Source organism: Sphaerodactylus townsendi, linkage group LG03 (assembly GCF_021028975.2).
Source record: "Sphaerodactylus townsendi isolate TG3544 linkage group LG03, MPM_Stown_v2.3, whole genome shotgun sequence".
NCBI classification, from domain to species: Eukaryota; Metazoa; Chordata; class Lepidosauria; order Squamata; family Sphaerodactylidae; genus Sphaerodactylus; species Sphaerodactylus townsendi.
In genome coordinates this window covers 151,695,907-151,977,684 of record NC_059427.1, presented here as the reverse complement: position 1 = coordinate 151,977,684, position 281,778 = coordinate 151,695,907, and the positions used below count along the sequence as shown (strand labels likewise).

Below are 281,778 nucleotides of genomic sequence, written 5' to 3'. Positions count from 1 at the left end.
CCAATCTGTTGAGTTCACAGTAGTCCGCAAAGCGCTTCATTAAGCATCTAAGGTCAACTCTAGAACAGGAAAATAGCACAGCATTGTCTGTGTATAGCAGAAGTGAAACATGGGATGGACTTAACTTCGGGGCATGACTGTTAACCTCAGAAAGAGCAGAGGGAAGATCACTTAAAAAGAGGTTAAGAAGGGTATGGTTAAGACACACCCTTGCTTGACCCCTTTAAAAATGGGGTACTATCATACAAAAGGTCCTATTGGGAACAATTAATCCAGCAGCGGATGTTAGTATGTAGTTGCCTTATTAGGAAAAGAAGTCTGGAATCAATTTTTGCCCAGAGCAATGCTCTCGGCACAGAATCAAAGGCTGACTTCAAATCAATGAAGGTGGCGTAAAGTTTGTTTGATCGAATATTTACTGGCTAAATGTAATAGCACCAGGGTATGGTCTAAGGGTGATTTCCCTTTGCAGAAGCCTATTTGTTCAGCCCCCTGAAGTCGTGCCCGCAGGGTCGCAAGGAAGAGGCGAGACGCGGTGATATCATCCGGTGGAGAGAGCCAGCAGCAGGAAGCGCGGGATCCGTGGATCTGGCAACTCTGCTGTGTGCTAGTCCCTGGCACCTTTTATTAGGGTTTCTCTGGGGGCGTGTAAAGGGGTCGGATAGCGGGAGAGCGGGAGATCATCATGTGATGCATGATCTCATCGGGCTGCTACGTGCAGGAGGAAGTGTCCGTGTCTGGGTCTAATCCATACCTGGGGGCAAGAGCCCTTTTGTCCCTTTGTCTGGGACACCTGGTGACCGTGAGTCAGGTAGTTCATGACCTGTGACTCACGGGGGGGTGGGGGAGCGTGTGCGCCCAGAAGGCCGCAGCTGGCACCGGCATTCCAGGCGCGCTATCTACGGTTCTGCTGGGTTCGCGGGCTCACCCCTACATCTCCCCGTTTCTAACGTTTTAGAAAAGGGGGGACCGAATTTGGCTGGGACAATTTAGAGGGACGCTCGCCTCCCCAGGAACTTGCTCAAGCTGGCTGAGCTGTTTGTGCAACGTGAGAACCTGGTTTCGACGTAGGGGAAGGTCAAAGGGTTTCTTACAAACGTTACAGGCAAAAGCAGATATACATTGAACAAGGCAGGACCCAACAACAAGGGATACAATCAAACCAATGAAGAATTATACAATAGAACTTAACCATCCTCCTGGCAGCCAGCTCCAAAGGGCTGACCACCAATGAGGCAACACATCGTATTTCAGATTAGATACAACATCTTGCCATTCACGCACTTTCATATGAATCAAATGGGAATTATCAGAGAGATTAAAACAACACATATTATTTACATTCTCACAGCCTTGGTGATGCAATAACAACAAGTAATCTATAGCGGCACGATTATCTAAAGTCGCTTGACGAAGTTCCTGCTGCACGGAGGCCAGAGCATCCAGAGCAACTGAGGTGGAATTAATGGATTTCGCAAGGGCGCAGACCAGACGGCCAATAGTCTTGGCATTGTAGGAAGCAAGTCCGGGGACTCCCACAAGGGAGGTCGCGAGGGAGACGTATTCTGCTTCGGAGAAGGCAACCGCGTCGCTCCGGCAGCCCGGATCGAGAGGGAGGGTGGAGCGACGGCGGCGCTTGGGCTCCCGGGGCGGAGCCTGTGGCAGAACGATGGTGAGGCGGCTAAGACAGCAAAGAGTCCCGGCAGACAGACGAGCGGGGATGTAGTTGAAGGTTCTCTCCCCGCAAGTCCAGAACCAACCTTTAGGGAGCAGGATGTTCCCATACACGGGGGGAATGTCCTCCATATGTGTGCAGTTCCAACTGGCCGAGCCGGTGAAGGGGCTCGGACTGGCTTGTGCTCCTGCCACATCGATGATGCGGGCACAAGTATTGGACTCGTGGTTGGCGACAGTTTTGGTGATGAGGGAGAGAGCCCCAGCGGGGAGGGTTTGGACAACGGGTCCCCAGTCGGCGCTCATAGAGTACCTGATAGACGAGGCATTCATGAAGGGGCTCAGGCCAGACTCCTCTAGGAAGTCTCCAGGGGCTTTGCAGACGGGAAGCAGGCAGGAGCTCAGCAAACTCCCCACCCCCAGATACTGGCCCAAGCAGAAGGACGAGACGTTGGCAGCGGCAGCGAACCGCTCCCAGATGTTGGCTTGGTCAAGATCCAAAAGGGGGTGACCAATTGTCACCGGCAGGAGGCAGCAGAGCAAGCAGATGATTGTGACTGCAGAATTTGCAGTAATAACCGCAAAGATGGCAGCGCACAGATCCTTGGGTGTCTCGGGGCAGCCACACTGTTGCAGCAACTCCCGAGCCTGGCTGGTCGTCGCCTTGACGTCCCCCCAGGTCATCCGGGTCGTCGGACCGTTCCGGCGCTGGCGGCGGCTCCGTCGAGGCAGCAGGGCAGGGTCCTCCAGGGAGATTCGCTCCATTTCTGGGATGGGGTTGGTTTCCTTCTGGTGCCACTCCATGGGCTGGCCGGGCATGGCAAGCTGTTATCCACAGGGGACCTGTAGGGAGAAGGACTGAAGCATACCCCCTTCCCCAGGTTATGAGAGGGGCCGGGCCCCGCCAAGCTTGGTCTGGGAGCTGGCGGTAGTAGACCTGGGCGTGGGGGAGAGGCTCTGACTGCCTGAAGTGCCTCTCCACGGGGGTGAACTGTTGCCCCGAGGGTAGGGCGAGCAAGTTCAAATGATTGATGGTGAATAAGACTTTTGATACGGTCTGCTGGATGAAACCTAGATTGGGGGGGCCACCTACTCCCCTTTCTTTAGTTTGTTTGGCTAGAATTTTCTTGAAGGTGTGGTTGGCCCGTTCGACGATCGCCTGGCGATTTTGAATGTCTGGGGCGCGGGGCTTGTGACAGGAAGGGCGAAGGGCAAGCCGTTCCTATGGATCGTTGGCGTCAGGAACGTCATAAGGATGCGACGAGGTGAAGGTCCGAGCCTCCCGGGAGGGCAGGCAGACCCTGAGGGTATTGTGGGTATGCATACATAATTTCTGTAGAAAAATGAACTTCGAAGGAGTCTGCATAGGAAGGAACGCATTTGTAAGAGAAGCAAATGCAAGGGGGGATCAATTCTGAAGATGAAGCGCAAGAAGCGGCCTCAAAGCGAGGTCCAGAGAATATTCGCCGTGACCGCAGAGATCAATCAGGAGAGGGTGCTCAGATGTTGACATAGGGTCTGAGCATCTAGGCTTGGCGCCAGCCAGAGACCGCTCCTTAAGGGGCGGCCTCGGCCAGAGGCGCCGGAATAGCCTAGGGTCCTTAATAGATTTAGAAGTGATTATAGTGCTTAAACTATAATCAACCGAACTGTCACCACTCAATTTAGAAGTGATGACATAGTTAACCTGGGGCCTGTCCTGGCAGTGCTGCGGTACCAGGACTGGCCCAGATTTTAATCCAGGGAGGGCCAGTCAGCCAATTGGCCCTCCCGCCTTTGCTGGTTGAAAGAATAGAAGAAGAGAGAAAAGGAAGGAGCTCCAGAACAGAAGCTCTGGGGTGAAGAGAGGGAACACAATCAGGGTTGGGAGGTGGAGATCTCAAGGTGGCCGGCTGCTAGTTGTATTATTTCTGGGCAGAGGCCATTGTTCCACCCAAACGGGGGTCTCGGTGATCCATGTGAGAGGGAGAGCGGTGGGAGTAGACTTATCCATCCCAGACTAAGGTAGTTTTGACCTGGTTCATCAAATCCCTTCCCCACAAGTTAACGTGGATGTCCAAGACAATGGGGGGGACTGTGAGCTGGCGCTCAAGTCCCGGGCTGCAGACCGTGAGTGGGCGGATGCTTCGTCTCGCGGTCTGCTTTCCCCCCACCCCCCAGATGCGCGGGCAAGCCTCTGTTGGCCACTGATCAGGCCACTCGGCTGCTCTGATGACGGTTACGTCGGCGCCGGTGTCCACAAGCCCCTTGAACGGACACCCTTCTATGGTGAGCTCCAGGTACAGACGGGAACTACCGATGGGCGTTTCCACCGCCGCTATGGTGGTGCCGGCTGTGCCTCGAAGGTGACCTGGACTCGTGGCCTTTATTGAACCGGCGGCAGGCAGCGCGTGGGGCAAGAGGATCAGCTGTGCGCAGCTGACCCCGCTGGGCAGTTCCTGAGGGATGTTTGTCCACACCTGGACGTGAATGGCTCCCTGGTGTGTGGAGTCAATGACCCCTGGAACAATAAACAACCCCTGCTCAGTGGCGGAGGCCTTGGGCAAGATTAACCCAACGGCTTCTGAGGGAATGGGATCGCTATACTGAGTCGGAGCAACGAGGATCTCATGGGGGAATTTGAGGGAGAGAGATTGAGTGCAGGTGAGAGAGATGCCGTTGGAAGGGGGTGGTTCGGGCGCGGGCCTCGGTTCCTGGGATGTTTTCAGTACTCTCCTCCTTGGTCCTGGGCTGGGGAGAGGCCCGGTTGCGAGTTTCCCGACTGGCACTCGCTTCTCCAGTGGAAGCCTTTCTGGCACCGGGGACATTTGGTCTTGGGCCTTCCCGGGGGTCCCTGCCTCCCAGGAGTGGGCCCCCCTCCGTCAGGGTTGTAAGCCCCCCCGCCGGGCGACCTACAATCCCTCCGGAAGTGTCCCGGCCTGCCGCAGTTGAAGCACCCGCCTTGGGGCTGTCCCCTGGTGGTGGAGAGCGCTGCGGCTAAGAGGCTGGCCTGATGGGCAGAAGAGCCGATATCCTGGCAAGCTCTGAGCATGTCGGCCAGTTCGGGGTTCTTCCCTAAGCCCGTGATCGCTCTGCGGCACTCGGCAGAGGCGTTCTCCTTGGCAAGCCGCATGAGGAGCTCGTTCTGGGCTACCTCATTGTCGACCTGTCTCTTCAGAGCTTCCTGGAGCCTGTTCAGGAATTCTGCATAAGGCTCCTGAGGCTTTTGTCGAACATTGGAGAAGCTTTGAGCTGGCTGTCCGGTATTAGGTACCTTCAGAAACGCTCTGTAAGCGCAATCAGAGGCGACCGCGAGGGTGGCCTCCGGCAGCCTCCGCAGCCATAGAGCTGCTCGGCAGTATAGGCACCGCCAGAGGCTGCTCCTCTGCTTAGGCATTGCTGGCGGAATTCGCTTTCCCAGACTACGTACTGCGCAGGGTTCAAGAGCATATGGAAGGTTGTTTTCCAGTCTTCCGGTACCATTAGGTGGTTCCGCATGACCGCTTCCAACATGCCTCTCACGTAGGGGCTTGTGATCCCCACGTCCTGTATTGCTTTATGGAGTTCGGTGAGGACGTTATAGCCTATGGGGCGATACTCGACGACTCGCTGGATGTTGCCATCGTCCCCAACGTGGTCAGTGAAGTGGACGGGGCACAAAGAGCGGAGGGCAGTATCGTCTTCCGTCAGGGTCTCTTTCCTCAGCAGGTCGTGGTTAATGCGCTCTGCTAGAGTTTTGAAACTCGCGCCATTACGTGGCATTGACGGAGGTGCGGTGGCTTCAGAAATGGAAGGAGGAATCGGAGCGGAAGGCGGAGCGAGTGGAGGAGGAGGTCGAGCCGCGACAGTGCGAGCGGGAGAGTTTGAATGAGGCAAGGAAGCAAGTGGGACAGGAGGAGGACAGGCGTCCGATTTAGTGGATAGAGAATATTCCGGGGGTGAAATTGTAGGTGAAGGATCGAAAGGAGGGACATCTATGGCAGAGAGGCCACAGACCTGCAGACTGATGGCGACATAACATTGCCTCCACGTCAGTAGCAGTGACATCGGCGCGCGAGGCTCTCTGTGCAGAGTGCGCCCGATGTTTTCCCAGTCCTTAAGATTCAATGTCCCCCTCTCAGGGTACCATGGACATTGCCTATCAATCTCCCCAACCAATTTGCGCAGATCCCTTCTCTTTACTGGGACTCTGCCGCTTTTCGTCAGTGCTTTCAGTTCGCTAACGTGCTTGTCATAAGCCGTGCTTTGGCAAGCTCCCATACTTACCGGTGGTTCGTCAGACGAGAGAGTGTCCTAGAACGCGGGTCCGTGGACGATGATCCAGCGGACGATCGGTGCAGGTCCAGTGGACGATCAGTGCACCGAGGGGGCCTATCCCAGGTGACGGTAAGCGGGCGGAGGTTGGAGATTCCCGAGTTTCGGCACCAGCATGAAGTCGTGCCCGCAGGGTCTCAAGGAAGAGGCGAGACGCGGAGATATCATCCGGTGGAGAGAGCCAGCAGCAGGAAGCGCGGGATCCGTGGATCTGGCAACTCTGCCGTGTGCTAGTCCCTGGCACCTTTTATTAGGGTTTCTCTGGGGGCGTGTAAAGGGGTCGGATAGGCGGGAGAGCGGGAGATCATCATGTGATGCATGATCTCATCGGGCTGCTACGTGCAGGAGGAAGCGTCCGTGTCTGGGTCTAATCCATACCTGGGGGCAAGAGCCCTTTTGTCCCTTTGTCTGGGACACCTGGTGACCGTGAGTCAGGTAGTTCATGACCTGTGACTCACGGGGGAACGGGGGGCGGGGGAGCGTGTGCGCCCAGAAGGCCGCAGCTGGCACCGGCATTCCAGGCGCGCTATCTACGGTTCTGCTGGGTTCGCGGGCTCACCCCTACATCCCCACTATCAGTGGCGTATGGACCGAAAATGGCTCCTGGGGCAAGACATCCCACCCTCGTGCTGCCACTCCCCTTGCCCGGCCTCACTTATAGCCTTCCAACCTGTGGGGACCATCCTTCCATGGGCAGGCGGGGTGGTGGCTGGGCCCTGCTGTGCCTGCAGGCTTTGATTCCCCGCTCTGCTGCCTGAGCTGTGGAGGCTTATCTGGGGAATTCAGATTAGCCTGTGCACTCCCACACACGCCAGCTGGGTGACCTTGGGCTAGTCACAGCTTCTCGGAGCTCTCTCAGCCCCACCTACCTCACAGGGTGTTTGTTGTGAGGGGGGAAGGGCAAGGAGATTGTCAGCCCCTTTGAGTCTCCTGCAGGAGAGAAAGGGGGGATATAAATCCAAACTCTTCTTCTTCTTCTTCTTGTTCGGGGGCCCTCCCTCCAGGCACTACAGAGGGGGGGCAGTGGTGGCCGGGAAGGGCAGGAGGCCTGCGGCCACAGCAGATGCCCCCCCCCCCGGGATTATATGTCAAGGCCAAGGGCTTTCAGGTCATCTAGTAACTCAGTCACTTCTTGTATTGAGCTAGGGGGCAAATTTGGTAGACTTGGACCTGTGGTCAGTGGAGGCCAATTTCTTATTGTGTCTTCTTTAAAAAGATTGCAAAAATAGTCATGCCAAATGTCAGGGGAAATACAAGTAGGAGTAGGTAGATTCCCTTGGTCAACATTGTTAATCATAGCCCACAATTGCTTAGAGTTGTTAGTAACCCCTGCTAGGTGAAGACATTCCCATTGAGTGTTGACATGTTTGTTTCTTTTTGATTAACAAGCAGAGGTTATTCCTACATTGAATTAATTGATTGAGAAGGTCAGGAGCTCTAGATCCCCTGTAGCTCTGATAGAGGGAGCGAATATGGCTATTATACTCCAAGCACTCCCTATCGAACCAAGATGTTCCCTTACTACTGTTCCTCAGTACTTCAACACAGGACTTCAAAAGGGTGTCCACAACTTGCTCAAGGGGGGATTCAAACCTAGAGATTGTCCCACATGGGGAATCTGCAGTGAGAACAGAGGATTTAAGGCTAGTAGCTCTGGGAGATCTAAGTAAGTTTTCAGTAGTTTCAGGAGTCCTTCCTTTGGGTCTCTGCCTGCTTTTACGTGGCCCCAGTTCTAGCATAGTCGCCATAGCCTGTGGGTGTCCTTTGGATTAAGAATACCTTTCTGTCTTCTCCTTCCTCCAGTGGTTTCTTGCAGCGTGAAGTCGGTGCACAGCCCCAGCTGATTGCCTTCCATCCTTGCTTTAAGAAAGGAGCCGTTCTGACAGTGGTGAGTGTTTTTGAAGAGGTTGTAGGAATGCCAGCAGAAGTTGTCTTCTATCCTCAATAGGTACAACAGCAGCACCTGCTAGCTAATCTAACAGCAGCTGGACAGAATTCACAGGGCATGGGCCTAATAGAGGTGGATCAGTGAAGAGGGTTAACTGCAGTCAATCATTCAAAAGATGTGTCCTGCTTTTAGGGGGTGAAGTGGCGGGAGACTTCAGAAGGCCCACGATGTCAGCATTGACTGTGCTGCAAACATAGTTCCCTGTTGTTAGTTCCCGGTGACCATGGGTGGAAATAGGTGGAAGATGAGTTTTGCACACAGCCGGGATCTCACTGGTCACCATATCTGGGGGGAAAATTCTCTGGTCAAATTTGTCAGTAGCTCAGGGTGGATTTCCTTCTAGTCATGTCTGTAATCCAGTTTTTGGTTTGTTCTGTAAATCTGCTCTGAATTGATCCAGCCACCTGGGAATCTCCAATTTTTATCTTTCTTTTTTTTTAATCAGCTTTTCTCCTGAAGCATTCTCTCAAACCTCTGGTAGATGAGCCATGTTTTTAAAAAATGTGAATTAGTCTGAAGCTGCCCTGCATTCTTTGCTGCTAGAAAGTTTGCATTTAGAGGATTGCTCACCCTTTGAGGAGCCTGAGCCCTATATTTCTGCAGGCTAATAATCTGAGGTTAACTTCCTGTCCTCACAAAATGGTGACCCATACATAGATGCACATGCCAATTTCCTGAGGTAATTCTACCATATGCATTTAATTGGGTGCGATTGATTCATTCAGTCACTCTGAATGCAAAATATAGCAGAATTTGCCTCCCTCAGAGAGAATTGGAGAGAAGCTGGTAGTCCCAGAACAGTAATTTGTGCAGGGACAAGTTCCTCTGCCATGGTTTTGGGATTCTTTAACATGTTCAGTGGGTTGGTTTATTTTTTTATGGTGCTCGCTTTCTTCTGGCTCATGGGGAGCTATTGCCTTGAGGTTCCAAAGATAAGTTCAGTAGAGTCATGGCCGCTCAAACTCTAGAAGCCAGGTCAGACAGATAGGGCTCATAGAAGTGAACCAGCCAGTGCAGGTGTGGGGAGCAAGCTGTTTAGCCCTTGGGTCATGCTTAACTTCATTCTCTACCTCCCTCCTATCTCTTTCTTTTAGTGCTGGTCAACCGGAAAGGTCAGCCATATCCCCTTTTTCTTCGGCAGCAGTCCATTTCCCTCTTTCAGTTCTCTGCAAAGTCCCCTCGTGCCTTTGGGCAGTCGAAGCAGCACCCGGGAGCAGCCATTGTTTTCGGAACTCTGACCTCCGGCAAACCGGCCTAGTGCTTTTCACCATTCAAGCCTCTCTCTCTCTCTCTCTCTCTAAGAAGGTCTGTGTGGCAGGATGGTTTTTCATCAGAAACCTGACTTACTCTCAGTCTGACTTTGGGAGCGCATATTCCTTCCTTCCACTTGCCTTAGATGGTTTGGCATGTAGCACAACCAGGATATCAAAAGTTTCCGTCACTTGAATGACAACTGCCCATTTGGGATGAAAAATTTTGTAACTGACCCTGAGACAGGAACTAAAAGTTTTAAAAGGAGGACTGTTGTCCGTCTGCTTGTAAAAATCCTGGTTCTTAGCAAATGCAGAGGCAGTTCAGCACTTCCAACTCAAACCTGTTCAGGACTTTGATAATCAGGATTCGTAAGTTATCATTCTGGAGGAAAAAATAAACGGGAGTCTTGTGGCACCTCAGAAGTCTCACGAGTTTTTTTTTCCTAGTGTAAGCATGTCTTAAACCACATTTCATCAGATTTGGGGAGGTTTATTCTGAGTGCATGGCCTCTGTCTGTCTGCACAAGCACAAATTCCAAGGTACTTTAGAGCATAGGTGTCAAACTCGTGCCCCTCCAGATGTTGTGGACTACAGTTCCCATCATCCCTTGATGCTGGCAGGGGATGATGGGAACTGCAGTCCATAACATCTGGAGGGCCTTGAGTTTGACACCTATGCTTTAGAGACTTCTGCTCATCTTTCAGAAATCAGTTTGTGAGTCTTATTCTTCCCATATAATAAATAGCCTTGCAGCCATTGCTGCCATCTTGATTTATTCTGGAGTGTGAGGGGTGAATTAAGAAATGTTAACTTCTCTAATGAGTATGTGAACTGCTTAGATGGTGAAGTTGTAGGTTGATGCCCCAGAGAATTAAAGAGTGCTATAGGCTGGGACAGCCTAGGAGGAGAGAAAGTTGTTTTGGCTGCTTCCCTCTTTATGTTTAGGCTGAGGGAAAAGAAGAGAGCATCCCAAGGGAAGGTGGGGGATATCCTAGTGATATACTTGACTAGGTTCAGCATCTGAGTCTCTTCTGTCTCCCTTCAGCATCCTGAGATCCTTAACTTGTATGGAGCAAACCTCTAGAATCTAGAAGAAGAAGAGCTGGTTTTTATATTCTGCTTTTCTCTCTTGTAAAGTCTCAGAGTGGCTTACTAACTCCTTCCCTTCCCCTCCTCACAACAAGCATGAAGAATGATATAAGACAATTTAGGTCCCCTTTGGGAAAAGAGGCAGGGCATGCATTAATGAATTAAACTTGAAAGCCAGTAAACGGTGCCTGGTGATAGACTGAACTATATAAGAGTGAATCGTTATTCACTTAAAAAAAAAATTAAGTAATAGGAGGGTGAATGAAGATTCCAGGTTCTTTGTCATTCTTGAACACTTTGAGGAGCAAAAAGGTATAATGAAGTTAGATTCTCCTTTCACGGAAATGGTTCCAGAGGGGACTGTTATGTTGATACGTCCCACTGTGTAAAGTGTAGGCCTGGAGTTCAGTATTGTATGTACTCGCCTACTCCATGTAGGTTATGAGCCAGGCACATGTCAGATACTACATAGCAGTGGTGAAGAACTGAGGGAATAGCACTCCTCCCACTCCTCTCAAATGACTGTTAGAGGAGAAGCTTTCCCTCCCTCAGCTGTGGGGAAGCATAGTCCCAATGTGCACCTGAACAAAGCCCACTCAGTGAACTATAGTTATAGGTAAGTACAACAGTGTATAACAGGAGTCTCCAACTAATGTGCCTCCAGGTGTTCATGGATCACAATTCCCATCAGCTCTGCCAATTGGCTATGCTGGCAGGGGCTGGTGAGAATTGTAGGCCATAGGCTGGAGGTCCCTGCTATATATCTTGCTGTTGCTTGGCCCATTTTCTTCAGTTCTTCTACCTTGGAAAAAAAAGATGGAAAGAAAGCAGGTGGGATTTCAATTACCTCTCAGTACATATACTATTCTGTGGGGAGGAGACAGCATCTGCTTTGCATGCAGAAATTCTCCAGTTCACCTGTGGCATCTCCAGCTAAAAGGGTTAATGGGTGATGCGAGAGAATGGCTACCAGTCACAGTAGACTGTAATGACCTTGTTAGCTTTATGGGTATGAGGGATTTTCATGTGTATTTCTGTTCTGGATACTGCTGAGCATGTAACCCAAAAACTGGGACATTTGCACATGTGTGCATACTGAAACTCAATGCACCCACGTGTGTTGGATAATCCTCCATGCATGAAAATAGCTGAAGCATGTAGAAGCTGTTTAGTTTTGAGGCAAATACGACAGAAGCTGATAGACGGGAACTGGGGAGAGAGAAACTGTACTGTCCCTTTTACCAGAAAACCTAGTTTGAAATTTCCACAATCAAATTCTGGGTGATTTGATTCTGTGGCACCAGTTTCAAGATTGGCACAAAGTCCTGCCAGTTTATAACTCTTTATATCTTCCTGAGGCTGGCAGAAGCAGAACCATTCAGTATGAATTTAGGCGAATGAATGTAATTCAGGCGAATGAATGCAAACGCTAGGCCTAAAACTGTACTCATTTAGGTAATTATACTCATTTAGAGCAGCAGTGGCGTAGTGGTTAAGAGCAGTACTCTAATCTGGAGGAAGCAGGTTTGATTTCCTTCTCTGCTGCTTGAGCTGTGGAGGCTTGTCTGGGGAATTCAGATTAGTCTGTGCACTCCAACACACGCCAACTGGGTGACCTTGGGCTAGTCACAGCTCTTCTGAGCTCTCAGCCCCACCTACCTCACAGGATGTTGGGGGTGGGGGAGGAGATTGTAAGCCTGAGTCTCCTACAGGAGAGAAAGGGGGAATATAAATCCAACTCTTCTTCAACTGATTGTAATTTCAGGCCTAGTGTTTGCCAAGGAAGGAAATTGTGTGTGGAATCTATTATTTCATATTGTACAGAATGCTGAACCATACAAGGAAAAGTAAATTTTCTGCACATAGACAACTAGCTCACCAGTGAAAAGGATAGATCAGAACTGTTCTTTACACACACAACCAAACCAGGGGAGATGCAGGGAGATCTGTGACTGGGTTTCCAGTCTGCTTTCCTTCATAAATAGCCGCTATGAAAGGCTGCAGTTTGAATCTGGACCTTTCCTGTTTTCCTGATCTCAATCAACCAAGCAGAGCGGATATTTTCCACTTAGGGAAAATATACAAACAATCTATACGCTTTTTCCTAATAAGGCAAATAACTGGGGGGGGGGGGGGGGGAGCTTGGGAACAGTTAGTCACAGTTCCAGTCTGAACTGGGATGTCCTGCAACTGTTCTTTATGAGGGAAACGTGCATTGGGTCTCCAATCATCTATATGCTTTTTCCTAATAAGGCAAATCACTTGGGGAGGGAGGGTTGAGCTTGTGAACAGTTAGTCACAGTTCCAGTCTGAACTGGGATGTCCTGCAACTGTTCTTTATGAGGGAAACGTGCATTGGGTCTCCAATCATGAACCTTCAAGTGTTTTGTTTGGTTCTAACTTTCTGTGTGGGGGTTTGTTTATTATTTTTTCCTGGCATGTTAGTCAAATGAGAACTAAGCTCTGTGGAGGATGGTTTTCCTGATACGGAATTTATTATTTTAGGGTGCAGTACTGAATCTAAGAACTGGTGCAGGAGAGAGATTTTCAGCAGGGCACCTACACTAGAATAAAGTGAATCTTGTTGCTGGCCTTTCTTTCTGTCTGTCCCACACTGAATCCCAACCATAGTCTCCACTCCAGTCCCACATGATGGAGTGTGCTGGAGTCTTGGAGTATCTCGGAGTGTGGTGGAGTCTCCTTCTTTGGAGGTTTTTAAAGAGAGGCTGGATGACCATCTTGTCAGGAGTGCTTTGATTGTGTGTTCCTGCATTACAGGGGGTTGATGGCCCTTGGGGTCTCTTTCAACGCTATGATTCTGTGGTGTAACACTAATTTAAAGCTGTTTTTTTGTCAAGCAAGACTGGCAAACCGAGGGGAGCAGTTTAAGATAATTCACACAGCGGGCAATCTTTGCCTTGCAGCAGAGGGGAACACAGGCCTTGAGCTTTTACTTTTACAATAGAACTGGTGGAATGACTTGAAAGGCTAGGTCAGCTATTAAAATAATTTGGACTTGAAACAGCTGGAAATAGCCAGAACTGATGAAATCTGAGGACCCAAATTGAACTCAGCCTTTTTTTAAAGGAGTATTAAGAAAACTGTCTGGAAGATGGGCTGTTTGCGTGGTGATTGAGTTTCATACATCTGCTTAATTTTAGACTGCTTCACTCTCCAAAGACTTGTGAAGGGCAAGTTACATTTGAGAATCTACTTTTTCACAAATAAAGCACTTAATAGTTCACCAGTTGTTTAAAAACAAAACTGGAAGCGATGCATTGTTCACCACTCTTCCATTTTTTCCTCGCAGCCACCCCCCTGTGAGGTAGCGTAGACTGAGAAAGCTGGAAGTTCTGTTTATGGTGTTCAATCTGCGATAGCTGTGGTGTAGTGGCTAAGAGTGTCAGACCAGGATCTGGGAGACCTGGGTGTGAATCCATGCTCTGCCATGGACCCTTGCTGAGTGAGACTTTGGTCCCGTCACACACTCTCAGCATAACCTACCTGACGGGGTTGTCGCAAGATAAAATGGAGGATAATGATATCAGTCTTGTTGTGTCCATTGGGAAGAAAGGCAGAGTAAAAATTAAGTAAGTAAATAAATCACAGAATGTTGTCATGAGGCAATGAACACAAGATTTGGAAAAGTGGATGACTCTGAACCAATGATCCCTGTTAGTTGTATGGCTGCGCAGACACCATATTGGTGTCACACAGATTGGGCGGCCGCTTGTGAGCGGAGCTTTGCCGCTCAGTGGTAGGGAGTTTCCACGCAGTTCCCTACCACAGTTGCAGGGATCATTGCTCTGAACTGTAAGAGTTTTCTGCAAATTGCAGAGAAGTATCCAGTGATGTATTGTGCGTGGTCCTGTAGGTCTCTTTTTCAGAGACACTGTACAATTGTAGCCTCTTGGGGCAACTCAGACCTGGAGAATGTGTCTGTATTTCAGTATCCCCTCCATGCTGTGTCCTCTCCTACCCTTCCCCTCATATAGCATCCAGACAGCAAGTGGCTGTAGCTAAGCAGATGGAGAAGCCCCTCCCCATACAAAAGAAAAAGGATTAAGGAATGGGGATTTATCGGTGTTTTCACTGCTTATCCTGCAGCATCAAACTATAATATCTCTGGCTAAATCCCTGGCAAAATGAGAAGCTAGAGATGGCTCTTCAAGGAGAAATCTGGTTTGACCAAGATTATGCATTTTATAACTGGGAAAATATATGCATCTGTAAAAAAAACTGGGATTAATTTTTAATCTGAGTTGCTTGATCTAGCTGCATGCCATGGCATATGGGCTAGATCCCCTTTTCTAATTGCTAGTAAGTCACACTGGAAGCTGGAAAGGAATTAGAGTAGGAAAGGAATTTTTAGGGAGAGTCAGCATTTTCTTCAAAATAATATGTTTGTCCAGCTCTTACCTAGTGACTCAAGGTCTAACTACAGTGTTGCCAACAAACGGCTGTTCAGCATCAATCAATAATTTATTATGATCATGGATCCGCAAAATAAAATATATATTATCAGAGTTGTTATAAGAACACACACACACAATCTTCCATTAAAATATGTCTTAAAAAGCAAATACATGTCACTGAATCATCACTGTCCCTCTGTAGACTTTGGTAGCTCCACAGAATCTAACAATTCTGCCCGAGGTTTCAGCTATAAACCCTGAAGGAGGTCTTCTCAGAACTTTTTGGAGGGTGGGTATAAGAAATATATTATTGGAAGTTCAGAATGGTAACTGTTAAAATAATAGTACTGTCTGCTCTCAGCCCTTCAAGAGTAGATCTTGTATACCAAACAGTGAGGCCCCTTCAGCACATGCAGAATAATGCACTTTCAATCCACTTTCAATCCACTTTGCAGCTGTGTGGAATAGCCAAATCCATTTGCAAACAATTGTGAAAGTGGATTGTAAGTGCATTATTCTGCATGTGCGGAAGAGGCTAGAGAATCAAACAAAGCAAGAACGGCAAAGGAAAGCATTCATGATTAAGGGACAGTCTGAATTGGAGGGAGGGTTGAGACAATTTATGAGAAGAGATTTGATCTGCAATGAAAAAAGGCTACATTTTACAATCCTATGTCTCTCAGAACATCAAGTTGTAGGCTGCTACTAGTATTATAGAGACTGAGAAAATGACAGAATTACCTGATTCAGGCACAACAGAACACCATGGCTATTTTAAATAATGGTGATTTTGTGAAACTAGAAATAAGGTTTTAGTTGATCTCTCAAATTTTGGTTTTTTCTTAATCATTGCTGGTTTCAGTGCTTATGCTTTGGGGGGAAAAATCTCTGTAGCTAAGGATTACATGAGGACACCAAGCCATCATTGAGATGGTTTTCCTGCATTTGTATATCTTGTGAAACCGTAGTTAACATGAACTGTGATTAATAGACCAACTTCAGACCATGGTCTCAGATCCCACTTTGATAGAACCTAACTCATTATTCCAAACAGAAGGGCCATTCAAGCTATCCCACTAGTTGTAGTTTAATCAGATTAAATCAGGGTTTAATTTTGTTTGAATTGAGCCTTACAATTGTAAATTCAAACACACCTGGTCATAGAGGCCCGCATGTTGCTAAATTTGGGAACAGAAGCAAGTCTCAGTCCCAGGATTGCCCATGTGGAAATATTAAGAATACATTGCAAGGTGGCAAAGCTAGGAATAACATCTGGACTGGTAGAACCTGTGAATATTTGTGAGGAGACAACCACGAAGCCTGATAGAGCAGGGGAAAATGACACAAGATGTACACTTGGCTCAAAGTAGCTGACCCACAAAAAACTGATCCTAAACCCAAAGCAAGAATACCAAGTGGACATTTGACTGGAAAGCTGAACTCTGCTTGGGCATTTGGAACAGAAGTGGGAGGTGGAGTACTATGGCAGTAACTGGGAGATTGCGTACATTGCTGTAGCATAACTACATGAAATCAGGGTGATACTGCCACAGGAACACTTTAGCCATGATAGGTCAGGGCTAATCCTGTGCTGGGATGGCTTCCTCGCAAAGAATGCTGGGAACAGCAGTTTTGTGCAAATAGATGCTGTTATACAACTAACTTAAAGATTTCTCTAAAGCAAGAAGCTATAACAGTTTTTTAAAAAGATTTTAAAATTGGTTTCAAAGCAGTTTAAACTGGTAATGTAACCCCATCTCAAAATGGCTGTCCAGGCATCTCTCAGAGGAAATCTATCACAACATGGCCGCCAAGTAACTGTGCAAGTCAGCCCTCAGAGTATGGTGCTGAGTGTGTCTGTTTCTATCTCCTCCTCAGGGCTAGACTGTTTGCGGGGCAAGGGCAGGGATTTGAGATATTCTAGGTGGCGTTTGGATTCAGCCTGGTGGGGGGTGGGGGGGGGGGGGAGATGGGGGGAGGGGGGGGTGGGGGGAGGGGGGTGTGGGGGGGGGGGGGGGTGGGGGGGGGGGGGGGTGGGGGGGGGGGGGGGTGGGGGGGGGGGGGTGGTGGGGGGGGAGGGGTGGGGGGGGTGGTGGGGTGGGGGGGGGGGGGGGGGGGGGGGGGGGGGGGGGGGGGGGGGGGGCGGGGGTGGGGGGGGGGGGGGGTGGGGGGGGGGGGGGGGTTGGGGGGGGGGGGAGGTGGGGGGGGGGGGGGGTTGGGTGGGGCGGGGTTGGCGGGGCGGGGGGGGTGGTGGGGGGGGGGATTGGGGGGGGAGGGGGGTGGGGGGGGGGGGGGGTGGGGGGGGGGGGGGGTGGGGGGGGGGGGGGGTGGGGGGGGGGGGGGGTGGGGGGGGGGGGGGGTGGGGGGGGGGGGGGGTGGGGGGGGGGGGGGGTGGGGGGGGGGGGGGGTGGGGGGGGGGGGGGGTGGGGGGGGGGGGGGGTGGGGGGGGGGGGGGGTGGGGGGGGGGGGGGGTGGGGGGGGGGGGGGGTGGGGGGGGGGGGGGGTGGGGGGGGGGGGGGGTGGGGGGGGGGGGGGGTGGGGGGGGGGGGGGGTGGGGGGGGGGGGGGGTGGGGGGGGGGGGGGGTGGGGGGGGGGGGGGGTGGGGGGGGGGGGGGGTGGGGGGGGGGGGGGGTGGGGGGGGGGGGGGGTGGGGGGGGGGGGGGGTGGGGGGGGGGGGGGGTGGGGGGGGGGGGGGGTGGGGGGGGGGGGGGGTGGGGGGGGGGGGGGGTGGGGGGGGGGGGGGGTGGGGGGGGGGGGGGGTGGGGGGGGGGGGGGGTGGGGGGGGGGGGGGGTGGGGGGGGGGGGGGGTGGGGGGGGGGGGGGGTGGGGGGGGGGGGGGGTGGGGGGGGGGGGGGGTGGGGGGGGGGGGGGGTGGGGGGGGGGGGGGGTGGGGGGGGGGGGGGGTGGGGGGGGGGGGGGGTGGGGGGGGGGGGGGGTGGGGGGGGGGGGGGGTGGGGGGGGGGGGGGGTGGGGGGGGGGGGGGGTGGGGGGGGGGGGGGGTGGGGGGGGGGGGGGGTGGGGGGGGGGGGGGGTGGGGGGGGGGGGGGGTGGGGGGGGGGGGGGGTGGGGGGGGGGGGGGGTGGGGGGGGGGGGGGGTGGGGGGGGGGGGGGGTGGGGGGGGGGGGGGGTGGGGGGGGGGGGGGGTGGGGGGGGGGGGGGGTGGGGGGGGGGGGGGGTGGGGGGGGGGGGGGGTGGGGGGGGGGGGGGGTGGGGGGGGGGGGGGGTGGGGGGGGGGGGGGGTGGGGGGGGGGGGGGGTGGGGGGGGGGGGGGGTGGGGGGGGGGGGGGGTGGGGGGGGGGGGGGGTGGGGGGGGGGGGGGGTGGGGGGGGGGGGGGGTGGGGGGGGGGGGGGGTGGGGGGGGGGGGGGGTGGGGGGGGGGGGGGGTGGGGGGGGGGGGGGGTGGGGGGGGGGGGGGGTGGGGGGGGGGGGGGGTGGGGGGGGGGGGGGGTGGGGGGGGGGGGGGGTGGGGGGGGGGGGGGGTGGGGGGGGGGGGGGGTGGGGGGGGGGGGGGGTGGGGGGGGGGGGGGGTGGGGGGGGGGGGGGGTGGGGGGGGGGGGGGGTGGGGGGGGGGGGGGGTGGGGGGGGGGGGGGGTGGGGGGGGGGGGGGGTGGGGGGGGGGGGGGGTGGGGGGGGGGGGGGGTGGGGGGGGGGGGGGGTGGGGGGGGGGGGGGGTGGGGGGGGGGGGGGGTGGGGGGGGGGGGGGGTGGGGGGGGGGGGGGGTGGGGGGGGGGGGGGGTGGGGGGGGGGGGGGGTGGGGGGGGGGGGGGGTGGGGGGGGGGGGGGGTGGGGGGGGGGGGGGGTGGGGGGGGGGGGGGGTGGGGGGGGGGGGGGGTGGGGGGGGGGGGGGGTGGGGGGGGGGGGGGGTGGGGGGGGGGGGGGGTGGGGGGGGGGGGGGGTGGGGGGGGGGGGGGGTGGGGGGGGGGGGGGGTGGGGGGGGGGGGGGGTGGGGGGGGGGGGGGGTGGGGGGGGGGGGGGGTGGGGGGGGGGGGGGGTGGGGGGGGGGGGGGGTGGGGGGGGGGGGGGGTGGGGGGGGGGGGGGGTGGGGGGGGGGGGGGGTGGGGGGGGGGGGGGGTGGGGGGGGGGGGGGGTGGGGGGGGGGGGGGGTGGGGGGGGGGGGGGGTGGGGGGGGGGGGGGGTGGGGGGGGGGGGGGGTGGGGGGGGGGGGGGGTGGGGGGGGGGGGGGGTGGGGGGGGGGGGGGGTGGGGGGGGGGGGGGGTGGGGGGGGGGGGGGGTGGGGGGGGGGGGGGGTGGGGGGGGGGGGGGGTGGGGGGGGGGGGGGGTGGGGGGGGGGGGGGGTGGGGGGGGGGGGGGGTGGGGGGGGGGGGGGGTGGGGGGGGGGGGGGGTGGGGGGGGGGGGGGGTGGGGGGGGGGGGGGGTGGGGGGGGGGGGGGGTGGGGGGGGGGGGGGGTGGGGGGGGGGGGGGGTGGGGGGGGGGGGGGGTGGGGGGGGGGGGGGGTGGGGGGGGGGGGGGGTGGGGGGGGGGGGGGGTGGGGGGGGGGGGGGGTGGGGGGGGGGGGGGGTGGGGGGGGGGGGGGGTGGGGGGGGGGGGGGGTGGGGGGGGGGGGGGGTGGGGGGGGGGGGGGGTGGGGGGGGGGGGGGGTGGGGGGGGGGGGGGGTGGGGGGGGGGGGGGGTGGGGGGGGGGGGGGGTGGGGGGGGGGGGGGGTGGGGGGGGGGGGGGGTGGGGGGGGGGGGGGGTGGGGGGGGGGGGGGGTGGGGGGGGGGGGGGGTGGGGGGGGGGGGGGGTGGGGGGGGGGGGGGGTGGGGGGGGGGGGGGGTGGGGGGGGGGGGGGGTGGGGGGGGGGGGGGGTGGGGGGGGGGGGGGGTGGGGGGGGGGGGGGGTGGGGGGGGGGGGGGGTGGGGGGGGGGGGGGGTGGGGGGGGGGGGGGGTGGGGGGGGGGGGGGGTGGGGGGGGGGGGGGGTGGGGGGGGGGGGGGGTGGGGGGGGGGGGGGGTGGGGGGGGGGGGGGGTGGGGGGGGGGGGGGGTGGGGGGGGGGGGGGGTGGGGGGGGGGGGGGGTGGGGGGGGGGGGGGGTGGGGGGGGGGGGGGGTGGGGGGGGGGGGGGGTGGGGGGGGGGGGGGGTGGGGGGGGGGGGGGGTGGGGGGGGGGGGGGGTGGGGGGGGGGGGGGGTGGGGGGGGGGGGGGGTGGGGGGGGGGGGGGGTGGGGGGGGGGGGGGGTGGGGGGGGGGGGGGGTGGGGGGGGGGGGGGGTGGGGGGGGGGGGGGGTGGGGGGGGGGGGGGGTGGGGGGGGGGGGGGGTGGGGGGGGGGGGGGGTGGGGGGGGGGGGGGGTGGGGGGGGGGGGGGGTGGGGGGGGGGGGGGGTGGGGGGGGGGGGGGGTGGGGGGGGGGGGGGGTGGGGGGGGGGGGGGGTGGGGGGGGGGGGGGGTGGGGGGGGGGGGGGGTGGGGGGGGGGGGGGGTGGGGGGGGGGGGGGGTGGGGGGGGGGGGGGGTGGGGGGGGGGGGGGGTGGGGGGGGGGGGGGGTGGGGGGGGGGGGGGGTGGGGGGGGGGGGGGGTGGGGGGGGGGGGGGGTGGGGGGGGGGGGGGGTGGGGGGGGGGGGGGGTGGGGGGGGGGGGGGGTGGGGGGGGGGGGGGGTGGGGGGGGGGGGGGGTGGGGGGGGGGGGGGGTGGGGGGGGGGGGGGGTGGGGGGGGGGGGGGGTGGGGGGGGGGGGGGGTGGGGGGGGGGGGGGGTGGGGGGGGGGGGGGGTGGGGGGGGGGGGGGGTGGGGGGGGGGGGGGGTGGGGGGGGGGGGGGGTGGGGGGGGGGGGGGGTGGGGGGGGGGGGGGGTGGGGGGGGGGGGGGGTGGGGGGGGGGGGGGGTGGGGGGGGGGGGGGGTGGGGGGGGGGGGGGGTGGGGGGGGGGGGGGGTGGGGGGGGGGGGGGGTGGGGGGGGGGGGGGGTGGGGGGGGGGGGGGGTGGGGGGGGGGGGGGGTGGGGGGGGGGGGGGGTGGGGGGGGGGGGGGGTGGGGGGGGGGGGGGGTGGGGGGGGGGGGGGGTGGGGGGGGGGGGGGGTGGGGGGGGGGGGGGGTGGGGGGGGGGGGGGGTGGGGGGGGGGGGGGGTGGGGGGGGGGGGGGGTGGGGGGGGGGGGGGGTGGGGGGGGGGGGGGGTGGGGGGGGGGGGGGGTGGGGGGGGGGGGGGGTGGGGGGGGGGGGGGGTGGGGGGGGGGGGGGGTGGGGGGGGGGGGGGGTGGGGGGGGGGGGGGGTGGGGGGGGGGGGGGGTGGGGGGGGGGGGGGGTGGGGGGGGGGGGGGGTGGGGGGGGGGGGGGGTGGGGGGGGGGGGGGGTGGGGGGGGGGGGGGGTGGGGGGGGGGGGGGGTGGGGGGGGGGGGGGGTGGGGGGGGGGGGGGGTGGGGGGGGGGGGGGGTGGGGGGGGGGGGGGGTGGGGGGGGGGGGGGGTGGGGGGGGGGGGGGGTGGGGGGGGGGGGGGGTGGGGGGGGGGGGGGGTGGGGGGGGGGGGGGGTGGGGGGGGGGGGGGGTGGGGGGGGGGGGGGGTGGGGGGGGGGGGGGGTGGGGGGGGGGGGGGGTGGGGGGGGGGGGGGGTGGGGGGGGGGGGGGGTGGGGGGGGGGGGGGGTGGGGGGGGGGGGGGGTGGGGGGGGGGGGGGGTGGGGGGGGGGGGGGGTGGGGGGGGGGGGGGGTGGGGGGGGGGGGGGGTGGGGGGGGGGGGGGGTGGGGGGGGGGGGGGGTGGGGGGGGGGGGGGGTGGGGGGGGGGGGGGGTGGGGGGGGGGGGGGGTGGGGGGGGGGGGGGGTGGGGGGGGGGGGGGGTGGGGGGGGGGGGGGGTGGGGGGGGGGGGGGGTGGGGGGGGGGGGGGGTGGGGGGGGGGGGGGGTGGGGGGGGGGGGGGGTGGGGGGGGGGGGGGGTGGGGGGGGGGGGGGGTGGGGGGGGGGGGGGGTGGGGGGGGGGGGGGGTGGGGGGGGGGGGGGGTGGGGGGGGGGGGGGGTGGGGGGGGGGGGGGGTGGGGGGGGGGGGGGGTGGGGGGGGGGGGGGGTGGGGGGGGGGGGGGGTGGGGGGGGGGGGGGGTGGGGGGGGGGGGGGGTGGGGGGGGGGGGGGGTGGGGGGGGGGGGGGGTGGGGGGGGGGGGGGGTGGGGGGGGGGGGGGGTGGGGGGGGGGGGGGGTGGGGGGGGGGGGGGGTGGGGGGGGGGGGGGGTGGGGGGGGGGGGGGGTGGGGGGGGGGGGGGGTGGGGGGGGGGGGGGGTGGGGGGGGGGGGGGGTGGGGGGGGGGGGGGGTGGGGGGGGGGGGGGGTGGGGGGGGGGGGGGGTGGGGGGGGGGGGGGGTGGGGGGGGGGGGGGGTGGGGGGGGGGGGGGGTGGGGGGGGGGGGGGGTGGGGGGGGGGGGGGGTGGGGGGGGGGGGGGGTGGGGGGGGGGGGGGGTGGGGGGGGGGGGGGGTGGGGGGGGGGGGGGGTGGGGGGGGGGGGGGGTGGGGGGGGGGGGGGGTGGGGGGGGGGGGGGGTGGGGGGGGGGGGGGGTGGGGGGGGGGGGGGGTGGGGGGGGGGGGGGGTGGGGGGGGGGGGGGGTGGGGGGGGGGGGGGGTGGGGGGGGGGGGGGGTGGGGGGGGGGGGGGGTGGGGGGGGGGGGGGGTGGGGGGGGGGGGGGGTGGGGGGGGGGGGGGGTGGGGGGGGGGGGGGGTGGGGGGGGGGGGGGGTGGGGGGGGGGGGGGGTGGGGGGGGGGGGGGGTGGGGGGGGGGGGGGGTGGGGGGGGGGGGGGGTGGGGGGGGGGGGGGGTGGGGGGGGGGGGGGGTGGGGGGGGGGGGGGGTGGGGGGGGGGGGGGGTGGGGGGGGGGGGGGGTGGGGGGGGGGGGGGGTGGGGGGGGGGGGGGGTGGGGGGGGGGGGGGGTGGGGGGGGGGGGGGGTGGGGGGGGGGGGGGGTGGGGGGGGGGGGGGGTGGGGGGGGGGGGGGGTGGGGGGGGGGGGGGGTGGGGGGGGGGGGGGGTGGGGGGGGGGGGGGGTGGGGGGGGGGGGGGGTGGGGGGGGGGGGGGGTGGGGGGGGGGGGGGGTGGGGGGGGGGGGGGGTGGGGGGGGGGGGGGGTGGGGGGGGGGGGGGGTGGGGGGGGGGGGGGGTGGGGGGGGGGGGGGGTGGGGGGGGGGGGGGGTGGGGGGGGGGGGGGGTGGGGGGGGGGGGGGGTGGGGGGGGGGGGGGGTGGGGGGGGGGGGGGGTGGGGGGGGGGGGGGGTGGGGGGGGGGGGGGGTGGGGGGGGGGGGGGGTGGGGGGGGGGGGGGGTGGGGGGGGGGGGGGGTGGGGGGGGGGGGGGGTGGGGGGGGGGGGGGGTGGGGGGGGGGGGGGGTGGGGGGGGGGGGGGGTGGGGGGGGGGGGGGGTGGGGGGGGGGGGGGGTGGGGGGGGGGGGGGGTGGGGGGGGGGGGGGGTGGGGGGGGGGGGGGGTGGGGGGGGGGGGGGGTGGGGGGGGGGGGGGGTGGGGGGGGGGGGGGGTGGGGGGGGGGGGGGGTGGGGGGGGGGGGGGGTGGGGGGGGGGGGGGGTGGGGGGGGGGGGGGGTGGGGGGGGGGGGGGGTGGGGGGGGGGGGGGGTGGGGGGGGGGGGGGGTGGGGGGGGGGGGGGGTGGGGGGGGGGGGGGGTGGGGGGGGGGGGGGGTGGGGGGGGGGGGGGGTGGGGGGGGGGGGGGGTGGGGGGGGGGGGGGGTGGGGGGGGGGGGGGGTGGGGGGGGGGGGGGGTGGGGGGGGGGGGGGGTGGGGGGGGGGGGGGGTGGGGGGGGGGGGGGGTGGGGGGGGGGGGGGGTGGGGGGGGGGGGGGGTGGGGGGGGGGGGGGGTGGGGGGGGGGGGGGGTGGGGGGGGGGGGGGGTGGGGGGGGGGGGGGGTGGGGGGGGGGGGGGGTGGGGGGGGGGGGGGGTGGGGGGGGGGGGGGGTGGGGGGGGGGGGGGGTGGGGGGGGGGGGGGGTGGGGGGGGGGGGGGGTGGGGGGGGGGGGGGGTGGGGGGGGGGGGGGGTGGGGGGGGGGGGGGGTGGGGGGGGGGGGGGGTGGGGGGGGGGGGGGGTGGGGGGGGGGGGGGGTGGGGGGGGGGGGGGGTGGGGGGGGGGGGGGGTGGGGGGGGGGGGGGGTGGGGGGGGGGGGGGGTGGGGGGGGGGGGGGGTGGGGGGGGGGGGGGGTGGGGGGGGGGGGGGGTGGGGGGGGGGGGGGGTGGGGGGGGGGGGGGGTGGGGGGGGGGGGGGGTGGGGGGGGGGGGGGGTGGGGGGGGGGGGGGGTGGGGGGGGGGGGGGGTGGGGGGGGGGGGGGGTGGGGGGGGGGGGGGGTGGGGGGGGGGGGGGGTGGGGGGGGGGGGGGGTGGGGGGGGGGGGGGGTGGGGGGGGGGGGGGGTGGGGGGGGGGGGGGGTGGGGGGGGGGGGGGGTGGGGGGGGGGGGGGGTGGGGGGGGGGGGGGGTGGGGGGGGGGGGGGGTGGGGGGGGGGGGGGGTGGGGGGGGGGGGGGGTGGGGGGGGGGGGGGGTGGGGGGGGGGGGGGGTGGGGGGGGGGGGGGGTGGGGGGGGGGGGGGGTGGGGGGGGGGGGGGGTGGGGGGGGGGGGGGGTGGGGGGGGGGGGGGGTGGGGGGGGGGGGGGGTGGGGGGGGGGGGGGGTGGGGGGGGGGGGGGGTGGGGGGGGGGGGGGGTGGGGGGGGGGGGGGGTGGGGGGGGGGGGGGGTGGGGGGGGGGGGGGGTGGGGGGGGGGGGGGGTGGGGGGGGGGGGGGGTGGGGGGGGGGGGGGGTGGGGGGGGGGGGGGGTGGGGGGGGGGGGGGGTGGGGGGGGGGGGGGGTGGGGGGGGGGGGGGGTGGGGGGGGGGGGGGGTGGGGGGGGGGGGGGGTGGGGGGGGGGGGGGGTGGGGGGGGGGGGGGGTGGGGGGGGGGGGGGGTGGGGGGGGGGGGGGGTGGGGGGGGGGGGGGGTGGGGGGGGGGGGGGGTGGGGGGGGGGGGGGGTGGGGGGGGGGGGGGGTGGGGGGGGGGGGGGGTGGGGGGGGGGGGGGGTGGGGGGGGGGGGGGGTGGGGGGGGGGGGGGGTGGGGGGGGGGGGGGGTGGGGGGGGGGGGGGGTGGGGGGGGGGGGGGGTGGGGGGGGGGGGGGGTGGGGGGGGGGGGGGGTGGGGGGGGGGGGGGGTGGGGGGGGGGGGGGGTGGGGGGGGGGGGGGGTGGGGGGGGGGGGGGGTGGGGGGGGGGGGGGGTGGGGGGGGGGGGGGGTGGGGGGGGGGGGGGGTGGGGGGGGGGGGGGGTGGGGGGGGGGGGGGGTGGGGGGGGGGGGGGGTGGGGGGGGGGGGGGGTGGGGGGGGGGGGGGGTGGGGGGGGGGGGGGGTGGGGGGGGGGGGGGGTGGGGGGGGGGGGGGGTGGGGGGGGGGGGGGGTGGGGGGGGGGGGGGGTGGGGGGGGGGGGGGGTGGGGGGGGGGGGGGGTGGGGGGGGGGGGGGGTGGGGGGGGGGGGGGGTGGGGGGGGGGGGGGGTGGGGGGGGGGGGGGGTGGGGGGGGGGGGGGGTGGGGGGGGGGGGGGGTGGGGGGGGGGGGGGGTGGGGGGGGGGGGGGGTGGGGGGGGGGGGGGGTGGGGGGGGGGGGGGGTGGGGGGGGGGGGGGGTGGGGGGGGGGGGGGGTGGGGGGGGGGGGGGGTGGGGGGGGGGGGGGGTGGGGGGGGGGGGGGGTGGGGGGGGGGGGGGGTGGGGGGGGGGGGGGGTGGGGGGGGGGGGGGGTGGGGGGGGGGGGGGGTGGGGGGGGGGGGGGGTGGGGGGGGGGGGGGGTGGGGGGGGGGGGGGGTGGGGGGGGGGGGGGGTGGGGGGGGGGGGGGGTGGGGGGGGGGGGGGGTGGGGGGGGGGGGGGGTGGGGGGGGGGGGGGGTGGGGGGGGGGGGGGGTGGGGGGGGGGGGGGGTGGGGGGGGGGGGGGGTGGGGGGGGGGGGGGGTGGGGGGGGGGGGGGGTGGGGGGGGGGGGGGGTGGGGGGGGGGGGGGGTGGGGGGGGGGGGGGGTGGGGGGGGGGGGGGGTGGGGGGGGGGGGGGGTGGGGGGGGGGGGGGGTGGGGGGGGGGGGGGGTGGGGGGGGGGGGGGGTGGGGGGGGGGGGGGGTGGGGGGGGGGGGGGGTGGGGGGGGGGGGGGGTGGGGGGGGGGGGGGGTGGGGGGGGGGGGGGGTGGGGGGGGGGGGGGGTGGGGGGGGGGGGGGGTGGGGGGGGGGGGGGGTGGGGGGGGGGGGGGGTGGGGGGGGGGGGGGGTGGGGGGGGGGGGGGGTGGGGGGGGGGGGGGGTGGGGGGGGGGGGGGGTGGGGGGGGGGGGGGGTGGGGGGGGGGGGGGGTGGGGGGGGGGGGGGGTGGGGGGGGGGGGGGGTGGGGGGGGGGGGGGGTGGGGGGGGGGGGGGGTGGGGGGGGGGGGGGGTGGGGGGGGGGGGGGGTGGGGGGGGGGGGGGGTGGGGGGGGGGGGGGGTGGGGGGGGGGGGGGGTGGGGGGGGGGGGGGGTGGGGGGGGGGGGGGGTGGGGGGGGGGGGGGGTGGGGGGGGGGGGGGGTGGGGGGGGGGGGGGGTGGGGGGGGGGGGGGGTGGGGGGGGGGGGGGGTGGGGGGGGGGGGGGGTGGGGGGGGGGGGGGGTGGGGGGGGGGGGGGGTGGGGGGGGGGGGGGGTGGGGGGGGGGGGGGGTGGGGGGGGGGGGGGGTGGGGGGGGGGGGGGGTGGGGGGGGGGGGGGGTGGGGGGGGGGGGGGGTGGGGGGGGGGGGGGGTGGGGGGGGGGGGGGGTGGGGGGGGGGGGGGGTGGGGGGGGGGGGGGGTGGGGGGGGGGGGGGGTGGGGGGGGGGGGGGGTGGGGGGGGGGGGGGGTGGGGGGGGGGGGGGGTGGGGGGGGGGGGGGGTGGGGGGGGGGGGGGGTGGGGGGGGGGGGGGGTGGGGGGGGGGGGGGGTGGGGGGGGGGGGGGGTGGGGGGGGGGGGGGGTGGGGGGGGGGGGGGGTGGGGGGGGGGGGGGGTGGGGGGGGGGGGGGGTGGGGGGGGGGGGGGGTGGGGGGGGGGGGGGGTGGGGGGGGGGGGGGGTGGGGGGGGGGGGGGGTGGGGGGGGGGGGGGGTGGGGGGGGGGGGGGGTGGGGGGGGGGGGGGGTGGGGGGGGGGGGGGGTGGGGGGGGGGGGGGGTGGGGGGGGGGGGGGGTGGGGGGGGGGGGGGGTGGGGGGGGGGGGGGGTGGGGGGGGGGGGGGGTGGGGGGGGGGGGGGGTGGGGGGGGGGGGGGGTGGGGGGGGGGGGGGGTGGGGGGGGGGGGGGGTGGGGGGGGGGGGGGGTGGGGGGGGGGGGGGGTGGGGGGGGGGGGGGGTGGGGGGGGGGGGGGGTGGGGGGGGGGGGGGGTGGGGGGGGGGGGGGGTGGGGGGGGGGGGGGGTGGGGGGGGGGGGGGGTGGGGGGGGGGGGGGGTGGGGGGGGGGGGGGGTGGGGGGGGGGGGGGGTGGGGGGGGGGGGGGGTGGGGGGGGGGGGGGGTGGGGGGGGGGGGGGGTGGGGGGGGGGGGGGGTGGGGGGGGGGGGGGGTGGGGGGGGGGGGGGGTGGGGGGGGGGGGGGGTGGGGGGGGGGGGGGGTGGGGGGGGGGGGGGGTGGGGGGGGGGGGGGGTGGGGGGGGGGGGGGGTGGGGGGGGGGGGGGGTGGGGGGGGGGGGGGGTGGGGGGGGGGGGGGGTGGGGGGGGGGGGGGGTGGGGGGGGGGGGGGGTGGGGGGGGGGGGGGGTGGGGGGGGGGGGGGGTGGGGGGGGGGGGGGGTGGGGGGGGGGGGGGGTGGGGGGGGGGGGGGGTGGGGGGGGGGGGGGGTGGGGGGGGGGGGGGGTGGGGGGGGGGGGGGGTGGGGGGGGGGGGGGGTGGGGGGGGGGGGGGGTGGGGGGGGGGGGGGGTGGGGGGGGGGGGGGGTGGGGGGGGGGGGGGGTGGGGGGGGGGGGGGGTGGGGGGGGGGGGGGGTGGGGGGGGGGGGGGGTGGGGGGGGGGGGGGGTGGGGGGGGGGGGGGGTGGGGGGGGGGGGGGGTGGGGGGGGGGGGGGGTGGGGGGGGGGGGGGGTGGGGGGGGGGGGGGGTGGGGGGGGGGGGGGGTGGGGGGGGGGGGGGGTGGGGGGGGGGGGGGGTGGGGGGGGGGGGGGGTGGGGGGGGGGGGGGGTGGGGGGGGGGGGGGGTGGGGGGGGGGGGGGGTGGGGGGGGGGGGGGGTGGGGGGGGGGGGGGGTGGGGGGGGGGGGGGGTGGGGGGGGGGGGGGGTGGGGGGGGGGGGGGGTGGGGGGGGGGGGGGGTGGGGGGGGGGGGGGGTGGGGGGGGGGGGGGGTGGGGGGGGGGGGGGGTGGGGGGGGGGGGGGGTGGGGGGGGGGGGGGGTGGGGGGGGGGGGGGGTGGGGGGGGGGGGGGGTGGGGGGGGGGGGGGGTGGGGGGGGGGGGGGGTGGGGGGGGGGGGGGGTGGGGGGGGGGGGGGGTGGGGGGGGGGGGGGGTGGGGGGGGGGGGGGGTGGGGGGGGGGGGGGGTGGGGGGGGGGGGGGGTGGGGGGGGGGGGGGGTGGGGGGGGGGGGGGGTGGGGGGGGGGGGGGGTGGGGGGGGGGGGGGGTGGGGGGGGGGGGGGGTGGGGGGGGGGGGGGGTGGGGGGGGGGGGGGGTGGGGGGGGGGGGGGGTGGGGGGGGGGGGGGGTGGGGGGGGGGGGGGGTGGGGGGGGGGGGGGGTGGGGGGGGGGGGGGGTGGGGGGGGGGGGGGGTGGGGGGGGGGGGGGGTGGGGGGGGGGGGGGGTGGGGGGGGGGGGGGGTGGGGGGGGGGGGGGGTGGGGGGGGGGGGGGGTGGGGGGGGGGGGGGGTGGGGGGGGGGGGGGGTGGGGGGGGGGGGGGGTGGGGGGGGGGGGGGGTGGGGGGGGGGGGGGGTGGGGGGGGGGGGGGGTGGGGGGGGGGGGGGGTGGGGGGGGGGGGGGGTGGGGGGGGGGGGGGGTGGGGGGGGGGGGGGGTGGGGGGGGGGGGGGGTGGGGGGGGGGGGGGGTGGGGGGGGGGGGGGGTGGGGGGGGGGGGGGGTGGGGGGGGGGGGGGGTGGGGGGGGGGGGGGGTGGGGGGGGGGGGGGGTGGGGGGGGGGGGGGGTGGGGGGGGGGGGGGGTGGGGGGGGGGGGGGGTGGGGGGGGGGGGGGGTGGGGGGGGGGGGGGGTGGGGGGGGGGGGGGGTGGGGGGGGGGGGGGGTGGGGGGGGGGGGGGGTGGGGGGGGGGGGGGGTGGGGGGGGGGGGGGGTGGGGGGGGGGGGGGGTGGGGGGGGGGGGGGGTGGGGGGGGGGGGGGGTGGGGGGGGGGGGGGGTGGGGGGGGGGGGGGGTGGGGGGGGGGGGGGGTGGGGGGGGGGGGGGGTGGGGGGGGGGGGGGGTGGGGGGGGGGGGGGGTGGGGGGGGGGGGGGGTGGGGGGGGGGGGGGGTGGGGGGGGGGGGGGGTGGGGGGGGGGGGGGGTGGGGGGGGGGGGGGGTGGGGGGGGGGGGGGGTGGGGGGGGGGGGGGGTGGGGGGGGGGGGGGGTGGGGGGGGGGGGGGGTGGGGGGGGGGGGGGGTGGGGGGGGGGGGGGGTGGGGGGGGGGGGGGGTGGGGGGGGGGGGGGGTGGGGGGGGGGGGGGGTGGGGGGGGGGGGGGGTGGGGGGGGGGGGGGGTGGGGGGGGGGGGGGGTGGGGGGGGGGGGGGGTGGGGGGGGGGGGGGGTGGGGGGGGGGGGGGGTGGGGGGGGGGGGGGGTGGGGGGGGGGGGGGGTGGGGGGGGGGGGGGGTGGGGGGGGGGGGGGGTGGGGGGGGGGGGGGGTGGGGGGGGGGGGGGGTGGGGGGGGGGGGGGGTGGGGGGGGGGGGGGGTGGGGGGGGGGGGGGGTGGGGGGGGGGGGGGGTGGGGGGGGGGGGGGGTGGGGGGGGGGGGGGGTGGGGGGGGGGGGGGGTGGGGGGGGGGGGGGGTGGGGGGGGGGGGGGGTGGGGGGGGGGGGGGGTGGGGGGGGGGGGGGGTGGGGGGGGGGGGGGGTGGGGGGGGGGGGGGGTGGGGGGGGGGGGGGGTGGGGGGGGGGGGGGGTGGGGGGGGGGGGGGGTGGGGGGGGGGGGGGGTGGGGGGGGGGGGGGGTGGGGGGGGGGGGGGGTGGGGGGGGGGGGGGGTGGGGGGGGGGGGGGGTGGGGGGGGGGGGGGGTGGGGGGGGGGGGGGGTGGGGGGGGGGGGGGGTGGGGGGGGGGGGGGGTGGGGGGGGGGGGGGGTGGGGGGGGGGGGGGGTGGGGGGGGGGGGGGGTGGGGGGGGGGGGGGGTGGGGGGGGGGGGGGGTGGGGGGGGGGGGGGGTGGGGGGGGGGGGGGGTGGGGGGGGGGGGGGGTGGGGGGGGGGGGGGGTGGGGGGGGGGGGGGGTGGGGGGGGGGGGGGGTGGGGGGGGGGGGGGGTGGGGGGGGGGGGGGGTGGGGGGGGGGGGGGGTGGGGGGGGGGGGGGGTGGGGGGGGGGGGGGGTGGGGGGGGGGGGGGGTGGGGGGGGGGGGGGGTGGGGGGGGGGGGGGGTGGGGGGGGGGGGGGGTGGGGGGGGGGGGGGGTGGGGGGGGGGGGGGGTGGGGGGGGGGGGGGGTGGGGGGGGGGGGGGGTGGGGGGGGGGGGGGGTGGGGGGGGGGGGGGGTGGGGGGGGGGGGGGGTGGGGGGGGGGGGGGGTGGGGGGGGGGGGGGGTGGGGGGGGGGGGGGGTGGGGGGGGGGGGGGGTGGGGGGGGGGGGGGGTGGGGGGGGGGGGGGGTGGGGGGGGGGGGGGGTGGGGGGGGGGGGGGGTGGGGGGGGGGGGGGGTGGGGGGGGGGGGGGGTGGGGGGGGGGGGGGGTGGGGGGGGGGGGGGGTGGGGGGGGGGGGGGGTGGGGGGGGGGGGGGGTGGGGGGGGGGGGGGGTGGGGGGGGGGGGGGGTGGGGGGGGGGGGGGGTGGGGGGGGGGGGGGGTGGGGGGGGGGGGGGGTGGGGGGGGGGGGGGGTGGGGGGGGGGGGGGGTGGGGGGGGGGGGGGGTGGGGGGGGGGGGGGGTGGGGGGGGGGGGGGGTGGGGGGGGGGGGGGGTGGGGGGGGGGGGGGGTGGGGGGGGGGGGGGGTGGGGGGGGGGGGGGGTGGGGGGGGGGGGGGGTGGGGGGGGGGGGGGGTGGGGGGGGGGGGGGGTGGGGGGGGGGGGGGGTGGGGGGGGGGGGGGGTGGGGGGGGGGGGGGGTGGGGGGGGGGGGGGGTGGGGGGGGGGGGGGGTGGGGGGGGGGGGGGGTGGGGGGGGGGGGGGGTGGGGGGGGGGGGGGGTGGGGGGGGGGGGGGGTGGGGGGGGGGGGGGGTGGGGGGGGGGGGGGGTGGGGGGGGGGGGGGGTGGGGGGGGGGGGGGGTGGGGGGGGGGGGGGGTGGGGGGGGGGGGGGGTGGGGGGGGGGGGGGGTGGGGGGGGGGGGGGGTGGGGGGGGGGGGGGGTGGGGGGGGGGGGGGGTGGGGGGGGGGGGGGGTGGGGGGGGGGGGGGGTGGGGGGGGGGGGGGGTGGGGGGGGGGGGGGGTGGGGGGGGGGGGGGGTGGGGGGGGGGGGGGGTGGGGGGGGGGGGGGGTGGGGGGGGGGGGGGGTGGGGGGGGGGGGGGGTGGGGGGGGGGGGGGGTGGGGGGGGGGGGGGGTGGGGGGGGGGGGGGGTGGGGGGGGGGGGGGGTGGGGGGGGGGGGGGGTGGGGGGGGGGGGGGGTGGGGGGGGGGGGGGGTGGGGGGGGGGGGGGGTGGGGGGGGGGGGGGGTGGGGGGGGGGGGGGGTGGGGGGGGGGGGGGGTGGGGGGGGGGGGGGGTGGGGGGGGGGGGGGGTGGGGGGGGGGGGGGGTGGGGGGGGGGGGGGGTGGGGGGGGGGGGGGGTGGGGGGGGGGGGGGGTGGGGGGGGGGGGGGGTGGGGGGGGGGGGGGGTGGGGGGGGGGGGGGGTGGGGGGGGGGGGGGGTGGGGGGGGGGGGGGGTGGGGGGGGGGGGGGGTGGGGGGGGGGGGGGGTGGGGGGGGGGGGGGGTGGGGGGGGGGGGGGGTGGGGGGGGGGGGGGGTGGGGGGGGGGGGGGGTGGGGGGGGGGGGGGGTGGGGGGGGGGGGGGGTGGGGGGGGGGGGGGGTGGGGGGGGGGGGGGGTGGGGGGGGGGGGGGGTGGGGGGGGGGGGGGGTGGGGGGGGGGGGGGGTGGGGGGGGGGGGGGGTGGGGGGGGGGGGGGGTGGGGGGGGGGGGGGGTGGGGGGGGGGGGGGGTGGGGGGGGGGGGGGGTGGGGGGGGGGGGGGGTGGGGGGGGGGGGGGGTGGGGGGGGGGGGGGGTGGGGGGGGGGGGGGGTGGGGGGGGGGGGGGGTGGGGGGGGGGGGGGGTGGGGGGGGGGGGGGGTGGGGGGGGGGGGGGGTGGGGGGGGGGGGGGGTGGGGGGGGGGGGGGGTGGGGGGGGGGGGGGGTGGGGGGGGGGGGGGGTGGGGGGGGGGGGGGGTGGGGGGGGGGGGGGGTGGGGGGGGGGGGGGGTGGGGGGGGGGGGGGGTGGGGGGGGGGGGGGGTGGGGGGGGGGGGGGGTGGGGGGGGGGGGGGGTGGGGGGGGGGGGGGGTGGGGGGGGGGGGGGGTGGGGGGGGGGGGGGGTGGGGGGGGGGGGGGGTGGGGGGGGGGGGGGGTGGGGGGGGGGGGGGGTGGGGGGGGGGGGGGGTGGGGGGGGGGGGGGGTGGGGGGGGGGGGGGGTGGGGGGGGGGGGGGGTGGGGGGGGGGGGGGGTGGGGGGGGGGGGGGGTGGGGGGGGGGGGGGGTGGGGGGGGGGGGGGGTGGGGGGGGGGGGGGGTGGGGGGGGGGGGGGGTGGGGGGGGGGGGGGGTGGGGGGGGGGGGGGGTGGGGGGGGGGGGGGGTGGGGGGGGGGGGGGGTGGGGGGGGGGGGGGGTGGGGGGGGGGGGGGGTGGGGGGGGGGGGGGGTGGGGGGGGGGGGGGGTGGGGGGGGGGGGGGGTGGGGGGGGGGGGGGGTGGGGGGGGGGGGGGGTGGGGGGGGGGGGGGGTGGGGGGGGGGGGGGGTGGGGGGGGGGGGGGGTGGGGGGGGGGGGGGGTGGGGGGGGGGGGGGGTGGGGGGGGGGGGGGGTGGGGGGGGGGGGGGGTGGGGGGGGGGGGGGGTGGGGGGGGGGGGGGGTGGGGGGGGGGGGGGGTGGGGGGGGGGGGGGGTGGGGGGGGGGGGGGGTGGGGGGGGGGGGGGGTGGGGGGGGGGGGGGGTGGGGGGGGGGGGGGGTGGGGGGGGGGGGGGGTGGGGGGGGGGGGGGGTGGGGGGGGGGGGGGGTGGGGGGGGGGGGGGGTGGGGGGGGGGGGGGGTGGGGGGGGGGGGGGGTGGGGGGGGGGGGGGGTGGGGGGGGGGGGGGGTGGGGGGGGGGGGGGGTGGGGGGGGGGGGGGGTGGGGGGGGGGGGGGGTGGGGGGGGGGGGGGGTGGGGGGGGGGGGGGGTGGGGGGGGGGGGGGGTGGGGGGGGGGGGGGGTGGGGGGGGGGGGGGGTGGGGGGGGGGGGGGGTGGGGGGGGGGGGGGGTGGGGGGGGGGGGGGGTGGGGGGGGGGGGGGGTGGGGGGGGGGGGGGGTGGGGGGGGGGGGGGGTGGGGGGGGGGGGGGGTGGGGGGGGGGGGGGGTGGGGGGGGGGGGGGGTGGGGGGGGGGGGGGGTGGGGGGGGGGGGGGGTGGGGGGGGGGGGGGGTGGGGGGGGGGGGGGGTGGGGGGGGGGGGGGGTGGGGGGGGGGGGGGGTGGGGGGGGGGGGGGGTGGGGGGGGGGGGGGGTGGGGGGGGGGGGGGGTGGGGGGGGGGGGGGGTGGGGGGGGGGGGGGGTGGGGGGGGGGGGGGGTGGGGGGGGGGGGGGGTGGGGGGGGGGGGGGGTGGGGGGGGGGGGGGGTGGGGGGGGGGGGGGGTGGGGGGGGGGGGGGGTGGGGGGGGGGGGGGGTGGGGGGGGGGGGGGGTGGGGGGGGGGGGGGGTGGGGGGGGGGGGGGGTGGGGGGGGGGGGGGGTGGGGGGGGGGGGGGGTGGGGGGGGGGGGGGGTGGGGGGGGGGGGGGGTGGGGGGGGGGGGGGGTGGGGGGGGGGGGGGGTGGGGGGGGGGGGGGGTGGGGGGGGGGGGGGGTGGGGGGGGGGGGGGGTGGGGGGGGGGGGGGGTGGGGGGGGGGGGGGGTGGGGGGGGGGGGGGGTGGGGGGGGGGGGGGGTGGGGGGGGGGGGGGGTGGGGGGGGGGGGGGGTGGGGGGGGGGGGGGGTGGGGGGGGGGGGGGGTGGGGGGGGGGGGGGGTGGGGGGGGGGGGGGGTGGGGGGGGGGGGGGGTGGGGGGGGGGGGGGGTGGGGGGGGGGGGGGGTGGGGGGGGGGGGGGGTGGGGGGGGGGGGGGGTGGGGGGGGGGGGGGGTGGGGGGGGGGGGGGGTGGGGGGGGGGGGGGGTGGGGGGGGGGGGGGGTGGGGGGGGGGGGGGGTGGGGGGGGGGGGGGGTGGGGGGGGGGGGGGGTGGGGGGGGGGGGGGGTGGGGGGGGGGGGGGGTGGGGGGGGGGGGGGGTGGGGGGGGGGGGGGGTGGGGGGGGGGGGGGGTGGGGGGGGGGGGGGGTGGGGGGGGGGGGGGGTGGGGGGGGGGGGGGGTGGGGGGGGGGGGGGGTGGGGGGGGGGGGGGGTGGGGGGGGGGGGGGGTGGGGGGGGGGGGGGGTGGGGGGGGGGGGGGGTGGGGGGGGGGGGGGGTGGGGGGGGGGGGGGGTGGGGGGGGGGGGGGGTGGGGGGGGGGGGGGGTGGGGGGGGGGGGGGGTGGGGGGGGGGGGGGGTGGGGGGGGGGGGGGGTGGGGGGGGGGGGGGGTGGGGGGGGGGGGGGGTGGGGGGGGGGGGGGGTGGGGGGGGGGGGGGGTGGGGGGGGGGGGGGGTGGGGGGGGGGGGGGGTGGGGGGGGGGGGGGGTGGGGGGGGGGGGGGGTGGGGGGGGGGGGGGGTGGGGGGGGGGGGGGGTGGGGGGGGGGGGGGGTGGGGGGGGGGGGGGGTGGGGGGGGGGGGGGGTGGGGGGGGGGGGGGGTGGGGGGGGGGGGGGGTGGGGGGGGGGGGGGGTGGGGGGGGGGGGGGGTGGGGGGGGGGGGGGGTGGGGGGGGGGGGGGGTGGGGGGGGGGGGGGGTGGGGGGGGGGGGGGGTGGGGGGGGGGGGGGGTGGGGGGGGGGGGGGGTGGGGGGGGGGGGGGGTGGGGGGGGGGGGGGGTGGGGGGGGGGGGGGGTGGGGGGGGGGGGGGGTGGGGGGGGGGGGGGGTGGGGGGGGGGGGGGGTGGGGGGGGGGGGGGGTGGGGGGGGGGGGGGGTGGGGGGGGGGGGGGGTGGGGGGGGGGGGGGGTGGGGGGGGGGGGGGGTGGGGGGGGGGGGGGGTGGGGGGGGGGGGGGGTGGGGGGGGGGGGGGGTGGGGGGGGGGGGGGGTGGGGGGGGGGGGGGGTGGGGGGGGGGGGGGGTGGGGGGGGGGGGGGGTGGGGGGGGGGGGGGGTGGGGGGGGGGGGGGGTGGGGGGGGGGGGGGGTGGGGGGGGGGGGGGGTGGGGGGGGGGGGGGGTGGGGGGGGGGGGGGGTGGGGGGGGGGGGGGGTGGGGGGGGGGGGGGGTGGGGGGGGGGGGGGGTGGGGGGGGGGGGGGGTGGGGGGGGGGGGGGGTGGGGGGGGGGGGGGGTGGGGGGGGGGGGGGGTGGGGGGGGGGGGGGGTGGGGGGGGGGGGGGGTGGGGGGGGGGGGGGGTGGGGGGGGGGGGGGGTGGGGGGGGGGGGGGGTGGGGGGGGGGGGGGGTGGGGGGGGGGGGGGGTGGGGGGGGGGGGGGGTGGGGGGGGGGGGGGGTGGGGGGGGGGGGGGGTGGGGGGGGGGGGGGGTGGGGGGGGGGGGGGGTGGGGGGGGGGGGGGGTGGGGGGGGGGGGGGGTGGGGGGGGGGGGGGGTGGGGGGGGGGGGGGGTGGGGGGGGGGGGGGGTGGGGGGGGGGGGGGGTGGGGGGGGGGGGGGGTGGGGGGGGGGGGGGGTGGGGGGGGGGGGGGGTGGGGGGGGGGGGGGGTGGGGGGGGGGGGGGGTGGGGGGGGGGGGGGGTGGGGGGGGGGGGGGGTGGGGGGGGGGGGGGGTGGGGGGGGGGGGGGGTGGGGGGGGGGGGGGGTGGGGGGGGGGGGGGGTGGGGGGGGGGGGGGGTGGGGGGGGGGGGGGGTGGGGGGGGGGGGGGGTGGGGGGGGGGGGGGGTGGGGGGGGGGGGGGGTGGGGGGGGGGGGGGGTGGGGGGGGGGGGGGGTGGGGGGGGGGGGGGGTGGGGGGGGGGGGGGGTGGGGGGGGGGGGGGGTGGGGGGGGGGGGGGGTGGGGGGGGGGGGGGGTGGGGGGGGGGGGGGGTGGGGGGGGGGGGGGGTGGGGGGGGGGGGGGGTGGGGGGGGGGGGGGGTGGGGGGGGGGGGGGGTGGGGGGGGGGGGGGGTGGGGGGGGGGGGGGGTGGGGGGGGGGGGGGGTGGGGGGGGGGGGGGGTGGGGGGGGGGGGGGGTGGGGGGGGGGGGGGGTGGGGGGGGGGGGGGGTGGGGGGGGGGGGGGGTGGGGGGGGGGGGGGGTGGGGGGGGGGGGGGGTGGGGGGGGGGGGGGGTGGGGGGGGGGGGGGGTGGGGGGGGGGGGGGGTGGGGGGGGGGGGGGGTGGGGGGGGGGGGGGGTGGGGGGGGGGGGGGGTGGGGGGGGGGGGGGGTGGGGGGGGGGGGGGGTGGGGGGGGGGGGGGGTGGGGGGGGGGGGGGGTGGGGGGGGGGGGGGGTGGGGGGGGGGGGGGGTGGGGGGGGGGGGGGGTGGGGGGGGGGGGGGGTGGGGGGGGGGGGGGGTGGGGGGGGGGGGGGGTGGGGGGGGGGGGGGGTGGGGGGGGGGGGGGGTGGGGGGGGGGGGGGGTGGGGGGGGGGGGGGGTGGGGGGGGGGGGGGGTGGGGGGGGGGGGGGGTGGGGGGGGGGGGGGGTGGGGGGGGGGGGGGGTGGGGGGGGGGGGGGGTGGGGGGGGGGGGGGGTGGGGGGGGGGGGGGGTGGGGGGGGGGGGGGGTGGGGGGGGGGGGGGGTGGGGGGGGGGGGGGGTGGGGGGGGGGGGGGGTGGGGGGGGGGGGGGGTGGGGGGGGGGGGGGGTGGGGGGGGGGGGGGGTGGGGGGGGGGGGGGGTGGGGGGGGGGGGGGGTGGGGGGGGGGGGGGGTGGGGGGGGGGGGGGGTGGGGGGGGGGGGGGGTGGGGGGGGGGGGGGGTGGGGGGGGGGGGGGGTGGGGGGGGGGGGGGGTGGGGGGGGGGGGGGGTGGGGGGGGGGGGGGGTGGGGGGGGGGGGGGGTGGGGGGGGGGGGGGGTGGGGGGGGGGGGGGGTGGGGGGGGGGGGGGGTGGGGGGGGGGGGGGGTGGGGGGGGGGGGGGGTGGGGGGGGGGGGGGGTGGGGGGGGGGGGGGGTGGGGGGGGGGGGGGGTGGGGGGGGGGGGGGGTGGGGGGGGGGGGGGGTGGGGGGGGGGGGGGGTGGGGGGGGGGGGGGGTGGGGGGGGGGGGGGGTGGGGGGGGGGGGGGGTGGGGGGGGGGGGGGGTGGGGGGGGGGGGGGGTGGGGGGGGGGGGGGGTGGGGGGGGGGGGGGGTGGGGGGGGGGGGGGGTGGGGGGGGGGGGGGGTGGGGGGGGGGGGGGGTGGGGGGGGGGGGGGGTGGGGGGGGGGGGGGGTGGGGGGGGGGGGGGGTGGGGGGGGGGGGGGGTGGGGGGGGGGGGGGGTGGGGGGGGGGGGGGGTGGGGGGGGGGGGGGGTGGGGGGGGGGGGGGGTGGGGGGGGGGGGGGGTGGGGGGGGGGGGGGGTGGGGGGGGGGGGGGGTGGGGGGGGGGGGGGGTGGGGGGGGGGGGGGGTGGGGGGGGGGGGGGGTGGGGGGGGGGGGGGGTGGGGGGGGGGGGGGGTGGGGGGGGGGGGGGGTGGGGGGGGGGGGGGGTGGGGGGGGGGGGGGGTGGGGGGGGGGGGGGGTGGGGGGGGGGGGGGGTGGGGGGGGGGGGGGGTGGGGGGGGGGGGGGGTGGGGGGGGGGGGGGGTGGGGGGGGGGGGGGGTGGGGGGGGGGGGGGGTGGGGGGGGGGGGGGGTGGGGGGGGGGGGGGGTGGGGGGGGGGGGGGGTGGGGGGGGGGGGGGGTGGGGGGGGGGGGGGGTGGGGGGGGGGGGGGGTGGGGGGGGGGGGGGGTGGGGGGGGGGGGGGGTGGGGGGGGGGGGGGGTGGGGGGGGGGGGGGGTGGGGGGGGGGGGGGGTGGGGGGGGGGGGGGGTGGGGGGGGGGGGGGGTGGGGGGGGGGGGGGGTGGGGGGGGGGGGGGGTGGGGGGGGGGGGGGGTGGGGGGGGGGGGGGGTGGGGGGGGGGGGGGGTGGGGGGGGGGGGGGGTGGGGGGGGGGGGGGGTGGGGGGGGGGGGGGGTGGGGGGGGGGGGGGGTGGGGGGGGGGGGGGGTGGGGGGGGGGGGGGGTGGGGGGGGGGGGGGGTGGGGGGGGGGGGGGGTGGGGGGGGGGGGGGGTGGGGGGGGGGGGGGGTGGGGGGGGGGGGGGGTGGGGGGGGGGGGGGGTGGGGGGGGGGGGGGGTGGGGGGGGGGGGGGGTGGGGGGGGGGGGGGGTGGGGGGGGGGGGGGGTGGGGGGGGGGGGGGGTGGGGGGGGGGGGGGGTGGGGGGGGGGGGGGGTGGGGGGGGGGGGGGGTGGGGGGGGGGGGGGGTGGGGGGGGGGGGGGGTGGGGGGGGGGGGGGGTGGGGGGGGGGGGGGGTGGGGGGGGGGGGGGGTGGGGGGGGGGGGGGGTGGGGGGGGGGGGGGGTGGGGGGGGGGGGGGGTGGGGGGGGGGGGGGGTGGGGGGGGGGGGGGGTGGGGGGGGGGGGGGGTGGGGGGGGGGGGGGGTGGGGGGGGGGGGGGGTGGGGGGGGGGGGGGGTGGGGGGGGGGGGGGGTGGGGGGGGGGGGGGGTGGGGGGGGGGGGGGGTGGGGGGGGGGGGGGGTGGGGGGGGGGGGGGGTGGGGGGGGGGGGGGGTGGGGGGGGGGGGGGGTGGGGGGGGGGGGGGGTGGGGGGGGGGGGGGGTGGGGGGGGGGGGGGGTGGGGGGGGGGGGGGGTGGGGGGGGGGGGGGGTGGGGGGGGGGGGGGGTGGGGGGGGGGGGGGGTGGGGGGGGGGGGGGGTGGGGGGGGGGGGGGGTGGGGGGGGGGGGGGGTGGGGGGGGGGGGGGGTGGGGGGGGGGGGGGGTGGGGGGGGGGGGGGGTGGGGGGGGGGGGGGGTGGGGGGGGGGGGGGGTGGGGGGGGGGGGGGGTGGGGGGGGGGGGGGGTGGGGGGGGGGGGGGGTGGGGGGGGGGGGGGGTGGGGGGGGGGGGGGGTGGGGGGGGGGGGGGGTGGGGGGGGGGGGGGGTGGGGGGGGGGGGGGGTGGGGGGGGGGGGGGGTGGGGGGGGGGGGGGGTGGGGGGGGGGGGGGGTGGGGGGGGGGGGGGGTGGGGGGGGGGGGGGGTGGGGGGGGGGGGGGGTGGGGGGGGGGGGGGGTGGGGGGGGGGGGGGGTGGGGGGGGGGGGGGGTGGGGGGGGGGGGGGGTGGGGGGGGGGGGGGGTGGGGGGGGGGGGGGGTGGGGGGGGGGGGGGGTGGGGGGGGGGGGGGGTGGGGGGGGGGGGGGGTGGGGGGGGGGGGGGGTGGGGGGGGGGGGGGGTGGGGGGGGGGGGGGGTGGGGGGGGGGGGGGGTGGGGGGGGGGGGGGGTGGGGGGGGGGGGGGGTGGGGGGGGGGGGGGGTGGGGGGGGGGGGGGGTGGGGGGGGGGGGGGGTGGGGGGGGGGGGGGGTGGGGGGGGGGGGGGGTGGGGGGGGGGGGGGGTGGGGGGGGGGGGGGGTGGGGGGGGGGGGGGGTGGGGGGGGGGGGGGGTGGGGGGGGGGGGGGGTGGGGGGGGGGGGGGGTGGGGGGGGGGGGGGGTGGGGGGGGGGGGGGGTGGGGGGGGGGGGGGGTGGGGGGGGGGGGGGGTGGGGGGGGGGGGGGGTGGGGGGGGGGGGGGGTGGGGGGGGGGGGGGGTGGGGGGGGGGGGGGGTGGGGGGGGGGGGGGGTGGGGGGGGGGGGGGGTGGGGGGGGGGGGGGGTGGGGGGGGGGGGGGGTGGGGGGGGGGGGGGGTGGGGGGGGGGGGGGGTGGGGGGGGGGGGGGGTGGGGGGGGGGGGGGGTGGGGGGGGGGGGGGGTGGGGGGGGGGGGGGGTGGGGGGGGGGGGGGGTGGGGGGGGGGGGGGGTGGGGGGGGGGGGGGGTGGGGGGGGGGGGGGGTGGGGGGGGGGGGGGGTGGGGGGGGGGGGGGGTGGGGGGGGGGGGGGGTGGGGGGGGGGGGGGGTGGGGGGGGGGGGGGGTGGGGGGGGGGGGGGGTGGGGGGGGGGGGGGGTGGGGGGGGGGGGGGGTGGGGGGGGGGGGGGGTGGGGGGGGGGGGGGGTGGGGGGGGGGGGGGGTGGGGGGGGGGGGGGGTGGGGGGGGGGGGGGGTGGGGGGGGGGGGGGGTGGGGGGGGGGGGGGGTGGGGGGGGGGGGGGGTGGGGGGGGGGGGGGGTGGGGGGGGGGGGGGGTGGGGGGGGGGGGGGGTGGGGGGGGGGGGGGGTGGGGGGGGGGGGGGGTGGGGGGGGGGGGGGGTGGGGGGGGGGGGGGGTGGGGGGGGGGGGGGGTGGGGGGGGGGGGGGGTGGGGGGGGGGGGGGGTGGGGGGGGGGGGGGGTGGGGGGGGGGGGGGGTGGGGGGGGGGGGGGGTGGGGGGGGGGGGGGGTGGGGGGGGGGGGGGGTGGGGGGGGGGGGGGGTGGGGGGGGGGGGGGGTGGGGGGGGGGGGGGGTGGGGGGGGGGGGGGGTGGGGGGGGGGGGGGGTGGGGGGGGGGGGGGGTGGGGGGGGGGGGGGGTGGGGGGGGGGGGGGGTGGGGGGGGGGGGGGGTGGGGGGGGGGGGGGGTGGGGGGGGGGGGGGGTGGGGGGGGGGGGGGGTGGGGGGGGGGGGGGGTGGGGGGGGGGGGGGGTGGGGGGGGGGGGGGGTGGGGGGGGGGGGGGGTGGGGGGGGGGGGGGGTGGGGGGGGGGGGGGGTGGGGGGGGGGGGGGGTGGGGGGGGGGGGGGGTGGGGGGGGGGGGGGGTGGGGGGGGGGGGGGGTGGGGGGGGGGGGGGGTGGGGGGGGGGGGGGGTGGGGGGGGGGGGGGGTGGGGGGGGGGGGGGGTGGGGGGGGGGGGGGGTGGGGGGGGGGGGGGGTGGGGGGGGGGGGGGGTGGGGGGGGGGGGGGGTGGGGGGGGGGGGGGGTGGGGGGGGGGGGGGGTGGGGGGGGGGGGGGGTGGGGGGGGGGGGGGGTGGGGGGGGGGGGGGGTGGGGGGGGGGGGGGGTGGGGGGGGGGGGGGGTGGGGGGGGGGGGGGGTGGGGGGGGGGGGGGGTGGGGGGGGGGGGGGGTGGGGGGGGGGGGGGGTGGGGGGGGGGGGGGGTGGGGGGGGGGGGGGGTGGGGGGGGGGGGGGGTGGGGGGGGGGGGGGGTGGGGGGGGGGGGGGGTGGGGGGGGGGGGGGGTGGGGGGGGGGGGGGGTGGGGGGGGGGGGGGGTGGGGGGGGGGGGGGGTGGGGGGGGGGGGGGGTGGGGGGGGGGGGGGGTGGGGGGGGGGGGGGGTGGGGGGGGGGGGGGGTGGGGGGGGGGGGGGGTGGGGGGGGGGGGGGGTGGGGGGGGGGGGGGGTGGGGGGGGGGGGGGGTGGGGGGGGGGGGGGGTGGGGGGGGGGGGGGGTGGGGGGGGGGGGGGGTGGGGGGGGGGGGGGGTGGGGGGGGGGGGGGGTGGGGGGGGGGGGGGGTGGGGGGGGGGGGGGGTGGGGGGGGGGGGGGGTGGGGGGGGGGGGGGGTGGGGGGGGGGGGGGGTGGGGGGGGGGGGGGGTGGGGGGGGGGGGGGGTGGGGGGGGGGGGGGGTGGGGGGGGGGGGGGGTGGGGGGGGGGGGGGGTGGGGGGGGGGGGGGGTGGGGGGGGGGGGGGGTGGGGGGGGGGGGGGGTGGGGGGGGGGGGGGGTGGGGGGGGGGGGGGGTGGGGGGGGGGGGGGGTGGGGGGGGGGGGGGGTGGGGGGGGGGGGGGGTGGGGGGGGGGGGGGGTGGGGGGGGGGGGGGGGGGGGGGGGGGGGGGGGGGGGGGGGGGGGGGGTGGGGGGGGGGGGGGGTGGGGGGGGGGGGGGGTGGGGGGGGGGGGGGGTGTATAATCAAAAAGCCTTTTTATTTCTGCTCTTTGGAATTCCTTACAGTAAGGCCAATGCAGCACAGTGCTGAGTGAAATTTAAAGAGACAGGATGTAATTTGAAAGGGAATATTTCACAAATAACATCTCAAATCTAAATTTTGATTCAAGCCCCAATCGGTATGAAAAGTTTGGCGTCTGAATATCCATTTAGCTTCTTGTCTAAGGAGGATCTGTTGTACATTTGTAAAAGCCCAAGGTCACCCAGCTGGCATGTGTGGGAGTGCACAGGCTAATCTAGTTCCCCAATAAGCCTCCACAGCTCAAGTGGCAGAGTGGGGAATCAAACCCAGTTGTCCAGATTAGAGTGCACACCATTGTTGCGCCAATTTTTTTAAGGAAAAAAATTGTCTTAATACAGGACACAGGCAAGAACCAAGTTCTTCAAAGCAGGCAATATCAATGGCTAATATTCAGATCAAAATACACTTGCATGCTCACAACAGTCATAAAGGATAGCCACGGTAAGGAAGAGCAATAAACCAGACAAGCTTATAAAGACTTCTGTAGGCTATGAAGGCAAACACAGACACTGTATAAGAAACCTATTTTTCCAATTCATGGTCCAAAAGGCAAATGTTATCTGCCCATTCGGAACCTGGAATCACGCAGGGCCTCGACTCACGTAGTCTGTCTCCACCTTGGCTGATGTCTTAGCTACCCATCTATTTGGAGCATACCAGGCAACAGCAGTGACGGCTCCTGACCTTTCTCTGCACTGCTCAAGATAAGCAAATAGCTTTTTATCTTGTGTCCACTCTGCTGTGTATCAGCCGGGACTCATTCTAGATAGGTGGGAGAGACATGTACCAAGCTGCTTCCTAGCCAATAACTCGTATGAAAAACAGACACTAGTGTGTGGATGTCAGGAGCAGTCTGGACTTCTAGAAAATATTCATTCATTCATTCATTCATTCATTCATTCATTCATTCATTCATTCATTCATTCATTTATTCCTTCGACTTTTATACTGTCCACCCCTGGAGGGCTCTGGGCGGTGTACAACAACTAATATAATCTAAAATAACAAGAAGAGCACATTCAATAAGTACATATGTTAGCGCAGAAGGAAAGGAGTAAAAGTAAGAAGGAAATGGCAAGTGATAGAAAGTGGTAGAAAGAGAGAGAAAGAGAAAAAGGAAAGGGTTTTAGATTTACCAGAAGGTTATTTCTTCCTTCTCCCCATTATTTAGGAAAATAATGGAGAGAAAAAGATTCTGGCAGAAATACAGCTTAAAGTCATTTCACAGAATCATGAAAAAGTGTCTTTGTTAAGAAAAAGCATTCAATGTTCCTACATTCCAGAAAAAGATACATCTTATGCTTGTGTGAAAAGACAAAGCTCATGAAAATAATGTCTTCAACTAAAACATATCTAAAGCACAGACCCAGAAAATAGAAAATAGAAATAAAGCATTTAAATGATTATTTCAACTGAAGTATACTTATATGTAACTTAAGCAAGTTTTCTTGAAGACATTTTAGTATTAAGAATTATTGCTCAGAAATAGCAAAAGACACTTTGCTTTCCAAAACAGCCCTTATTGTCTCTTCCCACATTACAAAGAAAAGATACTTTTACTTAGCAATGAGCTGAGAAAGTGTGTGTGTAGAGGAAAATAACTGACCAAGCAGAATTAAAGCAAAGAAAGAGAGTCAAGCCATGTGAGAAACTATATTCTTAAGAATGCTATTTAACAATGTATCGCCATGATTAACAATGATGGGAATATTGAAACGTCATGAATTGACAGGGTTTGGCTTTGCAACATTTATGATGCATCAGCTGTCTTTATCCTATAAGAACTGTGACTTTTATATACTCAGGGCGACTCCTCTGATTCTAAAACAGACCCTCTGAGGGTTTGGAATAAAAAATATTTATTTAATTAGCCCCTGTTGGCTCAAGCTTATGAGCTAACTATTATTAAACACGTTACCCTGTGGTAACACATACAATATAATAAAATTAGGGCTCTAAATCTCACATTAAAACCGTTTAAAACAGCGCATAAAACATCGCGTCCAGCAATCTAAAGGACCCTCTGGGAATGTAACAATCAGAGTCCGTACAAAAGTGTCTTCATGAAAGCAGAAAGATCTTTATTATATGTCTTGATGAAACATGGTTCTTGAGAGAACTGAACAACAAAGGAACAATGAGACCTAAAGAAAACTTTTGCCCGCCTTTTCAGATACTGATAAACACTTTCACACACTCAAGGCTAGGCAAGTCTGGGAATAGCGCCAAGCAAGAGAAAGCACAACTGCAATAGTAAAAACAGGTGTCAGAAATCAAACCGTCAAATTCCATTCTCCTCTTTACAGGGAAATAGTTACAGATCTGCTTCATGCCAAGAGGTTTTTATAGATTTTCATCATAGCTTATACCGTATGATTGCCTATCTGCCTCTCTCCCACATCAGAGGCTACGTCAGCCAAAATTTCTTCTACAGCCTAACTATGAACATCATAAGGTCAAGCATAATATCTGAACAATATTGTAGAAGGACGTGTGGGTTTTTCCCAATATTACTTAAAAGTGATAGTGGAAAAGTGATAGTGATCTTGAAAATCCACTGAGAACCAAAACACATTTGGCCAGATCAGGTAGATACATAGACTTAGGCACTACTGCTTTAGGGTTGTCACCCAAACACTACCTTTTTAGTTTTAATTCCAGAAAAAAAATCCTACTATTACAAAGATCTCATTTTTCAAATGGAAGCTGTATGTCACAAATGTTTAAAAATTGTTCCCCAAAATTTTAATTAGGTCAGGAAAATAATTGCTGTATGTAGAGGGGTGATATACCCACAGGTCCAAGCCTGGTAAACGTACGTGAAATTGGAAATAATCCTCAGAGCATCACAGGTGCCATCTATTCAGTGCTAAGAAACTCTTTTCATTTGCAGATACACTACTTTTGTTTATTGCTGCTATTTACATCTACAGGGAGTTACCCCTGACATTGGAATTGTATGGTTGCCATATCGGAGTTGGAAAATTCCTGGAGAATTAGGAATGAGGCTTGTGAAGGTGTGGTTTAGGGTGTGGTTTGACCTCAGTGGGGTATAATACCATATAACCCACCTCCAAAGCAGCTGGTTGATAATCCTAGAATTAAACCAGATGGTGTGGTGCCCAATATTTCTTTGTCAAATATCCAGCCAACAGAAGAGAGTCTTAAGTAGCTTTATTTGCAAAGAAAGGGGAGCTGTCCCCACATGAGCAGACTCCCCCGAAGCGGTATACATACAGCATGTTTATTCCCTTCTCCTGAATTCTCCACACCCTCTCTGTTCCCTCATTGGCTAAGGGTACTTAGAGTCACAACTTTCCGGTCTGACTATTTACATGTTCCTCCATCATCATCATCCATCATCATCAATTGGATTTATAGGCCACCTCACCCCTGAAGGGCTCGAGACGGCTCATAGTACAACTGTTCTCAATAACAGCACATAAAATACATAAATAAAGCTTAACCCCATTAAAACAAATTTTCAACAACAGCAGTTACTTGAAATTTAAATAAACAAAGCTAAGAGCAACCAAATTTAAGGACAGGCACCTGATCGAAAGGCCGGAAGGGGAGAGGCAGGGCCCAAGATGGAATCAAGGCCCTGCCAAGATGGAAAGCTGGCAACCTCAGTGGGGGGCGGTAGATCCACAGCCAGCCCCTCCAAAGGCCCGGTGGAAAAGCTCCGTCTTACAGGCCCTGCGGAACTCACCAAGGTCCCACAGGGCCCGGACAGCTGGAGAGAGAGAGTTCCACCAGGCAGGGGCCAGAGCCGTAAAGGCTCTGGCCAGGGTCGAGGCCAGCCGCATCGTCGCAGGGCCAGAGGTTTCCAGCAGTTCCGCCGCTGCCGAACGCAGCGGTCTATGCGGGACATAAGGGGTGATGCGGTCCCGCAGGTATGAGGGCCCCATGCTGCGTGAGGCCTTAAAGGTCAGTACCAGCACCTTGAAAACGATATGGAACTCCACTGGAAGGCAGTGCAGGCGGCACAGCATGGGGGTGATATGATCTAAAGGTCCCTCTGAGGAGGGAACGGAAAGCCCCGAGATGTAAAAGGCCGCAGATGATAAAAAGGGAAGGAGGGGGCGCCATCAGTGGCCGGCTTCCCCAAAGGCCCGGTGGAACAGCTCGGTCTTACAGGCCCCGCGGAACTCTCCAAGGTCCCACAGGGCCCGGACAGTTGGAGGAAGAGCTTTCCACCAGGCAGGGGCCAGGGCTGTAAAGGCCCTGGCCCTAGTGGAGGCCAGCCGCATCATTGAAGGGCCAAGGGCCACCAGAAGATTGGCCTCCACTGAATGCAGAGGCCGAACTGGGACATGCGGGGTCAGACAGTCCTGAAGGTACGAGTGTCCCAGGCCACGTAAGGCCTTAAAGGTTAGCACCAACATCTTGAAGACGATTCGGAACTCAACTGGGAGCCAATCGATTAGCATGTCAAGCTGCTGTGCCAGGTCCTTAAACTCAGTGGCACCCAAGCTGATGCCAAGTCTGGGTCATGACTGAATGCAAGATGTCCCTGGGGGAAAGTCAGGAACCAAAGCCTAGGAACAGAAAATGAGCCCACTATTTGCTACTTTTTGGGCCCTTCTGCACATGTAGAATAATGCTCTTTCAATCCACTTTGCAGCTGGATTTTACTGTGTGGAATAGTAAAATCCACTTGCAAACAATTGTGAAAGTGGATTGAAAGTGCATTATTCTGCATGTGCAGAAGGGGCTAGTCACTTGCATTTACAATTGCTTAATGAAGAAAAGAGGGTCCACTGTGGATATCCTTCCCTGGAGAGCCGAGAAGCAGGTAAACAACCTGCAGCCCATCAGGTGGGCATGTCACCTTCTCATAGTGATGGCACACAACAAACTCAGAATAGCTCCTCATTTAGTAAAGTTTGTTAATGCAATGGGCCAGTTTCTCCAATGTCCAGGACTACGTTCAGACAGGGTGGATTTGGTTTAAATCAGGTTGATTTAAATTATGATTTAAAACACGATTTAAATTGCTAGTCAATGAGACTAGATTTAAATTATGGTTTTCTATAGAAAGGCTCATTCTTGTTGGTATAATCGTAACGTTTGCAACCAGCTGAAGTATTCCTTTTTAGAATAATAACTTTTCAGATTAGCTTTAGAGTTATATAAAATTACTGATTTGGCTATACAATTAGAAATACATTGAGGGATAATTATGAACTTATCTATCTATCTGAACTATCTTTAGTTTCATTCGGACCACCAGGCCTTGCATTTCTTTGTTGCAGTGTTTCTATTGTCCATGCATGTCTGCCTTACCCATGGGCAGGGGAAATAACTCTTTTCACACATTCTTTGGGGAAACAGGAAGGGGGACTCTCTGTGGTTAAAAGGGCTAGCAACAGCCAGGTCTGGCAGAACTGAGTTTCTCAAGCTGGGTACTTTGTTGCCTTCAATAAACGCTACTGAACAAGAATCCAGAGTCAGCTTATTTGCTAAAGGTCCGAGATGTAACACACATAGATCCCAACACTTGTGGAGTATTCTGCTCAAAAGGTGTCTCATGCTACATAATTAAAAACTAATCCTTATTTCATGATGAATAACCTTTGGTTTATAATGTATTTTAATGTGTTTTAAATCTTTAGAAAGTTTTTTTCCCTCAAAAAGCATCTAATTTACAAAAAAATACAATTTAAATCAAAGAATCTGATTTAAATTAAAAATTTGATTTTTAACTTTTAAAAAACTTGATTTTTATCCACCCTGCTTTCAGACTATTTCCTGATTGCTTACCTAGGCCTCAGAAAAATTACAAAAATCACAAAAGGCATGGTAAAAAGAATAGTCTGACAGGATTGTGGAGTGAAAGTTAAGGCAAAAAGTCTCTAGGCAGCTATGTCTAGAGGTCAGTTGATTCAGAATCGCTCTAGAAAAAAAATTATTCAGATGACTTGGCTGCTCATTCCAAAATAGCTGGGGGAAATACACATGCAACCCCCAATCCTTACCTCGACACACACTTTCCCCTTCTTACCTCAGTATCTTGGTCTTTGTCATTCCAGCTTTGTCATTCCTGGCGCTCACATTGGTGGTCATGGCATAGCGAGGCTCCCCATCCCACTGAGAGATGCCGTTGTCGATAGCATCAATCTCCTCCACAAAATTTTCATACAACTGGGTGGAAGAAGACCAAGAATCAGAAACGGTCTGTTCAGACTGAGGCCCCTGAGAATTAGCTTAAAGGGCAGAGACACAGCCAATTTAGTGTTCCTTATAAGCTTAACACTGTTGCTTGCCGCAATTAGGGAGACAAAGCACGGGCCGACGTCACATATATGTTGATCAGTGTGGGATGAGCTTCCCCTTTGTACCAGTTGGGCGCTAAGACTCCACAGGACTAGTATTCACATGGGATGAAACTACAGCAAGGCCAGGATTGTGTTACTTGCAGGTATGTGTGAATGGGAAAATAAATCAGACTGTTAATGAAACCCACTTGGAGTCTTTGACAGTTCCCATATGAGAGCCACGTGGAATAATGGTTAAGAATGTTGGGTTAGTAGTGGGTTCAAATTCCCCACTAATACCATGGAAACTCACTGGCTGCCTCTGGGCCAGCCTAATCTTTCTCACGGTGTTGTGAGGTTAAAATGGAGGACATGAGAACAATGTAAGCTGCTTTGTGTACCTTTGGGGACAAAGGCGGAATACAAATGGAATAAATAATATGTGCGTGTGAAGCTGTCTTATAGTGAACCAGACTGTTAATTCATCAAGGTCAGTATTGTTTACTCTGATTGGCTGCGGCTCTCCCGGGTTTCAGCCTCAGATCTTTCCCATATCCTGATCCTTAACTAGACTTATGGTTGAGGCAGCTACGGTTAACATTCTAGGCCTCCCTCCCTCATTCATTCATTCATTCATTCATTCATTCATTCATTCATTCATTCATTCAGTCAGTCAGTCAGTCAGTCAGTCAGTCAGTCAGTCATTCATTCAGTCATTCATTCATTCAGTCATTCATTCATTCAGTCATACATACATACATACATTTGTTTAATCATTCATCCCCAGTAATTTTTATTAACATTAAGACCCCCTCGATATGGTAGGTAAAAACCAAAAAACAAATACCATCTTAAAAATTGGTATTTTTAAATTATTATACCCATATATACTCGAGTATAAGTCAACCCGAATATGAGGCACCTAATTTTACCACAAAAAAATGGGAAACGTATTGACTCAAGTATAAGTCTAGGGTGGGAAACGCAGCAGCTACTGCAGTCTTCAAATGCTACAAGTGCAATGGAATCTCTCTCCAAGAGGATGCCATGCCTGTCAGAACACAAATTTCAAGGGCACAGAGTAATACTTAACACAGCATTCAGAGCCAATGGAGAAACTCAAGAAAACGCAAAGAAACTCAAGAAAACGCAAAGACTGTGGCTTTATCAAAGCTGGAGGATTTACAAGTCTAGCTTTACATAAAAACACAAAAGGGAATGGTGAATTTAATACTGAAAGTTGGATGCAGGCAAAATGCTTCTGCCACAGCTGGTGTTATCTCCTTTCTCGGTGTGCCACAGCTCGGGCGGCCATCTTGGAATTACCGTATATATTCGAGTATAAGCCGAAGGCGGGGGGCTTTTTCAGCATTAAAAATGTGTGATAAGTCGACTTATACTCGAGTATATATGGTGGATGTTTTATTATTTTTGTATATTTGTATGTATATGAATGTAGCACACCACCTGGAGCCCACAAGGGGAGGCCGGCATAGCAAATCTAATTAAATTAAATTTAAAAAAACTAGAGATGCCAGGGATTGAACTGAGAACCTTCCACTTATCAAACAGATGCTCTGCCACTGAGTCACAGCCTTTTTCCTTCCTCTCCCCACCACAAACACCTTGTGAGGTAGGTGGGGCTGAGAGAGTTCCAAAGAACTGTGACTAGCCCAAGGTCACCCAGCAGGAATGTAGGAGTGCAGAAACACATCTGGTTCACCAGATAACCCTCTGCCACCCAGGTGGAGGAGTGGGGAATCAAACCCGGTTCTCTGGATTAGAATCCACCCACTCTTAACCACTACACCACACTTAGCCCTCAATCAAAAAGCTTCAAAAAGGGAAAAGAAAGCCAGGAACAATCCATAACATCCCTCAAGTTTCTGAGCCTCCAATTCCATTACCGAGACAGAGCTTGGACACTGGCAATCATTCCATTAGTTAATACAAGTGCTTGTGAATAAACATTCTGAAAAACGCTTTCATATTCTGAAGAGCTCGACCATATTTTTGTATATTTTATTTTATATATTGTATATATATGTTGTATATATATTGTATATATATGTATATTTTATTTTATTTTATATATTCTGAAGAGTTCGACCATATTTTTTCTTTCATTATTATGGATACTTTTGAGGTTAGGAGGAGTATAAACCACTACTTTCCCTTCCCAGCAGGTACCTTGTCATGGAGGACACGTACGATAGGATCTTCTTCCTTCAGGCCCAATCGATTAGCCAGAATCTGGGAGCCAAAATGGAAATACACTAGCCCTGCACTGCTCAGCTTGGTCTGCCAAGGTTTATCCACGTTCAGGCTGTGCATCGACTCTCCAAACGACCTAAAGCAAATAAGGTGGGGATCAGGGAGAGTAGTTCCTATTTAACCTAAAGTTTTTATATACTGCTTCTGACAAAGCCATGCCCAAAGCAGTTTCCAAATCAGCATACTCAATATAACAAAATCAACCTGAAACAATAAAGCAGCATAAGAGAGAGTAAAACTGCACAAAAGCAATGCAAGTTAAAAACAAAAACCAAGAATTCCAACAAAATGACAACTCTCCCTATCACTCAAATAAAAAACCTGGCAGCTAGGAAGAGATTCATCCAGACTCAAACTGAACAGAATGAACTCTGATAAAGGAAGACATTTTATTCTGGCACCAAAATGTTAGTTTGGAACTAGAAGAAGAAGAGTTTATATCCACCCTTTCTCTCCTGTTGGAGACTCAAAGGGGCTTACAAACTCCTTTCCCTTCCCCACTCACAACAAACACCCTGTGAGGTAGGTGGGCTGTGACTAGCCCAAGGTCACCCAGCTGGTGTGTGTTGGAGTGTACAGGCTAATCTGAATTCCCCAGATAAGCCTCCACAGCTCAGGCGGCAGAGCGAGGAATCAAACCCGGTTCCTCCAGATAAGAGTACACCTGCTCTTAACTACTACGCCACTGCTGCTCCTACTAAATAGAGTGCCGGGGGGGCACCCAATTCCTCACCACAGAAGAAGTCCTGTCCCTCCGTGACCACCCACCTCACTTCAATGGGTGGTGTGTGAAGAGCAGGGCCTTAGAAGAAGGTCTCAAAAACTGAACAGGCTCACTGAGAACAGGCAATCTTGGCTGGGACCCTGGACCAGCCCATAGAGGGAGGGGAAGCCCAATTTTTTTTGGGGAGGGGGGCAGTAAGTGGCAGCTGGGTTCAGCACTGCTGCACAGCCTCCAAAGAGGTACTCTGTGCCACAGACGCCAAGGGAGAAGAAGAAAACCTTTACTCCTCGGGAAAGCCCATTGCATAGAGCAACTTTTAATGGCTTGTTTGTGCTCCCCAGTCCTGTTATCAGAAATCCTCTCTCACCTAGTCCTGAACAGCATGAGAGGAAGACAACAAGACCCATGGGATGGGGAGCCGGAACTACCTTTCCTGTTGCTGCATTGAGAGATCCAATGGTATACACACAAGATCTCAGCAGTACCTCTGGTGATGATCATAACGGTGTTTCTGTGGGTCATATTCACCCCCAACGTCCACCACCACATCACACTCCAACAGCAGCTGGGAATCCCGTGTCCGGACAATCTCTGCATCCTGCCGGGCACACAAGGGGACACGAAACAAGTGTTAAAGAAGTGAAACAAGTATGTGTTAGCACCACCCTGGACCTTTGGCTATTTTTCACACTTGCTTCCCTGCCCTTTTGGAGACTGGTGTTGACTTTGCCACAGCCACGGAAAAAGAGACACAGAGATTATCCCTATTTCTACATAAGCTCACAGAATGGATAAAGCAGCACATCTGTTGCATTCTTGTATGTGAGATTTTGAATCAAAAATCCACACTCCAACATCCATGCTGGTCTGCAGAGAAGAAGGGATACGGGTCACATTAAGATCTACATCCTGGGTGAACCAGCACCTCTGAAACTATCTGTACAGTACTTGCAATTCATACAGGAACAAATCCTTATGGACAAATCTGGATGAAATGTAGGATATTATGCATAAATCTGTATTAGATACAAGATCTAGTACTTCAAATTCCCTCTGCCATGGAAGATTGCTGGGTGACTTGGGCACACCCATTCACTCTCAACATGATTTACCGCACAGGGTGGCTGTGGTAAGGATAAAATGGAGAACATATTGAGCCACTTCAGGTCCCAACTGAAGAGTAAACTGGGGTATAAACTTCCAAATAAGCAATCAGCACTTGTAAGAAAGTTGGCTTCTTCTCTGATCTTTGCAACTCAAACAAGCTTTCGCATCTTGAGCCTGGTTAGGAACTTTCTACAGTTCTATCTCACTAGATCATAACTATGTGCAGAATCCTGGTTTTTAGATGCAAAGCATAACCATCCTGCTTAACAGGAAAGCAGGAAGCAAATCATCCTGCCAGCTGGGGATGCGTGCCTGTCGCGTTTACTATGGGCAGAGACTGAAGCAGCATACTACCATGCAACCATGGCTGGCTTTGCACAGATAGGGCTTTTTCGCACACACGGTTTGTTCTGGAATAAATATATGTGGTTGTCACGGATTGTGCTATTTGTTCGCACACACTTGAGCCGCAATGTGCTTTGACCCCTAATCTGTCACCCATTTGAGCCTTTACCTCAGATTTTTCCTGTCGCTCGATGCTTGTGCAACTTTCTGGGATAAAACGAATTCCCTCCTCATTCCAGTGCCTATGTGCAAAACGCAATGTGAATGAACAACTTTTAAGAATCACGGCCCCGCGGTGATGCAATTTCTCCCAGCCAATTGGAAGGTGCCAGGCAATTGCTGATGCGCATGCAGATTTTTAAGTTTTGTTTCCGTCTCACTTGAGCTCAATAACTCAGCCACACTTTGGGGAAAGTTGGGGGGGATTTACTCTTCTGTCTTTTCAGCATCAGCGGTCAGCCACACTTTGGGGCTAGTGGGGCGAGAAGTGGAATCAAAACAAGTGAGACACACCTTTCCTTCCCTGGGCTGGCGCTCTTTCCTGTGGCCTGGCGGCGGTGGGGTGCATGCGGCTGGGCTGGAGGGGGAGAGGCAGAGCCCAGATTGCTCACTGCTCCGCCGCCGCCTAACAATGGGGCTGCACTAAGCCGCCATGGTGCTGGTGGGAGCAGCAGCAGGGAAAGTAGCAACAGCCGCCACCAACTTCCTGCTGAGACCTGCTCTTCCTCCTCCTCCCTTGGCAATGCCGAACCAGAAGAACAACAAGGGCAAGAAGAACAAGTGCGCCAACAGCAGCGGGGACGAGCAAGAAAATGGAGCCCTGGCAGCAACGGCGGCGGCGGCAGCTGCTGGGGTAGCAGCGGGCACCATGGGAGCCCTGGCGCGCGGTGGCCGCTGCAGGAGGGAGTGGGCCCATGGCAGCCACAGGAGGCGATGGAAGTGCGGGCAGAGCGGCGGCTGCAATGGGTTCAGCTTCGGCTGACACCAGGAACGTTAAGGCGAAGGGGAGGGGAGGGCCTGGCCGAGTAGGACAGGGTAGTCAATAGGACAGTGATGGTGAACCTATGGCATGGGTGTCAGAGGTGGCACTCGGAGCCCTCTCTGTGGGCACATGCACACAGAGCTCGTCATGTGGGCGGTGGAAAATCACTCCCCCCACACACACATATCTAGGCTGGCCTGGGCCTCTGTGCACACACCATGGTGAGCAGGGAGGACTCGGCTGGCAGGCCTAGTGCCTGTGGTCTGGGTGGCTGCTGCCTAAGGGGGGGACAGCACAGAGGATGCAGAGATGCTAAAGAGGCACAGAGCAGTGCACGCGGGACTGGCTGGAGGCTACAGCAGGCTGGCCCCTGCTCAAGCAGGTGGGGTGGAGGAAGAGGGAGCCAACCGTTTTTTCCTAAACAAAAACCTCAGCATTCAGGTTAAATTGCCGTGTTGGCACTTTGCAATAAATAAGTGGGGTTTGGGTTGCAATTTGGGCACTTGGTCTCGAAAAGGTTCACCATCACTGCAATAGGAAGAGTGGAGTGTCGTCATCTCATTGCCACATCACAGCGTGAGCACAAGATGACGGGGCCAAGTGTCACAAACAACACGCCCAGGAAAGGCACAGCAGCAAGTCAGGACTTCCATTTGTTTTGCATTCCGCAGCAATGCAAACCACAGAGCGTTCTGGAGCAAGAAGAAGGTCCATATCAACCGAGTGATGTGTGAATGATATCCAGCGACAAAACTGAAACAAAAAGGTCAGGATGTCGTTGCGGATTGCATTAATTCCAAGCAAACCTTGTGTGCGAAAAAGCCCATAAAGTAACTGTGTGTGTGTGTGTCGTGTGTGTGAAACCAGAATCTAATAGTAGTAACAGTAATAACAAAACTTGTGCAATTTGGAGCGCATGCAGCATGTATTCAAATGGATTGCAATAATGTACTTTACAATCTTTTGAGTCCTGTCTGATACGGATCACGTACCTGGTAAGCAGGAAGCAGGCGCAAGAGGAAGCAAGCGAGCGCCTCGTCGCAGTGGAAGGTGCCCCTGTGGGTGCCAATGCGGGTCGGGCGCGGGCGCTTTGGGCCAGGCATGATGCCCCGCGCCAGGCGTGGAAGCAGCGCCGAGATTCGGAGCATGCGCACGACGAGATCGGCCTAAAGTCCCCAGCCAGAGAGAATTGAGTGCGTGCGCGTCTATACCGTATTCTTGGCAGTGCAAACGCATACCGTATATACCGGATTCTATACCGGATTCTTGCGAGTGCAAACGCAGTAACAACTGCCCCATGGCAGTGTAGATTTTCTTGAAGCAAAACATTTCTCCGGCACATGAATAAGAACTTCCTTTTCTGGAACAAAGTCGCTTGTGGTATGTGTGTTTTAATTCATCCAAAATTATGTGAAAGTTATCAGAAGATAGTTTTTTTAATATAGTTGAAAAAACGCTAAAACACAGCAACCTCCTGCGAATAAGGTAGGTTTTCTTGAAGCAAACATTTTCTTTGGCACATGAATAAGAACTTCCTTTTCTGGAACAACACCATGTGTCGATTCGTATATGTGTGTTTTTAATTCATCCAAAATTATGTGAAAGTTATCAGAAGATAGTTTTTTATATAGTTATCCCCCACAAGGACACACCAACCTCCCTTCGAATAGGCCTGATTGAAATAAACAGGACTGCATTGAAACGAGAAGTATAATGAAGTGTAACATACAATAAAGTCAAAGGAAACCCAAATCACTATTCAGTGGTTACAAAGGGGGGCATTGTGAATATGATCATTTCTATAAATAAACTGAGAAGCAAGGTGGGTTTGCTGGCCCATGCAATTATAATGTTATAGTTAGTCCGTGAGTTACTGCATTACAAATAAATGCCTGAGTGTTTTGCCTTTGACGTATGCCTTTATTTATTACGTTAAAAGGGCCCTCAAGTCACAACCCATAGTGTTTTCAAGACAAGAGGTGATCAGAAGTGGTTTGTGTTGCCTGCCTTTACGGAAAGACCCTGGACTTAATTGGTGGTCTATCATCCAAATACTAACCTGGGCCCACCCAGCTTGGCATCTGAGATCTGACAGGATCGGGCAGGGCAGAGGCGAATAGATGTGGGTTGTCATTGGCTGCCTCTGCGTAGCAACCCTGGACTTCCTAGACCTAGATAGTCTCCCACCCAAACATCAACCCTGTTTAGCTTCTGAGATCTGACAGAACCGGGCTAGCCTGGCCTAGTCAGGTCAGGGCAGAGAGGCCAAGAGGTGGTTTGCTATTGCTCTGTATAGCAACCTTGGACTTCCTACGTGGTCTCCCACTTAAGCAGGGTTAGGGTTAAGGTTATGGTTTAGCTTCTGAGATCTGACAGGATCGGGCTATCTTGGTTGGTTGACTTTTATAGGAGCACCCAAAATGAGAAGCAGATATTGTATCTCGTGCAAAACAAGCATCAATGTATGAGAACATCACCCTAGCCTTAAAAAAAACCCACCCTTTTGAAAGTGACTTAATTATATTTTTGAAATCTGTTCTGATGAGACAGCAGGGCAAAACACTGCTCTATTTTTAGAGGGTGAGGGGATATTTGTAATCTTGTAATTTGTAACCTGTGTGCAGCTTTACAGAGTTTCTTCTGCACTGGATTCAGTGGTGGGAATGGGATTCAGCAGGTTCGCACCACTTCAGCAGATCCGGTTGTTAAAATGGTGCTTGTTAAATTATTTGTTAAATTATTTGAATGAATCCCACCAGTTGTTAAATTATTTGAAATTCACCACTGACTGGGTTCAAATAGCCTGGCCTTAGGCTTCGAGCTGGTAGGACAGACGGAGGGAAGGGGCAGTGAGAGTAATCCCACAAGACTGTCACCTTGTTAAAAACCACGTCCAAACTTGATTGCAGAAAAGAAAGGCATTGGAGCTAGTGGGCCCTTGAAAGTAATTTTTATTTATGTACTTTATATACCCACAGCGGCTTACATCCTAGAGTGGGGTGCTTCAAATGTTCATGAACTACAATTCTATGGTGCTCCAAATGTTCATGGACTACAATTCCCATCAGCCCCTGCCAGCATGCCCAATTGGCCATGCTTGCAGGGGCTGATGGGAATTGTAGTCCATGAACATCTGGAGCACCATAGGTTGGCCACCCCTGTCCTAGAGTCATAGAATCATTCCTGTCTCCTCCTTTTTAAATGCACAGCAGCCCTGTGTGATTGGTCCAAGATCACCCAATGAGATTCCATGGCATGAGTGGGGATTCGAACTTGGGCTTCCCAGACCCTAGTCCAGCAGTTTAACCGCTACATCACACTGGCTTTCATGCTGGCTGAAACTCCTTGGTTCGAACTATTTAGAGAGCCAGGGAGGAGGGAAATGTTTTCTGTGCTCACTCAGAGATGCTTTTGACATGTTTTACAACTGAGCTTAGTCCAAACCAGATCTTGATTTTGGCACAGGGAGTGTTCGTTGTTGTGGTGTGTCCACTTTTACTTTAGCTGGTCTTTATTAATCGGCACCCACTTTTGTAGTTAGTTGAATCCAGAAGTCTCCTGAATGGCCAATGCTGCAATCAGTTGAGCCCCATTTATTTATTTATTTATTTATTTATTTATTTATTTATTTATTTATTTATTTATTTATTTATTTATTTATTAGTAAATTAAAATATAATACAATAATAGATATCTTGCATTATACATAAAAAAGGACTTACTATATATAAAGTTGCAAATACTTCCTCGTTACAATCTAACGGCATATTTCTTAAATTTTCTTATTTAAATTCTCCCACAATGGGGAGAATGTTCGCCGAATAGTTGAGTAAGGCTTCTCTTCCTTATTAACAAATTCACCTACTATCAAAATACGGAAAGTATAACTATTAGAGCTTCACTTATATAGACTTTACACTAATAATTTTGAAAACATTAAGCGTTGAATTTAACTAATTCAATTCTGTCTTTTTTTGTAAAAAGGAGGTTTTCAGGGGTGTCCATATATTTTCTTTTCTTTGTATCTTCTTCCTGTAAAGATGATGCAATGCAATCCATATCCATAAGCATGTAAATTTTATCCAACCATTCATCTAAAGATGGAACCTTCTTTACTTTCCAGTTGGCTGCAATTAGTAACCTTGCTGCCGCCGTAAGGTAAGTTATAAGCTTAGAATGCGGTTGGAGTTCTTTTATATTGTATAGCCCTAACAAATAAAACCCTGGTTCCCTCTTATATTGTAAATTAAGAATTTTTTGCATTTGAGTATGTATTTTACACCAGAATCTCTTTACCTTTTTGCAGTGCCACCAGGAATGAATGAAGGTACCTACATCTCTCTCGCATTTCCAACAACATATTGGGTAAGTATTGTTCATTTTCGCTATGGCTACTGGGGTTAAATATCACCTATGTATCATCTTGTATGCATTTTCTTTTATATCCATACTTAGAATGGATGTGTTTGCTCTCTTCCAGACTGTTTCCCATTCATTTAAATCAATGTTTCTTCCTAGGTCTTTGGCCCATTGTAACATAGTGGTTTTCACTAGTTCGTCTTCTGTTTCTAGGTCTATTAGATACATATAGATCCTGCTTTTTTATTTTTTATTGCCTTTAGATAGAATCTCATCGAATTTAGTGGGTTTATGGTGGAAACCAGTATGTTTTTGATCTTTTTTGAAACAGTCGGTGAGCTGCAGGTAGGTATACCAATTGCATTCTTTCCCTTCTATTTGGATGTCGGTTCTTTCTTTTAATTTGAGTTTTCCTCCATCAAATTCTAGTGTTTCTTTATATGTTGGCCATAGGGTGTTTCTCAGCCAGCCTTTCATATTTATTGCTTCTAAACTTGATAGCCATAGGCGGGTAGTTCTATATAGCAATAATCTATATCTATCCCAAACTTTGATTAATGCTTTCCTTACGTAGTGTTGATTAAACGATCTATATTTTTTGTTCTCATCTGTTAGCCAGAGTCTTTCATGCCAGCCATAATTTAAGTCATAGTTTTCCAAATTTAGGATGTTTATATTAGACAACTCAATCCAGTCCTTTATCCAAATTAATGCATTCACCACATAGTATAGATGTATGTCTGGCAAAGACATACCTCCCCTTTCCTTCCTGGAAATCATTATTTTGTATTTAACTCGGGGTTTTCTCCCACCCCATATAAATTTGTTAATATCTCTTTTCCATTCTTTGAAGGGTTTTAAATTATCTATAAATGGAATAGATTGTAATAGGTACATCAGTTTGGGTAATATTGCCATTTTGACCAATGCAACTTTCCCTAAAATGGACAAGTTGATATTCATCCATTTGTTTAGATCTTGTTTAAGTTTTTTCCATAGTCGTACATAATTGTTCTTGTAAATGTCCTGGTTGTTTTTTAATGAGTTGATTCCTAGATATTTAACTTCCTGGACTATTTTACAGCCTGACATCTCTGCCAATTGAGTTTATTCTTTTTTATTCAAATTAAATGCTAGAATCTTTGTTTTTGCTTGGTTAATTATGAACCCTGCCAGGTTGCCAAATTCTTCTATTGTTGCCAGAGATGTTTAATTTTGTTTATTGGATCGTCTAAGATGATCAACATGTGTAACGGAAGAGCTTGCTTCCGACCACTCCTTCATAAGAAACGTGGATTAGGATTTTGTTATTAAGCATGCAAAAAATCACTGCAAACAAAACGGTTCTTAGAAAAATATATTTTGATGTTTATTGAGTTCTGCACCTGCTCAATAAACTGGGAATGCAAAAGTAAAAGTTAAAACAATAACTTAAAATTTCTGGTAGCGTAGCTTTGTTACACCAAATGCAAGCAGAGACTAAACACTTAACTATAACAGAAATTATTTACTGGCAGAGATTAACGGACTAAAACATATATAGATAACAGGCAGAGTTTACAAACAGAGCAACAGCAAGCATAAAGAGAGATAGAAAGAACATAAACTAATGAAATGCTGAAAGGCAAATTATACAGAAATTGTCTGTCAGCTGATGTAAACTGACCAATCATTCTTTCTTGATAATTAGCTGAGTCAGCTTGGCAAAAATCAAAAGTTGCTAACAGGTGTTAATCATTTGAGTCCTAACTAAAAGGAACATGCTCTACAGCTGGGGCTCTACACTTAGCCAAACAAGCTACTAAAATAGAGAAATTTTAAATGGTAGACTCAATTTCTGTACAACGTGTCATCTGCAAACGCCTGTATTTTATTGTTTAATCCTCCAATTTTTAATCCTTCTAATTTTTTGTCTTGTCTGATGTTTTGTAGTAACAGTTCTAAAACCCATATGAATAGTTGAGGGGAAAGTGGACATCCCTGTCTCGTGCCTCTATATATATTAAATTCATCTTGAGCTTCGCCATTTATTTTTAAAGTGGCCTTCTGGACTCTATATATTAATTTAATTATATCCAAAAAGTTCCCTTTTAATCCTATTTTTTCAAATAATTTTAACATAAATAGCCAATTAATTTTATCAAAGGCCTTTTCGGCATCTAGGAAAATAAGGGCAAGTTTTTTGTTTCTATGCCCCCACCAGTTCTTCAATTGTTCTGCTTTGATTTGTTTGTTTGTTTGCTGATCGAAAACATTTGTTAGCTGCCTTTTTCCCTTGCAAAACTCAGGAAAGTTTACAATATAAAGACAACATGATCACGAACACAATGAAAACAAAAATGATCAAACCCATAAAAGTCACAGATTTAAAAATCCACTTAGAACTGCCTATAATAAAAGCTAAACCAATCAAAATGCGTCCCTAAATAAAATTGCCACCAACCAATCAAAATGTGTCCCTAAATAAAACTGCCACCAATGCGTCTCTAAAAAAAACTGCCACCAACTGCCACCTAAAGATCAAAAGTGAGGCGGTTGGCTGGCTCATCTCCCTGGGGAGGGTGCACCATAATTGTGGGGCTGCCACTGAAAAGACCCTGTCTCATGTACCCACCAAATGAGCTTCTTAAATTAATAGGACAGTCAGGAGGACACCTTCCCACAATCTCAATGCCCAGGGAGGACTACATGTAAGATGGTCCAGGTACCCTGGTCCAAAGCCATGTAGGGTTTTTCCATCTATGTTTCACATGCAGTCTCTTCCAGAGTCCTAGTGAATGCCAAAGGATGAGCCCCCACAACTTGCTGCCTCTCTTTTTGCTCGCCCTTCTTTGGGTGACTGGAGCCCCATTCCGGATCTGTGCCTTCAACACTCAGCATTTTGCCCAAGGAAAGGCAGACAAAGCCGACGTCATGGACATTTTTGTCAAGGTGAGGGCTCCTTGAGAATCTCAGGGAAATACCCAGATGTTTATTTCTTTTTCTTAGATTTAATATGCGGGGCTTCCATGGCACAATTAGGGATTCAAACTTGGGCTTCCCAGATCCTAGTCCAGTGATGGCGAACCTTTTTGAGACTGAGTGCCCAAACTGCATCCCAAAACCCACTTATTTATCACAAAGTGCCAACACGGTAATTTAACCTGAATACTGAGATTTTAGTTTAGAAAAAACGGTTGGCTCTGAGGCGTGCGTTACTCGGGAGTAAGCTTGGTGGTAGTTGTTGTTTTTGCTTTGAAGCAACCGTGCTACTCTTCCAGCGGGTGAATCACGACCCTAGGAGGGTTTACTCAGAAGCAAGCCCCATTGCCAGCAATTGAGCTTACTCCCAGGTAAAGGATCGTGCTTTAGTTCTTTGCATGAAAATCAGTGGGGTTTAACAACGCTTAACAGAGTTACCTATACTGCTTCCCTAAAACTAGGTCTTAAGTTTAATGCTAATAATCAAGCCCAGCGGCCCAGGCCAGCCTAGATGTGGGGGGGGGGATTCCCCCCCACATGATGAACTCTGTGCGTGCCCACAGAGAGGGCTCTGAGTGCCACCTCTGGCACCCGTGCCATAGGTTCGCCATCACTGTCCTAGTCCAACACTTTAACCGCTGTACCACAATGGCTCTCATGCTTGCTGAAACTGTGTGATTACAACCGTGCAGCGAACCAGGGATGCCATATTGCATTGTTCATCTTGTCTGTAGTTGTTTTTCCAATATGGGTTTTGGGCATATGTGGCTTCTACTACTTGCATTTATGTAAAAAAGGCTTTATTATCTCAAGTTAATTATTTGTCTTGTATAAATGAGCCACCAAACACAAGACGAGGCTGCTGTGAGTTTTCTGGGCTGTGTGGCCACGGTCTGGTAGTTTTAGCTCCTAAAATTTCTACCACGTCTGTGGCTAGCCTCTGACAAAACATTTGGAGCTAAAACTACCAGACCAGAGTCACACAGCCCAGAAACCCACATCCACCAGTTGATTACAGCCATGAAAGCCTTCAACAATATATTAAACCCAGGAGGCTTCAGGAAGATCTATATGTATAGATCATCATTTGGTTCTAAGTTTCTAATCCTTCAGCTGCAAAGGTAGGATTGATAACATATGGACAGTGATATGGAGGAATCTCTGGAACGCTGTGTTGCCTGCCCCTTGATGAAGTCGTGCCCGCAGGGTCGCAAGGAAGAGGCGAGACGCGGAGATATCATCCGGTGGAGAGAGCCAGCAGCAGGAAGAGCGGGATCCTTGGATCTGGCAACTCTGCCGTGCGCTAGTCCCTGGCACCTTTTATTAGGGTTTCTCTGGGGGCGTGTAAAGGGGTCGGATAGGCGGGAGAGCGGGAGATCGGAAGAGTGGGAGATCATCATGTGATGCATGATCTCATCGGGCTGCTGGGCCGCATTTTTTTGGGAGGAAGTGTCCGTGTCACAGGTCTAATCCATGCCTGGGGGCAAGAGCCCTTTTGTCCCGTTGTCTGGGACATTGAGCCTGGTGACCCGTGGGAAGGTCAGGTAGTTCATGACCTGTGACTCACGGGGGAACGGGGGTGGGGGAGCGTGCAGGCGCCCAGAAGGCTCGAAGCTGGCACCGGCATTCCAAGCTTCTTTCTATCGGTTCTGCTGGAGTTCGCGGGCTCACTGCTACCTCTCCGCGTTTCTAACGTTTTAGACCGGGAGCCGAATTAGCTCGGGCAATTTAGGGGAACAGCTTTGCCTCCCCAGGAACTTCGCTCAAGCTGGTTGAGCTGTTTGTGCAACATGAGAACCTGGTTACGACGTAGGGGAAGGTCAAGGGGTTTCTTGCACACATTACAGGCAAAGGTAGAGATACATTGAACAAGACAGGATCCAACAACAAGGCATACAATCAAACCAATGAAGAGTTGTACAATAGCACTTAACCATCCCCCTGGCAGCCAGCTCCAAAGGGCTGACCACCAATGGGGCAACACGTCATACTTCAGATTAGATACAATATCTTGCAAGCTCATGCACTTTCTCATTATGAATCAAAATGAGAGTTATCAGAGAGATTAAAAAACAACACATATTATGTACATTTTCACAACCTTGGTGATGCAGCAACAGCAAGTAATCAATAGCCCGGCGCGATTATCTAAGAGTAAACGTGAAGTTCTTGTTGCTTGGAGGCCAGAGCATCCAGAGCAATGGAGGTGGAATTGATGGACTTCGCAAGGGCACAGGCCAGCCGGCCAATAGTCTTGGCGTTGTAGGTAGCGAGTCCTGGGACCCCCACCAGGGAGGTTGTGAGGGAAACGTATTCTGCCTTGGAGAGAGCAACCGCGTCGCTCCGACAGGAAGGGTCGAGGGGAAGGGCGGAGCGGCGACAGCGCTTGGGCTCCCGGGGTGGAGCCTGAGGCAGGACGATGGTGAGACGGCTAAGACAGCAAAGAGTTCTGGCGGAGAGGCGAGCGGGGATGTAGTTGAAAGTTCTCTCCCCGCAAGTCCAGAACCAACCTTTAGGAAGGAGGATGTTCCCATATACAGGGGGAATGTCCTCCATGTGTATGCAGTTCCAATTGGCCGAGCCGGTGACGGGGCTCGGGCCGGCTTCTATTGTCCCGGCCACTGCGTCGGCAATGCGGCACAAAGTGTTGGACCTGCGTGGTTGTGACTATAGTCTTGGTGATGAGGAGAGAGCAGCCAGCGGGGAGGGTCTCTGAAGCTTGGCGGGTCTCCCAGTCGGCGCTCATAGGGAGATACCCACGATAGAGCAGGAAGGGCATTCATGAAGGGGCTCAGGCCAGACTCCTCTAGGAAGATCCCCAGGGGCTTTGCAGGCCGAGGAAGCAGGCAGTGGAGCTCAGCAAAACTTCCCTTACCCCCCAGATATTGGCCCAAGCAGAAGGACGAGAGGCGGTTGGCAGCGGCAGCTGAACCGCTCCCAGATGTTGGCTTGATTAAGATCCAGGGAGGGGATCCAGGAGGGGGGTGACCGAAAGTGTCACCACGGCAGGAGGCAGTGCAAAAGCAAGCAGATGATTGTGAGCATGCGGAATTTGCAGTAATAACCACAAAGATGGCGCAACGCCCAGAGATCCTCCTCGGGTGTGTCCGAGGCGTGACCCACGTTGTTGCAGCAACGCTCCCCGAGAGCCTGGCTGGAATGCGTTGCCTTGATGTCCCCCCCCAGGTCATCCGGGTCCTCGAGGGAGCCATTCTGACGCTGGCAGCGGCTCCGTCGAGGCAGCGGGGCAGGGTCCTCCAGGGAGATCCGCTCCATCTCCGGGATGGGGTTGGTTTCCTTCTGGTGCCACTCCATGGGCTGGTCGGACATGGCGAGCTGGAATCCACAGGGGACCTGTAGGGAGAAGGACTGAAGCATACCCCCTTCCCCAGGTTATGAGGGGGGCCGGGCCTCGGTTCTTGGGATCGCTTCAGTACTCTCCTCCTTGGTCCTGGGCTGGGGAGAGGCCCGGGTGTGAGTTTCCCGACTGGCACTCGCTTCTCCAGTGGAAGCCTTTCTGGCACTGGGGGCACTTGGTCTTGGGCCTTCCTGGGGGTCCTTGCCTCCTGGGGGCGGACCCTCCTCCGTCAGGGTTGTAAGCCCCCCCCGCCGGGCAACCTACAATCCTTCCGGAAGTGTCGACTTGCACGCGAGGATTGGGAAGCACCATGCCTTTGGGGCTGTCCCCTGGTGGTGGAGAAGTGCAACGCCAAGGACTAAGGCAGGCTATTGGCCTGATGGGCCGGTAAAGATCGATATCCTGGCAAGCCCTGAGCATATCGGCCAGTTTGGGGTTCTTCCCTAAGCCCGTGATCGCTCTGCGGCACTCGGCGGAGGCGTTCTCCTTGGCGAGGCGCATGAGGAGCTCATTCTGGGCCACTTCGTTGTCAACCTGTCTCTTTAGGGCTTCCTGGAGCCTGTTCAGGAATTCAGCATAAGGCTCCTGAGGCTTCTGCCGGACATTGGAGAAGCTTTGAGCTGGTTGCCCGGTATTAGGTACCTTCAGAAATGCCTTGTAGGCGCAATCAGAGGCGACCGTAAGGGTGGCCTCCGGCAGGACGATCTGCGCATTGGGAGTGGTGAAGTTTCCGCAGCCTCAGGCAAAGAGGTTTTTCATATCATCTACCACCTGGTCCTATTTTTAAACTGGAGATGTCGCAGATTCAAACTAGAATTATCCACACACCATGCTGAGGCTTTGCAACTGAGCTAAAGCCCTTCCTGTAGGACAAGGGCCTGAGGTAATTTCAAAGAGAAATATGCCCAGGCAACCACAGGCTAATGTGTCCTCTCTGTCCTGTTCCTTCTGGCACCCCACAGATTCTGTCTCGTTGTGATATCTCCGTCCTACAAGAGGTGATGGATGCAAAAGGGAAGGCTGTTCCCGCCTTGTTGGCAGTGCTGAATAGGTGCGTCTGAAGAAATATGAGGGAAATGATATTGGGATGAGAGATGGTAAGGTTTGCCATTTGACCTCCACTTGCCTGACCAAGTTTTCCTCCCGGCCAGCAGGCGGATGAGGTTGATTTTCTGTTCCTTGTTGATTTTGTATTGTTTCCCTCATGATCAGAACAACTTGGATTCTGCCATTGCACGCTTCTTTTATGGAAAGGGCCACTCCCTTGTCCCAGCAGCATTAAAAATCTTTAACTCTAAGATAGAAGCGCAGTTACTTTATGGAGTACCTATCTGGCTCCAAGCAGTTGACGACTCCTTGAATACTGTCCAATCCAAATTTTTCCGTAAAATTATGGGCCTGCCAAATTGTGTACCGTATGCGGCCCTCTGTTTAGAACTGGGCCAAAATTCATTAGTTTATAGGGCTTGGTTGAGAGCTTTTAAATTTTGGCTTCGCCTGCATTTCTCGCAATGATGAGCACTTCGCTGATTCTACCTACTTTTGTCTGATACTCAAAAGGCCTGAAATCCATGGTTCTCTCTGATCGAAAGAAAGATTGAAAGATCACTTGGTATATCTCTTTCGACTTCGGCTTTTCCCGCTATCTAGTTCAGAATCCTACAACTTTGTTAAAACAAAATTGTTGGAAAGCGAATGGATTAATTTATTTAGGGCTGCTATGAAAACTTGTTCACCCTTACATCTTTCAATACCCCTATATCAAAAACAGGATGGCTCCCTATTTGTATTTTTTGACTAATCCAATGCAGAGAAGAGCCCTCACGGAACTTGCTTTCGCTTCAATGTTTTCCCCTCCACGCTTTATTAAGTGGTAAGATTTAACAACTTGGAAATGAGCCGAAAGGGGTATGCTTCTTGTGAAGTCGAACAACAAATTGAAACTATTGGCACATCAACTGCTTTGCTGCTCCCTAAATCTGCTAATATCAGATCAAAATATTCCAACATTCTCTTTCTAGGATACCTAGTGAAATGGAAGAATCAAGTAGACTTCCTTTTCTTCTGGACAATTCTGACAATGAAACTTGTGAATTGGTTGCACAATTTTTACTGGAGGTGATGCACAATCAATAATTTATATTTTATCTTAAACCTTTGTATTTGTATACCTTTTATCTTAAACCTTTGTATTTGTATACCTTTTATCTCAGGTTTTTTATTGTGTTATGATTATTGTTATGCCAAATAAAGGCTTATTATTTAGAACAACTTGGGTGACTTTGGGTGAGATTCAGAGATGCTCCAGTTTCACTCAAAAGACATCCAAGTCAGTCCTGTCCAGAGGTAAACAAGCAGAGGCGGCTAGCAGGATTTCAAATGCCTTTGGCTCAGCCCTCAGCTCAGTTATAGTAATCCAAGCAGAGAGCGTGTGCAAGTGGCCTTTTATAACTTTTGACCCTGTTAAGCCTTTCCTGGTTCTCCCTTTTCTCTTTGCTTTACCAGAAGAACATGTGGATAGGTTGCAGAGGCGTAGCTAGGAAAAATGGAGCCCGGTGCAAAATCTGAGTTTTGCTCCCCACCCATCTCCTATTAGCTCCCATTGGAAACAGTGTAGCCCCCATCTCCTATTAGCTCCCATTGGAAACAATGGGGGATGGGGGAACCCCCTTTGGGAGTCCATAACTTTGGAACCCCTGAATCAAACCTCACCTAACTTTTGGTGCTGCTAGCCTAAAACCACACCCCCTGCAAGCCAAAAACTGAAAAACACTAAAAAATACAAAAAACAAACCTGAAATTTTTGCTGCCCCCCCAGGTGCGAGCCCAGTGCAACACGCACCCCCCAGCCCCCTTGTAGCTCCACCTGCGATAGGCTGCCTTGCCCCTTGGTTGTTAGCAACTTTAGGGATAGCTGGAAACTTGAAAGGAATATGCACTGAGAGGGAGAAATGACTGTGCGAACAGTTGGATTGTTTGCTTTAGGAGAGGAGAATTGGTCCAAGATGGTTGCCCCTTCCCTCTTGTTACTGGTCCCACCCCTTGACTTTCCACCTGCCCTCTGGTGAAGGGGTGGGGGTGTCTATAATATTCATATATATATACACACACACACACACACACACTTTGTTTTTCAACTGAAGTGGAATGGGATGGAAGTGACTTGTCCTTTCTCCTACCAGCTTTGATAGTTCTGGACATTATAAGTACCTCGCCAGTCCTCTACTGGGGCGGAGCAATTACCAAGAACGCTACGTGTTCATATACAGGTGAGTACCTTTCCCTTTCTTCATATGTTTTGTTGTTAGTTTCAGAGAGTTAGACTGGAGTCTAGTAAGAATCTTAGAGGCCAACGAGAGTTTCAAGGCCATAAGCTTTCAAGAGCTAAAGTTCCCTTTATCAGACATGAATAGCGATGGAGTCCTTTCATCTCAAGCTAGAATGTGAGAGGAGTAAGGTACCTTTGCACCCTTTACAAGCATTCTTTACACCCACCCCTTGAGCCCCACCCCCTGACCTGCATGGAGGTCCGGGTGTGACCCCGCCCCCAGGCTCCACCCCTCTCCATGCAGGCTCAAAAGCCAGCTTTGAAAGCCAGCTCTTAAAAGCAGGGAGGGGGGCAGGGCCACACCGCTGAGTGCAGGCCAGGGGGCTAGGCTCAGGGGACTGGGGGGGGCGCCCGGAGAAGGAGTTGTCTCTGGGCGCCATTTCCTCCCATATGCCTCTGGCAGGGGCTGATGGGAATTGTAGTCTATGAACATCTGGGGCACCAGAGTTGGACACCCCTGATTTGTACCCTGCCTTTTCCCTCAATGGAGACCCAAAGCAGCTGACACCATATTCTCCCCTCCTTCATTTTATCCTCACAACAACCCTGGAAGTAAGTGAGGCTGAGATAATGTCTGACTGGTTCAGGGATCCGCAGTGAGCATTCCTGACAGAAGTGGAAATTCGAACCTGGGTCTCCCAAATATTAGTCCAACACACTTAACAACTACACCTCACTGGCTCTCATGTATGTTAGTTACCCTTCAATCCTGCACCCTAAAATGATGCTCATGATGCAGACGGACACTTCTGAGATGATGCTGCAGCATATTTTGTTTCATTTGTGCCTCAATATAATAAAATTTGACCAATTGTACAGAATTAAAGAACCATGTCTTAAAACCGAACTATGGCTTCTGCTTCTGTTTATTTACTTGGCTCAGATCCTCTGCTATATCTCTTTGTCTTTCCCTCTCGTAGATCTCTCAGGACTCAGTTGCTAGATTCCTACACATACGAGGACAATCACCCAGACCGACCCGACATCTTCACAAGGGAGCCGTTTGTTGCCCGCTTTACAGTGCCAAGTAAAGGTCAGAGCCTGGCAGGAAACACAAGTTCTGTTCCTAGCTATGACATAGCATGTCCTGAGGAGAGCACATTTGTAATTTTCTGGACACTATTATCAAAATTCAGTGGCAAATCCCATGTTTACTAGAAAACAGTCATGCCACCTTCTCAAACAGGTTCTGTGCCTTTCTGTTTTCTAGGGTTGCCTGGCCACCTGCGGGGGATGGCAAGGTAAGGTTGCCAGATCCAGGTTGAGAAATTCCTGGAGATTTAAGGACGAGTGAATCCCATGCATAAGTTCATCTCTGGTGTCCGAGACTACTCTTACCTGTCTGAGCCATATAAAATACAGTCCCACTCAGGGCTAGATTATGCTAGTGTGGGACCTGTAACATATGTTATAAAGGGGACCTAATTTTAAAAAGGCACATAAATAATAGAACACAAATTATTTACTTGCACAGTGAAGTAATTCAATTTTTTTCATTTGCTATACAGCTAAATAATATGGCGCATGTCTTTCAGTAATGCTATTACTTGCATGTAGGTATCAATTTCAAATGTCAAAAATAAGAACACTACAATCCAAGCGTTACATTTTCTAGATTTAGCCTGAGCAAATTTGCTGATGATAGTGAAATGTCTATTTTATGTTAGAACATGTACCATGCAGCTCCCCCAGTCAGTGAGAATACAGTGAGATCCCAATTCCACCAGACAGCTTCCAAACATTTTGTACAGGGACTGTAGCATATACTTTTGCTGCTTGGTGAATACGACACTGGTTCCAACTCCATCAATTACCTTTTAATGGCTCTGAACTTCCATGACAAATAGATGCTCTGGTCCAAACTGGATTGTTCTTTGTTCAAAGTCTACCAGGATTGTCCAATTATAATGGGAGTGAATGGCTCATGTAATGGAATCTCCAGGGACCCTGGGTTGCACTCCTACTACACCTTAGTAAGTTTTAGGATTTCTGTCACAGGGCTGATAAGGAAACAGCAGTAGATAAAAGAGAAGAGTGGCTATTTCAAAACAGTGGACTGGGCTGCCATTGATACGCCTCAGAAATGCTTGATAGGAACATGTTGCGGAAACTGATTTGTGCAACATTTATAGCTGAAAGTGTACAGGGCCTCTGTCTGCAAGCATTTTATAAGAGCTACTGCTGAGCCTGCGTGGTAGGAACACTGTAATCCGTAATAATTATTTCACACAAGAATTAGATAGCTCAGAAGTAGACAAGACTGATCTTGATAGAACAAGGGTGTGTCAGCTTTGGATGACTTGGCTGCCTTTGCCTGAAATGCCCGACACAGTCATAAGAACATAAGAAAGAGCCTTGCTGGATCAGACCAGAGTCCATCTAGTCCAGCACTCTGCTACTCGCAGTGGCCCACAGGCAGGATGTGAAAGCAATGGCCTTCTGCTGCTGCTGCTGCTGCTCCTGAGCCCCTGGTCTGCTAAGGCATTTGCAAACTCAGATCAAGGAGGGTCAAGATTGGTAGCCATACATCGACTTCTCTTCCCTAAATCTGTCCAAGCCCCTTTTAAAGCTATCCAGGTTCGTGGCCATCACCACTGTCTGTGGTAGTCCTTGGCAGGAGGAATGCAAACTGATTTTTGCTATAGAGAACAAATTTCACAGCAGAGTTCTGCATCCTTCAAACAGTGGTGGGATTCAGCCAGTTCGCACCACTTCGGCAGAACCAGTTATTAAAATGGTGCTCGTAAACAACCAGTTGGTAAATTATTTGAATCCCACCACTACCTTCAATCCCTCGGGCTCTTCACTTTGGCAAAAAAACACAGCATATACTTAGGCTGGGTTCTCACTGACCTCATTGATTACAGATGGGGCTCCAAGGGACTCTGGGCACACACTGGGAGCGGAAGCATATTGGGGCAAGATTTCTTGTCCTGACCTGCTTCCTCCCTGCCGCATGTTGAGAGAGGAAGTCTTGTCCCGATGTATCTTCCTCTTGCCCCACTGGTGCTTCTGGCTTTTCCCGCGGAAAGCGAGAGCACTTCTAACGTGCCTTCTTGCACTAGAGTGGGGCAAGAGCTGCCTGTGGGTAATCAACCACTGGGTTCTTTTTCCCAACTAGTTTCATTCTCCATTTCCCTTCACTTTAGTACTCTCAGATGTGGTGCTGATCCCTCAACATACGATGCCCTCCAAGGCAGAAACTGAAATCGATGCTCTCTATGATGTTTTCCTGAATGTGCGGGATCGCTGGAACACAGAGGTATGGAGGGGGAAGGAGAGGAGCAGGAGGGAGTGATGGTTCGGGAATAGAATCCTGTGACCTCCACGTAGGCAAGTTATTGCTGCTCCACTGCTGGAGCTGTTGCTTGTAATACCTGAATTGCTGACATAGCTGGCCTGGAGTAGCCCAACCTCAACAGACCTCAGAAGCTAAGTAGGGTCCGCCCTGGTTAGTACTTGGATGGGAGACCACAAAGGAAGGCCAGGGTTGCTATGCAGAGCCAGGCAATGGCAAATAACCTCTGTTTATCCCCCTGCCTTGAAAACCCTACAGCAGGAGTCCCCAACAGGGTGCCCATGAGTACTGTAGCCAGTGGTGGGAGTCAAATAATTTAACAACTGGTTCTGGTGGTGGGTTTTAATTAATTTAACAAGCAGTTGTTTACAAGAGGCATTTTAACAACTGGTTCTGCTGAAGTGGTGCAAACCTGCTGAATCCCACCACTGACTGTAGCCCCTGCCAAGTATTTTTAGAAAGTGGGGCAGGCAGGGTCAGCTCCAGCATTTGCCCAGCCAGGCATCGGATGAGCCATTGCAGATGTGATTGGCTGGGCAGATTTTTTTATATGTTGCTCTGGCAGCAGCTGTCATCACAGTACAAGGATCTTCATTGTGTGACTGAAGATAAACTATAGCAACCATTTTGTAGCGGGCTCAGCCTCCTGTGGGAGCCATTTTGTGACAGCCATGTTGTGGCTGCATCCAACTCTGAATTCTGAAGGGGGTGTGCAGGCTTAAAAGGTTTGAGAATCCCTACTCTACACAATCACTGTGGTCCTTTCTGCACAACACAAATAAAACATCATGTGGAAGGTAAATTAAACATTTGCATCAGGCAGGGGTTCCGCAGTTTTCTCCCTCAAAAGTCCTGACAACTGTTTATTTCCTCCTTAAGCCATTGTGCTTGGATCCTGTAAACCAGTTTTATGTTTTCTACCTGATTTAGAAGCTCTGACTTTTGTTTCCTCCTGCTGCCCACCACACAGATGGGATCCTCTGTCCTTTCCTTGGCCCATTCCTACACAGAGCAGAGCTGTCAATCCTATGAACACTGTCACAAGAAACACAGCGAACCCCAGTGTGAAAGGCAGTGCCTGCCTGCCGTAGGCAGAGCGAGAAGCCTGGGGAAACAGGGCAGTGGGTTATAACAGCAAACACGCCCCAAACAAAAACCGAAAGTTGAATGGTTGCAGTAAGCTCCCTGTGCATACTGGGCCTGTGACTGGCCCAAGGTCACCCAGCAGGCTTCACGTGGAGGAGTGGGAAAGTGAACTCCAGATTAGAGCCCACTCCTCTTAGCCACTACACCACGCTGGCTCCCTATCTATCTCCAAGCTAACTTTCTACTGCCCTCCCTTGTAGCTCCAAAGCTTGTGCTAATGTAACCCCTATGTTCAGAATGGGTTGACCCAGAAAGGGGTGGAGACTCAAAGCAGCAGGAGGCTGCAAAAATGCAGCCTTGCTTCCTCCAACTTCATGAGTTTTTGCAGTCTCCTGCTGCTTTGAGTCTCCACCCCTTTCTGGGTAGGAATGCAACTCAACAGGACTGTGAAGTGTTAATGTTAAATGTTAATGTTTAATAAGCATTATTTGTTAAGAAAAGTAAACCATTTTGTTTTAAATTTAGTTGTTGCAACTCCTTCCAAGTTCTGCCCCACAGAACCCACAAGTAGAGGTTACACTAGCATTAAGCAACACTACACAGCCCATTCCTTCCAACAGCCCTGGCAATCCTGACTATTCCACCCACCCTACCCCCGCTATGTTGTAACCCCCTCATTTTTTTCTTTCACCCTCCCCTCCACTATACAGGATATGATTTTCCTGGGCGATTTCAATGCGGACTGTGGCTTTGTGGCCAAGAAACGCTGGGGGCAAATCCGGCTGCGACAACAACCTGACTTCCATTGGCTTATTGGGGACAAAGCTGATTCTACGGTTCGGGAAAACACCCGCTGTGCCTATGACAGGTGGGATCTTGGGATCCAGACTTGGGTCAGGGGCAGGACCGCAGGACCCTTCCTGTTTCAACTGAGGTCTCCTCTCCCTCACTCCTAAACAGGATTGTGGTGCATGGAGATCGTTGCCTGGGTGTGGTCATCCCTGGATCAGCTCGGCCATTTGACTTCCCCAAGGAATATGGACTCTCTGAGGCAGAGGTACCAGAGAATGTCTGTGGAGATGGGAGGGAAGGGTGGAACTTCCTGCGGCCAGAAGCAATAGCTGCTAATTATTATGAAAGCTAATAAAAAGTCTAGGCAAATTAATGGAGGCTAACAGCGAAATCTTAAACAGTGTGACTTAAAAGGGAGTACCTCTCTACACTGTATATTTACCAATGGCTATTAGGTCATAAGATGTTATTTTGCCTCAAAATATCACATGCTGATTGGACAGCTGGAAGGTTGATGGCATTTTGCAGCTGGCTGTTGTGAGTTTTCTGGGCTGCGTGTCTGTGGTCTGGTAGTTTTTGCTCCTAATGTTTCACCTGCATCTATGGCTGGAATGTCATGGTAAGATGTGTTTCTCTCTGAGGCACAGTGTGGAGTTGCCTATATGCTGTTATCAGATGCTTCGGAGCCTCTGTCTGTGCCCTGGGCTATTTGGGTCTTCGTTGTGGGTGTTTTGGTGTAATAGTTTCAAAGGGTAGAAGTGTTGGTCTACAGTAGAACAGATTTGAGTCCAGATGAACAAGATTTTCAGGGAATGAGCTGTTGAGAGTCAAAACTCTCTTTCAGACACCTGATGAAGGGAGCAAAAACCCCTACCCAAAAATCCTGTTTGCCTCTAAGGTGCTACTGGACTCAAATCTAGCTGTCACTATACTGGGCGTGCAGGCTGGATGACCCACAAACTGGTAGCCTGCATTTAATGTGTCGCGTCACAAACGGGGCAGAGTATATCTGCATGAGGATGAAGCATATTTTGTGTCAGATCACCTCTTGCACTAAAGCTCCAGCAACTATGAGGAAGCATCAGAGGCGTAGCTCCAAGGGGGCGGGGGAACGAGCCCCTGTGGGGGTGTGGTGGGGGAGTTCCGGGACGGGGGCAGAGGACACACCAGTACACCAGGTGCTTTCCCCCTTGCGACGCCTCTGGGAAGCATCACTTTTCATATTAAGGGATAGAATTCAGAGAGTCTGAGAGTCCGATTTCCAGCCCTTCATTCTCTCTTTCTTTCTCCATGTTTCCAGGCACTGAAGGTCAGTGACCACTATCCTGTTGAAGTGGAGCTGAACACAGCCTGTCATAGATTCCAGCCTGCTGGGGTCATTCTGCTGGCGTTAGCCATGTTGTCTGGCTCGGGATATGGCATCTGAAGTTCTGATCCTAGAGACACACACACTGGCAGTTTTATTGGTTGCTCAGTGAGAAGGATTTGTGAAAAAACATCTTTTTCTGAGCCAACATGTGGTTTACAAGAAGAAGAAGAATTTGGATTTATACCCCACCTTTCTCTCCTGTAAGGAGACTCAAGGTGGCTTAAAAGCTCCTTTCCTTTCCTCTCCCCACAACAGGCACCTTGTGAGGTAAGTGGGGCTGAGAGAGTCCTGAGAGAACTGTGACTAGCCCAAGGTCACCCAGCAGGAATGTAGGAATGCGGAAACAGATCTGGTTCACCAGATAAAGCCTCTTCCACTCAGGTGGAGGAGTGGGGAATCAAACCCAGTTCTCCAGAGGTTGCATGAGTTTCCAGATGACACTGAGCACTGCCATAGGCAAAATTCATGTCCTTAGCACAAAAAGAAGGGACAGATTTTGGTGTGCCATTAAAAAACAACAACGAACTGATAAGAATTTTAATACATTTGGTCCAAAGAAGCCGTGTTCAATTGGTTGTATAAGTTAACTGATTGAGTTCCTGGTAGGCTGCCTTTCTGCCAGGGCTACTGGTAGCTGGGATCACGGCCATACAACCCAAAAACCCCGCAACACCCTAGTGATTCCAGTTGCGAAAGCCTTCGACAATATTATGTACTACCTTTGAAGACCAGCCAAAATGACACAACAGTGTTCAAGTTCTTTGGGATCATCTGGATTTTTCACCAGCAAAACATTTTCAATCTTTCCCATTAAATCTTTCCCCTCATCCCCTCAAAACACTTCCTGTCATTTTATGATTCTCCTGTTTGATTTTTTTCTCTTCTGTGGATTTGTAACTCCGATGTTTTAAAGCCTCATGCTGCGATTGCCATATGTCAAGTCTTTGTGGCTTCAATGACATTACCCCCCAAAATAAAATAAAAGTGACGAAATAGGGGAGATGATGGAATGAGCTCAGAAAATGGCACTGAAGAGAATGTCTGGGGACAGCGAGGGACTTGTAAAACATTTTCAAGAGCTCCACTCAGCCAGTGAAAACATTTTAAAAATGTTTTCACAAAAAGAACTGCTAAAATCCATGATGTGCATAAAATGTTTTGAGGTTGGAAATAAAACGTTTAGGGCTAAAAACCATGCAGGGCTCCTCAGAGGAAACATTTTATTTCCTGCCTCACAAGGTTTAAATTTGGTTGTGCAGAAAGGGCCCATGGCTTGCCTCAGGGCTGAGGGTGAGCATTAAACCAGGGACTTCGCAACTCATGCATTTCACCACAACCGTTGCATCCCCAGACTCAGGTCAGGAATTTGAGACACTACATATGTTTTGTGTTTGGAGTGCTCTCTACAGTTAGAGGTGAACCTGGGATTTTCACTGTCACAGCGTGTGAATTCCCATTTGTGCCTGTATATTGCTCCAAAGAAGCTCTTGAAACCGGTTCTGAAGCTCCTACTTCTGGCTTTCAGAAAATTTGCCAACAAAAACCAGCCGGATGCTGGGTAAAATTGGAGGCTCTTCATAGTCAAAGAATCTTTGGTGGGGGATTTTAATGCTAGAATGTGTGCAAAAACTGCTTCCACAAACAGTCAAAATTGTTTTCGGGCAAATTAGACAGTAGAATTCTTCTCTGGGTTCAAAATATACATGAAGGCTCACAAAACTGAATGATCTTACCTGGAATGTTAAAATCCTCTCTGCCTGTTAAATTCTAACAAGATGGCAGCCGTGGTCTTCCTCCTGATGTTCTAATGTCCTTGGTGGATAGGAAAAGAGAGTTTGACATTATCTGTATATCCTAGAATGTTTCCTTGTTTCAGCAAATGTACTCAAAGATCAAGTCATATAATATTCATATTTGGGGAGGAAAAGAATATAAATTATGTATTCTCCCTGAAGAGCAGAGGAGTTTAGGTATCATAAATAACGGCACAGAACATACAACAGGAACTATATTCTGGGAACAGGGTGTAGTGCTCAGACAGTTTCATTTTCTCAACTCAGGGAAATTCCAATGTGGCGGAATTGTTGTGTTTGTGTGTGTGTTAGAGAGAGATTTTAATCCCGTCCACTTCCACTGAATTAGTGTGAACACATTTTGTCTGGTGTCAGTGGGTGGATGATAACAGGCAGCGTCAAAGAATTAAGAAAAAGCTTTGAAACTGTCAGATTTATATATGCAATTTAATAAGCCATCTGTCTGCTAAATTGCCTTTCCTCTTAGAAAGAAAGAATTAATTATATATGTGTTAGGCATGAATACCTATAATGTTTTATCTGTAAACTATGCTCGGTGATTAATGTGAAGTCAAAACTTTTCCAGAACTCTGTCATATTTTTTCCTGGTGCTCCAGACTTCCCTGTGCCTCCCCGTTTCCATTGTTGCCAATAAAATCCTAGGAGACAATTCAGTCAATGTTTTAAGGAGCATTGACTTCATTCATTGGGAAAGACGAAATAGTTCTAGTTCAGTCAGAGATGAGGTTTTTGGTATCTATAAAAAGCTCAGCAGGACCTGCAAGACAATCGGCTTTCTGCTCTTTCCAATTTATGACTGAGCCTTGGACGTATGGTTGCTAATGCCATAGGTCCTCTTTTTATTAACCAATTGTGTTTCCCTTGTTGTCTGACATGGATGGCCCAGGTTGGCCTGATCTCATCCTCTCGTGAAAGCTACGCGGGGTTTGCTGTGGTCAGCCCTTGGATGGGAAACCACCAAGGAAGTCCAGGGTTGCTACACACAGGCAGGCTCATCTCTTGTCTTGACCTGGTTGGCCCAGGCTGACCTGATCTCATCAGGTTTCAGAAACAAAGCAGGGTCTGCCCTGGTTAGCCCTTGGATGGGAGACCACCAAGGAAGACCAGGGTTGCTACAAAGACAGGCAATGGCAAACCATTTCTATTCTTCCTGCCTTTAAAACCCCATGATGATCGCCATGAGTGGGTTCCTTTTAGAGGCCATTTTCTACAACCTCTTTCCTTTGAAGTCAAATTCTCCTTGAAACCTTGATAAGATTGATCAGTAAAGGCATTCTCTTTGGGGATTGTTTTAAATCTGGGGGTTTCTCCCTCTGTATTTTACCTGTATTATCTTATATGCCAATAAAGGCTTGGTGCTATGCTATGCATCAAACACATCCCAGACGGTGTAATAAATGTTTTAAAAGAATACAATCAGTAACAGCTCTAAGGGACCTCTCCCTCATATTGGCAGAGAAGTCTGAAAGAGTCAATAAAAGAATGAAGGCTTAAAAGAGAATTGGCTGATGTGCTTTTATTCAACTTGCAGACAAAGCTTGTCCAAACAACCCAGGCAGAAAAGACCTGAGGCTGCATTTACAGAAAATGAGCCCACCCTGAAGGGTAGTTTATAGCCAGTTGTAGAAAAACAGCAACATCAAATGGAGAATGGAGAGGAGCCGGGGTGGATCTGGCTGCCACAGGTCTGTTTCCTCTGTGATGGTGGCCAGTCCATTCTAACCTAGCACTTTCTCTGCTAGCTTGTCAAACGGAGTGTCCAGCACAAAAGCCCGTACCCTCCCATGCCTGGCTGCTGACTCTGCAGAAAAGCCTTTTAACTGGCATTCTCTGCCTGACTCAGGACACATCAGGTGTGCCGGGGCTATGGCACAAACCTTTGCCTTTCTGCTGATCCTGCTGGGAGCACAGTTCATGGCCTCCTCCTTCAAAATCTGTGCTTTCAACATCCGCAACTTCGGCAAGGCCAAAGCTGCAAACCGGAAGGTTATGGGAGCCCTGGTCCAGGTGAGTCCATTGCTGATTCACAGGGAAGGCAGATGTGTCAACCCCAAGTTTGGGAATACCAGGAGGTTTGAGGGTGGAGTCTGGGAGACTGGGATTTAAGAAGGGATATAATACCATGCAGCCCACCTTCCAAAGCAACTGTTTTCTCCAGGAAAAGCAAAATCAATGTTTTAAACAAACAAACCAAGTATCTTGTATAGTTTGGAGATCAGCTGGAATTCTGGGAAACATCTAGCCGCCGCCACCCCCCACCTCGAGTTTGGCAGCCCTAATAAACAAGATACCACGATACAAATCCCAGCTGTTATATACCACAGTTAAAAGTACTTAACTATTAACTTCATGGATTAACATGTAAAGTTTTCACACAATTGAGTCTTGCATTACACCTTTCAACCAATGCTATTTCAAGAAATAGTAGAAGACAACGGATTAGTATGTTTTCTTGAAATAGTATTCTTTGAAAGGTATAATGTAAAACTCACTGGTATGAAGACTTTACATGTTAGTCCATGAAGATAATAGTTAAGTATTTTTATTTGTGGCATAAAAACAGCTTGGATTTGTATAGTGGTATCTTGTTTGTTACTTTTATAGACTTTGGTACCACTCCCCCCTCTATTATTTTCGTTATATTATTTTTAGCCTGCCCCTTCCCCTGGGGGGGTCAGCAGTTAAGAACATAAGAATAAGCCTGCTGGATCAGACCAGAGTCCATCTAGTCCAGCACTCTGCTACTCGCAGTGGCCCACCAGGTGCCTTTGGGAGCTCACAGGCAGCAGGTGAAAGCATTGGCCTTCTGCTGCTGCTCCTGTGCACCTGGTCTGCTAAGGCATTTGCAATCTCAGATCAAGGAGGGTCAAGATTGGTAGCTATAGATCGACTTCTCCATAAATCTGTCCAAGTCCTTTTAAAAGCTATCCAGGTTAGTGGCCATCACCACCTCCTGTGGCACCATATTCCAAACACCAATCACATGTTGTGTGAAAAAATGTTTCCTTTTATTAGTCCTTATTCTTCCCCCCAGCATTTTCAATGTATGCCCCCTGGTTCTAGTATTGTGAGAAAGATAGAAAATTTTCTCTCTGTCAACATTTTCTACCCCATGCATAATTTTATAGACTTCAATCATATCCCCCCTCAGAGTCTCCTCTCCAAACTAAAGAGTCCCAAACGCTGCAGCCTCTCCTCATAGGGAAGGTGCTCCAATCTCTCAATCATCCTCGTTGTCCTTCTCTGCACTTTTTCTATCTCTTCAATATCCTTTTTGAGATGTGGCCACCCACAGTTACATTCCCAGACAACACAAATCAGCTCCCCCAGACATGGCAGCCTTGGAAGATGGAGCTTATGGCTTCATAGCCCTTTGGCATCCCGCCCGTTCCCAAACCCACCCTCCTCATGCACTGCCCCAAAATCTGAGGCAGCAATATATACCGGTAGCTTTCCCTTTAAATGTCTTTTTCGATGAGTGGTCTTCAAAGCTATGCAGATATGATTCCAGAATCACAGCAGATTTTCATATCATGCCTACATGTCTTTAAAGACCACTCATCAACATTTTTTTAAAAGGGAAAACTGGGTATTGTCGAATCGGCAGGACAAGCTGAGCCCAGCCATGTACTTTTCGGGCTGAAAATGTGCCCAGTCTGTAGAGAAAACATCCCAGGAAAACCTTAAGCAAGAAGTTGGTGGCACGGAGAATCCCTGCAGCACCACGAAATGTCGGGACAACATTCTGTCGAAACAAAAAAATGAGGAGGAGGTTTATTTGTGCGATAGCAAATGGATCTTAGTTTAACCCAGTTCCCCACTTCCACCCCCTCTGGATCCCATCCGATATTGCAGAGAGTGCTTGGATGAAAGTTCCAAATCATAAGCACTTGCTATGTTTGCTCTGACCTGACTGTCCCTAATTAACTCAACCTCATCAGATCTTGGGAGTTCGGCAGGTTCAGCCCTTTTTAGTACTTGGATGAGAGACAGCAAGGAAGTCCAGGGTTGCTTCACAGAGGCAGGCCATGGCAAACCACCCCTGTTGGTCTCTTGCCCTGACCTATATGGCCTAGCCTTGCCTGATCTGATCAGATCTTGGAAGCTGAGCAGGTCAGCCCTGGTTAGTTCTTGGATGGAAGACCATCTAGGTAGTCCAGGGTTGCTGCGCAGAGGCAGGCAATGGGAAACCATCTCTGCTTGCCTCTGACCTAGGCCCATCTGATCCTGGAAACTCAGCATGGCAGTTTTGGTTAGTTCTTGGATGGGAGACCCCTGAAGAAGGCTATGGTTGCTATGAAGAAGCTGGTGATGGCAAACCACTTCTGAATATCTCTTGCCTTGAAAATCCATCCCAAAACTGGTTGGGATTTGATGGTACTTTCCACCATCTACACCGCCATGCTTTCCCAGGGGAGGAGAGTTACCCAGAACATTCCAACAGCGGGGAAATGCAGCACCAAACTCCCCCGTGGTGGCTGCAGGCTTTGACCGTCTACTGCTCTCCCACTGCCAGATTCTCTCTCGCTGTGATATATCCGCTGTGCAGGAGGTCCGTGACTTCAAAGGCTCAGCGATCCGGGTGCTGCTCCGGCAGCTGAACAGGTAACAGTTGGTACATCTAGGCCTGTTCTGGGTCTGCAACAGCAGCAGAATGAAGATGTTGAACCAACAGTAACCTTCAACTTGCTGGTGGGAAGTGTCACATATAGGACACTCCTCCAGCAAGCAGAAAACAAGCATGCCAAGGAGTGGGCTGATCTTTTTTGTTGTTGTTGTGATAATTTTTATTTATTTTACACAACTAAATAGCTGACAGAGGTGTCCAACTCTGGTGCTTCAGATGGTCATGGGCTACAATTCCCATCAGCCCCTGCTGCATTTGGTCCATGAACATCTGAAGCACCAGAGTTGGACACCCCTGAAATAGCACATACATAGAAAGATACAGAAAACATCCCGATCTAGTCCCCACTCCCACTATAATAATGACACTAAGTCAGTGAAAAGAAAAGAAAAAAACACCTGCACAAACACCTACACATATATATGGTGACTTCCAGTTACCTCAATGAGGATCCAAGCATAAATCTAACTCTGTGGTTATAATTAACTAGCGGGGCCTGGCCACACGTTGCTGTGGCAATTGTCCCTCTCATCACAGTCCGCAACCCACAAAGATGTCCATGCAGGTCCAATGATCCCCAGCATAGCCTTTTGGGAGCAGCAGTGGCGTAATGGCTAAAAGCAGGTGCACTCTGATCTGGAGGAACTGGGTTTGATTCCCAGCTCTGAGCTTGAGTTGTGGAGGCTTATCTGGGGAACTCAGATTAGCCTGTGCATTCGCACACACACCAGCTGTGTGACCTTGGGCTAGTCACAGCTTTTTGGAGCTCTCTCAGCCCCACCCACTTCACAGGGTGTTTGTTGTGAGAGGTGAAGGGCAAGGAGGTTGTAAACCCCTTTGAGTCTCCTACAGGAGAGAAAGGGGGGATATAAATCCAAACTACTACTACTACCACCCTGTTTCCCCGAATATAAGACATCCCCGGAAAATAAGACGTAGTAGAGGTTTTGCTGAAGTGCGAAATATAAGGCATCCCCCAAAAGTAAGATGTAGCAAAGTTTTTGTTTGAAAGCATGTCTGATGAACAGAACACAGAAATATAAGACATCCCCTGAAAATAAGACATAGCGCATCACTGGCGTAATGCCCATTGGGCAAGGTGGGCAGCTGCCCAGGGCATCACCTTGTGGGGGGCATCAAAATGCTGGGTTTGTTTTTGGGTATTTTTAGTGGTTTTCCAGTTTTGGCCTGCCAGGGGGCAGTTTTTAGGCTAGCGGCACCAAAATTTCAGCGTATCATCAGGAGACTGTCCTTATGCTACACCCCAAGTTTGGTGAGGTTTGGTTCAGGGAGTCCAAAGTTATGGACTCCCAAAAGGGGTGCCCCTATCCCCCATTGTTTCCAATGGGAGCTAATAGGAGATGGGGGCTACAGTTTTGAGGGTCCATAACTTTGGCCCCCTTGAACCAAACTGCACCAGACTTGGGGGGAATCATTAGGGCAGTCTCCTGATAAGACCCTGAAAGCTTTGAAACTGTGCCTTCAGAAATGTCCCCCCCCCCCCCACCAGCCTGCAACCCCCATTGAAAGCAATGCAGAAAATGCAGAACAAAGATTCTTGGGCAAATTTCGGGATGTTCTTGCAAGGAGGGCATTCTTGGATGTATCAGCACCAGAATTTCAGGGTATCATCTGGAGACTGTCATGATGGCACCCCAAAGGTTTGGTGCAGTTTGGTTCAGGGGGTCCAAAGTTATGGACCCTCAAAAGGGTAGCTCCCATCTCCTTAGCAAAGAATGTTGGATGGGGTACCCCTTTAAGGGTCCATAACTTTGGACCCCCCTAAACCAAACTGCACCGAACTTTGTGGGTACCATAAGGACAGTTTCTCTCTGTCAACATTTTCTACCCCATGCATAATTTTATAGACTTCAATCATATCCCCCCTCAGAGTCTCCTCTCCAGACTAAAGAGTCCCAAACGCTGCAGCCTCTCCTCATGAGGAAGGTGCTCCAATCCCTCAATCATCCTCGTTGCCCTTCTCTGCACTTTTTCTGTCTCTTCGATATCCTTTTTGAGATGTGGCGACCCACAGTTACGGGAACATTAAGGGAACAAAAATGAGATGCTAAATTAACTTTTTACAATGTTTACATTCCTTTAACAGAACAGTTAGAGTTACAAGGAAACAGTTTACAAAAGTGTAGAAAGTACAACCCTCTTTACACCCCGCAGATTTTCTTAGAAGAAAAACTCCAGCTTGCTTGTAGTAAAAGAGAGCTGTGGGGATTATGGGTGAGGAAGTGGGTAAGTGGTGGTTGGATGTGAGGGAGGGCAGAGTGAGGTATGTGAGGATGAAGTGGATGTGTATGAGAGTATGTTTGTCGTGTGGTAGTAGTGGGTGAGGCACAGAGAGTGAAAGTTACCTGCATGTGTGTGGGGGGGAACCCCACCTGACGTCTCACACAGCAAAGTGTGTATGTGTTTCACTTCCACTCGTATTACCTAACAGTATTACCTATTTACTGTTTTCACTGCTCATCTCTGGCCATCTATGCAAACATTCTAAGGGCATCCCAAGCCCTCAGGCCACAGACAGGCTGCACGAACATTCCAAGGGAGACAGTTAAATAGAGCCAGCTTCATGGCCTGGTGCACCAGGAAAAAGACATTTTACCTGGCTCAGGTATGCACTTTTGGCAATTTGAAGGTCCGATTATCTACCCGCAACAGGGAAGGACGTCATGTGAAAATGTGGGGGCGATCCGTCCAGATGTTTAGGCGTTAGGCAAGACCAACAAACGAATGGTTAGCTTTTTATATATATATGGATATCTACATTTTTCACTTTTAGTCTTTCTTATAAAGTTGTCTTAATCCAATATATTGTTTTTCATTTAAGTCTGGAATCCTGCCATTGTTTCTCTGTTGTTTGTATATGTTCTTAATAAGTAGTCCGCAAAGGATTTCCAGTATTTCAGAAAATTGTCCATATTCTTCTGGTTCTGGTGGGTGTTCTGGGCTGTGTGGCCATGGTCTGGTGGATCTTGTTCCTGATGTTTCACCTGCATCTGTGGCTGGCATTTTCAGAGGTGTATCACAGAGGGAAGTCTGTTACACATTGTGTCCAGTTACATACTGTTACACACTGGACCAGGGGCGAATCTAGGCAAACTAGAGCCCGGGGACAAAATCTGAGTTTGGTGCCCCCCCCACCCCCACCCCAGGTATGGACGACCACCCTCCCCCACAATGACCAAACAATGATTTTTTGCACAGGCTCACAAAACACCTCCCACCACCAGCAAAACATACATGGCTTTCTCCCCACCAACTCTTTCCTAATTGTGTCCTCACACCAACCCTATGAGGTAGGTTGTTAGCCTGAGAAACAGCTCCAAGCCAGTGCAAGTGGGAATTAACTTTAAGCATGTAAATCTCTCACAAGTCACCCCCCATCTGAAGGTTTACCAAGAAAATATCAGCATCATCTCTCACAAATCACCTCCTACCCCCAGCAAAACAGGCATGGCTCTTTCCCCACCACTTTCCTAATTGTGTCCTCACACCAACCCTGTGAGATAGGCTGCTAGCCTGAGAAACAGCTCCAAGCCAGTGCATGGGGAATTAACGTTTAAGATGTAAATCTCTCACAAGTCACCCCCCCATCTGAAGGTTTACCAAGAAAATATCAGCATCATCTGTAGTCGTACCCACGAGGTCCCAGGGAAGAGACAACACGCGGAGATTTCATCTGGTGGAGAGAGCCAGCAAGCAGGAAGCGTGGGATCCCGTGATCCTGGCAACTCTGCCGTGCGCTCGCCCCTCACACCTTTTATTAGGGTTTCAATGGGGGCGTGTAAAAGGGGTCGGGCAGGCGGGAGAACGGGAGGTCGGGAGATCGGGAGATCATCAAGTGATGCATGATCTCATCGGGCTGCTACGTGCGGGAGGAAGCATCCATGTCTGGGCCTAATCTTCCCCTGAGGGCAGGAGCCTTTGTGTCCCTTTGTGTGGGACACCTGGTGACACCATGAAGTCAGAGCAGTTCCATGACCCGTGACTCATGGGGGAGGCGGGGGGGTTGGCGTGTGCGCCCGGAAGGTCGTAGCCGGCACCGGCATGCCAGGCGCTCCTTCTACGGTTCTGCTGGGTTCGCGGGCTCACCCCTACATCTCCCCGTTTCTTATATTTTAGGAAGGAAGCCGAATTAGTTGGGGCAATTTAGGGGGATGCTTGCCTCCCCAGGGACTTGCTCAAGCTGGCTGAGTTGTTTGTGCAGCATGAGGACCTGGTTGCGGCGTAGGGGAAAGCAGGGGCGTAACGAGGCAAACTGTAGCCCTGGGCAAAACCTGAGTTGTATCCCCCACCCCCGGCGGCCACCCCACCACGACCAAAAAAAATTTTTTTTGCACCAGGTCATTTCTAAATCATCACATTATAGAATATGCCCCAACTCACAAATCTGAGCACAGCAATGGGCCATGTCAAACAGCAGAAATAAAAAATTTAGACAACATTCTCAAAATGCTTTAAAAAATTTTTTTACTGTGAAACGTGCTTTAGAAAATAACTTTAGAAAATACAACAACAATAACTTAGTCTTTGGAAATAAGTTCTGTGAGACAGAGGGTGCCAGTCTGAGGTGGTGGAAGATGCTCCCTTAGATGGGACCCCTTCCTTAACTGGTGGTCAGATATCCTCTCACACTGAGGATACCCTTCGGGGAGGTGGGGGGCTCCTTGTAGTGGGTGATTCGATCATTAGGAATATAGAGAGTTGGGTTTGTGAGAGGCGTGATGACCGCATGGTGACTTGCCTGCCTGGTGCGAAGGTTGTGGATGTCAGCTTCGTCTAGAAATAGAGCTGTTAGACAGTGCTGGGGTGGAGTCAGCAGTTGTGGTCCCACATTGCCAGCACCAATGACATTGGGAAATGCAGCGGAAGGGAGGTTCCTGGAAGCTAAATTTAGGCTGCTAGGAAACAGGTTAAAATCCAGGACCCCAAGATGGCATTCTCCGAGAAATGCTACCCGTTCCACGCAGCGCGGGAGGCGAGCTAGCCGACAAAGCGGAGAGATACAGGAGTCTCAATCGCGTGGATGAGAGGCAGTGGTGTAAGGCAGAGAGGTTTCCAGATTTGTCCAGGAACTGGGGATATACACTTTGGGATAAAGGCAGGCCTGTACAAAGGGGCGAGACTTCATCTTAACCAAAGAGGAACCAGGCTGCTGGCTCAACGATTAAAAAGGTGGCAGAACAGCTTTTAAACTGATCCCCTGGGGAGACCAACAGGAGCTGAGGTGACTTCGGTTCGAGGAATACAGTATCTATGGGGATGCAGACAGAGAGGTTTTTCCTAAACCAACCACATACAAGCAAGGAGCATAGCAATGTGATAAGTGATAGTGTCTACAAAAGGCTAGAGGGGCAAAACACATAAATCCCAAGGTTAGGGACAGAGAGACAGAATATACAAGTGTCTCTATGCTGCTAATAGTAGAAGCCTTCGACCCTAAAATGGGGGGAGCTGGAATTACCAGAGTTTTGAAGGAGGACATTATTGATATAGTGGGCATCCACAGAGACATGAAGATTGGAATAGGGAAAGGGAGAACCAGTGGGATGCTGTTATCCCAGGTTACAGAGCTCTACAGGAAGGATAGGACAGGGCGTATTGGGGATGGGATTTGGCCCTCTACATCAAAGGAAGCATGAGTGTCACATAAAATAGACAATGCAGGGGGGAGCTGATTCCTCTACAAGAAGCACTGTGGATATCAATATCAGGGGGGGGGGTGAAGCATGGTTTAACATTACGAATATATTATCGTCCCCTGACCAAAGTGCACAAGAGGATTCACAGAGATGGAAAAAAAGAAATTAGAGAGGCCAATAAAAGCAAAAATGTCGTGGTAATGGGAAACGATTTTAACTATCCCCATATAAACGGGAGGAAAGAAATGCATCCTCAGGTCATAATAAGGAGAGAACATTCCTGGATATGCTAAATGACTGTGGCTTAGGAAAGCAGATGGTTGTGGAACCAGCTAACCAGGGAGAGGTGATCCTAGATCTAATCTCTATGTGGTACCCAGGACCTGAGATGCTTGGGAAGTCAGTGTTGTTGAGCTGATAGGGAGACAGCGACCACAATGCTGTCCAGATTCAGATATCTCTATGCATGTGAACAAGTGACAACTACTAATGTAGTTGTTTGCACTTCAGAAAGGGAAATTTCTCAAAAGATGAGGGGATAGTGTTGGGAAGCTGAAAGGGAAAATCAAGAGGAAAGTCCAAAACTGTCCAAGATGCTTGGAGGTTATTTAAAAACACAGTCTTCAAAAGCTCAGCTGGAATGTGTTCCACCAGGTTAGGAAAGAGCAGCACCCAGTCCAAAAGAAAGCCACCATGGTTAACAAAGGGGAGGTTGAGAAATTATTAGGAAAAAAAGACTGTCTTTTAGAAAATGGAAGTCTAGCAACTGATGAGAGAATACCAGAGAACACAAATGGCATTGGCAAAAGAGAAGCAAGTTAGCTGTAAGGGAGACAAAAAAGAATTATGAGGAGCATGGCTGCAAACATCAAGACCAGTAACAAACAGTTCTTCAAGTTTACATCAAAAGCAGGAAGCCAGCTAGGAAGCGGTAGGCCCATTAGATGACAAAAAAGGAACAAAAGGTGTGCTAAAAGATGACAGGGAGATTGCAGAGCTGAACAAAATTCTTTTTTGCATCTGCTCTTCACTTAAAGAGGAGGTGAGGAAAATTCCTGCACCCACGAACCCAAGCTTCTTAGGAGGTGAGATCCGAGGAACTAGCCGAAGATAGTATGGTAGACAAGGAAGAAGTTCTGGCAGCCATTGATAAACTAAATGCTACACCAAATTCCCTGGCCCAGATTGCATTCATCCAAAGAGTTCTTAAAGAGCTCAAGCATGAAATTGCTGATCTTCTCACTTTTAATATGCCCAACTTATCCTGAAATCAGCCTCCATCCCTAGAGAGACTGGAGACAGATGGCCAATGTCACACCAATCTTTAAAAGAAAGGGTCTAGGGAGGGACCCGAGGAAATTACAAGGCCAGTCAGTTTGACATCTGTTCCTGGTAAATTAGCAGAATCTATCATTAAAAGATAAAAGAATTATTAAACATGTGTCTTAAGAAAAGCAAGACCTGCTTTGAGGAAGGAGTCACCATGGCTTTTGCAGAGGCAAGTCCTGTCTTACAAACTTACTAGAGTTCTTTGAGGGTGTAAACAGGCATGTGGATAAGGGGGAACCAGTGGACATTGTCTACTTGGATTTCAGCTTTTGACAAGTTCCTCACTCACAGAGACTATTGAGAAAACTCAGCAATGAAGGAATAAGAGGGGGGAAGTCCTCCTATGGATTAAAAACTGGTTCAGGAACAGGAAACAAAGGGTGGGTATAAATGGGAAGTTCTCACAATGGAGAGATATAGGGAGTGGGTGTCCCCCAAGGATCCCGTTTAGGACCAGTGCTCTTTAACCTATTCATGTAAATGACCTGGAAGTAGGGGTGGGTAGTGTGGTGGCCAAGTTTGCAGATGATACCAAATTATGCAGGGTGGTGAGAACAGCAAAGGATTAGAAGAGCTCCAAAGCGGGACCTTCATAAGTGGAGTGAGTGGGCTAAGAAATGGCAAATGCAGTTCAATGTAGCAAAATGCAAAGTGATGCACATAGGAACTAAAAAATCCAAACTTCACATACTGCGCTACAGGGGTCCAGTGCTATCAGTCACTGAACCAGAGGAAGGGATTTGGAGTCTTAGTTGATAGTTCCATGAGAATGTCAACTCAATGCATAGCAACTATAGAAAAAGGCAAACTCTATCGCGAGGGGGATAATTAGGAAAGGAGTTGATAATAAAACTGCAAGGATTGTCATGCCCTTATATAAAATTAAATTGTGACCCTTGCCGGAAGTATTGTGTTCAGTTCTGGTCACCCACATCTCAAAAAAGGATATCGAGATAGAAAAAGTGCAGAGAAGAACGAGGATGATTGAAGGATTGGAGCACCTTCCTTATGAGGAGAGGCTGCAGCGTTTGGGACTCTTTAGTTTGGAGAGGAGGCGATCTGAGGGGTATGATTGAAGTCTATAAAATTATGCATGGGGTAGAAAATGTTGATGAGAAATTTTTCTCTCTTTCTCACAATACTAGAACCAGGGGGCATTAGTTGAAAATGCTGGAAAGAAGTGGGACTAATAAAAGGAAACACTTCTTCATGCAACGTGTGATTGGTGTTTGGAATATGCTGCCACAGGAGGTGGTGATGGCCACTCACCTGGATAGCTTTAAAAAGGGCTTGGACAGATTTATGGAGGAGAAGTCGATCTATGGCTACCAATCTTGATCCTCCTTGATCTCAGATTGCAAATGCCTTAACAGACCAGGTGCTCAGGAGCAGCAGCCACAGAAGGCCATTGCCACATCCTGCATGTGAGCTCCCAAAGGCACCTGGTGGGCCACTGCGAGTAGCAGAGTGCACTGGAGTAGATGGACACTGGTCTGATCCAGCAGGCTAGTTCTTATATGTTCTTAAGTAAGGAGAGAAACCAAAAGCTGTTTTACAATTGTTCAATAATACCAACAAACAATGGTGAAATGCGACGTGAAGCAGTGACAAACAGGAGCACGCACACACACACAGGCTCAGGCTGAGATGCATCAAAAGGACAGCCAAAGTCATTAGGCTCATTCACTATAAATTATAGGCTCATTCATTCGATCTACCAGACCATTACACAGCCCAGGAAAACTTACCACAACATCAGTGATACACCTCTGAAGATGCCAGGCACAGATGCAGGTGGAAACAGTAGGAACAAGATCCTACCAGACCAAGGCCACACAGCCCGAGGAAAACCCACAACAACCAGTTTCTTTGGGATACACACCTCTGAGAGATACCAGCCACAGATGCTGGTGAAGCGTTAGGAACAAGATCTACCAGACAAAGGAATACCTGATCTGGAAAACCTACAAGCAGAAGTAGGGGGAATGTTTGGGGTAGAATACATCACCTTGTGAATACCCACTGCAAAGGACAACAATTAAAGAGTGAATGACCCATTACATTAGCAGAAATCCAGGTACAAAAGTCCCCCAAATGAACTGTTATTTTCCTCACCAGCAGGAAACCACTTTGAAAAAGGCTCTAAGTCTCGGGAAGCAGGAGAAATCCTTCAGCCCCCCTCCCCCCATCCTCCAGACTCCCCCAAAAACCATCCAGTCGAAAGATGCTGAGGACTCCAGCCACCACTTGGAACTCGCCTTACAGCTCTGAACCCACCCTAGGGCTGGGGCTCTGAACAAAAGCAAAGCTGCCAGCATCCCCCACCCACCCCTAAGCCATTGCTTAAAGGCTCTGGCAGCAGAGTCCCCACCCAATCAGAGGCGTAGGCCTCTCCTACTATAACGAGACCAATGGAAAATGAATAGCAACATAAGAGTTTTTAGAATGTCAAAGGGAAGCTCTTTATTAATTTTACTTGTATTTATTTTAAATGTTTCTTAACCTTCTTTCCATTTTACCCAGAACTCAAAGGGGTCTTACAGTGTAAATAAGCGGATATTTTAAAAAGAATTTTGTTTGAGTACAAAGTAAGCAATTCAATGATTGTGTACCAGGGTTGTAGAGCCAGTGGGGTAGAATGGAACCCAGAATCCCAAGGATGATGGATCATAAAATCCCAGAGGGTTGATATCATTAATCCTTCCTGACTCATAAAACAAGAGTCCTATCAGATAAACAAAGCAGGAAGGGGAGGATCTTTTCCAAAGAGGGTTAATGCTGCAATTTTCAGGGTAACTTGCAGGAGGTGGTAATACCCCGGGTCACTGGGAGGAATGCACCTGCCCCTGTGTTTGCCAACCACTGAGTTTCAGACCTGCTGCTCCTCCCTTTTAGATCCCCATAGCAAATGCAAAGCCCGTTTTGCAGACAGAAGAGAGGGAAAGAGAAAAGAGTTTGCTTTGCATCCCAGAGGAAGAGGAGCAAACTTTGGCTGTGAAAGGTTCAGCACCTCTAACCCACTGAGTCTTGAAGCTAGTTACCTTGTCTCTTCCTTTTTTTTTAATCGCTTCTCTCAAGACTCTCTCCTCTGCTGCGTTCTTTTGCTCCCTTATTTACCCACGTGTTGCATGCAGCTTTCATACAAGCCTCCTGGCTCCAGAGAGTCTATTATTATGTGTGAAAGGGAGGCGTCGGGAAGGAGAATGCTGCTAAAGTTGACTGCTGAGACTACCTTCAACTTCCTTCACAGCCTGAACTCTGAAGGTGCTGCTGGCTGCAAGTCTGTTTGCCTGGCAGAGCAGGGATGCTGATGCCCGAGTGACGACGGGTGAAGGGGGAGGGGCCAGAGCTAGCCCATAGCAACCCCTTCTCGGCCGCTAAAAAAATTGGTAACCTCTCGAGAGCCGGCTGCATCCCACCTCTGCACGTGACTACATCCCTCACATGCCCCCCATGTGGCATTCATGACCTCATGCCCTGGGCAGCATACCATCCTGCCCAATGGAGGTTGCAGCTGGTAGAGGAGAGTCAAGGGGGTTTCTTACAAAATGTGGTATTTTAGGCAAAGGCAGATTACACACTGAACGAGGCAAGATCCAACAACAAGGCATACAATCAAACCAATGAAGAATTGTACAGCCAGCACTTAACCATCCCCGACGTAGCCAGCTCCAAAGGGGCGGCTGACCACCAGTGGCAGGCAACACATGCATTATTTCCAGATTAGATACAACATCTTGTAACTCCGCGAACTTTCCTTATGAATCAAATGGGAATTATCAAGAGAGATTAAAACAACACATATTATGTACATTCTCACAACCTTGGTGATGCAGTAATAACAAATAATCAATAAGCGTACGATTATCTAAAATTAAGCAGACGAAGCTCTTGTTGCTCGGAGGCCAGGGCATCCAACAGAGTGGTGGAGAGTGGAGATTAATGGACTTCCCATGAGGCACAGGCCAGCCGACCAATAGTCTCTTAGCGTTATAGGGTAGCCCTGACAGGGGACTCCCACCAGGAAGGTCGTGAGGGAAATATACTCGACTTTGGAAAGGCTGACCATGCAGCTCCGGCAGAGGAAAATTCGAGGGAAAGAAGCGGAGCGGCAGCGGCGTTTGGGCTCCCGGGGTGGAGCCTGAGGGCAGAACTGATGGTAAGATAAGCTAGAGCAACAAAAAGTTCCGACAGAGAAAGGCGAGCCCAGGGGATATGGATTGAAGGTTCTCTCCCATAAGTCCAGAACCAGCCTTTAGGGAGGAGGATGTTCCCATATATGGAAGTGTCCTCAATATGTTATTCACAAAGATTCCAGTTGGCCGGGCAATTTGACTGGAGCTCAGGCTGATTCCACCACCCCATCAGCCAATGCACGAGCAAGTGTTGGACTACGTGGTTGTGACGGTTTGGAGTGATGAGGGAAAGCCAGCGAGGAGGGTTTAGTTTCATAGATTTAATCGGCGCTCATGGAGTACCGGATGGGCGAGGCGTTCATGAAAGAGCTCAGGCCCGACTCTTCCAGAAAATCTCCAGGGGCCTTACACAGACAGGGAGTAGGCAGGAGGCTTAGCAAGCTTCCCACTCCGAGATACTGGCCCAGAGCAGAAGGATGAGAGCGTTGGCAGCGGCAGCGGAGCAGCTCCCAGATGTTGACTTGGTTGATCTCCAAAAGGGGGTGACTGAGCGTCACCGGCAAGAGGCAACAGAGCAGGCAGATGATGGTGACTGCAGAGTTTGCAGTGATGATAGCAAAGATGGCATGAGACCCTCCAGTCTCGGGGGCAGCTACTTGCTGTTACAGTAGCTCTCGAGCTTCGGCCGGTCATTATGGCGATCTCCCCAAGGGTCATCCCTGGGTCCCTCAAGCCGTTCTGGCACTGGCGGCAGTTCTGTCGAGGCAGTGGGGCCGGATCTTTGGGGAGATCCAGCTCAATGTCTCAGGATCAGGTTGGTTTCCTTCTGGTGCCATTCCATGGGTTAGCTGGACATGGCGAAGCTGGAATCCACTGGAGACCACCAGCAGGAGAAGGAGATTGAAGCATACCCCTTTCCCCAGGTTATGAGGAGGCCGGGCCCCGTAAAGCAGTCTTAGCTCCGGTGGGAAGTGGTCCTGCGAGCAAGGTTCGATTTGTTCGATTTCAATTCTGCAGGGGGGGCAGGCCATGGAGGCCCCACCTACCACTCCCCTTTCTTTGGTTTGTTTGGACATGGGACAGGGGAGTGCGAAGGGCAGACAACTCCCTATGGGGAGTTGGCTTCCAGGGCGTGACCTGGGATGCGTCAGAGCGCCCGGTCCGAGCTAAAGATGGGAAGCCCGAGTGGACCGTCAAGGGATTGTGGGTATGCATATCTAATTTGTAGGACAAAGGAACTTTGGGGGTGCGTCCAGAGAAGAGGATGCGTCAGAAGAGCAAGACAACCACACATTTGGGAGTTGGTTTTCGGGACAAAGGACTGGGGGAGGTTCCCCCCTGGGGCAGATATACTTACCGTGATCGCAGAGGTTGAGGCAGGCATGGCGTTCAGAATTTGGGGTCGAATTTGAGTATCTTGGGGAAATGCCGCCCGTCGAAACCACTCCTTAAGGGGCGGTTTCGGCTAAGGTGCCGAATTAAGTCAGAAAACCGGAAAACAATATGGGTATTTAGAAGTGATGATGGTGCTTAAACCATGGTCACTCGAGGTGCCCAAACCGGTTTATGTGTGAATTTGGTGCGGCAGCCCCTTTTTAACCTGGGGCCTGTCCTGGCAGTGCTGCGGTACCAGGATGGGCCCCAGATTGCACTAATCCAGGGAGGGCCAGTCAGCCAGTGGCCCCTCCCATGCCTACTTGTTTGGAAAAAATAGAGCAAGTGAGGGAAAGAAAGAGGGTGTCCCAGAGCGAGGGCTCTGGGGTGGAGGTAGGAAATACAATCAAAGCTGGGGGGCAGGGATCTCAGCGTGGCCCGCTGCTATCTGTTCTTCTTCTGGGTAGCGGCCAAGGCGGGAGTGGATTTATCCATCCCAAACTAGAGTCGTCCTTACCTGACTCATGAGATCCCTTCCCCACAAGTTAACATGAATGTCCAAAACGATGGGGCGGACTGTGAGCTGCCGCTCAAGCCCTGGACTGCCGACCGGGAGCTGGTGGGTGCTTCGTCTCGCGGTCTGTTTCCCCCCCACCCCCAAATGCGCGGGCAAGCCTCGATTAGTCACTGAGCCCTTTCGGCTGCTCCTGAAGTAAGCCCGATTCCACACAGTGTGCGCCAGTGTCCTAGAAGTCCCTTGAATGGGCACCCCTTCTATAGTGAGCTCCAGGTGCAGGCCCGGGGAGCTACCGATGGGCAGCACCTCTACACGCCCGCTACAGTGGTGCCGGCTGTGCCCCGATGGCCCGATCTGGGCTGCGTGTGCTATTGAATGTCGGCTGACGGAGCAGCATGTGGGGCAGGAGGGATCAGCTGTGCGCAGCTGGTTCCACTAGGCAGCACCTGCGGGATGTTTGTCCCACACCCTGAATGTGAGCAGCTCCTTGATGTGTAGAGTCCAATGACTCCCGGAATGACAAACAGTCCCTGCTCAGCTGAGGAGAGCTTTGGAGCAAGACCTTGGCCGGCCTCTGGGGGAATGGGATAGCTGTACTGGAGTCCGGAACAGCGAGGGATCTTGTTGGGAAACTTGAGAGGTAAAGAGGCTGGGTGCAGGAGAGGAAAATACCGCTGGGAGGTGGCTTGGAGTTCGGGCCTCGGCTCACCGAGGGCTGATCTAGTATTCTCCTCTTTTGGTCCCTGGGCTGGGAGGCCCGGGTAGAAGTTTCCCGATGGGCACTTGCTTCTCCAATGGAAGCCCTCTTGGCATCGGGGGCATTTAGTTCCAGAGGCTTTTGGGAGGCCTTCATCTCCCAGGGGGGAGCCCTCCTCCGTCTGGGTTGTAAGCCCCGCAGGCGACCTACAGTCCCCTCCCGAGGAAGTGTCCCTTGCCGCCCAGTTGAAGCACTTGGTCTTACTTGGGGCTGTCCCCGGGTGGTGGAGAGTGCTGCGACTGGGGGAAACTGGCTTGATAGGCGAGGAAGATCCGATATCCTGGCAAACCTTAAGCATATTAGAGGCCAGCTTCGGGGGTTCTTCCCTAAACCTGTGATCGCCCTGCGGCACTCAGCGGAGGCATTCTCTTTGGCGGCGCGCCCAGGAGGAGCTTCGTGTTGGGCTCTGCGTCGTTGTCAACTTTCTTCTGCAGGGCCTCCTGGAGCCTGTTCAGGAATTCAGCTGTAAGGCTCCTGGGAAAACTTCTGCAGAAACGTTGGAAAAGCTCTGGGTCGGCTGTCCATGCAGCGGAGCACTCTTACCTAGCGCCTTGTAGGCGCAGTCAGAAGAGCAACCTTAAGAGTTGGCCTCCGGCAGGAGCGATCTATAGCGCAGCGGGAAGGGCGAAGTAGCCAGCCATAGAGCTTCTTGTGGCGGTTTAAGAAGCCGCCAGAGGCTGCTCCTCTGCTTATGCATTGTTGGCGGTATTCGCTTTCCCAAACAACATATTGTGCAGGGTTCAAGAGCATGTGAAAAGTGGTTTTCCAGTCCTCCAGAACCATTATGTGATTCCGCATGATGGCTTCCAACATGCCTCTCACATAGGGGCTGGTGATCCCCACGTCCCGTATTGCCTTGTGGAGCTCAGTGAGGATGTTATAGCCTATGGGGCGATACTCAACGACCCGTTGGACGGCGCCGTCCTCCCCCACGTGGTCAGTGTAGTGGGCTGGGCAGACGGCGAGGAGGTCGGCATAGTCTTCCGTCAGGGTTTCACTTCCTCTGCAGATTGTGGGTAATCTGATTTGCTAGAGTTTTGAAACTTCAGCGCCATTACGTGGCATTAGCCCGGAGGAGTCACGGTGGCTTCAGAAACGGGAGGGGGAAGCAGAGCAGAAGGTGGAGCAAGAGAGCTGGCCTGGCGGCGAGACCTGGCCGGGAGAGGTTGAGTGAGAGGAGGAAGCAAGTGAAAGCGAGAGTGGGACAGGCGTCCTGTTTAGTGGATAGAGAAAATTCCAGGCTTGAAATTGAAGGTGAAGAAGATCAAAGGGAGGGATATCCATGGCAAAGACACCATGGACTTACGGGCTGATGGCGACGTAACACTGTCTCCGCGATCGAGTAGCAGTGACATCGGCGAGGCTCTCTGTGCAGAATTAAGCCCAATGTTTTCCCAGTCCTTAAAGATTGAATGTCCCCCTTTCTGGGTACCATGGACGTACCTATCAATCTCCTCAACCAATTCGCGCAACTCCCCTCTCTTCACGGAGACCCTGCAGCGCGTTTACGCTGGCGCTTTCAGTTAAGCTAGCACGTGCTTGTCCAAAGCCGTTAACTCTTACTGGCGCCCATGCTTACCGGTTGGACCGATCAGGCGAGGAAAGTGTCCGAGAACCCAGCTCCCTGGATGCGCCCGATCCAGCGGATGGTCGATACCGGTGGAGTCCCTGAATGCGTAATCCAGCGGACAATCGGTGCGAAGCCCTTTCCCAGGCGATGGTAAAGTCGCGGCGGAGGTTCGAGGATTCCCGGGTTCCAGCACCAGCTTGTAGTGGTACCCACGAGGGTCCCAGGAAGGAAGCGACATGCAGAGATTTCATCTGGTGGAGAGAGCCAGCAAGCAGGAAGCGCGGGATCCCGTGATCCTGGCAACTCTGGCCGTGCGCTTCGCCCCTCACACCTTTTATTAGGGTTTCAATGGGGGCATGTAAAAGGGGTCGGGCAGGCGGGAGAAGCGGGAGAATTGAGGAGGTTGGGAGAGCCCGGGGAGATCATCATGTGATGCATGATCTCAGCCGAGACACTACGTCGCGAGAGGAAGCATCCATGTCTGGGCCTAATCTTCCCCTGAGGGCAGAAGCCTTTGTGTCCCTTTGTGAGAGTCTGTTACACCTGGTGACCCGCTGAGTTACAGGCAGTTACATGACCCGTGACTCATGGGGGGAGGCGGGGTTGAAGGGGCGTGTAAGCCCGGAGGAGCCCGTAGCTGGCACTACAGCGTACCTAAGCGCTCCTTCTACGGTTCACGGGTTCGTGAGCTCACCCCTACAATCATCTCTCACCGTCACCTCTCCACCCCAGCAAAACAGGCATGGCTCTCTCCCCACCACTTTCCTAATTGTGTCCTCACACCAGCCCTGTGAGGTGAGCTGCTAGCCTGAGAAACAGCCCCAAGCCAGTGCAGGTGGGAATTAACTTTTAGGCATGTAGATCTCTCACAAGTCACCCCCCATCTGAAGGGTTTACCAAACAAACATCAGCATCATCTCTCACCGTCACCTCCCTACCCCAACCAAAACAGGCATGACTCTCTCCCACCCACTTTCCCTGGTGTGTCCTCACACCAACCCTGTAGCGAGGGTGGGCTGCCGATATGAGAAACAGCTCCAAGCCAGTGCATGGGGAATTAACTAGCGAATGTAAATCTCTCTGGTCACCCCCCATCTGAAGGTTTACTAAGCAAACATCAGCATCATCTCCTCACAAATCACCTCCTACCCCCAGCAAAACAGGCATGGCTCTCTCCCCACCACTTTCCTAATTGTGTCCTCACACCAACCCTGTGAGGTAGGCTGCTAGCCTGAGAAACAGCTCCAAGCCAGTGCATGGGGAAATAACTTTTAAGCATGTAAATCTCTCACAAGTCACCCCCCCATCTGAAGGTTTACCAAGCAAATGTCAGCATTATCATCTGTTCTGCTGCTGCTTCTGGGCTCCCTGCTTGCCTTTTCCTGTGCCTGCCGGTGCCCGGCTGCCGGGGAGAAGGCTTCTGAGAAATGCCACACTTAATTTAAGGCGAATAAGGCATGCTGGGTTAGAGGGAGGGGAGGCGGAGCTCCCCAGTCCTGTTCCTGGGAGCCCAGTGGGACTTCTCCCCCGCCCCCTGGACACTCCAGGCCACCATACAGAGCGGGCAGGGCTACGACAGGCATTGGGAGCAGTCGCCTGCTTTCTAGGGCTTGCTCAATCCCTCGCTCTGTAGAAGGATGTTTTGGCGCCCCCCACATGACCTCAATCGATGCGCCCAGGGACAAGGGGTACCCCATGTCCCTAGGCAGGAACGCCAGTGCACTGGACACTGTGTATAACAGACTTTCCTCTGTGATACCCCTTTGAAGATGCCAGCCACAGATGCAAGCGAAACGTTAGGAACAAGATCCACCAGACCATACAGCCCGGAACACCCACCAGAACCAGTTGAATCCATCCGTGAAAGCCTTCGACAATACATTGTCCATATTCTTGTCTCTCACAGCCACCGTCTAGACATCATCTTATAATAATTTTATTTCAAGTTATAACAAGCTGTAAATTTCAAATCTTTCAAATCTTTTTTCCACAATCTTTCCCATTGTTCCATTTGTATGTTTCTCCCCACATTTTATCCCATTTTACCATCACTGATTTTACTCCCCTTTCCTCAGTATCCCACTTTAATAACATCTTGTACATTTTAGTATTCAATTTATCATCATTTATACATAGTTACTTTTAAACTTTGACATCTGTGTGGCAAAACCTGTATTTTTGTTGTCTGCTTTGAATGTTTCTAGTAATTGATAATAATGAAATCAATTTTCAACTGTATCTTTAATTCATCTAGTGGTTTAAGCTCCCATTTCTCATTCTGGTACAACAATTCTCTGTAAGGAAGCCATTTCTTCTGCATATTCACTTCAGGAGTGGGCTGATCTTGAACCCTTTGCCCATTATGTTTTTCTCCTAACAAAGTTTTAAATAGCAGATCAGTCCAATAATGTGTCTGTGTGTGACATTCTTTACTTGCATTTTGAAGTGATATAATTCATTCTACCACCTCCTTCTGCTTCATGGGTAGCTGCAGATCTGGGGTCCCCATTGTTGTGCCACTGGGCACTATGGCACCTGCCAAAACCTTTCCCAGCAGCAACCACGAAGTGTTCTAAGAAAGGAGGCAGGGCCAGGTGGGGCTTTCAGTCCAGCAAGGCTCCTCATTGGCCATGGAAATTTGATTGACTGTGCAGATATAATAGGTGACTTAAGAGCTGAGAAATAAATATAACATTGTCCGTTAAAACTTTAAAGCCAATTTGGGTAAAACCAACAACTATTCTCAAACACTAATAACATTTAGTAGTAAAATACATGATTAAAATAGTTATGAAATCAAACACTTTTATACTGATATAACACAATCAGTTTAAATAAAACTATCTCAGATCCTAATCAATAACATTACATTTCTCTATCAATTTGGTTAAAACAGTATTAGGTCCACTTTAATGGCAACATAATGGCAACAACTATCAGTTGTTCCTTATGTTCCTGCTTTTGAATGCAATCCAAGCAAATTTAGCTACTTCAACCATGATTTCAAAATTTTCACTAGAAAGCCCAATCGCTGTTAGTTTTCCTGTCCCTGAGAAAGTGGCATTATATAACCTGATGTCATCAGATCTCAGAAGATAAGCAGCCTCAGTACTCAGATGGGAGACTACCAAGGAGGGCTATGCAGAGGAAGGCAACAGCAAACTTCCTCTGCTTCTCAATTACCTCAGTCACCTGCTGGAATCAACATAAGACAACACATACACAATTGTTTGAGTTACATTTTTCCTGCCACTGGTAGCAATGTGCCATCTCTGGGGCCTCTTTGGTAACTTTGAGGTCATAGGTTGTAGTAACCTTGGATTCTCTTCCCACTTCTAGGAGAGGTCGGGGTAGGCGAAGGGGCATCATGGGCTTTCTCTTCCGGCCAGCAGGTATGATCACTCCCATCGCTACAGCTACCTGGAAAGCAAGAGACTGGGGCATGGAAGCTATAAGGAACAAAACGTCTTTGTCTATCGGAAATGTCCAGGAAAGCTGGGAACCCCAGAACGGCAGGGTCTCTCTGCCAAATGCAATTTCAATTTGATTGAAAAGCCTGGAAGGGAATGCAAACGCCAATCAGCTACACAGCCTGTTTGTTCTTGTTTGTCAGTAAACGAGGGGAGGCTGCTTTTTGTAGGTCCCCCATTCCCAATGTGGGCCCTGCCGCAGTGTCCCGGGGTTCCTCTGGCTCACACAAGCACAACTTTGAAGGGCAAGAAAGGCCGAGGATGGGCGGTTACCATTACTCCGCTCGTGCTGTTTAGGATTCAACCTTCGAAATTTTAGGTGGGTCACCCTCAACAGTAGAAGAGTGAGCTTCAAGTTCAGTAATGCTGTGAAGACTGGCAAGATTTCCTGGGTACGAGCTTTCCAGAGTCAAAGCTCTCCCTTGTATGTGACAAAGGTTCCTTTGACTCTTGAAAGCTTATATACATTGGAAATTTTGTTCCTCTTCAAGGGGCTGCGGGTCTGGAATCCAGGCCTTTGAAATTAATTCTGTGACCCCTTGGGAGGAACCAGAGTCTTCCAGTGGTCTGTGATTGTTGCTCGTTCTAAGTCTTTATTGCCAGGCTTCACAAGAACATGGTTCTCATGATGGAAAGCTGAATGCAAGTCCCACATGGTCCCAGGCTGGCAGGTCCCAGCTGACCGCCATGTGCAATGGGCCAAGGCAAACAGTGCTCAGAAAGCAGAAGGCCATTAACACTTGGTGCTGTGAGATTCCTTGGAGCGTGCCTTCCTCAGAATCGACAGCTCTGGGTTGGGAAATCCCTGGAGACTTGGGGGGTGGAATCTGGGTGAGGTTTGGGGAGGGAAGAGGCCTTCCTAGGCTAGAGTCCACCCTCCAAAGCAATCACTTTCTACAGGGGAACTGACTCCTGTTGTCTGAAGATCAGTGGAAATCCCAAGAAATCTCCAGCCAACACTTGGAAGCTGGAAACCCTGGGAGCAGCAGTGGCGTAGTGGTTAAGAGTAGGTGTACTCTAATCTAGAGGAATCGGGTTTGATTCCCTGCTCTGCCACCTGAGCTGTGGAGGCTTATCTGGGGAATTCAGATTAGCCTGTGCACTCCCACACATGCCAGCTGGGTGACCTTGGGCTAGTCACAGCTTTTCGGAGTTCTCTCAGCCCCACCCACCTCACAGGGTGTTTGTTGTGGTGGGGGAGAGGGAAAGGAGTTTGTTAGCCCCTTTGACCCTCCCTACAGGAGAGAAAGGGGGGGATATAAATCCAACTCTTCTTCTTTCTCCTTGACAGGATGGATCTGGTCACCGTTACTGACTGGTGCCAGTTTGGAGAAGAGGATTCCAGCCCTTTCAAGGCTTTTGTGAGGAGTCCCTTTGCTGCCCGTTTTCATTCTCCAGTCACAGGTGCTTCCCAATTTCCCACCACATGAGGGGTCTGAGGAATTGCCCTCCCCAGAGCCTCATGTCTAGGTCTTACTAGGAGACACACAAGAAAGGCAAATGAGGCTGAGATGTGGTTGTGTCTCATTTTCTCTTTGTTTCTACCCCTACCGTCTGGCCACAGCTACTGAATTTATTTTTTTAATGCATAATAAATATTTGAATGTATTTCTTCCTTCAGCCTTAAGGCTTGGGATTCTGTCTTTCTCTTCCATCGGGGTGTAGTGGTTAAAAGCAGATGAACTATTATCTGGAGAACTGGGTTTGATCCCCCACACCTCCACCTGAGCAGCAGATTCTTATCTGGTGAACTGGACTTGTTTCCCTGCTCCTATTCATGAAGCCTGCTGAGTGACCTTGGACCAGTCACAGTTCTCTCAGAATTCTCTCAGCCCCACTTGCTTCATAAGATGTCTCTTATGGGGAGAGGAAGGGGAAAGGAGTTTGTAATCCTCTTTAAGTCTCCTTACAGGATAGAAAAGTGGGATATGAATCCAAACTCTTTCCTCTTCTTCTTCCATTTATACAACACCATTTTCCATGGTGAAATGCACTCCTTTGCTAGGCACAGAACCCCGCGTGCTAGTGGCAGACACACCACAGTGAATCTTACTTCCACAACAGAAGATCATGTTGCACAAAAATTAAAATCAGGCTCAGCCTCCAAGCCTAATTATGGAATTTCACACAATTTTTATTATTTTATTTATTTAGGACATTTTTATGCCATTTCCCCACCCAACCAGGGTCCCCAAACTGGTGACCATAAAAACATTTGAACAATTTAAAAAATCTAAGATGATAGAACCATTCAATCAGAACACAGTACCAGAATCAAAGAGGAGGATCAATAACCATTATTGACAAGATGGGGCTAGCCTATCTAGGCCATCAAGGCCAGCACAATCAATAACCATTATTGATCAAATAAGAATTTGAAGAAGAGAAGTTTGGATTTATATGTTGCCTTTCTGTCCTACAAGGATTCTCAGAGGGCTTGCAAACTCCTTTCCCTTCCTCTCCCCACAACACTGTGAGGTAGGTGAGGCTAAGAGAGCTTGGAGAGAACTGTGACTGGCCCAAGGTCACCCAGCAGGAATGTAGGGGTGGGGAAACAAATCTGACTTACCAGATAAAAATCCACCATTTGGGTGGAGGAGTGGGGAATCAAACCTGAACCTCCAGATTGGAGTCCAATTGCTCTCAACCACTACACACCTACACCTGCTGGCATAAGACACTTATAGAAAGAGGAATACGAATGTCTCTGGGGAGAGAGTTCCAAAGTTTTGATGTCACAACCCTTCTTGGGTAGGGCTGCCTGCTCTAGTATGGGAAACACCTGGAGATTTTGGAGGTGGAGTCTAGGGGTGGTGGGGTGTGGAAGGTGCAGGACATGCACAGGTGTCATGCCATACAGTCCACCCTCCAGGACAGCCATTTTCTCCAGGGAAACTGATTTTTGTTGCCTGGAGATCAGTTGTTAACAGCAGGTGTTCTCCAGATGTTACCTAGAAGTTGACAACCTTATTTTAGGGTCGCCACCCTTTGAGGCCCAGATAATGATGGCAACTGAAGTATGCTCTCCCAAGACGAGCAGAGTAAATGGGTACATTTATATTGGAGAATGCAATCTATGTTGGTCCCAATACATACTGGATTCAATACCAGCACCTTGGACAGAGCCCAAAACCTTGAGTCTGAGGAGCCCATTTCTGCACCTGGTAGCACATTACCTGGGCTTCCTAAGTTCATGTAGTTCATACACAGTGAATTCAGTGGTACTCAGAGGTGGTGGGGAGGAAACTGCAGAGGAGAGAGAAAGAAGGTGTAGGAGGAAGCCCAAGTGAAGGAAAGGGGTAAGTATGCGAAGAAGCATCTCAGAGGAAAGCTATTCAGAGTTTGTGGAAGCCTGCCATAGTTGGGTCAGGCATCCTGGGGAAATAACTGGAGATTCCTGGATTGTGTGAGGCTTTGGAAGCAGAGGGACCCAAGTCAGATATAATGCCATAGATTCCACCCTCCAAAGCAGCCACTGTCTCCAGGTGAATAGATCTATGTTGTTTGAAGATCAATTGTATTTCCTGGGTATCTCCAGGCCATACTTGGGAGGTTGGCAACCCTACCCACTGCCACCTCTCCCATTGCCCGAGCCAACAGTTCTGCCTTTTCTCCATCCCCAGCCATCTCAGATTTTGTGCTGCTCCTGCACCATGCCAGTCCTCGGGAAACTGCCCATGAACTTGACCTTCTCTTTGGAGTGTGCATGGAATTGGTGCAACGCTGGAAGACGCAGGTCTTTGGCGGGGGCCAGGGAGGGAGGGGGGCAGAGACGGTGAAGACTCACAGCCTCCTGTTCCGCAGAATCTGATGGTGCTGGGAGACCTGAATGCCTCTGGGGCTTACATCCCTGCCAGTGCCTGGGCAGGGATCCGCCTACGTGTTCACCTGGATTTCCATTGGCTCATCGGGGATAAGGAGGACACCACTGTCAGCCACTGGACTTGCTGTGCCTACGACAGGTTGGCAACCCTACCCCCATTCAATGTGCAGTGCGGTATCTGGCTTCCCCAAAAGTCAGCATTCCCTTCACAAAAACAGCTTTCGGAGGACAGTTACCTTCATCCACTGGACTAGCTAGATCTGGTTTTCTCTGGCTGACAGCAGTTCACAGGTGGAGATATATTCACAGGTACATTTACCTCACAGGACAGAACGCTGCAAGCCCCTTTGGGCCCCCATTAGGGAGAAATAGGGGTATAAATGGAGTTAACAACACAGAGGAGCAAGGAAGCCAGCGGATGGGCATGCAGCCACAGCACACCTCAGTGACCCAACTGTGGCTGCCATTTGAAGTAAGCATGTTCTTCAATGGGTTGCCAGCTCCAGGTTGAAAAATTTGTGGAGATTTTGGGGGGTGGAGCCTGAGGATGGAGGGGTTCGGAGAGGACTTCTGTGAGGTAAAAATGCCATAGAGTCTACCTTTCAATTCGGACATTTTCTCCAGATGAACTGATCTCTGTCACCTGGAGAGAGGAATGCCAAATCTGGGTTGGGAGGTTTTTGGGTGGTGCCTCAGGAGGCAGGGTTTGGGGAAGGACTTCAATGGGATATAATGCTATAAATCCCTCTTTTCAAAAGGGCCATTTTCTTCAGTTGAACTGATCCCTGTCACCTGGAAATCAATTGTAATCCCAGGAGATCTCCAACCACTCCGTGGTGACACTAATGCTCTAGCAGTGCCCACAGTCTGGCTGCCAGAGAAATGAGCTCATCCTGAGCCTCGTTACTGAGAAAAGAAATGGACGTTCTTTAGTGGAACAGAACTCCACAGGAGCGGACAGTGCTGTTAAGTCAGATGACGTATGGTGACCCTTGAAGGTTTTCAAGGCAAGGGACTTTGGAGGCAGTTGGCCATTGCCTGTCTCCACATGGGCTGAGAGAGATCTAAGAGAACTGTGACTGGCCCAAGGTCACCCAGCAGGCTTTACATGGAGTGGGGAATGCAACCCTGTTCTCCAGATTAGAATCACTACACCACAGGTAGAAAAGGCAGACTCAGAGCTTCTGACTAGCTATTTAAGCTGGGATGGATAACTGTACAAAGCGTGTCCAGCCTTCATGGTGGACAGAGGATGAGAGAGCGTGGAAGTCGCCAGTAGGAATCTCTAGGAACCAAGGGACAGTTGCAGAAGTGGATGAAGGTCAGGAAGCACTCTGTACTGACCAGCTACTGTTAAGGGCTTGCACTGCCACTCACATGGTCAGCAGTTCAAGCCCCCTGGGGGTCAGATATCCTGGCAGCTGGCTCATGGTCAACTCAGCCATCCATCCTTTCCTTGGTTGGTAAATGAGTACCTAGCACATAACTAGAGGGTATAGAATAGCCAGGGAAAGCAATGGCAAATTACCCCACAAAAGAGACTTGCCTATGAAATCACTGCTTGCAGTGGTACCCCACGGTCGGACATGACTGAAGGGGGAACTTTACCTTTACTGCCTTCTCCTGAGATTCTGAGGTCAGCGCTAGCACCGAGACTGTAGTGACCACTCTTTCTAACATTTCTGCCTGTGACGTAGGGTTAGCAGCTTCCGGGAGGTGGCTGGAGAAATCTGGAATTACAATTGGCCTCCAAGCAACACAGATCCGTTCCTGTGGAGGAAATCACAGCTTTGACGAGCGGAGTCTGTGAAATCATACCCCACTTGAGCTTCACTCCCTTCCCGAATTCTGTCTTCCTCAGGCCCCATCCCCAAATCTGCAGGGATTCCCCAAAACAGAGTTGGCAAGCCAATAGGTGGAGCTACAGGGAAAGCAACAGCAGGGCTTTGGAGAGGCAACCAAGGGATGTGGGCCTGACATGAAAATCCAGCCAGCAGTACACCAATCACAGTGCTGAGAGTTGTCTGCTCTGGGTTGGGAAACTTCTGGAGATTTCTGGAGGGTGAAATCTGGGGAGGGGGCCTCAGCCAGGTGCAATACCAGAGTCCAAAACAGCCATTTTCTCCAGGGGAACTGGCCTCTGTTGTTTGGAGATCAGTTGCAATACGGGGGGAGAGCTCCAGGCCCCAGTTGGCAATCCAGCCAACAGCCTGCACTACCAGTCAGCCTACACAGCAACCCACCCGTCTTGCTGGGGACTGGGCATGGATCCAGTTGCGTGCCTGCTGACCCTCTTCTGTGTTCTGTTAGAATCATTGTCCACGGGGAAGAGTTACTCCGCGCTGTCGTGGCCAGGTCAGCCAAGCCCTTCAATTTCACCCATGCGCTTGGGCTCTCTGAAGAAGAGGTGAGTTGATCGGGTCATCCTCCTAACAAATGCAGAGTCAGTTCAGGGCTAGGAAATTCCTGGAGGTTGGGAATTCCTGGGGAGGGGGCATAGGGCAGGGTGGCTGTAATTCCACGGAGACAGGCAACCCTAATGCAGTTGCACAAACCCCAGGGACGGCTGGTGCACAAGCAATGAGATTTGGATCACCAGCAGCCTCTCCTCTCCAATCCACAGGCCCTAGAAATCAGCGACCACTATCCCGTGGAGGTAAATCTAAGGCTGGCGCCCAGGGTGCAGCGAGAGCTCTGACTCTTCAACCATCCTTCCTTCAGAGTTCTGATCATAAAGTGAGAATGCAGGGAAAGGAATGAAAACCTGGCTGTCCAGAGCAGCTTGTCTGATGGGCACGCAACAGAGGGCCTCTACTATGGCAGCCCCACAATTACGGGAAAGTCTCGCCATGGAGGTGCACCTGGACCCCTCACTTTAGGGGCAGCTCAAGACCGTTTTATTTGGGACTGCATTTGGTTACGTTTGCTAGAAGTCTTGAGTTGTGAAACTCAAATTTGGTTTTTTGTGGTTTATCCATTTTGCAAGCCGTTTTGAGCTCCATAACGAAGAAAGGTAGCTAATAAATGTTTTGGGCTATATGACTATGCATCTGGTAGTTTTTGCTAACTTTTCACCTGCATCCTCAAAACTAAGTCACGGTGAGATTTGTTTCTCTGTGTGGCAAAGCCTTCGACAATACAAATAAGAACCTCTCAGCTATCTCACCATATTAGGAAGCTGGGGAGAAGAGTCCATTGCTGAACCACAGTTAGGTTGGATTGTGGTAGACATTTGTTTGGGCACTGCAGTAGCATCCTCTAGTGTGAACCACAACATATATGCAGCTTTGCCTAGATGTTGTTTGTTGCCTGCACTAGCAAAAAAAGCAGTGGGAGAGCTCCCACCAGGCCAGTCAGCCCTACTTGCCTTCCTGTTTCTGGACAGGTGTGAATTCCAAAAGTCTGCTGGGCAGCAAAGGAAGTGCAGGAAACAGCAAGCTATATAAAATCAAGTATCCCCCAAGAACCCCACCTGTCTTTCAGCATCTTCTAAGTCTCTATCAAAAATATATGTGAATACGTTGTCTGAATCTATTGCAAGCCTGTTCATCAGCCCTACCCTTTGGGCACGTTAGGAGAATACAAGATTCCTCGGAAAAGACAATAACACTAGGAAAAGTTGAAGACAGCAGGAAAAGGAAAAAAACCCAACCTGAGATGGATTGACTCAATAAGGAAGCCGCGGTTGTCAGTCTGCAAATCCTGAGCAAGGCTGCTACAGACTGGCCATTTTGGAGGACAGGGGGCTGCTGTAAACCAGAAGCAACTTAGAGCTCAATTGTGTGACAGAATTTGGATTATCCAAGTACAGATTGAAGCTGTTTCCTTGGAGGTTACAGTAAATTCACTTTATTTCGTGCTTTAATTCAACCACTGCTACTCATTAGAACACCAAAGCTTACAAATATGCTGTTGTCCCTCTCTTTTATCACAGAAGTTGTAAACTTGTCATTCCCAGAATGCATCCTCCCATTCTGACACTTTTGTTGTGAGCAGCAGATTCCCAAGTGACGTTTTTTAATCTTACTTGATGCAAGCAACATGCAGTCCTTCCTGATGCACTTCAAGCAGAGCTGTGAAAAGCGCAAATGTCAACAAACTGAGTAAGAACTTCTTCATGCAACTGTTGTGATACTCAGAAAACCTAATGACTGAAACACACCTTTGACTGTACAAAATCGATTAATATTTCTTGGCCACAGAAACTTGGGAGGGGGACAGGAACAGCTCAGGGGCCTACAAGGGGGGAGGGAGAGATCAGCAGAAATAGGTCACAGGATACAAGCTGCCTCGTCCAAGTAACTTATGTGGCTGAAGAACCAGCTGAAAACCGCTAAGCTGTAAGCCAGAAGGCAGCTGTGGCGTCACTTTGCCCTGCAACACCTCAGCCCCTTTGTTGGAATCACTATGAGAAGAGGCTGAAACAGGGGCTTTCAGCCCCTGCCAGCATGGCCAATGGGATTTGTAGTCCATGAACATCTGGAGAGCCGCAGGTTGCAGACCCCTGGGCTGAAAGAATCACTACTCTGAGATGTCTGCTAGAACAGAGGTCTGCAACCTGTGGCTCTCCAGATGTTCACGGACTACAAATCCCATTGGCCATGCTGGCAGGGGCTGATGGGAATTGTGGTCCATGAATATCTGGAGAGCTGCAGGTTGCAGACCCCTGGGCTAGAAGAAAGGTTGTGAATGTATGAAGAAACAAACTTCTTCACAGCTTTGTCTGTCAGAACAGTGAAGCAAACCTTTTGAGATTGAAAGAAATACCACCATCGCCACACCCCATTTGATCAACCACACTGGAAAGGAGATACCAGCAATGTTTTTTTTTAATTAAACATATTTCCAGGCAACAGCTGAGCAGTGGGGCTGAAGGGAGGCCTCAGCCCTTCATGCCGCATGCAGAGCACGCCACTTGTCCAAGGGGCCCCTGCTGGGGATGTATTTGACTCCACACCCATCTGGGATGAGGCGCTTCTCAGCCACCATATCCTCAAACTCGTCAGCGTTGAATTTGGTGAAGCCCCATTTCTTGGAGATGTGGATCTGGAACAGAGAATGAAGGAGAGATCAGGCTAGGCAACAAAATTCTCACTCCCCAGTTCTCTTTGACAAGAACCAGAGCCACAACACTACTGATGGAGTGTCTGCAGTGAGCTTAGAGACCACATACCCATTTGCAGGAATGTCTGCTTATAATAGCAAAACCACAATCCTACAGAACTTACTGTAGCCCTGTTCACAAGCTGCAGTGAACACAAGTACAAGCCACACCAGAGTACACGTGATTCTTCTTTATGCATGTGATACATTCAATGCATACACAGCTGAATCCAAGTACAGATCCCTGGTTTAGCCTGAACACTGAATGTAGTCATTTATTCAAGTATTTATATCCTGCCTTTCCTCGTGGTTAAAAGGAGACTACAGTAACAGCGGAAAACATTTTCAGTTAAACCAAAACAGAATAGCAAACTGCTTTTCCACACCTCTCCGCCCTTCAGCAGCACCAGGCTTTTACATTCACACAGAGATGGGTTTGTTTCGTCTGCACACTCCACTGAGCAACAGTACCTTTTGACGACCAGGGAACTTGAACTTGGCCCTGCGTAGCGCCTCGATGACATGCTCCTTGTTCTGCACCTTGGTGCGAATAGACATGATGACCTGGCCGATGTGCACGCGTGCCACGGTGCCCTGAGGCTTGCCAAAAGCTCCACGCATTCCAGTCTGGAGCCTAACAAGAAACCAAACTGATGTTTTAATGCAATCTATGTAGACAAGGGATTCCCAACTCTCTGCCCATGGGCACCATGTCACCTGCCAGCACCTTCCATGGTGCCCAGCAAGTGTTCTTAGAAAGTGGGTGGGGCAAGTGTTTCTGATTGGCTGTGCAGATTAACACAACATTGTTTCAGAAGCTGCCACTAATATCAGTTTTATTCTCTCATTCCTCTATCTCAGTGGGTTTCCCCTGAACATAGGTTTCATCTGTGTGGATGATTTTACCTGCTGTGACAGCCACTTCATGGTTGCACACACCACCTTGGGTCAGAGTTCCAAAAGCTCCAGCTCAAAAAGGCGGGGGGGACCCCTGGTGTAGGTGATTTACCACAGTCAGAGATGCATCTCTGCAGGACTTACTAAAGGTATTCCCAAGGTCCCTTAAAGCACTCCGTACGAAGAACGGAGCACATACACAACCAGGGGAGTTGCTGTGCGCAGCCAGTGCACACTAGCCCCAGATGGATGCAGGGGCTGGTCGGCTTAATTGACTGCACATTTGCAACAATCTCTCATCCACCAGCGAGCTCACCTATCGGCTCCGGCACATGACAACATCTTGTTGATTCGGATGACGTGGAAGGGGTGGAGGCGCACCCGGATGTGGAAGCCATCCTTGCCACAGCTCTTCACCATGTACTTGTTGGCACAGATGCGGGCGGCTTCGAGAGCTGTGGGGTAGACACACAGCGTGAATAGGGACCACTGCAGTGGCAGTGAGAGCGGGTCGCAAACCCTGCTACGGTTCCTTACCTTCAGAGGACAGCTGTTCATATTCATCAGACACCATGTGCCCGCAGAGCGGGAACTCATCGACCTTGGCTTTCTTCCTGCCCAGGTCAAAGATCCTGATCTTGGCATCTGAAGGGGGGAAAAGGGACGGGATGAGCCAGTGTTATCAGAGGACACTAGGACCATACAAGCTGCTGCGCTGGAGGGAGAACGTCTCAGCTCAAATAAAAGAAAGGTGGGTGCCCAGGCTGTTGACTCTCATCAGGACTCCCAGGACAAGTGAAAATGAACTCAGAATACTGTTTTATCTCTATGGACACCCGGGCACTATTGTAAGAGGATCCAGGGACATCACAAGCAGCTGGGCAGGCACTGTTGTTGATTTCTCATCAACAGATTTGCCAGATGTGGTTTTGGAAGTATCTGGAGAACTGGGGAAGGCAGAATTTGGAGAGGAGAGTGAACTCATTAGCTATTTGATTCCAAAGTCAGCCCTTCACTCCAGGAGAACTGACCTCTGTAGCTTGGAGATCAGTTGTTATTCTAGAACTATAGGCATCACCTGGGTGGTGGTAGACAGACTCAGTCCAGATTACTATTTACTTATGACAATTTGTACCCATTTTTCTCCACACAAAGTATAATTCCACAGACATGAAAAAGTAGCCAATGTCACAGTTTCTACCGTGTTTCCCCGAATATAAGACAGTGTCTTATATTAATTTTTGCTCCCAAAGATGCGCTATGTCTTTTCAGGGGATGTCTTATATTTCTGTATTCTGTTCGTCAGGCATGCTTCCAAACAAAAACTTTGCTATGTCTTACTTTTGGGGGGATGCCTTATATTTCGCACTTCAGCAAAACCTCTACAACGTCTTATTTTCCGGGGATGTCTTATATTTGGGGAAACAAGGTACTACTGCTAGATTACATCTTATTAGGTTTGCCGTTTTATCTCTGAGGAAACCTATGTGTAGTCCATTTTAAGAAGGCCGGGGGGGGAGAGGAGAAACTTCAAAGACAACTTGAGTTAGAACCTTACTTACCAGGAACACCCCTGCAGAAACGGGATTTTGGATAGGGCTTGTTCTTGCAGTATCGGTAACTAGAAAAAGACAGTTGGGGACCATGAGAAGGCATTTTAACCACAGTCACCACAATAATTTTTTAATAGATCTGAACTTGCACTGCTATCCTGTGTTAAACCTAAAACCTCAGAGAAGTAAACCACTAGTATGTTCTCTCTTTAAACGTAACTATGCTAAAAAAAAGTGAGTAACTCATACTTTTCTTTCAAGGTGTGAAATAGAAGGCAGCAAAAACATCAGACATGGCTTCAGAAGGCCAGTCCTTCACCCACAGTCCAATCCACTTCCCCTTCTTTTACCCATTGCAGAACCAATTCACTGAACCGGTTGTCTTTACTATCTTCAAACAGCCAAGATAAGCAGCAGACTGGGGATCAGTTCAGCTTCCTTCCATGCATTAGCTCATTAAGACTGAACCAGGAAGATTTCCTGACTTGGATTAACACAATACCAGCATGGCCCAAGTTGTAGAACCTGACCCCAAAGGGGGATTGACACTCAATACTGTTGCCTCTGAAAGCAGCATTGTGGCAAAACTTGGATTAGCAACCTAACCAAAAGAATGAGAATTATGAAACACTGTGAATAATGCCTCAATTTAATTGTTTCTGAATTAAGCCCATGAAACCAATGCTGTCCTACCATTTTGGAAGGATAAAATAATGCACATGATACAACGACAAGGTAGAATCGTTGGCTTCAAAGCCCTGTTTGCTATCCTCACAGAACAACCTATATCCATGGTGGCGACCCTTTGGCACTCCAGATGTTATGGACTACAATTCATGGCCAATTGGCCATGCTGGCAGGGGCTGATGGGAATTGTAGTCTATAACATCTGGAGTGCCAAAGATTCGCCACCACTGACCTATATGGTGATTCCTGGCAACAGGTCCCTGAACTGATCCTGCAAAGATTCCGGGGGGGGGGGGGGGGGGGGGGACGGCACAAGTTTTATTAAGATCCAACATAACTTGTATACAAGTAGCCCATGAGATGCCACAGGACTGAATTCCAAGCCAGTCAGTAACCTTTAATGCATGTAAAAAAAATGACATACAATTTGATAAAACTTCAGAATAAAACACTTGACAGCATTACGCAGCTATTAATTTAGCACTTGAAAAGGAACGTTTTGGTAATTCATTCTAACCTAGAAGAACTGGCAAGAATTTGTGCCCCTTCTTCATGTTTAAGAACCTTTTGTTTCATAACTCTAACTAAGGAGTCTGCTACTATTTCTGTAGTTATCAGGTTGCTTCTAACTGTCCTTTAGGTACGTTTTTAAAGTGTTTTAGCCCCAAAACACTTTGAAAGGTTGAAATTTTGAAAGGCGACAGAGATCTTTAAGACCAGCATGGTATCCCACCCATCGTTAAGCTCACGAGCAGTGCGGGGAAGCAGTAGCATCGGCCAGCCAGGCTCGATTTCGGCGACTGTGGCCAGAATATCCGTTCATGGGTCTAGCCTCCTGAGCAGTATTGAAAAGCCTCCCCATCCCAGCCAGCCAGCCCGGTTCTCTGCGCCCGGCCTTTGCCCGCCCTAAAAACTTACCAGCGCGCGGGTCGGCGGCCCATGGCTGCGGGTCTAAAAGGGAGACATAAAAGAGAAACAAGGTCAATAGAGGCCCCAGAAGGACAAAATGGTGGCCACGGGCCGGCCGAGGCCTACTTTCCCTTCACGCCACCAGCCGAGCCTCAACCGCGCGGACGCCATCTCACCTCGCCGAGAGGAAAGGAAGCGGAGTCGCGCCTGCTCGCGCTTTATCAATGGAGCCGCTCTAGAAGCCCTAGGACCATAGATGCCGAGCCGGAAGTAAGGCAGGAAAACATAATGAGACCGGATAAGGATCGACAGACGGAGATAGGAGCGGGCCTACGGCTTCCGGTTGTGGATTGAACGTGAGGGGGATGTTGCCATCAGAAGTCTTTATTGAGCGACGTGAAACATAAATACAATTAAAACAGCATCAGTAAAATTAAATAATTCGTCATGGTTGCGACGGGGGCGGGAAACTGACGGCTTCCACTGCGCATGCGTGACTATCCTCCAACACTCGCGAGAGTTGAGTGGAGCTCTCGCGGTATCCGGACAGCCGTTTCCTCAACTTCACGCGCAAGACCGCAAAGATGGCCGTTTCGGTGACTTTGAAGGGCGCCAGATCTATTTGGAAGCCGGCTTTGCTGGCCCCTCACTGGGTGAGGACCTTGAACCTCCGTGGAGGCGCTGGCCTTGCAGGACCGACGGAGGCGAAAAGATGGCGCGTGTGTGTGCGGGCGGGGGGGGGGGAGGAGGTAGCGATTGGAGTGTATGTGATTGGTTAAGAATCTGGTGGTAGGCGGGGCAGAAAGCTAACGAAACCTTCTGATTTGATGTTTCACCGCGGTGTAGCCGTTTCGAAAGAAAATATTCTGAGTGGCTAGTCACTGGCTCGGGGTGTGACTAGTTACCAAAGCGACCTTTCTGGTTGGGCTGTTAGCACAAGGACCGAAGTAGGTGGGGTGCAGGAGGTATTGATCAATTTGGGATGTTTAATCGATTTTTCAATTATTTAAAGCACAGACGCCAAACTCGCGGCCCTCAAGATATTATGGACTACAGTTCCCATCATCTCCTGCCAGTATGATGGCTTTAAAGCTTTAGTTGCAGAGTTGCTGCATGGGTTCCCCTTCCTCCACCCAACTGCACCCAGGCCACAAAAATGTGAAACAGATGAAACTTTCCCCCAGTACTTTGATGTTTCATGGTGAATATTGTTAGTCTTTAAGGTGCTTCTGGGTTTTGACTGTCAGAAAAGCTTTTATCGATTTACTGTCCTTCTTTTACGCACTGTTAAAAAAACTATTGTTATTTCCTGACCACAGCCAAAATCAGGGCAGTTCATATCATGGGTTAATAATAAATATAAAAATTGATAATAGTTAAAAACTTTAACTTTAAAACAAATCACTTAAATCTCTTGATACAGTTTTAAAATTCTGACAGAGCAAGCAGTTGAGAGGGGAGGGAGAGAAAGGAAGGGGGAAAAAAGGAGGGGGAATACAAATGACCAAGAATATAACAAAACAGAATGGGGATGGAGAAGGCCAGCAAGATATAACCATCACTGCCTCTACCATAGGCCTGGCAGAACACCTCAGTCTTAAAGACCCTGCGGGATTTTGACTGAGTTCCACCAGGCCAGGGCCAAAGCTTAAAAAGCTCTGACTCTGGTTAAGGACAGCGGGGTGCCTCTGGGGCAGAGACCACCAGCAGATTATTACCAGCGGAGTGCAGTGCTCTCTGGGAAGTATATTGGGAGGGGTGGTCTTGCAGGTATGAAAGTCTCAGACCATTTAGGGCATTAAAGATTGCCAAAACCTGGAACCTGATTTGGTATTCAATTCAGAGCCAGTGCAGTTGATAGAGCACTGGTTCTATATTTCTGGAGTGGCCCCAAGGGTAGTCCTACATAGAGCAGATTACAGTAGTCTAACTTGGAGGTGACAATTGCATGGATCACCATGACTAAATCGGGGGGAGCCAGGTAGAGCAGCTGTGTAGCCTGACAAAGATTGGAAAAAGCCACTTTGGCTGTATGTGTGACCTGAGCCTCCAGTGAAAGTGAGATCTCCAGGATCAACACAGACTCCTGACAGTTAATGTCACCCCATCTAAAGTTGGAAACTGGTGGTCCAATCCCGAATCCCCCCTGGCCCAGCCACAGACTCTTTGTCTTAGAGCCCTATGGGGATGGGGCGGCATAATAAATTGAAAAAATAAATAAATAAATAAAAATTAGATGGCTCTATTTCAACCATTTCACCGCAGCACCCAAAACTTGGCTGATATATCTGGGATGATGTTCAGCCAACCAGCTATCAGTAGATATAGCTGAGTGTCATCTGTGTACTCTGCACTGGCTGGGTTGGGGATCACATATAGATGTTGGAGGAAAAAATCTGTCCTCTGAGGGACTCCACATAGCAAAGGCTGTTGTGGAGAAACCCTCTCTCCTAGTGCGTCCTCTGTCCCCAATCCTGGAGACCGACTACTGTAAGACTATCCCGTATATACCAGAGGTGGTGGTCGAAAGGTTGTAATTGACTGTGTCAAATGCTGCTCTAAGATCAAGCAATAACAACAGCACTGACCCGCCTCTAACCAGCTATCTATGAAGGTCACCTGTGGGGGGACCAGCACAGTCTGCATCCCTGAGCTGCTTTCCCATAGGTCTTCCATAGGTTTTAATGGGATTTGTATATGAATGCAGTGGTCAGCTAGTACTCTGACCCTCACTTTATTGTCTACTATTTAAACACCAACTTTTGTGTATTGTTTGATTTTGCTTAAACTAAATTTGTAATTACAAAGGCTATCCCGTGGTGTCCTAGTACAAGTCAAGAAGAACAATCTCATCTCTCAAGTGTGGCAAGCACATATATTTTTGTAAACTTATTTATAGCTACCACTAACTTAGAGTTTAATTTGTCTTGCAACATTATGGACTCAGGTTTTGGTAAATTGGTGCATTTCTAAAAAGTTTTCAAAAGTGGTATTAATGTCTGACTGGTAAAATACCTGGCCTTAAATTCTTGCAGTCTATCTCAACCCTAGAATTTCCTGCAGCCAAGTGAGAACCCAGTGGTCTTTTAAAAAAACAGTAAGTCAGTTTCTCTTTTCTAAGGAGGAATGGCCCTGTAGGGGTTTCAAGGTAAGAAACTGACTGAGGTGGTTTGCCATTGACTTCCTCTGGAATTCCTTGGTGGTTTCTCAACCAAAAACTTACTAGGGCCAACTGCAGGGTCACCATAATTTGGCAGTGACTTGACACACACACAAGGATGAATGAATTCTGGGTACTTCAAATGTCCTACTGTGTATTTTCTCTCTTCCTTACAGGTGCAAGCTCTAACAGATATGAGTCACAGGAACGTGACCTCGGTTGATATAACTTCTGCCTGGTCTCCTTTGTTCCAAAAAGATACTGTCAGGGAGCTACCCTTCCCCTTCCAGTATTGCTCTTCCCTTCATCATTCCAAGCTCCTCAACGGTGGCCTTGGATAGCACGTTTTCTGGACCCTAGCACATTTTCTGGATGATGACCATACTCCTTTTTTCACTGCACTGCCCATTCAGATGAGGAGATAACAAGAGTTTGTTTGTTAAGTAATCTGGAAGTGTTGCTCAGTTAGTGTAATCACGTTGTAATGCCTTAGCTGTGTTTATCCATCTGTCAGCCTAGAACGTTAATCCGGACCTATGCGACAGGGAAACTGAAAAGGCTAATCATTATTATTTAATTAGACTTTTATCCCACCTTTCTCCCACCAAGGTGGAATTCAGGGCAGCAAAATGTGAGACTTTAAAAGAAGAATAAAACAGCCCTATTTGTTTAAGGTTTGTGAAAGTGTCACAATTTAATGCCAGCAAAAGGCCCAAACTGTTAATAACAGAGGCCCATAATTCATCCATCAGTGATGGCAATCCTTCTTGAGACCGAGTGCCCAAATTGCAACCCAAAACCCACTTATTTATCTCAAAGTGCCAACCCGGCAATTTAACCTGAATGCTGAGGTTTTAGTTTTAAAAAAAACGGTTGGCTCCCTCTTCCTCCGCCCCACCTGCTCGAGCAGGGGCCAGCCTGCTCTAGCCTCCAGCAAGTCCTGCACACACTGCTCTGTGCCTCTCTAGCATCTCTGCCTCCTCTGCGCCCCCCCTCGGGCAGCAGTCACCCAGAGCACAGGCACCAGGCCCATCGTGCTCAGTGGCCCAGGCCAGCCTAGGTGTGTGTGGGGGGTGGAGTGGGGTGATTTTCTGCCCCCCAAATGACAAACTCTGTGTGCGCGTGCCCACAGAGAGGGTTCCAAGTGCCACCTCTGACACCCGTGCCATAGGTTCGCCATCACTGATCTACAGAATATGCGCAATGCAGGGAAAAGCAACTCCCCCAAAAACCCTGTTGTGTTAATTATTGCTGTCCACCAGTTATCACAGCATCAGCTCTTTGGATGCATTATTTTTAGCCATATCCCTGATGCATCCTGGTCACTGAAAGCTCTTCCCAGATCTGCTGTGGTCTCTCCCTTCTGCAGATTCATCAAACCAGATTTTTACAATTCTAAGGTTTAGAGGCCACTTTTTTCAAATGAATTCTAGGAGCCCTAGGAATCGAAAGGATGACACCGTCTGGAAACTGTACTCTGTAACTTGCGGTGCTATGATATCCTACCATGAAGACAATTTTTTTAAAATTAAGGCAGTTAAAATGCTATTTCAGTTAGCCTTTTTGGATAAGTTGGTTTCTATTCTATTTCACTGTCTGAGATGTCTTCCTTTTTTTCCCTTCCTCTTTTTTCCCAATGTTTTGCTCCTGTCATCTCGCCAACAGCAGCAGACCATCGTAAGTAGCTTTCCTATTTTGTCCAGTGTTAAACCAGGGTCTGGAGCTCCAAGACAGCTAGATCCATCTTTTTGAGTATTCAGAGAGCCACAAACCCCCCCAGCTGAATTGCCAGGGCAGTTTTGTCCAATTGGGGTTATGCTCCTCCAAGGAGACAAGATGTGGAATGCATGAGGGTTTTTTTAATGCCAAGCCCAATTTGGAGGGTAGGACATACACTTTGCAGAGAGGCAGGCTTGGCCCAGACCCACTGTCTATCCTGTTCAGTAGCAGCTTCTGCTGAAAAGTCATTTGGCATTAATGTTGACAGGCTAGAATGTACCAAGGACCTGGCTGTGAACTAAGTAGCTCTTTCACTCCTCCGTCTTTTCCCTAATGGGGTGAGGAGTCCTGAATCCTAAAGGAGCTTTTTCATCTTGGTTGCAAGAGCAGCTTTTGGGCTGTACGTGCCCATGGGGTATGCCTATTGATAGCTGGAGTGATGTTGGAGAATAAGAACATCAGAAGAGCTCTTCTGGATCAGACCGCTGGTGCATCTAGTTCAGGGGTGTCCAACTCTGGTGCTTCAGATGTTCATGGACTATAATTCCCATCACCCCCTGCTGGGAATTATAGTCCATGAACATCTGAAGCGCCAGAGTTGGACACCCCTGATCTAGTCACACAGTGGACAACCAGTTCCTCTGGAGGGCCAACAGTAAGACATAGAAACCAAAGCCCTCATAAGAACTCCAGAAGAGCCCTCCAGTGAGGATCCGTCTAGTCCAGTATCCTGGTTCACATGGAGGCCAACCAGTTCCTGTGGAGGTCCAACAGGAGGGCATACTGTTTACTGAAAATGAGACGCCACGGTGTCTAAAATATCAGCCAGCTCCTTCATCATGACCATAAGTGCCTACAGGCTAGCAAACTGAAATACTGGGCTGGATCCCTGACTTGAGGATGAGGTTCTGGTAGTTAGAGCTGGGCTGCCACCGGTTTCTGGCTGGCTTTGAGGGTGTTTGTTGTGAGGGGGGGAAGGGCAAGGAGATTGAGTCTCCTACAGGAGAGAGTGGCTTCATGCATCTACAGAAGAGAGAGGAGTGAAGGAGCTGCAAGAGGGCACACAAGTCCGTTTTAAAATCTTTTCTGCCCCTCCTTACAGCCGCCTCCTGCCAAATATGGGGGCCGCCACACAGTTACAATGATTCCTGGCGATGGGATTGGACTAGAACTCATGCTGCATGTCAAGGAGATATTCAGGTACAAACTCTCCCTCCCTCCCTCTGCTCTAGCCCTCTGAATCTCTTATTCCAAAGCAGGGCTGGAAAGGATTGCCAGCGGAAGGGTTGCAAGGCAGCGGAGGCTGAGTGCCATAAGTAATAAGGAATTGCCAGAAACTCTATGGTAAAATCATAGATTTTCTGGCAATTCCTAGAGCTGCCCTTTGTCACTTCCAGTAAAACCATTTTGGTAAGCATATGAGCAACTTGGGGCGGCAGTGGACCTGGCAACAGGGAACCCCCACCCCCACGGGGTGTTTGGGAGGCCTGGGGCTAGAGTTGATAGCATTCCCTCAGGCCTACCTTGCCTTTACATCAGGCATGCCTGTGTGCCAGTGGACTTTGAGGAGGTGCTGGTGAGCTCGGACGCATCTGACACAGATCTGCAAAACGCCATCATGGCCATCCGGCGAAACCGGGTGGCCCTCAAAGGTAACCGCCTTCCTGGAAGGGTTTGTGGTGTGGAAGGGGCTCTGTGCTTCATAACAGCAGGAAGGGTTCATCTCACATCGGAGCTCGCTGCATTGTGGGTTGTCGAAAGGTGTGCATTCCCAAGGCACTCCACATGAATGGAAGAACTCCCCTGAAGAAAAGGGAAAGCAGGCTTTGCACACGGGCGCTGTTCCGGGTTCCTTTTCAAATGCGCTGTCTCAGCTTTTCTCTAAACTAGATAGATGTCGTTCTTCTGCAAGGCAGGGGCTGTGTCCATTTTTCCTTAACCAGTTCTCTCTTCTTGGCTTCCTAGGAAACCTGGAGACAAACCACAACCTACCGCCTTCCCACAAGTCCCGCAATAATATTCTGCGGTGAGTTAGCAGAGGATTAGTCCAGAATGCCAACCAGAGTCTCCCATGCAGGGTTGGGACCTACCACGAAAGCTCCCCCACCCTGTGCCGTGGTCTGCGAGGGGCCTGACCAATCTCCCGTGTTTGCTGGACTGCAAAACCTGGCAGGCTATAAGTGCTCTGACCCGGATGACCAGCCTACCCCAATCTCGTCAGGATTTGGAAGCTAAGCAAGATTGGCCCTGGTTGGTACTCAGATGGGAGACTGCCGTGGAAATCCAGGATTTCTATGCAGAGGCAGGCAATGGCAGACCACCTCTGTTTTGTCTTTTCCCTGTTCTGAATGGGGAGCCTGATTTTGTCTGATCTTGGAAGCGTAATTAGGATCGGTCCTGGTTAGTACTTGGATGGGAGACCACCAAGGAAGTCGAGGATTGGCCCAGGCTAGCCAGATCTCACCAAGCCTTGAAAGCTAAGTAGGATTGGGCCTGGTTGGAACTTGGATGGGAGACTCACCGTGAAAGTCCAGGGTGCATTCTGCTGTTGTTCAAAAGCAGAATCTTCACTTTCACGCGCTGCTTTCTGCTTTCACAGGACCACCTTGGATCTCTTTGCGAACGTGATCCGCTGCAAGAGTCTCCCGGGCGTGGCAACCCGGCATCGGGACATCGACATCCTTATGGTCCGCGAGAACACGGAGGGAGAGTACAGCAGCCTGGAGCACGAGGTGCAATAGCAGAGGCGACGACAGTTGCCCGCTTGTTCCCTTCCTCTCCTGCAGGTGGCCTTCGGCATAGTTCACACCAGGCTGTTTCCCCTTTCAGCTTCTTTGGGAATGGGGAGCACCTCATGGAGCCCACTGAGTTCTGGGTTAGGCATAGTACTGGGGATGGTAATTAAGGGATGGTCCAGTCTGAATAGCCCGTCTTAGCCTGAGTTTATCAAAGCTTGGAAGCTAAGCTGGGTCGGCCTTGAATGGGAGACCACCAAGGAAGTCCAGGATTGTTAAGCAGAGGCAGGCAATGGCAAACCACCTCTGTTCCTCTCTTGCCTCTAATACCCGAGTCTGTTGCAACCCAATAGGACTTGGTTCTTCTTCACTTGTGGTGAGATTTTGATGGGGTGAAGTGCTAGCAGTTTAGGGGCACATCCTAGCCTTTTCCCAGTCCACGTACGGGGCTACTGCAGGTGCACACAAGCCCAGGTGCTGGCGAAGGACTCTTTAACCCCTTCTTCCCCAAAACGAAGAGCCGCAGCTGCTCTGGCAGAGTTTTCTCCTTATGCACCTCAGCGCTTCGTTCCTATGTAGAATTCAAGGCACCATTATTGAAGAGCAGGCAGCTGTAGTGGATGAAGGAAGGGCCATTGCAAAGGGCGTGGGCTGGAAGGCATGAATGTTAAAGGCTTGGATTTCAGCTTGCAAGGGAGCAAGGCAGAGTGGCGGCAGCTGCCATCCATTCATCAGCCCTTGTTGAAAATCTCTTGAAGAGCAGTGCCCTATAACACATCAGAAGGGAAACACACCAGAAGGGAGGGGGTGTCTTTAAAGGGCAGTCCCCTCAGGTCGGTCTTTGTGGTGCTCTTTGTTACTAGGGAGCATTTCTTTTCAGGTCCCAGTTTCTTCTTGACGTGGGGAGGGGGAGGTAGAGCCAAGGAGTCCTCATGTTCTTTTCTGCCTGCATTCATTCCTAGAGCGTCTCTGGTGTGGTGGAGAGCCTGAAGATCATCACCAAGACCAAGTCGCTGCGCATCGCCGAATATGCCTTCCAGCTGGCAAAGGAATCCGGGCGCAAGAAGGTGACGGCTGTCCACAAGGCCAACATCATGTGAGTGCGGGACACAACATTACAGAAGTGAGGCAAGGAGGGAAAGAAGACCGGCCTGGTGTCGTGGTTAAGAACTGATGGACTCGAGTCCAGAGAACTGGGTTTTATTCCCTTCTCCTGTGGGAGCAGTAGTGGCGTTGTGACTAAGAGCAGGTGCACTCTAATCTGGAGGAACCGGGTTTGATTCCCCGCTCTGCCGCCTGAGCTGTGAAGGCTTATCTGGGGAACTGGATTAGCCTGTGCACACGCCAGCTGGGTGACCTTGGGCTAGTCAAAGTTCTTCTGAGCTCTCTCAGCCCCACCTACCTCACAGGGTGTTTGTTGTGAAGGGGGAAAAGGAAAGGAGTTTGTCAGCCCCTTTTGAGTCTCCTTACAGAAGAGAAAGGCGGGGATATAAATCCAACTCTTCTACATATACACTCTCAAAATTAAGAATGTAAATTCCTTTTCACACTCGCTTTTTTGTGTGCATTCCTCATGCTGCTGTGCAGGTTGTCTGGTCGTGGTGCTGTAATCCATACCATTCATGCCACTGTGAGGTTTAAGAGATTATCCCCTCAGAGAAATCATAGGTTTTAGCTGAATGGATTAAATGTGCCTTCTGCTGAAAGGGGAAGTATGAGTGAAGAGAGAGATGAAATGAAGTGAACCAGGTTTGTTTCTCCATTCCTGCATTCCTGCTGGGTGACTGTGACTAGCCCAAGGTCACCCAGCAGGAATGCAGGAATGGGGAAACAAACCTGGTTCTCTGATCCCCATCTACCTCCCAAGTTGTCTGTTGAGACTTCTTGCAGGAGAGAAAGGTGGGGTATAAATCCAAATGTTTCTTCTTCCCAGCCCAGAGGGAATGTGTGCCAGAGATGGTTTGCTGCAGGAGACGGTGCCAACCTCATGTGCATTTAGTGCAGGGTTGTTATGGCTTGGGGTGGTTACCCTCTAGGCCAGGTGTCTGCAACCTGAGGCTCTCCAGATGTTCATGGACTACAATTCCCATCAGCCCCTGCCACCATGGCCAGGGGCTGATGGTAATTGTAGTCTGTGAACATCTGGAGAGCCGCAGGTTGCAGATCCCTGCTCTAGGCCTTGTGGAGTGTGTGAGAGGCAGCAGGTTCAAGGCCTGACTGACCCCTTTCCTCTCCTCCTCCCTTAAAGGAAGCTGGGTGACGGACTCTTCCTCCAGTGCTGCAGAGAGGTGGCCGCTGGCTATCCAGACATCACCTTTGACAGCATGATTGTTGACAACACCACCATGCAGGTATTCTGACGTTTCCCCCCACTGCAAGACTCCCGGTCCTTTTCTCAGGAAAATTCAAAGTCTTGGTTTCTTCCGTTCTCTTGGATGATGCAACCAAGAGGTTTGCCCTGAAGCTTTTCAGAATTTCTCAGTCACGCTGCGTCACTTCTTTAGTTTTTTCCCTAACTGCTTGTTGCTGCCATCTACCTGCAGACACCATTCCTGTCAGTGTAACGTGCGTTGTGTTCAGTGATACGCACCGACTACATTCATCATCATAATCATCATCATCATCATCATTATTATTAATAATTTATCTAAGCAATACAGAATTCCCAGGTGACAGAAAGACATCTTTCTCTGAGTTTTTTAGGGGGTGGTGTGGGAGTCTGTGTGTGTGTGTGGGGGGGGGAGATAAGCTTTCTAATAGCTTCTATAGCTCAATCTCAACATTTATTTATTTTGTCAAATTTCTCAATTGCCACTTCCAGAACTGGCTCGGGGCGATTTACAGAATGAACAACGATACAATAAAACTATCTCAGTAAGCTTGAAAACCATAAAATTAAAAGCCGGATGGGGATCTAAAATTTATGGTCTAATTAATTCTATTGTAGTTAATCCAATTAAACATTTGATAATTTAATAAATACTGCTAACTGAACCAACTGCTGTGGCTGGATCAGAAAGTCGGCCAAATAAAAAGATGGCAACCACGGGACTTCACGACTGCAGTGGAGTGACTCATACCCACGGAGGTAGATGAAAAACGTCCGGGCCTCAGCAAAATTCCTGGCAGAACTGCAGTTTCGCAGGCCCTGCAGAACTCTGTGAGGTCCTGCAGGGCCCTGATCTCATCTGGGAGGCTGTTCCACCAGGTAGGGGCCAAGGCCAAAAAGGCCCTGACACGTGTTGAGGCCAAACGGACCTCACGTGGGCTGGGGATTACTAGGAGCCTGTCTGCTCCTGATCTTAATGTCCACTGAGGGTTATATCGGAAGAGGCGGTCGCTCAAATATGTTATTTTTCCTGAACCCAGATCTGTAGATGGATGGGGGATTCCTGCCCCCTTGTAGATAGACCTGAAACTAGCCTGCAATCGAGCCACTCTAAATTTTTACACAAAATCATGGGGCTGCCAGATTGTGTGCCCTATGCGGCATTGTGTTTAGGAACTGGACAATCAGCCTTAGAAACCTTTAGGTTCTGGTTACGTGTCCATTTTTGACAGGACTCTTCAAGCTATTTATATCTAATGATAACAGAATCCAAATTTTCCAACCGGCTCCCATTAATTACTAACAAAATTGAGGAAATTGGCATTTCTATTGAATTCTTGGGTATGTTGTCCCATGCTGAAGCCTGTAACAGTTTGAAAGAAAGATTACTAGAAACAGAATCTCAAAACCTATTTGCAGCGGCATCCAAAACATGTTCACCCCTTAGCTCCTCGATACCATTTAAACGGGGACGCATAGCAGATTATATATGCATAATGCTGGACCCTAGCCTTAGGAGAGCCAGATCATTGGCTAGTTTCAATGTTCTGCTTTCAGCACTGCTATATGGTAGATTTAAAAAAATAGAGGGCGTGAAGAGATTCTGCTCTTGTAACTCTTATCAACTGGAAACTTTAACCCATTCCCTCTTCTATTGCACTAAATATGAGGGAATTAGGGGGAAATATGCAAATGCTCTTCCCTTGAACTGTGACAGAATTTCAGATACCCAAAAGAACTTATCTTGCTAAATAACCCCGATCTTGATGTTTGTGAATTGGTGGCCAAGTTTTTACTAGAAATTATACACCCTAAAGGATAGTTCTGTTTTGTTTTTTACTTAGTTGTGTCATTCTGTTATTAAGAGATTCTTTGTTATCATTCTCTGGGATTGTTTTAAATCTAGTTTTTGTTTTTGTCTCTGTATTTTACTTGTATTGTCTTACATGCCAATAAAGGCTTGGTGCTGCCACAGCCTATGATTGGGCAGGTGGGCAAGGCAGTGATTGCTGTCAGTTTGCTATTCCTATCATAGTTGCCTTCTCTTTTGAATTCCCTTCTGGTCTCCCGTCCTCAGCAGTTTGATGTCATGGTTATGCCTAACCTCTATGGCAACATTGTCAACAACGTCTGTGCTGGACTGATTGGGGGCCCGGGATTGGTCCCGGGGGCCAATTATGGGCGAGATTACGCAGTTTTTGAAACGGTGAGGCTTGGGAAGAGGTTCGGGATCTCGGGCAGAAGTGGACAAAGTGAGGGGACAATGGGCAAATTAAATAGATATCCAAACTCTAGAAACGGAGAGAAGAGGCAGCAACTGTGGGGTAGAAATGTATACCAGATAACTTTCCCACCAGGAGCAAGCCAGTGGTGAGATTCAGATAATTTAACAACCAGTTCTGGTGATGGGATTCAAATAATGTTAACAACTGGCTATTTACAAGCATCATTTTAACAACCAGTTCTGCCAAAGTGGTTCGAACTGGCTGAATCCCACCACTCAGCCCAGCACAGATATATTTGTATAGTTTGTTTCTGAGGGTTGCCAGGTTGGTCTGCAGCAGAACAACTATATTCCAGTTGAACAACAATATTCGAGTCTAGTAGCGAGATTTCTGGGGGCATGAGCTTTCGAGAGTCAAAGTTCCCTTCATTAGATACTTATGAGATATCTGAAGAAGGGAAAATTTTGTTGACCTCTATGGTTTCACTGAACTTAAAACCTAGTTGTTTCTTTAGATGCTTATGCCCAGCTTTTCTCTCAGCTGGGGACCCAAAGCAACTTACTTAACTCTCTTCTCCATGATCCATGTGAAGTAGAGTAGGCAAAGAGAGTTATTGAGCTAAAATCTCCCAGCGAACCTCCACAGCAGAGCAGGGAATTGAACATTTGTCTCCCGGATTGGAGTCTGCCATACTAATCAATGCACCATATTGGCTCTGTCACACTCCCTCCACCACACTCCCCCCCTGCCTCCCCAGTTATTTCAGTTACAGCCAAATGTTAAAAGTGGCATCGGCCTTGACCGAGATTTGAAACCAGATGTTTGAGTGAAAAACAGGATTGGGGAGGACTCTGAGGAAGATTAGATTTGTAACATTTTATTTACTGGTGCAGGCTGGCCAGAGAGAACAGTTTGATCATACCTGCTGCATTGCTATTGAAAGTTTTCACCACTTGTTTTATGGTTAAAGGCATTTTTCATTAAATAAAGGGCCGTCTTCTCCAAGTAATTTGCTTTCGTTCACTGTCAAAGACATGGCTGTGCCCCAAAAAAGTTTCAGTTCAAAATTGGACCGTAGGTAGAAGACTGAGGTTGGGATAGGAGAGGCCCTGAGGCTGCTGATGGAATTGCATGACAGAGTGCAGAGTTCTCTGTGCCCAAACAGCTGGTCTTGTTGTCTGGCACCCAGGGCAGTGCAGAGAATAGGAAGCCAGGTTCTCCCTAGGAGCAATGGTACTTGGGACTGCTCACTTCCTTCATCCTCAGCTCCAACCAGCAGCTGCTTAGCTATAGGAACGCCCTCCTCCCTCCACTCCTGTCATTGCCAGCTAGATTTGAACCTCTCAATTAAGCACTTCCTTAAAAGAAAGAGGACTGCCTTTGCATCCTGTGTCCCTTCTTTGGAACACTCCGCCCACCTTCTCACCGGGATATGAGGTAACAGATATATCCATTCCCACTTGTATCTGATGAAGGGAACTTTGACTCTTGAAAGCTTATATCCAGGAAACCTTGTTGGTTTCGAAGGTGCTCCTAGGCTTGAATCTAGTATTTCTGTAAAAGAAACACAAGGACTGGTCAGGGGGTGGGGGGGTAAGCCGGTAAGACTGAGATCAGCTCTGTCACTGGTCCAGTATATTTTTCCTTCCTTCCTTGCTGGCTCCTGAGTGGGGTAAAAATGGCCGTGGGGTAAAAATGGTCTGGTCTCTAATGTTTTGTTTTCCCGCCTTCAGGCTACTCGCAACACGGGCAAGAGCATCGCCAACAAGAATATCGCCAACCCAACAGCTATGCTGCTTGCCAGCTGCATGATGCTGGACCACCTCAAGTAGGTGCCTGAGCCGTGGGAGCCTCTCCTCGAGGAACCCGTTACCTCCATTTGTAACTCGTGGCAGCTTCTTCCGTTGCCGCGGGGGAATTAGGCTGCTGCTCTGGAGCTCTTGTCTGTGTTGTCTGTTGCAGGCTCCACAGCTACGCCTCGATGATCCGCAAGGCAGTCCTGGCTTCCTTGGATGATCCAAAGGCATGTTTCTTCTGCCCCTCTCCCACCTGATCGTGACTTGAGAAATCTGGGAAATTGTATAGGGGCCTTGCCCTGACCTGGGTGGCCCAAGCAGGCCCAATCGTGTCAGCCCTTGGAAGCTAAATAGAGTCAGCCCTGGTTATTACTTGAATGGGAAACCACCAAGAAAATTGGAGGCTGCTACGCAGAGGCAAGCAATGGCAAACCACCTCTGTTGGTCTCTGCCTTGACCTGGGTGGGCCAGGCTGGTCTAATCTCATCAGCGCACTTGGATGGGAGACCACCAAAGAACTCCAGGGTTGCTACACAGAGGCAGGTAATAGCACCTCTGAACATCTCTTGCCTTCAAAACCCCACGAGGAGCTGGCTGCAGCTTGATGAGGTTGCTTGGGCCTCTCCCATGATCCTTTATCCTATTGACATCTGCTTTAGTACTGCTGGTGCAGATTTCCTTTCCATCCTGCAGGAGAAAAACAGCATTGTTTCCCTGCAACAGTTGTTCATCGAATGGTCCTCTGTGCAGGCACACGTGGTCCTGCGCATGGGCAGGTCTGCTGCGGACAAGTGTGGCAAGAGCATGACTGTTGTTCTTGGTCATCTTGCTCCAGATGTTGAAAACTCTTTTGAAGAGCACGGAGCCCTTTGAAGACATTTCAGCGGTTGAAAAGTTGGCCAAAAAAGGGAAGCATAGTAAACGCACATCCTGTCAACACAGTGCCAAAAAAGAGAACTTGAGGGGACTGCTCCCTCCTGCTCCAACCTCGTGACCGTCTTGGCGGGAAACCTTCCCGCCTGCGGCCCCGAGGTGGGTGAGCACTCTGTTGCTATGGAAGAAAAAGCTTGCTGCTCTTCTCCGTGGTCGGCCTGCGCACGCCTAGTCCCTTGTGGGACTGCACATAAGACCATGAAGATGAACTAAGACTTCCTGCCCAGCTGTGTCTTTCCAAGGAATGATTTAATTGCACTCAAGGTCTGGGTCTTTAACAGCCCATATTACAGAAAAGCAGAAGTGACACATCCCTTGGCTCTCTCCCCAAGGACCTCTCTAGACCCATGCAAGAACAGCTGTGGCCCATTTGTCATAGGTGGTGGTGGGGGGTGCAAGGCTGGGTTGGGGGTAGGTCGTAGTCTGGAAGGTGTCTGAGGGACTTTTGGTAAAGCAAGACTTCCAGCCCTGTCATCCAATGTAGGGTAAGAGTGGCGTTCAAAGGATAATGGTGCTGTACTGACAGGGTTGAGGTGACTTTTCCTGCCCTTCAGCTAATCAGGGTGCACAAGGGCTGGAGATCGCATGTGTTTAAAAGCTTAAATCCCATAGAGGCGCTGACTTAAGAACATAAGAACTAGCCTGCTGGATCAGACCAGAGTCCATCTAGTCCAGCATTCTGCTACTCACAGTGGCCCACCAGGTGCCTTTGGGAGCTCACATGCAGGAGGTGAAAGTAATGGCCTGCTGCTGCTGCTGCTGCTCCTGAGCACCTGGTCTGCTAAGGCATTTGCAATCTGAGATCAAGGAGGATCAAGATTGGTAGCCATAGATTTGACTTCTCCTCCATACAAAATCTGTCCAAGCCTTTTAAAAGAAGCCTATCAGGTTAGTGGCCATCACCACCTCCTGTGGCAGCATATTCCAAACACCAATCACCGCGTTAGCGTTGAAGAAGTGTTTCCTTTTTATTAGTCCTAATTCTTCCCCAGCATTTTTCAATGAATGCCCTGGTTCCTGGTATTGTGAGAGAGAAAATTTCTCTCTGTCAGCATTCTCTACCCCGTGCATAAGTTTATAGACTTCAATCATATCCCCCCTCAGACGTCTCCTCTCCAAACTAAAGAGTCCCAAACGCTGCAGCCTCTCCTCATAAGGAAGGTGCTCCAATCATTCAATCATCCTCCTTACCCTTCTCTGCACGTTTTCTATCTCTTGATATCCTTTTTTTTGAGATGGCTGGCTGACCAGAACTGAACACAGTACTCCAAGAATCGCTTGATTAGCACCACTTTCTTTATACTCAAGGGCAAGACAATCCTTGCCAGTTTTAATTATCAACTCCTTTCTAATTATCCCCAGCATAGAGTTTGCCTTTTCACAGCTGCCATGCATTGAGTTGACATTCCCATGGAACTATCAATTAAGGCAGCCCAAATCCCTTTCTGGTCTGTGACTGATAGCACTGACCCTGTAGCACATGTATGTGAAGTTTGGATTTTTTTGCCCCTATGTGCATCACTTTACATTTAGCTACATTGAACTGCATTTGCCATTTCTTAGCCCACTCACCTAATTTATCAAGGTCCGCTTGGAGCTCTTCACAATCCTTTGTGGTTCTTACCACCCTACATAATTTGGTATCATCTGCAAACTTGGCCTTTACACTACCCACCCCTACTTCCAGGTCATTTATGAATAAGTTAAAACACTGAGGTCCCAAAGCGGATCCTTAGAGGGACACCACTCCCGACATCTCTCCATTGTGAGAACTTCCCATTTTATACCCACCCTTTGTTTCCTGTTTCTCAACCAGTTTTTTAATCCATAGGAGGACTTCCCCTCTTATTCCTTCATTGCTGAGTTTTCTCAACAGTCCCTGGTGAGGAACATTGTTAAAAGCAACTTTGGAAATCAAGTAGACAATGTCCACTGAGTTCCCCTTATCCACATATGTCTGTTTACACCCTCAAAGAACTCTATGAAGTAAGTTTGTAAGACAGGACTTGCCTCTACAAAAGCCAATGCCTGACTCTTCCTCAGCAGGTCTTGCTTTTCTACATGTTTAATAATTTTTTTATCTCTAATTATAGATTCTCCTAGTTTACCAGGAACAGATGTCAACCTGACTGGCCTGTAATTTCCGGGTCCCCTAGACCCTTTCTTAAAGATTGGTGTGACATTGGCCATCTTCAGTCTTCAGGGATGGAGCCTGATTTCAGAAGGGATAAGTTGCATATTAAAGTGAGAACATCAGTAATTTCATGCTTGAGCTCTTTAAGAACTCTTGGATAAGATGCAATCCTGGAGCCAGGGGATTTGGTAGCATTTAGTTTATCAATGGCTACCAGAACTTCTTCACTTGTCTACTGCACCTATCTTAGCTAGTTCCTCAGATTAAGCCTCCTAAGAAGCTTGGTTCGGGTGCAGAATTTTCCTCACCTCCTCTTGGAGTGAACAGATGCAAAAGAATTCATTCAGCTTCTCTACAATCTCCCTGTCATCTTTTAGTACACCTTTTGTTCCTTCTCATCATCTAATGGGCCTACCGCTTCCCTAGCTGGCTTCCTGCTTTTGATGTGCACTTGAGCTTTGTTTGTTGCTTCAGTCTTGATGTTAAGCTTGCCATGCGTTCCTCATAATCCTTTTTGCCTCCTTTACAGCTAACTTGCTTCTCTTTTGCCACCATTTATTGTTCTCTCTGGTATTCTTCATCAGTTAAAGTTGGACTTCCATTTTCTAAAGAAGGCATCTTTTTTTCTAATAATTTCCTCAACCTCCCTTGTTAACCATGAGAATTTGGCTTTCTTTTGGACTGTCGCTGCCTTTCCACAACCTCTGGAACACACATTCCAGCTGAGCTTTAAAGGCGGTGTTTTTTTTTAAATAACCTCAAGCACCTTGGACATTTTGACTCTCTTGATTTTCCTTTTCGAGCTTCCTCGCACTATCCCCTCATCTTTGAGAAATTTCCCCTTTCTGAAAGCCGAATGTAACTACATTAGTAGTTGTTGTCACTTGATGCATGCAGAGATACCTGAATCTGACAGCATTGTGGTCGCTGTTCCCTATCGGCTCAACAACACTGACTTCCTGCACCAGGTCCTGGGTCCCACATAGAATTAGATCTAGGATCACATCTCCCCTGGTTGGTTCTACAACCATCTGCTCTAAGCCACAGTCATTTAGCATATCCAGGAATGTTCTCTCCTTACTATGACCTGAACATGCATTTTTCCAGTTTATATGGGGATAGTTAAAATCGCCCATTACCACGACATTTTTGCTTTTGTTGGCCTCTCTAATTTCTTTTATTTCTTTAAGACTTAAGAGAATTCAGGTCCTTGAAGAAAGCTGGTTTGAGGGAAAGATGAAGGCTGGCCGTACCACAATTTTATTTAGAGCAATTCAGCTCTTACAGCGTCCATCAAAGAATTCTGGGAAATGTTTAATCCGATGAAAGATGTTAAAAATGTTGAGATTTCCCCTTCGTGCGAAACTGCAATCTCTAAGCTTCCCAGAGATGATTTAATTTTAAACCAGCAAATCTTCAGTGTAGAGACACCCCAAGAGTTCTGCTAGCAACAACTACATATGGATGCTTGTGTGGCTAGTAGAACTTATGGATGCTCATACGGCTTAGTAGAAACATCCTTCTTAGGAGGTTTTTAAACAGAGGCTGGCTGGCCATCTGTCAGGAGTGCTTTGATTATATGTTCCTGCATTGCAGGGGGTTGGACTGGACGGCCCTTGGGGTCTCTTCCAACTCTATGGCTGATTCTGCATGGGCCAAAAACAGCAGCGTGAAAATGGTGTGAAAATGGCGTAAAAGGGTTTAAAATGGTGTAAAAGGGTTTATACTGTTTTCACACCGTTGTTTTTAACCCATGCGGAATCAGCCTATGATTCTATGATTCTAACTTTCTCCTCCAGACCCACACACCAGATATTGGAGGGCAAGGGACGACTTCGGAGGCTGTTCAGTCTATCCTGAAGCAGATCCGTGAATCTGCAGTCAATTTGGCGCAGGTGAGGCAGGCATGAAAGCGTGACTTCATTCTTGCTGTCAGCAGGGCTGTGGGAAGGGCAGGGCAGCCAAAGTTGGGGAAGAGAAGTTGTTCGGACTTAGCAAATTGTGTCCAAACCATGAAGTTTGGGGGCAGGTCGTAAGTCGTTGCCGTGCTCTGTTTGTTTGTATCTATTGCCAGTTGCTGATTTCTGTCTAGGTTGAACATAAGACAAGAGATAGGAACAGTTCCTTTTTTTCTATCCCCAGCTGGCAAGAGGGGAACCCTTGCTCTGGCCCTCACAGTTGAAACAAACACTTGAGCTGTGGCCCCATCTTCCCCTTTATAAAGCAATAGCATTTTAGTGCAGAAAAGCAGAATGAGGTCTTGTTTAAAAAGCTGCAGAGTTCGGGCTCTAAATTTGGTGATCTTTTTTTTGTAGGTGCCATCCTGAAACCAGAGAGCAGAGGAAATTCCTCACTTCACCACAACAAAAATAAACAGTCTCTCAAGCGATGCGGGTATGCCCCTGCTGTACAAAACTAAAACAGACCTTAATGTGCCCAATATAATTCTGTATGTAGCCCTTAAACAGGCAGTTCTCCTCTCCAAGGAAATAAATGTCAATGTGACCAGTATCCTGCCTCTTCTCTCACTGTTAGATTGATCGGCTGAAAGATGCAGTTCGTTGGGTTACCAGAGGTGGCAAATTTAGGGGAGTTTCTGGCTTGGATTTGTGGATTTTGTCAGAGGGAATGATACTGAAACTAAGGGCCTGCCTAGCGGATTGCTCCCAAATTGCCCGTCAGAACCTGCAAGTAGGCTGTGACTGCTTTGCACATGGGGCCACCAGATCGGGAACTGAGGGTGAGAGGGAAAAAGACCCCAAGATAAACTGCAAACAGAAGTTGGATGGCAGATTGGCCTTATAGGTGTGATGGTCGTGAGGTACGGCCTGCTGCTCCGTAACGCTACCTATTTATAAATATTCCGGTTGAGACAGCCCCAACCTAGATGACCCAGGCTGGCCTGGTCTTGTCCGATCTCAAAGGCTAAGCAGGGTCAGCCTTGGTTAGTAAAGCCATGCCTCGGTTTTCGTTGGTAATCTGTATGGATTACCTTGGCGAAAAAAACTGACAAAAACCGAGGCTACACCGTTTGTGCAGGCGCAACGCAAACGGCGTAGCATCTTATGCAGAAGTATCAACTTACGCAACTTATGCAAAAGTCAGCGAAATCCAAGGCAACTGATGAAAACAAATGGCTGGATCCCATCGGCAAAAACCGAAATCAACGATTTCCAAAGGCGACGAAAACTGAGGTATGACTGTACTTGGAGGGGCAACCACTGAGAAAGCTCAGGGAATCTGAATAAATTTTTGGACACCTGGAAACCTATGAAAGACTATATGGATTTAAAAAAATACGCTGATCACTAGAGGCTTTGAAGGTTAATGGACTTGGAAGATTTAGAAGAGAAAAGAAGGAACGTTTATTAGTTTCTCAGCAAGGCCTGTAAGGATATAATTTTACCTATGTTGATAAAAACCAAGAGGTGTATTTTTCAGAATATCTGATGCAGACAAAATTGGGTGTCCTTATAATAAATGTACTTATTCTTACTTGTATTTTCTGTACCTAACTTTGTTGTTAAAACTGCTTTAGGGAAGGATAATATTTTTTTTCCTGAGAAAGCCCAGGGTTACTACACAGAGGCAGGCATTGGCAAAAACCCCTTCTGTTTGTCTTTTGTCTTGAAATTTTTCTGGGGTTGCCATATCGCAGTGGCGACTTGGCGGCACTTTCCACTGAAGCTCAAACAACCTACGTAATATAGAAGCAGGTGTTGAGAAGGTTAAGAAATGTTGGGCTTGGACAAGACAATAGCCAGGTTCCAGATCCAGGACTTTGAAGAATCCCTTTTTGAAGGACACTGTTCGCCTCAGACTCTGCAACCTGCCACTAAAGTGTCTCCAATGGAAATCTTAAGTTGCATCATATTTTTTGAAAATAAAGTACTTAACATATGCAGCTGTGTCTAGGGCTTTTGTCCCGTTTGTTCCAGAACAACCCATGTGTCTGTCTTTACAGCTAAACAGTCCATGCTCTCCAGCCAGAAGCTGATTTTTGCAAGCCTTGTGTGTACGAGTGTGGCTAGTTGTATTGATGGCCTGTGTTTGATAAGGCAAGGAATGCTAGTGTGGTAATGCTCAGTTTGTGGTGAAGCTGAAGCTAAGGCTGTCTTTACAGCCATACAGGGTAGCGTTTTCCTGATTAAAAAAAACAACCCAGCCATGCATAAAGCAGTTCTATAACTTGTGCACTTACAGGCCCTGCTTGATTGACTAGCCATGCCTCTTATCAAGTCTCTGTATGGAACTGGCATGGCTTCAGAGGCCTCTTTCCTTTCACATGAAAAGCTATGCTATGTTTTTCTTAATGACTTTGCAAGTTCACCGAGAGTTTAAGCACTTTTCAACTATCGGTGAAACGTATTTGTTTAGATTTATAATCTGCTCTCCCTGCCGAAGCAGGCTCAGAGCGGCTTCCGATATGTCTGTAGACACAACTATAATACAATGTTGCTTAGAGCTACTTTTATCGAGCAGTTGCTTGAAACACTTACACAAAAGTTGCATTAATTGCTTTTAATAGAAGTTAAGAGTTGAGATTAGCCTTCTTATGTCAGATGTGACTCATATGCACCTGATGGGCTTATTTGCACTTCATGTTGATTTGCCTCATATTTAGTTACGAAGCCAACCCATTATCTAAATATGATCCCATGAGTACAACAGATCAGATTTAGGGAAAGATTAACATTTCTCTCTAAATATGTACTCCTGTGACAAGCAAAATAACATTGGTCTTACCTGTGAAGGAGACTTCTCCATTGAGCAATGGATGACATCTGGGTTATTGTCAGCTACCATTCAGGAAGGCAGGGGTTAAATAAAAACTTCCCAGGCTCCTCTCTGTGCTGCGGCTCCGCCCCGTCTCCTGTGCTCCAGTTCTGGCTTCTCCACAAAGCAGTATTCAACTCCTCTCAAAAGATTCTCTCCATGAGACAGACTGTGTAATGTTAAAACTCGCTTCCAATGTGCAAATAAGAAAAAACCATGGGAGTCATGAGCCAGCTGAAAAGGCACTTATGGACTCCTAAATAACAAGTGAGAACTGGCAGAAGCCTAAGACGGGAGGAGGCTCTGCAGGAACCCATTCATCAAGCTGAAGAGCAACCAAGGAGTGAACTGCCAACTAGCAAATGTTGGGGCAGGAATGATGAGCCGTGGGAGGGCAGATGGCATCCGGCAGCAATGGAGATGGGCTTCACAGGTAAGGCCAATGTTATTTCTCCAGTGAGCAGGATGAGCACTCCAGGTGGGCTCCCCTAGCAGTGTCAGGCATGGGCAGGGTAGGGTCAATGGAGGCCTCTCGGCCGACATGCTACCAGGACTCCTACATCCATAATCAGCATCGGCTTGGCGCTGGCGATTCAAACTGCAGTGCCTATGACGAAGGAGTGGATAAGGAAGGGACCAGGTTGCTGCTCTGCATATTTCCCTCCCACTGATGCGTTTATTGTTAAAGGCCGCGTTGGTGGAAGCATTTAGGGGACGGAGTGTCTCATGATCCCTACTGGAACCCGACAGCTTTTGTTCCTTGTAAATACCGGCTGATGCATTCCCTCAAGCACTTGCTGATGGAAGGGGCTGATAATTTCCTGACCTCTGTTGTGATTGGGAAGTGGATATGAACATGGAATCTGATCTCCTGAATTCCTGAGTTCTGATTAAGAAAGGCTTTTAAGGTTAAGCCTCACATCTAATGTGTGCCAATACACCTCCTTAGAATTGTTTTTTGAGTTGGGACAAAAGGTTGGTAGGAAAATTTCCTGTTTCCTATGAAAGGTGGAGTTGTGCTTTGGAATGATAGTAGGATCAATCCCATTAGCACCACCTTGTCCTTATAGAAAGGCACATAATGGCGGTTTCCATGGAAAGGACAGCTAAGCTCACAAACCCCTTCTAGCTGAAGTGATGGCTGACCAAGAAAACAGCGCTAATGCGAGAAAATTGTAGCTTAAAGGAAATCTCCATGATGAGCATAAAATGGTTTCTTGGTCAGGGCTTGCAGCACTATATGCACCGCAATTCCATGTGGGAAAATGATGGTTGACCGGTTTATCTCTCAATTAAGCACCCCTAAGGAATCTATCTATGTGTGGGTGTGAAGTGGGAGTATGCCCCTCCGATCCTAGGTAATACAGGCGTGAGGCACCGCACCATTGCCCTGCGTAAAGTAATGTGTCTAAGGGCTGGGGATTCCCATGCCGTCCTGTAGAAAGCTTAAAATATGCACAATCCTGGGCTACTGTAGGAGTCACTCTCTTCCTCGGCACCACCACAACAAAAAAGCCTTCCAGGTAGTGTTGTAAATTCTTTTTGGTGGAAGATTTCCTGGAGGCCATTATGGTGTCGAGGGCGGCTTTATAGGTGCTCTGAGCCTCCAGCTGTCACCTTTCAATCTCCAGGCTGGTCAAGTTGAGACGTTCTGGTTCGAGGTGGAAAATGGGTCCCTGTTGCAGGAGGTCCCTGTGCAGAGAGGAGTCTCAAGGGTTTGTGTGCCGACATCTGTATTATGTTTAGTGAACAAAAGATTAAGTCTGGGCCACCACAGTGCCACCAATATATGACATCTGCGCCTCTCTTCCACCGATCTTTCGGAGGAGTCACAGGGATCATAGAGGAGGGAGGGGAAAGCGTCTAGGATTCCTTGAGGTAACGCTGGAGGATAAGGCATCCATTATGCTCCGCTTTCCGGAGTGATGGAGTCGAGACATGAACCTGGGGAGCTGTTTGTTGGTGTTGGGTGTAGGCGAAGAGGTCCAAGATTGGAGCTCCCAGGGCATATCGAGCTATCATTAGGAAGAATTTCACCTTCTTTAGATGCATACCTCCCCTGGATGAATGCTCTGTCTGCTCAGCCAATCTGCTTGAACTGTTACATTCCCCTGAATATGTTGGGATTTGATGGAAAGCACATGAGTCTCTGCCCACTGAAAGATCAGGAGAGCTTCCTTCTGCAGCTCTGCAGATCTGGACCCCCCCTGTATGTTCAGGGGTAAGAACTTCGCCGTTGTGTTGCTCTGTCCTGATCAGCAGCGTGTGACCCCCCCTCAGGAGATGTTGAAAGTGGCTCCAAAGCCAACCGGATGCGGCTCTTAGTTCCAGCACATTGGTGAGAAATTCACTTTGGGGATTCCTGGAATGACCAAGTCCCTTGAATAGAGATTCCCTCTGAAGTAGCTGCCCAGCCTAGAAACGTCTGAGAATACCTGTTTGGTGGTTGCAATCCAAAACACACGTCACACAGATTCAGGTTGGATGGTTTCATCCACCATAGTGGAGCTGACCTTGACTGGTCTTGGGATCACTACTTCTCTGTGGCTTTTGTGAGCGATGAGATCCTGGAAGAGGCTGAAGGCAGGAACCTCTGTAGTGGTCTGGATCTGAACCTTCCCCACTGGTGCCTCCTGATAGTAACCGCCATGGGGGGCCCATCAAGCTTGCTAGAGAAAGCAACTGAGCATTTGTGTTTGTGCAGAACTTGGTTGATTTTGGCTTTCATAATCAGTTGTTTCTTTGGAGAGGACCAGAATCTTGCAGATTAGGTGTCTATGATGAAACCCAGGTGTTCCAGTGTCCGTGAGGGATTTAAGGAACTCTTGGCCCGATTGGCGAGAAAACCATGGATTTCTAAAGTCCGGATGGTTTTCTGAGTGTGTTGTTCTGCTTGGGTCGAGGAGTCCGAATGAATCAGGATAATAGATGAGGTAAGGGTGAATCCTGATGCCTCTTTCCCTGAGAAGTCTGATCAGGTTGATGAGGAGCTTTGAAAAAAACTCAGGAGGCAGTACATAGTCCAAATGGAAGTGCTCTGAATTGGAAGTGTTCTTTCCCCACTCCAAACCTCAGGAATCTCTTGCGATGGATCTCGAAGATGGGAATGTGGAGATATATACCTCTGATGACAAATCTGTGGAGGTGAGGGAATTAAGCCTGGTTGAAGCGAGTCTCAGGGTGGACCTCAGAGTTTCCATTCTGAAATGTTTCAGCCTTACGAAGCTGTTGACATACTTTCAGGTCTAAGATTGGTAGCCACTCCCCAGTTTTCTTGGGAACGTGGTGAACAGTATGGAGTATGCTCCTCATCCCCTCTGTTCTTGTGGCACCGGCTCCACCACCTCTATATTTAGTAGATGTGTGACGGCACCTAGTTTTCTGGCTCTTTTTTCTGGAATTCTGGACAGCGGAGACATGATAAATCGGCTTGGGGGTAGAGACATGAATTCTATTCATTACCCTGAAGAGACTATTTCCAGGGACCAGGCGTCTGCGTGAGAGGCTTGCCAAAGTTTGGTGGCTTTTCGAGCCTGCCCCCCACTGAATTGTTGTTGGCATCATGCCTTGGGTTTGTCGATTGTCCTGCTGGTATGGGTCAGGGAGCGACCCCTTCTTGGAAGTAAAGCACTTTTTTGAATTGTTTGTCTTCCCTGGTTCCAGTATGGTGACGAAAATTGTCTCTTTTAAATTGACTGGTGCTCTGCTGGGAGTGAAAAAAAGGACTGAGAAGATGGCTTCTTGTCAAGGCCACGAGCCTGTTTTGGGAGATGTTTAGGAGACATACATAGGATCGACCAGGAACTCGATAAGTTCATGCCAAAAGCAGCTTGTGTCCATGGAGGAGGCACATTGTTGAGCCATGGTTTTAGAAGCAGCCAGTGGGTCTGCCATGCTCGTAACCAGAGTATTAGCCGACATGCTTGGCCGCTGAAGAGGCCAAAGAGCGGGCCGAGAAGGTGACTGCATCTAAGGTGGCATCGGCATAAAGAGCTGGCTGCTTTGAGCATTCTGTTCACCCCTTCTATGGCTTTGATCTCAGTAGGGGATATCAATTCCAGAACCTTTCTTGCCCATACTATGGAGGCTCTGGAGACAATGGAGGCTGTAGCCGATGCTCCTAATGGCCATGGCATTAAGCTTCGTGTGTTCTTTTGCAGAATTAGTCAGATCTTCTATCACCGCATGTCCTTGATCCTGGCCTCTGCCATCCTTGGACTTCAGGCCTGAGAACTGTAAGGCTGCCACTGGACCATCTATAATGGGAACTTGTAAGATATTTGTTAGCATAAGCAAAGATGCATCGTACAGTTCACGCCGATAATTGGGGGCCCCTTTTGTTGGCTCGCGAGGCTTGTCCCATTGATTAGTGACCGGTACGGTTTCAAAGTATTCTTAGAATGGGGAAAACCTTTTGGAATCAGGGTGAGGTGGGAAGAGTTCGCCCGTCACCCTTGTGCAGAGAAGTGGATTTACGTTTGGAGCAGAAGACCCTTCACTGCTTTGAAAGCTTCTCCAAGGTGCAAGGCAGCAACAGATTTGGAAAGCAAATAATGGTAGTCTTCAATCTTAAATAGGCGAGGAGGATTGCTCGGTAGCCTGCATCTCCTCTAAATCCTCCTGATCAGAAGAGTAACTCCCCCTATTATACCCTGGGTCCCAGAATCTGAGGAGTCCACAGTGGGTACAGGGATTAATTTTGGCTTTTTGGGAGCAGCCTTGATTTGCCAGGCAGAGCCAGCCCTTTTATTTTCTCTAATGGAGTCCTTAGAGGTTGAGATGGAACTAAGAGAGGGACTTAGGGGACAGAAATCCATCTGTGATCTATAGAGGGTTAACATCTCCTCTCTCATTACACCTTTTCCTGCTGAAAGAAGCCCTTAATGAAGAGCAAAAATTTCCGTCTTTTGTCCCCTAAGGAAATCTTACCACTCTCTTCAGGATTTAGAAGCCTCCTCCTGTTCTGTTTGAGCCATTAAGCAGTCCTGACTTCGATTACACCAGAGTGCATTGGACTGTTGCGAGGGCTAACCCGAACCGCCCGTCCACCATTTTCTTGGCCTTTTCATTTTAGCGTGAAGGCTCACTCCTCTGGTGACTGGCTGCTCTTGGGTCTCCTGGGACTTTTGGCTGCCTTAGCTGTCCTCCTCAGAGGACAGAAGCTTTTCTCCCCGAGGCATGAAGAGGGAGAGGAGGAGGGATCGAGAAGTATCAATTGCTCACCGCTTCAAGCTGTTAGGCAATCTGCCGGTCAATGCGATGGCGATAAAATTGCTCAGCCGCTTGAGAGGAAGGCTTAATAGCTCCCGGTGAAATTTAGAATCAAACAGTTGATATAGCGTCCCGAAAAAAAGGAAAAATGGTGGCTCTAAAAGCCACCATGCCTGCTCTTCCGAAGGCAGGGAACAAACTGGAGCACAGGAAGCCGAGAGTAGACGCAGCTGAGAGGAGCCTGGGAAGTTTTTATTTAACCCCTGCCTTCCTGAATGGTAGCTGACAATAGCCCAGATGTCATCACCAACTCAATGGAGAATCCAGGTACACAATTCTGCTGGGTGAAAGTCTCTCCCAGAATACTAGGGAGATATTGTCAAAGGCTTTCAGTTGGATTCAACTGGTTGTAGGTGGGTTTTCGGGCTGTGAGGCCATTGTTCTGGTGGATAATTGCTAATGTTTCCTGCATCTGTTGGCATCTTCAGAGGTAATCACAGAGGAAGTCTGTTACTGTACACAGTGTGTAACAGACTTCCCTCTGTATTTTCCTGAATACCAACCAAATCTGAGTGTGTCAAAATGAATCCACCAGAACAGCCGGAAAATACAAAACTAAATTAGGGAGATAATTTGTGCTTTTTGATCATTCTCAAAAGTGAATTTGCTTTTGAAACTGTTGTGTGCCATAATATGACTAAGCCAGGTTAGGCAATTCAGCAAATTTAACATTTATCTTTAGAGTTACTGTAATGGCAACTTTTTCATGCCTGTAGGTTTTTTTCTATCTTGCTCAATAAAAACCATGGTTTAAATCAATAAAGATCAAAGTTCCTACACTTCTGTCTGGTTGGCCAGTTAGTAGTTCTGACCCCCTTAACTCTTTTGTATTATCAGAGGTTGCAAATCACCTTTAATAGAGAAATCATGGATATCTCTGCTGCTAGGTGCTTTTGTACAAGCGAAGGCTTTAAAATGGTTTCATGCAGATCCTCTAATACAGTGGTGGCGAATCTATGGCACGGGTGCCAGAGGTGGCACTCAGAGCACTTTCTGTGGGCATGCGTGCACAAAGTTTGTCGTGTGGGGGCGTGTAAAATCACACCCACACACATATCTAAGCTGGCCTGGGCACAATTCTTTACCTGGGAGTAAGCTCGGTTGCTGGCAAAGGGGCTTGCTTCTGAGTAAACCCTCCTAGAGTCGTGATTCACCCATTCAAAGTGTTGCACGGTTGCTTCACCAAGCTTACTCCAGAGTAACGCACGCCTCGGAGCCAACCGTTTTTTCTAAACTAAAACCTCAGTATTCAGGTTAAATTGCCGTGTTGGCACTTTGCGATAAATAAGTGGGTTTTGGGTTGCAATTTGTGCACTTGGTCTCGAAAAGATTCGCCATCACTGCTCTAATACGATGCAGGGAATCTCTTGCTACATCAGGTTGCTGAATTCTGGATTTTTGCTGTACTTTTGATGGACTGTCAAATCCACACTGGAGGGCCTGTGCTGCCAGGCGGTGCCCAAGCAATAAAGTGAAGGCTAGTAGCTGCCTCACACGGAAGCAGACCACCTCCTCATACTGGTAGCAGCTCTCTGGGGTTTCAAGCAGAGATTTCTCACGTCTGTTTTTTTAACTGGAGATGGTAGGGATTGAATCTAGGATCTTCTGCCTGCTCTGCCATTGAGCCATGGCCTCCACCCCAAATAGGAAGAGGGCAAACTCTGACAGGTGTTAAGCTCCGACAGGTGTAGTCTGTACAGTCTGGATTAAGCCTAACTCTTGTTCCCTGACCATGGTTTTCTGTTCATAACCTTTTCTCCCCTTTTCAAAAGGATGCAATTAAGGCTTTTTGTAAACATTTTAATGAAAAGTTGTATTCAGTTCCCTGCCAAACAGCACAGGGCATTCCAAATGCACACACACAAGCATACACACACGTTCCTCCACCCTGGCAAACATGGGCCCCAGCTAGAAGGGAAAGCCCCAGCTTCTAAATCAAGAGGAATGCAAGGAACTAATATTGTCACTCTTCTTACGCTCGGCTGTGTTACAGTTTTGGTTTCAAGAGAGGCCTCATGGATGTTTCACACACCCAAGAGGTGTAGGCTTCACCCATAGAGACCACCCCCTGCTTTCCCTTCCCACAGGCTTCTAAACTAGGGTCCAGTCCTAACTCTCCCAGTAGAAGAGAGAGCTCGGAATACTGGGCTTAAACCCAGATAGGGCAGGTCTTTACACTGTCGATTCCTCCTTTGCTTCTGGGGAATTGGCTGGAGGGGTATCGCAATTTAGCTCCTCCATTCGGTCCTTCATCATGAACAACTAAAACATTTTTTTCACCAGTGGCAAACCACCAGCATGGCCATTTGGTTCACCTAAGCCAAGCTCTCTGAAACAGCCATTTGCTCTGCTTTAGAGTCCAGAAAGGGTGCTAAAGTGTCGAAAGACAGGGGCAACAGGGCCTCAAGACAGCAAACGCTTCAGCAGCATCGAAACATCCACCAGCGGGAAAAAAAGGGGGGAAAACCCAGACGGAGAATAAATTTTTTACAGATACACATTCACATGATCTGGCTTCCGGCATCTTTTTTCCCAACTAGGATTGGGGTTGAAATAAATTATGCAAAATACTTACGGTAATATTGTGTTCCTCTCAAAAACTGAGGTCCAGAACTAGTGATAATGGAAATGGAGGGAAAATAATGAAAGCGGAGGAACCGCTTACAGGAAATAAAAGTTCTGTTCTGGAAGGGCTTGTCTTACAAACTGTCCTTATGCAGAAATATTTCCTGATCAATTAAGGGTAAACGCTTGCTTTTTAAAGAACAAGTGTTGATTTTTGTGGAAGCTCGGTTCTGACCAACTTCTTGCAACTTAGGGTGAACTTGGAACAGCCCAGGGGATAAAGCAGGACTTAAAATAAAAACTCTCTGATAACTGCCCTGGTTTATCCAGCAATCACGTTTCAGTAGAATTCACCAAACAAGTTTTTGCAAGCACAGAAACCTCAGCTACCCAGTGCTAACCAACTCACAATGAGAATTCTTCCTTTCCACTTTCCTATAGAAAACATCAGTTGCTTTCTCTGTTGGGAACCCTATTTGTCTCCCCCCCCCAACTCCCCAACTCTTCTCCCCCCAACTTGTTCCATCACCACACTGCCACATCAAAACCAGGTAACTTTGCATAAGTTCATTCGCTTTGCATATGATTTCTGTAGCTCAAAAAGGTCTCATTCCATGGCATGGAAGCACAATTGGGAAGGAGTACGCATTTGCGATGCTTCTCCAGAAAGGCCATGCACTCAAGCGAAAAACTTCCATCGCCATTTTCCGGTGTCTAACATTCAGACACATCCTCCAGTTCATCATCCAAATCTCACCCATGCATTCAGCCTGTATCACAACCACACATGAGAGTCCTGTGAAACTGTCCTCATAAGGGTACACATCTGTTTTCTTGCCTGCTGGAGTTAGGAAGGCTGGGAGTCTTATTTCTTAGGGCAGAGAGTTGTAAAGAAGGCCAAGGCTAATTTCAAAAGTCATAAACATCCTTCAGTGGGGCACGGAGAAAATAACTCCGAAAAAAGGAACCTTTCGGGAAAATAACAGAGAAAAGAAACCTCTCGGCTGTGCTTCAGCAATGGCCAGAGCAAAAAACTGGGCTTCTGTCCACTTCCTGGCTTAACCCGCTGGGAACTGACCTTGAAGCAATCTTGGGAATGCCCTCCACTTAGGAGGGAAGAGATGGGCCTTCCTCCGTTACGCCCATCATGGGACCAGGCTCTGTGACAGGGAAGTCCACACTCGATGGAGTCCCTTTGCGTTTGGTGGTCGGTCCATCTGTCAAGGTTACACCAGGCCCTAGGAATTGAGCCACGGGTGCTGAAGACACTGCGAGGCCGTTGCCGCTCTTCGGGGATGTACTCCATCATGGGCAAGAGGAAGTCCGTAAACTGGGCCGCTTGTTCCAGGGGCCGTGCGTCGAGGGACCTCATACAAGCCCCAGTGCTTCAGGTTCTTAATATGGCGAAGCTCTCCTGGGGACAGAGAGATTTTTGAAGGAATGACAATTCTGTACCAAGGAAAATTATATTCTTCAACCTGCATGAATTTCCCAAACTGAACATATTTGCACGACTGCTCCTATGTCAAAATAACTCTGGTTTGCACATAATCCCACGGCTGTTAGGAACTGTGTCCAGCCATTTCCCTGATTTTTAGTAATCACTCATTTTCAGGGGTTATCTACACAGCCGTGAGGGAGAGAAATCTGTTTGTATAATACATACTCAATAGAAGTGGAGATTGTTAGAAGCAGAATGCTGTGCTTCCACTGCATACCACATAATCTCAGCGATCAATCTCCGATTCCAAAACTGGACACACACCCCACCCCCAACTAGAGGTTCAGAACACGGCGGAGCAGCCGCCCACAACGAAGAGCTTTTGGTGAACTCTTGTCATAGCACACTCCCCTAACAGTATTTCAGCCTTCAGAAAATATCTGGGCTGCTGTGGAACAGGATCCAGATGTGCAAAAATCCCTCCCCCACAAGGTACGCAGTTCCATAAGAAAATAAGAAAGAGCCCATCTAGTCCAGCACTCTGCTACTTGCAGTGGCCCACCAGATGCCTTTGGGAGCTCACATGCAGGATGTGAAAGCAATGGCCTGCTGCTGCTGCTGCACCAAGCACCTGGTCTGCTAAGGCATTTGCAATCTCAGATCAAGAGGATCAAGATTGGTAGCCACAGTTCTACTTCTCCTCCATAAATTTCTTCCCACACACATCTAACACCTGTGACCAGTCCAAGGTAGAGAATGTTCAGGTTCTGCCCAGATGTGCTGTTAAAACTTCTGAATAGCCCTCCAAGCGGCAGATGAAATTTCCGACTCAGGCAGCAGAGAGGCAGAGAGAGGCTAAGAAGTTCCTTTGCAAAAGCTCCGAAGAAAAAAACAGAGGCAGACCCAGGGTGTGGTTCCTATTTGCAGGGTTAATGCAAAAGTGCTCCCTGGGGTATTATAAGTCATGGCGTTAACCTTGAGAATGCTGCTGGCTGGATTTTCCAGTGTAGTTGTGAGTGGCTCAGAACAATGCTGCCCTCAAGATTGCATTTTACAGGCTGCTAATACAGCTCTGCCATGACCTGGTTAGCCCACGGTAGCCCAATCTTGTCAGATCTTGGAAATTAAGTAAGGTCAGCCCTGGTTAGGACTTGGATGGAAGTCCTGGGTCACTTTGCAGAGGCAGGCAATGGCAAACCAGCATGGTTTTGAGGCTAAGAGTGGCAGACTCTAACCCAGATAACCAGGGTTGCTTCCCTGCTCCTCCACACGGAGCCTGTTGGGTGACCTTGGACTAGTCACAGTTCTCTCAGAGCTCTCTCAGCTCCACTTACCTCGCAAGATGTCTTGTTGTTTGTGTGTGTGGAGGAAGGTAATTGGAAGCCACTTTGAGACTTTTTATAGTGGAGGAAAAACAGGAGGTATAAACCAACCCTTCCGCTGCTGCTCGTTTCTGCCCTGACTTATCCCAGGATCAGCCCTGGGTAGTACTTGGATGGGAGACCCCCAAGGAAGTCCAAGATCCCACAGAGTCAAGACAATGGAACCCTGCTCTGTTTGTCTCTGCCCCTGACCTTGAGGGCCCAGGGTACCTGATCTTGACAGATCTCAAAAGCTGAGCAGGACTGGCCCTGCTTCGTACTTGGATGGGAGACCCTCAATGAAGTTGTTCTGGACAGGTCGCCAATGACAAACTACCTCTAAATGTCACTTGCCTTACAGGGTCACCATACGTTAGTTGTGACCCTCCCACACACAGTGGGAATAAGGCCCCCCTTGTGTGTGGGGCTAATATGCATCTTGTTGAAGGCTTTCAAGGCCAGATTCAACTGGTTGTGGTGGGTTTTCCGGGCTGTGTGGCCGTGGTCTGGTGGATCTTGTTCCCGACGTTTTGCCTGCATCTGTGGCTGGCATCTTCAGAGGTGTATCACAGAAGTCTGTTACCCAGTATGTAACTGGACACAGTGTGTCTGAACCTCCTGATACACCTCTAGTACCAACCCTGTCCCCAGCAGCGATCCACCAGTAACAAAACCACCAGAGTATGTGTCTGTTCTGGACAGTAATTGGTGCAGCTTCCTGTGACCTTCAGAACATTTATTTCAGTTGGGAAGGCAAAGCCTTTGACTTGCTTTAGTGCCCAGATGTTGCCTTCAAGAGATCTTGGCCTCCTCACCAGACTCTCCTCACGGCCAGTTATCTTTCTCTCTTCATCACCACCCCGTCCTTTCGGCCTCCTGTGCCATCAGCACCCTTCCCCCCTCCCCACCCCAGGATTTCACAGCATGACAGGGAAGGGGGCATCCTCTTGACTTACCCCGTCGGTTGAAATACTCGCGGGAATAGCGCCCCGAAAGAGCAAAGTGTGGAGGGATATCGCCCAGCAACTCGACAATGTGGGCGATATGATCTGAAAAGAGGAAAAGAAAAGGCGATTAATCAGATCTTCCAACTTCTCTCTGATGGCAAGGCCACCGGCCATAACACTGCTCTCAAAAAAAGGCCCAACAACTCGTGAAAATTTTCCATAAGGAGCTGGGTCTGGGTTCTCCAACCTGACTTCCAGTCAGACAGTCATATGTCAGCAGGAAGTCTCCTGCCCATTTCCCAAACATTCACAGCCCATTCCCAGTATAAACCAGTCCCACACATGCCTGAGAACTCAGTCCCCAGCAGGGGTTTCTCAGCTGATGTGTGGCTGACTGACCAAAAGTCAGGTTGGAGGAACCCAGACATGACATGTGGAAGACCGCAATGTTCAGTTTAGGCCTCAGGTTTGAGGAAATCACTCCTGATTGTCCATGGGCCTGGGAGGGGCAGTTTGGTAGGGAGTCGGGCCAGGAAATCATGTCCCTCCACAGGTTGTCAAAGGGCAGAAGGTGGCCTAATCCATTTTGGGATTTTAGAGCAATGCAACCTGGGAAGTTTCTTTATGTACCAAAGAGGCACACAACTCCCCCGCCTTCCATTCTGTGGTGTTCTCGGCTCTCCTCCCCACAGGATATTCCTTCAGCCAGATTTGTAATGGTATTCCAGAAAATGATGAGCCAATACGGCCTTTTAATCTCCTTTCAAAACAACCCTTGGATATTCTTGCGGAATCTGGGCATCAATTCCACTCCCTCCTGGATGACAATATCAAGCCCAGGCCTCATGCAGACCCAGCCCTCCACTCCATCTGCTCAGCAAAGCATGACCCAGGCAGAGCCACCTACCTTCGTCCCTGGTATAATCCTCACCCGAGTGTGGCTCAAAGAGATAATCACCAGTTGCCAGCTCAAAGGCCTGCCAAGGGAAGGAGGGGCAGAATTATAGGGACCTTTATGTACTTGACGAGGCGATTACATCTACCAAGCAAAAAGACTTTGGCTCCCTTACATCCATCCTCATTTTTCTGCTCAAGCAGAAAATATTAAGATTTGAACTCTGAACCTGTGAAACACCAGGTAGGCAGTTCCTCTGTGTTTCCCCTCCCAACTCTGCCAAAAAAGATGAAAGTACAAGGAAACGAGTCACGCCATCACAGAAGCCTAAGTAATGGGGAAGATCCACTTCAGGAGACAGCTTCTGGCCATCAGTGAAATTTGTGGGTCTGGCTCAGGCAACCATATAAAGAACTGGGAGGAGATGATGATGATGATGATGATGATGATTCTGCTGCTGCTGCTGATCCTCCTCCTGCTGCTCTCTAAGGTGAATGGCCTTAGTGGCCTTTGCTCTATTTCGCTCCCTGCCCAATTTTTAAAACTTGGCAGGAGTCGGGACAGAGACCCAAACACCGATTCCATCATGCAGCAAAATCAGGCATTGAGAAGACATGGAATTATTTTCAGAGGATGAGGATCATGTTAACTTGCTTATATGGCTGGCTTATGCACAGCACACTTGTCATGCGGACTCTGCCTTGGTGGCTGTTGTCAGACATTTAAGGGATTTGTCTGGAGAAGGCTTGGACGAGTCGGCTTTCTGTTGGCACGAAGGTGTTCCTTCTCAGAGATCCTTGTCAACCACCCCAAATGTGTTCTGGACCAGCTCCAAGGAAAATGGCAGGGAAATAACACACACTAGATGGTGTCACTTTGAAATACCTCCCGTGTGGAAGATGGGACTTCCTACCCATGTTCCATTTTAAGTTTCTAAAGGATCTGAGGATTCAGAAAGTCTGTGTTTTCCTCATTTTTCCCCTCCCAAATGCCCACCACCTGTGCTAGAAACTAGGACTGTCAACTGGTTAGATTATTTTTAAATGATTAGCACTAGCTGTTCGACACAATGTAAGCATATATGCACATTTCCACAACCACAATACCATCAAGGTCTTTAAACGATGAAAGGAGGGTGAGGAAAATTCAATAAGCTTTCAGATGGAGAGGTACTTTTAAAATACTCTAAAAGTTACACAGTTACAGAACAATTTCCGTTGCTCTTAATATTATTTTGCTGCTTGTGATATTATTTTCATTGCATTTGATATGCTGTATGTTGCATCAGAGCACGGGTTCCAAACATAGCGACCATGGCACCACGGTGCTGGCTGATAGTTTTCCAGGTGTGTGTTAAGCAGCCTGTCTGTTTAACTTTGTAGCAGGCGAGCAGACGGGAAGAGACCGGGGGGGTGTGTGTGTGTGTGTGTGTGTGTATTTTAGTGCTTGACCTGGTCACCCCTTCGTGATACGTCCCTGCGTGCCAGTTTATCAAAAAGTTGTGCTGGCAGCAGCTGCCACCATAACATAAGGATGGTGTGTGACTGAAAGGAAGTTGCAGCAACCATTTTGGGTAGCCATTTAATGGCTGTGCCCACCAAAATGTCAGAATTCCCTTGTTGGCTGCAAGTTCAAAAAAGGTTGGAGGAGATCTCTGCAGCAGAGAGAAACATGGCTGACAAACAGTAGTTACAAGGCTGATAAATAAAACTTCTCCCAGGCTGCTGGCCCCAGCAATGCTCTTGGCCTGGTCTCTTTTGCTTGGGCTGAGAACAAAGGCCGCTGCATGGAAACAAAATGGTACCGAGTGTTCCTGACTGACACGGAGGCCAGAGCATCCCCTTTTCTCTGACCTAATCAAATCAAGGAATGGAAAATGGAAAACTAAAAGGCAGAAAAGGAGGGGGGGGGGGACATACCATACACGCTGTGCTCCAGATATCTGCCGGAGTGTTGTAGACGGCACCGATGAGAACCTCCAGAGCCCGATACTGGCGAGTCTGAATGTCCTCCGTGAAATGTTTGTGCTGAAAAACAGACAGAAACAAACAGAAAACCAGTAAATTCTAACGTTAGGGCGAAAAATGAAGAGGGGGGAGCACTACTGGTCACTCGTTTCCGTGGCCAGAAAGGAAAAACTGAAAATGTAACTGTATAATGTACGATCTCTAAAAGTATCATCGTAATGTCTTAAGAAAGAAACACAGGCTGGAGAAGGTAGGGACATCTGGAAAGGAGAATCAGAGCTTCTTCCCCGTTATTCCCCTGCATCATCTCAGCAAAGGTGAGTGACAGCCAGGGTGGTGTAGTGGTTAGAGTGTTAGACTAGCATCTGGGAGACTCAGGTTCGAATCTCTCCTCTGCCACAGAGGTTTGTTGAATGAGCCTGGGCCAATCACACGCTCTTAATCTAACCTTCCTCACAGGAAGGTTGTGAGGATAAAATAGAAAAGGGGAGAATAACAGTAGCTGCTTTGGGTTCCCATTGGGAAGAAAGGCAGGGTGCAAATGAAGAAAATAAATAAAAATGTAGGGTTGGGCCTCTGCCTTACCTGTGAGGCCTAGGTAATGCCTGGTTCAAATGTTGCCTCAGCCACAAATTCTCTCACAAATTCTTTCAGTTTTAGGTCCCACCCCATCTGCCATATGAGTACAACAGTGTGCCCTATTTTACAATAAGCCTGTAAATTATCACTAAAGAGGGTAGGGAAAAGGTTATATTATTCTTTTTCAATTACAAGGTGGGAGGGAAGAAGGCTCATGAAGGATCACAAAGGAGAGGAAACCTTATTTCCCCCCTCCCCTGTCATTTCCTTGCCTCACACTATGAGGGATGCAGATCAGCTAATGGAATTGGGGGGGGGAGTGTTTAAGAGCAGAGCATTCTCTCAGCAAAGCCTGCAACGACCGTCATCTTGGGGTGGGGTGAAGTCTAGAACAGAAAGAACAGAGGATGTGTTTTTTATACCTGGTTCCCCAGACACTGTCAACCAACAGAGGGGAAGGCACGTGGCTACAAGCCCTCTCCTATCAGTTGCCCAGTGATGTCCCACGGGGCTGCTAGAAGCCCAAAATGATGGCCAAGATACTACAACACAGTGCTGTAAGATCTCTGTTGTACATTCTTTGTGTGTGTGTGCGTGCGTGTAACTGCTTCGCTATTCTGCTCAGCTCTCAAGTTTTAATTTTTGCAGTCAGTTTGTTAATTACATGTTTCTGTCAGCAACATCTATCCTCTTCCCAAAAGGCTCCACTCAGCAAGCTGGGGCAAGGTAGGGAATTCGATGTAGGGTTAAGAAGAAGAGTTTGAATATATACCCTGCCTACCTCTTCTGTAAGGAGTCTCAAGGCAGCTTACAAACTCCTTCCCTTCCTCTCCCCATAACAGATACCTTGTGAGGTAGGTGGGGCTCAGAGAGTCCTGAGAGAACTGTGACTAGCCCACAGTCACCCAACAGGCTTCATGTGTAAGAGCAGGAAAAACCAATCCAGTTCACCAGATAAGAGTCTGCCACTCATGTGGAGGAGTGGGGAATCAAACCCAGTTCTTCAGATTAGAGTCTGCTGCTCTTAACCTCTACACCACATAGGCTCTCTCAGTAAAAAAAGCAAGTGCATTAGTGTTTCGAGCGCCTCTCTTACCACCACGAGCTTTGTTTGTTTGTTTTTATCTCTAGAACAACAGGCCCCTGACCTGGATGGCTCAAGCAGGCCCAATCTCATCAGAGATCAGAAGCGAAGCAGGGTCATTCTAATATTTAAATGTTGTTACTTTGCATATTCATTAGCTTACTGATTATATATCTGTATGAGATCAATTATTCATTGTGTGCAGTTTTAATTGACATGTACAAGGATATAAAACAGTAGTTATAATTACATGCTATTTTTAAAAACTAGGTTACAATTTGAGATGTTTAGTTCATGTATTTGCCATGTGGTTAGTATTCCAGGATTAGAAACGGGCACAGTGATTGATACACAATGGCTGAAGGGGTAGACATGGACTCCACGAAAACGAGTACATACTGGGAATTTGTTTGGGAAAGGATCGTGTCATTTGCTGGCTCTGCCAGGCCTGTACGCACTTTGTTGATTCACGAAAATATTGAACTTGTTCACAGTTGTACTTTATTATACAGCCAGGGCCTTGTGTTTTGTGCTGTGTATTGTGCTGATTGCTGCTGTGTCTACACATGACCTATTCATTTCATTCATTTGGACTGACCACACTGGAGACCAACTTGGGGGGTATGAGATCTTTCAGCATTTGTATCTGACGGTGGGAGCTTCCACTCTTAAAAGCCTATATCCTGGGAATACTGTTGTTGGTTTTTAAGGTACAGCTGAAACTCAAGACAGTGGCGTACTACCCTAGGGACATGGGGTCACCCATGTCCCCGGGCACACGCCTTTCGCTGGGCACCCCCTCACGTGACCAAAGGCATGCTCCCCAGCTGCACGCCGTTGAGCCCTGCCCCCCCATCTCCAGGCCATCTCCTGCCACCCCCAGGGCTTTTGCCGGCCTGCACAGAGGCCAGGTGGGCGTGGCTCGGTGCCCCCAAACCCTGCCTCAGAGCCCCCATGCAAGTCGGCTTTCAAAAGCTGGTCTGCGCAGAGGTCGGGGGGCATGGCTCGGTGCCCTGAGCCCCACCCCGAGCGTGGGGGTGTGCCCCTCCCCAAGCCCTGCCCCCGGGTGAGGTGGAGTGCCCGGAGAAGGAGTTGTCCCTGGGCACCATTTCCCCCCGCCCCCATACGCCTCTGAACTCAGACCTTGCTCTTCTAATTCAGACCAACACAGCTATCTAGCTAAACAGCCAAAAATCTCATCCCTGGTAGTGGTCCCTATTCTTGGCAACCTACACGCTTTCCCAAAGCCTCCTGCCGATCTTTTGCTGTGAGCTCATGCCCACGTTCTGGCCGGCCACCCTCTGCAATGCAGTTCCCACATCTCACAGCTGACTCCACCAGTCAAGCCCCCTTTGGGAGGTGCGCGTGGAAAAGGAATGCGTGTCCCAACGTCAGACTCACCACCCAGCAGGCATTGCCCAGATCTGCGATCTTCACTCTGATCTTGTCTGCGTTTTGGGGATCCAAGGGATTGGCCAAGAATCTGGAGGCTCCGAAAGCAGAGACTGGAAAAGAAGAGGGCGGTGGTGATTTCGCTTTTTTAAAAAAAAATCCTGAGGAACAGCCATCCAGGCACCCAGCTCAGTGCTTAGCCACTGAAAGGAGAAGTCTGGAAGACTGCTTTCAAATTACCTCCTGAGCACCCATTTTGTAAGGCTGCGACAGAGCTGTCAACCTCCAGGTGGGGCCTGGAGATATCTCAGAATGACAACTGATCTCCAGACTAGAGATCAGGTTGCCGGGCTTTGGAACACTGACTCCATGGCAGCATAACTCACCCAGCTCTTTCCCCTTCCCAAGATCCACCCCCTAATCTCCCAACCCAGAACTGGCAACCTCCCAAACTGTGACCCTAGACCAGTGGCGTAGCTACAATAGACAGGGCGCGCGGCACACAGACCCGGGAGCCATTCTACCCTGGGCTTTGGTTCCCCTCCTTTCGCCTCTGCCCCAGGCAGGCCCTGCCTGCCCCTCTCCCCCCACACACGTCAGCAAATTCTCTCTTTTTGGCCCTCCCACACACTCCCTAGTCCCAGCTGCAAGAGACTCCTAAATTCGTTGACTGAAGGACCTTTCAGTCCACCTTGTCACCTGCTTTCAAACTTCCCTTCTATCGGGGGAAATGTCAGGAGCCAGGAAGGGGAGGGCAGGGTTTGCTCCCAAACCCCAGCAGCAGAAGGAGCGTGAGACGATTGGAGTGGGTAGGTGGGTCTGCCTCAAAGGCCGCGGCAGGAACAGCCAGAATCCTGTCTCTTTTTTGGTGTGGGGTGTGTGTGTGTGTGTGTGTGTGTGTGTGTGTGTGTGTGTGTGTGTGTGTGTGTGTGTGTGTGTGTGTGTGTGTGTGTGTGTCAGAACTAGATCTTTGAGCTTTTGCATAGATCCAAATGGGGGAATGGGCACCATGACAAACTTCTGGAACATTCACACATTTAGGGGATGCGGCAGGAGAGGAGAAGAGGAGGCCCACGTGGGTCAGGTAGCAGCATGTCCTGTTCAGGTAAGCCAGAGCTCTCCCACTATTTTTATGCCTAGGAATTAACCAGTAGGACAATTATTAACTCAACTGCTGGCCAAAAACACATTAAGAAACCAAAGTCTCTCTTTGAAGGTAGAGAACTCCTTGAGAGAGAAGCTACCTGCCGCACCTCTGTAGGATTTGCTGCTCTGCCCTCCTTTCTTTCTAACCAGCCACTGTCAAAGGCAGGGAATTCTGCTGTATCATGTGCGGATCATTCAACCACTCCTTCCAGGAACGCGCCACTAACAGGAGAGGCCAACAGCACGCACCAGGACGGAAAGAAAGGATTTTTCTCTGCTTTTGCGGGACTAAGCCTCTCCTCCGCCACCCTGCCTTCTGGTTCCAGGCGCGGATACTCACTGCTGGGGGACAGCAGCCCTCCGCACTCCCGCTGGTTTGAAACGCCTGACATGGCCGAGCCAGAGAAGAGGGATCCTGAGAAACCAGACGTCGCTGAGTCGGGGCTGAAGTGGCGGCTGGCGGTTCCCGGCGGAGAGTGGCCATTGCAGCTGTCGTAGGCGTTGTGTGTGTAGAAGCCAGAGGACGAGGTCAGGCTCTGAGGGCTGCAGGCTAAGGACCCGCCCGTGGGCTCTGCTCCTCCTGCGGCAGGGACAGGAGTTCCATTGCTCGGGTCTACAGGAAAGGAGAGAGCTTTGCAAGAGTTTCCTAACTTGGTTGCAAACTGTCTGCGGAAGCCAGAAAGGAAAAACAGAATCGCACTTGCAGGTGGGAGAGTGCTAAGATGGCAATAGAAGAAGAAGTGTTGGATTTATATCCCCCCTTTCTCTCTCTGAAGGAGACTGAAAGGGGCTGACAATCTCCTTGCCCTTCCCCCCTCACAATACCCTGTGAGGTGGGTGGGGCTCAGAGAGCTCCGTGTGTGGGAGTGCCCAGGCTAATCTGAATTCCCCAGATAAGCCTCCACAGCTCAGGTGGCAGAGCAGGGAATCAAACCCGGTTCCTCCAGATTAGAGGACACCTGCTCTTAACCACTACACCACTGATGCTCAATAGAGACTGTACCACTTAAAACTACAGGTAAGGCTGTACCACTTTCAAAGGGTTCCCAAGTAAAAATATTCCCAGAAATATCTAGTGCATTAGAAACACCACAACAGCGGGCAAAAGGCAGGGCTTGAAGATTCTGGTGTCTGTGCAGGAGGGGGTAACATGGGAGCATTCAAAAGCGATACAGCCCAATCTGCAGTCTGAAGCATGAGGGGAGAAGCATCAAAACAAGAGAACAACTCAAAGACATCATAGAAAATAATCAACACCCCTAGTTCAAAGAGGTGCAGTGGAACCTCGGTTTTCGTCGACTTCGGATTTCGTCGACTTCGGTTTTTGCCAATTCTTTCGGTGAAAATCTTACCTCGGTTTTCGTTGTCTGCTTAACTTTTTGTTGATTTTCGCTGGTACGCGTGCACTAAAATTGCAGCGAAAACCGGCGACCCCCTGCTGCTCCATTGCTTGTCAATGGGAGTCTCAGTTCCCTGGACGAATTGACGATGAAAACAGAGGTTCCACTGTACAATGCAAAGAATCCCAAGACAAAGACAAAGGTGATAGCTGTATTCAAAAAAGCAGATGGGTCTTTGTTATCACTATGAAGATAGTTTCAGAGGGTAGCCATATTGGTCTGAAATAGAATGGCTATACTCTGTTCCACAGAAAGATAATAGTTCGGTCAGTTGAGGTGCAGTGGTGGAGAAAATAATATACTTCCGCATTAGAATGTAGTCCCGAACAAATATGAGAATTATCATTTATTTTTACACACTGCCTTTGTCAAAACTGTTATTTTGTGCATTACTGAACATGGTACTTTGATAAAAGAGCATTTAGGCCCTAATGCATTTTTACTTTCAAATTGATGGGGGGGGAGGGGGGGAGCAGGGCTAGGTAGGCACTAGGACCCAGGAGGAGCATTCTACAACAAAAAGGTCCGGAATGGTTTGTTCTGTGGTGGAGGAATATATAACCCTGCTATCTACTTTCTGTGGAACAGAGTATAGCTATGAGTACAGCAGAATCACAGCGACCAACAAGAATTTTGGGGTACAACTCATCAGATCTGATGAAGAGAGCTTCAACTCTCGAAAGCTCATTCCCCCAGATTCTTGCTGATCTCAAAGATGTTACTGCACTCAAGTCTAGCTGTTGCCACTATAGTGTCCCTCTCACAAAAACGGCCAACCTGTGTTTGGGGTTAATCTTTCTTACCCCACTGGAGGAGCCTCACATAACTACTCCTCCATATAAAAAAATCTGCACACAGCAAACAAGCACAGAAGTTCTCGCTGTTGCACGAGTCCCCCTCTGTGAAATAAGCCTGTATTCTACATTTGTTAAAAAATTCCCAAGTATGTTACTAACGGCAGTAGACAGAATGTATCGGGGGTGGGGGTGTTGTAGTTTCAAAATGTGTTCGTGGGTCTGTGTGTGTCGCAGTTAGATCTTTGTGATTAAAGACAGTCGGACGTTTCACTTCGGCTAACTGGCAGAGCAGCCAAGAGAGTTGTTGTGATTCATTCCCAAATAGTAAATCACACTGACATATATGTCACAGCTGCTGCTCATAGCTGGGCGTTTATGATAAATAGACTCTTGTACCCTAACTCTTTGAATAGGGTGTTTTCTCGGGGGGAAGGGGGGAGGTTAGGCAGTATTCTTAATACAATACAACTTTTATGGCACAAATCAAGGAAAGCACTGAGCTCATGAAAAAACCAATGCGCACAGAAAACCCACACCAGGTGGTGTTGCACAGTGGTTAGCGGGTTGCGCCAACATCTGGGTCCAAATAGCCACTGAGCCACAATGCTTGTGTTTTAACAAATCCAGCTGGTCACTTTTTCTATGCCCATCCCACTTGGCATGGTGGGGATAAAATGGAGAAGGGGGGAAACGAGGGGAGGATGATATATTCTGTGCTGAGATCCTTGGAGGAATGATGGGATTATACACACACCCACAAACACACAAAAGACAGATCCAACAAGCCTGTAGGGGTAACATCCAAGACCTGGGCTGTATGCCAGCCCCGAGGACAGGAACCACAAAATAACAACATATACATGGAGAAAATGGAAGCCCTTTTTTGAAGCTGCAGAAAGAAGCAGCGTTTGGATTTATACCTCACCCTGTTCTCCTGTAAGGAGTTTCGAAGTGACTTAACACACCCTTTTCCCTTCCTGTCTCCACAACAGACACCTTGTGAAGTAGGTGGGGCTGAGAGCGTTCGGAAGAATTGTGACTAGCCCAAGATCACACAGTAGACTTCATGTGTAGAAGCAGGGAAACAAATCCAGTTCACCAGACAAGAGTCCGCCGCTCAAGTGGAGGAGTGGGGAATCAAACTCAGTTCTCCAGACCACCACTCTTAACCACTACACCGTGCTGGCTTTCAAGGGGCATGAGAACCAGTGTTCGGAAAGGGGACTTTGGTGGGGCTCTCTCCCTCACCCCATTCTCACCTTGGGCTACTACGCATTCACTTGCGTCCCCTGCTGCTGTGGTCGCCAGATCCTCCAGCCGCTGCAGATCCCGAAGCCGTTCGGCCAGGAGCTGGCTCTGCCGTTTCTGCTTCCTCTTCAATTTCTTCCGTTTGTTCTTGGACATCTTCCCGTTCTGAGGGGGCAGAAGGTCCCCATCCCATGTCACAGCCCTGCCCCAAGATTCCAGGGGTGCATGGTAAGGGTAAAGGGAGTGTGCCAGCGAGCCCTGAGCCAGCTTGGGTTATCTCATGAAGGCAAGAGGATTGGAAGCAGAAGAGAAAAAAGGTAGGGCCACGGCAGCAGGACACAGTAGAGCTGAACGTTACTGTGTACACAGAATGGGAAAGAGAGGAGAACCATGTAGATAAACAGTCCAGGTTTTTCAAAAAGTGAGTGAAGCCACTGTAAGGTGGGGGCATTATTGGCTACCTTTATCTAAATGAAATGATTTTCCAGTGACGGAGAGACGGCAAGCAAGTGGGCTTTTCTCAGTCAACGTTTGGTTCCGTTCCCCAAGATTTTCTTGTTCCCTGGAGGTGTAAGGAGGAAAGCACAGACCACCTCTCCTCATAGGTTCGTCAAATAACAATCTGCTGGAAGGGCTGGGAATCACCCACCTGCAAGATGTCCTCCTCAGTAGAAAACCCAAAGTGGCTTTAATCATTCTCTCCATCATTATATCCTTACAACAGCCCCGTGAGGAAGGTTAGGTCGAGAGAATGATGTAAGGTCACCCAATGGTCCAAGGTTCCATGGCATAAGTGGGGATTTGAACCAGGGTCCTCCAGATCCTAGTCGGACACTCTAAGCCAGGGGTCTGCAACCTGCAGCTCTCCAGATGTTCATGGACTACAAATCTCATGGCCAATTGGCCATGCTGGCAGGGGCTGATGGGAATTGTAGTCCATGAACACCTGGAGAGCCGCACGTTGCAGACCCCGGCTCTAAGTGATACATCACACTGGCTCTCGTATGTGCACACAGAAACTGAGCCTGAAATTCTGGGGCCACCTCTTCTCCCAGCTGTGGCTCAGTGGCAGAGCATCTGCTTGGCATGCAGAAGGTCCCAGGTTCAATTCCTGGCATCTCTGGTTAAAAGGATCAGGGATGGGGGAAAGCTTTACCTGAGCTTTACCTGGAAAGCAACTGCCAGCCTGAGTAGACAATTCTGAGCTTGATAGAGCGACAGCCTGATTTAATTGAAGGCAGCTTCATGCGCCTATTTGGTCTATTGATGTGTTTGTTTAAATGTTAAAGCTCAGAAAAGTCCCACCCCCATAGAGTGGACGGGGCGTGTAGGAATGTCCCTCTTAGAGGTCTGAGGCAGGCAAATGGAGAGAAACTTGCCCTTGGGGAGCCTAAATCTTTGTTGCTCCAGATCAGTAGCTGCAGTAAATTCTGCCTGGAGTCACATCCATGAAGGGAAAATCTGAAGATACAAGGTTCTATCTCAGGTCCCAAAGGATTTGCATCTAGGGGTACCCTTCACACAACCAAGCAGGTAGGAGATGAATCTCAATAGACTCCTGCATCTCCTCCAAAAGCTTCTGCTGGATCAGACCAGCGGTCCGCTAGGTCTACATCCTGCTTCCAACAGCAGCCGAAAAGATGCAAAGGGCAGCAGCAGGGGAGACAACTGCATTCAATACCCAAATTGGAGAAGACAAAAGGACTGAGGAAACAAAGGCAAATGGGCGAGGAACGAATCGGCTGTTTGCAAAACAAAGGATGCTTAAACTCAGCAGACATCCTTTAATAAGTATACACAAAAAAAAGAATGACACAGGAGCATGTTAAAGCGCTCCATCAACAGGGAAGCAAAAGGCCAATCGTGTTTTGACGCACCATCATTATTACTTCCATTTTGTCTCAGTATTTTTTTGGCTTTTCCAATAGCGGCCAATCAGATGCCGCAGATCTGACCTCTATGCAGGAACCTTTTCATCCATTTGAGCCATGACAGGGCCATCTGGTGGCAGGGAGTTCCACAAACCAACTCTGTATCCAGTGTATGAAGAACCATTACTTTTGTGGTGGAATGAATGAAAATGAATTTGGCCCAGCTGAGACGGCACAGATTGCATTTGGGATTTAGGCGTCCTATCCCTGTACAATTGCAGGCAAGATACTCTACGCCAGAACAGAAACTAAAAACCATCCCATGCTGCCTTTGATCAGTGTGCCCTAAGAAAAAGGGAACTGGTGGCACCATCTGGGCCAGGGGTGGCCAACCTATGGCACTCCAGATGTTCATGGACTACAGTTCCCATCAGCCCCTGCCAGAATGGCCAATTGGTGAGATTTTCTCACTAGTCTGAGAATCTGCTTTCAATGTACCTGGCTCTCTGCAGCGTAACAGGCAGAACTGGATAAAACCCATAACAAGAAATGTGGAAACGCTGATCCTTCAAAATAGTTGCACAGAGCAACAGCGTCATTTCGTTTCAAATTCGTTCTGACTGCTAGAGGCATTTCCTCTGGGCATGTGAGGATTGCTGATGGGGCTGCCACCACTTCTTAGAATGTTCCAGTCTCTTCTTGGGCTGCGCTATGCTGATGTGACACACCATGTGCTACTTTGGGACACTTGGAAAAGTAAAACTATGTGCGCGTCCAAAAACAGGGAGCGGTGAAAATAAAGATGAGGGGTGCCTATCTCCTTCTGTATGCACCATTATGTACTATTGTGAGATTGTGCCTGTGTACAAATGAAGATGCAATCTGGGACAAGTGAGGAAAGGCAGGCGACAGTCAGAACTGGGTCAAACCCCCAAATGGGAACGCACATACTAAAAACAAAACCCATGGAGGTTACACGTGTGCTCACTGTTCAAACAAGGGCACATCACAGAGCACAGAGCTTCCAACCAACTTTCCAAGGGAAGTCCGTTGGTGCTTTCAGCTGGCCCCGGTGGGTTTTCAAAGGTTGGAGTAAGGAAGAATTGGAAAGGCTGAGATGAAAAGGTCTGGAAATACAGGGTCAGCCCACTGGAATGCAGAACTGAACGGGCAAATCTAGCATCCATCAGTCAGAAATATGTGCGTGTGCAGAAAGAGAGACTGTTACAGCAGCTTCGCTAAGTGAGCATGTGTGTGTGCACATGTATGATGCATGACACATCCTGATAACCTGGCTTTTAAAAGTTGCTGAGCTATATAAGCTGGTTGTGGTGGGTTTTCCGAGCTGTGTGGCCGTGGTCTGGTGGATCTTGTTCCTAATGTTCCGCCTGCATCTGTGGCTGGCATCTTCAGAGAGATGAGTCAGAGAAAAGTCTGTTTCACAGGCAAAACGTTAGGAACAAGATCCACCAGACCACGGCCACCACAGCCAGTTGAATCCGGCCGTGAAAGCCTTCAACAATACATTATATAAGCTGAAACACTATACCTTCAGCTACAAAAAATTATATTCTTGCAAAATACATGCTAAACGTGTACAAAAAGCACAGAGAACAATGAAACGAGAACAATAATTTACAATATATAGCAAACATATAACAATATACAACTTACATATCAAAATGCAAACCTTTTAATTTTTTTTTTACATTTTGATATCTGTGTTATTGTTAACTGTAATATTTTCAGCTTGTAAAGCCAGATTCCAGCAGTTAATTTGAGCAAGACAACATTTCAATTCTTCTGGCTCAGTAAGTAGGAACTTCCATCCTGGGCAACAGGGAAGAATTACTGGAAAACCTGTCTTATTGTGAGATATTTTTCCTAATTGGATGTGAACTCTTGAGGAATCTATGCACTGGCTTGTTGAAGTCTTTAGAGGATATGATTACACTGCCTGGATACTTGAAATGTGCTGTTATTCTTGCTTGGTTTGCTGCACTTTGTATTAAATTTCTGCACATGTCAAGCATATATTTTGCAAAGTCACAATTATTCCTTTGTAGCCAATAGTGTAGACTTCCTGATATGACTTTTGATTTATGTGCCTTTACTATACCAGACTGTGTTTTCGTGAGCTATTTAAGCTAACAGTTTCTAAGTCAGACTAGCTGAAATCCATTCCAAGGTGCATGAACTGTTTCCTCAGGGTGATTCAATGCCCTTTTTCAGCCAATATTTCACAGCCTGTGAACCTACAGACATGAAGCAGCATCGTACTGGATCAGACTGTTGCCCCATGATGGTCAGTACTGTCGACCTGGGCTGGCAAGGGGCTCTCCAAGACCCCGGGCAGAAGTCTTTCACAGCATCTGCAGACCTGTGGAGCTTTTTAAAAATTCGGAACTGAACCTGGGACCTTCCGCACACTGAACAGATGATCAACTGCTAGGGATGCCCACTTCCAGATAGCACCTGAAGATCTCTCACCGTTACATCTTTCCTTCAGTCTACACAGCAATCAGTTCCCCTGAAGAAAATGGATACTTGGCAGGGCGTCCTCTACAGCATTATACCCTGATGAGATCCCTCCCCAGGCTCCACCCAAGGGGCATAGCTACCACAGGGCGCGGTGGGAGCAAAGCTACCATGGGGTGCCTAGCTACCGTGGGGGGAAGGTTCGGGGGGCGTTATTTTGCCCTGGGCACCATTTCCCCCTGCTATGCCTCTGCTCCACCCCCAAAATCTCTAGGTATTTCCCAACTCAGAGTTGTCAAATCTATCTACCAATGAGTCATGGCCAGAATAACTTTCTGTTAAGGTACATGATGACTGGTATCAATTGATAAAGAGAACAAGCCACGAGTCCCTCACCGCTGAGCTAGATGTGTCTCTGTACGTGCAGTGGGGATTTGTTGTCCAAGAGGCAGGAGTCACAGAGAGACCATGACAGGCTGCACTGAGGGATTACAGCAGCACTCATGAGATATGACTTCAGCCTTGCCGCCCTCACCCCCTTCCCCCTGACCAAAATGGAACCCAGGTCATTATTTGCCTTCTTAGAGGCTGCAGAGGGGTACTGAGAGCAGAGCTCCCCAATCTTTGTGGGCCTGTGGGCATCTCTGGAATTTGTACACAGGGTGGTGGGTGTGGGCACAAAGTGGCTGCCAGAAGAGGCCCAGCACATTTTATAGGCCTCCCAAGAGAAAGACCAAGTGCAGGGGAAGAAAAAAGGGAATGTAAATAATACACCGGGAAAGAGTGGTGAGAGGCAGAATAAAATCAGTGCTGTGGTGGGAGCTAAGACAGAAGAACATAAGGAAGAGCCCTGCTGGATCAGACCAGAGTCCATCTAGTCCAGCACTCTGCTACTCGCAGTGGCCCACCAGGTGCCTTTGGGAGCTCACAGGCAGAATGTGAAAGCAAGGGCCTTCTGCTGCTGCTGCTCCCAAGCCCCTGGTTTGCTAAGGCATTTGCAACCTCAGATCAAGAGGGGTCAAGATTGGTAGCCATAGATCCTCCTCCCTAAATCTGTCCAAGCCCCTTTTAAAGCTATCCAGGTTAGTGGCCATCACCACCTCCTGTGGCAGCATATTCCAAACACCAATCACACGTTGCGTGAAAAAATGTTTCCTTTTATTAGTCCTAATTCTTCCCCCCAGCATTTTCAATGGATGCCCCCTGGTTTTAGTACTGTGAGAAAGAGAGAAAAATTTCTGTCAACGTTTTCTACCCCACGCATAATTTTATAGACTTCAATCATATCCCTCCCTCAGACGTCTCCTCTCCAAACTAAAGAGTCCCAAACGCTGCAGCCTCTCCTCATAAGGAAAGTGCTCCAATCCCTCAATCATCCCCGTTGCCCTTCTCTGCACTTTTTCTATCACTTCGATATCCCTTTTGAGATGTGGCGACCAGAACTGAACACAGCACTCCAAGTGCGGTCGCAAAGCTATTTTAATTTGCACGGCCCGTCAGATCCTCAGTGTCTAGTAGTCAGAAACTGTCCAGGGCGAGAACTTCACTCACTTTCTGAAAACACTTGGCAGGCACCATGACGCCCTCAGGATCCTGATTGACAGTTACATTCTGTAACTCCCCACAGCAGAGCTCTTGGGCACAACCTGGGGATCCCAGTGGGATGCATCAGCCAGCATCAGAGAGGGAGGTAAGCTCAGAAACAGGTCATGAAAGACTTCGCCCTTCCCCCAACCCCCGCCACCCTAAAAAGAACTTACCACAATCTCCTGGGGTGCAGAGCTGACTGGGGGAAGAGGTGCACGGGTGAAGCAAGGAGAGAAGGTGGAGGGAAGAGAGAAAGAGACAGAAATGATTCCCAGAATCAGAGAGCCAAGAATCCAAACAGCAGTCATGTACAATCTGTGGCATATAAAGAGGAGAATCTAGAAGTCTGGGTCTCTGGGTATGGATAGACAATGTACCTCAAAAGTCAACTTTTGGATTTCACTGGCCAGAGAAAGAAGCCAGAATTCGACCCCAGTGCCGCTGAGTTGTGCCACTGCAACTGTTTGGGGTAGAACAATTTGTTTTATTTATGATTTTTCAACCACTTTTCTCTTGTCATGCGATGCAAGGTGGCCCCTGTGAAGTTCTCGAGGCAGTGACCAGGCATAAGGCTTCTTGAACCATGTGCGCCCTCTTCCAACCATGGTGTGGTCCCACTTCTCTTTGCTGGACTCCAGGACCCTGACTTGAGCTAAGCGGCACTTGTCCATTTTCAGAGGGCAGTGTGTTAAATCTGCAGCGGAAGAGCTAGGCTTAAGTCTAGCAGCACCACGGGACTCAACCAGATTTCCAGGTTGTAAGGCACTAACACAGAAGCTAGCTTATTATCGTCTCTCTCATCAAACAGTCTTGGCTATGGATGTAAAGGCTAAGGCACTTGTCAAATTAAGGGTCATGGAGATCAAAAGGCAGCATGACCGTAACAGGATATTAGATCCCTGCTTTAATAAATCCTTGCTTAACAACTTTATTCTCATGCCCTACCTTTCTGGCCTCACCAATTCTGAGTACAGAAGAGCTGCTATGCTACAATGCTCCACCCTCAGCTTTTATTATGTCAGGTTAGAGATGAGCTTGTCAGTTTTGGTTGATTTGCTTTATTTTTAGGGAACAATGTTTATTGTGGCATTACGTTACTGTGTTAATCATTGTTAGGACATCATCTCAATATTGCTGTTGTATCATTGTTATGTTGTTTGGAATATTTGGAATATTATGGTATTATGTTTGTCCTATGTTATTATTATGTCGTTGCTGTATGAAATATTATGTCAATTCTCGTTATTAACTATTAACTGTTACTGATTTGTTAACCTGATGTATAATGATTAAGTCTTTATTGAACTGTTGTCTCATGTGGGGCCCGTGCAATTGATATTATTATTGCTTATTTTGTTGTACTTCTATGCATTGTTGATGTATTATGATGTGCATCTGTCAAGGCGGAGAACAGAAACAGCAGAATATGTTCGACTTGTGCACAAGATTTATAGTCACGTACGGAAGGCCTACTGTCACCAATGCTCTTGATCAAAGGAAATACAGACTGAAAATAATACTACCAGACACGAACTGGGAGCTAACTTACAATGCTGCCAAGTATGCTTAGCTAGCAACCAGGATTAGGATTAATTGGAAGATACCCTGCTAAAGTAATCATTGAGTAAAATTAGATTATCCTCACTGCTGTGATACTACTTACCATATTTAAATTTATTAAGGATTTGTAGTGGTATTTTCATCTTTTGTAGAGGGGTTTTATGTATTATGCTACAGCATTTTTATTTATTTATTGTATTTAATGACTGCAAATAATACATTAATTTGCTTGCTATAAGTTTTTTAATGTCTGACAGAAGGAGCTTTGACTTTCAAAAACTTTCACCCTGAAAACCTTGTTGGCCTCGAATACTGCAACTGGATGCAAATCTAGCTCATTAATGCTGTTTTCCAAAATCCACTAGCAGGGGGACGGAGCACTCTACAGCTCTACATGGCAGCGTTCAGAGAATATCTACTCTCTTTTCAAAACAGACCATGGCCCCTTCCACACACGCAGAATAATGTGTTTTCAATCCAGCTTCACAATGGTTTGTAAGTGGATTTTGCTATTCCGCACAGCTACAAAAGCCAAATCCCCACTGGGAAATTCAATCTAGATCAAACAAAGTTTGAAAAGAAACTGCACCTTTTCATCAAGGTTTCAACCTCCCTACTGCAGCATGTTTCCAGTGAAGACATCTAGGACTATCTCGGATTCAATAAATATAACAATCCCCACTACCACGCGATCGGCTTGGCAGGTCTCTCCTGATTGGCTGTCACGCCGTGTTGGGGCGGGACCTTTTTTTTTCTCAGCATGTCTCCCCCCGCCCAAGTTTCTGGTTGGTTATCGTTCTCTCATGCTCTCGCGAGAACAGCACCATGTGCACTGATTGGTTGTAAAGCATTTGTGTCATGCTCCACGGCGGGAAATTTGAACCAAGATTAGACCGCCGATCCTCCATTTTTGAAAAAGTAGTACTTTCAAGCAGGTTCGGCAAAGAAGCGGGATAAGGGGAAGAATGAGCGCCAGAACCGGGATGAATCCTTGTTCGTCGATCAGGCAATGGCGAGTTCTTCCTGAATCCTTGATATTTCGCATGAATATCACGCGATTAATTGACCGTGGGGAATCAGCCCAAGAGCACTGAAAGTGGACTGAAAGCGCATTATTCTGCATGTGCGGAAGAGGCCCCTGTTTCTTAAGAGTCATTAGCCTCTGCTTTGTGGAACGGACTACCTGATGAGGTCAGGAAGGTTTCCACTCTCCGGACACCCTGCAAACTATGCTTTTTTACGCAAGCAGAAGGCTATGTTATAACAGAGGGGTTCTGGAAGATGCCTTAATGAAGGGGAAAGGACTACTGGTGTTGCCTTGTACAAAATGGTTCACAAATTTACTTGGGCAACGGATTGAGACTTTGGGCTGTGGTGTAGAAGTTATAAGTAGGATTCTATTATATAATCTCCATACCGTTTAATGTGTCTTTCTTGAAGACTATCAACCGACTTCAACGTGCTGCTTTCCCTGTATTCCGTCAAACTGACTTGCTGTACGTCTGGTAGATATGCGGACTGGTCTGAGCCAAGTCCGATAGACACAAATTAGCAGCAGGTTGAAGTCGGTTGATAGTCTTCAAGAAAGAGACTTTGTCCTATTACGTACACGGATTGATATTTTAAGAGGACTGTTTGAAGAGCTGCTATTGTAATTTATGTGCTATATTGTATATAATTGTATAGGAATTTCGCCCAGTTGGTTTTTGCACTTTATTTCACTGTTTGCACTTTAATGTTTGTTGGAATACTTACAATAATAAGCGGTTGATGCAAAGCGTTTTGTTTTTGTAGTGACTGAATGTCCTTCCCCCTGCCCCCCTCCCACTTTTTTATAGTACGGACTCACTATGTTCAATCCGCCTTGACTCTCTGTGAGACAGGTGGACTACAAATAACATAAATAGAATAAAATACATTATGCGTAATATGTATTATCTATTGCTGTACACACTATCCTATTATGTGATTTCTGCATTGTTTAACATGCCAGGCAAAAACATTTTTTTTAACTTTGTCTCAGATTTCTGCAATACTAGTTCTATTACACTGCTTATTTGATGCCTGATCCTTGTGATCGCACTGACTTGCCCCATGTGATCCTAGAGTCTCAATGAGAAAGCTGGACTATAAATAACCAAATTTAAAAACATTTGTAAAAAACCAAAGCTCGTTCAGATATACTTGAAAGTGTATGGCCAATGCCTGGTGAAATCTCCCGTAGTGGGAACTAGAACTGCTAGTGGTATGAAGGATTCAGTCCTGCGCCTGGCTCTATGTCTCACCCCAAGGCTACCAAATGCAGAAGGAATTATTTCTAAGAGAATCTATCTACACATGGAAAGTTGATGTGTTGTGGTTTTTTTCTGGGGGAGGGGGAGAAAAGTTTATTTTTATACCCCACTTTTCTCTATCTTTAAGGAGTCTCTATGTGGTTTACAACTGCCTCCCTCCCCCATGCACCCCCACAACTGACACTTTGTGAGGCAGGTGGGGTTGAGAGAATTCTGAGAGAACTATGACTGGCCCAAGGTCACCTAGCAGGTTTCATGTGGAGGAGTGGGGGAATCAAATCTGTTTCTCCAGATTACAGTCCCGTGCTCTTAGCCACTACAATACGCTGACTCTCAGGAGGCAAATCTAAGGGGAACTCAGCCCGGAATGTGGCATATCTACCACAAAGCACACCCTGCTCCAGCTCAAAAGTGGAAGTACCCCCGCCACAAGTTGCTGACATACCTCTCTCAGGGTTGGGAAAGGCAACACCTCTCTCTTCTTCACAGGGAAGGGAGAGCCAGCATCCCCTTTGCATCCTTCCTTTGAACGATCTCCACCCCCCCAACCCCCGCCTCCCTTCTCTCTCAGAGGTGGAAGTGACTAGAATCTTACACAACTCTGGACTTCTAGTTCCAAAACAGAAAGCTACCAGGCCTCCATGGCATACGGGTGGCGCCATTATACCTGTGGATAGGGCCCCCCTGCTAACTGGTCCTTCTACGGCAGTGGTGGCAAACCTATGGCACTCCAGATGTTTGTGGACTACAATTCCCATCAGTCCCTTCCAGCACGGTCAAAGGGCCATGCTGGCAGGGGCTGATGGGAATTGTAGTCCATGAACATCTGGAGTGCCATAGGTTCGCCACCACTGTTCTACAGTGTTGTTTACCACAGTGTCTGGGAAAACCAATCAGAGGGAAACGAACCAGGGAAAAGATTTTGCTTCTGGGTTCTCAACACAACACAATGAAATGCAACCCAATTCAGCTCCTACTGACTTTCCACCTTGTTCACCTACTAAAATTGATTTAAAAGTAAAGTTTCCCCTTTAGCCGTGTCTGACCCTGGGGCACCACTGCAAGCAGTGATTTCATAGGCAAGCCTCTTTGTGGGGTAGTTTGCCATTGCTTTCCCCGGCTATTCTTTACCCCTTAGCTATGAGCTAGGTACTCATTTACTGACCAAGAAGTGGATGGATGGCTGAGTTGACCATGAACCAGCTGCCAGGATATCTGACCCACAGGGGGCTTGAACTCCTGATCGTGTGAGTGGCAGTGCAAGTACTTAACCACGCGGCTCCTAAAATTGATCTACAGCACCATTAACTCAAAAGTCTACCTGAAGTCTCCCCTGACCTGGACTAGTTGGATCTCATCTCGGAAGCTAAGAAGGGTGAGCCCTGGTTAGTTCTTGGGGTTGATTCTCCACCCCTCCACATGAGTAGCGGACTCTAATCTGGTAAACCAGATTGTTTCCCCACTTCTCCACATGAAGCCTGCTAGGTGAACTTGGGGCTGGTCATACCCACCTCACGAGACGTCTGTTGTGAGAAGGGGAAGGTAAGCTACTTTGAGACGCTTTACAAGCAGAGAAAAGGACTAACTCTTCTTGGATGGGAGGCCACCAAGGAAGGCCAGGGTTGCTATCCAGAGGCAGGCAATGGCAAACCACCTCTGTTCATCTTTTGCCCTTATCTAGATAGCTCTAGATCAGTGGCGGCGAACCTTTGGCACTCCAGATGTCATGGACTACAATTCCCAACAGCCTCTGCCAGCATGGCCAATTGGCCATGCTGGAAGCGGCTGATGGGAATTGTAGTTCATAACATCTGGAGTGCCAAAGGTTCGCTGCCACAGCTCTAGATGGTCCCAGTGAGCCCAATCTTGTCACATCTCACAAGATAACGAGGGTCGGTTTTGGTTAATAAGTGGACCAAGGCAGTCCAGGATTGCTTTGCAGAGTGAGGCAATGACAAACCATCTCTGTTTGTCTCTTGCCTTGGAAACCCTACGGCTGTGGTGGAAAACCTTTGGAACTCCAGATATTATGGACTACAATTCCCATCAGCCCCTGCCAGCATGGCCAATTGGCTATGCTGGCAGAGGCGATGGGAATTGTGGTCCATAACATCTGGAGTGCCAAAGGTTTGCCACCACTGCCCTACGGTGTTGCCTGATGTCAGCTTTGACTGGGAAGTCTCTGACATTTAAAGCACCTGTGTGCTATGTCTGCTGCTGGAGATATCTGACCAACACTGGGTTTTAGTATTTTCAAACAGGAGGTTTCAACTCTTTGTTTCTTCTTCCCAGCAGGTCTGAAGCATCATCTGGTGGCAGCGGGCTACCCCCTGCGCCCACTGAAGACAGCTAGCAGGAAAACAGGCCATTACATCTTTCCCAAAACATCCGACCCCTTCCTCTGCCACCCTTTCCTCCTTTTCACCAGTGTCTTCTGAGAATTCACTGGGTACCTCATATTAAACACTTATCCTAAATCAGATAATCAATGCTAGTATTGCCAGCTCAGACTGGCAGCAGCTCTCCAGGGTCTTGGCCACCAGCTACTGCCCAAACCTTTGAACAAGAGATGCCAGGGATTGAACCTGGGACCTTCTGTATGGCAAGCAGATGCTCTGTCACTGAGCCACAGCCCCCAAATACACATGAAGCTGGTTGTGGTGGGTTTTCCGGGCTTTGTGGCTGTGATTGTTCCTAACGTTTCGCTTGCATCTGTGGCTGGCATCTTCAGAGGGGTATCACAGAGGAAAGTCTGTTATACACAGTGTCCAGTGTGTAACAGTATGTAACTGGACACAGTGTGTAACAGACTTCCCTCTGTGATACACCTCTGAAGATGCCGGCCACAGATGAAGGCGAAACGTTAGGAACAAGATCCACCAGACCATGGCCACACAGCCCGGAAAACCCACCAGAACCAGTTGAATCCAGCCATGAAAGCCTTCGACAATACACATGAAGCTGCCCGATACTAAATTAAACCATTGTTCCATCAATTGTCAACTTAAGACTGGCAGCTGCTCTCCAGGGTTTCAGGTAGAGGTCTTTTCACATCACCCACATTGCGTGGTTCTTTTTAACTGGAGATGGTGGGGACTGAACCTGGGACCTTCTGCACGCCCCCGCCCATCATGCAGATTCGTATTATATGGCTGTGCAAGCTGCAACTTGCAGTCCCCTTTGCTAACTCTCCTTAAGTCGACCTGACCAAGGTGCTGGCTAGTCCTAGCCCCTACCCTATCTCCTGGCCTTCTCCATCCAGTGTTGACAGGGATGGCCAACAAAGATTCAAGAGCACCAAGGGGGATGCAATCATTTACCAGCTGAGCCAGAGGGAGGAGGGCCCCCAGCTTGCTGCCAGAGAGTTGCCTCAGCTGCCAGGCGCCGCACGTAACCCTCGTCCACACACAGCAGGATATTCTCTGGCTTTATGTCTGTGTGGATTATTTTGCACTTGGTGTGGAGGTAGTCAAGGCCCTGCAGTACCTGGAGAGAGAGAAGCAGACTCAAGGCAAGGAAAACCACACAGGGCTCTCTAACATCCGCATGAAATAACGAGCGGTGGTATCAGGCACTTCATAAAAGGTGGAAGCAGGAATGCCGGAACAGCACTGATGGATCAGAACAGCCATCCATCTCATACTATGTCCTGTTTCACGCAGCGGCCAAGCAGTTTCCCTGGAGGGCTGATGGACATGGTCCAGGGGCCAAGGGCAAGCAGGGCCAGAGATCTACCCTTGACAGCTGTGGCCGTGGACACTCAAAGCCTCAAGAGTTCTCCTCAGGCACAGAAAAGAACAAGCCTGTGAGAAAGTAGGACCAGCATTGGCAGGAAAGACAATGCCTCTGGCCAGGCCAGTTTTGGTGTACATGAAAGGATATTGTCCTAGTGCTCTAAAGAAATGGCTGATGGAGGACAGCAGCCAAGAGACAGAGCTCTACTTCAGCAAGGTTCAAAACTGGTCTTGTGTGGCGGTTTCAAATCCACATTCTCATCTGCCACTGAAACAGGGAGGTCAATAATACCCCCTCACATGGTTGCTGGAAACTTCCAGTGTTCTTGCCACACTCTGACTCCCGCATCCAGTCAAAAATGTGGGAAGGTCAAGAATGGCCAATCCCAGTCCCAAGCTGGCCCTAACAGGTGGCCCCTCTCTCTTCTGATTCTCCCTACCCCCAGATGTCACTCAGAAGGGACAACCACCAGCAGCCACATTATTTCTTTTCCACATGCTATCGGTGGCTTTTCTCAGGGCCTGGGTGCTCCAGTTCAATGCACTTTCAGGCCTGAGGAAAGCCCCTGGCAGCAAAAATACCCAACAACAAAATATAACCTCTCACAATTTGCTGCTCTATTAAAAGTTATTCAGTCCACAGACGTGTGCGCGCACACAAGCACAGCCCTCCTTGCCGTTATCGCCCAGCCTGTGTCTGGAGGGCTACAGGGAGGTCTTCTTGGGCCTCCCAGGGACAGAGGGAGAAAAACAGCTCAGTATGGCTGCGGTCAGAGCAGGGATCTCTTTCACTGAGGGCTGCATCCTGAAGGCAGGAATGTGGGTGTTTTCCCTACTATCTGCCAGAAAGAGGATGGGAAGGACTCCGAATCCTCCCATACAACTTTCAGACTGACGGAAAGATTCCTGTTGGGTTTTCTCTTCCTGCCCCTGGGGAAGACCATTCTTACCAGCCTCAGGGAATTAAGATGCTTTAAAAAAATTTTTTTTAAAATTTCAACAAAAAAATACAAAAATGAAAAAAAGAATTTAGAAAATAAGAAATATGGATATAAACATTAAATGGATCTGCTATAATACGACTTCATGCTGCAGATCCAGTAAAAAAAATACTAAAAAGAAACCAAGAATTTTTTTAAAAATAGAGCAAGAAGGAAAAGCGAAACTAGAAAGGGGTGGGGGTAGAGAGGTGAAAGGGAAAAGCAGCTTCTGAAAGCTGGAGGCTTAAACACACTTACTGATCTGGTTGTTTTCAGAACTAGTAGGTTCTGACATTAACTAATTCACCTGTCGAACTGAAGGTCCCCAGATCTCCTGGGGAGGTTAGAGCCAGACTCCATCTGCTCAAGCCGGCTGTTGCCCCTTCAGTAATGTCTTGCGGAAAGCTTTTAAGACCTCAGAAGATACTGATGAACTTGCTTCTACATTTTCACAAAGAACCCGGTGCCCGATTCCAAACTCGTGATCTAGAATCTTTGACTGGCATTTAAAGCAGACGCAATGAAGAAAGGCAAGGAACAGATCTCATAGACTCAGAAGGTACCTTTTACCCAGTAAGCACCTATACTTTCTCCCAGCAAGTTAACATTTAACTGTTGTTACTCCAGATATTTATTCTGATTCTTAATTTACTCAGGCCCAAGCACAGAATGGCAGTAAATCCCCACCCCCCAGCACACACACACACACCCCACACAACATTACGGTGACATCCACCTTTACCTGGTGTAGGATACTCTTTACACAGGGGATAGGAAGCCCTTGGTAATTGGATTTGATGATCCATTTCAGAAGTTGGTGCCCTAAAACCTCAAGGACCATGCAGACATCTGGCCGGGAGATTAGTCAAGGAGAAGCCGGGCCCCAAAATCCAAAGGCATGTTCTCCTACCCAACACCACCAGCCCAATTTAATTCCCGAGCTTTCACGAGGATTCTTGGCCTTGGGGCTACGAAGTGAAGATGGTCACAGATATAGCAGACTTGCTCCTGAAGACTAGTAGCCCACTGGTACCTTTTCCCAGTAAGTTAAGAGGCCCATTCCACTTCTTTCCCCCTCAGTCCCTACTTGAATGGCTGAAGGTCACACCTCCTGTGGCATGAGTGGGGAGTTGGACCTGGACCTCCAAAAGCACACAAAAGTTCTCCAGAAGGCAACGGAGATAGCTTCAGGTGGATCCCCAGGCTGGTCTGCAGTAGAAGAGCATTCGAGTCCATTAGCACTTTGGAGGCTAACAACAAGGCTTTCAAAGTATAAGCTTTCAAGAGTCAAAATTCCCTTTGACAGATAAGGGCTCTGGAAATTGTGTTGGTCTATAAGGTGCTACTGGACTAGGAAAAGGCATGGCATGTTTGGTAGGCCAGATTCATGCGAGGCTAATGATTCGACCTGTTGTGGATACTAGCCAATAGATGCCTGTGACACTGCACATTTACAGTAAACAGAGCACTTTGCTCCCAGCAGAAGCATATTGCAGAAGATGGCTAGGGCACTTGAAATTCTTCTACAACAGGCAGAGAAGCCAGAGGAGTAAACTCCTGAAATTACGAACAGGCCTTTTATTCCACAATCCCCAGAAAACCTTTCCAATCTATTTAGGTTAGGTCACTTAGTAAAAGCAGCTCCATTCTGTACCAGTTTAGAAAGTCACAGGTGGAATGCAAAACTGGATAAAAGCCACCCCTGTATAGAGAGAACTGGATACCAGGGAGAAAGATACCAGAGTTCTCTCTGAGTTGCTAGTTTTCTATGTGTGCGCATGTTCCTCACCTGCAGTTTAAAGCAGTAGGAACCTAGGATGGAAGGAACCCCCCACCCACCCCACCCCCACAAGCAATGTATTTACATTAGGGGTCTCCACCCTTTTTGAGCCTATGGGCACCTTTGGAATTCTGACACAGGGCAGTGGGCACAATCACGAAGTGACTGCTACAGGAAATGGAGCCAGCCACAAAATGTCACAGAGTAATGTCACATATAACTCCAATAATACACCCTCAACATTTCAAGTAGAAGATGTGCTTTAACACGATCGTCCCCAACATGGTGCCTTTGGGCGCTATGGCACCTGCTGACACTTTTTTGGGTGTCCACGAAGTGTTTTTAGAAAGTAGGTGGGGCTCTTATCTATCAGAGCTTCCGATAAGGCAATGAAAATCTGCAGATTTAAATATGTATCAATGTTAGCTGCCACCATAATGCTGTCTTCTCTCTTGCCCCCCATTCTCAATGTATTTTAAAATCACCCCTCCTTTCCCCTGCTCTTGGCCTTGTTCTGTGTATGTGGCTCTACCTCCTGGAGCAGCCATTTTGTGATCGTGTCTACCACCCCTGTGCCAGAACTCCAAAGGTATATCTACAGAGGCTTAGAAATGTTGGGGATTCCGGGTCTAACAGAATAATCTTTAACTCACGCAGTGTCAGAAACCCTGGTGAACAAAAGCCCTAGCCTGCCAACAGGGTACCAGGAAAGGTGTCGCTGGACACATTAGCGCCCACGAATACCACGTTCGGAACCCCTGGTCCACATCAGCTCTTGGCCATCTGAGTTAGGTCCTTTCAGTGATTCCAGTATCATGTGAACAGAGGGAGCTGTGGTTTTGTGGGGTCGCCTGGGGAAGGATACGGACACCATTTATCCCCGAGATCTTGAAGTCATCAAGTAGCTGGACAATGTTCTCACGCTTGGCATCACTGGGATCTGAATCCCGCACCTGGAGGGTGGAAAGAAGAACATCTACAGAAATAAAGAAATCAAGGCTTACGGTCCAGGAGTCAACAGCTGCATGCGCCTAGACCAAAACTGCTTTCCCCAGTTGTCAACCTTAAGGCATAAGAGGTCAGGAGAAATTGCATTTGTGGGAAGAGAACTGGTTGGTAAGCCCCTTCCGGAATGAGACGGGAACTTCCGTTACAGGGGCTCAATGCGAATGTGCAGGAATCATGACTATTACGATTACGACATTTAAGGGAGGCGCTGAGACAACTATTGTAGCCAGGAATACTCCGTATCTTCCATTTGGACAGATGATAGATAGTTGACAACTATAATTATAAAGGATGGTTTGAAGAATTGGTCAAGAGAACTAGATTATTTATTTTGTGTTCTTCAACAATAACAGTCGAAGTCTTGTGTTTATTTTTATAAGATAAACAATTAATATGGGTTGGATACTGAAAGGAAACGTAATTGTTTGGTTCCACGGATATTTGTCTTTTGAAATGTTGTTACTTGTTGAACTGAAATAAAGTTTCGGGGGGGGGGGGAGGGGGGGAGGAAGGCGAATCAGATTTGTACCCTTCTCAAAAACCAGCTATTTCTCAGGAACCCAATCCAAGACATATCAAATTGAAATTCTACCACTATTCTTGCACGAAAGTGTTCCAGCTGACTTCGGCCTAGTAAAAGACAAAGTGTGCATTCAGTAAACTGTTGATCCTGTTGATTGGAGGAGGAAGATTATGCTTCACAGTGCTGCCCAGATCACTGCTCGTAGACAACTAGCACAATAGACAGGACAGGGGCCCACAGCCTTTTCGAACCTGCAGGAGCCTTTGAAATTCAGACACAGGGCAGTGGCCCCAATCACAAAATGGCTGCCGCAGGAGGCAGAGTCCAGCACAAAATGAGAGGAAGCAAGGGATGTATATGTATGTGTGTGTGTATGTATATACATACATATATATACACATACAGTTTATACACACACACACACACACACACACACACACACACACACACACACATAGTTTATATATATATGTATAGTTTATGTGTATATATATATATACACACACATACATACAGTTTATATGTGTGCGTGTGCGTGTATGTATGTATATACATAGTTTATATATATGTGTGTGTATATGCATATGTATGTATAGACATATACAGTTTATAAATATACACACACACTAGCAGGATGCCCGTGCTTTGCTATGTTTGCAATCTGTTTTGATTGTGTTTGCAATCTGTTTTGCAATCTGTTTTGATTGTGTTTGGCTGTAGTGGTCTCGTTAATGTTTGCAATCTGTTTTGCAATCTGTTTTGATTGTGTTTGGCTGTAGTGGTCTCGTTAATGTGAGGGTTGGTCGAGCAATACTTTTTCACAGCCTGTCTGTTAGCCTCGGGGTGACATTCAGCATACTTCATCACAGCCTCTCTATGAATTTTGGGGTGACATTCAGCATTCAGTAGACCTGTCCGTGCACTTTGAATGTTGGCATGAAATTGCTCTCTTTCACCTGGTGGGCTCCAAAATACGTCATTTGGAAGCAGCCATTGTATTTTCAGGATGCAGAAAGGAAGTGTTCTGCCACTGGATGCTGATGAGTGAGAAGGCTGTGAAGAGGTTCAGGGTAGGATTGAAGGGCAGGGAGTTGGACTCTACCGCCACTGCAGCACATTCCTGGGAGTTTCATCCCACGCCCACTTCAGAGCCGACACCAAACACAGAGGCGATCCAGAGGCGAGAGCAATAAACTTGTCTCACAGTAAGCAATCCCTGATGTCCATATGCCGAGAGCCAAGCAAATGTTTAGTAGTCCAAGGTGATAGGTGGTTTGGCAATCTGTTTGATAGTATTTGGCTGTAAGCGGGGTTATTGTATGAGAGATTGGGTGGAGATTACTTTTTTCACAGCCTGCCTATTAGCCGGTGACATTCAGCATACTTCTTTGCAGCCTGTTTGTGAACTTTGGGGTGACCACGCGCATATTTCCTCTGTAGCTGTCTGTGGACTGATGGGTTGTTGTTTTCAAATAGGTTGGCGTCTTTGGCGGAGTGGGAGTAGAATACAGAGATGAGTGAGGACAAGGCTGGTGGGTATTGAACTGATAGGAGATGTTCATGCAGCATGTCTGTGGACTGAGGGCACAAGTTTGCTTATAGAAGGTTCCATGAATGGCCAGATGAACAGTTAGAAACAGTAAATGGAAGTAGGATCGAGTGAAAGTGAATATTTTGGGAAATCCTTTCTTAGTGAGCACCTGGAGTATGTAAGTAACTGGTGTGCCAAATTTTGTGTGTGTGTGCACATGTGTGTATAAAAAAGCTCTCATAGTCCCTCCAGGTAGAAGCTCTGTCTAAAAGCATCTAACAGGCATCAAGAAAGGTGTCTGTGGGTATGGTGCCCACGGGCACTACATTGGGGACCCTGAGATGGGTCTGGGTAGAGCCTCTCCAGCAAAACCATTCATGTTCTAATTGTAGAGAGCTTGCTTGAAAAACCTAGACTCAAACAGAATACCACCTATGGGGGCACAAGATTACTCTGAATGCACAAGGGAAGAGAAGCAACGGACGATCACACCTCTAAATGGCAAGAGGGAAAAGAAAATATTTGGGTTTGGGGCAGCGTACAGAGGTGTATGGACTTCAGAACACTCCAAATTGTCCTTGAAACCGATAGAAGGGAAAAGTCAACAACCAGAATGTAACAAAACCTCTTGTGCTTTGATAACATTGCAGATGCTGCTTGCCACCCAAGCAGCCACCCCAGCAGACTTGAACTGAGAACAAATGTCAAGGGAATTCCTGAGAAAAATGTACTTCACCACATTTGAATCATTTCGACCCAGCCTTTCTCTTCAATGGAAACACAGAGAGGTTTACATCACTCTCTTCTCCTCCGCTTTATCCACACAACAACCCTGTGAGGTAGATTAGCCCAAGAGAGTATGATGGGCTCAAGGTCACAAGGCGCCCTTCTGTGGCACGAGTGGGATTCGAACTTGGGCTGCCCAGATCCTAACTCTTGACCGCAACATTACACAGTTGATATAAATGGGAGGTGTTTAACCAGCATTCAGATCTTAGAAGCAGAGAACTGAGGAGGGGGAAGGGAGTAGCTTTATGGCACTCATCCAGGAGTTCAGTTGAGCCAGGGCTCAGACCCAGAAGAGTCTTTAATACCAAGGCTTAAGCCTGGAGTGCATTAAATAATTTAAGGGGTTTAGAGCATGTGCAGAGTAGGTTTTGCTCTCCTGTGATCAACCCAAGGAGGCTCCCACACATGAAGGGCTGGGAGTCAGGCAGTGGGCTCCTCCAGCAGAGACAGGGTCTTATAAACTGAGCATTGCAAATGTTCCTCAAAGATGGCAGGATAACCATAAGCCAGAAAACCAATGCTGAGCAGCGGGATTGGGAAGAAAGGAAAGGAAAACTCACACATTTCAGAAGCTTTATTTCATCTACGGCCGTCTCCGTATAGTGCAGGGCGCTCTTCACCACCTTGAGAGCCACAAAACGCTTCCGCCTGGGGGTGGAAAGGGGGGGGGCATTGTCAGTTACAACCAGTTCCACTTGCTTCCCTACAATTTCTTATTTTATATATAACTCCCCACCTTAACAGTTGTAGCCGGCCCTTCAAAACAGCTTGAAGCAGAATGCAACGCTAAGATTAAAAGAAGCTAAACAAAATGGGGCATTGAACAATTTGCACTGTAAAATAAGCCACCGCCTCAGCTGTGGAATAGGATCCTGAAGGGGTCTATTCAAAATCAACAAGTAGTCCCTAGTCTTTTGTGCTCACTGTTCATAGGATGTACGGAAAGGCTGGATTTCTCCCCACTCTTAGCATTTTTAATAAAAGCAAAAAGTTCTCATGAATGGCTGAGACTATGAAACAAAGAAGTGCAGGAGCTTTTCCAGTACTAAAAAACTGTAACCCTGTGCATGCTTTGGCTAGCCTGATCTTGTCAGATCTTGGAAGCTAAGCAGGGTCACCCCTGGTTAGTACTCGGATAGGACAACACTGGGAGAGCCCAGGGTTGCTATGTGGAGGCCAGCAATGGCAAACCACCTCTGTCTCTGCCCTGATCTGGATGGCACAGGCTAGCCCAGTCTTGTCAGATCTTGAAAGCTAAGAAAGATGGGAGACCACCAGGGAAGACCAGGGTTGTCCAGGGTTGCTTTGCAGAGGTAGCCAATGGCAAACTACCTTTCTGTGCCTTCTGCCCTGATCTGGCTGACTCAAGCGGTCCGAATCCTGTGAGATCACAGAAGCTAAGCAGAGTCAGCCCTGGTTAGTACTTGGGACACCACAAAGGAAGTCCAGGGTTGGTAGACAGAGGCAGGCAATGGCAAACCATCTCCATCTGTCCCTTGGAGTAATCACAAGTCAACTGCGACCTGGTGGCACTTTTTCAACAACCAATCTTGTGCTTGCGCCTCTCGTTCAATGGTTACCCATCCTCACACTTGAAGCACAAGTCTGTGCGCAACATGTGGCCCCAACAGGAAAAAATTCTGATCATCCCAATCACCATAAAAAAAAATTCAAGCGCCTGGCTCTCACAGCACGACAGAAAAAAATATTTGTAACTGATTGCAAAAAAAGGGTACAAAAACCACTTCCTGAGTTTACTGCTGCTTCCCCTCTTTGTGATCCTTGCTCCAAGTGCCTTCCTACGTGTGTACTCCTTCATGAGTAAACACCTTCATGATGTTTATTTTATTTTTTCAATTCTCAAAATATTACATTTTCCTTTTTAATTGTGTCTAGAGCCACACAAGATCCTTTGATGGGTTAGCTATCTTTTTCTTTTCTTTTGCTGTCAAGTCACAACTAATTTCTGCCAACTCCAAAAAGTTTTTAAGAGGTGGTTTGCCATTGCTGGCCTTTGCCTTGATGATCTCCCACCTACATACTACATACTAACCAAGCTTGCAAAACCTCCAAGCTTAGACTAGCATGGGCCACTTGAGTTAAAGCAAGAGCCCAACACAGTTGGTTGGCCCTTGCCTGCCTCTGCGGAGCAACCCTGGACTTCCTTGGTGGTCTCCCATCCAGACACTCACCAGAACTGACTCTGTTTAGTTTCCCAGAACCGATGAGATTAGGCCAGCCTGGGCTATCTATGCCAAAGCATCTACCTATCTATAGTTTTATTCCACTCTTCTGACAAAAAGCTCAGAATAGCAAGCACAGTATTGCTGTCCTCCATCTAATCTTCACAACAATCCTGTGAGGTAGCATTAAGGTGAGAGAAAGTGGAGTGGCCAGAAAGTTTCCCATCCAAGAAGGTATCTGAACCCAGGTCCTAAACTGACGCTTAAAGTACAACCCCACATGGCTCCAAACACAATCCAATTCTTCCCATCCTTCCTTCCTCTTGCATTTATTTACTTGTTTCATTTATGCCTTTCTCCCCAGTGGGGACCCAAAGCAGTTTACGTCATTCCTCCTCCATTTTATCTTCACAAGACTCTGAAAGGTAGGTCAGGCTGAGAGATAAGAGTGTTGGATTAGTAGCTGGCCCCAAGGTCACCCAGCAAGCTTCCGTAGCATGAGTAGGGGATTCGAACATGGGTCTCCCATCTACTGATCCGACACTCTTAACTGGCTCTTCACATCCTTTCACCAGCTCCAGGTGCGCAAAATACTCACTGTATATCCCAGCAGAGCCAGACTGTCGAAAAATGCCCCCAGCCAAGCTTCCGCACCACATGATAGCGCCCGTTGAATAGGTCTCCAACCTTTACTGGATAATACCCACCTAGCAGGGAGGCAAAGGAAGATTCAGTTTCACTGTGTTTTGAGGCCTCTGCTTAGCACCCACATCCCAGCACATCAGAACAGTCCAACTAGGCAAGAGTAGAGGTCTTTCTAGTCCAGCCTCCCGTTTCCCATAGAGCCTAGATGGATGCCACAGGAAAGGCCCCAGACAAGGTTCTCTGGCTGCTCCGGAGCTCCAAACAGTCAGAGACGTTCTACCGCTGACCTCATCAGGCGAACTTGGCTTCCGGGGTTCAAGAACAGCAGACCCCATTCCCCTCGATGCCCAAATACCTCGGCAGTAATCCTGGGGATCCTCTTGTTCCTCATCATCTGATCCCAACTGCCCACCGCCAATTGCAGCAGGAAGGGGCAAGGCGGGTATTGGGGGAGTGCGTGGAATGTTGTCGGAGCAGGAGGGACTCACAGGCCTAGGGAGGGCGAGAAGAGCAACGAGGAGTGATCAGAAGGTGCTAAGTGCTTCCTACCCTCACTCTCAAAAGCACTGCGGCTCCAGGGGATTTGAAGGGGCAGCTACCTCCCCAGACATCTTCTGCTCACGAGAGCTACCTCTGGAGAGGAAGAGTCACAGAGTTGAGCCTTACGTCCTTGCAGATAACAACGGACATGCTGCAACTGCCTTTCACACACAATCTTCCTTTCAGATCCTTGCCTGTGTCCTCTTCCCCTTCTGCCATAATTCAGACAACAAGCCCCTTGGGTCAGCCATCTTGTATTTTAAAAATTATTATTGTATTACTCTGTCAACTGTCCAGGGTCTGAAGGGGCCCTGACCTGGATAGCCCCAGGCAGGATTTATCTAGTCAGACCGCAGGAGCTACGCAGGGTCAGCCCCAGTTAGTATTCGCATGGGTAACCTCAAAAAAATAGCAGGGATGTGATGGAGGCAGGCAGTGGCAAAAACCACTCTGAATGTCTCTCGCCTTGAAAACCCTACAGGATAGCCCTAAGTCATCTGTGACTTGACGGCACAAAAAAAATTAAAAATGAAAATCGCAGCCGCTGCTGCTCTTTAGCAAAACTACATACGTACCGACGGGCTGTGAGTCTCTCCTGTTCTGTTTCCTGCATGTCAACCAATACGCAGAGGGACAGTATCCAAGTGGCCGGGTCATAAAACGAAGCTATTTGGCAGAATGAGTGAGACCACCCTGCACTGGATTCCCAGCCCTTGAGAGGGGAAAGGCCACAATGCCAAACCCCCCTTTCAAGGAGCAACGTTCCTCAGGGAAGAGACCCCAGGACCGGGTGAAAGCTGCTGGTTCTGCTACAAATGCCTGCCAGGAATGGTGAGGCGGGGGCTCTATCCCTACAGAACATGCTGGTGGCTGGGTGTCTTATCTGCCAGGCATGCTCCCCTTGTTAGTAAAGAAGGAATTAATACCGAGTAAGCTCAGAGCCGTTCCCCTCCCAACACAGCCCAAATGTGCACAGAGACAAGAAGTGGCCGGAGGGTTAAAAATAGCCCACCAGCCCCTGGCAGCTGCTGCCCAGGATGGAAATGGAATTTAGGAGGAGGGGAAGGGACAGGGCAAGAGGCACCCATCCCCCATGTGGGGCTGAAGCTTCATGTTCACTGAAGTGGCAACCCCTGTCCAGACTTTACCACCACAGGTGGGAACATAAGAATTTATTTATTTATCTATTTATCTATTTATCTATTTATCTATTTATCTATTCATTCATTCATTCATTCATTCATTCATTCATTCATTCATTCATTCATTCATTCATTCATTCATGTGGTATACAGCATAAAATTTTCAGTACAGCATAAAATCCTAAATTCCAAAACCTTTAAAACAGCAATAAAATTAATAATAATCAGAGGCATCCTGCAAACCCCCATGTTTAGTTAAATCCTCCCTAAGAGGGAGGGACGGCGAGTCCCATTAGATGAAGGGCTTAGATGTGAAAAGCCAAAGGGGGGGGGGGGGCACCTTCAGCAGCTGGTACTGCCAAAGGCCCAGCAGAACAACTCTGTCTTGCAGGCTCTGTGGAACTCGCTAAGATCCCGCAGGGCCCGGACAACTGAAGGAAGAGTGTTCCACCAGGCCGGGGCCAGAGCCGTGAAGGCCCTGGCCCATGTGGAGGCCAGCCGCATCATTGAGGGCCAGGGACCACCAGTAGATTGTCCTCAGCTGAACGGAGAGGCCGTGTAGGGACATATGGGATGTTCTCCACACATTAACATTTTCTCCATGCAGAAAGCCAGAATGCCAGGAGAATGGGGATTCCAGACCAGTCTTTCAATTTTGAATGTGCAAAGATTCTATTTTTCAATTGAAAGGCATTCTACCAGCAAGCCATCTCCACGCCCCGCCCCGCCCACCTCACCCCCATGGTCTGAGAACACCCCAGACAGTGAGTTTACCACATAACTGGGGCTTTGAGTCCCAGTCTCTCTCATCCACAGAACAAACCAGCTGGGACTTTCCTTCCCAGCCTCCAAAGCAGTCTCCCTGTATATTACGTAGGTGGCTACGGTTGCACAGTTCACTCCCCACCCCAAAAAAGGACACCTATTCCAGCAACTCCACTGCCTTACAAAACTCATAAACAGGGCCACATCCTAACAGCTGTATAAGCAGGTCTTAGTACCATTCCGACTTTCCACAGCTTCCTCAGATACTTTAGGATGAAGCTTTTTAAACAGAAATCTATGTCCTTTACCTCCTAAACCCCAATTTCTTCACCTAATTGGTTCAACAGACTACAAAAGATGGGCAAATCACACATCGTTCCGCAAAGCAGTAAAGTGACTATTACCACACATCAGGTGTGTAGTTAAATGATCTTCCTGACAAGTGATTTTAAAAAATGTTTCAATTAAACGGGCACTATTTTTTAAATCATAAAGATCTTGACTATGACAGGCCTTTTAAAATGTTCATGGCATTCCAGAGGAAATTCTCATTTTCCCCAAATTACTCTGTAGAATGTTTCCTCAAGCTATGCCAATCCTCCCGGTATTTACCTATTTCTCGCCCCGCCCTTTATATTTTTAAAATCCCTTTCCTTCATAGGAGATAGTGACTGAGAGGAAGTGGATCGGCTTAGTGACATGGTGATATGGATGGGCCTCCTTGATGAACCCTCCATCTCCAACCAATACACATTGGTTGATACCCCCTGTCTCCCCAAAAATAAGATTTACCCTGAAAATAAGCCCTAGCATGATTTTTCGGGATTTTTGGAGGACGCTTGAAATATAAGCCCTACTCCAAAAATAAGCCCTAGTTATAGATCAGTGCAGCTGATCTGGTCACATGGGGAGCGCAAAATCATGGAAAAAAATACGACATCTCCTGAAAATAAGCCCTAACACATCTTTTGGAGAAAAAAAAACTAATATAAGACCTGGTCTTATTTTCGGGGAAACACGGTATAAGCCAGTATGTTCTCATCCAGCAGTTTAGATCAGCCAGTGGCCACAACAGAAGTGAGGAGAGAAAGAAGGGAGAGGAAGAAACAAACTAGAGTCCCAAAATATTTTGTGCTACAAATGCTTTGGGTTTTGTGCAGTTGGAAATCTGGGCAGTGAAACCAGCACCATTGTCAGATACCTGCGGCTCTCAGCTACCCTTCCAATTGAACACAGAAAACTTGTGATGGAGATGATCATGAACCCATGTGCTGCATTTACAGGCAGAAAAGGTCTTCCTTTTTTCCTGGCTCATCCCTGCCTAATGCCTTAACCGATCTGCAAAGTTAAGTTCAAGGAGCTGAGCACGGGAACAGTGATGAGCATGAAGGGTGGCACCTCTTCAGCAATATAAAAGTGTGCAGTGCATTAATACAACAGTTAATCTGACCAGTTACTCCACACCACTAAACACACCCACATCTCCTTGTCCAGGTGCTCTCCAGCTCCCCATTCACGCAGGCAAACAGTGCTATCCTGCAGCAATGAGTAAGCAAGTGGGGGAACACGAATTTGCATGTAGGAAAAACGCTCAGGACTGGTTCACATTGCGGCCTCTTCTGCACATGCAGAATAATACACTTTAAATCCACTTTCAATGCACTTTGCAGCTGGATTTTACTGTGCGGAATAGCAAACCCCACTTGCAAACAATTGAGAATGTGGATTGAAAGTGCATTAATTATTCTGCATGTGCGGAAGGGGCCTGTGTATACCCATCCCGGAGTTTCTCTGTACTGCAGTCGCACGTCTGAACCAACTCGAAAAAGGGGGATTGCTGCAAAAGCTGGGAAAGATCTACCCAGGGAGTCAGACTTGAGCTAACAGATCAACCACGCATGCACGTGTGAACCAGCCTGACGCCCCCACCCCTCGTGCGCTTCTGCCACACTTGTTCTAGTGCCTGAACCGTCCCCGCCCCGCCCCCCCGCCATGCAAACAGCAATGACCGAAGGAAGATCATGCCTGAATTGTCCCCCAACAAATTGCCCCAATGCCCCCCCCCCGCGCGCACGAACCCCTTCTTGTCCCGTTCCACACTTACTCCGTCGGAGTCTGGCTCTCTGCATGGGGAGGGGGCGGCGCCTTTTCCTTCTTGTGCTTCTTCTTTTTACCCCGGCCGTTCCCTGGCCCTGGCCCTGGGGGGGGAGTAAGGGGGTAGGCAGAGAGAGACATGCACACAAATGAAAGAGTCAGCGCCTGGGGCCGACGGAGACGCCCCTCTCTCCCAAAAAGTTTCTTTTGGAGGCTTGCAAATTCACATCGGACAGCGCCCTCCAAGATAAGCAACCCCCCTCCCCACCCCCTCTGCACCTGCTGTAGCAAATGTGCTTTTCCGATGCAAGCTCCAGCCCCCTCCCCAATTTATCCTCAATCTTACACACACTGTTCATGCACCCAGGGCGAGCCCCTCCCCACCTTTTTTGCTGCTCAAGGCCCCCCCAGCCCCAGTGAGCTCCATCCCATCGACAGGCACCCCCTTGCGCCTGCGCAGTCCGGCCCCTTCCTCCTCTCACTCCCTCCCAACAGCCGTTGCTGTTTCTGCTTTACCACGTGAGGGTCGGAGGGAGGAGGCTATAGACAGCCCCCCCCCCTTTGCTCCGATACTTTAGGAAAAACAATCACGATTTTGCGTTTTAAAAAAAAACTTGGTTTTTTAAAAAATTAGCAAAAATTAACACACAGCACGTTTTAACCGTGCATTTTTTAAAAACCCAACCTTCAAGGTAGATTATTAATCCCATTTCCCAGGTAGGGAAACTGAGACCAAAACATACTGCTGTGGGTTTAGGTTGCCAGATCCAGGTTGGAAAATTGGGAATAATGCCTGGGAAAGGCAAGGTCCTCAGTGGAGTGCGGTTCCAAAGAGACACCACCACACCCCCCACACCCCCAGCATGCATATTCTCCCAACAGAACTGATCTCTAGTCTGGAGATCAGTTGCAATTCTGGGAGATCCCCAAGTCTCACCTACAGCTGGCATCCCTAGTAACTGATTCTGTTGCCTGGAGATCAGTTCATCCGGGAGATCTCCAGCCGCCAACTGGAAGTTGGCAATCCAACAATGGCCATATAAGACTGGAGCGCTTGTGCATGCACTAACTTGAGGGTGCACGTTACTTGGATATAGTACAACAGCCGGACATGGCTGGGTGTGGTTCTCCTGTTTTGCTCCTTCACTTCCTAAAATTGTCTTCCCTGCGCAGGAAAATTCAACAGCAAATCACTTCTCTAGATTCATTCAATAGACTGCTCTGAGCCCACTTGTGGGGAGAGTGGAATATAAATTTAATAAAGCTAAACTAAATACTTTGTGCTGTCTGATTTCTAGCGCATGTCTTGTGGTTGAAAGCAAAAGTCACATAATTAACACCAATCAAAATGTGCACATTTTTTAGTTCTGCAGGCGAGGTAGTTGAAAACCAAAATTAAAAGGGCGTGAAAGATATTTTAGGCCAGAGGTGTCCAACTCTGGTGCTTCAGATGTTCATGGACTACAATTCCCATCAGCCCCTCCTGCAATTGGCCGTGGTTTTAGGCCATGATGTTAAGGTCCCTCATCTGCATCTGAGTAGAATGCCAAATAGATTTGAAAAACAGGCTGAGCGGAGCCAACTTGCAGACGTACTTTTGAATCAGGGTGGGAACCTGCGGCTCGAGAGCGACTGTCGCATCTTCTACCCTTGCGCAATGGCTCCATGAGCCGAGCCGCCCGACCCCATCCTTGCCAGCCTGCGAACCAGCAGGGCAGGTCATGGTGCCCACGGTGATTACGGCTGGAGTGCATGCGGGCTCTCTTCTCACCCGCCCGTTGGGCCAGGCGAGTGCACCCAGCAGCTGGCAATACTGCCGAGCTGCGGTTTTTCATCCTTGCCCGCCCTGCAGGCTGGCAGAGTGAGGCTGATCAGCTTCTCTCAGAATAGGCGGGTAAAGGTTAAAAAAAACCCCAAAATATATAGTGTTATCTTTATTTTAAATGTCAAAAATTATTTGCGGCTCCAAGTGTTTTCTTTTCCCATGGAAAACGGGTCCAAATGGCTCTTTGAGTGTTAAAGGTTCCCTACCCCTGTTTTAGGACTAGGGGAACTCGCGGCTCGAGAGCGCTCTTCTGCTCCTGCACTGTGGCTCCATGAGCCGAAATACGTCTCATCTCTTGCTCCCGCCTGCAGGCAGCAGGCAGGTATACCACTGCCCACGGCTGGTCGCTACCATTGCACCCGCCTGGAGCGGGGCGAAGTTTCCCAGCAGCTGGCGTCGAAGCGCCGAGCCATCTCTTGCTCCGCCTCTGCAGGCAGCAGGGCGTGGCGATCCATGCCAGAATGAGCGGAGTAAAAGGTTAAAAAAAACCCCAAAATATATAGTGTTATCTTTATTTTAAATGTCAAAAATTATTTGCGGCTCCAAGTGTTTTCTTTTCCCATGAAAAACGGGTCCAAATGGCTCTTTGAGTGTTAAAGGTTCCCTACCCCTGTTTTAGACAGTAAGAAATGGCAGGCTTCCAGCTGCTTAAAGTAAAATTTTAAAAGCCACCTGTGAATCTCATACATCTCTATAACTTTCATAACAACCCTGCCAGGCAGCCTGATCAATTGTATTCTTCCCATATTGTAAATATGGGGTGGGGACTTGCTGAAGGCCACCTTTATGCAAGAGACAATACTCAAGCCACAATCATGAATCACGAACCACTAATTCTCTTAGGCCAGGGATCCCCAACATGGCGCCTGGCAGCCTCTTCGCTAAGTGTTTTTGGAAAGTGAGTGGGGCCTAGGGACTTCAGCTTCCAGGCAACACCTGGGAATCCCCCAAAATTACAGCTCATGGGTAGATCACAGAGACCCCTGGAGAAAATGGATGCCAGGGACTTCAGTGGTGTGCAATGCCATAGTGAACTTTATGGCATTGCACACCACTGAAGTCCCTTTCTTCCCCCAGATTCATCCCCAAATTTCCTGAGTTTCCAGACCTGGAGATGGCAACTGTAACCCCCCCTTCCCCACCAGTGACTTGGTAGGCCTGGTGGGGTTGCTGCCCAGAAAGGTTTGTGATTGAGCAATGACAGTTTGCTTAGCTGTGAAGATTTTCAAAACACTGGTAGCAGCTGCCACCACAGCACAAGGATCTTTACTATGTGACTGAAAGTAAACTACAGCAGCCATTTCGTAGCTGGATATACCTCCTGTGGCAGCCATTTTTGGGCTGTGCCTGTTACAGTGTCAAAATTCCAAAGATGCCTGCAGCTCAAAAGGGTAGGGAACTTCTATCTTTGGCATCCTGAAGAAACACACAGAAACACTTTGTGAAATGCTGTGTAAAACCACAAGGGGCATTTAGTGCAACTCTTCTGGGCCAAATCTCTATGCTGCTGTGCTTCCCACCCACTCATGCATCTCTCTCCAACTGAGCAGGGGGATATCAGAGGCCGGTTCCCAATTTCCAGACAGTGACTGGAGATCACCCAGAATTCTAACTCAGCTCCAGACTACATAGATCAGTTTCCACTGAGAAAATAGCAGTTTTGGTCAGGGAGAATTTTATGACATTCCATCTTCCTAAGGTCCCTTCCCCAATGCTGCCTCCCCAGGCTGCACCCCAAATCTCCAGGAATTTTCCAACCCAGAGTTGTCAGTTTCAGTAGAGAGATATTGCTTCAGAGTTGGGTGTGTACATAATTGCATATGCATAAACACATGTTACTTTCCTCATACTTAGGCCATTCATGTAGGATTTTTTGAGAGCCAGCGTGGTATAGTGGTTAAGAGCAGGTGTACTCTAATCTGGAAGAACCCGGTTTGATTCTCCGCTTTGCCACTTGAGCTGTGGAGGCTTATCTGGTGAACCAGATTAGCTTGTACACTACAACAGATGCCAGATGAATGACCTTGGGCTATTCACAGTTCTTCAGAGCTCTCTCAGCCCCACCTTCCTCACAGGGTGTTTGTTGTGAGGAGGGAAGGGAAAGGAGATTGTAAGCCTCTTTGAGTCTCCTTACAGGAGAGAAAGGTGGGATATAAATCCAAACTCCTCCTCAGCTCCAAATCACACTTATTATAAAACAAAGGCTGTATAATAAGTTTTAAAATAGTGTAAGACTAGTAATACTAGGAGTATCTGGAAGACCCAGGTTTGAATCCCCACTTGTGCCATTAAAGTTTTTGAAGGAAACACTATTTTTGAAGGAAACACTATTGAAGACTACTAAATATGGAGCCAGGGAGTTGATGCAGTCACCTGCAATAGCTGTGGAATGTTTGGGGGTTTTTTGCTGAGCGATGTGGGTATTTATACCTGCAGCAAGTGTAAGCTGGTTGCTCTTTCGGGAGAGGAGGTCCAGCAGTTAGAGGCGCAAGCAGAGGTGGGATCCAGCAGGTTCTCACAGGTTCCTGAGAGTAGGTTACTAATTATTTGTGTGTGCCGAGAGGGGGTTACTAATTGGTGATTTTGCCACGTGATTTTTGCCTTAGTTACGCCCCTTCTCCGCTCCTCAGCAGTAGTGCACAGAACTTGAAGCAGTCCAGCAGGAGGTGCACCGGCGTGCGTGGTAGCCTACGCAGCGGCTGCGTCCTTGCCACAGCCCCGCCCAGCAATGCCCCGCCCTGGAATGCCCAGCCACACCCCCTTCGTGCCCCGCCCAGCCCCATTGGCGCTACGCCACTGTTTGAATCCCACCACCATGGGAACCTGTTACTAAAATTTTGGGATCCCACCACTGGGCGCAAGTATCTACACTTCAGAACATCACAAAAAAAAATGAAGATTTCCTGGACAGAATGCAACAGACAGCAATAGGTGTGGAACCCACATGGGAGGATAGCAGCTCTCAAGCACCGAAGGTGGGCAGTTGGAGGAATCTGACTCAAAGAAATAGAGGGACCAGGGAGCATTCTGTGAGTTTGAATCTACAAAATAGATTTGAAGTTCTCTCCATTGTCAGGGAGGATAAGGAAGAGATATAGGAGCAACATAATCAGCCCTCGAAAATGTTCAGGTGTCAGAAGGCTCAGCCCATGAAATGGCACCTTCAAAACCCCAGATAAGATGTGTGGTGGTGGTAGGAGACTCCTTGTTGAGGGAAACAGAAACAGTAATTTGCAGGTCTGACAAGATGTCTTGAGAGGTGTGCCGATTAGATGTTGGCAACCGGTGCATCTACGACAGGTACCTGTAAAAGACTATTCACATAATCTGGGACTGGATACATTTTCCTACAAGCCAGAGGCATAGCCTTACTAGCAGATGGGTTCTGCCATTCACGTCTAATTTTTCTCTCAAACGTTTGGGGCAAGGGAAAAAATTTGGAGGTTTCTCCATCCTCTGGGAAGTAAACGGGGGGGGGGGGGAACAGTATTCAAGTGGGCAGGAGTTCATCAAGTGCTGAAGATTATAGTCCAAAGGCTATGGAGAGAACTGAATGAATAGTTCACGAACCCACCAGTGTGAGGGATAAAACCTTAAATAAGCAGCCAGAGGCCATGAACCATGGTCTTCGATGTCTCCACACTAACAAACAGAGCATGGAAAATAAACAAGATGAACTTGAACTCTTAACATGGCTAAGCAAATACAATACAATAGGCATCACTAAAACCTGGTGGGACGAGTCTCATGATCGGAATGTAATAATTTAAGGGTATAACCTATTTCAGAGAAATAGATTAAACAGGAAAGGAGGAGGAATGTTATACATCAGGGACGATTACAGCTGTGAGCAGGTCCATGACTTAAATCCCAGAAGTCATGTTGAGAGCATCTGAGTAAAAATTAAAGGACAGAAAAAAAGTAGTGATCTCATTGTGGGGGTCTATTACAGACCCCCAAGTCAAACTGAAGAGTTGGATGAAGCCCTATTGGAACATCTGACCAAACCTTCAGAAAGGAAAGTAGTAATAGTAATGGGAGATTTCAATTATCCTGATATTTGTTGGGAGTCAAACTCTGCCAATCTATCAGGCCCAACAAATTTCTCACTTGCCTTGCAGACAGTTTCATGGTCCAGAAGGTGGAAGAAGCAACAAGCAACAGCTATTTTAGATCTGCTTCTAACCAATAATGATGACCTGATTAGTGGAGTGGAAGTGGTAGGATTCTTAGGTGGGAGTGATCATGTTCTCCTGGAGTTTGTTATACTGTGGAAAGGGGATACTAAGTGTAGTTAGACACACATCCTAAGAAAGCAGGCTTCAGTAAGCTTAGGAAACTACTGGGTGTGATCCCATGGTTAAAAATACTAAAAGAGAAGGGAGTACATGATGGATTGTGTCCGGGGGTCGCCGCGACTGCCGCGTCGGCTTGCCCCGGACTCGCCCGGCCGGGAGGCGGGGCCAGCGGGAGGCCGGCGGCGGGACCCGGCAGCGGCCGGCCCGCCGAGGAGAGCGCGGGCAAGGAGGCCAGCCGGACGGGAGGCAGTACGCCGCAGCTGCGGCTGGTTGAGCCGGCAACGACCGGCGAGACCGCAGCGCAGCTGCGGCTGGAGAGGCGGACGGGAGACGACGGACGGGCCGAAGACGAGGCCGGGAACAGCCCCAATCAGAGGGGGAACCTATTTAAGAGAGGAGGGAGGTGGGAAGGGCGCGCTAGCTGATCACTGCAACGGGTCCGAGGGAGGGAGGCAGGAAGGCTGGGAGAAGAGGGGGAGACAGACGTGGGACAAGAGAGACAGAGAGGGAGAGAGAGGTGGAAAGGAGGCTGAGGGAACAGAGAGAAGTCCAGGGAGAGAAAGGAGGGAGAGTGAGAGCGGAGGAGGGAGAGAGGCGCGAAAGGGAGGTGAAGGAGGGGAATGGGAGGCTGCTCCAGGGGAGAGTGGGCTCTGCACTCTGCAGGGGCAGCCGGCCCCAACCGGGTGTAGGGCGAGGGGCGGCGCAGGAGAGCGGGAGGAGGACCCTCTTCCTCCTCCCTTGGCAGCCACCCTGTGGTTTCGGCAGCTGGCAGTGAAGACCCCAAAGACCGGGGCCACTGACGAGGGGCCCATCACCTCGGTTAGGGACGGAGGGACGGTTTGCCAGCCCGGGCTGCAGGCGGGGCAGGGGGAACGCCACAGATTGGAATCTCTTAAAAGTGAGGTATTGAAAGCACAATTTGAAACAGTTCCAATACAAGGAAAAATGGGAGGTGTCTAAGGAAACCAGCATGGATGTCTAAAGTTCTAAAGAACTTTCAACTGAGCTAAGATTTTAAAAGGACATGTACAAGAAATGGAAAAGGGGGGAAATCACCAAAGAGGAATTCAAACAAATAGCGAGTATGTGAAGGGAGAAAGTCAGAAAAGCTGAATCTCACAATGAGCTGAGGCTTGCCAGAGCAGTGAAAAACAACAAAAAGGGCTTTTCTGGTTATGTCCGTAGCAAAAGGAAGAAAAAAGATAGGATAGAGTAACTGAATGGAGAAGATGGCAAAATGCTAACAGGGGAAGAAGAAAAGGCAGAACTACTTAACACTTTTTTTGCTTCGGTCTTTTCTCAAAAAGAAAACAGTGCTCATCCAGGGGAAAATAGAACAGAAGATACAGTAGGGGAAATTCAACACAGAATAAATAAAGAGGTGGCACAAGGATATCTGGCTACCCCAAATGAATTCAAATCTCCAGTCCCTGATGAGCTACATCCCAGGGTATTAAAAGAACTGGCAGAAGTAATCTCAGAACCACTTGCTATAATCTTTGAGAACTCCTGGAGAACAGGAGACGTCCCAGTGGACTGGAGGAGGGCTAATGCTATTCCCATCTTCAAAAAGCGGAAAAAAGAGGACCCAAACAATTACTGTCCAGTCAGCCTGACATCAATTCCAAGAAAGATTCTGGAGCAGATCATTAGTGTAAGAAGGGAACAGTATGATCACTAAAAGTCAACATAGGTTTCTCAAAAACAAGTCATGCCAGACTAATCTTTTTTTATATATATAGAGTGACACGCTTGGTAGATGAAGGGAATGCTGTTGATGTAGTATACCTAGATTTTAGTAAAGATTTGATAAGGTGCCCCATGACATCCTTGTAAGTAAGCTAGTAAAATGTGGACTGGACAATACTACTGTAATATGGATTTGCAATTGGTTGACTGAATGAACCCAAAGAGTGCTCATCAATGGCTCATCTTCATCCTGGAGACAAGTGACAAATAGGGTGCCACAGGGTTCTGTCCTGGGCCCAGTGCGATTCAATATTTTATCAACAACTTGGATGATAGAATAGGGGGCGTGTTAATCAAATCTGCACTGACCCCAAAATAGGAAGGGTACAGAGGACAGAGTCAGGATTCAAAATGACCAGGACAGGATGGAGAGAAGGGCTAAAGCTAACAAAATGAACTTCAACAGAGATAAATGTAAGATACTCCACTTAGGCAGAAAAAAAATGAAATGTGCATATATAGGATGGGTGACACCTGGCTTGACAACACTACATGTGAAATGGATCTGGGAATCTTAGTAGACCACAAGTGAACATGAGTCAGCAGTGTGATGTGGCAGCCAAGAAAGTCAGTTCCGGGATAAATTAATAGTAGGGTCTAGATCAAGGGATGCAATAGTACCTCTCTATTCTGCATTGGTCAGACCTCCCTGGAATACTGTGTTCAGTTCTGGGCACTGCAATTCAGGAAGGATATTGACAAGCTGGAACAGGTCCAGAGGAGGGCGACCAAAATGGTAAAAGATCTGGAATCCATGCCCTATGAGGAGAGACTTAGGGAGCTGGGTATGTTTAGTATGGCAAAGAGAAGGTTAAGGGGTGACATGGTAGCCATGTTTAAATATTTGAAGGGATATCATGTTGAAGAGGGAGCAAGCTTGTTTTCTGCTGCTCCAGAGACTAGGACAAGGAGTAATGGGTTCAAGGTGAAGGAAAAGAGATTCCATCTAAACATCAGGAGAAATTTCCTGACAGTTAGGGCTGTTTGACAATGGGATACACTTCCTTGGAGTGTAGTGGAGTCTCTTTTGGAGGTTTTTAAACAGAGGTTGGATGGCCATCTGTCAGGGGTGCTTTGATGGTTCCTGCATGGGAGGGGGTTGGACTTGATGGCCAACTCTATGATTCTATGAGTACCATGCAAAATAAATACAACTGAAATGACAAGGGGGGAAACTGCCAAAACTATTTCAGGAAGGTTGTGTGTGGAATGATTTCCCAGAAAGCATTTACAAGCCACACGATTCAACCTGCGGGGAAATCTGTGACAAGCTGTGCATGTAAAAAAGGCCTTAGTCAGGGATTTGCTGTGCCCTGCCCCAGACAAATCACCTGGGATCAGTTTCCCAACCAGTAGAGTGGGAATTGATTTGTGTCAAATGTAGGAATAGATTTCTGCTTCCAGTTGTCATTCAACAAAGATGACGATTGTTCCCCTATGGGGAACAACAATACAGGAGAAATAAGAGGAGGAAAGTCTCACCACCTGGCCCAAAATTAGAAACAATGTGAACTAACATGTGTCATGGATACGGTGCAAAATCTACACTTTGATCTTCATGAATAAGTTTCAGAGGTGGGAAAACGGAGTTGTCTAAATCCACTCATGGTTCACAGAGTACTGAAGATTTGAATTAGCCCCACCTCAACCCTGATATATCAGATAAGAACACTACCTCCCTCATGTCCCATGGAGAACAGTGTTCAGCGTTGCTATCATTGAGCATATGACGGGGGGGGGGGGTTGGTGCTCACAGCTGTTAGAGCGTTTGATTAGGTCAGTTAATTCAACTCTTGCATTGCTAGGTAGAAATGTTGTTATATTATTAGTAGTTTATAGGATTAGTGTTAGGGTAGTGTGTCTATGTACTAAGCTTAGTGGTTGCTCTTATTTTTAGGTTAGTTGCTGGGCTTACTAATTACCCTACCATTGCTATAGACTGTTATTATGGGGCTAGGACAGTGATGGCGAACCTATGGCACGGGTGCCAGAGGTGGCACTCGAAGCCCTCTCTGTGGGCACGCGTACACAGAGTTGGTCATGTGGGGGGCGGAAAATCACACACACACACACACACACACATCTAGGCTGGCCTGGGCCACTGAGCACGTATGTGCCAGCATCCATGCAGGTGAGCAGGGAAGGGACTCAGCTGGCGGGCCTGGTGCCACCTGTGCTCGGTGGCACAAGCTGCCCGAGTGGCAGAGGAGGCAGAGATGCTAGAGAGGCACAGAGAGATGTGCACAGGACTCTTTGCTGGAGGCTACACAGCAGGCTGGCCCCTGCTCAAGTGGGTGGGGCGGAGGAAGAGGGAGCTAACCATTTTTTTCTAAACTAAAATCTCAGCATTCAGGTTAAATTGCCGGGTTGGCACTTTACGATAAATAAGTGGGGTTTGGGTTGCAATTTGGGCACTCGGTCTCAAAAAGGTTCGCCATCACTGGGCTAGGATTATTGATGTTCTGTTAATTAATGATATTGGCATGTTATTGTGTACTAGTTATTGATATCCATTGGTATTTAGCTATGTATATATCATGATTGTTGCTATTTTGCTGATACTGTTACATTATATGCTAATGGGTCATGTTATTGATAAATTTTGTGTGGTTGTATCTTTTGTAATCTACGATACTGACCTTGTAATGTACAATATTGTGACTTGTTATTTTGTTGACTTTATTGCCCATAATTTTTTCTTGTATATTGTGATGCTTATTGATGTTTGCTAGTATTGATATTCCTGATATTGATATTGTAACTGATACTATTGTGCGCTGCCCTGAGCCCTTTGGGGGAGGGCGGGATATAAATTGAATAAACTAAACTAACACCCCAACAAAACTATGTGAAAAGCAAAGCTGAAATCTGCAGATTATATGTAAAATTATGCCTATTCAGCAAATGGATCTGTTTTGGCCTATTTTACACAATTTGTTCTGTTTGTTTTCCTAATCATGAGATGGGTCATGGGTTTATTTAGAGGAAAATCTAGCCTAGGCAACATGCTCAGACACCTCGGGGGGGGTGTGTGCCTGATAAGACTTACAAACCTCTCTCTGCAGTCATAAGGACCAGTAAAATTGCATTTAAGAAGCAATATTTATTCTTATAGATCAGGGGTCTGCAACCAATTGGCCATGCTGGCAGGGGCTGATGGGAATTGTAGTCCATGAACATCTGGAGAGCCACAGGTTGCAGACCCTTGCTATAGATATTGCTTCTAGGTGGGACTGGCGGATCCCCCAGAATTACAGCTTGTCTCCAGCCTACAGAGAACGGTTCCCCTGGAGAACACGGGATGCTCTGTGGGCCTCGTGCCCCACTGAGGTACCTGTCCTCCTCAGGCTCCATCCCCAAATCTCCAGGAGTTTCCTAACCTGGGTCTATCAACTCCTACCCTCCAATCACCACTGATGCTCAGGGGGGTGGTGGCAACCCTATGAATCCTGTGATTGCACAACACAGTGGAACAGATACACACAGCCTTCATTGTAGTGTGTATACAGGCAGTTCCTTAGCTTTTTAACACGTGTGAGTCTGCCAATTGGAGGGAGACAGTTTCGGACCCCAATTCCTAAAAGCCCCCTTTCCCTCATTACCGTTACCAGCACGGATGACCAGTCCAGAATCTTGTCTGCTTGAGCCTCAAATCCTCCCCACCCCCCACTGTTTCTTCAACAGTTGGTTTCTGAAAGTAAACCAGGCAAACATCGGGGGCTTTTGTGAAAAGTGTTTTTGTTTTTAATTCTCCAAAATCTTGTTAAAATAAATACAATCCAGGAGCACAGAGCTCCATATATACATATAATGGAGAAGGGGGAGTTAAAAAGAGATGAGAGGGAGCGTTAAAAAGGAGTGGTTAGACTCTGTTGTACAGAGGAAATGGGAATCACCACCCCAACATTAGTGCATTATTGGCCTGAAAATTGAGGAGGGGGGAAAGGAGAGTCTAGGAAATGGGAGGGGCAGTTAAATCCCCAACTCCTAGACCCTACAGTGGTAAAAAAAGAGCTGCTGTTCCTCTCACTGTCCCCCCACAGGAAGGAGAAAGCCGCCGACACCCTCCTCAGAGAGCGGTACAGAAATAAATACACCCTTGGTCTATTTACAAAGCCAGTGTATTGGTCTGGGAGGATTCCCTTTGCAGCTAGTTTAAAAAGAGAACGAGTGAGTGAGCACCGAGTTCGAAAGAGGCCAGCATCATCTATGTGGTTAAGGCACTGGGGGGCAAAGGCAAAGGACCACATCTGCTGGCTGACAACAGGGAGCCTTCTAGCCGAGTCCACCTGGGCCCCTTGATCAGTCACCGCCTCCTTGGGCAAGGTGCGGTTCCAGGTGCGTGTGTCACAAGTCAGTCACTTTGTTCTCCACCAAAGCTGCGATCTGTTGCAGACGATAGGCCAGCTGCATCTTCTGGCCCAACGGGTCCTCATCTAGCGCACTGATAATCTGCAAGAAGGCACAATAGCAGGTCACTGTGCCAGTTTCCCAGACACCTTTCAACAGGTCTCTTCCTCTCCGGCTGCCTATGCAGGGGCTGGAAATCATGCTGGCAGGGGACGATGGGACTGTAGTCCATAACATCTGGAGGGCCGCGAGTTTGACACCTGTGGGATAGATGCATCTCCGTCCCTCTTCCTCCTACGCAGAGCAGTTGGTTTATTTCTCTCTGCCTATCCTGCTCCATTACAATTCTGACATGGCTCATGTGATATTCTGTTGGGAAATCTCCCCCCCACCCCGCTTCAGCACGGCATTGTGGAGTGTTTATGTACCAATTAAATTCCCCCAGCTTTTCTCAAACCTTTTTCATGCCCACTTGGCTGCAAAGTTTGGCAAATCATCTCAGCAAAGCGTACCTGGCTGCCATGCAGGCTGGAAACTTTGGATTTTCCCAGCCCCACCTCTGTGTCAGCCTTGGCCATATCCCACTGCCAGCAATGGCCATCCCACCCACACAGCTTTTCATCAGCAGCTGAATACCATCATACCATTACTCAGCTCATTTTTTCAAAAGGTCCCTAACTCCTTTTTTTTGCACAGATTCTTCTTTCTCCTTGTGTGTTAGGTGCTGTCAAGTCATTGACCTATGGTGACTCTGTGACTTAATTACCTCCAAATTGTACAACTACACCCTTACCAGGATAGTCCTAGGCTAGTATGAGTTGGTCAGATCTCAGTAACTAAGCAGGGATGGCTCTGGCTAGTATTTTGGAAGGGAGACTCCATAGAATATCAGGGCTGTGACATGGATGGAGGCAATGGCAAACTACCTTTGAGCAACTCTTAAGAACCCTCCTATCCTTAACAGCTTGGGTCCTGTTTTTCAAACTGAAGGTGCTTCCTTTCTTGAATCAATCCATCTCATTTTGGGTCTTCCTCTCTTCCTACTGCCTCCAGCTTTTCTTAGCTTTATTGTCTTTTCCAGTGAGTCCTGTCTTCTTGTGATGAAACCAACGTACACCATCCTCACTTTATTCATTTTTAGCTTCTAGGGGGAATTCAGGCTTGCTTGATCTCTAGAGGTGGCTCACATTGTCTGTTTGATGGGCCATGTCAAAAACACTCTCCTCCAACTGGTTCTGGTGGGTTTTCCGGGCTGTGTGGCCGTGATCTGGTGGATCTTGTTCCTAATGTTTCGCCTACATCTGTGGCTGGCATCTTCCAGCCACAGATGCAGCCACAGAAGCAGGCGAAACGTTAGGAACAAGATCCACCAGACCACAACCACACAGCCCGGAAAATCCACCAGAACCAGTTGAATCCGGCCGTGAAAGCCTTCGACAATACATTACTCTCCTCCAACACCACATTTTGAATATCTGATGAAAACAGATTTGGTACTGGAAAGCTCACACCTTGAAAATCTTGCTGGTCTCTATGGTGCTACTGGACTCAAATCTACCAGTTCCATATTTCAAATGAATCAATTTTCTCCCTGCCAGCTTTCTTCATTATCCAGCTTTCACAACCGTATGCAGAAATGGGGAACACCATACTGTCCACAACGAAAGAGGACAAAGGCTTACTTTTTAAAAAAATGAAAGGCGGGAATTCAGAGGATATGCAAGATGGATGGTTATGACAATATGTCAGTGTCTCCCCATATTGCCCTGCTAGGTCCCTCTGATTGTCAGAGGAGAACCTATTGGCATTTGGCCAGCCAGGTTAATTGAGACCCCATTTGATCCTGGCCTCCAGCAGGCCTGGTGGGTGGGGTAGGGGTTTTATCGCCATCTTTTATAGCTGAAGTTCCTCTAATATTTATTGTTGGGGCTTTAAATGATTTTAAATTGTAATAGTTTTAATGTTTTTATAGTTTATGTTGTGCACGCCCTGAGCCCTTTGGGGGAGGGCGGTTTAGAAATCGAACATATAAATAAATAAATATTCAATTGCCTGTTTTTTGTAAGAATAACTAAAAAAAAGATGCTGTGGTACAGATGGGTTGAGATCAATGCTCCACCAATACAAACGTATAGATAAAGGGCAATCACAAAGCAATCAAAATACCAAAGGCCTTAATCCTCGGCTGTGTAACCATCATAATTTCTCCAATTATAAATAAGTTTTCAAAGCATGTAAACACACAAGCGTAAACGCGTTTTACCCTGGCTGGTATGGAACACATCAAGGCAGATTCATTACTAAATACATGCAATTGTTCCATAAATAAGAAGGGCACAGTGCAATATATATGCTGAAGAAGTGGATGGCTATTCCACAAAAACAAGTATATACCTGAGAACTCATCCTGGGTTGGATTTTCAACACCACTCACTTGGGACTGTTGTGCCCTCCTCATTTTGAGACTCTCTGTTTGGATGCTGGGAAGGCCTTGTGCTTATTGCCGGCTCTGCCGCTTTCTGTTTCACTTGTACGTTTACATTTGTAGGTTTGCATGCTTTGAAAATGTATGCATAATCGGATAAATTGTGATTTTTACATAGCCAAGGTTTAGCACTTTTGGTATTTTGACTCCTGTGAAAGCAATGTTTCCAGGGGATTAGGGAAGGGAAAATTAGGGGAAACCTGCCCATATGGAAGCCCCAATACAGTGGCATAGTGTCAACAGGATGGGGGGGTGCAACGCCCCGGGCGCGTGCTGCAGCAGGGGCATGGCAGGGGCGTTCTGGGGTGCCGTGGCACGGGTGCAGATCATGTGCATGCCCCAGGCGCAATTTCCCCTCGCTCCGCCCCTGCCCCAACAGTGTTGTTCTATATCAGCACCTGTATCATCAATAGGGAAATCACACGGGCCTGTCCCCGTGCAGAACACCCTTCTAAAGTAACGAGAACTTCATCCACATACCTGGTCATAGTACTTGTTAATGTAGTTGTAAAGTTCTTGCAGGGCAACCAGGCAATTGAGGTCAGAAGAATATTTCTGTCAAGATGTTTTGCAAGGGGGAAGAAACATTAAACATGTTTTTTAAAAATCCTGTTGCAAAATTCCTCTAGATCAAAACATCTAAGTATAAATTTCCATAATGCTTAACAGCCATATGGCTCTGACAAAAGTAACCACTGCAGATTTTAAAAAGAAATTCATATAGCGTCTGACTAGGGTCCCAGGCGCAAATCCGACATCGAGTTGTGCTGGGTGGCTATCTGGATACCGCAGGAAAATCACACACAAACTCTTGGTTCCCAGGGCACTCCTCAGAACTTGCAGGAGTTGCATTTCAGGGCACTTTTCTGCTGCATACTAAAAAACCAAATCCTGGTTAACCATCCTAAATAAGTGGGGGTAAGTGCACCTGAAGTTAGTTACAGAACCACTCTGCGCCAATGGCTAACAATTAAGCACAGTTCAAATAAAATAATACTTATCTCAAGAATGTCTCCACGTCTCTTTTTTGTAACTATAATGCAACATCTGCATTCAAAACGACAAAATTATCTTTCTAATGATAACTCAGATATGACACATGACAGTTTGGTAGAAATCATCCAAAATATTTCAACACACAAAGGTTGAGATTTTCTGCTTATAAAAACTACAGGCAAAGTACTTCCAACAAAATGTACAGACTCCCTGTTTGCAAGTTGGCTCAAACGGTAATACTTTTGGGATGGTCTTTACTCAACTGTTATGTGTCACATTTGAGTTATCAATAGAAATATTATTTTGTAATTTTGAATACAAATATAGCATTAAATGTACAGAAGAAATGGGGAGACATTCTTGAGATAAATATTATTTTATTTGAACTATATTTAATTGTTCTTAGCCACTGGTGCAGAGCAAATCCTGGTGAAGATGCAGGCTGGCCCAGAGCTGCTCCATACAGGCTTCAAAAGCGGTTTCCTACTGGCTACCATGAACCCTCTTAACTTTAGTGGATCTGGCATGAGAGGGATACCTCTTGCAAACGGCTCGTGTCTTGCAAATGGCTGGGACTCAAGGAGCCCTTCTTCAAGCCCTTTTAAAAGTTTTTTTGCAAGGTGTCTTGCATCCCACCTGTGAAATGCTTGGAATGGCTCAATGTGCACATCTTCCGCTGAAAAGATCAACATATCACTTTGTTTGTGGAGAGTCTGTGCAGTTGCCTGAGGCACGCCCTCATGAAGGCTACAGTATTTAACTGGCTTCCTCCAGAGATTAAAATTTATATTGATTTACTTGTAGCCAGAGAAGCCAGAGAAGCTGAGTGGTTCATACGCAGTGAGGGAATTATTCTCCCTTGCCCAAATACCATTATGGTTCTAGAAGTGCACTGAGGCCCTTTCCACTCAAACTTTTTAAAATGTTTTGAAGAAGGAAATAAAACGCTTCTTCCATGGAGTTCCTTGTTGTTTTTCTCCCTTTGACTCCAAAAAGGTTTCATTTGTAGCCTCAAAACCATTTTAGTCTGAAATGTTTTCAAGATGTCTTCCCTTACTGTGCAATCATATTTACCATGTTTTATCTTTCCCACTGTCATTTTCCATGCTTGTCTGCTGTCCCCAAACTTCCTCCCCAGCACAATTTTACTACGTTCCTGAGCTCACTCCATTCCCTCCTTGCCTATTTTTATTTTTAAAAAGCATTTTTGGAGGAGGGTAAAATCTTTGAATCATTGTAGCTGTTGAGCAGGGATGTCCAACTCTGGCGCTTCAGATGTTCATGGACTACAACTCCCATCAGCTCCTGCAGTGGCTGATGGGAATTGTAGTCCATGAACATCTGAAGCACCAGAGTTGAATACCTCTGCTGTAGAGAATCGCAGCTAGGAAGCATTGATTCTACAAATAACTCAAAAAGGGAGGGAAACCCCTCATGGCAGCCATTAATCGTTTCAAAGGGGGTGAGTGCGAATGAACACTGTGATAATGTGGGGGATCAAAAACATTTTAACAAATGTTTCAGGTGATTTGTGTGGAAAGGGCCCCTGAGAAGTCCCTTACCCCTGAGAGTTCTGTCAGGGCAGAGTTCATTTCTTGGTAGCTGGCAGGAACAGTCTGTCGAATATCCGCATAATACCTGAGTCAGAGCAGCAGGAGAGAGAAGGAAAGGTCAGTGGGGAGCTGATACAGCCCTTTAACCACATCTCCACTGAGGCTGGGAAAAGAATGTCTGACAAAGATTACTTTTGTTTCTCAGTTCCTTAGTCTGAGCAAGTTCTTCCCTCATCAGAAGCACAAAAACCATTTATGCAAAGTGCAGAAGCCTGTGAGATTTGTGATAAAGAGACCTGAGAATGCCAGCAAGGGGAGAGATTGCGCAACTGGCACATTCTGATGTATTCCTCCTGCTCGACTTCAGCTGCTTTCCAGTCAGGCACCTGGGCATTACTTGGCCGAGAAACAAAGGCTGAACCAGGGGGCATTCATTGAAAATGCTGGGGGGAAGAATTAGGACTAATAAAAGGAAACATTTCTTCACACAACGTGTGATTGATGTTTGGAATATGCTGCCACAGGAGGTGGTGATAGCCACTAACCTGGATAGCTTTAAAAGGGGGTTGGACAGATTTAGGGAGGAGAAGTCGATCTGTGGCTACCAATCTTGATCCTCCTTGATCTGAGGTTGCAAATGCCTTAGCAGACCAGGTGCGCCGCCGCCACCGCCGCCGCCGCTGCCGCCGCCGCCGCCGCCGCCACCGCCGCAGCAGCAGCAGCAGCAGCAGCAGCAGCAGCAGCAGCAGCAGCAGCAGCAGGCTAATGCTTTCACATCCTGCCTGTGAGCTCCCAAAGGCATCTGGTGGGCCACTGCGAGTAGCAGAGTGCTGGACTAGATGGACTCTGGTCTGATCCAGCAGGCTCTTTCTTATGTTCTTATGAATTGGGAATGCCATTCTCCAGGAGGGAGCTGGAGATCCCCTGTAATTACATCTCCAGACTCCAGAGATCAGTCCCCCTGGAGAAAAAGGCTGATGGAGGGCGGCCTCTACGGCACTGTGCTCTGCTGAAGTACCTGTCCTCCCCAGGCTCCATCCCCAAATCTTCAGGAGTTTCCCAACCCACATCTGGCAACCCTGCCCCCCACCCCCCCTGGTGGCCAGGGTGGACACAGCAACTAGGCTTCCCAGGAGATGGGGCTTCATCATTCCCTCAGCGCTCCCAACATGGGCAGAATTATGCACGGAAAGACGAATCATGTAAATTGTTTATTCAGGTTGCAGAACTCTGCTGGCATTAAAATCAAGAGCATGCACAGTCCTGGATACGGCCTTGGGAAGCTGTGGCTCTCACAAGTCTAGTTTTCTACTCCCCCGCCCCCTTTTCCCTTCCACCCCTCACCTTTCTTGTGTGCATCATGCCTGTGAACACAAATACTCACTTCTCTACCATCTGTCTGTAGTGTGGGATTTCCCGGGCATAGAGCAGTTTGTTAACTGGTGAGTCCTGAGAAGGAAGAAAAAAGTAAAAGTAAGAACTTGTGATTAAAAGAATTGTGCCCAAATTCTATGCACTGCATCTGAGTGATTTGGTTCATTTCAGGTTGGACTGAAGTGGTCTGCCTGAGTTGTCAACCTCTGGATGGTCTCCTGGAGTTATAATTTATCTTGAGACTACACTGATTAGTTCCCCTTGGAAAAAATGGTAGCTTTGGAGTGTGGACTCCACGGTGTGATAACCCTCTAAGATCCCTTCCCTTACCAAACTCCACTCTCCGCAGGCTCCACCCCCAAATATCCAGGGATTTCCCAGCCTGGAGTTGCCAACCCAGTTTACAAATGAGACTGTGGTTTCATTCCTAAGAGAGATGCATCAGTGAGGAGCAGAGACGTATTGGGGGAAAATGGCGCCTGGGGCAACATCTGCTCTGGGAGCCCGTTCCCGCGCCCCACTTACCTTAGCCAGCAGTGGTGGTCCTGGGCAGCCTGAGGGGCGCCCGGTGAGCCCACAGTCCAGCCCCGCCAGGCTGCTCCTTCATTGCCATGCAGGCAATGAATGCGGGGGAAGGGGGAGGGAGGTGAGTTTCAGCCACCCACAAGACTAAATGGCTGGTCCCCGGGGACGTGTGACCCCAGATATCCCTGTGGCCAGTATGCCCCTGGTGAAGAGCTAACTGGAGTAACTGGACAGAGTGACAATCTTAGACTAGGGAGATTGGAGTTCAGATGGTATTGCTCAGGACGGTGATTCTGATAAAGGAATAGGGTTGTCGATTTAACATCTGGAAAATGTTTGGTAAAAGGAATGGGGCTTAACATCTGAAAAATGTAGACAGTTTCCCCCTTGCACTATTATTCAATGGATTATAATCTTTTTATCTCTTTGCCCTCTAATTTGGTGATCTGGTTTTATCACGCTCTTTGCTATGTGCCTGATACTGGTCTTCGTTGTGTTTTCTAGTTCTGTGATCTACCTTGAATCTTAGCAAGACGGGCAGACTGAAAATGAATTAAGCCAACAAACAAACTAATAAGTTCACTTGCATCCAAGAAGCACCCTGAGTGATTTTCGGCCAGCTGTTGTCTGAACATTCTAGCCTATCTCATAGGGTAGTTGTGAGAATAAAAACAGGCCAAGCCAAACATATCCTGCTCTTTGAAGGGATGGCAGAAGTTCAGTGTGATGAAGATCAGTCAGTGGAAGAGCCTGCTTGACCATAAAGACAGGGTTGCTAGTTCTGGGTTGGGAAATTCCTGGAGATTTTGGAGGGCAGAGTCTAAGGATGATGGAATTGGAGAGGGAGAGACCTCAGCAGGCACAATACCACAGAGACCACCCTCCAAAGCAGCCATTTTGTCCAGGGGAAGTGATCTTGGTTGTCTGGCAGTCAACTATAATAGCAGGATGTCTCCAGGCCCCACCTGGAGGTTGGCAACATGACAGAAAGATAACTGAGTCAACACCGATTCTGGTACTGGCAGCAGTTTCTTCTGTGGCTGTGACTGCCCGGGCCTTTACACCACATTGCCACGCCTTCCTGTTTCAAACGGATTTTCATAAGACTATAATGACAACAGTTTAATATTGTCAGAATGGGTATGGCTTGAAACTCATTTTTGTATTTTTATTTTACAATATATATAGAGGGGTTTTTCACTACACTTAAAGGACCTACAACACAGTCCCCGCCCCCCCCCCGATAAACTTAAAATGATTGTATAGCAGTACTTGCACGATTATACTTTACAAAACATTAGCTGCCTTCGTATCCTTTGGAAAACAACAGAGTACATATAACAAAAGGAGATTTGACTCTCGAAAGCTTATACCCTGAAAATCTGTTTGGCAGGTGCTATTGGACTCTAATCTGTCTGTTCTACTGTAAACCAACATGGCTATCCATCTGAAACCTGTTTTATGAAAAGGATCTTAATGGAAAGTTTACTAGGCCAGTTCTGCCACTAAATATGAGCCAGGTTTTAACCCTCAAAGACTTCTTTGCATGCAGAACATTCCATAGATGACATGAAGCAGAAAGGAAGACTAAGGCTCATTCCGCATATGCAGAATAATGCACTTTCAAACTGCTTTCAATGCTCTTTGAAGCTGTGCGGAATGGCAAAATCCACTTGCAAACAGTTGTGAAAGAGGTTTGCAAACGCATTATTTTGTGTGTGCGGAAGGGGCCTTAGTCATAGCCCGCCCCTTTACCTATCAAGTCTATTTTTAAGACCACAGGGCAGCCTAACCTGTTCTCCTTTTCCCCATTTTATCCTCACAACAACCCTGTGAGGTAGGCAAGGCTGACAGTCTAGCCTGATGTCACCAAACCAGCTTCATAACACAGTAAGGTAAGTCGTCCAGATCCCACTCGGAAATTCTATCCACTACACCAGGGGTGTCCAACTCTGGCGCTTCAGATGTTCATGGACTACAATTCCCATCTGCCCCTGCTGGCACGGCCAAGGGGGCTGATGGGAAGTGTAGTCCATGATCATCTGAAGCGCCAAAGTTGGACACCCCTGCACTATAACAAACTAGCAGATTTAAGGATTTGGAGGCAAATCTTATAATTCCCCAGCCGTGACTTCTTGCCATGTCTGAGCTATCTCAATTCTTTATTATTATTGATGTTATTATTTTAAAGGCAGCTGCTGGTCAGGGTAGCCATTTAGACATTCATCAGACTTTTAGTCCACTCCTGCCCTCTCTCCCCACACATTGTTTGGAAGGCGATAAATGTTTCCAACAACAAGGAAACTGTTTGTGTGGTATGCCTGAGGCAGATGGCAACCTGCCAGAGTTATTCTGTTGTGTGAGCAAAAATGGAGAAAGCATGGACTTAAATGGAGCCTAGCTTTACCTGTCCCCTCAGACAGAAAGTGGCAGTGCCCAGGATTGGACCCTCCTCCCTATAAACCATCCCCTCCACAAAGAAAACTAAATGTCAGGGAGCAGACTGGGCTAAAACACTCTGTTTTCTATGGGCAGATATATATATTTGATATTTTCTGTTTAGAAGCACTCGCCTGCAGTTTAAAGACAAGATTGGCTGACTTCAGTCTGTAAAAAGTAAGCTATGCATGTCTACAGCTGTGATCTGGTACCAAGGCCATACAGCCTGGTACCAGCCCCTAACAGGTTTCATTTGCATCCAGTAGCCCCTTAGAGACCAGCAAGATTTTCAGGGTACACGCTTGCAAGAGTCAAAACGCCCTTCATCAGATACAAGCTGGAAGGGAGATCCCTCAGCATTTGTATCTGACAAAAGGCGCTCTGATTCTCAGAAGTTTACACCCTGAACATTTTATTGCTGGTGGACTCAAATCCAGCTCTCCCACTGCAGACGAACACAGTGGCCCTCTTAAAACACAAACTAGTAGGTTTCATCAACTGGAATCAGGCTTCGTGCACTCTTATTAGCATTTTAAAGGGCAGGGGGAAAAGACAGTGAGGAAAAAGTCTCCTTCTTCCTTCCATCCTTGCCGTGTGGTAATGGTGAGTTTTAACCCATGGCGGACTAAACAACAGGTTACCAATGGCGGACTAAACAACAGGGTTGGCATGTATACCAGAAGAAATGCTGGCGTTTCTGCGTTGAACTTTGACATTGCCATTTTCATCGACCCTCCCTAGGTGTAGTTACTATTAGGTGTATAGGCTATTAGGAATTGTCAGTGAATTAGTTAGTTCCTTTGTATTTAGTCAGGGATTGTAGTTTTCTCCTCTTATGTTAGTAGGAGTAGTGTAGGAACTAGATACTTTGATAAGGTTCTTGCAGCAGTTATAGGGTAGTTTAGCTTTCAGGGTAGGTTTAGTATTGGAAATGTTTATACTATATTGCTATTGCCTTATAATGTATTGCTATTATATTGCTATGTTTTATATTGTATTGTTATTGTTCTCCTTGTTGCTTTAACTAGTTATTAGTTATATATTGTCATGAAGTTTATATTGCATATTATTGCGTTGATAACACTGTTGAGATGTATCACTATAATTCTATTGATTGTTGTATTGCTACTATGATGTTGTTAATCTATTGATTGACTGTATGTATTGCTTTATTTTTAAAGTACTAGATATTGTATGCATTTAGCTGTATCTTATTGTTAATGCTGCTGTTTAGGTCTTAGAAGTTGTATAGTCTGTAATATCAAGTCGCCATCTGAGATTATTTAGATATATGTATTTTACTATTGTTATATTTGTTATATTGCTGAAATGTATTGCTTATCGTGTTGTTAGCCGCTCTGAGCAGAGGTATAGCTAGACCAGAGTGCGCCTGGTGCTCACTCTGGCTTTTTCGGGGGCCCCCCGCAGCACCCCCCCCTCCCCCCGGCGCCCCCCCCCGCAGCACCCCACCCCACCCCCCACTTACTTTTAGGAAAGGAGCAGGCCGGAGAAGAAGGCCGGAAGCCTGCCTGCGTTGCCTAGGCCTGATGGGAACAACATTTCCTAGGAGCCCCTGGGAAATGTAGTTCCCACCAGGCCCAGGCAACACAGGCAGGCTTCCGGCCTGCTCCATTCCTAAAAGTAAGTGGGGTGGTGCGCTGCCAGGGGGGAGAGGGGGATTTTTCGGCCCCCCACGTGACTAGAAATGATGCGCCTAGTTCGTCGTGCACCCCCTGCAGGCTTCGCTCCTGGCTCTGAGCCCCTTGGGGATAGGGCGGGGTACAAATATAATGGAAATTAAATGAAATGAAAAATAAAAGAAAGGCAGCTGTGCTCAGCTCCCTGTGTAGCCCAGGTGGGGACCCAAGGCAAAGAGTTCCATCACCACTGCTTCGCAATGCAAGAGGCATTTTTTAAAAAGGAAAAGCAGCCCTCTCCTCACTGTGCAGCTTGGCCAGGGGTGGTGGCACACTTAGGCCTGTGTGTGTGAGTGTGGCCGAGGGAGAGGGCTGCCGAAGGGTCAGGGTGGGCTTGCTTTGCAATGCAAGAGGCATTTTTTAAAAAGAAAAGCAGCACTCTCCTTGCTCTGTGGTTGGGGGGGGGGGGAGGCAAAGTTTTTTTTTAAGTTGCAGCACTCTTCTAGCTGTGTAGCCTGGGGGAGTCGAAGTAAACAGCCCTGTCACAACTGCTTTGCAAGGTAAGATATTTTTTTAAAAGGAAAAGCAGCCCTCTCCTCACTGTTGTTGTGAATTTGCAAATACCAAGAAACAGGTGTGTGTTTGTAGGCATGTATATGAGAGGGGGCACTAGGGATGTGGCTTCAAAGCCAAGGGGGCAGCTGACTTAATCAAAACGAAACACTGCGTGACACCCTGTGAAGGCGACTGACAGAACATTCACAGCTCAAAAAAGCACTTTTTCCACACAGCAAGCAATTGCAGAATTCACTCCTACAAAATGGCCACTCACTTGAAGACTGAGTTTATCTAACTTTTTTTAAGCAAAGAGGACAGGCAACATGTGGTTTCATCCATAGCTGCTGGAATTGTTTGTAACTGCTGTGCTAGGGTAACTCCCAACATTTACACACATGGAAGATGGACGCTACAATGCAGCAGATGTGTTTTGCAATGCGGATTATTCAGAAAAGTGATGCAATGCAATTAATCCATGTTGGGATGCCAATCATCTTGCAAATTTGATGGGAGCAAAGCTGTTCCCACACTACAAACGAGGTTCCTTCGGCATAATATTTTGAAACAGGCTGAAACTGTCAGAGGCACCTTGGGAACAGAGATTAGTTCTAATTGATTTCCAAACACAGCAGCTTTGGAAACTGATTTCAGCTCTTCGGCGGAATCTCTGGAATTGGGAAAGGTCAAAAGAAATATCCCCAACCAGATGAGATACGAATGCTCAAGCCTGCATCTGGCATCCCAGGGCAACTGGTAAGAGTTTCCTATCCTCTTCCTAACATTGTGGGGTGTGTCTCTGTCAAACCCTTTCCTCTGTAACACCAGAAACAATCACGATAAGGCATGGAGCAGAGTAAGGTCTGCTAGAGAGACAGTTTCAGAGCAAATTCAGCTTCCTTTGAGCCAGGGAGCTGGAATTTTCTTCCTATGCAAGACAGGTCAGAGATTTAAATATGGGTTTGTTTATTTGGTGGTTGTTCTATAGTGAGGCTTCTTGATTCATTGAGCTCCATTCCTGGGACATTTTGCAACAAGTCCCTCTGGTAGAGGACTCCTGCTTTCCATTCTCTGTTCAGAACGAGCTGCAGGTTGTGTTCGCATCCATAGTGACAGCTGAGAATGAGCCCTGAGCAAACAAGTCCAGCTGTACCACACCTTTCACTCACAATCATGGGACACACAAAGCATCGGGAAGCACCCTTGTTCAATAGTGCCCCATTCAAACAAAACAAGAGGGACTTGAGCAGACAGACTCCCACCAGGAAATTCACCTCCTGGTATTGTCAAAGGCTTTCCCAGCCAGAATTAAGGTCTGGTAGGTTTTGCTCCTGATGTTTTGCCCGCATCTGTGGCTGGCATCTTCAGAGGCATAAAAGAAACACATCTTACTGTGACATGCCTCTGAAGATGCCAGCCACAGATGCGGGCAAAACATCAGGAGCCAAACCTACTAGGCCTCACAGCCTGGAAAATTCCCAGCAGCCAAATTCATCTCCTGTTCTACCAACAGCAACCAAATCCATACTCTCACCTGGTAGTGGAGGTAGCAAGCATGTTCATTGTCTGAAGGATCATGACGTGAGGCCAAGAAAGGGATCCTTTCATCTTTATGGTTTGTCCCTCAAGTGTGTTTAGATCCAAAGGAGATGCATCAATATGGCTTTTAAATACATACAGATCTCTCAGACAACAGGTCCATTTTTTTTGTTTTGCAGTCAAATCACAGCTGACTTATGGTGATCTTGTAGAGTTTTCAAAACAAGAAGAGTTTGGATTTATACCCCGCCTTTCTCTCCTGAAGGGAGTCTCAAGGCGGCTTACAAGCTCCTTTTCCCTCCCTCTCCCCACAACAGACACCTTGTGAGGTAGGTGGGGCTGAGAGAGTTCCAAAGCACTATGACTGTCCCAAGGTCACTCAGGAGGTGTCATGTGTAGAAGCAGGGAAACAAATCCAGTTCACCAGATAAGAGTCCGCTGCTCATGTGGAGGAATGGGGAATCAAACCCGGTTCTCCACATTAGGGTCCACCTGCTCTTAACCACTACACCTTGTTGGGAAGAGACATTCAGAGATGTTCTGCCTTGCTTTCCTCCATATACTGCCACTGGTATTCCTTGGAGATCTCCCATCCAAATACTTGCCTGAGTCGAGGCTGGGAGTGTGTGACTAAATGGTTCAAAGTCACCCTAGCAAGTTTCCGAGGCAGAGAGGGGATTCGAACGGAGACCTCCCAAACTGTAGTCCGATATCTTAACCGCTCCATCACATTGTGAACTCTTAAACTGGTGGTGAATTAAACATTCTTTTGGAACATAAAGCCAACCAACCACTTAGTTCCTTGGGAAGCGGCCAGGATCCAAGGCTAGCACCAATGAGAAATGGCTCTGAGATTTCTATTTATAGTTTGGAAACAAGAATACAGACAGCAACGCTTGAACACCAACACACCCCATTTGGTTTGGGAAACACTTTGATGTCCACCTGATCTATCTGGGAAGGATTCCAGTTGCAAGTAATTTAAACCCAAAACGGCACAGATGCGTTGCATGTGACTGATGGCACAGGCAGTAAACCAGGCACTGCCAGACAGTGTTGATGCCACACAGGACCCTCCCCCCAGTTTACTGAAAAATGCTTGCATAAAATGTATACGTACCCTCCCGACTTTGTGCTCAGCGGTTGTGCAGGCGTCGATGAAAGTCTGGGCAATGACGCTCAGGTTGGCATCCACGTTGTCAGAGACCCGCACGTCAAAAATGAACTGTGGGTTCTTGAGAGTATTCACCCAGAAGCGCAGCAACAAACTGGGGGTAACAAGGATGTTAGAACTTGAGGAGGCCTGATGAAGGGCAGGAGTGTTACTGTTGCCCCCCTGTCTTCCCTCCTGGCCCTTTACCCAGCCATTTCCCACCCTTACAATCCTTTGTTTAAGGAAAATCTCCTGGTCAAGGTGCCTTCACAGTACTTATCCCACCTGTTGGTCTTCCAAATATGCAGCGTCTCAGGTTCAGTGACCCCATGCCGGGCTGCCAGCTCGTCCAACAAATCAAACAGGTACTTGACAGCAATGGGAACAGGGCGGTTCACACTCAGCACAACCTGGAAGGCATCGTCCACGAACTTCTGCAACGTCCCCTTGATAGGATGAAAGGAAAAGAGCCGCCAGAAAGGTTATCAGTGGTACTGCAACAACACAACTCGCTGTGGAGCTTGGTCACTCTGCTCTAACCCAGAATTGCAACACATTTGTTGATGGACACAGAACACCATCTCCCGACAGAAACCCATTGAACACTACAAATATTTACCTACTTTCAGCTGCCCACCTTGAGCACACCACACAACTGACTGTTAGCAGCCTGGCGCTACGTTACAAACACCTGTTCCAATTGCCTGGGCTAGGGCTCAGCTGAAAGGTCTGCGACAGGCAACACAAGAATATCCATACAAAATGAAGGGGGGAAACAGACCAACCAAGCCAGACTGGTAGTCAGAAGGAGAACACGACAAGATGGTCACCAAAGAGAAAACAGAAGAAAACAGCTGGCAGACCATCAACCCATCTACAGTCCATGCTGGATCATCTTTCTTTGCCTAGACACCTCCGCAACCTAAAACAGTTTCTCACCAACAACTTCTCAACACAGATACAAGCCCAAGAACCAAGTCTGGCAACTAGCAGGCAGCCCCATCCAAACCTGGCTTTCCGGCAACGTGGAGAACTCAGAAAAGTCCCAAAACTTCCCTGCTGCCAGAAAGCCCTGTAGGGTTTAAAGGCGATACACCACCAAAAGCGTGGTGTAAATCCGAGGCTCTGCACCTGGGAACAACCTGGCCCACGCTGGCCCCCCCCTCGCCCCTCCCCCCAGCCACTAGCATCCAAGGAGGACACCAGTGCAGCCCCACCACAGCCTGGGTTTTGTAGCAATGGGGTTGCTGGACATGTGTCTGCCAATGTGCCGGCCCCTTTCACTGGCATTAGTGCTCCGGGGAGGGCAAACGTGCCAGCATGAGGTCTACTGTTTCCAGGAGCCCTCCCCCCATCCCCCAGTTAGGGCTGCCAAATGCCAGTTTTCTGTCTTCCTATACTCTTAAGCCACAATCACTGGACCTTATATCAATCGCTCTTCATCTTCATCATCAATCCTCAATTTAATTTGTACCCTGCCCTATCCCCGAAGGGGATTACATCTTGCAATGTAATATGTCAGTGCTGCCTTTCTATTCTCTCCATTGGACCAGCACCTCATTGCCTTAACAGGAGAAGGTAGATATAAGAACATAAGAAAGAGTCTGCTGGATCAGACCAGAGTCCATCTAGTCCAGCCCTCTGCTACTCGCAGTGGCCCACCAGGTGCCTTTGGGAGCTCACAGGCAGGATGGGAAAGCAATGGCCTTCTTCTGCTGCTGCTGCTCCCGAGCACCTGGTCTGCTAAGGCATTTGCAATCTCAGATCAATCTTCTGGGACGAGTCTGGTGCTGACCGAAAAGTCACAATTCTCCAATCAAAGAACTCGGAGGAAGGTTTTGGTCCTTAGGGCGTGAATTAGTATTTAGAGGTTCAAGAAAATCTAAACCAAGTCCTGGGATTTATAATTCAACTTTCATTGTGAAATATCCTGGCTAAACTTGCCCCTTCTGCAACCTGGCAAAAAGGTGTCAGCTGTTTTTGCTGAACCACTGCATGAGCTCTGTGCTTTCCTTACTCAGGTTTGAATTTTACATGTCACTTCTCAGCCTCTATTTCCCCAGGATAAATTTGAACCCACATTTATCCAACTGGACCAGGTCATCCTCGGAACTGATTTTTTCCCCCACTGGCTCTTACGGGGACATCTGACTTCTCTCCAAAATTCACGCCACGTAATTGGTCCCTCTTTCTGCTACAATTCTCACTCACTCCCCAGCCTGTGGCGCTGTTAACTTTGGTTGTAAAGGTACCTTTAAAATGCTTGCATGCTCCATTCATTGGACGGAGTGAAACCAAATTCACAGAGTGGTTTGTTTAGCACTGGGATTGACTGCCCAGGAAGGTGGGGAGCTCCCCCTTACTGGCAGTTTTCAAGTAGTGGCTGGACAAATGCTTATCAGGGATTCTTTAGGTATATCCTGCATTGAGCAGGGAGTTGAACTAGATGGCCTGTGTGGCCCCTTCTAACTCTATGATTCTTTCAGATAGCACAAAACTCCAGCTGATCTTTTATCACCACAGCCTGAGATGGCCATTCCCTTTGGAATTAGATGCACACAAAGACCCTGTAATATCTGCAAACGTAGGGCGGTTAAGCATAAGGAGGGCAGTTCCCAAGACTTTTGATTCCACAGACACATATTAAAAAGCCAGAGCCCTCCAGGGGTGGACGGTATAAAAGTCGAAGGAAGGAAGGAAGGAAGGAAGGAAGGAAGGAAGGAAGGAAGGAAGGAGGAAGGAAGGAAGGAGGAAGGGAGGGAGGGAGGGAGGAAGGAAGGAAGGAGGAAGGAAGGAAGGAAGGAAGGAAGGAAGGAGGAAGGAAGGAAGGAAGGAAGGAAGGAAGGAAGGAAGGAAGGAAGGAGGAAGGAAGGAAGGAAGGAGGAAGGAATGAAGGAAGAGGGAAGGATGGAAGGAAGGAAGGAAGAAGGAAGGAAGGAAGGAAGGAGGGAGGAAGGAGGGAGGAAGGAAGGAAGGAAGGAAGGAAGGAAGGAAGGAAGGAAGGAAGGAAGGAAGGAAGGAAGGAAGGAAGGAAGGAAGGAAGGAAGGAAGGAAGGAAGGAAGGAAGGAATGTGATCCCAGTTTGAATGCCTGGACAGTTTCTGGGGGACAAGAATATTTTGAGATTCAAAGGGGAGGCAGAAATGAATGTGTCTCTCACTTTCATAGAGAGCAACCGAGTGAGGTAGATCTCCGGAATGGCCTTTGCGCGTTCTCGGAGGCTGCTGCGCCGTTCTTGCTGCTGCTTTGCGGGCTCTGGCTCCTCAGAAGGCTTCACCAGGTGCCAGAGACGTACTCCACCCTCCTCTCCATCTTCCAGCATTGGGGTATCTGCAGAGGAAAGGGGAGTATCTGTTAACATGGGAGCTGCGCAGCTGGTACTCCAACTATGGCTACCAGCAGCTGCTGCAAAACATGACATGAGTTTACTAGAAGTATCTGGAGAGGCTCAGAGGGTCAGCTGGAGGATTAGTAGGGGCATAAGGAAGTCCGCGGGCCATGACTGAGAACAAAAAGATATGGACAAATCCCAAATAAATCTTCACACGGCAAAAGTCTAGGGCAGGGGTGGCCAACCTACGGCTGATGGGAATTGTAGTCCATGAACATCTGGAGCACCATAGGTTGGCCACCCCTAGTCTAGGGGCTGGACTGAACAGCAACTATACTCCAAAGCAGATTATTCACTGGCAGTAACAAAAAGTCTATCAGTGAAGCAGGTGTTGCCCCCAGGCACCATTCCCACCCCCCCGATACGCCTCTGCTTGGGTCAGTCACATTCTTCCAGCCTACCTCACAGGGTTGTTGTGAGGATAAAATGGAGGAGAGAAGAATCATGTACGCTCCTTTGGGTTGAAAGGTGGGGTATAAACAAATCAAATGAGCACATAAAATAACACAAATAAATGTGTGTACAGCATTATTTTGTGCTTAAATATTTTCTGTTGGTCTAAGGCCACAATAAAGCTGAATCTGCCAGCCAGGTGCTTGAAAATTCCTCGGGGTTGTCAGTCCAGGATAGATCAGTGGTGGCGAACCTTTGGCACTCCAGATGTTATGGACTACAATTCCCACCCGGCCCTGCCAATTGGCCATGCTGGCAGGGGCTGATGGGAATTGTAGTCCATAATATCTGGAGTGCCAAAGGTTCACCACCACTGGGATAGATGCAAATGGCTTTTGTTTCAGGCACACGCTGCAGAGGAGAAGCAAAGAGGGGGGTCCAGGAAGCAGCAGTTGGTTAAGGGAGGGAGAGAGACTCACTTTCTCCAGAGAAATAACTCTGGCCGGAGCCTTGGGAGACGTCATTGTGAAGGCGCGGGATGAGGCTGACTGTGGCTCCGTCTGGAACCTGGGAAGAGCAGAAAGCAGAGAAGCATTTCTTTAAAAGTCATCACTGCCGCCACCACTTTTGGAGAAAACATGAACACTTTTCCTTGGACACCAGGGACAGTGCTGGCTTGCTTATTTATTTAAAGCCCTTATTAGTGGTGGCATTTTCCACTTGTTTTGCTCCCAATGTTAGCTGAAATAGACCTGGCCTTACAGCAGCCTACCCGATCTCACCAGAACCTGGAAGCTAACCACTCGTACAAAATAGTTCTCCTCCATTTCCTCTCTCGACTTAAGAGTCAGAACTCAGCCTCAAGCCCTTCCCTTCAGCCCACAAGCCACGCCATACCTTGTAATGTTGCAAAGTGTTGAGTTTCTTCCACTGATTTTGCGTGATGGAAGTCAGATCCTCGTCAGAGAGTGTTAGATGGCCAGCAACTCCCGATCGCCATTCTGAACAGAAGGATAGGGGAGGGGATCACATGAGCATTTCTTAGGCTCTTGCCCCTCAGGGGTCTGCAACCTGTGGCTCTCCAGATGTTCATGGACTACAAATTCCATCAGCCCCTGCCAGCATGGCCAATTGGAATTGTAGTCCACGAACAACTGGAGAGCCACAGATTGCAGACCCCTGCTTCTACCAGGGAGCCCTAAGGCACAGTGGGGCCACATCTGCTTGGCATGCAGACGCTCCCCGGTCCAATGTTTGGCAGCTCCAGGAAGCAGGTGACGTGAAAGACCTCCAGCCACGATCCTGGAGAGCTACTGCCAGTCGGAGCAGACAATACTTCATGGACTGATACAGTATAAATGTCAGGCCTGCGCCATCTCCAGCCTGGCAGTTTGCACGTCCACACCAAGGTCACAGATGGCTCAGCCGTTATCATCGCCCGAGACTATGGAGGCCTCCCCCTCCCTCCCCCGCTCGCATGTAACTAGTGAACAGAGCTTAAACACCCACTCTTATCTGCCTTCCTCCGAAGGAGTGAACCACCTGTCCTAAACAAAGCCTCTGTTCCCACCGTCCTTTCTAAAGCTGATATTATGGGAATGCAAGGGTGTGGGGGGATTAGGGGTTGAGCCTTCCTGTAACTTACAGGTATATACCAGAGGCCAGAGAGCCAAACTTCAGTTTCAGCTATCTGAGCCCTGGGCTGACACGGTTCCAATAAAGCTCTTGAAACCTTCTTGAGTCTCGTTTGATGACCGGAGTAATAGACCCTTTCGATAAGGCAGCTTCATGTAGCCAAGTCACCTCAGGCTGCAGACCTCTCTGTGCCTAGCAGGAGATCCTCATTCAAAACTGGCTTCTAATTCATCTTAATTCACTTATTTAAAACATATTGAGGTCTCCTTTCCACCCCAACAGGGTTCCCCAAGGCAGTGAAAATTAAAATATTTAAAATGTTAAAACAGCATTGAAAACAAATATTTCACATATACAACAATACAATCAAACATGTAGATATACCAACGTGACACAATCAGGAAGGGTGGGCCAATAAGAGTTTGTTGGAGATCTGCCTGTAAGGCTGAAACCACTCGGACAAAGTTTACTTAGAAGGAAAACTTTATTGATTTGGCTCACCCTAGCTACAGGGTGCTGGAACTGAGGATCCCGTCCTCAGTTCCAGAATTTATTGCAGGTTTGAAATGGCGGTGGTCCAATCACCTCTTCCCCCTTTCCCCGCCTTTGGCTCTCGTTGGCTGTCGCGTTCCCGCTTTGGGACCAGGACGGCAGGAACTGGTGCATGTTGGGAGTTGTAGTCCTGACACTGCCAAGCAATGTACACACAAAAGAAGGGGAAAACATAAACCCTACAAAACTAGATATGTATTTATTACAAATTAAAATCACCTACACTTGTAAAAGGTCCGTAATAGCCTACCTTATACATACAGTATCACAATTACAATACACAGAAGGGTCCAATGGGACACTTTTTTGACCTTTAAAACAATTCTTCATTTGCTCCAGTCTAAAAGAATTTCCTGTGACTGAGGCATTATAAGATTTTGCCCTAGCAGAATTGGGCATGATTGGCACATTGTATTATACTGTTTAAGAGGATTTGACTTTGTATGGAAGACCTGGGCACCAATTTCAACAACTTTTAACAATTGGTCTCAGTCACAAAAAAAAGATCTTTATGATTGCAATTTGTAGGCTGGTAGGTAAACACTGTATTACTGCTGGCCAAAGCACTTCTGTTTTTATGGGTCAAAGAAGGCATCCCACTGGACACTTCTGTGTACTGCAATTGTGATACTGTATGTATAGGGTAGGCTATCAAGGGCCTTTGGCAAGTATAGAGGATTTTAATTTGTAATAAACACCTACGTGTTTTTAATATTTACCATAGAAGTTTTATATTTAGTGGCCCCATAATCAATTTCTTGACCTTTTAGGTAATTGATATGCCGAACAAAACAAGAATTCTTCATCCGCCAGCAAAAGTCACCAATAGAGACAAATATCTTTAGGAAGGGAGTTCCAAAGTACTCAGGTTGCCCCTTGTTTAGCATCAGCTGGTGGGAGAAACTGAAGCAGGAGATGATCAAAGTGCCATCTTTGTTGATGGCAAGTCCCCTAGACCGCAGGATGGTTAGGGAAGGCACCTTACCTAAGTCGAGGGAGTGCACGGAGGGGCGCTGGGAGAAAGGCACCCCCTTGTAGACCTGGTCCACAATCTTCTCCTTCACTTGGGTGATGGTGTCTGTGTCAAGAACCCGGGCTGGGATCCGCTGTGTCTCGCTGCCACCAGGGCCACCTCCACGAACTAAGACTGTCAAGGTCAGGGGGCGGAACTCCACGTCTTCCCGCAACAGGCGGCTGTCATTCAATGTCCGTTTGGCCTTGCCTGACACAGCATCCACTGGCCCTTTGTCCACCTGGTACTTGATGGCACGGAACAGCATATATAGCGGCTCACCAGCTACTTCCTTCACCAAGGAGCAGAGAGAGAATGGCTGGATGAAGCTTGAGTGGCAGAGGTGCAGCAGTTACCTCTTTCCTGTATACCAACCTCATTGAAGAGGCTTATGTATTGCTCCCGTTTTGCAGGTATTCCACTGGCTGCCCATTAGACACAGGCTATAACATGTGACAAAAACCCTTCATGGCCCTGGCCCTCTTATCTGTAGGACTATTTCCCCTACCCCACTATCCACCATGTCAGCTTCACTCACCCGGGCCGGGCCTTTTGACACTAAATCAAAGATTTTAGTTGTTCAGAAAAGTTAGTCAGACTTTAGACACAGAGTCAGCATGGTGTAGTGGTTTACAGCAGTGGACTCCAATCTGGGACTTCCCCATTCCTCCACATGAGCTACAGACTCTTATCTGGAGAACCAGGTTTTTTTTCCTAGTTAATTAATTTTTATTATTATTTGCATTTAAAAACAGGACAGTAATAGGCATTCCACATTTTCAAAAATTGAAATTTAGAACAGTTTTGTCCACTGCTGTATATAACATACAAAAGCATTGATATCTAATACATAAATTTGCCTATTCCTGTTATTGCTTTACCCCCTTCCCTTCCTCCCCCTGACTTCCCCTCTATCTCTAATTCTCTCAGTTACATGTAGAAATAACCTTTCTAATTAGTCATTACTTTAAAAATAGAACATAATATATTACTTTAGCCTTTCTTTTCTGGAGAAACAGGTTTGATTACCCACTGATACCCCTGAAGACTGCCAGGTGACCTTGAGCTAGTCACAGTTCTTCAAAACTCTCTCAGCCCTACCTCCTCACAAGGTGTCTGTTGTAAGGAGAGGAAGGGAAGGAGTTTGTAAGCCGCCTTGAGTCTTCTTACAGGAGAGAAAGGTGGGGTAAAAATCTAAACTCCTCCTCTTCTTTTATTGAAGTGCATCTGATTGAGCTACTGCCCTCATGTTGTTATCTTGGATTTCATTTGACAGTTTCCAACACCTGATCTACCCATCTTAACCATGTCCTGGAAGGAATGAAAGCCCACTTAGCTGCTATCACAGTTTTGTTTTTCCAAGCCAGGAGCCAATCTAATCCAATGGTTTTGGAGGTTTATTGAGCAACGATCTTGTGGGGCTGTTGTGGACTGTCCAAGCTGTGCAGCTGTGTTCTGGTAGTTTTAGCTCCTAACGAGTCACCCACATCTATGTTGTCTGTTGTGGGGAGAGGAAGGGAAAGGAATTTGTAAGTCGCCTTACCATCTCTTTACAGGAAAGAAAGGTAGGGTATAAATCCAAACTCCTCCTCCTTTGTACTCCATTGGAACGGTAAGCAAAAATATCCCAGCACAGCTCCAAAGTAGGTTTGCATGGTATCCCCTAGCAACCAGGGGGCAATTTTATAGCCGCAAATCAAGCCCAAGGCCCTAACTCTCTCAGTGCGATCATGTCACTTCTGGAACTGGCACATCATGTCACTAACAATGGCATGGGAGACTCTCTGGTGATTGGGCAGAATTTTTGTTCGACACTAGAGCGTCTCCCATGCTGTTGGCAACATGATGTCATCACTCTGGGCCTCAACTTGCAGCTAGCAAGACTCCTGCTGGCCAGCTAAACAGCACCAGTGAGAGCAAGCCCAAAGTGGGGAATCCCCCGCACCAGGCGGCGGCCTGGCATCCAATCATTTGCTTTCTTGTCAGCCTTCCCACTTAGTTCTCTGACTCTCTTCCCAGAGCTGCCGTCCCAAGATTGGCCTTTCATGCAGAAGGAATTTCCCAGCTGCCTGAACTGTCCGCCTGTCACTCTGCCACGCAAAACGATCTCCTCCGCCCATCCATCCACTTGCGATGATTGCCTCGCCCTGTTTTCTAATGTCAGCCATGTGACTGAGTCTGCCTCTTGCAGCACGTTTTATCAGCCTGTTTGTTCCCGTGGATTGTCTGCAAAGGCCCTTCTGGTCACGCTAGCCATTTCACAGCCTTTCTGCTTTGTACCAGCCAAAGCATTTGCGCCAGTCTAGAGGGAAAGCAAACCTCTTTTCCGGGCATTGCTGCATCTGTATTTTGCTCTCTCTCACCCAAACCATGAAATGTTGACTACTCTCTATCATTAGCATCAGGGAAGATAGTTCATGATTGTGAGGACCTTTAAAAAGAAATCTGAGCCAAAATGTGGCAAATTCCTGTGTCAAGAGAAGGTGCTTTGTAACACATCCCTGCTTTTCAGCAAGTCTTAGCAGCCATAAGGGCCAAGAATGGGTAGACCTAAAAAGTTTATCTGAAAGTCAAATTAAGGGTCCTGCATCTACATCTTTTCGGCACTTTAGTTGGGCTTCCAAATCACCTAGAACCCCCACAGAAACAACCCCCACAGAGATTTTTAACACGTGCCTGTCTAATTCTGTGAGCACAGCTTGGAAAACCCACAACAGCCGCACAAGACCTTTGCTTGATCGACCTCCAAAACCACAGGAATAGATTGGCCCACAGCCTGGAAAAAAACAAAACCCACAAGAGCAGCTAAGTGGGCTTTCATTCCTTTGAAGACATGGCTAAGAGGGGTAGGTCAGGTACTGGAAACTGTAAGATGAAATCTAAGATAACAAAATGAGCGCACTGGCTCAATCAGATGCCCTTTAATAAAAGAAGAGTTCGCCTTTCTCTCCTGTAAGGAGACTCAAGGCGGCTTACAAACTCGTTTTCCCTTCCTCTACCCAGAACAGATATCTTGTGAAGCAGGTGGGGCTGAGAGAGTTCTGAATGAACTGTGGCTAGCCCAAGATCACCCGGTAGGCTTCATGTGTAGCAGTGAGGAATCAAACCCGGTTCTCCAGATTAGAGTTCACTGCTCTTAACCATGCTGAGGCAAGGCTTCTTCCCCTTCCTGAGCCCATTTTGCGATAACTACACAAAACACACTCTCCTGCCTTAGATCTGGACCAGACCATGCAGGCACGCCACCAAAAGCCTTACCCTGAGATAGGAGTACAGGCAGATGGACATCCAGTTGGTCAGGAGCTTCTCCACCATCGTCTCTGTCCTGCAGAATGGGCACAGGGCCAAGAAAACACTTTTAAGACTTTCCCCACCCTTCCTTGTACTAAACATTGCAACCAGCAGCCACTTTTGCTCCAGCATAATTTGGAGACTTTGGAGCATCACAGAACGGAGGTAAGAGATGCTTGCTTCAGAATGAGACATTTTAGGTGCCTGAAACTATCGGCCAAGGGATCTTCCTCTATTAGGGAATCAAACCATGTGTGCTATTAAGGACCCAGTGCTTCTGAACATGTACAGAGTGGTTCATCCCTTCTGAGTGGCAGCTGCTTCTGTTGACAAGCAAGATTTCAAAAGTGTCCCTTTAAGTGATTTGTACTAAATTTCATTGTCTGAGATGTTCCACACGTGGATGTGCACACGTCAACAGCAAAAATATCACGCCTGGCATCACGTCCTCTTGTTCTGGCAACGAGACAAGAGGATCAACTCTAGCCAAGAGAGTAAAATTCAGGAGCATCTGTTCTCCACAAAAATGGATCCTCACATCTTGGCAGGCTTTTTAGAAAGCCACCTCCATAAAAGTTCATTCACAAAATGGATGCAGTTCCATGCAAGCACCCAGGAGGCAGGACCTACCTGCGAAGCATGAGCTTTGGGTTGCGGGTGACGCAGTGGGCGACAAGGTCACTCAACAGGGTCTGCATGATGTCCGTCAGGTACTCCAGGCGCCCGTGAAGCGCCAAAGACAGCAGGGATGCCGTGTGACAGCGATCCCGCTGTGAGAAGGTCGGCTGGGCCTCCAGTGTCCGGATTAGCTGGAGGAACAGGGAAGAAGGCCATAATTCACCAGCTGCTCTCCAGTACACCCCCACCCAAGACCTTCCTTGGCCCTGACCTGTATGGACCGAGCTGTTCCTATTGCATCAGGTTTTGAAAGCTCAGCAGGGTCGGCCCTGGTGAGTACTTGGATGGGAGGCTACCAAGGAAGTCTATGTAGAGGCAGGCAACGGCCAACCACGTCTGTTCAACTCTTCCCTTGAAAACCATACGGGGTTGCCATAAGTCAGCCATGACTTTATGGCCCTTTCTACCACCACCATCTCCCCAGACCTGGATAGTCCCGGCTATCCGATCTCAAAAGCTTCGCAGGGTGCTACTGGACTTGGATTCTGCCCCCCGGGTCTTCAACAGCTTTCACCTCACCATCAACCTCAGCCTGGACCAGTCTCAACAGGTCTATTTTTTGAACTCTACTGTGCCCCTGCATGAACACATGACGCTGCCTTCTACTCGATCCAACGTTCCCTGTAAAAAAAACGCGCTGCAGCCACCATAATTGGTGCCCACTAGATCGGTGTGTTAACTGCCAGCAGGGGAAGCTCCACGCCGAAGCGTCTGTGCCACTCAGTGGTAGGGAACTTGCATACAGTTCCCTGCCATGGTTACAGGAACTATTGACAGGATCACAGCCTTCCTTGCACTGTCAACTCCGACAAGTGGCAGGCAGCCCTCCAGGGTCTCTTCCCCATCACCGAATGCATAGTCCTCTTAATGAAAGGTGCTGGCGATTATTGACCTGAGTACCTTCTGCAAGCAAAGCAAGGCTTTTTATCACAGTCCCTCCACACCTGCAGAGCTGCACATCTGGAGATATGTTTGCTGCTGCAGGTAAGGGATGGTGGGCAGATGAACAGAATCTGAAGAGGAACTTGTAGGCGGTTGTCACAAATTCCATCTTCTCCCGCTTTGTTGAGAAATATTTCAAAGATCAGCAGGACTGATCTCCGGATTGTAACCTTGGAACTCTACCGCCACCCACATATTACAATTCCTCCCAAACTACAGTCCCAGATCTCTCTGTTTACAGGGGAACGCAGACAATAAATGAATGGGATCTATCCTCTGGCCCAACCACGCTCCAGAATCTACCTCTCCTCGTCAGAGTGCCCACCGTTAATAGGAACACTTTGCTATTCAGCAGATTGGAAAGCTGGGTCAGGCCTTGCTCCACTGTGGTACGCCGACCCTCGGGTAGGTCAAGCCCCCGCCGTAAGAGGGCACCGCCCTGACCAGGGAAGAAGACCCGCTGGGCGTAGGTGCTATAGTCCAGGAACGGGATCCCAGAACCCTCTAGCTCTCCGCTCAGGTCGGTCATTTCTGTCATTAGGTCTGAAGAAAGGAGAGAGGAGGTTGGGGTGAGGTGGGGGAGAAGAAAAACACTGATATAAAATTTCAGCCTTTTGCATCAGTTAAAAATAGTTCCCCTGCTGCTGGAATTCTTCACCCAAGGCCCTCTTGCCACATGCTACGTTAGCAAATATCCTTCCCAAACAACGCTAAATTTTCTTGTCTGTAGTTCAGGAAGTTTCCTCTCCCTTTCCCTTTCTAACACAGTTAAGCTGGTGAATTTCTTCTCTGAAATAAATTGACCTGCTGCTATGCTCAATTGACCTGCTGCTATGCTTTACACTGTAGATTTCAACTTCCCACCCCCATTTTTCCAAACCAGAAATTGGGAGATCTGGGGTAAAAAAAACCAGGTGAAAAAAAATCCCTTTTAAAAAGACTTTTGACAAAGCATCTCATCAAGGACTCCTGAATCAATTTGGTAGACATGAGACAAGTTCTCTAGCAAAGAGGCAAAGTCGGGGAAGGTTGCAGCCTCTATGTCCTGTTGTTAGCCTTTTAGAGAAATGTTTGGCCACTGGGTGAGATGGGATGCTGGATTAGATGGACCCGTGGTCTGATTCAGCAGGGCTCTTATAAAGTTTTGTCATTTATATCCTGTTTTTCTCCCTGATCAGTGACCCAAACAGCTTATCCAATTGCGCTCCCCACCCTTAGAACAATAACCAGGCTGAGAGATGGGCCCAACGTCACCTGGCAGCTTCCATGAGTCAGTACAGGATTCAAATGCAGCCAGGTCCTAGCCTGACATTCCAACCACTATGCCACACCAGACCTCAATACTGCGGGCATCTACAATAATTACAAAGATATTGAAGGGATTGTTTAAATGAGAATAATTTTGGCCACAATCTATATCTATAAACGCGAAATACCACCCACTCACTCACTCACTCACTCACTCACTCACTCACTCACTCACTCACTCACTCACTCACTCACTCACTCACTCACTCACTCACTCACTCACTCACTCACTCACTCACTCACTCACTCACTCACTCATCAACAGAACCAAAAAACCACTGAAGCCACACACATGAAATTTGGCACACCGGTGAAAGAGAGCACTAACACATTGCATTAGAAAAAGACAACTACAGGAAGCTGCTGCAAAATATGCGAAACCCATCAATCCACAGACAGGCTGTGAGGAAATATGCTGCATGTCACCCCAAAGTTTACAAACAGACTGTAAAGAAGTATGTTGAATGTCATCCCGAAATTCATAGAGAACCTGTGATGAAGTATGCGTAGCGAAGCACGGGTGCCCTGTTAGTATGATATAATGTCTAACACATTGTTACAGAGTTCAGTGATTTCGATATTATAAAATTTAACTTAATAACCAGCTATGTTGGAAGCCCACCTAATCTGACTATTTAACAGGGTTTCTAATCAGAAAATAAACACTCTTTTGTTTATAAAAGTATTTGTTTTCCACCTTCAACCAGTATGGTTATAGAGGTGAGACAAGTAATCTCTAATGACATATAAAAAAAGTAACATACAATATAATAAAACTTCAAAATAAAATCACTTTTACAATCTTACTCAACTATAAATTAAGAATAGGTGCATTTCAAAAGTTCATTCTGAACAAGAAAGGTTACCAGACGTTTGAGTAATTTGAGAACATATTTGAGAGCATTTTGTTTCATGACTTTGGCTAAGAAATCTGCTGCTATTTCAATTGTTCTGTCACTCAGCAAGGGTTTGGTCAGCTTGACACCTTTTAAATGCATAGAATTAATTTTAACAAGATGATGTTTCAGCAGAAAATGTTGGTGGTGAAATTGATTACAATCTGTTAATAGATGGATGAGTGTGTCTGGCATATTGCATCCATGGAAGGAGAGTCTCTCCTGAGGTGCTGTTTGCTTATATTTGCCATATGTTACATTTGATGGAAAAATCCTGAAACGGGCCAACATAAATGCCCATAAGGCAGAAAAAGAATCCAAGTTGGTGAAACAGAACATTAAAGTTTTATAAGAGAAAGAGATTTCAAATATTTGTGGTAAACAAGTTTTAGGAGAACCAGACCCCCCGCCCCCACCCCAAATGTCTCTCTAGATCCTCTCATCTCTCTGTTATCAATCTCAACATGTATCTAGCTTCAGAGCCAGCGACTGCTCCAATGTAGGTTAGTGTTTCAAACTAGGATCTATGAGACCCAGGTTCAAATCTCCACTCTGCTGCAGAAGCTTGCTGGGTGGCGCACTCACTTTCAGCCAAGCTTACCTCACAAGGTTGTTATAAGGGTAACATGGAAGAGAGGAGAATGACATAAGCTACTTTGATGTATTGTCGAAGGTTTTCACGACTGGATTCAACTGGTTGTGTTGGGTTTTCCGGGCTGTGTGGCTGTGGTCTGGTGGATCTTGTTCCTAACCTTTCGCCTGCATCTGTGGCTGGCATCTTCAGAAGTGGCTGTGGCTGGCATCTGTGGCTGGCACCTTCCAGACATCCCTCTGTCACACACTGTGTAACAAACTTCCCTCTGTGATACAGCTCTGAAGATGTCAGCCACAGATGCAGGCGAAACGTTAGGAACAAGATCCACCAGACCACAGCCACACAGCCCGGAAAACCGACCACAACAAGCTACTTTGAGTTCCCATTGAGGAGAAAAGTGAGGTATACATGAAATAAAGCAAAATAAATACCTTCAATGTTTATTTTTTTCTACCTCTCAAACAGCAAAAATTAACATGTTATGGTAGAACAGGGCGCAGCAGTTTGCAACTCTCTCTCTCAGGTATTGAGCACACATGCAGTTCTTCCTACAGAAAACTAAGACATTTATAGTCTTACATTCCACAAATGGGCCAAATAGTACAGTTTTAAACATTAACCATAAGTAGGGTTCTCAGGTACTCACTAATGGTGGGCAATCCTTGAGTTCAGAAATGGTGTGGGGGGCAGGAAATATCCGGCCTTCCCTCTAGGGTATAGTGACCAGACATCCCACTTTTGGCGGGACCGTCCCGATTTTTACCACTTTCTCCCGCGTCCCGCGGCATTTTAAAAAAGTCCCGATTGTTGCCCAATCTCCCCTTCCCCCCTCGCCCTGCCAGGAAATCCGAGACAGGGTGCCCGAGAACCCCTCTGCCGTCTGGGACGTTCTCCTTCTAGCGCCGCCGCAATGCTGAGGAGAGCCAAAAGAGCACAGGGTGGGAAACGGGAACTGCCGCACTGACTTCTGGGGCGTTCCCCTGTTTCCCACCCTGTGCTCTTCAACCGCGGCACGGCAGCCCCTCCCCGACTAACTTGAACTAGAAGCAGGGGCATAGGGCCAATGAGGACATCAGGGGACAAATGTCCCGGGCGGGACCCCGCCACGGCATGTGAGGGGCGGAAAATCGCCCCTCGCCCCCCTCTTCTTGCCTGTGTTGGTCTGGGTGGAAGCGCCGGGACGGGGAGGCAGAGGGGGCGTGCGTGCAGCAGGCGCAGCCCAGCCCTGGAGAAGAGCAGTTGAAGACTGAAACCGAGAGAGCCTCTGACCTGTAACTACTGAGAGACAGAGCAAAGCCTGCAGCCAGGGAGGAAGGAGGCTGGTAAGCAGGCTGGCCGCGCGGGCGGGCGGGCAGTGGTGGCAGACTTGGTTTCCCCTCCTGTGGCTGCTCTCAGCATTTGAACCGGCTCAGATGGTCCAGGCTGTCAAGCAGCTTTTGTGCTTTCTCTTCTCCTCCTCCGGCTGGTGGATGGGGCAGAAATCAGCCGGATCCTAAACCTGCCAAGTTGGAAGGGAATCCCTCTTGCATTCAGATTTACTCCCAAGTATTTGCGCCAGCACCAGAAACGAGGGCAGCTGCTGGGAGGGGGTGGGTGGGTGGAATTGAGAGAGGATGCAGAGGGAAGCCCCAGGGGCTTGCATTGTGTTGATTGATGTGACTAAAGACTTCCCCCTTCCCCGTGTTGCCTTGTTGGGCATTGTTTTTTTTTCATTGCGTGTATGCTACTTGCAAAATGCCCATTTTTGTGCCTGCAACTTCCATAACATCAAGTTGCATTGGGTATACGCGTGCAAAAAATTCCAGGGTTGCACCATGTTGAATGGCGGGGCCCCTCCCTCCTTGCAGATTTACATTATGTTTTTGCATTTTGTGCAGTTTGCAGAAGGTTCCCGGTTTGCATTACATGGTGCACATTCAGAAAGACCAGCTTTTTTTGCCTGGGGAAAAACAGGGAAGGATGAGTGCAATGGACTTCTTGCATTATTGGTGATGCAAAATGAAGCAAGACTAATTTGGAACCGGTTGTTACCCTTGGCTCTCCTCCTTCGCTTTTGCAATAAGTTATCCTTTTCTCAGCTGCCTGCCCTCCAGCTCCTCCCCCCCCTCCCTCCCTCCCTCCCTCTGGTGCCTCTGCATCACTTGGATCCTTTTTGGGCAGAGACTGGAACTCCCATGAAACTCAGGGCAAAAGGCAAAGGCTAGGTGAGGGCAAAGGCTTCAAAAAGGCTTCACTTTCTCATTGGGCATGTGCTTAGGTTTGGCACGTGCTCATTTGGAGGCTTGCTCTCAAAGGGAGAACTCCTGGGCGGGAAGCTGTCAGGTTCTACCAGATCTAGATAACCTTCCGGAGGCAGGGGAAGCCTCCCAGCTGACCCCACAGCCCAGCAAAAGCTTTCCAGGTGGAGGACTGGAAAGCAGCCACGGAGCCTGCCAGCAGCCTTGCGATCCTGGGCAGGCGGAGACTCTCATTTTCTCTCCAACACAGGCAAGAATCTCTGAGATCCAACTGCAGTGGGGAGGGAGGGCAGAGGGAAAACCTCTGTGCATCTGCCCAGCCTCCCTTACTTCGCTTGGAAGTAATCTGCGCTACCTGGCAAAGAAGTGCCTCCCACGTGCTGATCTTGTGGAGCTGCTCCGGGGGGAAGGGAGATGAGAGGAGATTCAAAGGAAAACTACCATTTGGAGCCGCAGGGGTGTTCAGCTGCCCCAATCCCCATCCCCCAGATCTTGATCTAAGAAATCTTCCCAGAGCTTTCTAGAGATCATTACAGGGATCCCTTATACCTGTCTCCCTGAGAGGAGGAGAATGCAGTGGCAAAGGGGGAAGAGAGAGAGAGAGATCCAAGACCCTCACTCAGCAACCGGCAGAGCTTTTTTCTGAAAGGTAGCAGTTGGTCCCACATCCCCCCCTCCCTTTATGCTTTCCTCTATTCACCTGGCAAAACGTTGATCAAAGGATGCACTGGTCTCCATTGCGGATTGCTATTTCTTTACTGCAAAAGAAGAGTGTAATGTGGGGGAGAAGTTGCATTAGCCCACCCACCAGAATATTCCATAGTGTGCCAGGGGCAGAAATAACGCTGTCCTTGCTGTGCATGTTTTGAGTGTGTGGTGTGTGCGCATGCCTCCTCTTTTCCCTACTGTGGGCAGCAGTAGTGTCCTGCCTTCCTCCTCCTCTGGAGATCGCTTGCACACACAGCCAGAGACCAGCAAAATGGCCTTTGAAGAAGCCTGTTCTCCAAGCCTCCAAGCCTAATTCTTGACCAAATCATGCCTGACTCTGACATGAGGGGATGAAAGGTTGAGTAACTTTAAAGAACATAAGAACAAGCCGAAGCTGGATCCAAAGACCAAGAGTCCATCTAGTCCAGCTCTTCTACTTGCAGTGGCCCACCAGGGGCCTTTGGGGAGCTCACATGCAAGATGTGAAAGCAATGGCCTTCTGCTGCTGCTGCTCGAGAGCACCACCCTGGTCTGCTAAAGGCATTAGCGATCTCAGCCAGACTTCTCTCCAAACTAAAAGAGGGAAAAAGTCCCAAGCAGCTGCACGGCCTGCGCCTCTCATATTCTCGTGCTGCAATGCTCTCTCTGTCTCTCTTTCTCTGTGCTACTCAATGGTTTGACAATTATCAGTGATAACTAAGAATGATGTAATGTGCGGGATGATGGGAGTTGATAATGATGTGTGTTAAATATGTGCCCCTAGATTTGGTTTTAAAAAAGAAAAATGGAAAAAAAAATATTTCATGTAGCATTGGATGGAGTACTTAGAAGTCACCTTCCAGGCTTATGATGGGGGAAAGCATTTTTTAGCTGTTTTGGGAGGGTACGATCATTTAGAGGTGAATTTTACAGCTTTTTTAGTTTATTGTGTACCTCTTTTTTATTGTTCTTATTTAAATATTAACTTTATGAAATAATAAAGCATACTTTCACTGGTTATGTCATTTTTTTAAAATATTATTTAAAAAATGGTCATTAGGGCATTGAACCAGTTGTTACATTATTTGAATCCGACCACGGAACTGGATTTGTTAAAATTATTTGAATCCCACCCACTGCGGCCCGGTCTCTGTCTGGCAGCAGTGCTAGGAAGAAGTGGCTCTTTCTCTCAGAGACCAGAAGAAGTGGGGGGGGGGGGGGGGCAGAGGGGGTGACTGTAGCCTGGCTTCGCCCTTGTTGCCCCAGCTGCTCTGTTTGTTTTCTCTCTGCTCACTGTGTGCTGTGGCAGTGGATCCTGCCAGGAGTACCCATCCCCGACTGCCTCTCAGCCCAGTAGGATGGGGGGGAGGTCCTCCTCCCTGCTGTTTCCAGTCTGCTTAACTCATCAAGAGATGGAGGAGGAGTTTCTGACTCCAGCTGTATCACTGACACACCTTAAAAAACTTTGCTTGTAGGAAAACCTATTTTCAGCAAGACTGGGAAGGAAAGCACATTGTACATGTTCAATAGTTCCCTCTCTGATACTTCACCCCTTCCCACCGTCCCCCCACCGCAAGCCACCCCTTCTCATCTCCCCAACCCCTATCTATCCCTTGCCACCTTCTCCAATCCCTACCAACCCTTGCCTCCCTCTCCCCACCCCTAGGTGGTAGGCTGGCTATCGTTATGAGGGGGTGAGTGATTTTCAGGGAGTGACAGTGCAAAAATCATGAGGATTCATATTATTTTTTTTTCCAAGCAGGTTTTATTGCCACTGTGGTGCCACAGAACACATGGAATGCAGGATTATTGTGTTCAGACATGTGGCTGAGGAGTTTCAGCTGTGATGTACTAGTGATTTTGGGGTGACCAAGTGCAAAAATCATCAGGATCCATGAGGATCCATATTTTCCAAGCAGGTTTTTGTGTTTGAATGCAGATAGTATTGTAATATATATTTTTAAATTTCAACATAAGTGCAATTTACAAATATAATACATTAAAATTATGTATAGTATTATTTTATTCTTTGGCATATTTCTCATTTGAGTGAATTTTTTTAGTATATTGCTGTCGTCGTTTAAAAGGTCATGAAATTTTTCACAAGAATTTGTTAAATTATATTTCACACATAAAATGGCTTTCAAAGTCTCAACACTTAATTGTGATTTTTCTGATGTCCACACTTTATTTACTGTACATAATCCCACTGACTTCAACTATTTTTGCGTTCTATTAAATTTTTTGTTGCTCCATATAGACCAAATTTTTAATCAAGACCCCCCCCCTCCCCTTCAATAGTGTCCCTCTTTACCAATGTTAAAATCTGGTCACTTTACTCTAGGGTCCCCATTTGACTGTTTGTGGAGGGATACCTTCAGCCAAGTGTAGCCTTTGTGTTTCAGACTAAGATCGATCAATCTACACTTATTGCCAGAAACTCTATGGTCAGATCTGAACCGAGAGTTCCTTGCTATGGCTACGGTTGCTCTTTTCATTTTCAGGTAGCTCTAGCAATTGCCAGGAACTCTATGGCCAAAACTTCTAACAAATAGCCAAGGCCTTATTTTTCTTTTAATGTTTTTTTCTCTCAGGGCTCTGCCCATCCCAATCTTCCACTAGTTGTCTGACAACCCTATTCTACTCACTTCACAGTACATTAAAGGTTTCTTCTTATTAAACAACTTCTTCTTAAACAACAACTGTACTTTTGCAAATACAGAGCTCTGTGAAAGAGAAGAATGGTGCAAGAGGGGATAAAATTTTGTCATTCCCTGCCACTGATGCTGGAAAAAAGAACACACACTCGGCCCCACCTGCGTTTATCCTTGCTGGGGAAAACCCCCCCCCCCCCCCCGGATATAAATACAAATTATAGGTGGCCTTTTTCAGAAAGACAATAGTGAAGAAGAAAGGGGTAAAACTTTTTCCACCTTTCCACACCATTCTTTGACGAAGGCTTTCACGGCTGGAATAACTGGGGTGCTGTGTGGTTTCTGGGCTGTATGGCCGTGTTCTAGCAGCATTCTCTCCTGACATTTCGCCTGCATCTGTGCTTCAGAGGATCCTCTGAAGATGCCAGCCACAAATGCAGGCGAAAAGTCAGGAGAGAATGCTGCTAGAACACAGCCATACAGTCCGGAAACCACACAGCACCCCAGTATATACAGTGGTACCTCGGTTTTCGTTGATAATTCGTCCGAGAGGAATCGACAAAAACCAAAATTGACGAAAACCGAGGCACCATATCCCACAGGAATCAATGTAAATCCAGTTAATCTGTTTGAGGCACTCCAAAAAGTGCCTCAAACGAATTAATTGGCTTCCTCAAACCCCAGCCAGGAGGCAGAGGGAGCTTCTCATTTGGGCAGTGACACCCCCTGATGTCACTGCCCAAATAAGGGCACCTCCTCTGCCTAACTCCTAACTGGGCTTCCTCAAACCAGCAGCCGGGAGGCACAGGGAGCGAAAGGAAGGAAGGAGGGAACCTTCCTTTCGCTTGGGTGACTTCCCCTGAAGACAGGAGGGAGGAGCAACGAAAAGCAAAAACTGAGGCAATCGGCCCGAGAAACTGAGACAAATTTTGCCCAGAAAAAGTCGACGAAAACCGAAACCGACAAAAACTGAAGTCAACGATAACCGAGGTACCACTGTATATATATATTTTTAAAGAAGGAAGGAAAAAGGTGTATCAAGTCGCTGAGACCTCAGAGGAAGAGAGTGTGGAGGATTAGACTGGCTCCAAATTCAGACACATGTTCTGGCATGATCCGCAAGGCTCTTGATTAACGAGCAATAACTTTCCATGTTCAGAAACAGCTGAATTCTCATAAGAACATAAGAACAAGCCAGCTGGATCAGACCAAAGTCCATGTAGTCCAGCTCTCTGCTACTCGCAGTGGCCCACCAGGTGCCTTTGGGAGCTCACATGTCAGGATGTGAGCGCCAATGGCCAGCTTCCTCGCGGCTGTTGCTCCGGATCACCACGTGGTGCTGTTAAGGCCTTTTACCAATCTCGAGATCCAAAGGAGGGATCTAAGATTGGTAGCCATAAATGCGACTTCTCCTCCATAAATCTGTCCAAAGCCCCTTTTAAAGCTGGCATCAGGGTGAGTGAAAAGCCATCACACACCCACCTCCTGTGGCAACATATTCCAAACACCAATCACCGCGTTGGCATTGAAGAGGTGTTTCCTTTTATTAGTTCTAATTCTTCCCCAGCATTTTTTAAATGTATGCCCCTGGTTCCTAGTATTGTGAGAAAGAGGAAAATTTCTCTCTGTCAACATTTTCTACCCCATGCATAATTTTGTAGACTTCAATCATATTATCCCCTCAGCGCCTCCTCATCCAAGCTAAAGGGAGTCCCAAAGCAGCTTCAGCCTCTCCTCATAGGGAAGGTGCTCCAGTCCCTCAATCATCCTTGTTGCCCGACTTCTCTGCACTTTTTTATCTCTCAATATCCTTTTTTGAGATCTGCGGCGACCAAGAACTGGACACAATTACTCCAGAATGCTTGATTAGCACCACAACTTTATATAAGGGCATGACAATCGTTGCAGTTTTATTCTCAATTCCTTTTCTAATGATCCCCAGCATAGAGTTTGCCTTTTTTACAGCTGCCATGCATTGAGTTGACGTTCCCATGGAGACTATCAACTAAGGCAGCCTAAAATCTCTTTCCTGGTCTGTGACTGATAGCACAGACCCTTGTAGCGATGTGTAATGTGAAGTTTGGATTTTTTGCCCTATGTGCATCACTTTTGCATTTTGCTACGATGAACTGCATTTGCCATTTCTGAGCTATTACTCACCCTAATTTATCAAGGTCCGCTTGGAGCTCTTCCATGATCCTTTATTGGTTCTGCACCCTACATAATTTGGTATCATCACAAACTTGGCCTGCACGCTACCCACCCCTACTTCCAGGTCATTTTATGAATAGGTTAAGAGCACTGGTCCCAAAGCGGATCCTTAGGGGACTTTCCACTCCGGCATCTCTCCATTGTGAGAACTTCCCATTTACACCCACTCTTTGTTTCCTGTTTCTCAACCAGTTTTTAATCCATAGGAGGACTTCCCCTCTTATTCCTTCATTGCTGAGTTTTCTCAACAGTCTCTGGTGAGGAACTTTGTCAAAAAGTCTTTGGAAATCAAGTAGACAACCCAATGTCCACCCGGTTCACCCACAATCCACATGCCTGTTTACACCCTCGGGAGACTCTGAAGTAAGTTTGTAAGACAGGATTTGCCTCTGCAAAAGCCATGCTGACTCTTTCTCAGCAGGTCTTGCTTTTGCTTTTCTACATGTTTTATAATTTTATCTTTAATGATAGATTCTACTAATTTACCAGGAACAGATGTCAAACTGACTGGCCTGTAGTTTCCCGGGTCCCCCCTAGATCCTTTCTTAAAGATTGGTGTGACATTGGCCATCTTCAATGTACAGGGATGGAGCCTGATTTCAGGGATAAGTTGCATAATATTAAAAATTGAGAGAAGATCAACAATTTCATAGCGAAATGCTTAAGAACTCTTAAGGTGAATACAATCTGGAGCCAGGGGATTTGGTAACATTTGGATTTATCAATGGCTGCCAGAACTTCTTCGCATACCTACCACTATCTTCGCGCTAGTTCCTTGGATTAGCCTCCCTAAGAAGCTTGGTTCAGGGTGCAGGAATGTTCCTCCACCTCCTCTTGGGTAAAGAAGACAGATGCAAAAGAATTCATTCAACTTCTCTGCAATCTCCCTGCCATCTTTTAGCACACCTTTTGTTCCTTTGTCATCCTAGCGGGCCTGCAGCTTCCTTGCTGGCTTCACTGCTTTTGATGTGCTTGAAGGAGAACTGTTTGTTGCTGGTCTTGAAGTTCCACAGCCATCGTTCCCTCATAATCCTTTTGCGCCTCCCCTTACCTTCTTGCACTTCTCTTTTTTGCCACCATTTTGTGTTCCTCTCTCCTTATTCTTCATCAGCCAAACTGGACTTCCATTTTTTCTAAAAGACAGGTTTTCTTTCTGATAATTTCCTCAACCTCTCTTGTTAACCATGGTGGCTTTCTTTTGGACTGGGTGCTGCCTTTTCTAACCTGAGGAACACATTCCAGCTGAGCTTTTATTACTGTGTTTTTAAATAACCTCCAAGCATCCTGGACATTTTTTGACTCTCTTGATTTTCCCTTTCAGCTTCGCTCTGCACTATCCCCCCTCCATCTTTGAGAATTTCCCTTTCTGGCCGAATGCTTAACTGTTAGTAGTTGCCACTTGTTATGCTGAGATACCTGAATCTGACAGCATTGTGGTGGCTGTTCCTATTGGCTCAACAACACTGACTTCCTGCACCAGGTCCTGGGTCCCACATAGAATTAGATCTAGGATCACCTCTCCCCTGGTTTGGTTCCTCAACCACCATCTGCTCCTAAGCCACAGTCACTTAGCATATCAGGAATGCTCTCTCTCCCCTTACTATGACCTGAATTATGCATTTTCCAGTTTATATGGGGATGGTTAAAATCACCCATTACCACCACTACATTTTGTTTTTTGTTGGCCTCTCCTAATTTTCTTTTCCATCTCAAGAATCCTCATTATTGTGCACTTTGGTCAGGGGAGACTGATAATATATTCCTAATATTAGAAGCTGTCCTTTTGGTATTGATATCCACCCGAGTGATTCTGTGAGGGGAACCAGCTCCACCATTGTTTTATTTTATGTGATACTATGCTCTCTTTGATGTAAGGGCAACTCCACCCCCAATACGCCCTGTCCTATCCTTCCTATAGAGCCTGTAGCCTGGTATAACAGCATCCCACTGGTTCTCCTCATTCCCACCATGTCTCTGCTTAATGCCGCATATATCAAAAGTCCTCCTTCAAAACTCTGTACTCCAGCTCCCCATTTTAGGTCGAGATGCTTCTACCACTATTAGCATAGAGACACCCTGTATGCCCTGTCTCTGTCCTTAACTTACCAAGTTTATGTGCTTTACCCTCAAAGTCTTTTGTAGACACTATCCTTGTCACATGCACATTGCTATGTTCCTAAAGCTTGTATGTGGTTGATTTAGAAAAACCTCCCTCTCTGTCTGCATCCCCATAAGATGCACAGCATTCGAACGAAGTCACCTCCAGCTCACTGCAATGCGGCTTTCCCCAGTGATCCAGTTTAAAAGCTGTTCTGCCACCTTTTTTTAATGTTGAGCACCAGCAGCCTATAGTTCCTCTTTGGTTAAAGATGAAGCCGTCCACGTTTGTACAAGGGCCTGCCTTGTCCCAAAAGGTTTACAGTTCTGACAGAATTTGGAAAAACCCTCTGCTTTACACCCACCTTCTCATCCACGCGGCCATTGAGACCCTGTATCTCGGCTTGCCTAGCTTCGCCCTGGCGTGGAGATGGGTGGCATGTCGAGGAGAATGCCACCTTGGGGCCTGGATTTCCAACCTGTTTCCTAGCAGCCTAAAGTTTAGCTTCCAGAGACATCCCGGCTACCACATTTCCCAATGTCGTTTAGTTGCCAATATGGACCACAACTGCTGACTCCGCCCCAGCACTGTCACAAAGCCTATCTAGGCGAGGGTGTGACATCCATAACCTTAACCGCGCCAGGCGAGGCAAAGTCACCATCGCGGTCATCAGCGCCTCTCACAAACCAACTCTCTATGTTTCTAATGATCGAATCACCCACTACAAGGCCCACCTCCCGAGGGGTATCCTCGATCTTGAGAGGATAGCTGATCACCAGTTAAAGGAAGGGATCCCACATCTAAAGGGAACATCTTCCCCACCTCGAACTTCAGCACCCTCCGTCCCCAGAGACCTTCCATTCTCCACTGACATCTGAAGAGATGTCAGCAGGAAGTGGGACCCAGCTGTTAGGTCCCTGAAAGCCTCGTCTGTCACCCTCTCTGCCTCTTTCAGCTTCTCCAGGTCTGCCACCTTGGCTTCAAGGGAACGCACACGGTCCTTGAGTGCCAGGAGCTCATTCTCCAGCTGACAGAAAGCACCCCTCTGCCTCTGCTCCCCTCGTTCATCACCTTCCTCTCCATCAACAGCCAAACCAATTCCGTACCTGTGAACTCCTTGCGGCACTGGTCTCCCACGCTGATCTCCAGGTTCTCGAGCTGCACCAGGACTTTCTTGTAATCTCTCAGGGCTTGCTTGCTCTTCCGCCTGCCGGGGAAGGGGAGGGGGGGCAGGGACGATCAGGGTCAAAGACGGGGCAAAGAGGCCGCTCTTCCCTGCCCCGAAATAGCTCCACATTTACCTGTACATCAGGACGAGAAGCAGCACCACAAAAGCCAGCACTGCCGCACCCACCCCCAACCCAATCTGGGCTTCGGGGGGAAAGCGGGAAGGGGGCTCCGTGTCATAGTGAACTCGGCCAAGATCCAGACGCAAGTTTCCCATCTGCACCTGCGAGATAAAGGCAGTACAAAAGGCTGATTCCAGAAAAATGCATGGCTTTTTAGAAAACCAAAAGAACAGACGCATACATTTTGGTCTGCCAGAATCCTCTTTCTCTAACACACAAAGCAGACCCTCATATACCAGTCAGAAGACTGAGAATTTTCATTTTTTCACCCTGCTCTTTCTCCCTCTTAGGTCAGCAGCTATTCTCAATCCCTGGTTGTTGGAGGGAAGAAAAGAGAAAGAGTAGCCAATGTGTAGGGCTACCAACCTCTAATTTATTTATGTATTCACTTGCATTTACAGCTAGCATAGATCGGGCCGAAATCAGCATTGACAATGAGGTCATTGAGCGCGTCCAAGACTTCATGTTCCTGGGCTCAAAAATTGACTGTAATGGAGAAGTGATCCCTGAGAATAGCATTAGGACGAAGCGCAATGCTGAGCCTGGATAAAATTTGGAAAAGCAGAGACATCAGCATCGAAACCAAGCACAGGCTAGTCCAAGCCATCATCTTCCCCATAGCCATGTATGGGTGAGAAAGCTGGACTGCAAAGAAAGCTGACAGAAGATGAATATACGCGTTCGAATGTGTTGGCGAAAGCTACCGCCCAGACCACGGACAGCTAGGGTGACAAACGCAGAAGTCTTGAGCCACATAAAACCAGACACATCACTAGAAGGGAAAATAACCAGGCTCAGGCTTACATACTTTGGTCATGTGATGCGATCAAATTTGCTAGAAAAATCTATCATGCTTGGACTTGACAGTGGCGGGAGAAGACCTGGATGCCAAAGAATACGATGGCTGGATACCATAAAAGCTGATATGGGCATGAACATCAACCAGTTGAAGGAAGCAGTACTTAATCAAAAATGTGGAAAGAACTTGCCTACTGGGTCGCCAAGGGTCAAGAATGACTGAATGGATAACATCCTTATCATTACTTGCATTTACTCTCTGCCTTTTACCACAGTCTCAGGGTGGGTTACAATAAATAATGCCAAGAGATCTCCTGGGATTACAACAGATCTCCAGGTGACAGAGATCAGTTCCCCTGGAGAAAATGGCTCTATGGTATTCGCCCACTGAAGTCTTTCCCCTTCCCAAACCCCTCCCTCCTCAGGCTCCGCCCCCCAAATATCCACATATTTCCAGACCTGGAGCTGGCAAACCTACTGCAACTCTAAACTGGGCACCTGGCCTCCCAGAATGATGAGTCCAAAAATGGCAACGGGGGTATACAAATGGGCCAAGGAGTCAAAAGGCCAGGCTTGCAGCCCCATGGGTGAGGTGTGTGTGTGTAGGGGAAAAGCAGTTTCCAAAGTTTAAAAATAAGCAACACTGGGTACATTTGCGATCTGTTCTCATATCTCCTGCAAAATGCTGCTGGATTCCAACCCACCATTTTAGGATGGGCTTCCGCAAGCCAAAAAATTGGGACATTTGGTGAAATAATTACCTTTGATCTAAACTTAACGAAGGCTGGGGAGTGGCAAGTGCTGAGAGGGGTGAGGAATAGAGTTATTCTCATCAGCCGCTAGTTCCTCCATTCTCTCCTGCCTTTTCTTCCCAGATGCCCAAACACAATGCATGCATGCGGGGTTTTTTTTAAAGCAGCAAGTGATCCCCTCTACCCTGCAATATCATTCTTTAGGATAGATGGTGGTCTCCAAGATTTCAAATGACACACCCCTCCCTCCCCTCCCCTCCATCCCCTCCCCCTCCCTCTGTTAGGGTGGGTGGGCCATGCCCAGATGCCAGGCCCCCTCCCCTCCCTTGCATGCCACCCCTCCCTCCCCTCCCCTTGCATGCCACCCCTCCCCTTGACCAGAACAGAGTGTAAGACTCACAGACAAATAACAATTTAAAAAAGGTTTAATAGAACTGGAAGTTTTGGACTCTGACTCCTCCCATGAAGACTAATTAAATAAAGAACACTGGCGAAGCAGCACCAACTTGAGACAGTTGGGTCTGGGGTCCTCTCTCATTCAAATGCTTCCGAAATGGCTCCGACCCCAAAATGACCCACAAGCACAAACGGAGATAGGAATGCTCTCAAGGGTGTTTTGGGGATGCGGGCCATAGAATCATCCAGCGTTTTTACTGTTTACTTCCTCCCCTCCGCTCCCCTCCAGGCAGCTCAAGCTGGCAGACTTATTTACTTCTTACAGTTGCCTATGCTGAGTTAGGAAATTCCTGGAGATTTGGGGGTGGGGGAGGATGGGAATCTCAGCAGGGTATAGGGTTGCCATCCTCAAGGTGGGGGAGGGAGGTCTCCTGGAATTACAACTGATCTCCAGAATACACAGATCATTTACTTATTCATTTAAAACATTTACCCCACTTCTCCTGGAGAAAATGGCTAATTTAGAAGGCGGATTGTATGGCGTACTGGCGGCGTAGCGGCGGAGGCATGGTCGGGTCGCTGAAGGGGTGTGGTGTGGCGTTCCGGGGGCGGGCAATGTTGCAGCAGGGGCGTGGGGCGCATGTGCGTCCCAGGCGCACTTTCCCCTCGCTCCGCCTCTGCGTTATACCCGTCCGAGGTCCCTCCGCTCCCTAAACTCCACCTCCCCAGGATCTATCCCCCAAATCTCCTGGTCTTTCAGAACACAGAGTCGGCAGCTCTCGGGTGTTAACACCATAGAGCCCACCATCCAAAGCACCCTTTCCCGCCAGAGGAACTGTCTGGAGATTAGTTGTCATTCCAGGAGATCTCCAGGCCCCACATGGGGGTTGGTAACCCTACTATGTCTCTTCATTTTCTCATCACAACTGCCCTATGAGGTAAACAGCACTCTGTTTCATCTGAAGGTAACTCACTGAGTTCTTGCCCGGTGAGCAGATTTGAATTGCTGGCTCTCCTCCAGCCTAGCCCAACATTCTAATAACGACTCCACCCAGACTCTCAGGAGACCTAGGAGGAGTGTCCCATCTTCCTTTGCCATTTTAGAGATGACACCTGGACTGCTAGGATCTACCACCCCATCCTTCTCAGTCAAGTTCTGGCTGGGTGTTGAGCCCACATGAGGAAAGGCCTAAAATATGGAAGAATTCAATTTACAATCCCCATCTCCAACCAGATTAGCTTGTGCACTACAACACATGCCAGCAGGGTGACTTTGGGCTAGTCACAGTTCTTCAGAGCTCTCTCAGCCCCACTCATCTCACAGGGTGTTTGTTGTGGGAAGGGGGGAAGAGAAAGGAGTTTGTAAGTCCCTTTGAGTCTTCTTAAAGGAGAGAAAGGTGGGATATAAATCCAAACTCTTCTTTTTATTGTCCTTCTTTCCTTTCCTTATCCCTTCCTTTCTGTGCCTCTTATCCCCCCTGTCCCTTACTCTTCTTTCCTTTTCTCACTCCCCACCCCCCAATAGATAGATTTTCAGAGTTTTCAGAGTGTGTGTGGGGGGGGGTGGGGACGGGGCTGCACATTTTATTCGAGGGGAGGTCCCTTGCAGAGGTGTCCTGTTTTATAACAGTACTGGAAGCCCAAAGATTTATGACACAAGGTTGTTTAAGCGTTGATATTTAAAATGGTTCAATTTTAACTAGCAATTTACTGATTATTGAATTTATCACAAGTGATGCTGTTTGTCGCCTTGAACCTGGCTTGGTGGGGTGGGGTGGGGGTATAAATCTAAAATAAAATAAAATAAAAATAGGAGTCAAACTAGTTTAGTAATAAATCCCCCACTGCAGAGGAAGTGTCATTCTGCGAGGGAGTCTAAAGATAATTTTATAGGGGAAGTCCTAGCATCCCCACCAGACTGAAATTCCCAGGATTCCATGGAGGATGCCACAACATCTAAAACTATTTGAAGGATGCCACATGTCCCTGTCTGTTAACCACAATTGTCGGCCAACAATCTGTTGGCTACCTTTCCGCATAGAGTGGTCCGATTGGCACTGGTCAGAGCCCGGGCCTTTTCCATTGCAGTTCCAGCTCCATAGAATGGACTACCTGTAGAAGTGAGAGGGGCCCGTCTCCTCAGATATCTTCCCTCTGTGATACACCTCTGGAGATGCCAGCCACAGATGCGGGCGAAATGTTAGGAACAAGATCCAGCAGACCACGGCCACACAGCCCGGAAAACCCACCACAACCAGTTGAATCCGACCCTGAAAGCCTTCAACTATACACTGTAAGGTCTGTTTGCCAGGGCTTTGAATGGCAGACATGCTTGGCTATTTTCAATTCTGTTCTCCGAGGATCTATCCATTCATGGCAGTACCACTCCTTCCAATCCCCTATCACAGACCAACTTTCATATCAGAGATTTATCACTGTCTCTGAAATATGATTGTAACAGTGGTGGATTCCGCACAGCATAAATGCAGCATCTTTAGGATGTAACAAAAAGATCCAAATTTTGGCATTTTGTGTTCCCACAGCGTGGGAGAACACAAGTATTGCCAGCCAAAACTAATTTTTTTCCCCACCTGCTACATGGAGCTCTTGTCTGTCAGTTTCATAGTGGTGCCCACCACTTGGTGTGCTGCAGATTCTCTGTGAAGATTCCCCACGGAGGTTTCCTCCACTTGCAGCTCTGTTTGCTATTTCATTGCAAAAAGTAGATGAATAAAGTTTGTTCATCTTAGCGATCCTGTGCATGTGTCGTTTTTTTTTCCTTTTGAGGGGGAAGTCTGCAAAGCTACAGCAACACGATGAGAGAAGTTGCAATGTGCACATATTTGGGTTGCTGCAGCTTCACAAACATCCCCCTCAAAACAAAACAAGGAAAAACAACAAGTGCACAGGATCACTAGGCAAAACACTTTATTAATCTACTTTTTACCGTGAAATAGCAAATGGATAAGCTGCAAGCCAAGGAGGAATCTTCATGGAGAATCTGCTGCAGCACACAAAATGGCAGGCATGAATGGAAATGAAAGAGGTTTGTGTTTGCTCAGCAGGCAGGACATGTCTTCAACCTAGGTGGGGGGGAGTTCACTAGTTTAGCAATTTTTGAAAAATCTGGGTTGAAAGGAATATAACAGGCTGAACTTGTTTTGGGGAAGAGAGCTATGTGAAGTTCTTCCCCAAAATGCTTTTTATAATGTCCTAAAGATATTACATTTGCACTGTGTGGAATCTACCAGTTAGCCTTAGCTTCATTCAGAGCATATATATATTCAGAGCATTGTTCTAATTCCCAACAAATTAATATCCACACCCACATATCTCCCTTGTTCATCAGTTAGCATAACATGTTTTAATATATAACATCACTCAATTTTTCTCTTCAAAACTCACTGAAATAATTCCTCACCCAGTGATTTTTGGCACAAATGTTTTATATCATACATCAATGGCAGACATCTTTTAAGGGGGGAGAGGAAGGGAGAGTTTTAGGGTTGGTTATTTTATTTTGGTTTTAACTGAAAAGTTTTCCAGTGGCGAAGCCACCAGAGGGCAGGGGGGTGCACGACGCACTGGGCACACCATTTCTAGTCACATGGGGCGGAAAAATCCACTCCCCCTGTGGCGCCCCCCTTCCCGCGGCGCACCACCCCACTTACTTTTAGGAATGGAGCAGGCTGGAAGCCTGCCTGCGTTGCCTGGGCCAGGTGGGAACTACATTTCCCAGGTAGTTCCCACCAGGCCCAGGTAGTTCCCACCAGGCCCAGGCAACACAGGCAGGCTTCCGGCCTTCTTCTCCGGCCTGCTCCTTTCCTAAAAGTAAGTGGGGTGGGGGGTGCGGAGGGGAGGCACAAAAGCCAGAGTGTGCACCGGGAGCACTCTGGTCTAGCTATGCCTCTGAAGTTTTCAAAACATCATTGTAAGCCAACTTGAACCACCAGGAAAGATGGGGTATAAATGTGTTAATACCTGAATAAATCTGGTATAAAAACTAATACAATCCTATTGTGAAGATCAGCACAAAGATTTCATGTGCTACAATATGGGTGGAGTGGGAATTCTAATCTGCAGCTCTGATCACAAACACAAAATCCTTTGTAATTATGCAAAGTACAAGGGTGTGGGACCAGGTCCACTAATCGTCATAGAACCACCTAACAGGAGAAAGACTCGTGTCTACAAAAGATCATCCAATAGAGAACTGTCCCAGGCGAGCATAAGCTGACCAGTCCTGTAGACAAAGAGACATTATTTCCACCCTGCTCCCCGTGGTCCCTGAACTCACAATGAATTCCGGCAGCACAGAAGAAGCATTGAGCGGTTGTGGCGGCTGCAGGGGAGGTTCACAGTATAAATGAGTAAGGGTGAGGGTCTTCACGGTACAGATGCTGTTCCCAATGATGACCGTCACTTCTTCCTTGCTGATGCCCAGGGTGAGGCCTTCTCCCTACAGGGATATAGAAAGAGAATCCACACATGGTAAGTTCAACCGGGTAGCCCCAACAGACTGGACGGAAGCCTTAGTAGGGAAGTCCAAGGAGATCCTTACAGCATACAGGGGCAACATTTCCCCACCCACTATTTTTATCACTGTTTAAATCAGGAAGTTCCTTCCAAACCACGCAAGAATACTGCCCCTGATACCTAAAGAATTAGACTACAACAAATCCAAAATGGCACGCTTTTCTCTCCGGAGCCAGATCAGATGCGTATTTACATTTTTAGAAAAAGCTGCACTTTTTCCCCCTCGACCTTCTCTCAGGATTATGGGTGGCCACCATTTGCACACCTCTGAAGGAGAGCTCACTGAAAGGTCCCGTAGAAGCCTTCAGAGGGGGTGCTGATCAGAAATGAGGGCCAAGATCAAAAGTCCCAGCTACACCCACTCAGCTTACGTTTTTCTGCCACTCTTAGTCCATGGTTCTCTTCTAGCATCTGCAATTTCTGACAGAAATGAAGGTATGCACTCACATACACAAAATCAGCTGTTCTCAGGTATATTCTCAGGCAACCACAGACAGGGCTTCTTTAATGGTGACCCCTCTCCTACAAAAAGCCATTCCCCTTGAGGCTTGCCTGGTACAAACATGGCTCCCTTTTAGGCACCAAGCCAAAATGTTGGCATTCACCCAAGCTTTTACTTGAGGGTTTGAACTTTTCACACTATTTTAGCCTGATAACTAATTTTAAGCATTCATTGGTCTATTTTCATGCTGGGTTAGGTTTCATTTGCTTTAAAAAAATACCACCTTTTAATTAATATCTTGGGATTTGGATTAATCTCTTTTAATGTTTTATTTTTATTATTCTTGTTTTGCAAGTTGCCTCAGGGAGATTCCTGGAGAGGCAACTTCAGATTTTCTAGCATTATTTGCCAAGGGCCACACCAGAAAGGCACTCAAGCTGAGCTCTTACCTCCCCCTCCAAATATGTTTTACATATTTATTAAGAACACGTATATGTTGCCTCTTCGTACCCCTGTTTGGTAGCTCACAAGGTTTAAAGTGTTAAAACCATTAAATTCAACAAGCATTAAAAATAGCCAAGCAAAACCCCAAAATGTAAAAGGACATTCAGAAGTCAGAAACATAAAATATCATAACATTTCACATGTATGCGCTGGGGATTTGTTTTTTGTTTTTTTTTGGGGGGGGGGTAAATAAATGATTTAAACCTGCATATCTTAGACCTCTTAACATTTTTTACAGTTAGAAATACAATTGGAACCGATCTCGTTCAGGCTACACACTGGAAGGTTGTCTGTATCATGCAAAATATTTCTGTGATCAAGCTAGGGGACCTTGCCCACAAGGTAAGAATTAGTGCAATTCTATGCAGTCAGTGAATTCCACTACACTCTGAATGAACCCACAAAGCCAAGGAGTTTGCCGTGCAGCTGTCTCCTCTAAGGGAAGAGGGCAAAAGAAGAAGAAGAAGAGTTTGGATTTACATCCCCCCTTTCTCTCCTGCAGGAGACTCAAAGGGGCTTACCATCGCCTTGCCCTTCCCCCCTCACAACAAACACCCTGTGAGGTGGGGGGGCTGAGAGAGCTCCGAGAAGCTGTGACTAGCCCAAGGTCACCCAGTTGGCATGTGTGGGAGTGTACAGGCTAATCTGAATTCCCCAGATAAGTCTCCACACCTCAAGTGGCAGAGCTGGGAATTAAACCTGGTTCCTCCAGATTAGATACACGAGCTCTTAACCTCCTACGCCATTGCTGCTCCAGTGTCAGTAGACATGGAATGGTAACCACCCATGGTGCAGTGGTGCCAGAGGCGTAGCTGGACCAGAGTGCGCCCGGTGCACACTGTGTTTTCTGCCCCCACCCACCCCTGTGACGCCCCCCCCTCCACGGCACCCCCCTCCCACTCTCCCTCCCCACCCACACACTCTTATTTTCCATAAACAGTGCAGGCTGGAGAAGCAGCCAGTTCCTGTATAGGTCAAAAATGGCCTGCTGGGAACTATACTTCCCATGAGACCCTGCGAGCCCCGAGGTCTCATGGGAAATGTAGTTCCCACCAGGTCGGTTTCAGGAGGTGCAGGAGCGTGCCCGGCGCAATGCGCACCCCCCCCTCAGCCCCCTGGTAGCTCTGCCTTTGTGTGGTGCCCATGGATGCTACAGCAGTTTTCCAGGCGCCCGCCAAGGGCTTTCGGAAAGTGGCTGGGGCCAGGTGGGTGTTTGCCCGACAGGGCTCCTGATTGGCCACAGGTGACCTGATTGCCTGTGCAGACCCTTAACCAAAGTCAAAGAGGTGAAGTATTTCCACTGTGCGACTGAAAGTAAGCTGCGGCAGCCCTTTTGTGATGGGAGTATTTCTCTAGGTATCCTTTGTGCTTAAGGTGCAAGGAGAGATCACACCCAAAGGAGTCCCCTCTCCTCTCCTTTCCCCTCCCACTTGGTCCTCCTTTTCCCCTCTTGCTTGGCAGCAGTGGCGTAGTGGTTAAGAGCAGGTGCATTCTAATCTGGAACTGGATTTGATTCCCCACTCTGCCACCTGAGCTGTGGAGGCTTATCTGGGGAATTCAGAATAGCTTGTACACTCCCACACACGCCAGCTGGGTGACCTTGGGCTAGTCACAGCTTTTCAGAGCTCTCTCAGCCCCACCCACCTCCCAGGGTGTTTGTTGTGAGGGGGGAAGGGAAAGCCCCTTTGAGTCTCCTACAGGAGAGAAAGGGGGGATATAAATCCAAACTCTTCTTCTTCAAACTTTTTTTCATTCGCCTCAACCCAGTCAGGTGTCTGCTCCACCCCTTGACTCACCTCTATGTCCAAAACGTTGCCAGGTTTCAGGCTGAAGGGGCGGCCGCTGGAGTCCCGGCCTGGCCAGCGCAGCTGGGGATTGGGCATGTAAGTGAAGTCTTGGCCTCCGCTGGCGTTGCTGAAGAGGACATGGAGCCCATCCAGTTCAAAACGGACATGGCGCAAGCGGGCACTGGGTGGTACTGAAGGTGATGGGCAGAGGAGCAGAGTAGACGAGTTGGCACAGCAGGGTTCCCAGCACTAAGAGGGCAGATGGAGGAGGACAAGGCTAGCTGTGTGTTCATTTGGAGGGGGAGGACGGGGGGGAGGGTCTCTGAGCTCAAAATGGTGCCTCCTTCCTCCTTGTACTCACCTCCAGCAAGTCTCCCACCTCCACACAACGGCTTGGGGAAGCTGGGTTGAGCAAGGCCTGAGGGCCTGGCAAGAGATCACAGCCTCGTTTCTTCCGGCCGGCGCCACTCCCCGCTTCCTCCTCAGGCTCCAGAACCGCTTTGATGAGCGGCTGCTGCACCATGTCCAAGTCGGTCCCCTCGACGTAGATGATCCGTCCGCCCCTGAGGAAACCCAGCATCGGAGAAACTCAACTAGGGAAACGGCAATGCAAACGTGCCCACGAAACAGACCTTCTCCTCACCTCAGCCAGATACTGTGACGTGAGACTCACAACCGAACAGGCTGATGGGTGTCCAAATTCCAGATCCTGATTTGTGACATCTTCCATCGCGTTTCCCGCTCACCCCACTTCTCCTCCTTCACTCCCCACCCTGAGGGACAAGCCCGGTGAGATGCTGAGAGTCGTAACAACACAAGAAGAGCGCCGCTGGATCAGACCTGTGATCCGTCTAACCCAGAACCCTGTTCCACACAGCTGCTCTAGAAGGCTGATGGCACAGAGGCCAAGGTTGTCTCAGAGGATTATTGCCCTGGAATACGGAGGTTCATAGGCTAATGTCCATTAATCGACACCAGGATTTCTTTTTCTTTAAGAATCAGGCATGCAGGGTCCAAATTCAGATAGGAAATATAACAGGCTGTGAGAGTTTCACATTCTTTTCTGTGCTATGTTTTCATTCTGAAGTGGTTTCAGACAGGTTGTAGTGGGTTTTCTGCGCTGTGTGGCCACCAGACCACGGCCACACAACCCAGAAAACCCACTACAACCAGTTGAATCCAGCCATGAAAGCCTTCGACAATACATTGGTTTCAGACAATGGCCCACTGGGGAGACATACAGGTCCTGACATGGGTTGGCGTATGTTTACCCAACAGAGTAAACAACGGTTGCCCGGGGTTCTTTCAGATGCAGAAGGAGAAGGCTTTATTTGTTTAACTTATACCTCACCTTTCTTTTCAATAGGGAGAAAACTGTTCTCCTTCCCTTTTATGCTCACAACAACTCTACGACTGAGTGTATGTGTGACTGGCCCAAAGCTTTGGTAGCAAAGTGGAGATTCAAACCTGGGACTCCCCGATCCTAATCCAACACTCGAACCATAGACCTTTTTGACCCTACGGAGACATTTGGAATCCTGACGCAGCGTGATGGGCGTACCAACAAAATGGCATAGGCGTACCAACAAAATGGCAGCCACAAAATGGCTACTGCAGCAGGCAGAGCCAGCGACAAAATGATTGCCCCAGCTTAACTTCAATACCACCGTGTAGATCTGTTGTGGTGGCAGCTGCTGCCGAAGCAACATTTAAAAGAATCAGCAAAAACAACCAATAGCCAATCGCAGGCCTTTCTAGGCAAACACACCCACTTCCTAAAAACATTTGGAGGGAGCCAGAAAAAGTGTTGGTGGGGCACCACGACAGTCTCGGGCACCATGTTCTGACTACTAAGGCACAGTGATTTTAGCCTCCTCCTCTCTCAGTAGGCCCAATTCAAACTGCGCCTGAAAACTGAACTAAAATTAAGAACAATAGGAATTCTGTTTAGAGAAAACTGAATATACCAATTGCCTCCTTAGAACTATTGTGCCAGTTCTACAGTCACAAAAAGTTGTAGCATTGAAATTCTCATTGCAGCTTCTAAAAACAAAGGACAATAGTTTTCCCCGCCAATATTTACTGTGAATCATTTGCAAATTCACGTAGATTTACTTAATTTGGAACTTCCTCCCAGGGGGAGTGTTTCTCTCTGTGTGTCTTCTACCAGCAGATGCATAACCATTATTAGCCCTTCTCCCTGATTCTGGTATCATTTATGTGTTTTTATTGAATTATGTTATAATTTCAAAAGCTTTAAGGGGACCCTGACTGGGTGCAAAGGCAGCATAAAAACATTTCAACCATATAAATAATACACAGAGACTTTTTAACTGGCCGATAATCCCAACAGTATACCCTTCCCCCTCTGGTGACCTCTTACCCATGAAAACTAGTGGCTGGGAACGCCCTGGTGAGCTGGGGATTTGCCGCATAGCGGAAGAACTTCTGCAGTTTGCGCTGAACTGTGCCGTACTGGACCTTAACGTCTGCCTCCTGAGGTCTGGTGCTGGCACTGGTACGGCAGATGATTGCCCGCAGCTTCACAGGTTCCTCGCTGTGGGGACAGAAAAGGCAAGAGGCTAGATGTTAGCCTGAAGACCGTCTGCATTACAAAGGAATGGGGTCCGAGGACTGTTGAATTTTGATTATGCCAAATGTGCATGTTTTTCCAGATAACTGAGCTCATATCAGAGTCTTCTATTGGTCAAATCGGATTGCGTAAGGTTTTTGTTTTATCTTTGACGGGTAATTCAAACAGCTGAAAGAATACAACTGTTTGTATTGTCTTTTGACAGAGATTAAAGAGAAAAGCATATCTTTCTAAACTCACTTTAAAAGACAATGAGCTCATTGCAGATTTGTCTTAAATGCCCACTTGATTATCTCATCAACAATTAGGAACCAATCATCTATCTAGATGATGATTGCATGTTTTAAGTTAGAAAAGGTTTAGAACAAGATAGGATTGCCCTGACCTGGATAGCCCAGGCTAGCCTGATCTCATCAGATCTAGGAAGCTAAGCAGGGTCTGCCCTGGCAAGGTTTTGGGTGGGAGATCACCAAGGAATGCCAGGATCATGACATGAAAGCAGCCAATGGCAAATCAGCTCTGAACCTCTCTTGCGTTGAAAACCCTGCAGGGTTGCTGTAAGTCAGCTTGAACATGGCAGCAAAAAACCCCAAAAAGATTACTGTAGGTAAACCCACTGATATAAATCAGATTTCTAAGCACAGGACCGACAATCCATTCGTAATATCAAAGCTAAAGGTTGCAACACAACCTATAAAGGCCTATGGTCAGGCGGGACACATCAAACGGAGTCCTGGTTTCTGTCATGCTAATGGAGCTTCTCTACTTTCGGTTTAAGAACATAAGAAAAAGCCTGCTGGATCAGACCAGCGTCCATCTCGTCCAGCACTCTGCTACTCACAGTGGCCCACTAGGTGCCTTTGGGAGCTCACTTGCAGGAGGTGAAAGCAATGGCCTTCTTCTGCTGCTGCTGCTCCCGAACACCTGGTCTCCTAAGGCATTAGCAATCTCCAGGGGCGTACCTAGGCAAACCGGCGCCCGGGGACAAAACCCGAGTTTGGCCCCCCCCCCCCCCCGGCCCGGCGTATGGGCGGCCACCCTCCCCCACCATGACCAAACAATGATTTTTTGTACCAGCTCACAAAACACCTCCCACTCCCATCAAAACATACATGGCTCTCTCCCCACCAATTCTTTTCCTAATTTCCTAATCACAACAACGCTATGAGGTAGGTTGTTAGCCTGAGAAACAACTCCAAGCCAGTGCAAGTGGGTATTAAGCATGTAAATCTCTCACAAATCACCCCCAGCAAAACATTTACCAAACAAATGTCAGCATCATCTCTCACAAAACACCTCCCATGGAATCCACCCTCAAACAGCATCACTTTCAATGGTGTTTAAACTAGGGAGCTCAGATTCTTCTTCTAAATCTACCTTAAAGGGAGAATCTGGGGTCCCCGGTTAAAACAAAATTGAAAGTGATGCTGTTTGGGGGTGGATTCTTCCCCACCCTGAAACAGCATCACTTTTGAGGGTTGGAGATTCAAATGAAACAAATAGCAGATTTGGCTGGAATCTGGGCAAATTTGGGCACATTCGGACAAAAATTGTCCAATTATGTCCTGCCCAAATATGAACAAATGCGAATACAAGGTATTTGGGTTTTGGGGGGGTATTTTTTGTGTTTTTTCGGCCTGCAGGGAGCGCATTTTTAAAGCTAGCAGCACCATGATTTCAGGGCATCATCCAGAGACTGCCCTGATGATACCACCCAAGTTTGGTGATGTTTGGTTCGAGAGACAGCAAAGTTATGGATGCCCAAATGGAATACCCCCATCCCCATTGTTTTCAGTAGGAGCTAGCCTGAGATGGGGGCTACCCGTGCGAGGGACCATAACTTTGGTCCCTCTGGTATCTTCCTCAAACTTGGGTGGCATCATAAGAATAGTTAACAGATGATACTCTGAAATTTTGGTGTCACTAGCTTTAAAAATGCATCCCTTCCAGGCACCCCAAGAAATATGCCCAAGATTCTTTGTTTTGCAGAGACTTTGCTCCATTGTAGCTAATGAGGAATTTCTGAGGCAGGCTGCACATTTTTTGAAGATAGAGGTGCCAGACTTTCAAGGTGGCTCCAAGAGGCCTTGAGTAATAGCATCCAAGCTTGAGTGAGCTTTGGCTTCTGGAGTGGGGGGGAGGAGTTGAGAGAGATCTGAGCAAACTCAGCCCACAGGCTTTTCATATGCAGAGGGCCAGGAAACAAAATATAAGCCTTTTGGGGGGCCAAAAAATGGAACCCCCAGAAGCAAAGGTCCCCAAACCTGGATGCTTGCCTGTACCAGGAGGCCCCTCCCTGGAGCCACCCTGAAAGTCTGGTGCCTCTATCTTCAAAATGTGCAACCTGCCTACACACTCAGAAATTCCCCATTGGCTACAATGGAGCACAAAGTCACTGCAAAACAAAGAATCTTTGAGCACAGAAATTCTTGGGAATTACCTGGAAGGGGTGTATTTTTAAAGCTAGTGACACCAAAATTTCAGGGTATCATCTGTTAACTATTATTATGATTCCACCCAAGTTTGGTGAAGTTATGTTCAGGGGGACCAAAGTTATGGTCCCTCAAATGGGTAGCCCCCATCTCAGGTTAGCTCCCATTGAAAACAATTGGGATGGGGGCACCCTCTTTGGAAGTCCATAACTTTGCTGCCCCTGAGCCAAACATCACCAAATTTGGGTAGTATCATCAGGACAGACTCTGGATGGTTCCCTGAAATTTTGGTGCCACTAGCCCAAGGGTAGGGAACCTGCGGCTCGAGAGCCGCATGCGGCTCTTCTGCCCTTGCACTGTGGCTCCACGAGCTGAGCCGCTGGCCCCATCCTTGCCCATCCTACAGGCAGCAGGGCGGGCGCCTGCTGCCCGCAGTTGGAAACTAGGCCGCGCTGCGGCGGCTTCCCCTCTGCGCCACGCCCTGTTGGAGCAGGGCGAGGCGTTTTCCCGGCGGCCGGCAAGGCCGAGCCGCCGGCTTCATCCTTGCCTGCCCTGCAGGCAGCAGGGCGGGCGCATCCATGCGCTTCTCAGAATGAGCGGAGTAAAAGGTTAAAAAAAACCCTATATATATAGTGTTATCTTTATTTTAAATGTCAAAAATTATTTGCGGCTCCAAGTGTTTTCTTTTCCCATGGAAAACGGGTCCAAATGGCTCTTTGAGTGTTAAAGGTTCCCTACCCCTGCACTAGCCTTAAAAATGCGCCCCCTGCAGGCCGGAACGTGAAAAAACACTTAAAACATTTAAAAACACACAAACGACCCTGGAATATGTTGGAATTTACGTTGACCAAATGGGGAAACCGGGGAACATAGGGTACCCCCTGTCCCTAGGCAGGAATGCCACTGGCAATCTCAGATCAAGTAGGATCAAGATTGGTAGCCACAGATCGACTTTTCCTCCATAAATCTGTCCAAGCCCCTTTTAAAGCTATCCAGGTTAGTGGCCATCCCCACCTCCTGTGGCAGAATATTCCGAACACCAATCACGCGTTGCGTGAAGAAACGTTTCCTTTTATTAGTCCTAATTCTTCCCTCCAGCATTTTCAATGTACGCCCCCTGGTTTTAGTATTGTGAGAGAGAAAAAATTCTCTCCGTTGACATTTTCTACCCCATGCATAATTTTATAGACTAGGTCTCCTGCGGCCTTTGTGCTTTGTAACCTGTAGCAATGTAGATTGTGCCCCAGTGCCAGTGGGACTGATAGTCCTCTGTTTGGCCTTGAAAACTAACAGCTCTCACATTCCTGCTCTGTATTGCTTTTGCTTTGATATCTCCGGGAGGAGGAAGGAAGGGACGCACCTTGGTGGGTACAAAAGGGTGCTTGGGAAGCCAGTATTTAGAACTGGCTTCTTCTGTGGCCATGCTGCCATCTGTCAAGAAAGGCTTTTGATTGAAATCACTGAGTCCGATATTGGTAACAGATCCAGGGCTTGACACCTATAAGGCTTGAGATCTGAGTATCTGAAAGACCATCTTATTCCATATATTCCTTCCCAAGAACAGAGGTTACAGGGAGGCACTTTACTATCTCATCAATCAAAGAGGCACATTTTGTGGGTACACAAAATGGCAGCCCAGCAGTTTTCAAAAGCAGTCTGATGGTTACAGAAGAAGAAGAGTTTGGATTTTATATCCCCCCTTTCTCTCCTGCAGGAGACTCAAAGGGGCTTACAATCTCCTTGCCCTTCCCCCCTCACAACAAACACCCTGTGAGGTAGGTGGGGCTGAGAGAGCTCCAAAAAGCTGTGACTAGCCCAAGGTCACCCAGCTGGCGTGTGTGGGAGTGCACAGGCTAATCTGAATTCCCCAGATAAGCCAGAGAAGCCTCCACAGCTCAGGCAGCAGAGCAGGGAATCAAACCCAGTACCTCCAGATTAGATACACGAGCTCTTAACCTCCTACACCACTGCTGCTCCTCCTACGCCACTGCTGTACAGGACATCTAGACCAGGAAGGTGTGCCTGGCCCCGTTGCTTTTGATTTTTAGACGGCCACTGAAGACAGTTTTATTTAGGACCACATTTGGTTAAGTTCACCAGCAAGTCTGAGTTGTGATTTAAAATTTTGGCTTTTCTGTTTTTAATGTAGCATCCTATTCTATATGTTTTATCTATGTTCTACTACACCTCGGGTTCCATAAGGCAGAAAGGGAGCTTTCAAATAATTAAAAATTAATAAATAACCTTGTATCAGATAGATCCTGGCAATATCTGGGTCTAAAGAGTTTTAAACATTAATTCTTAGATAACTAGTTGGTCTACAGTCTCTGTCTGGATGCAAGAGAACATCTTGTCACACAAGCTATTATTATTTTTTTATTTTGTTTCATGCAACAACTGCCGATTCTTTAGCTGGCTGTCAGCTTTTCATTACAATTTGAGCCTCACCCCAAAGGCTCCAAATATTGTAATGTATCAATGTGGTATCTGTGCAGGTGTCAGCAGGGCTGCCTTTTGAATCCAACAGATGCTGATTTTTATTGATCTGAAGATGTTTCAAGCGCAGCCTCAGTGTTTTCGAAATGGGGCCCAGGGTGCCGATTACCACAGGGACAGCTGGTTTGCACCATAGCTGCTGAATCTCAATTTTTAAATCATGGTATATAGTGACCTTATCATGCTCTTTTTCATCGACCTTGCTGCTGCTGCTATTATTATTGTTATTATTTTCAACTTATACCCCGCCCTTTACCTAACCCTTACCCTAACAATAAAAAGCATGATAAAATCCCATTCAGTACCCCTATAAAGACTATCATAAAACCATAGACCATTCCAAGTTCTGAAACTCCCACCGCAATCTCCCGCAAAGGTGGGCGGAGTGTACAGGACAGTTTAAGGTGATGCCCCATCCCAGTAGGGGGAATCAGCCAAACGCCCAGGTGAAACAGCTAGTCTTCGCCAGGCACTGAAACCCCAGAAGAAGAAGAGTTGGATTTATATCCCCCCTTTCTCTTCTATAGGAGACTCAAAGGGGCTTACAAACTCCTTTCCCTTCCCCCCTCACAACAAACACCCTGCGAGGTAGGTGGGACTGAGAGAGCTCAGAAGAACTGTGACTATAGCCCAAGGTCACCCAGCTGGCATGTGCTCGCATGTACAGGCTAATCTGAATTCCCCAGATAAGCCTCCACAGCTCAGGTGGCAGAGCGGGGAATCAAACCGGATTTCCAGATTTGAGTGCACCTGCTCTTAACCACTACGCCACTGCTGCTCCTGCTACGCCACTGCTGATAGAAGAGAAGACACCTAGTTTGTCTCTGGTAGGAGGACTTTCCACAGCGCAGGGGCCACTGTTGAGAAGGCTCTCCAGGCTGCCCCAACTTCCTCACCTCCAAAAGGGAGCAGGGCAGCCAGGTGGGCCTCCCCCTACGACTTCATTATCAGGGCAGAAATGAATGGGTGGACGCGCTCTCTCAAGTTCTGAAACCAGAACCGAAGCTAGAGGAGATGATGGAAGAAAGCCATCACTCACAAGAGGCAAGGCAGGTCCCCAACGTAGGCGGCAATGTCACTGCCCGTCAGAAGCTCTTCTCCAATGATGGTGAGCCGAGTACCTCCAGCAATGGGGCCGAGGTGGGGGTGCAGGTCAAGAAGTGTGGGGTCCTGAGGAGAGAATAGTGCCTGTTAGGGTTTTGCAAGTGCTCCTAGGATCCAGACTCTGTCCCCTTCCCAGTGGCATCACGTGGGAAGTCCACAGTATCAGATAGCCACAGGGAAGAAAACATGCCTCTCTCCCCTCTCCCCACCCCAAAGGAGAGTCTCTCCCTTTCTTGGTGTCGCTTGCAGTCAGGTACTGACCTGGTAGGTAAAGTTGCTGGTGGAAATCCCAGGCAGGCGGTCCCCAACCGTGACCTCAACAGGGCCGGATAACCCTGGCTTTCCCGGGGGCACATTGCAAACAATCCTGTAGGGAGCAGTAGAAGGACTTCATTGTGGGAAAGCCTGAATAGTTCCTACAGGGAGTTTGAAAAGGGGTAAAGGAAACTGTGACCCACAACGTAAGGCCTTGGGGCAGCTGCAAGAATTCAAAGGCTCCAGTCTTCATGATGGCCAAGATAAAGGACAGATTGAAATAAAAACAAAACAAAACAAGGACAAAAGTATTGTAAAGGATCAAAACTATGCCACAGTGGTTGATTCAGCGCAGCTTCCAGCTCTTACTAAGGGGCGTGCTGGATTTGAAACTCCCGTTCAAATTGAAATCAGTGAATCATTCCAAGGGTGTCTTTTGGCCAAGCCTGTTTCATATAAATAGCAGGGACTGTTAATTACCTGCTTCACAGAGATCACTGTGTGAAAGGATGCTAAGAAAAAAGTGCCACAAAAATAGATCAAAGGGATTGGTTTGAAATGCACGTCTTGTGTAGGACATTCAATGACACGGTCCAGCCAAAATAGCTGGGCAGCATCTGTCACACCAATAAAGAGGATATGCAAATCAATGCAAACAAGAGACGTATATTAACTGCAGCCCTTTCAGATGGGATGTTCCCTGGACACCTCAACAAGAAGGAGAGGAGTTTGGATTTATACCCCCTCCTTTACTTTATTGTAGGGAGACTCAAAGGGGCTCCTTCTTCTCCCCACAACAGACACCTTGTGAGGAAGATGGGGCTGAGAGAGTGTGGAGAGAACTGTGACTAGCCCAAGGTCACCTTGCAGGCTTTGTGTGTACGAGCAGTGAAACAAATCCAGTTCACCAGATAAGAGTCCGCTGCTCATGTGAAGGAGTGGGAGGAATCAAACCCTGTTCTCCAGATTAGACTCCACCTGCTGTTAACCACTACACCACAAGGTAGTCCACTTGTGTTTTAAAGAACTTTCTGTATGGGCAGGTGGGGAAGCCATGCCTGTTTTTATCAGTTTATTTTACCTGTTTCATTTATACCTCCTCCTTCCTCCACAGTGGGCACCCAAGGTGACCAATGTCGGTTTCCTCTCCTCCATTTAACCTTACAACAACCCTGTGAGGTGGGTTAGGGCCAAGAATCTGCAACTGGGTCCAAGGCCACCCAGCAAGCTTCCATGACAGAACTAGGATTCAAACCAGTCTCCTGGATCATAGTCCGACACTCTAATTCAGAGGTTCTCATGGCACCTACCCACATCTTTCCTGGAGCCTACCAAATGTTTATATAAAGTGGGTGGGTCCAGGTGGAGTTTTGTCCAGCAGGGCTTCTGAGTGGCCTCTGGAGATTTGATTGGCAAGCATGAATTTTTTAAAAAATACTGCTCCTGAGCAGCAGCAGCTGCATGCCACAGCACAACGCATCTTTACTGGGCGTGACTGGAAAGTAATCTGTGGATCAGCTGCTTTGTGGCGAGGCTCCGCCTCATATGGCTGCCATATTTTGTGATGGCTGCACTCCACTACACATGGTATCAGCACTCCAAAGGTGCCTGCAGGTTCAAACACTGGACGACAACGGCCCATCCACCAGACCATCTTACCGAGTAGAGACAAGATACAAGGCCGGATTAGGGACGCACGGCAGGTTGGCCACGGTCACGGTGTCAGCTACATCCTCAAAGCGGTGACCCAGGTTGGACCCCATCACTGTGAGAGATGTGCCTCCCTCGAAGGGTCCAGTGAGGGGACTGATCTGGAAAAGGGGAATACAGTGTCAAGCAAACCGGAACTTCCCGCTCCGGATTTAAATAAAATGACAGAGGACTGGCAGTTGGGCCTTGCTGCGAAGTGCTCAGACATACGAGCTTGTCTCACGTGCAACACAAGAACTTGGGAAGATAGTATACAGACATTAGGGAATAACTAAAGACTTGGTGCTCACTGAGGTAACCAAGCCGGATCAAGACGCTGCACTTTTTCAGACTGGTGTTTGTATGATTCTTCTTCTCCCCACTATCATAGAGCCCAGTTACCCAGATTTCATCCATTTCAGCCATTAGCTGGTCTGTTCCTAGTTTTCATGCAAAAAACCCACACCACAACGGGAAGCAATCCAGGGGAGAGGAGTTCACAACAGCTGAGCACAGCCATGCCACTTTGAAAGGGGTCTCGGGCAGTTTAGGAGCCAAGAAAAACAGCTGGAATCCCCAGCCACTATGAAATTCCTTTATCCAGTGTAATAGGCTGCGTCACACTTTTAGCGGGCACAAGTCTATGCCAGCCAAAGGGGGGTGTTCCTGGGCCATAGGGGCACAGGAAGCCAACTAAAACCAGCTCCATCCCCGGAAATGCCCCCAACACTCCCAGCACCAGCACCAGCGCCGGCTCCTGTGGTGGAAGAGGCTGGTGTTGGGGGGGTGGGGAGTTTCCTTGTTTGGATGCCGCCAGCATTAATGCCCCTTGCACTGGCATATGGAGCACTTGGGCCAGTGTGTCATCATGCATCTTCTATAACTCCCCCTACCCTGCATGGATTGCACTGTAAGTAAGACTCTAGCACTTGCTAAATTCAGAAACAGGAAACAAAGCAGAAAAGACCCAACCATTTAATCAGCAACACCCCCAGCTACTGCTTTCTACTGGTCTATCCCAGTTGTTATTGCAAGAGAATTTATGAATCCACAGCTGAAGTAAGCACCGTCCTTTTGATCTTTCTGTCATTATGTATTTTCTCAATCAACAGATGCTAACTGTCCAACTACGATCATGGGATTTTTTCCCAGTGTTTAAAAGGCAGGGTTCACAACCTCCAAGTGGTGACTGGAGATTTCCAGGGACTAAAACTGATTGCTGGGGTCAGGTCCCCTGGAGAAAATGGCTACTTTGGAAGATGGGCTCTATGGCGTTATACCCCACTGAAGTCGCTCCCCTTCCCAAACTCAACCACAAACCCAAAAGTTGGCAACTCTATTAAAAGGGGTGTTCATGCTCAAAACGGTTGGGAACTGATGCTGTAGTCAGTGAAGGGGGTCAGGATTACCACTGAGGCTGGGGAAAACTGCAGCAAAGGCATGTTTTCTATGTCTGAGAAGGAAAGGAGTGAGCAATTCTTGTCCTAGACATATCACTGAAGGCTGCTCTTGCCTGCACCATTTGGACTGGCTGTAGAGCTGCTATCAGTGGCTCAACCAAATGTGGAATTTAAAATCTGGTTATATTACTGTTCTCCATTCAATTGCTATTGTTTTTATTTGTATGTATTATGCCTAGTTGTAACTTGTTGAGAGGTGCTCTGAACCCTGCCTTGGGGTGGGGAGAGTGTGCTATAAAATGAATAACAAACAAATCAATAAATCCATCAGGAGAGACAGAGATTCTCCCTTCCTTCCTTCTAATCCTCCCCCAAATTTTTATGGGGGTTGCCAGGAACAGACATAAAATGCCGCTGGCGAGCAACGAGGGCCTTGATTTGCATAACTGGCTATCAGCCTATACCACAGGTATATCAGGCAATCGACATTTGGAGAACTGGAATATGGCAACTCTACACATGACTGATGTACTAACGGTAGCATGGTATAGCCTCATCTTGCCAGATCTTAGAAGCTAAGCAGGGCTGGTACTTGGATGGGGGACCAGGCTCTGCCCTGAAAGCCCCTTGCTGGGGTCACCATAAACTGAAAACTAAGCATGGTCAGCTCTTGGAGACCCCCAAGAAAAACTCTGGAGAGGAATGCAACAGCAAACCACTGCTGCTTCTCACTTGCCTGGAAAGCCCCTTGCTGGGGTCACCAGAAGTTGGCAGCTAAACAGGGTCGGTACTTGGACGGGAGACCCCCAAAAGAAGGCTCTGCAGAAGAAGGCAAAGACAAACCACCTCTGTTTCTCATTTGCCTTGCGGGGGTTGCTGTCAGTCAGTTGCAATTTGACAGCCCTTACGTACAGGTGTGTCTGAGTGCACTTCCCGACAAGCACCAAGGAGAAGGGTTCCCCCCTTGCTCTCTGCCCCTGACGTGCAGAGGGAATTTGAAGGCATTCCGTCATGTGAGTGCTCCCCCGCCGCAATCCAAAATGGTACATCTCCTGCCACAGACTTCCCATCAAAAGCCAGCCCGAGTCACTGTTTCAGTTCTATAAAAAATTGGAAGAGCTCCCAACTCCCATGGCAACTACCCACACTTCCCCTGCCACTGAACCGGCAGGCTCAACTGCACTGTTTCTTACCGAGTGGATGACGGGCGACGGGCAAGTTGGCACACCGGCTTGTGGGGGACACTGCTCCTTGTAGACACAACTGGGTGTCTCTCCCAGCAGGCACCAAACACAGCGGAAGTGGCTGGGGGCAGCCCTGCAGCGGCTGCAGTCGGAACGTGTGGCAGAACAATTATAGAGCTTCACTGGCGAGAGGAGAGCAAGAAAGAAAAGAGGTAAAAACTGGACTCAGTCAAGAACACTGTATTGTCGAAGACTTCAATGGCCAGAACTGACTGGCTGTTGTGGGTTTTCTGGGCTGCGTGGCCACGGCTTGCCATAGTGAGATGTGTTTCTCTCCATACCATGTCTCATGATGCACCTCTGAAGATGCCACCGGCAGATGTGGGCAAAACAGTAGGAGCTAAAATTACCAGACCACAGCCATGTTGCCAGAAAAACCTGTAACAGTAGGGTGTTGTGGGTTTTCTGGATTGTATGACCGTGTTTCAGTAGCATTTTCTCCTGACATTTCGCCTGCATCTGTGGCTGGCATCTGGAAGGCAAAACGTCAGGAGAAAATGCTACTGAAACACGGCCATACAACCTGGAAAACCCACAACACTCTAGTGATTCTGGCCTTTGACAAAACCTGTACTAGTCAGTCAATATTGACACTTCTAACTTGCCATTCCCACTCTAGACACAGCTTGTCCAGGGAAGGCAGAAAAAAACCTGTACATCCCACTTAAATAAGAAGGGTTGTACTGGAAAGTTAGAAAGTGGGGAAGCAGTCATTCTGGGGCGTTTCCAGTGTTCAACATGTGTAAAAAGTGATCTGTGTTAAGAGTACAGTAATCCCACATCCTGTATAAATTAGGTATGTGGGGCCGCATTTTGAATAATTTCATCATGCCCTGTTTATTTGCAGAATTTCATACAGTTTGGGTCCCTTGGAGAAGACTAACCAACACAGGGCACTGGAGCTGTAGCCTTACTGCTGGAAGCTTGGACAGATTTATGGAGGAGAAGTCGATCCATAGCTACCAATTTTGATCCTCCTTGATCTGAGATTGCAAAGGCCTTAGCAGACCGGGTGCTCGGGAGCAGCAGCAGAAGGCCATTGCTTTCACATCCTGCATGTGAGCTCCCAAAGGCTGGGCCACTGCAAGTAGCAGAGTGCTGGACGAGATAGACCCTGGTCTGATCCAGAAGGCTAGTTCTTATGTTCTTATGTAAGCATTATTCAGCCCTCTCTCTCTCTCTCTCCAACTCCCTTTGCAGGCACGCAGAGAGAAGCAGGATGTCAGCATGGCAAGGTCACTCAGGAGTGAAAATGCTTTTCTGTCCAGGGAAGTCAGAGACACTCTGCATGCTGCAAAATCGCTTTCTGCCTCCTCTCCCTGTCTCTATACACCACCTGGCCACTCCCAAACAACCAGTCAGTCTACCAGTGCAATGCATGTGTACAGCCAAGACTCCCCACCAATGAGGACTGGCTCCTCCTCCTCCAGTTGGGTAATTCTGGTGTCACATGGCTGTCACGTGACTTGCCTGTGTTTGACTGCCAGAGGGCTCCCCCACCTCCATAGGTTGAAGACCACTGGCCTACATACATTTAAGTATATCTTTGCATCCCTAAAAGCTAGAAAAGTAACTTTTTAAAATAAATATGATTAGCTTTCTGCTCCTAGGCTTGCTGAGTTCAGCTTGGTAACCAGCACAGGATGGGGTGTGGGGGCAGTGTCACAAATATGATGATGCCACTACTGAGTACAACATGCAAGAGACATTGGGTAGCTCTAGGAATTGTCAGAAATTCTATGGTTGTACTATAAAGTTTTTGGTGATTCCTAGAGTTCTGTTGCTTCCGAGTTGTACCTAGAAATGATGTCATTGACCACACATTGACCATACAAAGAGTCTTTTTAAGTTAAAAAAAATTAATGTATATCCTGCCACAGGTTGGAATGGCAGTGGGTAATAAGAACTTGAGGCGGGAAATCCTCCATCCTTACCAGGGGTTTTGTAGCTCTGTCTACACCTGCTACTATATTCTACATTTTTGTGGAATTGTGGTATGCTTATGCATTGGGGCATACATATATATGCAAATGCACACACAGACAACGCCCTACGCATATCACTGAGACAGAAAAATCTATCCTCCACCACACCTCACTTACCGTACAGGTCTCCGCGGCTATCAAGGCGCTGGTCATCCCCCACCAAAACATAGAGGGAGACGCTGAGTTCTGGGACGGGCTGGGTGTAACTGTACATCCAGGGCAGACACTGCACACGACGCGAGGTTCCTCGGTCCCCTTCCTCCAATGATGCTGGCACCACAGTCAGGGTCCCCTCCACTTCCAACACACAGGAGAGCCTCTCTGATCCCTGAAGACACCAACAGCAATGTGAAACCAGACCCTACTTTCTCCCTCTGCACCAGTCCTCCCATCAAGCCCACCCCTCACTGACAGCCCCACCTCAAAAGCAGTCAGTCCCACCGACTGAAGGAGCAAATGACAAGCAATGCCCCGCCCACACACCAATCCTATCCAGCACCTGCAAATGGAACCCTCCTGACAGTGACCCTTTACAAAGAACCGGAATGCTAGTGCCAATACGCCACCCTCAACAACCACAGCACACCAACAAGACACATTTAAATCTGTTAGAAATGTGCACAGGACCCACCTGCAGAAGAATCTGGAATGTCCTGCAAAGAATGTCCTGCAAACAAATTTCAGGCACCCTTGCAAAGACTAGCAGTTCGCAGGATTCTTGTGGATAGAGACACCTGACAGTTTTAAAACTCTCCACCTCTGTAAGGAAGGTGAACACCTGGGGTCCCAAACTGCAGACACCCTGCCTTTCCCAGTTGTACCCTCTCTCCCTATGTGTGTGTGTGTGCGTGTGCGTGTGCGTGTGTGTATATACACACACACACACACACACACACACACACACACCCTCTCTCCCTATATATATTGTACCCTCTCTCCCTATATATATATATATAGGGAGAGAGGGTACAACTGGGAAAGGCAGGGTGTCTGCAGTTTGGGACCCCAGGTGTTCACCTTCCTTACAGAGGTGGAGAGTTTTAAAACTGTCGGGTGTCTCTGTCCACAAGAATCCTGCGAACTGCTATATATATATAGTCTGCCTCTCTTACAGGGTCTCAAGGTAGACTGCACATAGCGAGCCAGTATAATCATCAAGACCGAACTTATAGTAACCAATGCATTAGGATTTTAGATGCCTGAAGCCACAAGAAAGAAGGGAAGCATGGCTAGTGTAAGAATTCACATAGCACGTTAAGTGGTACAGAATCTTACTATATAATTGAGCAGTGTATTCCCGATGATGAACCACAATAAGCAAAGGTTGCTGGTGTCAGGACCATGCCTGTCAGTATCTTGATGTCTTGCTGTGTGTAATTTGCAATTGTTTCCCTGTCTCCCTCTTCCTTTCCTAGCAATCTCCTGGTGCCAGCCCATCTTCAAAGAGGTGTGAAAGGTTCCCAGGTTCTTTGTAGCTTTGTAGTAGAAACTGTAGTGGACATTTGGTGTGGGGCGAAACGGGGAGTGGGGGATTAAAGGATATAAGTCTTCGTGTTACCTGGAATAAACTGCTTTTGGACTTTCCTACGGTCTCTGTTATTTCCACGTTCGAGAGTCTGACAGCTGGGAAGTGCCCAGATTCCAGTTCCTCGCAGAGGGGCAAAGTCCTTCACGGCAGCCCTTGCTGTAGGAAGTCACCCCACGGTATGCTTCTCCCTACCAGGACTAGATGCCTGTGGTAAACACTGAAGAACTTCCTGCCTGGGATAAACTCTGACAAGCTGCAGATGAGCCGGGAGAGCTCGTTTGCAAAGTTAGGGGAGTCTGTGTATTGGGCAAACGGAATCTGTAAGGAAGATTTCTTTCACTGAATAATTTAGGTTTTCACTATCTGTTGTAAACTGCAGGGCCAATGGGGGAGAAAAGGTAGGAGGAGCTGGCCCCCTCAGTGGGCATCGTTAACCCACCAACAGTTTTCTATTTGTACGATGGGTGTTATTGCTAGTTACATAATAAGATCCTTCTTACGAGAAGCTATACATAGCAGTACAGACCATAATCCCAATCATTACCTCAAGTAAGTCTGTGAACCTGTTTGTACAGTACTGCCTTATTACCTGTTCAGAGAAGTTCTCTTGAATACTTCATTTTGGCATAGTCAGCAGAAAGACAGGAGAGCAGGAGTCCCCCCGACCTCCTCAGGCAGGCTGTTCCACAGGATGGGGACCACAACAGCCCTGTAGATGGGCAGCTGCTGATTTTGCCCATTTGCCGGTTGCCAAGGGGAAGGGGCAGTCCCGCAAAAGAGAGTAGCCAAGGCCATTTAGGGCTTTGTATGTGACGGCCAAAAGGGTATACTTAGAGCTTATAACTCTCCCAACTCACCCCTAGCAAGTGCAGATTCCAGGCAAGCAGGCTCAGCGGCATTTCAAGACCCACAGGAATCAAGTGGGACTCGGCAGCTATCTCCACACTGGGGCATGATGAAGGACCCTGGGGGTCTTCGGTGGGTACCTGAAAGACAGGGAGGAATTCAGCGGTTGGTTTGGGGTAGTCAATTAAAATGCCGGACAAGGATCTGGAAGACCCCGGTTCAAATCCACATTCTGTTATAGAAGCTGCTGATTGATCTTCGGCCACAAACTCTCAGCCTAGCCTACCTCACAGGATTGTTGTTGTTGGGAGAGAAGGACTTTACGCTATTCCCTGCCTCAACCAGAGAGGGGTTTTTACTAGTTAGCCAGATGCTAGAGAGGGACCTAGGCATTGTCACCTTTACTCTATCATGCTGGCTCTATCCCTTTGATGTTAGACTGATGCTCTTGGGGCTTCCTTTCTTCTAGTCTCTCACGCTCCATCTTCCTCTCAAGCTATCTACAGCACCGTGTGCGTAGAGAGCATGGATGCTTCATGCATCCATCCCCATCCAGTTAGATTAGAATAGAACAGTGAACCTATCTATCTACCTTTCTATCCAGAATGGAGTTCACTAATAAATACTCTTTCTCTAACAGAAACTATAAACAACTCCGACTTTTCTTTGTGCCAAAGCTCACACGCATGTTCAGGGATCCGCTCCACTGTGCTTAGCCTCCGCACACTCTGCTAGTTGTGAAACGGTATAATCTCTAGGAGGAGATGGTCCAACAGTTGTGAGGATAAAATGGAACAAAGGAGAACTATGTATAAAGATGGGGTATACATCAAGTAAATAAACGAATCCCCTTTTCCTTTCACTGATTCTAGAATATATGTCAAGACAGAGGCACTTCCACGAAGTTGCTCACCTTCTGATTGTAGATGGGCCCTTCTCCGTTTGGGCAGGGCCCACCAGGGACACACCGGTGACTGGACGGGCACCAATGGCAGAGCCACGGACTGCCAACACATTCTCCACACCTACGGGAGAAGAACGAGAGAAGGTCTGCTCAGCATTTGCTGAAAAAAACAGCATTCTCCGAATGGGTCGGTTCTTTTTTATTGTATTTTTTTTTAAGTCAAAGTTTTTAACCCCCAAAGGCAGCAATAGGCTTTAAAGTTCCTGTGACGTTTCCAAAGGCAGAAGAGGAAAATCAGTAAGATTTCAATGAAGAGAAGGCAGGGATTCAGTGCCCTACACAGTTGCCTTCTCCTTCCTCATCAATGGCAATGAAAGAAATGTGTTTTGTTCTGAGATAGAAGAGTCTGAGATAGAAGAGTCAGCCTGGTGTAGCTATTAGCGTGTTGGACTTGTTTTTGGGAGACCCAAGTTCGAATTCCCACTCTGCCATGTAAGTGACTTTGGGCGAGTCACACCTTCTCAGCCTTAACCTACCTAACAGGGTTGTTATGAGAATAAAATGGAGGGAAGCACAGCAATGTAAGCAGCTGTGAGCCTCCATTGGGGGGCAGGGAGGAAATGCTGTAAATCAGCTGATGCAGCATGCCAAACTTAAGCCTTTCATTTCTATGATGATTGAGGCTGAGATCAAGTTTGGGAGAGCAACACTTATCTCCCTCCGATCACAGGTTCTTTTCCTTCCTCCAATGACTCCAGGCTAGCTGAGTTCTCAAAATTTTATTGAAAAACAGAAATCAAAGAAATAAAACATAAATGCAGTTACAGAGATTGCTCAGCTGAGTACATTCTTACGGTTCTGTTGGGACCTCCTGCCAAGTGGTGCTTCTCTTAGCTTAGCCCATGATAGAGTGACCTGGTCTTTGTCCTTTACTGTCCAAGAACATTCCTATTTCTGCCATGAGGTTACCCAAAGCCTCTGAAGTGCCTTATTTGGGCATCTTCCTGCCCTGGGTGAGTTTCCATGGCCTTTGTAGTTTCTCCATCCGGCGATCAAAGACCCTTTTAACATGTAGGTGTGATGCTGCTAGATTTACAGTACAATTCCATCACAATTTCAATCTTGACTTAAAGCTCCCTCTATGACAGAGCCCTCTTGTCCCATAAACAGCCATGCTGTGGCTGTGCTTCCAGCCCCCTCTACAATCAACACCACGCTCCCCACATTTCTACCTCCACGGCTAAGTTAAGGCCAGCAAGCCATTCTTCACGGCAAGGTGGCAGTCATAGAAGGAGAACCCTGTGGAAGCCACGACCACATCCCGGAACATCAAGGCCAACACTACATTCACGTGATCTGATGGAGAAAAACAGACAGACTCCACAGAGGTCTCCGGATCAGGGAAGTTCTTCCAACTGTCCATCATTCAAGGCAGGCTTCCCACAATGCATCTGCCCACTAACAGCCCCTTCCAAGTCGCTGGGCAGCCACGCTCCCAAGGGAGACCTGCCAGAAGGGACGACAAGCATTTCATAGGGAGCTTTTTATATGAGACGTGGGTTCAAGTTCCACTCAGCCATGGAGGCTGCCTTGGGTCAGTGGCTCTCTCAGCAAACCTGCCTTGCAGAGCTGTTGTAAAGATAAAAGGAAGGAAGAACCCCTCAAATCTCATGGTCCTTTGAAAAGAAAGGCAAGAACAAAAATGTTCTAGGCAGATAGACAAAATTATATCATTTTACAGGAAAATCTGATAGATACATGAAACTTTTATTTTAAAGAAATCAAACAATTGAATCCTGACTGCTCTGACTGGCAGCAACTAACAGGCTCCGTCAGCTGAGATCCTTATAACCGGAGATGCCTGGAACTGAACTTCTGCACATAAAGCAGGAGAGTTACCACTGAACCACGGAACCCCTACTCACTAAAAACAAAATTCCAACCATTTTCTCTCTCCAAGGCAACCAGATTCAGAGCATTTGCCACAGGCAGAATACCCCTGAGCCAAAGTAAAATTAAATACAATCCAAATAGCATGCTATTAACGCAGCCGCCTTTGATAAGCGCTGGGAAGCTTCCAGTGGACCCTAATGCAGGAGAAGGGAGTTAATTTGAACGGGTTACACAGAATCATTATTTTGTTCAATTTATATGCCATCTTTCCCCTTGCAGGCTCAGGGCAGCCTTCAACATATAAAACCATAAAATATACATTAAATATATTTACATTTAAAACTCAGATGGTGACTGAATATCTTCAAACAAGCTAAAAACAATCAAAACAACATCCCAATCAATTAAAGATGAGCTAGTAAAGGAACGATGGTGAGGAGAGAGGGACAAATTAGATGGAAAAATGGGAGCTGCCTCAACCATATGGCCGGTGGAACAGCACTTATAGGCCCTGTGGAATTGCATCAGATCCCACAGGGCGAAGCCTTGGTCGGCAACCAACCCACAAAATACTCTGGGCCCAGATACCTGAAGAACAAATCCTTCCACCCCTTTGCCTCTGCTCTGCCAGTGGGGCCAGTGGTGTCTTCCATTGCATGCCACTGGGCCCAGATACCTGAAGAACAAATCCTTCCACCCCTTTGCCTCTGCTCTGCCAGTGGGGCCAGTGGTGTCTTCCATTACATGCCACTGGGCCCAGATACCTGAAGAACAAATCCTTCCACCCCTTTGCCTCTGCTCTGCCAGTGGGGCCAGTGGTGTCTTCCATTACATGCCACTGGGCCCAGATACCTGAAGAACAAATCCTTCCACCCCTTTGCCTCTGCTCTGCCAGTGGTGTCTTCCCAATGAGCCAGTGTGGAGTAGTGGTTAAGAGCAGGTGCACTCTCATCTGGAGAACTGGGTTTGATTCCCCGCTCTGCCACTTGAGCAGTGGAGGCTTATCTGGGGAACCAGATTAGCTTGTGCACTCCAACACATGCCAGCAGGGTGACCTTGGGCTAGCCACAGTTCTTTGGAGCTCTCTCAGTTCCACCCACCTGACATGGTGTTTGTTCTGGAGCGGGGGGAGAGGAGATTTTAAGCCCCTTTGAGTCACCTTACATGAGAGAATATAACTCCATACTGCTCTTCTTCTTTTTGAGGGAAGCCATTTTCAAGCAATTGAGGTCATAACCAGAACTGTCAATTTCTCATCCAGCCACTATTTTCTATCAACTCGTGAGGGGAAAAGGGTGACATAATGCGAACGCCTGCCACCACCATCACCCGGCTCACCTTTGCCCTCCTCGGTGGGCTGCACCTGCTCGGGAACTGGAGAAAGGCAGCGAACCCAGGAGCCCTCTAACTGGGCGGGGCTGTCTTGGGATCCAAAGGCACAGTGGTAATTTTCCCCCTCAGCCAGGGCAGGGAGCTCTGGAACTAGCATGGAGACCTGGGCAGGGCAAGAGGCACATATTTTTCCTGGAATGCAGAGCGATTAGTTTTCTTGCTTTTCACCACAGCTTCTATTTTTTAAAAAAGGGAAACTGGAGACACAGCATTATTATCCATGCGGCAAAAGCAGTTGACAGATCTTAAATAAAACAGTGCGGGAACCTCACATTTAACTGGGCGCCAATTTGCACATGACCTTTCAAAGATGGGGTGGGAATCAATTATGGCAGAGCAGGGAACAGGGTGAAGGGGGTCTCCAGATACTCTGGCCTGTATTAATTGCTAGGAGAAGAGAACTTGCTTGCAAAAGCCAGAGGGAGGGGGGAGATCCTTGGAGCAAATGCTAATGACAGAATGGCCTTATTACATGCATTCTCTCATTGAGAGAGCGAACAGGTGAATTAATGCCAAGCCAGTACTGAACCAATACTGAACCCTCCATCCTTCTCACCCACCTCTGTCCGTTCTTCTCTACTCTGATTGGCTGGGAACATCTGTTCCACCCGCAGACATTGGCTCTCCACTCCGTAGCTCCAGAGCCAGAGACTGGCTACCTCATGACGCTCACATTCCAACTTGCGGGTGCATCTGCCAATCAACCAGTTGTATTAGGGGGGGATAGGGGGAGAACAGATGCTTTCTTTTAATGAAAAACTAGACATTCTGCTAGTCTTCAGTGAAGACTGACCTGCTCTGCAGGACACACCAACCGCAGAAAGGATCTTGGGCACGCAGACACGAGTCACAATCCTGGAAGTGAGGGCATTCTGAAACCGGGACTTTGGAGACCTGGGTTGGAAAGAGTCAAGGATTGGTCTTTAAAAGGCCCCATATTCTGCATACACACAAGCATGTGACACACAATTTGCACTGATCTACTCTGCGCAAATTACAGGCCTTTTTATGAAAAAGACCTTCTGGGAGGCAGGGGGAAGATATAAATAAGGGGTAAGTTTGACGGCTTCAAGGAAAACAGGAGCCAACTTGATTTGGGGGTTCAGGATGTGGTGGAGAGGGAGGGAGGCTTCTGGAGTTACAGGCTCTTCACTTGCAGATTTATTACTGTGCTGCTCCAAAGCCATGTGATAGAAAGGCACTATATTGTTTACTGTGATTGTTATATTGATTTTATTGAAATTAAATGTTGCAAACCACTCTGAGCCTGGCAGAGAAGGGTAAAAAAAACACCCTAATAATAATATAAAGAATAAAATACAGCTCTTATTCTTTAAAGGCATCACAAAGCTCCTGGCCCAGTTCAGTTTATGGCAAACCCAGCAAGGGGATTTCCAGGCAAGTGAGAATCAGAGGTGATTTGCCGTTACCTTCTCCAGGCAAGTAAGAAGCAGAACCATCACCTTCCTCTACAGAATCTGATTGGCAGCCTCCCACCCCTGCTTAGCTTCTGTGATCTGACCAAATCTGGCTATATCATGCCACTTTCTCTACCCAGTTCTACTATATCAAAGGTGTCCAACTCTGGTGTTTCAGAAGTTCAAGGACTACAATTCCCATCAGCCCCTGCTGGCCAACTAGCCATGCCTGCGGGGGCTGATGGGAATTGTAGTCCATGAACATCTGAAGCACCAGAGTTGAACACCCCTGTGGTATATCAGAAAACACCCTGTTCCACTGAAACCCAATTTGGGGAAGAATTTCTTCTCCTCCAAACCAAAGACAACAAGACTCATTGTTAAGGAAAATAAGGTGGAAGCTGGTTAGGAGGCACCTCCAGGCTCCCATGACTCACCTGTGAGGTTGTCATCACATAAAGGTGGGTCCCACTTCCATCGAGCAGCAGGTTTGGATTGACTGGGGAGCGCTGGCCTGTGGACACCGTGTTGTAGACTTGAGCCGTGGAACCGTTCAGGTAAACCTAGACCAATTTAGAGGACTGTATGTATCTAAGATGTTCAGGGCATGCATAATCAGAAAGGTCTGAAAGCCACAAAAAACAGTCAGTTTGGTCTCACAGGCACAGTGGTACACTTGCTCTTCTGTAACACTCATTGCCAATCACTGATGGAAAAACAGGACACTGTTTTAAACCTGTTCACCTGCTGGAAGCAGAGGGTGTGTAAGAAGTAACGCAGGACTGCTCTAAAAATGGCAACTCTGTCTCAAGTCTCAATAGTTACACAAGGATTTGACACAGTGCTGCCATTTTGGGCGGCAGCTTGCATTGCTTAGTATGTGCAGTTATTTCTTGGGATATCTGCATTGTTTCCGTTTATCCTGAGTTGGTCCAGATTCCACTTAGAAAGCATTTGTTTAATTATGACTTTTCTAACCCACCTTTTTCCATAACAGACTATGTATGCTGAAAGAAATTCTCAGAAGGTACAGAACCAGAAATAAAAGACAAACTTAGACATTCAGTGAGACTACAGTGCTCTGAAAAATAAGATGATAGTCCTCTGATGCCAAAAGGGGTTATGTAAAATTGTAAATCAATGCATATGTGGGATTGGGTCAGCGCTTTTTGTTGCTTCTGTATGTTCAAGGCCTTTAACTGCCTGAAGAAGACAAAGGGTGAGGAAAAAATTATGCTAAGGTGAATAATTTCATTCATTCATTCATTCATTCATTCATTCATTCATTCATTCATTCATTCATTCATTCATTCATTCATTTGATTTAGTAGGCCGCCCTACCCCTGAAGGGCTCAGGGCGGTTCACAGGCCAACCAAGGGCAATACATTACAACTAAAAACAAATCAAACAATCCCAATTAAAACAATAAATACAGTAAAAACAGTAGCAGCAATAACCCATCCATAATTAATTAAATGGATGATGTCCTATATTAAACCCTGGGACTAAACCCCGGGAGGGGACTGGCAGATGTTCGGATAAGCAGATGACACATAGGACAGCAGTTGAAACCTTTTAATGACAGCCCAAAATCTGACTGCTAAGAAAGTGACTCACCTCAGTTAAAAGCAGAAATGGGCCTGCTAGTAGTATAAGAAAGAGGGAACCGGAAGCAATGCCCTCCAGCATTTCACCTGCATATTTTTTTTCAGAGTAAAAGTGACACCTACAGCACAGAATTAATGGGAATGCTGGCCAAACAACCAAGACAAGAAGAGTGTTTAAAAACTGAATACGACACCATAAACAACTGATACAAAATTCCACGGAAAAATCAAACCATATACTGAATGAGCAAGTGCGATGTAGTGGTTAGAGCTCGCGACGAAGATCTCAGAGATCCACATTCGAATCCTTAACTCTTGCATGGAGGCTTGCTGGTGACCCTGGGCCATGCACAAATACTCAGCCTAGCTTGCCTCACAGGACTGTTGTGAGGATAAAATGGAGAACAGGACAATTTAAACAGTCTTGGGTCCCCATTAGGAAGGACACTGGGGGTATAAACACATACATACATATTCTAAGGATTAATCCTTTATAGAACTCTCCCCGCCCCAAATCCCTGTCAGCCATACAATAGTGAAAACCAATTACTACCAACAGTTTTAGGTCCACATGAAGAACTAAAGCTGTATTGTGTGGTGTCGGACCATTGGCCCCTCTGGCCCAGGGCTGTCTTTTCCGACGGGAAGTCTTTCCTCAAGCATGGATCTTTCCAAAATGGCTACTCATCATCATTTAGAATTAGCAATACCATGGGTCTGTCTGCATTCAAAGCAAGTGCTCCTTGTCTGTTCTATAGCCCTCACCAGCCTACACAGTTGCTGTGCAATGACTTAATCAATGGAGATTTATTTTTTTACCTACTGTGGTTGTGGTATTCCTAGTGGCACACCCACCAAATCGCAAAAATGTGTTTGGGAAATGTGGTCGTAAAGACGGTTTACAGCTGAAAAGGTGGGCAAATACTGTTCACTTATCTGTGTTCCCTTTCCTGACCACTTAGACTATGTCCATCCCATCCCAATTTAAACATGGTCTTTTTAGACCCCTGGCTGGTAGGCCTACCGACAAGGATTGGTGTGGTGGCTGTCGCACATGGTCAGGAAAAGCTGAATGGGGAAATTTTCCCATTTAAATTTAAATCACTAGATGTGAGTTGAGGGAGGCTATGGACCAAAAACTTTCAGTCTAGGCCTGTTAAACCATTTGCCTCGAAAAGGAGCGACAGCCCAAGAATCTCCCAGCACAATGAAGTTCTTTTATTAGCTATCACAAAGGACATCCAAGTACATGAATTAAATTTACGCAAATTTGGCAGCACATAATGCATCCAGGATTTAGACACCACAAAAAAGAAACCTGGCTCAGCTTATGCCATGTAGACTTGCTGGGGGGGTGGGTGGGGGGAGATAAATAAAATTGGTGACAGAGTAGCCAGAAAATTCAGAGGCAACTATCTGAATAGGTTATTTGCACTATTGTTTCTTTGGTCTGCAAAAGCCGTTAGGCAACCACAGGGCCCGGAGCAACAGAACGATTGTTGCTGCTTCTGCAGATGAAGCCATCTGGACAGCTGGGCATTGCTCAAAACTAGAGTTTTTAAGAACAAATCCTGGCTACTTTCTGAAGACATCTCACCATTAGGGACAGGGGAAAGGCTTAAAAGGAGGGGATAGGTGAAGAGGAAGAGATCAGAGCTGAATGACTACCAAGAAGAAAGATGTTTTTCAGACGCAGCTTGGAAATTTGAAGCTGTTGTATGTTGAATCAGATTATTAGTTCATCAAAGTCACTACTGTCTACCCAGATAGGCAGCGGATCTCCGGGGTGTCTGGTAGAAGTCTTTCTCATCACCTACCAACTGGAGATATCAGGGACAGAACCTAGAATCTTCTGAATGCAAAACATGCTCCACCACTGAGCCATAGTCTCTCCCCTGATATTTGCAAGAAGGTAGAGGAGCAAGCTGGAGGAATGAAACAGAAGACATAATCTGCAGTTTTGAAAGAGAATAATATCTGCAGAACAGAGATGAAGTGGCGGTAAAAAAGAAGGAGAGAGAGAGAGAGGAGAGAAGCTAGATAAGAAGGTGCCAAGGAGAAAAGGAACCTGAAAACAAATGCCAACCTGGATTTGAAAGAGGAAATGGAAGCCAATGAAGGGAACGTAAGAAAGGTGAAACTGGGCCAGAGTAAGATAGAGAGAGAAAATGGGCAGCAGAAACGACACCAGAGAACAAAACAGAGAGATTAGAAGGAAAACCAGAATTCTTTAGCTAAGGAAAAATAAGGAGAAGCAAAGGGAGAAAAACAATACCCATGGTATTTCAAGTGCGGAACTGGTCTATTTTGGGTGACCAGTAAGACAGAGAGACACGGGATCCTGTCAGCCAGAGAAGCCGACTGCTCTGGAAACACAGCTCAATACAGACGGACAGGTCCAAGCAAGCCCTGAGCTTGCAACCAGGACAGGGGGTGGTGGCAGTGGTGGTGGGGAAATCACGCAGCACTTTGGAAAGGTCCCAAATGCTTTAGCAAAGCAATGTAAACACAGCGATAATGGCACACCATCCCTACCCCAAAACCACACACAAATGCGTGCTGGCAGAGGGTGGGGGGATAATCATATTTGCCTCACTTGCCCCGGCATGAAAAACATGTTTGAAAATGGCAGGTTTAGGGAAGTGTTTGAATTGAGAGAGAGAAAATGCAGAGTTAACGAAGATTTTGAGGAGCATGAGGAAAACGCAGTTAAAGAAGATTCTGAAGAGGAATATATGAGCTTTACTCCAGAGTAACGGGGGGGGGGGAACTGACCCAGACAGAGGGCAGAGAAACGGCAAGTCGCAAAGGAGGACATCCAGCCAGAAATGACGAGATATTAAAAACAGAAAAAGGGAAATGGATCGTACAAGAAAAGGAGGGCCACAGATCTCAGTTGGAAAAGTGATAACATCTGTTAGCAGGGGAAATAAGATCTTAGAGGAAATGATAGATAGATAGATAGATAGATAGATAGATAGATAGATAGATAGATAGATAGATAGATAGATAGATAGATAGATAGATAGATAGATAGATAGATAGATAGATAGATAGATAGATAGATAGATAGATAGATAGATAGATAGATAGATAGATAGATAGATAGATAGATAGATAGAGAGAGAGAGAGAGACAGAGACAGAGACAGAGACAGAGACAGAGACAGAGACAGAGACAGAGACAGAGACAGACAGACAGACAGACAGACAGAGACAAAGAGTCAAGTTGCCAATCTCCAGCTAGAGCCTGCACATCTACCGGTATTATAGCTGATGTCCACATGACAAAGATCAGTTCTCCTGGAGAAAATGGATATTTTGAAGGTAGACTCTCTGGGATTCTACCAAATCAACATCTCTCTTTTCCTCAAATCCTGCGCTCTCCAGGCTCCACCCCAAAAGTTCCAGGAATTTCCCCAACCCAAAGTTGGCAACCTTTTTGGGGGAAAGAGCCAGAGCCTTGAGGGGCCCCAGTTGAAAAGCTCCATGGTCATTTGTCATCTCCTAGAGGAGCAGGCGCAGACACAAGACAGAGGAGGAGCGAGACCAAGACCCGATTCTCTTCTGAGACGGAAGAAAAGAGAAAGATACAGACTCAGAATGACCTTGTAGAAAAGTATCAGGCAGTAACTCCCACCACAAACGCTAACATTGGGAACAAATCACACACAGCTCCTGATTGTGCCAGAGAACAGAGGGCCCTGTGCTGCTCACAGACACTGGGAACGTGGGTGGCAGAAGGAAAGAGGCCCGCGGCTCACTTCTCTCCAGCGTGGGGCCAAAACGTGTTGGGTGGAGGAAGAATCACCCTTGGGAGATATTTATCCTTTGGGCACAAGTTCTCCCCAAATCCAAAGGGGCAAGACTGCAACTTCGTTGATTCAAGAATCACAGGGAGGAGGAAAAACCAGCCCTAAGGACTCCTGTTCCCTGATGCTCTCCCGCCACCTTGAATTCTCTTGAGTCTCTCAATCGATAAAAATAAAGATAGAGAGACCGAGAAAGTATTCCATGAGGATGAACAATAAGCACTAAAGCCCCACTCCTACGCTGCTGGAAGCCACGCTATGCTGGCTTCAGATTTCGCCAGACGCAACCCACGCGGTTCCAAGTTCATTTTCACTGCTGGAATCCACAAAGCTGCTTTCTACTGACTCTCATAAGGTTACTCGGGTTCTTGGGCATTAGAGGATGAAAGCAACAGCCACGTTAACCAACAGGACCTTTCAACAATAAATGCTCTCTATGGGGGCAGGGAAGGGGATCTGTAAAGATCTCCCATGCTTCCTTCAATATCCCCCAAAGATTCTTTTAAGAAGGGATACATTCAGTGGCTTAATTAGAGAACATACACAGCTAGTGTTGCCAGCTCTGGGTTTGGGAAATACCTGGAGATTCTGGGATGGATCTCGGGGAGGTTGGGGTTTGAGGAGTGGGGCAAGGCATAATGCCGTAGAGTCCACCCTTCGAAGCAGTCACTTCCTCCTGGTGAACTCATCTCTGCCACTTGGAGTTATAACCCAGATCTCCAGCCACCACCTGGAGGATGGTAACCTTATGGATCAAATAAACACAATTGTATAGGTGATGGCTGGTGACCTCCCGGAATTACAGAGATCAGTTCACCAAGAGGAAACAGCTGCTTTGGAAGGTGGACTCAACAGCACTGTACCCTGCTGATGTCCCTTCTCTTCTCAAATTCCAAGGCTCCAACCCCCCACCCCACCCCAAAAAAATCTCCAAGTTTTTCTCAACCCAGAGATAGTAACATCAGTGCAGAGACCCATGTGGTATAGTGGTTAAGAGCAGGTGCACACTTATTAAATTGGTATAATGAGAAAGAATTTCTCAAAAATAAAGATGACATCATAATAGGGAATGATAAATGCCATTGGTTTACGTATTTACAGATAAAGAAGCAACTTCAACAAGTTGTAGGGAAATTTGGTATAAACAAGAAAAACACAGAAATGGATATGATCTTATTAGAGGAACAAAATAAGAGATTAAGCAAATTATACAAACTGCTTCTAAAATTACAGACGAAGAAAGAACAAGTAAAGGAGGTTATGGTTAAATGGGCAGTGGATTTCAAACATGATATCCAGCTGCAAAACTGGGAAGAGTCCTTTAAACTCAATAATAAATTTTCAGCTAGCATAGAATTAAGGGAGAACTTTCTAAAGATATTTCATAGGTGGTACTTAACTCCGTGTCAGATGGCAAAAATATAAACAAATCAATCAGATCTTTGCTGGAAGTGCAATAAAGAAGTAGGTTCACTACTACATATGTGGTGGACTTGCTATAAAATCAGAAAATATTGGCACGACATACATGAAATAATTAAAAGTATATTGGGGATAGATTTTGAGTTGAAACCAGAATTGTATTTGCTTGGTATTGGAATTAAAAGCATAACAAAACTTAACATTAATTTATTTCTTTACATAACCACGGCAGCTAAAATTATTATTGCCAAGGCACGGAAGTCGTCGAAGCAACCACTGATAGAAGATTGGCTACAACAATTGACTGACTGTTACCGATTGGACAAATTTTCTATAAAATTGAAAGATCTACCAATTGAACAATTCTATATCACCTGGAGAAATTATATTGTTTACTTAGAAAAGAATAGTAAAACAAAATTAATTTTGCAAAATATGTTAACAATTAAGTAGATTAACAGTTGTACTATTTATAGAGGAAGTTACAGCTTTGAGGGAAAGTTTATAATTATTTGTAGAGATATCAACTCTGTTGAAACAAAATTTAGGTTTTTTCCTTTTGGAACGAGGTACAGACTAGGGGAAGTCAGCATAGATGATATTAAATAAGCAAAAGCACTATAGAGGATATAGGTTGAATAAGTTATTATTAGTTAATTTGCTTGTGTTATATTGTGTGTTAGAGGAGGATTTGGTGATGGGATGGGGAAGGGTTGGGAGGGTTTTCTGTATTTCTTTGTTGGGGGGGGGGGGGGTGGGGGGGGGGGGGGGTGGGGGGGGGGGGGGGTGGGGGGGGGGGGGGGTGGGGGGGGGGGGGGGTGGGGGGGTGGGGGGGTGGGGGGGGGGGGGGGTGGGGGGGGGGGGGGGTGGGGGGGGGGGGGGGTGGGGGGGGGGGGGGGTGGGGGGGGGGGGGGGTGGGGGGGGGGGGGGGTGGGGGGGGGGGGGGGTGGGGGGGGGGGGGGGTGGGGGGGGGGGGGGGTGGGGGGGGGGGGGGGTGGGGGGGGGGGGGGGTGGGGGGGGGGGGGGGTGGGGGGGGGGGGGGGTGGGGGGGGGGGGGGGTGGGGGGGGGGGGGGGTGGGGGGGGGGGGGGGTGGGGGGGGGGGGGGGTGGGGGGGGGGGGGGGTGGGGGGGGGGGGGGGTGGGGGGGGGGGGGGGTGGGGGGGGGGGGGGGTGGGGGGGGGGGGGGGTGGGGGGGGGGGGGGGTGGGGGGGGGGGGGGGTGGGGGGGGGGGGGGGTGGGGGGGGGGGGGGGTGGGGGGGGGGGGGGGTGGGGGGGGGGGGGGGTGGGGGGGGGGGGGGGTGGGGGGGGGGGGGGGTGGGGGGGGGGGGGGGTGGGGGGGGGGGGGGGTGGGGGGGGGGGGGGGTGGGGGGGGGGGGGGGTGGGGGGGGGGGGGGGTGGGGGGGGGGGGGGGTGGGGGGGGGGGGGGGTGGGGGGGGGGGGGGGTGGGGGGGGGGGGGGGTGGGGGGGGGGGGGGGTGGGGGGGGGGGGGGGTGGGGGGGGGGGGGGGTGGGGGGGGGGGGGGGTGGGGGGGGGGGGGGGTGGGGGGGGGGGGGGGTGGGGGGGGGGGGGGGTGGGGGGGGGGGGGGGTGGGGGGGGGGGGGGGTGGGGGGGGGGGGGGGTGGGGGGGGGGGGGGGTGGGGGGGGGGGGGGGTGGGGGGGGGGGGGGGTGGGGGGGGGGGGGGGTGGGGGGGGGGGGGGGTGGGGGGGGGGGGGGGTGGGGGGGGGGGGGGGTGGGGGGGGGGGGGGGTGGGGGGGGGGGGGGGTGGGGGGGGGGGGGGGTGGGGGGGGGGGGGGGTGGGGGGGGGGGGGGGTGGGGGGGGGGGGGGGTGGGGGGGGGGGGGGGTGGGGGGGGGGGGGGGTGGGGGGGGGGGGGGGTGGGGGGGGGGGGGGGTGGGGGGGGGGGGGGGTGGGGGGGGGGGGGGGTGGGGGGGGGGGGGGGTGGGGGGGGGGGGGGGTGGGGGGGGGGGGGGGTGGGGGGGGGGGGGGGTGGGGGGGGGGGGGGGTGGGGGGGGGGGGGGGTGGGGGGGGGGGGGGGTGGGGGGGGGGGGGGGTGGGGGGGGGGGGGGGTGGGGGGGGGGGGGGGTGGGGGGGGGGGGGGGTGGGGGGGGGGGGGGGTGGGGGGGGGGGGGGGTGGGGGGGGGGGGGGGTGGGGGGGGGGGGGGGTGGGGGGGGGGGGGGGTGGGGGGGGGGGGGGGTGGGGGGGGGGGGGGGTGGGGGGGGGGGGGGGTGGGGGGGGGGGGGGGTGGGGGGGGGGGGGGGTGGGGGGGGGGGGGGGTGGGGGGGGGGGGGGGTGGGGGGGGGGGGGGGTGGGGGGGGGGGGGGGTGGGGGGGGGGGGGGGTGGGGGGGGGGGGGGGTGGGGGGGGGGGGGGGTGGGGGGGGGGGGGGGTGGGGGGGGGGGGGGGTGGGGGGGGGGGGGGGTGGGGGGGGGGGGGGGTGGGGGGGGGGGGGGGTGGGGGGGGGGGGGGGTGGGGGGGGGGGGGGGTGGGGGGGGGGGGGGGTGGGGGGGGGGGGGGGTGGGGGGGGGGGGGGGTGGGGGGGGGGGGGGGTGGGGGGGGGGGGGGGTGGGGGGGGGGGGGGGTGGGGGGGGGGGGGGGTGGGGGGGGGGGGGGGTGGGGGGGGGGGGGGGTGGGGGGGGGGGGGGGTGGGGGGGGGGGGGGGTGGGGGGGGGGGGGGGTGGGGGGGGGGGGGGGTGGGGGGGGGGGGGGGTGGGGGGGGGGGGGGGTGGGGGGGGGGGGGGGTGGGGGGGGGGGGGGGTGGGGGGGGGGGGGGGTGGGGGGGGGGGGGGGTGGGGGGGGGGGGGGGTGGGGGGGGGGGGGGGTGGGGGGGGGGGGGGGTGGGGGGGGGGGGGGGTGGGGGGGGGGGGGGGTGGGGGGGGGGGGGGGTGGGGGGGGGGGGGGGTGGGGGGGGGGGGGGGTGGGGGGGGGGGGGGGTGGGGGGGGGGGGGGGTGGGGGGGGGGGGGGGTGGGGGGGGGGGGGGGTGGGGGGGGGGGGGGGTGGGGGGGGGGGGGGGTGGGGGGGGGGGGGGGTGGGGGGGGGGGGGGGTGGGGGGGGGGGGGGGTGGGGGGGGGGGGGGGTGGGGGGGGGGGGGGGTGGGGGGGGGGGGGGGTGGGGGGGGGGGGGGGTGGGGGGGGGGGGGGGTGGGGGGGGGGGGGGGTGGGGGGGGGGGGGGGTGGGGGGGGGGGGGGGTGGGGGGGGGGGGGGGTGGGGGGGGGGGGGGGTGGGGGGGGGGGGGGGTGGGGGGGGGGGGGGGTGGGGGGGGGGGGGGGTGGGGGGGGGGGGGGGTGGGGGGGGGGGGGGGTGGGGGGGGGGGGGGGTGGGGGGGGGGGGGGGTGGGGGGGGGGGGGGGTGGGGGGGGGGGGGGGTGGGGGGGGGGGGGGGTGGGGGGGGGGGGGGGTGGGGGGGGGGGGGGGTGGGGGGGGGGGGGGGTGGGGGGGGGGGGGGGTGGGGGGGGGGGGGGGTGGGGGGGGGGGGGGGTGGGGGGGGGGGGGGGTGGGGGGGGGGGGGGGTGGGGGGGGGGGGGGGTGGGGGGGGGGGGGGGTGGGGGGGGGGGGGGGTGGGGGGGGGGGGGGGTGGGGGGGGGGGGGGGTGGGGGGGGGGGGGGGTGGGGGGGGGGGGGGGTGGGGGGGGGGGGGGGTGGGGGGGGGGGGGGGTGGGGGGGGGGGGGGGTGGGGGGGGGGGGGGGTGGGGGGGGGGGGGGGTGGGGGGGGGGGGGGGTGGGGGGGGGGGGGGGTGGGGGGGGGGGGGGGTGGGGGGGGGGGGGGGTGGGGGGGGGGGGGGGTGGGGGGGGGGGGGGGTGGGGGGGGGGGGGGGTGGGGGGGGGGGGGGGTGGGGGGGGGGGGGGGTGGGGGGGGGGGGGGGTGGGGGGGGGGGGGGGTGGGGGGGGGGGGGGGTGGGGGGGGGGGGGGGTGGGGGGGGGGGGGGGTGGGGGGGGGGGGGGGTGGGGGGGGGGGGGGGTGGGGGGGGGGGGGGGTGGGGGGGGGGGGGGGTGGGGGGGGGGGGGGGTGGGGGGGGGGGGGGGTGGGGGGGGGGGGGGGTGGGGGGGGGGGGGGGTGGGGGGGGGGGGGGGTGGGGGGGGGGGGGGGTGGGGGGGGGGGGGGGTGGGGGGGGGGGGGGGTGGGGGGGGGGGGGGGTGGGGGGGGGGGGGGGTGGGGGGGGGGGGGGGTGGGGGGGGGGGGGGGTGGGGGGGGGGGGGGGTGGGGGGGGGGGGGGGTGGGGGGGGGGGGGGGTGGGGGGGGGGGGGGGTGGGGGGGGGGGGGGGTGGGGGGGGGGGGGGGTGGGGGGGGGGGGGGGTGGGGGGGGGGGGGGGTGGGGGGGGGGGGGGGTGGGGGGGGGGGGGGGTGGGGGGGGGGGGGGGTGGGGGGGGGGGGGGGTGGGGGGGGGGGGGGGTGGGGGGGGGGGGGGGTGGGGGGGGGGGGGGGTGGGGGGGGGGGGGGGTGGGGGGGGGGGGGGGTGGGGGGGGGGGGGGGTGGGGGGGGGGGGGGGTGGGGGGGGGGGGGGGTGGGGGGGGGGGGGGGTGGGGGGGGGGGGGGGTGGGGGGGGGGGGGGGTGGGGGGGGGGGGGGGTGGGGGGGGGGGGGGGTGGGGGGGGGGGGGGGTGGGGGGGGGGGGGGGTGGGGGGGGGGGGGGGTGGGGGGGGGGGGGGGTGGGGGGGGGGGGGGGTGGGGGGGGGGGGGGGTGGGGGGGGGGGGGGGTGGGGGGGGGGGGGGGTGGGGGGGGGGGGGGGTGGGGGGGGGGGGGGGTGGGGGGGGGGGGGGGTGGGGGGGGGGGGGGGTGGGGGGGGGGGGGGGTGGGGGGGGGGGGGGGTGGGGGGGGGGGGGGGTGGGGGGGGGGGGGGGTGGGGGGGGGGGGGGGTGGGGGGGGGGGGGGGTGGGGGGGGGGGGGGGTGGGGGGGGGGGGGGGTGGGGGGGGGGGGGGGTGGGGGGGGGGGGGGGTGGGGGGGGGGGGGGGTGGGGGGGGGGGGGGGTGGGGGGGGGGGGGGGTGGGGGGGGGGGGGGGTGGGGGGGGGGGGGGGTGGGGGGGGGGGGGGGTGGGGGGGGGGGGGGGTGGGGGGGGGGGGGGGTGGGGGGGGGGGGGGGTGGGGGGGGGGGGGGGTGGGGGGGGGGGGGGGTGGGGGGGGGGGGGGGTGGGGGGGGGGGGGGGTGGGGGGGGGGGGGGGTGGGGGGGGGGGGGGGTGGGGGGGGGGGGGGGTGGGGGGGGGGGGGGGTGGGGGGGGGGGGGGGTGGGGGGGGGGGGGGGTGGGGGGGGGGGGGGGTGGGGGGGGGGGGGGGTGGGGGGGGGGGGGGGTGGGGGGGGGGGGGGGTGGGGGGGGGGGGGGGTGGGGGGGGGGGGGGGTGGGGGGGGGGGGGGGTGGGGGGGGGGGGGGGTGGGGGGGGGGGGGGGTGGGGGGGGGGGGGGGTGGGGGGGGGGGGGGGTGGGGGGGGGGGGGGGTGGGGGGGGGGGGGGGTGGGGGGGGGGGGGGGTGGGGGGGGGGGGGGGTGGGGGGGGGGGGGGGTGGGGGGGGGGGGGGGTGGGGGGGGGGGGGGGTGGGGGGGGGGGGGGGTGGGGGGGGGGGGGGGTGGGGGGGGGGGGGGGTGGGGGGGGGGGGGGGTGGGGGGGGGGGGGGGTGGGGGGGGGGGGGGGTGGGGGGGGGGGGGGGTGGGGGGGGGGGGGGGTGGGGGGGGGGGGGGGTGGGGGGGGGGGGGGGTGGGGGGGGGGGGGGGTGGGGGGGGGGGGGGGTGGGGGGGGGGGGGGGTGGGGGGGGGGGGGGGTGGGGGGGGGGGGGGGTGGGGGGGGGGGGGGGTGGGGGGGGGGGGGGGTGGGGGGGGGGGGGGGTGGGGGGGGGGGGGGGTGGGGGGGGGGGGGGGTGGGGGGGGGGGGGGGTGGGGGGGGGGGGGGGTGGGGGGGGGGGGGGGTGGGGGGGGGGGGGGGTGGGGGGGGGGGGGGGTGGGGGGGGGGGGGGGTGGGGGGGGGGGGGGGTGGGGGGGGGGGGGGGTGGGGGGGGGGGGGGGTGGGGGGGGGGGGGGGTGGGGGGGGGGGGGGGTGGGGGGGGGGGGGGGTGGGGGGGGGGGGGGGTGGGGGGGGGGGGGGGTGGGGGGGGGGGGGGGTGGGGGGGGGGGGGGGTGGGGGGGGGGGGGGGTGGGGGGGGGGGGGGGTGGGGGGGGGGGGGGGTGGGGGGGGGGGGGGGTGGGGGGGGGGGGGGGTGGGGGGGGGGGGGGGTGGGGGGGGGGGGGGGTGGGGGGGGGGGGGGGTGGGGGGGGGGGGGGGTGGGGGGGGGGGGGGGTGGGGGGGGGGGGGGGTGGGGGGGGGGGGGGGTGGGGGGGGGGGGGGGTGGGGGGGGGGGGGGGTGGGGGGGGGGGGGGGTGGGGGGGGGGGGGGGTGGGGGGGGGGGGGGGTGGGGGGGGGGGGGGGTGGGGGGGGGGGGGGGTGGGGGGGGGGGGGGGTGGGGGGGGGGGGGGGTGGGGGGGGGGGGGGGTGGGGGGGGGGGGGGGTGGGGGGGGGGGGGGGTGGGGGGGGGGGGGGGTGGGGGGGGGGGGGGGTGGGGGGGGGGGGGGGTGGGGGGGGGGGGGGGTGGGGGGGGGGGGGGGTGGGGGGGGGGGG

General features: G+C 52.1%; 8 protein-coding genes, 1 long non-coding RNA gene and 2 other non-coding genes across 18 annotated transcripts in view; 5 read left to right on the top strand and 6 right to left on the bottom strand.

Moving 5' to 3' along the window:
- Window positions 1-9,583, top strand: part of AAAS (aladin WD repeat nucleoporin) — a 39,768-nt gene extending 30,185 nt beyond the window's left edge. The window contains exons 15-16 of the mRNA XM_048487501.1: window positions 7,771-7,855; window positions 9,010-9,583. Coding sequence (XP_048343458.1) covers window positions 7,771-7,855; window positions 9,010-9,153 — 229 coding nt within the window. The 3' untranslated portion in view covers window positions 9,154-9,583. The remainder of the gene's footprint in view (window positions 1-7,770; window positions 7,856-9,009) is intronic.
- A 38,091-nt stretch (window positions 9,584-47,674) lies between these two features.
- Window positions 47,675-54,562, bottom strand: LOC125429244 (MYG1 exonuclease-like). Its single transcript, XM_048490181.1, has 4 exons — window positions 54,375-54,562; window positions 51,434-51,546; window positions 50,141-50,300; window positions 47,675-47,837 (listed from the first exon to the last, which is right to left on the bottom strand). Exons 1-4 carry the CDS (start codon window positions 54,528-54,530, stop codon window positions 47,694-47,696), a joined length of 573 nt encoding a protein of 190 aa, XP_048346138.1. The 5' UTR covers window positions 54,531-54,562; the 3' UTR covers window positions 47,675-47,693.
- On the top strand, window positions 54,013-74,177 carry LOC125429241 (deoxyribonuclease-1-like 1). Its single transcript, XM_048490175.1, has 10 exons — window positions 54,013-54,148; window positions 57,689-57,747; window positions 60,498-60,672; window positions 65,023-65,111; window positions 67,243-67,329; window positions 68,309-68,421; window positions 70,538-70,650; window positions 72,483-72,640; window positions 72,733-72,829; window positions 73,865-74,177. Exons 2-10 carry the CDS (start codon window positions 57,704-57,706, stop codon window positions 73,988-73,990), a joined length of 1,002 nt encoding a protein of 333 aa, XP_048346132.1. The 5' UTR covers window positions 54,013-54,148; window positions 57,689-57,703; the 3' UTR covers window positions 73,991-74,177.
- Window positions 74,178-75,666: 1,489 nt separating this feature from the next.
- LOC125429245 lies at window positions 75,667-105,680 on the bottom strand. Of its 2 annotated transcripts, none has more exons than XR_007243970.1 (4): window positions 105,251-105,680; window positions 104,616-104,777; window positions 80,175-80,385; window positions 75,667-75,745 (listed from the first exon to the last, which is right to left on the bottom strand). It is a non-coding gene; the product is annotated as an uncharacterized LOC125429245 (long non-coding RNA). The 2 variants fall into 2 exon arrangements; XR_007243971.1 differs by lacking the exons at window positions 75,667-75,745; window positions 80,175-80,385 and adding exons at window positions 97,679-99,134; window positions 102,361-102,430.
- Window positions 75,741-105,746, top strand: LOC125429242 (deoxyribonuclease gamma-like). Of its 3 annotated transcripts, XM_048490178.1 has the most exons (9): window positions 75,741-76,633; window positions 76,770-77,754; window positions 80,264-80,352; window positions 99,107-99,193; window positions 100,476-100,588; window positions 102,808-102,920; window positions 102,989-103,146; window positions 105,318-105,414; window positions 105,631-105,746. In XM_048490178.1, exons 2-9 carry the CDS (start codon window positions 77,614-77,616, stop codon window positions 105,703-105,705), a joined length of 873 nt encoding a protein of 290 aa, XP_048346135.1. In that variant the 5' UTR covers window positions 75,741-76,633; window positions 76,770-77,613; the 3' UTR covers window positions 105,706-105,746. The 3 variants fall into 3 exon arrangements, with proteins under 3 accessions (XP_048346135.1, XP_048346133.1, XP_048346136.1); XM_048490176.1 differs by having other exon boundaries at window positions 75,741-77,754; XM_048490179.1 differs by lacking the exon at window positions 99,107-99,193 and having other exon boundaries at window positions 75,741-77,754.
- Window positions 105,747-107,818: 2,072 nt separating this feature from the next.
- RPL10 (ribosomal protein L10) lies at window positions 107,819-112,357 on the bottom strand. The gene is made up of 7 exons (XM_048490180.1): window positions 112,333-112,357; window positions 112,166-112,198; window positions 110,570-110,628; window positions 109,545-109,652; window positions 109,324-109,462; window positions 108,582-108,744; window positions 107,819-108,053 (listed from the first exon to the last, which is right to left on the bottom strand). The coding sequence occupies exons 2-7, from the start codon at window positions 112,186-112,188 to the stop codon at window positions 107,898-107,900; spliced, it is 648 nt and encodes a 215-aa protein (XP_048346137.1). The 5' UTR covers window positions 112,189-112,198; window positions 112,333-112,357; the 3' UTR covers window positions 107,819-107,897.
- On the bottom strand, window positions 109,155-109,288 carry LOC125430384. The gene has a single exon (XR_007244164.1). It is a non-coding gene; the product is annotated as a small nucleolar RNA SNORA70 (small nucleolar RNA).
- Window positions 112,358-112,487: 130 nt separating the features above from the next.
- Window positions 112,488-131,698, top strand: IDH3G (isocitrate dehydrogenase (NAD(+)) 3 non-catalytic subunit gamma). Of its 5 annotated transcripts, none has more exons than XM_048490171.1 (14): window positions 112,488-112,809; window positions 115,493-115,534; window positions 116,985-116,993; window positions 118,138-118,235; window positions 118,575-118,687; window positions 119,001-119,061; window positions 119,635-119,767; window positions 120,733-120,866; window positions 122,019-122,121; window positions 124,159-124,305; window positions 126,058-126,152; window positions 126,287-126,347; window positions 130,987-131,082; window positions 131,503-131,698. In XM_048490171.1, exons 1-14 carry the CDS (start codon window positions 112,741-112,743, stop codon window positions 131,512-131,514), a joined length of 1,173 nt encoding a protein of 390 aa, XP_048346128.1. In that variant the 5' UTR covers window positions 112,488-112,740; the 3' UTR covers window positions 131,515-131,698. The 5 variants fall into 5 exon arrangements, with proteins under 5 accessions (XP_048346128.1, XP_048346127.1, XP_048346130.1 ...); XM_048490170.1 differs by having other exon boundaries at window positions 112,489-112,809; window positions 116,982-116,993; XM_048490173.1 differs by lacking the exon at window positions 112,488-112,809 and adding an exon at window positions 113,058-113,121 and having other exon boundaries at window positions 116,982-116,993.
- Window positions 131,699-141,027: 9,329 nt separating this feature from the next.
- On the bottom strand, window positions 141,028-184,062 carry SRPK3 (SRSF protein kinase 3). Its single transcript, XM_048490364.1, is given in 18 exon segments — window positions 141,028-143,081; window positions 143,084-143,151; window positions 143,153-143,213; window positions 145,558-145,650; window positions 146,456-146,525; window positions 148,363-148,470; window positions 151,475-151,578; window positions 152,952-153,224; window positions 156,068-156,221; window positions 162,166-162,191; window positions 169,167-169,332; window positions 171,303-171,409; window positions 173,206-173,293; window positions 176,752-176,839; window positions 178,973-179,081; window positions 179,375-179,511; window positions 183,571-183,664; window positions 183,945-184,062. Coding segments are annotated over 18 exon segments (1,833 nt in total). The 5' UTR covers window positions 183,988-184,062; the 3' UTR covers window positions 141,028-143,037.
- TRNAA-GGC lies at window positions 157,111-157,179 on the top strand. The gene has a single exon. It is a non-coding gene; the product is annotated as a tRNA-Ala (tRNA).
- An 11,091-nt stretch (window positions 184,063-195,153) lies between the features above and the next one.
- PLXNB3 (plexin B3) lies at window positions 195,154-273,472 on the bottom strand. Its single transcript, XM_048487500.1, is given in 32 exon segments — window positions 195,154-195,884; window positions 198,748-198,822; window positions 200,826-200,901; window positions 202,201-202,265; window positions 210,006-210,153; window positions 210,324-210,484; window positions 213,199-213,368; window positions 214,302-214,389; window positions 214,720-214,823; window positions 216,995-217,313; window positions 220,280-220,346; window positions 220,943-221,121; window positions 222,258-222,475; window positions 235,725-235,825; window positions 235,920-236,068; window positions 242,211-242,372; window positions 245,192-245,431; window positions 245,544-245,745; window positions 247,566-247,739; window positions 253,743-253,873; window positions 254,069-254,174; window positions 255,722-255,873; window positions 258,345-258,517; window positions 260,498-260,708; window positions 262,766-262,894; window positions 263,668-263,779; window positions 264,897-265,014; window positions 266,890-267,046; window positions 267,504-267,636; window positions 267,737-267,837; window positions 268,799-268,924; window positions 273,407-273,472. Coding segments are annotated over 32 exon segments (4,518 nt in total). The 3' UTR covers window positions 195,154-195,779.
- Window positions 273,473-281,778: the final 8,306 nt, after the last annotated feature.

What these genes read in the sequence shown, in the direction of transcription:
- LOC125429244 (XM_048490181.1), bottom strand. Translation starts at nt 54,530, where the DNA reads ATGCTCCGAATCTCGGCGCTGCTTCCACGCCTGGCGCGGGGCATCATG. An exon ending in GCCTGCTTCCTGCTTACCAG is followed by an intron (nt 51,547 to 54,374) that starts GTACGTGATCCG and finishes TGTGCCCGGCAG; the next exon opens with GATGCAGAGATTGTCCGGAC. An exon ending in CGTTATGATCATCACCAGAG is followed by an intron (nt 50,301 to 51,433) that starts GTACTGCTGAGA and finishes TATTTGCTTTAG; the next exon opens with GTCGTTTGGAGAGTCGATGC.
- LOC125429241 (XM_048490175.1), top strand. Translation starts at nt 57,704, where the DNA reads ATGAAGGTACCTACATCTCTCTCGCATTTCCAACAACATATTGG. An exon ending in TTGTTGGCAGTGCTGAATAG is followed by an intron (nt 65,112 to 67,242) that starts GTGCGTCTGAAG and finishes TTCTCCTACCAG; the next exon opens with CTTTGATAGTTCTGGACATT. An exon ending in CGCTACGTGTTCATATACAG is followed by an intron (nt 67,330 to 68,308) that starts GTGAGTACCTTT and finishes TCCCTCTCGTAG; the next exon opens with ATCTCTCAGGACTCAGTTGC.
- LOC125429242 (XM_048490178.1), top strand. Translation starts at nt 77,614, where the DNA reads ATGGCACAAACCTTTGCCTTTCTGCTGATCCTGCTGGGAGCACAGTTC. An exon ending in CTGCTCCGGCAGCTGAACAG is followed by an intron (nt 80,353 to 99,106) that starts GTAACAGTTGGT and finishes TCCGGCCAGCAG; the next exon opens with GTATGATCACTCCCATCGCT. An exon ending in TGCAACGCTGGAAGACGCAG is followed by an intron (nt 102,921 to 102,988) that starts GTCTTTGGCGGG and finishes CCTGTTCCGCAG; the next exon opens with AATCTGATGGTGCTGGGAGA.
- RPL10 (XM_048490180.1), bottom strand. Translation starts at nt 112,188, where the DNA reads ATGGGCCGCCGACCCGCGCGCTG. An exon ending in TGAACAGCTGTCCTCTGAAG is followed by an intron (nt 109,463 to 109,544) that starts GTAAGGAACCGT and finishes TCTACCCCACAG; the next exon opens with CTCTCGAAGCCGCCCGCATC. An exon ending in AGTTCCCTGGTCGTCAAAAG is followed by an intron (nt 108,054 to 108,581) that starts GTACTGTTGCTC and finishes TCTCTGTTCCAG; the next exon opens with ATCCACATCTCCAAGAAATG.
- IDH3G (XM_048490170.1), top strand. Translation starts at nt 112,741, where the DNA reads ATGGCCGTTTCGGTGACTTTGAAGGGCGCCAGATCTATTTGGAAGCCG. An exon ending in CATGTCAAGGAGATATTCAG is followed by an intron (nt 118,236 to 118,574) that starts GTACAAACTCTC and finishes CCTTTACATCAG; the next exon opens with GCATGCCTGTGTGCCAGTGG. An exon ending in GTCCACAAGGCCAACATCAT is followed by an intron (nt 120,867 to 122,018) that starts GTGAGTGCGGGA and finishes CCTCCCTTAAAG; the next exon opens with GAAGCTGGGTGACGGACTCT.